This window comes from Fistularia commersonii, chromosome 6, assembly GCF_037954325.1.
Source record: "Fistularia commersonii isolate RoL2024-O1a breed Wild chromosome 6, RoL_Fcom_v1.0, whole genome shotgun sequence".
NCBI lineage: Eukaryota > Metazoa > Chordata > Actinopteri > Syngnathiformes > Fistulariidae > Fistularia > Fistularia commersonii.
The window spans coordinates 1,992,371-2,280,728 of record NC_141289.1 but is presented as its reverse complement, the minus strand read 5'-3'; the positions used below and the strand labels follow the sequence as shown (position 1 = coordinate 2,280,728).

Below are 288,358 nucleotides of genomic sequence, written 5' to 3'. Positions count from 1 at the left end.
GTCCAGGGTTAATAGTCCAGCTTCCTCCTCCATGCTGTCCACGTCCTCTTCTTTGGTGGTTTGTTTTTGAGCATGCAGCTGAAGGTCCCTTACTGCCTATAACAACGCAGCTCTAGAACGTTCCCTGGAGGAGGCTAGTTCCTGAACCCTTCTTAGAACTTACGTTAATCCCGGAATGAAATTAAAAGCAAAAAAAAAAACCCCAATCAATGAACATCTTCCTCTCTTCGTCCCCATTTTTTTCCAATCTTGGTGCTTCATCACTGTTTGTTTTATTTGTCCTTACAGGAAGTGGACAGGTGACTTCCCTTGATTGTAGCCTCTTTTGCACTCTAGGAACTTTTAATAGTTGTGAGAACCTTTCCAGGAATTAAACAGTTCCTTCGCAGCAGAGGAACTCTTAGCCTCTACTCTGAAAGATTCCATAGGAACTCGTGTCAAAGGTGCTTTGTGAATGGTGGAATTCACAAGTCATACATGTTTTGCTACCCTGGTTGGATGATTTAAAAAAAAAAAATGGTAACAAAACGGACGGCGGCCAGTGACGCAACCGCGCTCGGATTAGCATAACAACTGCATTCAGGGTGAAGGATGCCGGCGGCGACCCGTCCCAAACAAGCCGGGGATAAAAACGTCCGACAAATCGCCCAGACTGAGTAACGAGGAAGAAGTAAAACGCCGGCGAGACGTTCCTGCGAGGTGTTGGTTGACAACAACTGAAAAATGGAGCGGCGCATAACTTGGCCGGCAGCGGGATTTATGAAGCGACGAACTGACAACGCCGGAACGGCCGAGTCCTGAGAGTTGATGGAGATCGGAAAACGGGCGGGAAAAATTCCCAAAATTTCGTTTTTTTCGTCATGGCAACGACGACGAATTCACCCGTTACGGAAATGGAGTATTTTTTTCGGATGTGGATTGAAACAGGGAAGACGACCAGTCATCCTCTCATTCTCAGATATAATAATATATAAATAAATTCAACCTCTCATTCTCATATAAAATAACTTTTAAATATTTTCATCCTCTCATTTACATATATGATAATATAGAAATATATTCAACCTGTCATCCATATATATAATAGTATATAAATATATTCACCCTCTCATTCATATTTATATTATATTAATATATTCATCCTTTCATTCTCATGTATAATAACATATAAATATATTCATCCTCTTATTCTCATAAATAATCATCTATAAATATATTCACCCTCTCATTTGCATATATAATAGTATATAAATATATTCAACCTCTCATTTGCATATATAATAGTATATAAATATATTCAACCTCTCATTCACATACGGAATAATATAAATGTATTTATACTCTTATTCACACATATAATAATATAAAAATATATTCAACTTCTCATTCTCATATAAAATAATTCTAAAATATTTTCATCCTCTCATTTACATATATGATAATATAGAAATATATTCACCCTCTCATTCATATTTATATTATATTAATATATTCATCCTTTCATTCTCATGTATAATAACATATAAATATATTCATCCTCTCATTCTCATAAATAATCATCTATAAATATATTCACCCTCTCATTTGCATATATAATAGTATATAAATATATTCAACCTCTCATTCACATATATATTAATATATAAAGGTATTCATCTTTTCATTCTCATATATAATAATGTATAAACATATTCACCCTCTCATTCTCATATGGAATAATATAAATGTATTTATACTCTTATTCACACATATAATAATATAAAAATATATTCAACTTCTCATTCTCATATGAAATAATTTAAATATATTCACCCTCTCATTCACATATATAACAATATATAAATATATTCACCCTCTCCTTCACACGTTAAAGAGATATATAATAATATGTAGATGAGAGGGCAGCAAATTTTATTTCATTTTTTTTTTTTTTTTCAATATTTAAGTTTAGGTTTTAATCTATCTCCTCTTTTTAAATGGAAGTTATCGTGTCCGTCGCCGGCGGCAACCAACAGACGACCCTTGCTCTGCCGTTCGGCCATCTGCCGCCCGTCAATCCTGTGTGTGTGTGTGTGTGTGTGTGTGTGTGTGTGTGTGATGGCGTCTCCGTCGCCACGGTGATAGCACATCATCATCCCCTCGGCCAGCTGGCGTGTTCAACACTTCCACGACCTGCTCTTGGAGAGGCGATGAGGAAGAAGATGGAGATGACTGCGTGTGTGTGTGTGTGTGTGTGGGCATGTGATCGATAGCTGACGATGAACGAACAAACAAATCAATTACAGAATCAATTACCGAATCAATTACCGAATCAGTTACCGAATCAATTACCGAATCAATTACCGAATCAGTTACCGAATCAATTACCGAATCAGTTACCGAAACGCGCCATTCTAGTCGCCGATGGCAGCCTTGCAGACTTTGCCGCTTTCTGACAAAACAGACAAGAGCCACTTCCTTTGAGTCCTCCCCCCCCCCGCCCACGTATTTGCATTAGCCAGCGCTACGTCATGGAATTGATTTCCTGAGCGGCGGCAGCGGAGGTTTTTCCTGCAAGATCATCACTTCTTCCAACAATTGTGCCGCTCTGAGGAACGAAGAAAAATAGAAAGAGGGGTGGGAGGGTAACGGAGGAAGGAAGACAGAAAAGGGTACAAAATGACGGGGTAAATAACGGAAATGATGGGAGGAACGACGCCGATGCAGGGGCGAAAACACAAACGTTAGCAGAAAGGGAAAACGGGTGGGAAAAAGCAGCGGCGTGAACAGCGGGGGGGGATTTGGACTCGATCGATAGGCGGGGGGGGGGGGATCAATTTTACCCGTCCCGGCGAGGACGAGCGATCCGGATAACGAGCGGCCTCGTCACGACTCACACGAAATAAAGGGACGAATTGGGCCGGGAGCCTCGGCGCTAATCCGTGAGAGACGGCGTCGACAAATGGCGGCGTTCGGGCGCCGTCGTCAGCTGGAAGCGGTTCAACGGTCGGGGGCGAGGACGTTCAGCCAGCTGGGCGCTTTGGATCGGCGTCAAGGTCGCGTCTCCGATCGCGGGGAAAGGACGCGCTCTCTCAAAAACCCCCCATCGTATCATTTAGCAGAGAATTTGATTGGCTGATCGAACCCGACTGGGAGGACCAATCGGCATAAAATGCTTCAAAGTGCTAGAATTATATCTTTCAAAATCGCTTTGTTTTACTAGCATTGTTTTACTAGCATAGTACAAGCTAGGTTAATGACATATGCAAGTTGCTGGCGTTAGCTATGGCTTTCCCCTAGCGTTAGCTCAGCTTGGTACGTTTCAGAATATATGCTAATAATGTCACATTTCCTTTTGGGGTCGGGAACGTACACAACATCCGCGAGAAGTAGCATCTGATGACGAAAGACTAGCAGCTGACGGTCGGACGGTGACGAAAAGCTCCTTACAACAGGCGTGCTATCTTTGTTAGCATAGCGTATTTGTTTGTCTTTATTTTGGAGCTCATTTGGACTTTTTTCTTCAGCGTCCCAACAGGAAGTGTTTCACAGATGACATGTTTTTTGCATCGTACGGTTAGCGGGACCGATTCTGGGTCGACTTTGTAGCGTCACTACCCCGACAGCACTACGACGTACACAATAATGGCGTCCAACGTGTGATTCTTTTTTTTTTTTTTTTTTTACAATTTTACACAAATATTTTGACGGATTTTACAAAAAAATTTATGTGGCTGCTACAAATATTGATCGAAAAAGACCATAAAGTGTTGGTAGTCGGGGATCCAATTTAAAAGTGAAAGTGAAAGTAAAATACAGTGATATCGGTTGCTTCTCAGCCCCGCCCCTAAGCCACATCCGCTTGATGATTGGTCGAAAACAAAATCCCGGATTTCCTAAAAAACAGGGCGGCCATGTTTTTTCCAACCACGACTGAACAATGTTTTTCATTCTTCTCAGTAACCTTTAAAAAAATTTAAATAAAAAAAAAGCTTTTGACAAAATTTCTTCACATTTTGTTGAGAATTTTAAAGTTATTATTTCTACATCTTTAATTATATAGCCTCAAGATGCTGCTTTTTTTAAGAAAAAAAAAGAAAAACTCAATCGCACTGTTTCCCCCACGGCAGGCTAATGATGCTAACGGCTATCTGAGAGACCAATTGGATTTCTAATCGGTTTAAACTTTAAAAAAAAAAAACACCGACAACAAAAAGGAAAAATCAGAATGAATGAAAAATGAAAATTGCTGTAAAATGTGGTGAAAGAAAAAAAGTGATGTTGCACAAGTTAGCCGTAGCATCGTAGCATACCGGTTTTCCACCAGCATAACCCAAGCAGGTATGCTAAGCTATCTCGGGCAATACTTGCACTCAGAGTTTTCACTTTCGGCCTCTTACACAAATCTGTCCCGCTCTGCTAGCAAATTCTCAGAGTCCATATAAGTGTGTGTGTGTGTGTGTGTGTATGCATATGTATGTCGCTTATAAATGTGTATGTGTGTTTGTGTTGATATATATATGTGTGTGTGTGTGTGTGTGTGTGTGTGTGTGTGTGTGTGTGTATACATTTATATCACATTTTTGTGTGTATATCTGTTTGTGTTGATATATAATTGTGTGTGTGTGTGTGCGCGCGCGCATATATGAGTGTGTGTGTACATGCCTGTATGTATATACATGTGTATATAAATGTGAGTGTGTATATATATGTACTGTATGTCGCATATACTGTATATGTGTGTGTTTATGTGTCTATTTATATATGTGTGTATATGTGTGTGCGCATTCATGTATATGCAAGTGTGTGTATATACATGCATGTCACACGGATGAGTGTGTTTATGAGTTTGTGTTGCTATATATAAATATAAATATAAATGTATATATGTATAAAAATGTCGTTTATATGTGTGTGTGTATATGCATGTGAGTGTGTATATATATATGTATGTCACATATTTATGTGTGTGTATGTGTCTATATATGTGTGTGTGTATATATATGTATGTCGCATATTTATGTGTATGTGTGTATGTGTCTATATATATATATGTGTGTGTGTGTGTGTGTGTGTGTGTGTGTGTGTGTGTGTATGCATATGTATGTCGCTTATAAATGTGTATGTGTGTTTGTGTTGATATATATATGTGTGTGTGTGTGTGTGTATACATTTATATCACATTTTTGTGTGTATATCTGTTTGTGTTGATATATAATTGTGTGTGTGTGTGTGCGCGCGCATATATGAGTGTGTGTGTACATGCCTGTATGTATATACATGTGTATATAAATGTGAGTGTGTATATATATATATGTACTGTATGTCGCATATACTGTATATGTGTGTGTTTATGTGTCTATTTATATATGTGTGTATATGTGTGTGCGCATTCATGTATATGCAAGTGTGTGTATATACATGCATGTCACACGGATGAGTGTGTTTATGAGTTTGTGTTGCTATATATAAATATAAATATAAATGTATATAATATATGTATAAAAATGTTGTTTATATGTGTGTGTGTATGGGTCGATATATATATATATATATATATATATATATATATGTGTGTGTGTATATGCATGTGAGTGTGTATATATATATGTATGTCGCATATTTATGTGTGTGTATGTGTCTATATATATATGTGTGTGTGTGTGTGTATATGCATATGTATGTCGCTTATATATGTGTATGTGTGTTTGTGTCGAAATATATATATATATGTATATATATATGTGTGTGTGTCTGTGTGTGTGTATATACATTTATGTCACATTTTTGTGTGTATATCTGTTTGTGTTGATATATAATTGTGTGTGTGTGTGCGCGCGCATATATGAGTGTGTGTGTACATGCCTGTATGTATATACATGTGTATATAAATGTGAGTGTGTATATATATATGTACTGTATGTCGCATATACTGTATATGTGTGTGTTTATGTGTCTATTTATATATGTGTGTATATGTGTGTGTGTGTGTGTATGTGTGTGCGCATTCATGTATATGCAAGTGTGTGTATATACATGCATGTCACACGGATGAGTGTGTTTATGAGTTTGTGTTGCTATATATAAATATAAATATAAATGTATATAATATATGTACAAAAATGTTGTTTATATGTGTGTGTGTATGGGTCGATATATATATATGTGTGTGTGTATATGCATGTGAGTGTGTATATATATATGTATGTCGCATATTTATGTGTATGTGTGTATGTGTCTATATATATATATGTGTGTGTGTGTGTGTGTGTGTGTGTGTGTGTGTGTGTGTATATATATATATATATAGTCTCCACTTAGCTGTGGGAAGATTATTCTCTCCTTCCCACCCCGAGTCAGATGGAATTGACAGATATGTGTGTAATCAGCACACATGCTTGTGTGTGTGTGTGTGTGTGTGTGTGTGTGCGTGTGCGTGTGTGTGTGTAGACGGGAGGAGGCCGTTGACGGAGACAATAGTCAGACTAATGATGTCAGTTTCCTCTGGAATAAACACAGTGAGGCAAAAAAAAAAAAGGCAGACGGTCACAAAATAGATTCTCGGACAGATTAATCACGCCGCCCCCCCCCCGATGGCGGCGATGCTTGGTTGCCATGGTTACACTGGACTTCTGACGGACCTCGGTCGCCCCCGAACAAAAATAAAACCCGTTTCTTTTAGACTTCTGATCCTCTTGGGGGGATTTTATGACTTCATAGTTTTATTATCATCCGGACCCCACAGGGGGGGAAGAACCAACCAAGTGTGTGTGAGAGTGTGTAAGTGTATGAGTGTGTGTGTGTGTGTGTGTGTGTGTGTGTGTGTGAGTGTGTGTGTACAGTAAGAAATTAGTTAGTAAACGTGCCAACATACTGTATTATATTGTGTGTGTAAATGAGTGTGTGCATAAGTGTGTGTGTAAGTGTGTGTATGTGTGTGTAAGTGTGTGTGTGTGTGTATGTGGGTGTGTGTGTGTGTACAGTTAAATTTACAGTTAATCTAGATATGTGCCATTATACTGTATTATAATGCATGTGTAAATAACTCTGTGTGTGTGTGTGTGTGTGTGTGTGTGTGTGTGTACAGTTGAGATTACAGTGAATCTAGATAAGTGCCAATATACTATATGATACTGTAAGTGTATAAATATCTGTGTGTGTGTGTGTGTCTGTGTGTGTTTGTGTGTGTGTGTGTGCGCGTATAGTTTCTGCGTGCACATGTGGATAATTTCCGATGTGTAAACTTCTGTGTATGCATAAATATTTGGTGCATATGTCCGTACGTGTGTGTGTGTGCACGTGTGTGCACGCGAGTGTGTGTATGCATACACACTTTATGTATATATGTGGATTTCCTATATGTAAACTTTGTGTGTATGCATACATTTGGTGTACATATCTGTGTGTGTGTGTGTGTGTGTGTGTGTATGCGGATAATTTCCTGTGTATAAACTGCATTGTGTGTATTCATATATATTTGGTGTGTGTGTGTGTGTGTGTGTGTGTGTGTGTACATTCCTTATGTTTGTATATGGGTGAATACCTTTATGTTTACATCTGTGTGTGTATATGGTTACATACAGTGTTTGGTGTGTATGTCCATGTGCGTGATCAACACACACACACACACACACACACACACACACACACACTGTCACTGCCTTTCCTGCACATGCACTTTCAGAGTTTTCAGGAAAATCCCAAAACAAAAGGCCAAATCTGAGCGCTTCCATCCCGTCGTCCCGTCGCCACGGTGACATCAATGTAAACAACGCGTCAAACTCTCCGAATCACAACATTAAACAAAGTCTCATGTTCATTTTTAATTCTTTTTAGGCCAAAACACAACGTTTCACCGCCGTCGCCTCCTGTTTACGTCGCCCTTGACAACTGACCTTCACCCGGTGACCTTTGACCCCACCGACGATAAGCATCCATGACAGTTTTCATGTAGATATGTATGAAAATACCCCCAAACACACCCACACACACACCCACACACACACACAAACAGCAAGTCGGTGTATTACACAACATCTAAAGCGTCCGGCGTCCCTTCGGTCGCCATTGTTTCCATGGCGACGACACCATCGCCCTTATATTGTTGAGGTTGTTTATCCAAGATGCGCAGGTTAAATCTTCGTTTCAAAGAAAACCTCCCCCGCGGGAGTGTAAAATCAATTCTGCCCATTGTTCCCGGCGCCGTAGCCGGCGACCGGCGCGAACGACGGCCATTGTTGTGCCTTGTCGTATGTCGTCGCCGACGGCAACCGGCGGTGGGAATCGCACGCCGTTGTCTCCTCCTCCTCCTCCTCCTCGACTTCTTCGGCCGCAGCGGTCATCGTTTGGTCAACATGTTATTTTCATTACTGGACGTCAGCCAGCTGGCGTCGGACGAGAGTCACACACACACACACACACGCACACACACACACACACACACACACACACAGAGGACAGGTCCAAAACAATGGACATAAATATAGCAGCCTCTGGGAAAAAGAATACAAATGGCCCGTCCATCCCTGCAGCAAGGAGCAACGCCCAGGCCTGCATTTCCTGCTCTGTGAACCCCACGCAGAGTTGCACACACACACACACACACACACACACACGCGCGCGCGCGCACACACACACACATAAACACACGAATGTGAGAAGTCACCTTCAGTCAGGAGATTCACATGATGCCTCAAACTGGCAGAGAAAACACTGGAGCAGCACACACACACACACACACACATAAAAATGCACACACTTTCGTTTGGAGGAAAAAAAAAAATTGTGTGTTTCCAGATAAAGATTGCAGACTAGTCAAAGTCTAAAAGTAACAATTAGCTTTTTTGGTGAATTTCTCTCCTTTCTCAACCTGGTTAACCAACATTTCCCTTTATTTAAAGTCTGTTATCTTTTTTTTTAATTATTGCAGTTGTCGCTTCTATTTTATATTAATATTCATATTTGACTTCTATTTTGTATTTATTTTCATATTTATGCATCTTCTGTTATATATTATATTCATATTTATGTCTCTCCTTTTCTATTCATACTCATATTTATGCCTTTTCATTTTTTTATTCATATCAATATTTATGTATCTCTCTATTTTAGATTCCTATTCATATCTATGTATCCTATTATTTTATCTATATATTCAGATGTATGTATCTTTTATTTTATATATCTATATTTATGCATTTTCTATTTTTTATTTATATTCATATTTATGTCTTTCCTCTTTTTATTCATATTCACATTTATATCTCTCCTTTTTTATTTATATTCATATTTTCCCCCTGCTTTTTAATTGACAATCATATTTATGCCTCTTCTTTTATATATATATATATTCATATTTATATATGTCTCCTTTTTTAGTTATATTTATGTCTCTTTTATTTTATATTAATATTCATATTTATTTATTCACACATCATCCAGTAAAACCCATCCAAAATTACAATAAAATCCATCATGCTGCTATTGTATTATATATTTTATACTAACTTTTTTATGTCATTATATCAATTTCATTTTCTTACCTTCTATTATACCTTCTATGAAAAAAAGTAAATAAAGGTCGCACAGGTGTTAGGAGATATTGAAACAAAAGCACCAAAGTTGTGAACATCAAGAGTAAAGTAAAAGAAATAAAACATAAAAAATAATTATACCAAAAAAATAAAACAAAAATTAATAAAATAAATTAATAAAAGACAAAAGAGAGATACCTTGTGCGATACTGATGGGCAGATATGTCAAAATTAGCAGTAGTGCTAACAGCCACATGCTAATAGCTGGATTATTAGCTTTAATATCCATAAAAGTAATAACAACGGTGCACACCGGAGTGACGATGGCTAGAAACCTGCGGATTTTTGGAATTAATCTTGAATAATATTGATCCTGACGCCGACATGGGGATTGATCGGTAATTTCTTTGCATTCGTGATGCGTTCAAGGACCGGCTCGGCGTGGGAGAAACCAGCGCCGGGTGGAAAAATGTTTACATCTTCGCTGTAGAACATCTCCACAATCAGATTTTGTGTGTGTGTGTGTGTGTGTGTGTGATTTGTCTGAAAATGATGTCAGATCTGCTTTGATGGGAGAAGAATTGCCGCCCCCTCCCCTCGCCGCCGCCGCCGCCGCCGCCGCTCGAGGACACATGGATTCTATAAAACCTTGTGGCCAATTTCTCGAAGACAAACTGTTTATTCATTAAAAAAAATAAACACACACACACACATTCCCAATCAAGAATCAGAGATCGGACGCGGGACGATAAAATCGCAGACTTTTTTTTTTTTTTTTCCGATTTTTTTTTTTTTTGGTTGCCACGACGACGGGGACGAAAACGGAGTAAAGGGCCTCCGGCGATGACGAGATGAAGGGGAAATTAGCATTCGCAGCCCACGTGGTGACCCGACACCCCGCCCCCTCATCTCCCGTCCTTCCCGGTGTGAACGCCAGGTGTGCTTGAATCTGATTGGCTGACACAATGGCGGCGGCGGCGTCTTCAATCCTGGATCCAAATATTGTTTTGGAAACTTGTTTAGCGCTGACTTAATGTCCATCCTCTGCATGCATGTTTACACGAGCAGGGACGTGTGTGTGTGTGTGTGTGTGTGTGTACGCGTGCACGTGTGCTAATGTGCGCAGCAGAGTTGGCACGTGCACCTGAGGGCCTACTTTTTCTTCTTCCTCCTCGTTTGACTTCTGCGTGTCCGTCGGAGGAAGATCATTGTGGCCTAAAATAGTCCCCTCGGCTCCCAGTGAGGAGGAAGTGATGTGTGTGTGTGTGTGTGTGTGTGTGTGTAGCCTATTTATGTGTGTGTGTGAAAAGGCCTGTGAAAAGAGTGAGGTCATCAGGAGAAAAGATGTAACCTTGGGGACCATCACTTTCTGAGGTTCCCGCTGACCGCACACACACACACACACACGTGCGCACACACACGTGCACACACACATGCACACATGTGCACGCACCTGCACACACACAGGTTTTAACCATGAATTCGACAGAAGAGCAAACGCGTCGCAGGAAAGCCCGGACGACGCCGACGTCGGACTGAGCGCGCTCAGTGCGGCGGCGGGGGTTCTTCCGACCAATAGGAGCCCGGCGTCAAACCATCACGTCCACTTCCAGCTACTCAACCAAAGAGCAGGTTCTCCGACAGAAGGTTTTGGCAGGAGGACGCCGTTCAAACGCCAGGATACAGCTCCTTTCTTCTCCTCCACCTTCATCGACTCAAAGATCTGCTATCCTGATTAAAAACACTCCCTTTTTGCAAAATAAGAAACGCCGGCGGGGAAAAAGTTGAGGATTCCAGACTCTGCTTTGCGTGAACTTTGTCCTCCTCCATCCCTCCGGAGAAGCGCGTCACAGTCTGAACCCTCTGAACGCGGCTCAACCTGGTGGAGATCCAAAGCTCAGACGCCGCCGCAAAGCTAACACCGCTAACTCGACTTTAGCCCGTCGCCTTATCTCGCCATTTGAATCCGCGGTATCATGGCTCAGAAGCGTCTCCGTGGAGTGTGTGTGTGTGTGTATGTGTGTGTGTGTGTGTGTGTGTGTGTGTGTGTGTGCATCCAGGATGATGTCAAGGTCCACATGTCTCCCTTGGCGACGGCCCTGTCACCGCCGCCGCCTCCCATCCCGCTACGCTAGCAGCTTTAGAGTGGCCCCCCGCCGTGATGTCACCATCTGCGACGAATTTACCTGTAAGGCGGTTTGCGTGCACACACACACACACACACACACACACACACACTTACACACACGTACAGCCTCTGGGATCTTTCCCGTATTAATTCCAGGCTAAGAAGCGCCCGAGCTCCAGCTCTGAAGTTTAGCTAAAACTTCGGGAGGCCTGACGTTAACTCGCTCCGGCACAACTTGGAAACAGAAAATGCGTTTACACACACACACACACACACACACACACACACACAACCAGACACACACCGGTGCCAACAGTGAAGTGTGTGAAGATAATCTGAATCGATGCTTGATCCGCAATCATCCAGGTAAGAGATTGTCAGCAATAATCTGTATTTACGGTCCCGATATGAAAGCCCACGACACACACACACACACACACACACACACACACACACACACACACACACACAGGTAATTGGTGGTAACAAACGATTGTGTGTCATGAGCGCAGGGCGGTAAAATGCAGTGTAAAATGTAAGATGTGCAGCAAGAAGCTGATTGGACACAGACCAGGAAGTCAATGCCAAGACTTCCAAAACAAAACAGGAAGTGTTGTGTCTTAAGAAAACTACAAATACACTCAAAGAAACTACAATCACATCCTGTTCTGATCCAGAATGGAACCATTACAGTAACGCAAATGAAAGTTTTACAAAATCACAGACAAACGCAATCACCCAATTGTGCAATGCATGACGGGCTGGGGGAAGCTGATTGGACAGAGACCAGGAAGTCAAAGCCCAGACTTCCTGGATGAAACAGGAAGTGATGTAGAAAACTACAATTACACCAAGAGAAACTACATTTACATCCCATTCTGATCCATCATGACAGTAGCACACATGACAGTTTTATGGAAGTCTCTCACTTACACACACACACACACACACACACAGAGTTTATGATGGACGCCAACCCTCGGACCGCTTGTGGACGGCAAAATGTTCCCACGACGGCTAATGGTCTCAACAAGGTCGTTGTGTGTGTGTGTGTGTGTGTGTGCCCGAAATGGTAGCTGTGTGTATATAAATAGCACGTACCTGCCTCCACACACACACACACACACACACGCAGGTTGTAATTAGTGACATGGCGGTGATGATGATGGGGAAGGATTGACTCGGAGGTGGTCTGACAGCTTCATCAGCTCCACCGTGGTGAGAACAGATGGCTCCCTGCAAACACACACACACACACACACACACACACACACACACACACACACACACACACACACACACACACACACTCGCATGCACACACACAAGGTGTGTTTCCATCACTTCTGACTTTAATGAATTTCGGCTCCCTCTTTAACTGCAACCAGACACAACTGCTCATTGCTAACAATGCTAAAGCTAACGACCTGCTCCTGAACGCCAGTCCGAAACTTGTTGGTTGGATCCAATCAGATGAACCCCTCTCAAGCAAACCAACATGGCGGCTCGACGAAGAAGATTGGTCGCAGAGCATATGATTGGTCAAGCCATTTCTACTTGAGTCATGATTTGGAGGGGAGATAAAAACAGACTACAAACATGGCTGCCGCGGAAGATAATGCCACTGTGCTTTCCGCCATGATTGTAGTCCAGTTTAATATCCTTAGCCCTCGCCCACCTTAGCCGTTCCCCATTATTGTTTCAATTTTCCAACTAATTTGTGTTGTCATTTGACAGAACTTCCTGTGTCCGTATCTGCTTCTTCTCATTGGTTGAAGACAACATGTGTTAAATAGCCAGCATGTTGTCCCCAACTAACCACACCTATTGTTCACAAATAGCCACATCTGCTGTCTCCAACTAGCCATCCCTGCTATAAACAGCCAGTAACAACAGCTATCCCCAACTAGCCACTCAAACTGTCCCCAACTAGCCAGGCCATCTGCCCCAACTAGCCATTTTAGCCATGCCCAACGTCTACAACTAGCCATGGTTGCTTTCCACAACTAGACACACCTAATGTGACCAATTAGCTACAACTACTATCCTCAACTCCCCACATCTGGCTATGCCCACTACTAGCCACTAGGCAAATAGTTGTAGCTCACTGGTCACAGTAGGTGTGGCTAGTTATTGACAGTAGGTGTAGCTGCTGTCCCAGACTAGCCACTCAAAAGATCCCCAATCATGCTATCAACAACCAGCCAAACCCGCTGTCCCCAACTAGCCATACTTGGTGTCCCTAACGAGTCGAACCTACTGTCTAGCCATGCCATTTGTGCTAGCAACTAGCATAATTTTGGAAACCCACAACTTGTCACCCTGCTATCAACAACCAGCCAAACCCACTTTCTACAATTAGCCACACCAAATGACCACAATTAGCCACGCACACCGTACCAAACTAGCCACCAAACTGTCAATAACTAGCCACACCTACTGTGACCAATGAGCTACAACTACTATCCTCAACTCCCCACAACTGGCCACACCCATTACTAGCCACTAAGCAATCCCGCTGCACCTACCTAGTTGCCTGCTGTCCCAAACTAGCCACTTAAACGGTCCTCAACTAGCCAACCATGCTATCAACACCCAGCCAAACCTGCTGTCCCCAACTAGCCATTTTGGCTACTCCAAACTTTTCACCCCTGCTATCAACAACCAGCCACACCTCCTTTCTACAACTAGCCACGCCAAATGACCACAACTAGCCACTCACACCGTACCAAACTAGCCCCTTAAACGGTCCCCAACTAGCCAACCATGCTATCAACACCCAGCCAAACCTGCTGTCCCCAACTAGCCATTTTGGCTACCCCAAACTTTTCACCCCTGCTATCAACAACCAGCCACACCTCCTTTCTACAACTAGCCACGCCAAATGACCACAACTAGCCACTCAAACCGTACCAAACTAGCCACTCAAACTGTCCCCAACTAGCTAGGCTACCCGCCCCTGATAGCCATTTCCAGCCAGCCCTGCTAGCAACAACCATCCACACCCGCTGTCTCCAACTCGCCAAGCCAAACAACCACAAACTAGCCACATCCGCTGCCACCAATTAGCCACAAACACTGGCCACAACTAGCTTAGTGAAACGCTTATTAACCCACTGGTGTTAATAATAGTGTAATAGACGCATCTGCGTGTCAGCGCCGGTCCTGAAGAGAAGTTTTTTGGGGTAAGAAATCAGAGGCCAAAGAAAGGGGGGAGATCTTTCCCTCTCCTCGCCGCGGGGAAGGTATAGTTTACATTTTTCGGCGCGAGCTGGGAGGATTTGTTATCTTTTCCTAGGTTTGGATTTCAGCTAATTCTTCCCACGTGAGAACGGACGTCCAAAAAGAAAAAAAAAAAAAGAATAAAAAAAAAAAAAAAAAAATCCGAGCAAAAAGCAGGACCTTCGAGCGGGACGAGGATGTTTCGAATCGCCGGGGCTGATCCGATACCATCGCCATGGTAACGCACAACTTACCCGGGGTCTCCTGTCCGATTTAGCGAGACGGGTTTTATTAGAAAAAGATTTGAAGGACATCAAACCAGGAGATGACAACCCAGTGGTTTTGGAGTTTATAAATAAAATTCTAAAAAAAAATAGAATTTGGTTTTGAAAAAACCCCTGAGCTGATTTTCTTCTTTCCCTTTCACAGATTTTTGAGATGATTTATAATACATATATAAAATATATAACAATTCCGGGCCAAACACCTGGAACAAATGAATGAATGAATGAATATCAAACAATAACTCCTTATATCCCATTTTTCCACAACATTTTCAATTTTATCTGAAAATGTCATTTTTTTATAAGTAATATTGCATGAATAGACAGTTTTTGTGGATTATTTCTAATATAATTATATATTGATAATTATTATTATGAATAATAAATTAATACGGAGAATAGGGTTAGATGGAGAAAGTTGAAGGGAAAAGCCGAAAGATGAGAAAGAGGAATTATAAAAAATGAATAACAAATTATGATTAAAAATTAAAAATTAAATTAAAGATAATAATTAAATTAATAATTAAAAATAATAATTAAATAATAATTAAAAATAAAAATAATAAGAATAATAATCAGAGGAAAGGAGACAGTGTTTTTTTTTTAAATACTGTGATGTGGATTCAGATACTGCAACAGAAATTAGATTAATGTTAAAGATAAATCTCATAAAAATTAAACTTCCATATATTATTTTCATAAAATTTTTCTGCCTAATTATTGGCTTTTTTTTCTGGTATAACTGTGTTTTTTGGTTTCTTTTTCCTTTTTGGAAAATGAGGAGAAATCAGCTTTACAAATAATAAAAGATATATCAAACAGCTGCCATGCTTTTTGGAAGAGTCCACTATGGTGTTGGTGGGGGGGGGGGAGGGGGGGATTTGAGATAAATCTAGGGAAGGTCACTTTACAAAAAAATAATAAAAACAGGGTGTTGGAGGGCTTTTAAGCGTACCATTGTTCTGCCTTCTGCGTCCTTGTCATTATTTTTTATTTCGCCAAATGATCACTTCCAACTTTTGTCCCCTCCCCCCCCCCCCACCCCGATGCATGATGCCGGTGACTCAATTGTTTTCTTTCTGCCCCTGAGAACCGGGGCTAGCCGTTAGCCCGAGGCCAGGAATCTGGTGACGCAGCGCGGGTGTGTGAATGCCCACCTCGACATGTGTGTGTGTGTGTGTGTGTGTGAACATTGAGTGGCAGGCGTGCTTAAGCCCACTTTGTAGCGATGTGTGGGAAGCGGGCCGTGAAGGCTTCCTCACTGTTTTCTCAACGCCGGCGATTACCAGCCGCGGAAATGCTAATGGCTGTTTTGATAGCCTGGACAGGGGCTAAAGCATTTGTTTGACTACGTAATCCACGTCTGGCCTGCAGCGCCCCGAGCCTGTTGATTTTAAATTATGGAGGGGATATTGCTGCCTCGGCAAAAGGTCCTCGCAAGCCGCTAGAACCCCCGCCCCTCCCCCCTCGGAGCGCTGAGTGATCCGAAACGAGGGAGTTTGGGGCGCGAGAGGACGCTCGCGGGGTCGGAGTTTGTCGTGGAACCCTCCGAGGACCTCGTTTTTTTTTGCCCCTCGGTTATAATCCGGCTAAATCTCAAGCGCGAGTGGAAATGACAAATGTGTAGCCTGTGTTAGCACCCCATCATTTGTTGGCAGCAACAGCTACTTCGAGAAATGGGTGCGGTTAGACTACAAAGGATGTAGTTTAGCTCTTAGCGGCTAATTCTGAACTCAGTAAATCCATGTAGCTTTATTGCTAACATCAAGCGAAGCAGAAAGATGATTTTGTGGTATCAGTGGATGGGAGCAAGTAGTCCCCTGCAACAACAACGTTTGCCATCACAAGCTACATTAGCATGAGGAGAGAACCAAATGGCCAAAGGTAAGGATTACACTAAGCTAGCTTGCTATAAAACACAAAAAGTGTATTGCCATTGTAGCGTTTTACTTATATAGCACTTATATAGCAGCTAAGTCTGAAGTCAGTAATTACATGTAGCTTTCATGCTAACATCAAGCGAAGCAGAAAGATTATTTTGAGGTATTGTGTAGTCCTTTTGTAGTCCATTGATGGTCCACGTGGTTTTGACCGATAATCCCACGTAATTAGCATGAAACTAAACAGTCAGTGAATCAAAGGATGGGAGCAAGTAATCCCTGCAACACAAACATTTGCCATCACAAGCTACACTAGCATGAGCTAGCTAATGCTAGCTTGCTATAAACACAAAAGTGTAGTGTTTATAGCAAGTGTGCCGTTTTACTAATTTAGCTTGTCTGGAGTCAGTAAATCCATGTAGCTTTCATGCAAACATCAAATGAAGCAGAAAGATGACATTGTGGTATTGTGAGTTTTGTAGTCCATTTGGAGTCCTTTTGTAGTCCATTGATTGTCCAAGCGGTTTTGACCGATAATGTAACGCAAACATTTACTATCATAAGCTATATTAGCATGAGAAGAGAACCAAAAGGCCAAGGGTCAGGATTCCACTTAAGCTAGCTTATGTAGCGTTTATAGGCAGCATCGCGTTTTACCAATATGGCACTTAGAAGCTAAGTCTGAAGTCAGTAAATCCAGGTAGCTTTCATGCTAACATCAAGCGAATTCTAGCATGTACTTGAATAAAACGTTACTTGAATAAAAACTTGTGGCAGTTGGTACCAGTTTTCCGAAATGAAGCAGAAAGGCGATTTTTGTGGGTGTTTTAGTCCCTCTTAATTCCATTTGTAGTCCAAGTTAGCAGTTAGCAAGGAGCCAAACAGTCAGCGAACCAATGGATGGAATTTATCCCTGCAACACAAACGTTTGCCATCACATACTACATTTGCATGAGGAGCGATCTGATTGGCCCTGGGTCAGGATTACACTCACGCTAGCTAGCTATAAACACTAAAACCCTGGCAAAGAAACAGTGAAAGCTCCTGGAAAGTGACCAGGCTCGTTTTCGGGCCCCAGGATGAAGATTTCAGTGATAATATCGCGGATCAGACAGGTACGTTTAGCGAGTGCCATCTTAGAGTTGTTGCTGCCAACGCGGGGAAGCTAAGGCGATATGAGCCGGCTTTACTGTCCCAGTGAAAATCCTCCATAGTTGGGCCCCGGAGCCCCACGGCTCCCTCGCGCCAGACGTCTCCCGCGGCAGCATTGGGCCAATCTCGCCATTGCAACTTTTAATCATAGGAGCTAATTAACGGAAACGCATGTGCTCAGCCTAGCATGCAGCAGCATTGATTTTACGCTTCGTTGCGCAGATGTCTGCCACTCCACCCCTCCCTGTTTCCACTCAATGATTGTAGCTGCTGCGCCTATGTTAGCCTCCAGCCCCATTAGCAACATCGGCTAATCTTGACATGAAAAGATGGTTGTGCTTTTAAAGCAACTGGCCAAACCTGAAAATGTACTAACATAGCATTGAGCAGCCAAGTCTAAAGTCCATAAATCTTTGTAGCATTGAAGCTAACGTCAAGAGAATTAGCATAAATTAGCATGGAGTGAACACGACCTGGATGGGCGTCAAACGCCTGCGGCAAGTGTCTGGTGCTTTTGGCGTGAAGGGGACAGGATTCCTGCTTTAGTGAGCATTGTAGTCCATTTGTAGTCCACACTGGAAGTTAGCATGAAGCTAACCAGTCGATTAATTGACGGACGGAAGAAATTCCCTGCGACACAAACATTTGCCATTGCAGGCTACATTAGCATGAGGAGAGAAGCGATCGGCCCTGGGTCAGGATAAACGCTAATGCTAGCTAGCGTTTATAGCAGAGAAACAGGGAGAGCTCCTGGAAGGCGACCGGGCTTCTCGTTTTCGGGCCCAAGGATGACGGTTTCAGTGATAGCATCGCGGCTCAGACAGGTACGTTTAGCAAGCGCCGTCTTAGAGTTGTTGCTGCCAACGCGGGGAAGCTAAAGCAGCGACGATATGAGCCGGCTTTACTGTCCCAGTGAAAATCCTCCGGTAGCCACGCAGCCGCCAGACGTCTCCCGCGATAGCAATACAGCGCTAGCTGCGCAACTTTTAATCACACAGGCTAATCAACAAGAACGCATACACGTAGCCTAGCGCGTAGCTCATAACAACAATAATGTTTTCACGCCATGTAGCGCAGACGCCCTCCCTCCCTCCCTCGCCGGCCTCCCCGTATCCATCCCATAATAAAATCCCGTCTTAGGACATGAGAGTGCGCCTTGAGGGGTTGAGCCCCCCGAAAGGCCCTAAAGAGCCATGTTTGTACTCGGCCCATCTCCTCCGTCAAAATCCACCCGCTGATCCCCGCCTTGGACCGTCCCGGTAAAATCGGCGCCGGCTTCAAATGCTGCAGGGAGATAATGGCCGCCCGCTTCTCCGCGGATGAATTATACATCAGGATTTTAATTTCCTTCAGACGATGCCGGACGGACCCGAATAGCTCGAATGTTTGGCCCGGAATCCACCCACATCTGTTCCTCCCCTCCTTCTTCGGACCAGGTTTGGCCGCGGATGGCGAGCACACACTCCGGCTTTAGCGAGGAGGGGTCGCGCCGCGGTGCTAGCCCCCCCGACTCTCCACACACACACACACACACACACACACACACACACAAATGGAGCCTCGAGCGCAGACGCGTCTCGGGACTGGAGACGTCGTTTGAAGTTAGATTATGGAAAACGGCGCCCGAAGCGACGGCCCCCGCCGGATTCCGTACGCGATTGATGTGCGCGAAGCAAAAGCAAAAGGGACGTCGGGGTACATTTTTAAAAAAAAAAAATAAAATAAAATTAAAAAAAAAAATCGATTGATCTCTTGGTTTGACAGCGGCGATTTTTCGGGGGATTGAAACGCCCACCTGGACCCCGAAAATTGCGGCAGAGGCGTCTCGGGGTGGTAGATGTTCGGCGAGAATTTCCTGTTAGCTTCACGCAATAATAACATATTTAATATTCCAGATGTGTGAATGACAAGATAGATAAGATAAGATAAGATAATACTTTTTTGATCCCCAAAGGGGAAATTCGTTGTTATAGCAGCGCAAGAATTATTCAATAATTTCAATAAAAATGTAGAATAAAAGTGACATGATTATGAATGTAAATAAAAATAGAAAAGTCGTAAATATAAATATAAATTTAGATAGAAAAGGCATAAATATGAATGTAAATAAAAAGGAGGGAATGCATAAATATGGAATGAATATAAATTAAAAAGGAGCAAATATTAATAAAAAAATAGAAGAGGCATAAATATGAATATAAATATAAAATAGAAATGGCATACATATGAATATAAATAAAAAAGTAGAAAAGGCAAAAATTGAATCTAAATAAAACAGAAATATGAATATAAATATAAATATGAAATAGGAGAGGCATAAATATGAATATAACTAAAAAAGTAGAAAAGGCAAAAATTGAATCTAAATAAAACAGAAAGGTCGTAAAACTGAATATACATGTAAAAGAGAAAAGGCATAAATATGGATATAAATATAAAATAGAAAAGGCATAAAAATGTATATAAATAAAACATAGAAATGGCATAAATATGAATATAAATATAAAAAAGAGGAGACATAAATATGAATATATTATAGAAGAGATACAAATGTAAATTTAAATATATATATATATGAAATAGAGGAGACAAAAATGTAACAACAACAAAATCAAGGATAAAAAAAAAAACAGGCAACAGAATTTAAATAAATTAGGAAAAGCTGGGTAAACAGGATGAGATAAAAATAAAATTTGTCACATAGAGATACTTTATTGATCCTGGAGGAAATTAAGGTAAAAATGATATAGTAATAATAATTGTTATATAATAATATATGTAAATATAATACATATTATGATATATAATATAATATAATATAATATTCATTATCGTTATATAATGTATGGATGTATTTGTATTTGATGTGAATGAGAGGATGAACATCTCTAAATGTGGCTCTGTGATTGGTCCCTCGTCTCGTCCAATCACAGTCGAGATCGTCTCCGGCAACGAAAACAGAATTCGCCCACGCCTGCCGTCGCCATGGCGCCGAATGCTTTATCGATTCTGATTTTTTTCTTTTTATTTCTCCAACCAGCGGCATCCATGTTTAAGCCCCGCCTCTCTCCTCCTCACGGTCCAATCAGATTGTCCGATAAAGAAAAATCGGACGTCTCGTTGCCATGACGACCAATAGCTTATCATCAACCGGGGAAGGGCCTGGAGAGCGCCGCTAACTTTTCGCGATGCTAGCACATCCGGCGGGAACGCCGTCCATCCCATCTCGAGTAAACAACCCCTCCCACGCGCCGCCGCCGCCGCCGCCGCCGCCGCCGAATTAAAGACATAATGGCGTATTGATTCTTCCTCGTTCTCACGGCAACCGCGAGCCCGCTCCGATGTTTACCCCGTTTATGTTTATCGGCTCCATTAACTCCCGGCCGTAAGGGAGTGATTTGCTCGTTATCCCCGGGGGGCCGTTAGCCGTTTTCGCTAATGGCGGCGGCGGCGGCGGCGGGGCGTCGCTAAGGGCGATGATATGCGAGTCGCCGCACTGAAAGGTCACGGCTCTGACACGGGTCGGCGCCGAGTGACAAAGCGGGGGTTAATGTGGCGTTTACAGCGCGAGGTTGGAAAGCAAAACAGGAAGGAGGGTGATATTTTTTTGGCGTGGGACGAGGCGTTAATGGCGAAGGAGGGGGCGGAGCCTCTGCGTCGGCGAGAAGATTAAAAGAAAACAGGGGTTTTTGTTTTCCTTGGTGGCGCCTCGCCGCATTTCGTTTATCAAAAACGCCTCCTTGAGGAGTTACAGCTCCGCTGCGTTCAAGTCCCTGCAGAAAAAATCGGAAAATTGATAACTCGGTTACTCTTTCGCTTCGTTTCGGATTTAAACCTCCAAGAGGCGGCAGCCATCTTGGATTTCTCATGCGGCGTGCGAGGAGACGCTTTTTTCCACAACACACACACACATAAGTTTCCTGTTTACGCGCGATCATGCATTTGCTACCGAAATACTCCATTTGAGACGATTGGGTGAAAACTGTCCATGGAAAGTGTGTGTGTGTGTGTGTGTGTGTGTGTGTGTGTGTGTCCAAAAACATGCAAGAGATTCATTGGAGACCCTCAGGTGGACGAGAGGGTGAATAGTCGTTTCTCTCTATACGGCCTCTGAACGGATCATTTGAGCAGAGAGTCGTTCGAATAGGCGAAATGGATTCGAATCACAGACTAAATCCGCCGAAGTGGCCGATCTTCAGATGCGTGAAAACTTCACCGTATCGGAACGATTGTTTTTCTTTCATTTCCACGGAAAAGCTCCGTCTCTTTCACACCAGCTTGTCTGTGTGTGTGTGTGTGTGTGTGTGTGTGTTGCGGGGGGGGGGGGGTTCACTCACCCTACTTGAGTTTAACTGCCCGGCGCCATTCAGGTGTAAATAGAGTCAGTGGCTCGCGGCGAATTTACAGCCGGGCTTTACGGCGTGCTGCGGCGGCGCAACACTCTGGGTGGCGAAGGGGAAAAAAACATCTGGAGGAGACAAAAAAGGGGGGCTCAGTATTCACTCCGACATTTTTTTTTTCTTTATTTCAAGCGACACATGCCGACGCACACAAATCACCGGGCGCACAAACGCACGCCGGAGCGTGCGGATTCAACCCCGGACGTTTTTACGGGCGCCATCAGTCACGGGGGGGCCAGGTGGCAGGCGGCGGCGGGATAAAGGCCAGCGGCACAATCAGCGAACAGCGGGGCGTGCGGAGGCAGAACAGCTAGAAAATGACCATGCTAACTCTCCGAGGTACCGTTTAACGTACATTTACATCCCAAAAGGACGTCCAGAACAAGTGTTTTTACGGAAGGTGTGAAGAAGCGTGGAGTCCAAACGAGGCCGAGGCGCCGCAGAGGACGCTCGGGTTGTGATAACAACCGGAAAAAATGTCATCTGGGAGGCTACATCCGGCGCCGTTATCTTTAGCGCCGTTAGCGCTGTAGGAACTTCTCGAACTTTTTAGTGAACCCGGTTGTTTTTATCAAAAATTCAGCTGAGGAACCAGTGGTACCATCGCCGCTTTTGGACAGGGAGGTTCTAAGTGGCACCCTTTTTTACTTTTTTAGGTTTGCAGTCTACTCGGGACCACGGTGACGCAAAGTTATAGGAGCTGTGAAGAGTTCCAACAGTGCGAAAGGGCTTCAGCTCCATTAGCGTTTCGGCTCTTGCGCCAAAGCACGTCTTTCTCCAACTCAAAAGGGACTCGTGACGTAGCCGCTTGGTGATTGGTGGAACTCATAGGCCACGCCCCTTACTAGATATGTCTTGGGGATACCATTTTTAATAACTACCGTGCTCACTGGTTCGGCTGGTTTCTTGCGACGAAATGGGCAGAAAAAAAAAAAGTCCAAGTTCGCAGAGGAACATCAACGTTTTGACCAGAATAAGTTCGGAGTTAGCTAACGGCTAACAGGCTTCTTTGTGTGGCAGCTCCCTTTTGTCCTTGTCGTCTTCCTCATTGTCTTTTTCGGGCGAGGAGCCTCAGGTGGACGTCACAGCGCTCCCTTCTCTCGTCCCTTACTGCCTAAGAGAATGCAAAGCATGGAGGAAGAGGCTACTTGCTGGAGCCACGTTGGTCGAACTTTCCTGTCCAAAAGCAGCTTTTGACTCATCAAGTCAAGACCTCCATTGCCATTTGTCCAGGAACACAAATTTGCTACCCCCTACAGTCCAAAAGTCTACCTCTGTCCCATCTTTCTACAGCAGCTTCTCCTCTTCTTGCCCCGCCTCCCTGGTGCCTGAATGGGCCGAGAGAGGGCCCTCCTCATGAACGTGGGTTTACATCCGGGAGGGGGGCGCTGTGGCTACAAGGGGGCGGCAAGCCGGATGCAGAAAATTGCTAGTTCCTAAAACCTCCCCGCCTGAAAGCGGATCTTGACTTGTCAAGTCGAGACCTCCATTGGCATTTGTACAGGGACACAAAGGTGGGGAACTACAGAAGCAGTGGTCAACTGGGGCTACTCCTGTATCCTCAGGTTCCCATTGCAGAGCAGACTGGATCCAATGTCCAAAGTCCAATGATTGCTTTTTGGATTTTTTTTTTGCAGAGCACTTTTAAAAAAATCACTTTGAATGCCCGTCCACCCCCCAAACCACAGCCGTATTGTAAGTTACATCTGCAAGGACTCGCTCCCTCCACGAGTCCACAGATCCCGAAGGCTTACCAGTACAGGAAGACGGATTGCTATCCGGCGGTGGCGAAAGAGTAGGGTCGGATGAGGCTTTCGTTTTCTAAACTATAAATTGTATAAATATACGAAGCAGCCCCCTCAGTCCACCTCCACCTCCACGCTCCTGACGGAGCATACATGTCGTCCCTAGTGGTCTCCCTTGAAAAGCCCGGGTGTCTAAACGCTACATTTCCCGGAGTTTGAGCGGGGGTTGTGGAGTCCGTCTGTACAGGTTAGGTCATTTTCCCTTCAGACTAAACAGACCAGAAAACAGACCACGCACACAAACGTTCCCATTCACAACCTCCGTATCCCACCGCGGGGACGGTTCACGCCCCCCTCGGACCTTCGGCCTCTGTTTGCGCGCCACTCGACCCTCAGCCCGCTAGCTGCGGTTGCCGGGAGACTTTCTGTCGTGAATGTAAATCCTTTTTTTTTTTTTTTTTTTTTTTGCGAGCCGCTGGTGGTGAGGGCCGTCCATGGTTCCCCTTTGCCTATTTTTAATCCGCCGGCACCTGGTGCGGCACTTGAGGCGGTGAATGGGGACAGCTGGGGTTGCACTTCAAGGGGCCTTCAGATGAAGAATGTTGCCACAAAAAAAAAAAAAAAAAAAAAAAAAAACCTAGGAAACCGGCATACGTACCCGCCGAAGGTTTCACGTGAATGGATAATTTTGTAACGGCAACAAAGAGCAGCCGAAAAACGAGAAAGAGTCCCTGAAGGCGCCATCGGTGCGCGATGCGAGGGTCCTCCAGACCAGCAGGGGGCGCCACTTCGCGCCTCATCACGCCATCTATAGCTTCAATTCTTCATATATTGCTAATCAATAACTACTGTTATTGTTGTTTTGTTACCGTTATTGTTTTTGTTATTGTGTTGTAATTATTGTTGTTATTGTTTTGCTATTGTTTTGTAATTGTTGTTCTTATTGTTATAGTTTTGTAATTGTTGTTATTGTTTTGTACTTGTTGTTGCTATTGTTTTAATTGTTGTTGTTATTATTTGTTATTGTTTTTGTTGTTGTTCTGCAATTGTTGTTATTGTTTTGTAATTATTGTTGTTATTGTTTTCTACTTGTTGTTGTTATTGTTTTGCTATTGTTTTGTAATTGTTGTTGTTATTGTTTTGTACTTGTTGTTGGTATTCTTTTGCTATTGTTTTGTAATTGTTGTTGTTATTGTTTTGTTATTGTTTTGTAATTGTTGCTGTTATTGTTTTGTTATTGCTTTGTAATTGTTGTTATTGTTTTGTAATTATTGTTGTTATTATTTTGTACTTGTTGCTATTGTTTGTTATTGTCGTTGTTATTGTTTTGTTATTGTTTTGTTATTGCTTTGTTATTAATTGTGTTGATAGATATCAAAATAATACGATCAATAGTGATGAAAGCTATGATTGTATGGCAAAACATACGGACGTGTGTGTGTGTGTGTGTGTGTGTGTGTGTGTGTGTGTGTGTGTGCGTGCTCTCATTTCAAACCGCAATTCCGATCATCTTTCAATACCACACACACAGGGGAGCAATTCAGTCCCACATATAGGAAGGTGCGGAGGGATACGCCGCCGCCGCACACACACACACACACACACACACACACACACACACACACACACACACACACACACACAGCACTTGGCCTCTAATCTGCTCTTAATTCAGTTCTGGCCTAGGGAGACTTTAACTCAATTACACTCTACCCCCCAACCCTCAGACCGACCGACACACACACACACACAAACACACACACACACACACACACACACACACACACACACACTAATTGTGCTCTTCCTCCTTCACATACTTGAGTGACATCAATCAGCGTGAAGTACGGTTTAGTGCTTTTCTATGCGGAGACAATTCAATTTGTCCAAGGACGCTGTGGAGTGGGGCTCCAAACACAAAGGGAAAATAAAAAAATATATATTTTCATCACACACACACACACACACACACACACACACACACACACAAACCTCCACAACGATGTGGAAACATCTCTATACGTCCCGGGCCGCGATCTTTCCAACTGCGATCTGGAGATGTGATTGCTGGACCGCTCCATGTGTGTGTGTGTGTGTGTGTGTGTGTGTGTGTGTGTGTAGGAGGCCGTCAGCCGCCACCGCCGCCGCCGTTTCCACGGTAAAGGTCACCCACCCCCCTCCCCTTTTCTTTATTCCCTTTTACTTTGTTTTGAAAACACGGGCGTAATCGCCAGACGTTATCCGATAAATCGGGACGGAGACGTTCAAACATCTGCAGAGGATTAATCTGCAGAACAGCAGGATCATTGGAAACAGGTTTTGTATTACTCTTCTTCTTCTTCTTCTTTGGGCTGCTCCCTTCAGGGGTTGCCGCAGCCAATCGTCTGCTTCCGTCTATAAACCCCCTCTGACCTCCTCCAACCTCAGCATCCTTCTAGCATCCCTCGTCTTTCTGTGTCCGAACTCCGAACCGTCCGGTTGGACTCGGACGGGGAGGCTTTTCCTGCGTGGAGTGTCCATGTTTCCGGGTTCCACCGCCAGTCCGGACATGGAGGAGGTTCATAGGAGACCCTCAATGGCCAAGAGGTGTGAAGGAAAGAGTCATATGTGTCCATATGACATCTGAATGAAAGGGTGAATGGTCTTAACATGTCGGGCGAATGAAAGGGTGAAGACTTGTATGTCTGAACATGACGGGCGACTCAAAGGGTGAAGACTTGTATGTCTTTACATGACGGGCGAATGGAAGGGTGAAGACTTGTATGTCTTTACATGACGGGTGACTCAAAGGGTGAAGACTTGTATGTCTTCACATGACGGGCGACTCAAAGGGTGAAGACTTGTATGTCTTTACATGACGGGCGAATGGAAGGGTGAAGACACAGTTGAATGAAAGGGTGAAGACTTGTATGTCTTTACATGACGGGCGAATGGAAGGGTGAACACGGTTGAATGAAAGGGTGAAGACTTGTATGTCTTGCCATGACGGGCGAATGGAAGGGTGAAGACTTGTATGTCTTTACATGACGGGTGACTCAAAGGGTGAAGACTTGTATGTCTTTACATGACGGGCGACTCAAAGGGTGAAGACTTGTATGTCTTTACATGACGGGCGAATGGAAGGGTGAAGACACAGTTGAATGAAAGGGTGAAGACTTGTATGTCTTTACATGACGGGCGAATGGAAGGGTGAACACGGTTGAATGAAAGGGTGAAGACTTGTATGTCTTGCCATGACGGGTGAATGAAAGGGTGAAGACTTGTATGCCTTTACATGACGGGCGAATCAAAGGGTGAAGACTTGTATGTCCTCACATGACGGGCGACTCAAAGGGTGAAGACTTGTATGTCTTTACATGACGGCCGAATGGAAGGGTGAAGACACGGTTGAATGAAAGGGTGAAGACTTGTATGTCTTTTCATGAGGCGTGAATCAAAGGGTGAAGACTTGTATGTCTCTATATTACTTCTGAATGAATGGATGAATGACTGTCTCTATATGAAATTTCATTGAAAGGTGAATGCTTGTATGTCTTTATATGATGGGTGAATGGAAGGGCGAATGATTGTCTCTGAAGTTTGAAGAAAGGGTTAAGAGTTGTATATCTCCATATGACATCTGAATGAAAGGGTGAATGGTCTTTACATGACGGGCGAATAAAAAGGGTGAAGACTTGTATGTCTCTAGATTACTTCTGAATGAATGATTGTCTCAGTATGAAGTTTCATTTAAAGGGTGAAGACTTGTATGTCTTTACAGGATGGGTGAATGGAGGAGCGAATGATCGTCTCTATGAAGTGTGAAGAAAGGGTGAAGACTTGTATGTCTCTAGATCATTTCTGAACGACAGGGTGGTTGTACGTATTTATATGACGTGTGAATGACAGGGTGAATGGCTTAGAGTCCCCAATCGGTCTTGATAAATGACCAAAAGGATTAAAAGAAAATAACATACCGCAGTTTATCAATAATGCCGGTCATAACCCCCCACCCCACCCCCAAAAAAGAGGCGATAAATCACTTTAGAACATCAAATGCTCCAAGTTTCTGTTGATATCACATGTCCTTCACCCTGAAGGGATGAAGATTCACCCCCCTCGCCGCCCGCTTATTTATTTATCTGCATGTTTTCGGTTTGTTTTCTCTTCCCTGCGCCAGTGGCTCTGAAATCCCTCGCTAGCATGCTTTAGCGGCAGCTCTAACCAAGACAGATGGGGGTAATTAGGCATCACCCAGAGCTCTGCCAAGGTCGCCACAGTTACCTCCTCTATGCAGTTTTTTAGGGAGTTGTGATTGGCCGACCCGGGAGGTGTCGGTATTATACAAATAACCCCTGCCTTCAAAAGCAGCTCTGATCACGAGTGCCAGAGTTGCTTTCGAAGATGTATGAGTGCTTCTTCGAGTTACTTTGGTGTACCTGGCCGGTAGGTTGGCTTTTAAAACGCGCAAGTTCAGAAGCAGGAAGCCAGGATGTTCTTCTGAAGGCTCATTTACGGAAGCCTTATATCCGTACGTTCATTTCCTGCTTAATCTTGAATGCTCGCGGATGTGCGGCCAAAGAATGGAGCAGTACTTGTATGCTCAAATGCAATTGGCACCAGGTGAAGAGTAGAAGACGAAGGACAGGGAGAAGGGAGTCTACTGAGCTTTCTCTGTCTTAGAATGTACATTATTACCAGCTCCTCCGCCACCGCCTCCATGTTTGTTGTTATCTGAACTGGAACTTGGAATTTTGGAAGTGAACTCGAACCACCGTGCCATGGGTCACTTGGTACCAGGCCGCAAAAAAATAATAAAGTTGTTTAAAATGAAATGTTTTTTATGTTCATTAGTCTTCCAGGTATTGTATTCTGATTTTTTTTGGCCCCACTCCTGCACTTGACTTGGTCAAAGGGTTGTTCTGTGAGTAGGTCAGGTCAGCAAGCTAAACTTTGCTAAAGTGGCCCTGCAAACAAATGTCACCTGACACCTTCTTTGAAACGAGAGAGAGAGCAAACGATGAGATACCAGAAGGTGCCTGCCGGCAAAAAGAGCTGCATGGAAAGTAAATACCAAGAGTCCTACTGAAACCCTGAGATAAAAAGGGGTCCAGGACCGGGTTGCTCTCGCGGATACCAAGAAACTGTCTTCTTGGTCTTCTTGAGTACACTGCGCAACACTGGCCCTCCGGTGGCACCAGGTAGAAGGTCGAAGGTCGGAAGGCAAACTCGAGTGTCCAGGATCACTGAGTGTCTAAGACCTCTGGCTCCTGGCTGCAAGGCTGTGGAGCCACTGCAGAAGATCCTTGCCAAAATGAAAGCCCATGAACTTTAATGCTCAAGTTTGGGGCAGTTGTAGCTAGCCCAAGGATGGCGCTAACTAGGGAGTACCTATTTGTGGGTACTAGATATTTCACCTGCACCTACTAGCAAAGAAAGGTCACCTCTGGCTCTTTTCCTGCTCCATTTGCTGCATTTGTCTACAAGCTTCCCGAAAGCTGGCGACATGGGTATGCTTCTTTGGTGATTGGCTGCCTGTTTCGGTGGGGGCGGGGTTTGAGGTGTCAATCATCTAACCTTTGTCCACGAACCCAATCCTACCCTGTACATCCAAAGACAACACACTTATTTTCAAGTGTTGGGGTGGAACGATACACTCCGGGACGCCTGGGTCCTCCCCCTTTTTCTACGTTGCTCTTCTGTAGGTCCGAGAACATCATGTCCGATGCGAAAACACGGCGCGAGGTTCATCTAGCGGCGGTGATTTCCCACCCCTCAACCTTCTTCAGCGACTCTTGTTCTTGCATAACCTACACCGTCTCCTCTGAAGCTTCAATCCCACGATCCCTGTTCGCGTCGCCACTCCTGGGCTTGAAGTCGAGCCGGCGTTTCGGGGGGGGGGGATTTGTAGTCGGCAGGAAGGACGGGAGGAGGACACGAAGAGGAGGGAGGAAGGAGTGGAGATGGTGTGATTTATCTGCTGGCCTTGCAGACGGATCCAGCCCCCGATCCAGAGGTGAAGCCGCCGGACCGAACGGCTGATACACGGAATATCTGATTTCCTGGGAAGGAAATTGGAGAGGCCGCGAAGGCAGCAGTATTCCAGCTGACTCATGGCCGGTCTGGCTGGGGACGGAGGTTGGAGGGTGGACGGGGGGGCATCACCACCCAACTGCCCCCTCCAGTCCAATAACCTACCTCCATCCCATCTTTGTACAGCAGCTTCTTCTCGTCTTGCCCCCTTCTCTTCTCGCTCCCTTCTTGCCCCCTTCTGTCTTTGCCCCCTTCTCTTCTCGCTCCCTTCTCTTCTCTCTCGCTCCCTTCCCTTCTTGCCCCCTTCTCTTGCCCCCCTTCTCTTCTTGCCCCCTTCTCTTCTCGCTCCCTTCTCTTCTTACTCCCTTCTTGCCCCCTTGTCTCCTTGCCCCTTCCCTTCTTGCCCCCTTCTCTTCTCGCTCCCTTCCCTTCTTGCCCCCTTCTCTCGCCCCCTTCTCTTCTCACTCCCTTCTTGCCCCCTTCTCTCTTTGCCCCCTTCCCTTATTGCCCCCTTCTCTTGCCCCCCTCTATTCTCGCTCCCTTCTCTCCCTGCTCCCTTCTTGCTCCCTTGTCTCCTTGCTCCCTTCCCTTCTTGCCCCCTTCTCTTCTCGCTCCCTTCCCTTCTCGCTCGCTCCCTTCCCTTCTTGCCCACGTCTCTTGCACCTTCTCTCCCTGCTCCCTTCTTGCCCCCTTGTCTCCTTGCTCCCTTCCCTTCTTGCCCCCTTCTCTCGCCCCCTTCTCTTCTCACTCCCTTCTTGCCCCCTTTTCTCTTCTGACTCCCTTCCCTTCTCGCTCGCTCCCTTCCCTTCTTGCCCCCTTGTCTCCTTGCTCCCTTCCCTTCTTGCCCCCTTCTCTTCTCACTCCCTTCTTGCCCCCTTTTCTCTTCTGACTCCCTTCCCTTCCCTTCTCGCTCGCTCCCTTCCCTTCTTGCCCACGTCTCTTGCACCTTCTCTCCCTGCTCCCTTCTTGCCCCCTTCTCTCACCCCCTTCTCTTCTCGCTCCCTTGTCTCCTTGCCCCCTTCCCATCTTGCCCCCTTCTCATCTCTTCTCGCTCCCTTCCGATGGTCTTTGTTGACCGACACAGGTCTGGGTGGCAGGGGCGACCATTCGGGGGGCTTAAGGCCTCGTTTCCTGTTGCCCAAACGGGGCCGTGAGAGGGCCCTTCTTACGAATACGGGTCCACGGTTTGCATCCGGGAGCGAGCCGGCGTGGCAACCCCCAAATCATTTCCTTACCCCATTAAGAAAACTTCAAATTAGATTAAAAAAGCAGAAGGGGTTGGTGGTGGGTGGGGTGGGGGGTTGATGAGAGGGGGTCGGGGGGCGACGTTTTCCTTGATTCTGGGCAGAAAATCCTATTTCATGGTGGTGTGGAATTCCCTTCCAAAAAGAGACGTTTTATCGTCCCCCCTCATCTGACTTTTCTTCTAATCTATCGCTCGTTTTTCCAAACCCCCCCCCAACCCCTTTCCCTCGGCGCAGAAAACACACCGTTTCTCCAGGCATTTGTTTTTGATTTGCAGTCATTGAAGGCTTGCCATCGTGCCTGAGCGGCTTGATTGTATTACCAGGAGATACAGAGTAATTGGCCGGATTAACCCCCAAAAAACTCCGACCCCTTCCCTCCCACCCTCGCGAACCCCGCATTCGATATTCTCGCAGAAAACCCAAGGAATGTCCATTAGTCCTCCCTGAATTCTGATTAGAGAGACAAATCTGACGTCCAGATAGCTGATGATAGGCGAAGTGGAGTTTCTGTTTTGGGAGCGCGGCGGTTAAGTGTTTCACGATGTCACACGAGCGCTCATTAAAAATGGCGGGGGGCGGCGGCGGCGGCGGGGGTCGATTTGGATGACATGATTATAACGTCATGTGGAGCCATCAGGCGGCTGGAAGAGCATCACAGGAAGGACGGTCACGGCTGTAAGACGGAGGAAGCGACTCTTTCGGTATGCTCTTTTTTTTCCCTGATGTATGGCTTAGTCACATGCAACGTATGATTGGTCGGTTTCGGGGTGGAGGGGGAAGGGGTTTGTCGGCATTTCCCCGAGACCGCCGTCTTGATTTTGCTGAAAAGGGCGCAAGAAAACAAAAAAAAAAACCCTCGAGGGGAGAGTTGCCAAAGTCAAAAGCAATACGACTGCTGGTGTCTGTTTACGGACAGGAAAACAAATCTGCTCCTTCGGCGAGATGAAGGCATCACCTTGTTGTCGTTCGCCGCCGCCGCCGCCACCCTTTGCGGCCATGATGGATTGTCGTGGTGACGGCGGAGCAAACAGGCTAGCGGGCGCAGTGCTAACACGCGGAGTCTATTAACACTGTGTTCTGACGCTAACCCTCGATGCACCCGCTGTTTGATATGCGCTCGCCGTTTAGCCTTCTCGTGGTCGTGGTCGGGGGGCGGGGCTTAACCCGGACCTGTCAATCTTAGGGGAGAACCCAGGCAGGAGAACGTGGAGAAAATCCATGTATGACGTGGGTACCACAAACTTCTGGAGGTCACCAAGCAGCTGGGCAGATGATAATGTAACCTAGTGCTAACATTTACTATATGGGTTTAGCTGATAGCGTTAGCATCTGCTGCTAATGCTATCTCTCTAGCATGAAGCCGTTTCAGGCGTGGAAGGTGTTATCTAGATGCTAACATTTACGGTATAGTAATAGCCATTAGCATTAGCGACATATTACATTTACAGCAGTGGGCTAGCTATCAGCATTAGCACCATCTGCTTACCAGCAGATTCATAGACATTTTTCTGTGCAATCCCACTCACATGGAACCGTTATCCACATGCTAACATTTACAGCATGAAGTCATCCATTACCATTAGCTACCTAGAACATTTTCAGCATTCGGCTAGCTGTTTGCATTAGCACCCCTACTTCCCAGCAGGTTCATAGTACATTTTCCTGCACTAATGGAAGGACAAGGCAACCGTTATCGACATGCTAACAATTACAGCATGAAGTCATCCATTAGCATTAGCTACCTTGAACATTTTCAGCATTCGGCTAGCTGTTTGCATTAGCACCCCCTACTTCCCAGCAGGTTCAGAGTACATTTTCCTGCACTAATGGAAGGACAAGGCAACCGTTATCGACATGCTAACAATTACAGCATGAAGTCATCCATTAGCATTAGCTACCTTGAACATTTTCAGCATTCGGCTAGCTGTTTGCATTAGCACCCCCTACTTCCCAGCAGGTTCATAGTATATTTTCCCGCACAATTGGAAGGACACGGCAGCCATCACCCACATGTTAACATTTACACCATTGTGGCTAGCTGTTAGCATTAGCATGAGACGCTTACCAGCCCCTACAGCACTGACTGTATATATTTTCTGTTCAATCCCTCTCGCATGGAGGGACGCAGGTGCCGTAATTCACATGCTAACAGTTATAGCATGTGGCTAGCCTCTGAAAGAGGCAATGATATTGGGTTTTAAGAAGATGAAACCCCCCGAGAAAGATTTAAAAATACAATAAATAAAGCGAGCCAGGAGGAGGCAAATGTGATTAAAATCGACAGGTGGAGTTCAGGCGTGGAAGTAAATATTAAGAAAGGCGTCCTCCGACGGGGAAAATCGGGATAGTGTACTTTGCCGTAATAGCCGAGATAAAAACACACACACACACACACACACACTCTATAAAACACCCGGCGTCCTCCTCCGTCCTCTGCCTGTCCCGCAACTCCGGCGGGACCTTTGACTCCGACCTCAACACGTCCAATAATCCTCTCAGCCTCGTTCTGAGCTCCTTCCCTCATGCGCGGTCATGCACGCTAGCGCCGGGCCAAACCGCCGCTCCTGCCAACATCCGGCGCCGCACCGTCCTCCGTCCTCCTCGCTCGTGGGTACACGGCGTTCCCGCGGAGGGGCGGCGGCCTCCGCTTTCGGACGTCGCGCGGCGATTATGGGGAAAACAGACGGGAAAAAAAAAAACGCGCGGCTCGGAATATTTATCTAGCATCGCTAGGAAAACGGGATGATGCAACAGAAAGTATTCCTAGAGTCCAAACCTCTCTGCGTTGGGAGTTTATTTTTGTATTTTTTAGCAAGCTAACAGCGGTGTTATTGGACACACACACACACACACACACACACACACACCATCTTTGCGGACCGTCCAACCGGACCCCGTCTCTTTGTTTAAAAAATAGGCTTAAACCCTTCATCCTGGTAAAAGCTTATAGTTAGCGCTAGGCTAGTTAAGCCGCCCAAGGCTTAGTCTCCTGAGAGACATCCCATAATTCACCCTCCCCCGTCTGCATGACTCCCCGCCCTCATTGGTCACAACCCCAGGGGGCGTGGCTTGATCTACTACCATTTTTATTTATTTTATGAAAATTATAGCTAATATTGTATGACTATTAACATGTAACTGTTAGCGCTATCCGTATTAGCATACCCCGCTTTCTCTTTTTGCGCCAATAAAACCCAGTTGTTTCTTCGCCGTCGTCCCCGAGTGTTTGCTCAAGGGGGGGTTGTTGGGTTTTTGGAGGTCACCTCAAAGAGCGGTGGTCCAGACCTGATGTCATCACACAACTGACTCGATTAACACACACACACAAACACACACACGCTGGTTTTCCAGGACTGGAAAACGTCTTGCACTTGCACCCGCGGACTAAAACCCCGAAGTAGCGTTTTACAAGGAGGAGCCGGACGACAAGGGGATGATTTAAAAGGTCTGCAGACCTTCCGGGAGACAAAAGTAAAGAAGAGAAGGCCAAAGGGTGAACGGGTGACGGAGTGTGTCCGGGAAAAACCCGGAGACAAATAGCGCCACAGGTATTAAGGTACTTCCTTGGGTCGGCGGATCGATGAGCGTATCTCCGCATGCCTGGCTCCGGGAGGCCGATCGATCGGAAAAGTTCCTCCCTCTGCAACCACGTGGATGCACACTGATGCAGGTGACCCAGATAACGATGCCAACACACACACACACACACACACACACACACACACAGTACAAGCAGAAGTAACCCACCTATCACATACACGCCTTTTCCGTGTAAAGCATACAACGTTGGTTCCCATATCGAAGAACATCTTGATTCTTTTATGGATCTACGGTGACGACTCACCATCTCAGCCAGTAGGAGGCGATCTCAGGCAGGTGGGCTCTCCGGGTGAATGCTATCAGGTTAGCTCCGCAGGAAGGCCCCTACTTGGAAGTCCTCAGGTGAGCTCCTCCGGTGAAGGCAATCAGGTAAGCTCTGCAGGTTGGCTCCTCAGGTGAGCTCCTGAAGTGAAGCTACTTGAGTGAACTGCATGGATTAGCTCCTTGGGCACATGGGAAACAAGTTAGCCCTGCGGGCTAGCTCCCCTCTCTTGCTCCTCGGGGTGAAGCTCCACGGGTTTGCTCCTCACTTGTACTCCCGAGGCGGATCCAGCTCCTCAGGTGGACTCCTGGAACAGCCCCCGGCTTGGAACTCCTGAGGTGAACTTCATGGATCATTTCCGCAGGGGGAAACGCAAACAGGTGCGGGGGTAGCTTCTCGTTCCTCGTCCTCGGGATGTAGCTCTGCGGGTTAGCTTTTCATGTGAGCTTTCACTTGGACTCCTGAAGTGAAACTCCTCAGGTAAGCTACTACAATTAATCTCCTTGAGATCGTAATCTCCTCATTCTCACTCCTCAGGGTGAAGCTCTACGGGTATGCTCCTCAGCTGAGCTCCTCAGGTAGGCCCCCTGCTTGGATCGCCCAAAGTGTAGCTCCTTGAGTGAACTCCATGCTCTGCTAGCTAGCTCCACATGTGTACTTCCTATCCTTCTATCAAAACAAAACTAGCTAACTCTGATCCTTTGCTACGTCGCCTCCATGAAGCAGGTGGACACAAACCTGCCTTGTTCACCTCCTGACCCCGACCCTTCCCGGTCCCCTAACGCCAACTAGTGCGCAGGAGGTGTACTTGTGCCCGGGCACATCCTGGGTTTGTGCCCATCTGCTGATCTCGCCACGTTTTAAACCCGCGTCGGGGTGTCTGTTGTCGTCCAATCGGCGCCGATGTAGCCGTTATCGATACTTCGGGGCCTTTTGTTTTTTTTTTTTTTTTTCCGCAGCCTTTTTTAAGCCCCGCGTCGATTCCGATCCACGTCCGGGTCATGAATTATTCCTTCGCCATGTCATTATCAATCAACAGGTGCGGCGTATCGATAGGGGCGGACGCAGGTTCCGCCGCCGGCGCGTGGCGCTGCATTAGCTCTGGGGATTAGCGCTTGCAGAATTTGCAGACTTTCAATTACGGCTAATAACCCCCTGCTGTCAGACGGCTTGACGGAGCCGTTTCCGCGGGGGAAAAAACTCGGGTTCCGTTGAAAATTCGTGATGATTCGGCAGGCGTACCTGCACCGCTCAGCCCCAGTCGGGGTCACGCCGGGGTCACGGAGCCTATCTCGATTGGTCGAGATGCGGAGCTCACGTTCAGAGACGTACCGTTCACCCTCTCATTCACATGTTATATTGAGACGTACTGCAGAACCGTTCACCCTTTCATTCACGCGTCCTATCGAGACAACAATTCACCCTCTCACCACCTTGTGTTGAAATAATTCATGTCATTTAGAGATATTTGTTATTCATTCATCCCTCATATGGACCCATACAACCATTCACCCTCTCATTCACATGTCGTATTGAGCCGCACTGTAGAACCGTTCACTCATAGACACAACAGTTCACCCTTTCACGCCTTCCATAGAGACAAACAACCATTCACCTTTTCATTCACGCGTCCTATCGAGACAACAATTCACCCGCTCATTCATGCACCGTATAGATAAACAACCATTCAGCCTGTCATTCACATGTCATATATAAACGTACCGTAGAAACATTCACCCTCTCATTCATCCCTCATGTGGACACCTACATCCAGTCACCCCGTCACTCACGTGTCCTATAAACAACAATTCACCCTCACGTGCACTTTTTCCATAGAAACATACAACCATTCACCCTCATTTATGTTAGATAAACAACAATTCAGCCTCTCATTCACACGCTATTGCGGCGTAAACCATCCACCCTTTCTTTTGCAGATCGTAAATAAAACGAAACGAAAATTAAACAAAATAAAACGACCTAACCGACACAAAAATATGGTATTTTGTATGTTTTGTAAAATTGTATATAAAGTGAATCCACCGTGTATTTAATCTCTCAGCTAATTTGCTAATATGCTAATTCCTGGGATTCCCGCCTTGCAAGATTTCACCGATTCAATTCACAATTCGGCACCAAAAAAAAAAAAAAAAAAACAAAGAAATAAAATCCCCGATTTGGACAAAATGAGCGCAGCCTCGTCCTCCTTCTTCACCTCCGTCATCCATGTTTTCTTTCCCACATCAGCCCCGCCGTCGCTGCCGTTATGGAAACAGAGGTTGACCCGACCGGGCGGCCTCTTCCTCCCCTCCGAGGACTTCCACGGCGAGACCCCCACGCCCCATTGTTCTCCCCTCCATCCCTCCATCCCTCCATCCCTCCATCCCTCCATCCCTCCATCCCTCCTTCCACCCTCTTTCTGTCCCTGAGGATTGTTTGTGAGCTCCATCGCTCTCTTTCCTGTCTGTTCTCTCGCCGTTCCAGCATCTCGGTTTATTTGACTTGGCTCGCTGAAAGTCTGAGTCTGTTTAGTGTGTGTGTGTGTGTGTGTGTGTGTGTGTGCTTCGGGGTATTTGTCTCTTTAATCCGAACCCAAACATGCAGAAAATCAATTGAATCACAACTGAATTAAAAATAAAATAGATCGAAATGGAATTATTTAAATACAATTATCCAAAAATGACATAGATACATAATAAATAAAATTATTTATTATTAGGTAACTGGATTATAAATCTATCCAGAAAATCAGTTGAAACAAAATTGAATTAAAATGATAATGATTAAAATATCATTTTTTTTTAATGATTAAAATAAAACACAATAAAACACAATAAATTAATAATGATTATTGATGGATAGATAGTTAGATTAATGAATAGAATTATCAATAATTTGGTAACTGGATAATAAATCTATCCAGAATCCCCGTTGAAACAAAACAGAATTAAAAATGATAATGATTATAATATAATTTTTTTTTCATGATTGTAGTAAAAAGAAAAAAAAAAAAGGTAAATTAATATAAATGATAGATAGATAGATAGATAGATAGATAGATAGATAGATAGATAGATAGATAGATAGATAGATAGATAGATCTATCAGGTGACACAAAATTTAATTAAAAATGATAATCATAATTTTTTTCATGATTAAAATTAAAAACCAAAACAAAATAAAAAGAAAAAATTTAAAAATATATAAATTAAAAATAAAGTAATGCATCGGTAGATAAATACATAGATCAGTTAAAACAAAACTGAGTGAAAGATAAATAAAAATGAATAAATAAAAACAATAATTGATATTTAGATGAACTGATAGATTAATAAAATTGTCAAATACTTAATAATTTTATCCAAATTGCCCAGAAAAAATCCAGAAAATCATTTGAAACAAAACTGCATTAATATTTATGAAATAAAATAAAATAAAACAAAATTAAAAAATAAAGCAATCAATGATAATCAATAGATTGATCGATAGATAGATACATAAAATGACCTTTTCCTTCCATTGCAGATGCGGTCATCGTTGTTGATGCTAATGTTAGCATGTTAGCATGTTGTTGATTTAAACTGCTTCTTTATGTTTTTTTGTAAATTTCAGTCATTCTTGTGTGTGTGTGTGTGTGTGTGTGTGTGTGTGTGTTAATCCAGACGCCCCCACAAACACACACACACTTTGTTTTAACCTGCGGCTACTTGAGAAACATTTCAATCGTCTCTAAGTGATTGACAGCTGATCGATCCGGGTTAAGTCCCGCCCCCTGCCGTACGGCCGCTCTGATTGGCCGGGAGCGGCTGCAAGTGAAACTATTCCAAGAATGCATCTTAAAAGAAAACCAAAAGAAAGGTTTCCAGGTTCCGGGGCTTTAACCCAAATCAAGCAAACACAATTTAACAGGGGTGTCACACACACACACACACACACACACACACACACACACACACACACACACGCCAACATGTTTAACGTCTACTGTAAAAACACAGGCCTCTGGGAAGCAGCGCCCGCTTGCGAAATTGTTTCCTAGCAAGAGCCAAATGACGAGTGTGTTACAACACGGCGGCCGGCGGCCAAAGTCCACAAAGCGACAACACACACACAAACACACACACACACTATTATTCTAAGTGTTGCGCTAATTCAGATTTATTGAGCTCATGTTGTCCTGGAGCCGATCCCATTTTTCTTTTGGCTTCCCTTCCCCGGCACGCCAGGCTAATTCCCAACATACGGCGGCCGTTCTTTATTAAAACGCCGCGGGTTTGATTCCCGACCCGCCTCCGTCGCTCTAATCAGCGCGGCTAACCTGGATCCAATCAGCCGTGCATCTGCGCGCGCCGTGATGTTAATTCAGATTGTCGGACTACAAACATGGCCGCCCGGACCGGCGCGTTTGCGTGTTTCTTGTCCGGAGGCAGAGACTGGTCAAACCAGCTGTAGATATCCGAACGCATCGCGGAAGGCAAACAAACATGGCCGACAAATGGCTGGCTGGCGCTGTTGTTAGCGCAGCTAGCGGCTATTTCCTCCGTTTTTGTAGTCCTGTTTAGCTGCATCCAACATTGCCCTCCTTCGCCACTCACCATTGTTTTTATATTATATGGCTGGCAATGGACTGGCTGCTGCTGTTGTTAGCACAGCTAGCGGCTATTTGCGCCTGTTTAGGCCTGTTTAGCTGCATTCAAACAGTCCTTGCCATTGCTTACCATTATTGCAGCTCACAAACTAGCATGGCCGACAGCTGAATGGCTGCTGCTGTTGTTCGCACAGCTAGCGGCTATTTGCGCCATTTTTGTAGTCCTGTTTGGCTGCATCCAAAGAGCCCTTGCCATTGTTTATTGTTATTCCAGCTCACAAACAAACATGGCCGACAACTGAATGGCTGCTGCTGTTGTTAGCACAGCTAGCAGCTATTTCCGCCAATATTTTAGTCCTGTTTGGCTGCATTTAAAGAGCCCTTGCCATTGTTTATCATTATTCCAGCTCACAAACAAACATGGCCAACAACTGGCTAGCTATCACTGTTGTTAGCGCAGCTAGCGACTCTATGCTCCATGACTGTAGTCCAGTTTGTCTTTGCGGTAGCAATCACCCTCCTTCGTCTTTTGTCCTTTTTTTACCGTTATTCCAGCTCACAAACAAACATGGCCGACAACTGAATGACTGCTGCTGTTGTTAGCACAGCTAGCGGCTATATCCTCCATGACTGTAGTCCCGTTTGGCTTCGGCAGCCTTCGCCCTCCTTTGCCTTTTGACATTGTTTGTTATTCCTGCTCACAAAAAAAGATGGTTGACAAGCGGCGCAGCTAGCAGTGAAGCTAGCGACGCAGTTAGCGATGCAGCTAGCAACTCTGCTACCAGCTCTCCATGACTGTAGTCCAGTTTGTCTCTGTGCTAGCAATCACCCCGTTTCGTCTTTTGTCCTTTTTTTACCGTTATTCCCATTCACAAAAAAACATGGCCGTTAACTGTTGTTAGCATAGCTCGCGGCTCTGTCATCTATTATTTTATTCCAGTTTGGCTTCCGCCGCCTCCGCCTGCTAGCATGCGGCGTTCATCCAGCGCTGACCAAACCTCGGTAGCGACCGAACCGCAGAATTCCAGACTCCCCGACGGATTTAAAGAAGAGAAACAGGAAGCGGCCTGCTTCCCGTCCCCAATCTGATTAATCTGGACTGATCGCATTTTGAAAGTACCGAAGAGCCTGCAGATTAGATTATTTCATCCGAGTGGCCGGAGGGCCGAGAGGACGTGGACCTGGACGTCTCCTGCCAGGTGACGGCGCAGCGTCTTCTTCCTGTTTACCTGGTGGTTAAAAAAGTAAGAAACGCACACACGCTAACGCACAACCGCTAACACATACATGCCAGATTATCGAGCGAATCATCAAGTTAAAGTGTAATCTAGTTTTTATTCCAGCCTTATTCGGGGATTAGAGCGAGACGACTGACCCCCCTTCAAGCGGAGAGGATGATGGGGATCTATTTAACGCGGCGGAAGCGGCGATCGCTCACGTGGACGTTTCCTTGGCAGACGCCGCCGCCGCCGCCGCCGCGTGCGCGACTAGCTGGCGGTAGAACCGAAACCGTTCCACATATTTTCCGTCTCAACCAATCAAGCGGTGATTTTTCTTATTTATTTTCTTTTTTTTCTGTTTTCCTTTCATAAGCGAGTCCCCGGGCAGATGCGCGACGTCAGTCGGGTTACGGCGCCGCCGAGCCAGCGGTTTGATCACGATCGTACATTCGAGGTCGTCGGATGATGTGAAATGTTTACGTTTCTGCGGCGCTACGCGCACAAATTAGCATTTTAAAAAAGAGCTAATCTCACAAATCTCGCTTGTTTTCAATGAACTCGGGTACAAGGGAATGCTAAACTAGCGCACCTAGCGTGTCTAGTGTAGCCTAGCGCTTCCAAAACACAGTTCCAGGCTTGCACATGCTAACATTGGCCTCACGTTAGCTTCATTACATAGTAATGATGAAGTTTCCTGTTTCATTCGTACCTTCTGTGTGTTTTTGGACTTGTTTTTCAATTAAATTGGGCACCAGCGAATGCTAAGCTAGCAAATGATGAATGAATGAATGAATGACATGGATGCCTTGATGGACACCTCAAAGACTCAGAGTCCTGATAGTGCAAGATTAAAATAAAATTGAAATGAAAACAATGAATATCTAAATAAATTCAAATTAAATAAAAATTACAACTAAAAAAAATCCAAATTGAAACAGTTATAATCTAGATGATAAAAATTTGAACACAATTAAAATAAAATTGAAATTAAAACCATGGCAAGCTAATGAATTAAAATGAAAACAATGAAAATAAAAACAATACAATAAAATAAGTCAAAATTGAAACAATTATAATTTCAATTATTTAAAATTCAAACAATGAAAAGGGCAAGCGGACCCGAATTGAAATTAAAACCATGAAAATCTAAATAAAATAAGATAAAAACTATTAAAATAAAAACATTATAATAAACACAATAAAAATAAAAAGAAATCATAAATAAAACAGTTATAATTTAGATAAAATCAAATAAATACAATTAAAATCAAAGCGATTAAATTTGAACAAAATGAAAGTAAAATTGAAATTGAAGCCAAAAAAATCTTAGTAAATTATTTAACAATATTCAAACAATTAGAAAAATGAATTAGAATAAATTAGAATAAATACAATAAATAATTTAAATTCAAGATAACTAAACTACAACAATTAAAATGTGGATGAATTAAAATTAAAACAATTAAATTTTAAAGATTCAAAATCAACACTATAATTAAAATCCTCACCTGTGCACAAATACTGTTGGTAAAGTCGGCTTTGCAGGAAATCAGATGCTACTTGACCAGGCTAACATCCTCGCCTGCCGACATCCCATAATGGCACATTGGGATCTCCTACGTGTCTGATTTGATGATATTTGATTTGGCGTCTTCCAGCCTATTGTTTCATGTCTCCGGTGCCCGCGGGGTCAAGGCGCGGCCAATCAGAAGCCAGACCGGACGGAGACGGTGATGACGTAACTAAAGATCGGAGGTTGCCATGGTAACATAACGCTACCACCGACTTGTTTGGCTCATTGTGTACATGTATTCATGACATACATTCATTCGGTCATTCACTCTGGGTTCTCCATGTTCTCCTGCCCGAGGGGGGCAGGACTTGTATGCTTCCCTCAAACCGGAGGGTGAATGGATGCATGTCAGACAGAAAGCGCAAACTCGACTGTAGAATAAAGATTAATGTCAAATAATATGATTTCTCCTTCCGCCATAATTGCATCCCTCCAAGAACATATATATAGTTTATTTTTATTTATTTTATCCCCAGGAAGCCGGACGCCGCTCTGCAGTGTTTGCAGGTGATGAACGTCTGTTTTCTGGCGACGGGCCTCCAGGGGCCGGCGGCGGCGGCGGGAAGAAGGGGGGGGGGTTAATGGTCCGGAGAGGCTGCCGATGGTCTCCGATAGCGACCTGCAAACCAAAACTGACCTTTAAGAGGTAGAGAGCCCTGCGCTCTGCCGCCATTGATTATTATTGATCCTCCATTGATGCTTATCAGGGCTCTTAGCGGTGTTTTCGCTCGTCGCGCACCCCCCCCCCCCCCCCACACCGCCTTCGCCGTTGGACGACAGGAGTGGTTTGTAACTCGACACTAAAACCAGGAAGGCCTGAAATCAAAGGAAAAGCTAAACGCGGCTGCGATAAAAGTTAATCCCAGAGTTAGTTCGGTCGCCGCTGACCTTAGATTCCTCAAACAAGAGTGTGTGTGTGTGTGTGTGTGATCATGTGACGGCGTGTCGGATGCTGGAAAGTGGAGAAAGGAGGTCTGATGGAGGAGCTGATAGAAGGGTTGTTGTTGGCGTCCGCTGGAGTCGGGGATTAGCGGGATACTCGGGACGCTAGCGCACCTGCGCTAACGGCTACGTGACGTGTGAATGAGTGTGTTTCTCTTATTATAATGTGTCGATGAAAGGATGAATAGTTGTTTTATAACGTGTGAAAGGGTGAGTGTCTGCATGTCTATATGGAGCGGATGAGATTTGTAATTCTATCGTGTGAATGAGAGGGCGAAGGGTTTATTTTTTTCTATTTTTATGAATAAATGAGAGGGAGAATAGGTGATTTTTTTTTTTTTATTTAATAAATGCATGAGAGGGCGAATGGTTATTTTTTCCTATTTTTATGAATGAATGGGATGGTGCATGGTTATTTCTTTCTATTTAATGAATAAATGAGACTGAATAGTTGATTTTTTTTTATTTAATAAATGAATGAGAGGGCGGATGGGGATTTTATTCTATTTAATTAATGGATCAGAAGGTGAATAGTTGATTTTTCTTTTTTAATAAATGAATGAGAAGGTGAATGGTGATTTTTTTTCCATTAAATGAATGAATGAGAGTGAATAGTTGATTTTTTTTATTTAATGAATGAATGAGACGGTGAATAGGTGATTTTTTTTTATTTAATAAATGCATGAGAGGGCGAATGGTTATTTTTTTCTATTTTTATGAATGAATGAGAAGGTGAATACTTGATTTTTTTCTATTTAATGAATGAATGAGAGTGAATCGTTGATTTTTTTGATTTTAATAATTGAATGAGATGGTGAATGGTGATTTTATTCTTTTTAACGAATGAATGAGAAGGTGAATTGTTAATTTTTTCTATTTAATGAATGAATGAGACTGAATAGTTGATTTTATTCTATTTAATTAATCGATGAGAAGGTGAATAGTTTATTTTTTTTTCTATTTTTGTGAATAAATGAGAGGGTGCATGGTTATTTTTTTATTTAATAAATGAATGAGAAGGTGAATAGTTGATTTTTCTTATTTAATAAATGAATGAGAAGGTGAATGTTGTTTTCATTTTATTTAATGAATGAATGAGATGGTGAATAGTTTATTTTTTTATTTTATGAATGAGTGAGAGTGAATAGTTGATTTTTCTATTTCATGAATGAATGAGAGGGTGAATAATTGATTATTTTTCTATTTAATGAATAAATTAGAGGGTGAATGGTTGATTTGTTTTATTCAATGAATCAATGAGAGGGCGATTGTGATTTTATTCTATTTAATGAATGAATGAGAGGGTGAATAGTTGATTTTTTTTATTTAATGAATGAATGAAAGTGTGAATAGTTGATTTTTTTTGTATTTCATGAACGAATGAGAGGATTAATTGTTGACTTTTTTAGGGTGAATGGTTGTTTGTCTCTATATACGGCAAATGAGAGGGTGAATTTTTGTTTTCTATTATGTGTGAATGAGAGGGTGAACAATTATTTGTGTCTGTATGATGCAAATGAAAGGTGAAAGTCGCTATATGACATGAATGAGTGAATGGTTGTGAATAAGAGGGTGATTTTTTTGTGATTCCACAATTTAATGAATGAATGAGAGGGTTAATGGTTGATTTTTTTTTCTATTTAATGAATGAATGAATGAATGAATGAAAGGGTGAATGGTTGAATGTGTCTAAATGTTGACCAATCCGGGGTTAGCGCCGCCTCTCGGCCAATGACAGCTGCGATAGCCTCCAGCTCCCCTGCAACCACGAGTGCAGGATAAGCCATGTAGCTTATGTAGCGATGTAGCTTATGTAGCGATGTAGCTAATAGATGAATAAATGAATGAATACAACAACATTTCCGTTTACTCGACGCAACCCCCTGACAACATCCGATGCTACTGCACCGCTTGCTACGTTTTGGCTAACACTCTGCTAGCATCCCCCGACAAGAAAACCAACGATCATCCTTTTTCTTTTTTCTCCGATGACTCGTAGAAAGCGACGCCAAAGGAGGTCGGCGAGAGCACCTTCCTCCCTTGTGTCGTCGGGCTTTCAAGAAGGGGAAGAGGAAGGACATTGATTGACACTTGGGGAGTTGATGTCCTGACAAAGGCTCACGGGGAGGGGATCAATGACAGGGGACGTTTCCCTTCGAAAGAACAGCTGTTGCGTTAAAGACACAGGACGAGTCCATACTGGGAGGATTTATAGCACGGGTATGCTAATGGGTCGAGCAGAGCTCGTCGGCGTGACGACTTTCCGATATCGTCCCGGGCCAACAAACTCCGCCCGCGCCTCTCAGCAAAACAGTAAAACCGTACGGCGATGTGTGTCCGCGGAAATCAATATGGCCGACCAAGCGACAACCGCAATAAACAATCCGGCGGTCCCACGATCGTAAAGGGCTCCTCGGTTCGAGGGACGGCCTCCGGACCGGAGCGAGAGGGGGGGGGGGGGACGATCCAAAATCAAAACAGGAAGTGCGGTGCAAGAGTAGGCTACATGTTGCGAAACAATCGTACAAACTCAAGGTTGAGTCTTCACGGCCGAGGTTCCTGTGCTCCTGACCTCGTTCCTCCCCCTTCCGGGTCTGATGGTTTACCCAGGTGTGCTGCCGCGCACCTGTTTCCGATCTCTCGTCAACAGCACTGGTGTATTTAAGCTCCCTGCTTCTGCAGAGCATACCCTCCGGGTGTCCCAAGAGCTGCCTCTGGGGAGAGGAGGTCTGGGAAGTGTCCTTGCCTCCTTTGCATCTGCACAGGCAGTAAGGGACTGTGGTCCCAAAAAAAAAAAAGGAAAAAACCCAAGAAGAAGAAGAAGATGATGTAGGCTACATGGGGGTTGAAGCTTCTGCAGAGTTTGGACAATAACCGTGGACTTTTAGATGGGTTGAAGCGCTCATCTTCTCCCTGCGCTGAAGAACCCCGTTAGCCCTTAGCTGACTCTGGACTCATTGTGGCCGAAGTCTTGATGTTCCTCTGCGGTTCCTGGAAACCCCTCTGAGGCGCGGCAGGCCGGAGCGGCTTGTACCTTTTTGTCGCCCCGTTTCTCGCTGCTCCTGTCCATTTTGTCGCAGAAAACATCCGACCAATCACCACAACAGTTTTTTTTTTTTTTTAATAAAAAAATGGTGCAAGAAGTACGCCATTATTTATCCCGATTCCCCGTCCCAAGCATACATGTCCAACAACCTGCTGCTGTAAGCGCAGCTAGCGACTCTTTCCTCTATGACTGTTTTCCAGTTTGGCTTCCGCTGTTACGTCCATTTTGTCTCAAGGAAACAGCTGACCAGTAGCCGCGATGGTTTTTTAAAACAACACACCGCAAAAAGTATCTGGGAATGGGTATGAGTTCCACCAATCAGCTGCATCACAGGGGAGCAAAGGGGATTCAAGGGACTGGTTCCTCTGCTGTCCTAGTTCCTGGAAATGTTCCCTGAACCGCAAAACGTTTCTAGAGGGTGAAAGGGGACCTCCTGGGGAAGACCCTGATGACCTACACCACGCCTGACCTAGTTTACGCAACAAGTTCCCGGAAGACCCCAGAAGGTCCCTCGCGGCACCTCCTGGTCGCAAAACCGGCTCCACGGCGCCCGAAACTCCAGCCCTCCACGAAGGCAGGCTCAGGTCTGTTTACCGAAATTCCTTCCGCGATACGATGGTTTCTGAAATGTTCCCGCATCTGCGTCGGGTACTTCTGACACCTGCATGTGGGAAGATGAAGTAACTCCGCGGGGCCGGCGGAAAAAAAAAAGGCAACACGGTTGAAGCAGAAGTAAACAAACATCCAGGAAAGACGGGTGACTCACCGACGGGGACTATTTTATCTTTCTGCTCGGCTGAAATCTGATTCATATCCAATGTATTTCCACGTATAACCGAAGCTGAAAATGATTCACTACTTATCTGGTTCCGTTCAATTTCCTTTTTTTTTTTCCTTTTCTTTGGGGCTTTTTGTGATTTCTATCTGATCTGCAAAAGCGGAATGGGGTCACTTGAACTGCGCGGCGTGAAGGTGGTTGTTTATCCCCTGTTTAGTCTCCTCGCCGCAAATTACCTGCTTCCTGCTATGGTTCCCGCTGTTTCCCTTCTGTTTTCCAGTTTTCAGATGTAGCCTATCGCGGCCCGTCCTCTGGTTCTGAGTAAACATCCAATTCCTCCATTGTCTTCCCGCCGGTCCGCGATTGTTTTCACGTTAGCGATTTACAAATCATTTTCGGGGCGTTGCCGGCAGAAGTCAAATCGACCCCGATTTTATTTATATTTGTACGGCGCCAAATCTCAAAACGGTTGTCCGATGACACTTCGGGTTTGGATCGCCGCTCTTTTAGATGCTCGGAATTTCCCCACGTCGTTCCCCATGTCGGCGGCATTCCGCCTCGACTAGTCGGGGTAAAAAAAGTTACGCAGAAAGGACTGTGAGCATTTGCAGTTACTGCTAACAGCTAAGACAATTTATATTTCATTATATTTCTTATTCTTCCTCCTTTCCACTATTATCTGTTACTGTTTTTACTTGAAACTCTGGCACAACAATTTCCTTCGGGATTAATAAAGTTGTTCTCATCTCTCTCTCATTGGGGAAGGTACAAATTATCTTTCTACTATTAGTAGTATTTCTGCTATTTATTTATTATTTTTCTTGATTTTTATTTTATTTATTTTTCTTGATTTTTCTTTATTTTTATTTTTATTTTTTATTTATTTTTATTTTTTTTTTCTTTATTTTTCTTTATTTTTATTTTATTTTTTTTTATTTTTTTTTATTTATTTTCTTATGCTTCCATGTTCACAATTTGCTGCTAACCCATGTCCCCCCTGATTGCCCCTCGGGGACAAATGAAGTTTTTTTTCTATGACTAATAATGGTAGCGCTAACAAAAACATGCTAATCGCTTTAATAGTCATAAAAGAAGTGGTTGCCGAAGGCGAACCTTCGAAACTAGAGAGCTAGAGGACTTTTGTTTTCTTTTTTCCTTTGCGTTCGACCTAGCTTGATAGCTATCGGATTTGGATTTCTTATTTTACTGATCGTTGTTGTCCGTACCCTCCTACGCTTTTAAGGTAACTTGGGTTTCTTGTTTTTATCGTACCGTTTGTTTTTGAGCCCTTTGTCCGCCCCTGGCTGGTTATGCAGGTCGAGCTCCTGCTTTTTCAAAGTGCTCTATAAGGATAAATGAGTTGCATAGCGTGATGTACCTTAGCGGGGTAACCCCATAGCGGCACAGCTAGCAGTTAGCCTAGCCCAAGGGGCAATCGTTTTCCGAATCGTTTTCCATCTCAGTTGCCCCCAAACCGAAAACCCCCCACCGTGATTCGAGGCTGATATGTCCCGAACAAAGTTAGCATAGTAGCGCTAACTTTAGCGTAGCCTCGCCGGAGTTCTCCGTGCGGACAAACCGGCGTCCCTTTGGATGGAGGTAGCTTCTTCGGGATGAATTCGGAGCTTCCAACATCAGCACTTCTGGCGAGACTCCGCCCCCCGGCGCTAAATCACTAGCAGGACCCGCACGGGAGAAATCAGAGTGGCCCCGCGCATCCGGAGCCCACGCGGAGACTTTTAATTAAGCTAATATGATCTATTATTGATGGCTTTTATCAAAAAGAACTCCGGGGCTACAGCTGTGCCGCCGCTAGCCGATCCGTTTTCAAGTCGAAGCGCAGATGCTAGGCAGCCGACGGACGTGCTAAACCGGGAGGTCCTAGCGTATCTAGCTAGGCTTTGACAAAGGACGCTTCCTGGGCCGACGGCTTCTCGGTCTTTTTTTTTCCAGAAAGCGCAGCGGCGAAGCCCTTTCCTATCTGCTTTCCGTCAATCAACCGGATGTAAAAACCCCGCTCCTTATTACCCCTTTTGTCCCGGAGCGCAAACCTGCCCTTGGACCCGACTTCTTTTGTGCTACCTCTTCCCCGCCCCCACAAATGTGATTGTATTTCCTGTACCAGAATCGCCGCCCGGAGGGTAATTACACTCCGTTAAACTGCTCCCATCCATCGATCCTGCTCGTCTATCAGAATCAGGACGCGCCCGAACGGGAATGCCGCCGCGCATCTTCCCCGACCTTGCGAGACCCGAGGTTCAATCAGAGTATAAATGTAGCGAGAGGGCGGCGGTTATTGATTGACGCTCGGGTAATTAATACCGTCGTACGGTGACGGGGAAGAGAAGGTTGCACGAAAAGTGACGGCGGAGAAGATAAAGGGATAAGGAGGGGTGATGGATGTGCAATAGACGTGGGCGGAAGGGGTGGCGGGAGGATCATCATGTTGTGTTCCGGCATTTATTCCCTTCTACAGGGGACCGAAGGTAACTACCGGAATATAAGCCGCTACTTTTTTCGCACGCTTCGAGATCCGCGGATTTTACAACGATACGTATTTTTATTACGTCTTCCAACAACATCACAATGGACAAACCCGTTTTTTTTTTAAATTAGTAGGTGCGACCTATCTAAAGGTGCGCCCTGTAGTCCAGAATTTCAGTGAGCTGTTTTCACAAGGCAGAATTAGCATGTTAGCATTTTTGAGTAGCGCTTCCATTGTAAGGTAGCATCAGCTCGCATTTGATATGGTAACGGGTGTTGAGTTAAGATGAGCTATTCGTCCCCAAGCGCTACCGACATATAAGCCGCTACTTTTTTCGCACGCTTCGAGAACCACGGATTTCACAACAATACGTATTTTTATTACGTCTGCCAACAACATCACAATGGACAAACCCGTTTTTTTTTTAAATTAGTAGGTGCGACCTATCTAAAGGTGCGCCCTGTAGTCCAGAATTTCAGTGATCTGTTTTCACAAGGCAGAATTAGCATGTTAGCTTTTTGAGTAGCGCTTCCATTGTAAGGTAGCATCAGCTCGCATTTGATATGGTAACGGGTGTTGAGTTGAAATGAGCTATTTGTCCCCAAGCGCTACCGGCGTATAAGCCGCTACTTTTTTCGCACGCTTCGAGAACCGCGGATTTTACAATGATGCGTATTTTTATACAGCGGCTTACTGCCGCCAACAACGTCACAATGGACAAACCCAAATTTTTTGGAATAAGTAGGTGCGACCTATCTAAAGGTGCGCCCTGTAGTCCAGAATTTCAGTGAACTGTTTTCACGAGGCAGAATTAGCATGTTAGCATTTTTGAGTAGCGCTTCCATTGTAAGGTAGCATCAGCTCGCATTTGATATGGTAACGGGTGTTGAGTTAAGATGAGCTATTCGTCCCCAAGCGCTGGGAAACGGCCACATAATAAGCTAGCGCTAGCTTTGCATTTAGCCAAGTGATTTCCGGTTCTGCGGAGTAAGAAGAAGGCGGGATGAACATCGGCGACTTCGAATCCGAGGCCAAATCCCCAACCAACGAGAAGTGCCGTCTTTGGGTCGGGGTAAGAGGTACCGCCCCAAGTGGAGGAGTCTTTTGGAGTCTTGTTCGACCCAAAAGGCAAAGCTCTCGATTTGCCAGTCGATCAGGCAACTCTGGTCGTGAGCCGTAAGCAGAGCCAGATCATGGATAGCCAAAACGCTAAAGATATATTTACATGTACACATTGTGTGTGCGTGCTAGCTGGTGGGCAAAAGTTTAAACATAAGGGTACTTCACCTTCCTGCACCTCCTGCTCCCGACATACCGAACTTTTACTTTGCAAAAACCAACGGATTGTTTGCCAATTTTGGAAGTGGACATCCTGTTTCTGCTGCCGTAGATACATTGTCGTCGTCTTGACGAATCGTCTTTATTTCAAATAAAGGTAGAAGAAACGCCGTTTCAAAACGCTTCCTTTGGCAATTCCCGGACCTCCTTAAGACTCGCCCCGCGGAACAAACATAAATCCCCACTCAGCTGGACGCCGCCCCCACCTGCAACGGATTCTGTAGACGCCACTTGATAGAGCATCTCCTGCTAAGCTGCGGGTCAATCCCGAGCAACATGCACCATTAACGATGCCATACTGGCCTTTGTGAAGGCCCTGCGAGGGGTCACATCCCGCTGGTGCTTTAGCCTGACGAGAGCCTCGGCCGGGGGGGCCGGGCCTTTTTCGACGGGGGTTTATACCTCACAGAAGGTTTTTTTATGATGGAGAAGGGCCCTAATGAGGTGCAGCAGGTTAATATTTTAACACTTTTGGCTATTGTTGAGCTATAGATCCTGTAGGCGCCGTCTGATCGAGCATCTCCCGCTAAGCCGCGGGTCAATCCGGAGCGACGGGCGCCGCTAACGATGCCTTGCTGGCCTTTGTGGAGGCTCCACGAGGGGGGAGGTACTTCCTGCTGGTGTTTCATCCCGAGGATGAAGCCGGGAGGTCCGAGGCTACGACTAAAGGGGGGGGCGGTTTACGCCTCGCAGAAGGTTATACGACGCGCTGCCTCTTAAACCGAGTAAACAACCGGCTACTGTCGGAGTGTACATTCCTGGAATTCTTGTCTTTGTGCGAGCGAAACGCTCCTTTAGGGTGCTGAGATCTCGCGCTGCTTTCAAACCACCGGAAGGGAAGGTATAGATTCGTCAATTTCCAAATTTCTCTCTCCATTCCCAAGCGGAGGGTACAGTCGCGTCGGAGTGGTACCGAGGAGGGCCGACCCCCTTCGGGAATGCCGAAGGGGGTCGAACCATATTACTTCAACTGCCCGGACCCGCAGATTTGTGCTGCACAACATTCAGAAAATCAGACCCTACCTGACCCAACAGTCGGCACAGCTATTGGTTCATCTCCCGCCTGGACTACTGCAACTCCCTCCTAGCTGGACGACCTGCTTGTGCAATAAAACCACTGCAGATGGTACAGAATGCTGTACCAAGACAGAATATATGTGTGTGAATGAGAGGAACTCTGGTGGAACGGTGAGGCTACAGGGAGTGGAGATCAAGAAGCTGGAGGATTTCAGGTACTTAGGGTCAACAGTCCAGAGCAACGGAGAGTGTGGAAAAGAGGTGAAGAGACGGGTCCAAGCAGGTTGGAATGGGTGGAGAAAAGTGTCAGGGGTACGAAGAGATAGAAGACTTTCAGCCAGAATAAAAGGAAAGGTGTACAAGTCAGTGGTGAGACCAGCGATGATGTTTGGACCCGAAACTGTTCCAATGACCAAAAGACAGCAGGCAGAACTAGAGGTTGCAGAGATGAAGATGTTGAGGTTCTCTTTGGGAGTGACCAGGATGGAGAGGATCAGGAATGAGTCTATCAGAGGAACAGCACATGTTAGATGTTTTGGAGAGAAGGTCAGAGAAGCCAGACTGAGATGGTTGGGTCATGGACAGAGGAGGGATAGAGAATATATTGGTAGACGGGTGCTGGAATTGGAGCTGCCAGGCAAGAGGTCTGGAGGAAGACCAAAGAGAAGATTTATGGACGTAGTGAGAGAGGATATGAAGGTTTGAGAGAGGAGGATCCAGAGAATAGGGTTAGATGGAGAAAGTTGACTCGCTGTGGCGACACAAGAAGAAGAAGAAGAAGAAGAAGAAGAAGAAGAAGAAGAAGAAGAAGAAGAAGAAGAAGAAGAAGAAGAAGAAGAAGAAGAAGAAGAAGAAGAAGAAGAAGAAGAAGAAGAAGAAGAAGAAGAAGAAGAAGAAGAAGGTACAGAATGCTGCAGCACGGTTGGTATTCACTCAACCCAAAAAGGCTCATGTTACACCTCTGTTCGTCCAGTTGCACCGGCTACCAGTAGTTCAAAACCACCTCAGGAACAGGTCCAGCATATCTGAACCAAATGATAAGACCTTGAGTTCCCGGCAGAGAGCTGCGTTCCTCTAATACAAACCTACTTGCGGTACCTTTTGCTCGCTCTAAGCCAGTGGTTCTTAACCTTGTCGGAGGTACTGAACCCCACCTGTTCTACATGCGCATTCACCGAACCCTTCTTTATTGGATGGAGGATCGGTTCGTCGATGGGTACAAAGAACAGGCGGAGTAGCCTTTTCATGGAATCTGGCTCCCTTCACCTTGAATCCAGCAAGCGCTATGTTCTTGTAGCTCCCATCTCCATGCAGCTGAAGGAAGCCTTCCCTTAGTTTTGCCGGTGCCGGACTAGAATTGCTCATCTTGTCGTTCCAAATCACGCGGTTAGGACATCGATTCCAATCGCGTTCCGTCATACATGTGAATCCGTATTGTACGTGTTCTTCCGACCGCTTTCTTTTTTTGCCCGACATAATCAGTACGAAGGGATTAAAATATTTAGAAAGAAATCACATGACGTACCATCACAAGTTACTACAACTGAGCGCGCCGAAATCCCTGCAGCACGGATATGCTAAGCTATGTAGCGTGATCACCTGCGGCCGGTGATGTCATCACCAATGTGTGTCTTGACCTCCGCCGAACCCCAGGTTAAGAACCGCTGCTCTAAGCGATCTCAGACAAAACTGTTCTCAGTTCTACTACCTCAGTGGTGGAACAAACAAGACTAGCATCATCTCTCTCAACCTTCAAGAAACAGGTAAAAACTGTTCTCTTTCAGGACTTTTTACTGCGCTGATGCCCCAGATCAGGTTAGGCAGCAAGGTAGGCTATGCAGTCTGTCCCAAAAAAAAAAAACACTAACCCAAGCTTACTGTTCTGTATATTTCCTGTGCATTTGCAAGTGTATTTGCAGTCCTTATGTCCTCTATCGTAAGTCGCTTTGGATAAAAGCGTCCGCCAAATGTAATGTAAAAAGAGGTGGGCGTAGACTGTCCTCCAAACTGCTAGTTGCGAAAACAAAAAGAGAAAAAAAGGTTATGATCTGGCGGTGAGTCAACCCCACCTGAGAGGAAGGGATGTTCCCAAAAAAACAAGGCGCTGGGTCACTAGCTAGCTAGCTAAGCCCCGTGGACGGGTAGGCATGTGATTAGCTTAGCGGCTTAACCTCGGTCCTCTCCCGATTCGTCACGTGACGCCGTCCACGGAAAATCCGCGCGTCCTTCGCGACCAGCTGTCCGATTCCGACGTGGCTAACACGTCGCAGACCGCGGTGTTGTTGTCTCGGCGCGGCAGCAGCTGCGCGGTTTTATTCTTTATTTTCTAATCAACCGCCGGCATCGCGGCGGGAGGCGAGCGTTTGTTCAAACGGGTCTTTTTTTTTTTAATTTTCCATGTCCGGCGGCGTCCACTTTCACGGCATGATCGTTGGGAAGGTTTCAAAATAAAAAGAAAGGGACACGCGAAGCTAAAGGGACAGAGCGCTAAAGGGAAAAGGAGTGCAGATTGAGCTTTGATGATTTGGACCCGGCGAAACACCGGAGGGGTGGGAAAGAAAGAGTCGGGGGGAAGAAAGGCGGTGAAAGGAAAGCAGGGAGGAGGAGGGCGGAGGACCCTTTACATCTGGAAAAGTCTCTTGACAGGAAGCCGCCCATCTGTGGCCAAACAGCTGGGGGCCAGACAGAGTGGACCCTGTTTGTGATGAGCAGGTGGGGGTGCAAGAAAGGGGTGAAGCTAGCCGTCCGGAACGCTAGATGCTACGAGACGTCTTCACGGTACCCGCGCTAGCCGACGGAACAACGGCACGACTCGAACCGACCCCGACGGGTCCTCCGACCCCCCCGACCCCCCGACCCTTTCCCTTGCTAATGCCTCCCTGTTTTCGTACCCCCGCAACCCCCAACCCCTGCCCCGCCGGCGCATCTGTCACGGATTACCCCCTCGCTGCACCTGAGGTATGTGCGGAAGATGAAAAAAAAAACAGCGCGCCGCGGACCGGGGGGGCTAGCCAGCGTGCGCCGACACTGAAAACACAAATAAAAAAAAAAAAAAAAAGAAGGCTCCAATAATTAAATCAGTGGTTGGAAGAAGAAGAAGACCAAGGAGAAGATTTATGGACGGAGTTGAAGTGAGTTGGTGCGAGAGAAGAGGATACAGAGAACGGGGTCAGACGGAGGAAGTTGACCCCTGAAGGAAGCAGCCCGAAGAAGAATTAAATGGTTGGAGGTCCTGGACAGATCGGGTGCAGGGCAATCCAATCGTCAATCAAGAGGAACCGGGTTCCGATTCCCTTTTGGGGGGTCGGGGGAGTACTTTTATTTTGTCCCGTTAAGTAAATCTCAAGGCTACTTCCTGTAGCAAGTGTAGATACTTGAAGTGCACTTTGGGTTAATATGGGGAATAGCTTGCTTGTATCTGAGCTACATGCTATGCTAGTCAGGGAGTTTGGGTGCAGGGTAATCCAATCGTCAATCAAGAGGAACCGGGTTCCTATTCCCTTTTGGGGGGTCGGGGGAGTACTTTTATTTTGTCCCGTTAAGTAAATCTCAAGGCTACCTCCTGTAGCAAGTGGAGATACTTGAAGTGCACTTTGGGTTAATATGGGGAATAGCTTGCTTGTATCTGAGCTACATGCTATGCTAGTCAAGGAGTTTGGGTGCAGGGCAATCCAATCGTCAATCAAGAGGAACTGGGTTCCGATTCCCTTTTGGGGGGTCGGATGTGTACTTTCATTTTGAGTCCCCTTTAGTAAATCTTAAGTATACTTCCCGTAGCAAGTGCAGTACATCAGTATAGATACTTGCAGTGCACTTTGGGTGAATACAGGGAAGAGCTAGCTTGTATCTGAGCTACATGCTATGCTTGTCAAGGAGTTTGGGTGGAGGGCAATCCAGTCGTCAATCAAGAGGAACCGGGTTCCAATTCCCTTTTGGGTGGTCGGATGTGTACTTTTATTTTGAGTCCCCTTTAGTAAATCTCAAGGCTACTTCCGGTAGCAAATGTAGATCCTTAAAGTGCACTTTGGGTGCAAACAGGGAATAGCTAGCTTGTATCTGAGCTACATGCTATGCTAGTCAAGGGGTTCAGGTGATGATTGCTTCCAGGTCCCGATCCAAGATCCAGAATTGAAAACGAGTTTGCCCAAACTATGAAAATTACACGCTCGTCTGCGAAGAAACCGCCAAAAAATCGGAACAAGTACTATAAACACCCGCCGACCCCCCCGAGATCGAAATCAAAATCATCGAGGGGCTCGGACGGGTCCTGACGTAATCCGTGTGATTCATCGGAGAAGTCGATCTGATTGCAAATTGAGATTTTCCACAGCGTTACGTCACGACTCCGTCCGCCTACTAACGCACTCTGGAAGGGTTTCGGGCAGCAAAAGTACTCGGAAAGTCCAACGAAGACCGGATATACATGACAAATAAACACTTCGGGTCAGTTTAAATTAAGTTTCTGGGCAAACGGGATGTGTTTGTTTTCACCCCCACCCTCCTTTTAAATAGGAGTGGATCCAATGGTTAGTGCTTTTGCTTCACAACAACAAGGATCATCTAGGTCAGCGATGTCTCAAGGCAGGAAGGTTCCTGGCTCCGATCCTATCTTGGGTTCACTCTGTGTGGAGTCATCATGTTTCCCTGCTCTGGTCCCCCCCAGTGCCATTTATTTATTGATTAATTGATTTGTCATGGGCTTGGCACAGTGGTCAGCACAGTGGACCTTCTCGCCCCTCAGCAAGAAGGTCCCAGGATAGTTCCTTGTGAAGGCCCGCAGGACCTGGAGCTCAAGAGTCGCCTATGTGAATAGAAGGTGGGGGGACAGACGGCCAGGCTGTCCAGGCCAGCCGAGGTGCATCTTTTTTGGGCACAGATCCTGTGTCTGGCCTGGAGGTCCCGGAGTTCCTTCTCGCCCATGTGAACCAGACGGACAATCAACAACCGGTGGTTAGAAGTCCCTTCCTGAAAGATACGAAAGTCAATGCCGTCCGCCAAAGCTCGCGGTCGATCGCTAATCGTAGTTTTCTTAGCTACGTCGTGACGCCAGAGGACGGGGTCTCCAACTGTGCAGAACGGTGACTTGTATGCCCGCACGAAAAACAAGCGGAAGCAGGGTAGGATACAAGGCTAGCCTGTCGCAGGCGCAGTCAGGTAAATATTCTCCCGTCTGGGTTCTCTCCAGGTTCCCCCCGTTCTTCCTCCCACGTTCCAAAACCAGTGGATCGAACTCTTGCCTTACAACAAGAGGGTTCTAGTGGTTCTCTTCCACCCTTTGTCTTCCTGCCGTAGTCCCAAATCAATCGGTCGCTTCACCAGTCCGTCGGCGCGAACGAGACATGGAATGTCTGGACGTCTCTTTGCGTTGACCCCGTGATTGACAGGGTCAAACCCCGCCTCCCGTCCGCCCGGATTGGCCCCCCCCACCCCTCCGAGGCCCCGAGTGCACGGGCGTATAAATAATGAATGGCTGAATTCTAAGGAAGCGGTTGCAGCAGAAGGGAAATACCGGTAGCAGAAGCCTCGCCTGTCACTGCAAATACATGCAGCGATATGTATTTTTCTGCTTCTCTTAAGACGAGTTTCGAAACACGGCTCTGGAAGCGGCGCGGCCGACACAAGCGGAGAACTCGGGCCGCCGCACTGACGAAATCAAATTCCTGCCCTCTGAAGCACCAATTTTGACACGCCGTTGTCGGCGGCAGCGTTTTTTTTTTTCTTTTCCGTGTAACAGAGACGAGAGACGAGTAACTCCCTCGCTCGCCGGCGAAAGCGCAACGAGACGGCGGCTCATTCAAAATTCAGCAGCTCGGCTCTCGACCGGATCGGAGAAAGAGGCACCGCGGCTTCCTGTAACACCGGGAGTCGAGTTTTTAAACTCCACGAAAAGGTCTTTTAATGGGGGAGAACAGGCTACCTTCACGGCTCTCGCTTGCTAATCCGCTAGTTTCCCAGAAACGTTGGCAGGCAGCACATTTTGTACCACGGAACGACCCAAATTTTCTTAACATTTGGTTTCTGTCGGGTGGTATAAAAAAATCTCGTACCAAAAACGAGCCCCTACAAGTTGGTCAAGGCGACGGACACGCCGTCAACGCAAGGAATCTCCGTTAGCCGTGATGTTTTGGCAGATGACATCGTGACGAGGGGTGAACGTAGGGGGCAGGTGGAGGACAACCGAGGTAGCTGGAGGTACACTCCTGGAAAGAAGAGGAATGAAGGCTAGCTGAAGCAAGACAGAATACATCCAAGTGGAACAGGGAGGCTACAGGGAGTGGCGTTAAAGAAGTCGGAGGAGTTTGCGGAGGAGTTTGAGTACTTGGGGTCAACAGTTCAGAGTAACGGACAGGGTGGAGACGAGGTGAAGGAACTTGTTCCAGCAGGCCAGAGAGGGCGGGGAAAAGTGTCGGACAGGAACGAAAGGAAGAGGTGGAGAAGGTGAAGCGTCTGGTTTGGGGACACTGAAGCAGCTGAGATGGAGATGTTGAGGTTCTTGTTGGGAGTTAGATGTTCTGGAAGTCAGACTGAGATGGTCTGGAACGTGGACAGTGAAGATCTGGTTGGAACTGACAAGTTGGTGTTAGAAGGGAAGTTGGTGTTGCGACCCACGAAGGGAGCGGCCCGAAGGAAAAGAAGAAGAACATTCCTGTCCATGTATTACTCTTAAGAATTAAAACCAGAACATAAAATATCTGCACTCAGGACATTATCCCCACTCTCTCAGCGGCCAACATAATTAAAGTAGTGCAGCCCTAAATTCAGTTCTCCACGCGCACAAAATGAAATGAGGCCCATCTCAGCGTGAAATATGAAGCACCGGCCGAGAGCAAGACTAGGTACCGTTAGAAGGAGCAGCTGTTTTTAAAAACACAGAGCTCTTTTTTCATTTCAAAATGTGAACATCTTGACCTTTGACCTCTCGGGCGGCGACACAAAACCTTCACGATCGATCGCTCATCGTAGTGTTGTGATCTCCTGTAGCGCGGAACGGTGACTTGTATGTCCGTGTGAAAAACAACTAGAAACGGGGTAGGATACAAGGCAGGCCTGTAGCCTGAAGTCACGTTGCCGCGGGAATATACCCTAAAAAAACAGGGGATATGGAGAATGAGTCTTATGTAAACAACAACGACGGTTTCAAACCGCCCCACGTGCACTCGGCAAGCAAAACCATAGGAAACACCAGAAAATCAGAAGTACATATGACTGTCCAGAAGTTGGAGCTGCGATTTAGTGATGGACCAAAACGCGCATTGAGATACTTCCTGTCTCAATGCAGCGAGTGTAAACATCAACAAAGGCCGTTGATCAAGTATTTGTACCGCCCGGCCATGAAGGGAAGTGACCCTGGACAACAGGAGGGTCTACTCTGAAGGGAATGCACACTGTGCACTTCAGCTGAAGTAATCTGGAGTACTTAGAAGTACTCCAGGGTACTCTGGAGTACTCTGGAGTCGGCCATTGTTGTTATGGTCAACCCACCCACCCGCTCCCTTGGTGAGCATACCAGTTTTCAACTGGCGTCCAGAGAACCGAGGTAGGTACAAGCAACTAGAGAGAACCCGGACAGAATCTAACCAGGGACAGTCTTGCTTCGAGGTAGCGGCTGCTGTCCACTGCAATCTGGTTTAAATCCAATCGCCTGAAATGCATTTCCCCGTGCGGTTGTGAACCACAACACGGTGAGAGGCTGTCAATATTTTTTAAAAACTTTGTCCTTAGCAGAAGTCCACTACCCTACCCCATTTGAGTGGTTACTACCTTTCCAAGAACTTGATCTTTTCTCAGAATTAGGACCTCATTTCCTTGCACCACCACTCCGAGGCGGGGTCTTTTTACGGTTCCATGTTATGTAGACTGAGTGAACTCCTAAGCCGTGCCCATTCCAAGATACCTCTTGCAGACAGAGTCCTTCTTGTGAAGAGTACATGTACTGTTTTTTTTTGGCCTGAAAATGGTCACGTGAACAGGGGCCTCTAACTCAAATTCTGAGAAGAGGCGCCATTGTCATCCGCCATCATCGGGGTGTCAGCTAGGTCAGCTAATCTTGGGGCGACAGCGTTGTCCTTCCAGAAAATTCACTTTCCCCAAACATTGTTTCCGTCCAGACCCATCGCCTAAACAATAGAGAACCTGCGAGTTGCCTGAAGTCCACACCGGGGCAGTTAGTGGTAGTGCTGGTGGTGGTGGGGGGTTCTTGGGGTCAAAGGTCACCTCAGGTGCATCCCATTTCCAATTCCCTAATGGAAACAGTTGCACAGTTTACCCTGCACCCCGGGGCCCTAAAACAAAAATTTGGGTGACCTAGAAACAGCAGCCATGTTGGAGTGGTCCCTACCAGCTTCCTGTTTTTTTTTTTTTAATTTATTTTGTTTTTTTTTATTTTTATTTTTTGCAGCTGCAGCTGGCTGGGAAGCGCCGATTTTTTTTTTTTTTTTTTTTTTTTCTTCCCCCCCAACCGGCTCCCATTGTGCGTGGAAAACGCCGTCTCTTTATCAGCCTCCAGCCATTGTATCAATCTGTGTGTACGAAAAAGCGCGATAAACACAATGACGCGGCGCAAACACCGGCGCGCGAAACCACCTTCCTTTCTTTTATTCGCTTTTTTTTTTTCCCCCGGTTGACCCGCCGCCGCCGCCGCCGCCGCCGCCGCCGCCGCCGCCGCCGTGCGACTCATCCGGCGGTCCGGAACGCCACGCCGTTGCGTGATACACAACCAGAACCAGGCCTTTTGTCCCGACGTGTCATAACACCGCTTCCGAGGCGAGGAGGAGGCGGCGGCTCGGGTTTCCTAAAAGCAGGTGTGTGTATGGTGTGTGTGTGTGTGTGTGTGTGTGCGTGTGTGTGTCGTCTTTCTAATGGGAGCCTCAAACAAAAAAGGGAGATTACCTCTGGCAGTGTTTTTAACTCCTGATAGTGACTACCCTTGAAGGCGTTTGGAAGTGTGTGTGTGTGTGTGTGTGTGTGTGTGTGTGTGTGTGTGAGCGTCTTCAAAGTGACCGGCGTCGACTGAAGTGTAATCGGATCGGTCGGCCGTTTTGTGAGCCGCCAATCACTTTTGGCAGGTGGACGGTCGCAACAACAAGCCGGAACGACGTCGAATTGATCGACTGATCGATCGATTGATCAGTGTTGAGATCAGCTGTTTTCCGGTGAAAATGATTTGATCACCGGCAAGTGATCGACCAATCGGAGGAGGGTTGGCCCGGACTGCGAAAGAAAAATAAAAACAAAAAATAAAATAATCAATGAATTATTTTTTTTTTAATTATACTTCAAGATTAAGATTATTTTTTTATTTTAAAGATTTATTGTGGGTTTTTTTTGTAAAAATACACATATATATATATATATTTTTAACATATTAGATGGAAGTGATTTGCAAAAAAGGTCAAAATGTGCAGTTTTTCAAGACTTCAAAAATGAAAAAAATATATATGTATAAAATTGTGTGTGTGTGTATGTGTGTGTGTGTGTGTGCATATATATATATATATATGTATGTGTGTGTGTGTTTGCGTGTGTGCATATATATATATGTATATATATATATATATACATGTGTGTCTGTGTGTGTGCATATATATATATAGACGTGTGTGTGTCTGTGTGTGTGCATATATATATAGACGTGTGTGTGTGTGTGTGTGTGTGTGTGTTTGTGTTCTTTGCGGTATACATATATCAATATATCAATATTTTTTGACTTAATGAAAGATTTCATAATCTTTTCATAATTTATATATAATGTTTTTTTGTGACTTCATATTTATTTGTTAACCCAATATTTTTTTTCAGAATATATAAATATATGTTTATATAATATTTGAATGATAATATATATTGCAACAAATATCTGGTGTAAGGGACTGCAAACATTCAAACATTTCTTAAAGTTCTGTTCAAAATTTCTCTTTTTTTCTGTTCTAAAAAATGAATATAAATACATACATACATACATATATATATATATATATACATATATCATTTTTTATTAATTTAATAAATCTTTCATTGTCGATAAAAAATTATTTATTTATTACTTTATTCATTTTTTGTGTTTATATTTTGCTTTTGCAGACCTCTCACAATACTTTTTGAAAGATTTATGAATCCAGAGTTTTTTAAAGTTAAAAAAATCAAATAGATTTATATATATATATATATAAGCAAAGTTTCAGTGTTTTGTTTTTCGAAAGCACTGCAGCTGCATGGATGTGAGGCGTAAACTTTTTTTTTTTTTTTTCTTGCAGATGTCGACTACAGGCCACCGTACACACACACACACACACACACACACACACACACACACACACACACACACACACACATACGGAGTCGCCGCTGAAATAACAAATAGCTCTGAGATAAATAGATCACGTTTGGGCAAGAGGCAGCACTTAGCATAGGGGCGCGATGCGGCGCGGAATGAACGGCCTCTCCGCTTTCACACACACACACACACACACACACACACACACACACCGCTGGTCTATTGTATAACAGGAAAGGACTGTTAACCTTTCCCAAGGGAACCAGCAACATAGCCCTCAATAGACATATTAGACTGTTTTCCTTGAAACTATCCTCCCTCCCCTCCCCGCCGCTCTCGACCCTTCGTCCGCCGCCTCTTGCGGGTGATTAATGCGCGGCCGCGACCGCAAACGCTCCGCTAATCAGCCCGAAAGCACTTTGCCTAAGTGAGGAAAGTTGTCCAAAGCGTTGTCGCCGTGTTGTTTACGTCGGTGGGTGTGTGTGTGTGTGTGTTGGGGTGGGGGGGGGGGGCTGGAAGGCCCACGCCGCCATCAATCTGCAGGTTGGGGTTGCCACGGCAAAGTGGGAGCGGGCCGTGGAGATCCCCTTCGCGTTTGAGTGGGAAAAAGTGTTATTACCGTGTTATTACCCTATTATTACTGTATTATCACCTATTACAACGGCGACCAACATGGCCGACATGATTAAAAGTGTTCAGAGCCGGGGTACACCGGAGTAGTTGTGCTGTTAAAGTTATCACTGGAAAGTGTGTGTGTGTGTGTGTGTGTGGCCAATTTGTACACACAATTTGTACAAACTGCTCTGAAGGCACTTCCTGTGTTTTTACTCTGTTACCATGACAACAAGGCCCCCCCAAAAAAACAAAAACAAACATGGCGGGGGGAAGCGATGCTGACTTGTTGGAAGAGATGATAAATCAGATGTTGCAAATCCTGGTGATAAGATGGGGGGGGGGGGCGAAATCTCGCGAGATTCCACGGGATTTCGTGAGATCTCATCGGAGAGAGAGCGTAAAAAAAGAAAAATAAACATGGTGGGGGGGGAAAGTGATGCAGACTTATTGGAAGAGATGGTAAAATCAGATGATGCGAATCACGGCAGTAAGATGGGGGGGGTGCGAAATCTCGCGAGATTCCGCGGGATTTGGCGGGATTTCATCGGAGAGTGAGCGTACAAAACAAAAACTAACATGGCGGGGGGAAGCAATGCTGACTTATCGGAAGAGATGATAAATCAGATGTTGCAAATCCTGGCGATAAGATGGGGGGGGGGGCGAAATCTCACGAGATTCCACGGGATTTCGCGGGACATCATCAGAAAGTGAGTGTAAAAAAGAAAAACAAACATGGCGGGGGGTTTGATGCCGACTTATCGGAAGAGATGGTGAATTCAGATGTAGCGAATCACGGCGGTAAAACCAGGAAAGGAGTGGGGGGGGCTGAAATCCCGCGAGATTCCACGGGATTTCGCGGGATCTCATCAGAAAGTGAGCGTAAAAAACAAAAACAAACATGGCGCAGGGATGCGATGCTGACTTATCGGAAGAGATGTTGAAATCAGACGTTGCGAATCACGGCGGTTAGATGTGGACGGGGGGGGGGGCGAAATCTCGCGAGATTCCACGGGATTTTGCGGGATCTCATCAGAAAATGAGCGTAAATGGCAGTTTAAGTGCCACTTGGTTTGTTCCCGAGCTGAAACAGAGGCTCCTGTGCTGCTCTTGGAGACATATTGACACACACACACACACACACACACACACACACACACACACACACACACCGGGGCTAATGAGAGTGTTTCTCAGCTTGCCTTTGGGTGGATTAGCCCTCAGCGGGAGAATGGATCTGATTGAGAGCGAGAAAGGGAGGACACCGGCCGACAGATTGAAAGAGGGGGTGAAAATAAAAGAGGGGTGAGAATAAATAGCGCCGACCCGCGGGAGGTCGACCGCCGCCCGCCTTCTCTCGCCCAGGAAGTCATTCACTCACTCATTCATTCATTCACCTCCTGCTCTTCACCTCGGCGCACCGCCGCCCCCTTTGGGATTCAAATATCTCGTTAGCTGTTATTGGATTGTAACTTTTCCACGGGTGAAGGTAAAGAAAGAGCTCCCCCACCCCCCCTTGCTTTTGTTTTTGTTGTTTTTTTCCTCACTTAATCGATCGTCTTTAGCCGCTTTCGGACAGAAAACCATCCAGCTCCAGTTCCGTTCCAGGAAGTAGCCTCCTTCTAGGGGAGCCTTTTTGGTTTTGCGTTCCCACAGCCGGGGAGGAACACTAAAAAACAAACAGAGAGGTGTTTTTATCATCTCCCTGCACTGAAGAACCTTGTTAGCCGTTAGCTTACTTCTGGCTAAAATGTAGATGTTCCCCTGCTAGCTGTGGAAACCCCTCCGAGAGCTTCGTCGCTCCATTCCTCGCCGCTCCTGTCCATTTTGTCGCAGAACACATCGCACCCGTGACCAGCATTTTTTCTAGCCCCACAAGAAGTATGCTATTGTTTATCTTTATTCTCGCTCATAAACAAACATGGCCGACAACCGACTGTCCATTTTGTTGCGGAGAAACTAGCTGAGCTGCAACCATGGTAGTCTTCAAAAGTGGTGATCCGCAGTTTTTTATACTGCTTATCCTGCACTCGGGGTCGTGGGGTCACCACTTGTCAGAGGATCACAGAGCATACAAGTACTCACCCTCTCATTCACGTGTCATTTAGGGACATGCAACTCCCAATTTGGGGTCTCCAAAGAACCTCCTGCTTGTTTTTGGACTGTAGTAGCCTTGGAGGACCACATGCAGACACGGGGAGGACATGTACACTCCAAACAGAATGGCCTCCCTGTGGGAATCCAACAGGGGACCTTCTTGCGGAAGTGCTACTCCACAAACCACAAGAAGTATCTGGGGACGGACATAGCTTACGAGTTCCACCAATCATCAAGCGTCTTAGTCACATGGTTCCTAGGGAACCTTAAAAAGACCCTGCTTGGGAGTAGGGGCTAACTTGTGCTTTGAGATGAAGGTACATGGTTCCTATGCTAGGTCACAAAACGGGAAAGAGTCTCCATGGAGATGGGGAAAACGAACGCACGCTAAGGTTGCAGTTAGTTGCCATACTTGAGTACTCCAGGGAGTACTCTGGGGAGTATTCAAGTACTCCAGGGAGTACTCCAGTACTCCAGTACTCCGGGGAGTTGTACAAGTTCCACTGTACCTCGGGGTACTTCCAAGTACTCACTCCACTTCCTTGCAAACACTTCCTCGGTCGCCATTGTTGATGTTTTCACGCGTTGTTGTGCAACGGCGCCGAGACAGGAAGTGTCTGTTCGAGTTATAGTCTGTCGCAAAATTACGGCGCCACCTACTGGCCCGAAGTGGGTACTACACGTTGTTGCCATTGTATGTTTGGATAAGCGGCAAAGTCGGACGCCGGCGCGTTCTTATGGAACACTTTCCCGCGGTCTCTGTCCAGCGCCGCCATTGGTCCACGCTCTGTCGCCGCTCCAACCCGGACAATCGCTTCTTTTCATGCTAATTGGAGGCATCTTTTGTTTGTTTGTTTTTTTTTTCCCCCCACTGATCATGTTCCCTCGGGCCACCGACGCGGAAAGTTTTAATCTCGTAACTTCGGCGAGGACGCCGGGATGAAAAACCCGGGCCGCCATCTCGTCCCAGCGGATTAATCGCCGCGGACGGTCCAGAGCCGCAGGCTACCCCGAATCCCCGTCACCCCGTCAGGCAACACAATGATATCACTCTTCTTCTCACCCCTCCCCTTCACCTCACAGTTAATTTAACGGGAATAATCCGGCGCCGTCGACTCATGGCCGCCGCCGCCGCTGCCCTTCAGAGCTCGTCCTGATCACAGCGCGCAAGGCTGGGGGGGGGGGGATTGACGGAATCCGCCCCCTGCGAGCGGCGATTGTCGATATCCGCTGGTTTGAATCGGTAAGACGGCGAGGGGGGCGAGGCGGCAGATGGGATGGCGGGACGGGGAATGGACGCTAGATTTACGAACTCCCGGTTTCTATTTCAGGGGAAATCCCACGTAGAGCAGGTCTGGACCACCGCTGTTTGAGATCATCGACAGGAACCCAAATTATTACCCCAACCATTCGCGGCAGCCTTGATCGGGGTTGAAATAACGTTAGCGACAGGTTGGAAGGGAACATTATCTCTTATTTCTAATACCTGTAGTGCTAATAGTTGCATGCTAATAGCTGAAATGATACGATAATACCCTATTAGCCGCTACTTTTTTCACATCACGCTAACGAGCGCTATGCCACCAAAATACACTGCTCAAAAAAATAAAGGGAACACTTCGTCATCTGCTCATCTTCGTCATGTTCAAGGTACGCATGGATCGACGGACGATATTTGTGTCGGGAAAAAAAAAAGCCTCACCTGTTGGGGAAACACTGATTTATATGGGGTTTAAATGATAGAGTGAATGATTGCATGTCCGTGTATGACGGGTATCGTATTTTCCGCGCTATAAGGCGCGCTGGATTATAAGGCGCACCTTCAATGAATGGCCTATATAAATAAAAGATGTATATACACTGCTCAAAAAAATAAAGGGAACACTTAAAAAACACATCCCAGATCTAAATGAATGAACACGCGTGTGGTTTGCATGTCGAGAGTGACAACCAGGGAAGCGTGCGACGGAGGAATTCTAGGGAAGACGACTTTAGCGCTTTTAGCGCGCAAGATGAAGATAGCAATAGTGATCAATGACTTTTCCTGCTAGGCTACTATTTTTTGTGCCTGTTCAGAAAATAGCATTTATGGAACGTATTTAATTAAAAGTTAAATAAAATCTTTCTTTGGAAATGTTGGACACTTATAGACACATGCAGCCTATATATATTTTATATGTATTTTTTTTTCTTTTCAAATTTAACAGGTTCCGCCGGAGGCTACCATCATGTACCTATAGAGGGCACATAGAGTAAGCCAATTGGAGCATAACAAGGGTTTAGCCTAGCGCTAACAATAAGCATACTCAGAAAGAAAGGTTTTAAGCCCACTCCTGAACAAACATCCAATCAGAGGAAGCTTGGCGAATGAAAGCTCCGCCCCCATTTTTGTTTTTAGAGCCTCCAGGGGCCACCAGGTAGCCCGACATCCCGGGAACGTAGACTGAGCGGTAGTGTGTGATGCCACTAGCGGGTTAGCGCATTTGCGGTCTTTTTTTTTTTTTTTTGGAAATTTCATTGATTGATTTAATTGATTTTCATGTATGCAACGCTGCGGCTAATATATGGATTTTTTTTTTGGGGGGGGGGGGGGGGGGGCGCTAAGAAGCTTCACGCCGCTAAAACGTTTATCCTCGTCACATCGGACCGATGAAATGAGCGGGAAATTCTGAGTCCGTTCAACTCCGACGCAGAAGAAGACGACTTTGACGGTTTTGGCGCGCAGGAGGAAGCCCGAGATAGCGATCGGCTAGCCGGTGCGGCTAATATTGAGGTGCGCTAAATAATCCGGAAATTACGGTAAATGGTCAAAAGATAAAGAAATTCCAGACGGTTCACGTTTTATTTAGATGTTAAACATTAAGACTTGTTACACCTAACAGGTGCCATTTTTTTGGGGGTCCTCAGTAATATGTTGATGCACAGTACGTACCGCTATTGCAAAAAGTACGTTAGCATACCGCTCACTGATTGGTTTATCGTCGCTAGCGCTAGTGGACACCTGGGACGACGTTGTATTCCAGAACAACATAACTAGTTCTCTGATGTTTTCTGCTGTTGCAACCCATATTCAACCGACAACAACAGTCCGACAACCAATCAAGCGGAGCGGCTAGGTCGATTAGCGAAGTCGCGCTAATTTTGACCGATTTTCGAGCGCAGTGTAACTCATAAAATCGGTTCCAGGTCAGTAATAAGAATTCATATTTAAGTCACACAGTGCGCCTTATAGTGCGAAAACACGAGAGTTAAATGTTGTGTCACTTTGAGAGAGTAAAAGATAAGTTAAAGGACAAAGACATATTTGTAAAAACATAGCAGAAGCTATGTTTTATTCCAAGCGTATGAAACAACCCAAGTGGAACGGCGGTTACTTTATTTTGATTTATTGAATCAGCACAAATGATATGTAAGTAGCCTGAAAATGAAAATGGTATTTCATTTTGGAGTAACTGAACCAACACGGTTAGTAGAAACGGTAGATTTGCTGATGTTGGAAAGTAGTTTCTGGATTTATGGACCTTGTAAAAATGAATATATATTGCATTTGTTCATTTGTTGATAAATTCTGTCGCTTTTTCTGCTAATGAACAGACGCAAATCTGATTCATTTCTCCCGTTTATGGACATAAGCTGTTCAGCTACTGTACCTGTAAGGGTAGACGTCACTCTTTCTACCAAAAACACACCAATTGGAGCGTAATATGGCGAGTGTGTGCGACCAAAAGATGGAAACAAAACATCTGGAGGCATCATCTTGAAGTTAGCCTTAAAGGACGTAGATGGGGTACATGTGATATGCCGTTGGAGAAACTCCTTGCCTCTTTCTTTCCCTCAGCGGGACGTTTAAGGGGTTTAACAGACGGCTTCACCTTTTGTGTGTGTGTGTGTGTGTGTGTGTGTGTGTCATATCTGACCCCCGCAATTCGCTTTGTTTGCGTTTTATCGGCCGACGAGGGGATCATCCGGGATCAAGCGTTTAGCATACAACTCCTGCCCCTTCCTGTTCAATCCCTTCGCTCTTCTTTTCAAGGAATAGCCTTGCACTCATGACCCTCTCCGCCCTCTGATTGGACGAGGATCGAAAACGCCATCACGATGCCTGCGCCGCCTCCGCTCGCTCTTCCGGCGAGATTGTGCGACGTCTTCGGAAAAAAAAAAAAAAGAAAGAAAAAAAAAAACAACAAAGAGCAGTTTCGCTTCCGTCGTAATCCCAGCGGGGTATTAGCATGAGGCTAACTGACCCGGGGCGTTTTCGGAGGGGCCGGTGCAGATTGAGGAAGTGCATAACTCCAGATAATCAAAAAAACACAACTCACCCGTGACCCTTGATTGGGAACGCGGGTCCAAATCGTCCCGTGATTGGAAACCAGAGCGGAGTTTTTACGAGATCAAGTGAAGCGAAGCCCCCGCGGGCAGACGCTCGCGTTACCGCCTTGTTAGCCCGCAATTAGACGCTAGGTTTGCGGGAACGTTCGGTTTGCATGCGAAATAGAAGCGAACAGGAGCTCCATTCGGGACCTGCGCACTTTGCGGTTTTATTTGCCTTTTTTTTTAACGAAGACGGATGTCTTTGTGTGAATGTGACAGTGAATTTGATTTGTTTCTATATGAATGAGTGAATGGTTGTATTTTATGTCCACATGATGTATGAATGAATGAATGTTGTATTTGTGATTATGTGAATTTGGTGTGTCTCTATATTACTGTATGAATGAGTGAATTTTGTATATCTATGACAAATGAATGTGACAAACTTTTGAATGAGTGAATGTTCGTACATATGTATGCGACACATGAATGACTGAGTGAATGAAGAATGTCTCTATAGGATGCATGTATAAGTGAATGAATGAATGAATTGGTTGTACGTTTGTTTACGGCGCATGCATGAATGGTTGAATATATCTATGTGACATATGAATGAGTGAATGGTTGAATGTTTGTTTTAATAAGATGTAAGAATGAATGAATGAATGTCTCTATGTGACATATGAATGAATGAATGAGTGACTGGTTGTATGCTGACATGATTTATGAATGAATGAATGAATGTTGTATTTGTAATTGAGAGTGAATTTGGTGTGTCTCTAACTTGAGAGGGTGAATGGTTGTTTTACTGTATGAATGAGTGAATTTTGTATATCTATGACATATGAATGTGACATACATATGAATAAGTGAATGGTCCTACATATGTATGTGACACATGAATGACTGAGTGAATTATGTTTGTCTCTATATGATGCATGAATGAATGAATGAATGAATGAATTGTTTACAACATTTGTTTACGGCACATGCATGAATGGTTGCGTATCTCTATATGACATATGAATGAATGAATGTATGAATTGGTTGAATGTCTCTCTGTGACATATGAATGAATGAATGAATGAATGAATGAATGAATGAATGTTGTATTTGTAGTTGAGAGTGAATTTTGTGTGTCTCTAACTTGAGAGGGTGAACTTTGTATTACTGTTTGATGTATGTATGAATGAGTGAATTTTGTATATCTATGACATATGAATGTGACACACTTATGAATGAGTGAATGGTTGTACATCTGTATATGATGGATGGATGAATGAATGAATGAATTTTTTACAACATTTGTTTACGGCACATGCATGAATGGTTGAATATTTCTGTGTGACATATGAATGAATGAATGTCTTCGTATCAATTTGAATTTGTATGCCGACATGATTTACGAATAAATGAATGAATGAATGAATGAATGAATGAATCTTGTATTTGTAATTGAGAGTGAATTTTGTGTGTCTAACTTGAGGGGGTTAATGGTTGTGTTACTATATAATGTATGAATGAGTGAGTGAATTTTATATGCCTGTATATGATGCATGAATGGTTGTATCTCTCTATTCTACAGGTGAATGAATAATTATCTCTATTTATGAATGAATGAATGTCGGGTGAATGGTTGTTTTACTGTACGATGTATGAATGAATGAGTGAATTTTGTATAACAATGACATTTAAATGCGACATACTTGTGACTGGTTGTACGTCTGCATGTGACACGTGAATGACTGAGTGAATGATGTGTGTTTCTCAATGACGTATAAATGAATGAGTGAATGGTTGTAGGCCTCAATATGATGTGAATGAGAGGGGGAATGAACATCCAAAAATAAATAAATGAGTTTTACTTTATTCATTCATTCATCTTCCTTCCAAACAGCTGGATCCTCTGCCAACCGAGTAACAAGGAAGACCAGGGTGTCTTTTAATGAAAACTCAGTTTCACCTGGCGGTAATTAATTATCGATCCTTCTGTCCGGGTTTTTTTTTTTAATTGACTTTTTTTTTTTTTTAAATGTAATTCAAACGTTACGTTCAGCGATCCATCGGCGTGACGGACCGAGCCTGGCGTGACGTTTGGATTGGAAAGAAGGGACATGATGAGACTCGTCGCTAGATGCTAAAAACAAGCGCTACACGCTCCGGAATCCGCATAGCTAAACGGCGCAGAAATGGCGTCCGCTCTGCGGCGCCCTCTAGTGGACGTGTTGCTCAACAGCCGACAGGACGTTTGGTGTTACCGTGGTAACCGAGACGTTGACCAAGAAGGTCTCAGTGCGGACGCAGCTAACGTAGCATAAAAACTAGCCAGGAACAGGAAGGATGAACCTAGCGCTTCTTTGTTTTTTGTTTGTTTACGAGTTGAAGTAGCTTACGGGTTGGCAGGCTGTCGCAGAAATGGCGTCCGCTAGTGGATGTGTTGCTATGGTAACCAAGACGTTGACTATGAAGGTCTCAGTGCGGACGCAGCTAACGTAGCATGAAAACTAGCCAGGAACAGAAAGGATGAATGTAGCGCTTCTTTTTTTTTTTTTTTTTTTTGTTTACAAGTGGAAGTAGCTCTGCGGCGCCCTCTAGTGGATGTGTTGCTATGGTGACCAAGACGTTGACTATGAAGGTCTCAGTGTGGATGCAGCTAGCATTGCACGAAAATTACCCAGGAACAGGAAGGATGAACGTAGCGCTTCTTTTTTTTGTTTGTTTACAAATGGAAGTAGCTCCCGGATTGGCGGGCTGTCCCAAAAATGGCGTCCGCTCTGCGGCGCCCCCTAGTGGGCACATTGCTCAACAGCTGTTTGCAAAGTCAATCACGCACGAGACGGCCTATGAAGGTGTCTGTGCGGACGTAGCTAACGTAGCACGAAAACTAGCCAGGAACAGGAAGGATGAACGTAGCGCCCTTTTTTTTTGTTTGTTTACGAGTGGAAGTCGCTCACAGATTGGCGGGCCGTCGCAGAAATGGCGTCCGCTCTGCGGCGCCCTCTAGTGGACGTGTTGCTATGGTAACCGAGACGTTGACTGAAAAGGTCTCAGTGCGGACGCAGCTAACGTAGCACGAAAAACTAGCCGGAAACAGGAAGGATGAACGCAGCGCTTCTTTTTTTTTTTTTTGTTTACAGGTGGAAGTAGCTCACGGATTGGCGGGCCGTCGCGCGTCGTCATTTTTACGTCCGCCGCCGTCGGTGAGATCGCCATCCTCGGGTCCCGACGTGCTTTTACTTTCTAAAATTCGTGATCGTCGTGTTTTCCATCCTCGCTTTTGGTAGGAGGTCAAAGGGCAGGGAGTGTCGGAGACATCCAGGTGGAGAAGCGATCAGGGGCCGGGAGAGTGTGTGTGTGTGTGTGTGTGTGTGTGTGTGTGTGTGTTCGGAGATTTATTGCTTCTGCTTTTAATGAGAAATTCATATTAAATCAATTTGCTGCGTTGAATAGACTGTCAGGGGAAGTTGGCGGGTCAAAATGCCAGCTAATAACTACCCACCTGCAGCTCGGTGAATTTTAAAATCGCACACTAGTGTGTGTGTGTGTGTGTGTGTGTGCGTGCGTGTGCGTGCGTGTGTGTGTGTGTGCGTGTTTTGCGATCCAGCCTTTTCCTCGGGGTCTGCCTGGCATTGTGCTGCTTCCTGTGCAGGCAGACATTATCAGTGTGGAATCAACAAAAAGGACAAAAGGGCTCCAGACACACACACACACACACACACACACACACACACACACACACACACACACACAGGCTTTTTTTTTTTTCCCAGGCCTATTGGAGCCACTTGTGGTTTCCTGTCGGTCTATATATCTAGTTAACTTTCCACATGGATGGAGGGATGGATGGATAAAAAGATGGATAATACAAATAAATAAATAGAAATAGATAATAAATAAATAGATTTATCAATAGATAGATTGATGGCTGATAATAGATAAATGATTAATAGCTTGGTAACTGTATCCAGAAAATCAATTGAAATAAAAGTGGAATACAAAATAAAGTAAATAAATGAATAAATATACTTATCAAATGGATGGATGGATAGTTTTATTTTTTCATCTCTCTATCAGTAACTAGGTAAATATAAATAGATCCTAAAATCTAAAAAAAATCAATTGAAATGATCAAAAAGAAATTACAATTAAATTAGATTTACTTAAATTAGATGATAAACACAATTATCAATAGATAGTCAGCTGAAGATATATATGATGAATAAATACAATGATCAATAATAAGGTAAAAAAAAGTGATAAACAGATCCTGAAAATCCAGAATATCAATTAAAACCAAACTAAAAAAACAAAATAAATTAAAAAACAAATATCAGATAGATAGATAGATAGATAGATAGATAGATAGATAGATAGATAGATAGATAGATAGATAGATAGAATAAAAAAATGAAATGATTAAAAACTAGGTAATATATACGTAAATAGTCCAGGAAAATACAGAAAATGAAAAAAAAAAAAGATTTAAAAAGAATTTCAAATTAAGTAAAGAAATAAATCAATTAAATTATCCATAAGCAGAATGATAAATACATAGAAAACCAAATAGATGTATGATAGATAAATCTTTAAATTATTAATATAAATATTAAGATATAAAAAATTAAAAAAGACATAAAAAAGAAAGATATAAAAAAAATAAAAGTTAAAATGAAATCAAATTAAAAACGATCAATACTTTTGTCTATCAACAGATAGACAATACATTTATGTAAATTTAGGTAAATTTATGATAAATAGTTTGGAGAAAATCCATAAAATCAATTGAAACCAAACTTAATTAAAAAGAAAAAAGAAAAAATGAATGAATACAACTATTAATAGACGGACGGTTGATCTTATTGTGACTTTATCTAGATTTTCAACCGTGAATCTGAAGTACGACCTAATGATGACATCATCGTTTTGACTCCGCCCCCTCTGACCCCGCACGCCCCCCCGCCGGGTCCGTCACATGTCTCCCGTCCGCTCGCCGGCGTTGCGTAAATGTTAGTGTTGTTGACTCATTGACCCGTCGGATCGCGTTTGGTCAAATCCAAGCTCGGCCCGACTGCCACGTGATGACATAACGGCCCACACACACACACACACACACACACACACACACACACTGCTTTGTGATCCGCAATCCCAGCTCATCACTTCTGCCCGATCTGCTTCGGCGGAGGGAGGGTTTTTGGGGAAACCGTTCCTCCTCCGATCCACCGGTTCTGGAGCGATAGACCCCTCGACCCCTGACCTTTGACCTTTGACCCCCCGACCCCACCTCGACATCTGTCCGTCCGTCCGTCCGTCTGGTCCGTGGATCCCTCAGAGCAAAGCTGGACCCGACTTGTATGATGCCACGTTTTCATCCATCCATTCGTTCATTCGTTCATCAGTCCCAGTCGTGATTGGCCGAGAGGCGGCACATGACCCGTCACCGCTGGGTCACATGGTCACGCGCAGCTATTCACCCTCTCATTCACACGTCATATTGAAACACGCAACCATTCACCTTTTCATTCCCAGACTCGCAGCAATTCACCCTCTCATTCACGCCTCAGCTAGCATTGTTAGCATCGTTAGCATCATTAGCTAGCATCGTTAGCATCAAGACATAAATCTCGTGTCGGAACGTCACGACGCGAAGATGGAGGTCAGTGATTCGACTGGAGACTTCAGCGTTTACCGACCTTCCCGGTGAATTCCTCCCTTCTGGAGGAAACCAGATCTCCGACCGGCATTTTTGTTTTTTTTTGTTTTTTATTCCACCTTCCATTGTTTTCTCTTTGTTTCCGCTTCCTCTGGTTTGGCCGGGGGGCCTCCAGGCTTCAACTGTCACTCCAACCTCCCGCTCTCTCTCTCTCTTCACTGATTCCACTGTTTCCTTGTTTGTTTTTCCCCCCCCTGATAGAAGTGACATGAGATAATCTGGGATCAGCACAAGTGGGGTTCCCGTCCTCCCCCGCCCTCTTTGACACATGACCAGGCAAACACAAAGACGGGGCGTCTTCCTCGGCTCTCTCTTCATTTGGTTCGGTTCGAACGGCGGCGGCGGCGGCGGCCGTGTTTCCCGAAGCCGCCGATTAGCAGAGATTCAATCGTGGGATCTTAGATCGCGATCTGTTTCGGCTTCCCGATCCGTCTGGTCATTCACGCGTCGCGGCGACGTGCGGGCGTGCGTTCGCTCATTCGCCGATATTTCGACACGCTCGCTCGTTTTTACCGTGAAAAAACAGAACCGTTTAATTTTGCGCGAGATACAGAGACGTACAACCTTTCGTTCGCTTATTTATGTCCTATATTTAAACATACAAGCGTTCACTCATTCATGCATAAATCATAAACATACAACATTCACTCATTCATGCTGTATTGAGACGTAATATATAAACACACCAGCACTCATTCACCGACATATATAAACAACCATTCATTCATTCATTCATTCACCAAAATATATAAATTGTTCATAAATTCATTCACCGACATACATAAACAACCATTCATTAAACTACCAACATATGTAACCTTTCATTCATTCATTCGCAAACATACATAAACAATCATTCATTCATTCACCGAAATAGATATTCCATTCATTGATTCGACAACATACATAAACAATTTATTCATTCATTCACCAACATATATAAATTATTCATTCATTGATTCATTTATCAACATATATAATCATACATTCATTCATTCACCAAAATAAATAAAACCATTCATTCATTCATCAACATATATAAGCGATGTATTCATTGATTCACCAACATATATAAACCATTCATTCATTAATTCATTTATCATCAAATATAACCATTCATTCATTCATTCACGGATAAGCATAAACAAGCATTCATTCATTCATCTACATATATAATCATACATTCATGCACCAAAATAATTAAACCCATTTATTAATTCACCAACATGTATAAACTATTCATTCATAAATTTATTTATCAATATACATAAACAATTCATTGATTCATTCACTGAAATAGATACAACCATGCATTGATTCACCAACATTTTTTAACCATTCATTCCTTCATTAAAATAGATAAAACCATTCATTCATTCATTCATTCACCAACACATAGACAAAATTAATTCCTTCATTCATTCATAAATGCACAACCACTCACTGTCACATGACACATACACGCATTCACTCGCTCATTCATAAGTCATTTATAAACTCATTTACATGATACATATATAGATACAACCATTTATTCAGGACTGTCTTCGAAAATTTGAATATTAAGATAAAGTTCTTTATCTTCTGTAATGCAATTACAAAAACAAAAAATGTCATACATTCTGGATTCATTACAAATCAACTGAAATATCGCAAGCTTTTTATTATTTTAATATTGCTGATAATGCCTTACATTTTAAGAAAACTCAAAAATCCTATTTCAAAATATTAGATTTTTTTTCATTGCATTACAGAAGATAAAAAACTTGATCACAATATTCTAATTTTCTAAAACAGTCCTGTATATAGAGACAAAAAAAATCATTCATTCACTCATTCATATGTCAGATAGGGACACATAAAATTCATCCGGTCTTTCAGCAATTTATGGCACCAAGCATCCCAAAATGAACCACAAAATTTACGTGCAATAACAAGGGGACCTTATTTTCCTTGCATCCCCTTTATTTTCTTTTTCCTTGCTTTTACAAAACAAAGAAGTAACGAAGCTCCGCCTCCTGCTCCCCCCTCCCCCCCCCCCTTAGCCTTGCTTTCCACACAGCAAGGCTGGTATTTGTGTTTTTTTTTTTTTCTTGCATAGAGGTCACAGACCTCTGGCCCCCTTCTCCAGGTCCAGGGCGGTCATGTGCGACGCGAGGCGGAGATGCTAACGAAGGGGAGCCGGGAGACCGGTGATGGGAGGTGAAGATAACGGTCGGCGACGGGGAGTCCGTGTGGAACAAAGGGACAAAAGATGGGCTCGGGGTGGGCGTGGAAGGGCGGGGAGGGGCGCAAAGGTACAAATAAATGAGCGGATTTAGGTTGTGTGCCCATCTTTTCAATGGCTACATGATCATTTTCTTGCCCTTACCCCCACCTCTCCCTTGTTTGCTTGTTAGCTTAGCGGGTTAATGCAGCCGCTAACCCCAGAAGGTACTCGACAAAGGGGACAGTTTCATGTCATGAGAACATGGCAAGAACATTACCATGATTATTTGGGACTTATCAAAATGGACTCTTTGGGGGTGGGTAACCAATCACCGCAGCCACTCCCCCCGCCATGTTTTAATCACTTTGGATCATCAGGAGGCATTGAAGTACTGCTTTGAATGTGAAGTAGTTCTTCCAAGCAGATGTCCTCATACGGGGACAAAAGGTTTTTGCTAGCATAATGAGGATTATACACAACCCCTGTCCGCCCCCAGCTGACCTCCACGGTGCCGCATGTGGTCCGCCGGGCTCCCAGGAGGATGGTCCGGCCCCCGATTAGGTCCCGGTATGCTCAAATGGGTACTTCAGGACCAGCAGCAGGGTCACAAATCCGGGTTCTTTAATATCCGTTGAAATACGCACCGACCGTCCCTTTGTCCCCGACGGTATGCTTTACCTCCGTGAGAAGCACAGGTCAAGATGGAGAACGGAAGCCACCCTGAAGGGAATCCCAAAATGTGCATGCCCTCGGATGAGGACTCCGAGTCCCAAAAAAAATGAAATGAGCATTAATTCATTCATTCATTAACTGCACCACATGTCCCTTGCTCAGGATCATGGGCGCTGTAGACTACCCAAGCTGTCATTGGTCCAGAGGCGGAGGTCACCGATCCATCACGAGGCCACACATTGAGACGTTCATCCTCTAATTCGGACGTCATGTAGACACGTACAAATATTCACTTATTCATTTGCAACTGTTCACTCATTCATTCACACCTTATATAGAAGCATACATGTCCATGTGGAGTGCAGAGGCATACAAAAATTCACTCTCATTCACATATCAGAGGCATCCACTCATTCATTTACACCCCATATAGAGGCGTACAACCATTCAATCGTTTATTCATAAGTTATATTGAGATAAACTTCACTCGTTATAAACAAGCATACAAGTCATCCACAAGGCACGTCGAGATGCAACCATCCACCCGACTGGTCAGGACAACAAAGGGTCTCCGATTGGACCTCCTGCATGTGTTTGGACTGCGGGAGGAACCCCACGGAGACCACGGTGACCCCATACAGAAAAGGGGCCCCCTGTGGAATCCAATCAGGGACCTTCTTGCTGTGAAGGCGCTAACCGCTAACCGCTAACAGAGCCTTTTACCATGAAAAATCTGCTGCTGTTTGTTTAGATAGGTTTTTTTTAGCACAGGTACCAGTATCTCTGCCAGTGTGTGGCCCTGGAAGTTATCTCAACTCCCAAATATGGTCGTGCAGGGAACCCCCCCCCCCTTCCGACGCCCCCCCAGGCCTCCGATTGTGATGCGTGTTTGCGTTAGTTGATAAGGTCGCAAAGGGGACTGATTGTGTTTGTGGGCAAACAAACATCTTTTTTTTTTGCTTCCCGGCATGCCGACAATTCGCGCGCACGTGTGTGTGTGTGTGTGTGTGTGTGTGTGTGTGTGTGTGTGTGTCGCACGGGTGACGGCCTTATGATTTGTTTCGTAACAGTAAGGGTTGGCGGCGGGCGAGTTGGCACGGGAAACCGGCGGCGTAATGAGGATTTTGAAAAATCTGGCAAAACGCGGGGGGGAACAATGGGAGGGTTTATATTTGTTTTATATTTCCAAACTTCTGATAATCGATTATTTAAGAGAAAAAAAATGAAATTTATAAATAAAGGAATATGTTTTGAAACAATGAGATTGCTTATTATGATTAAAGATAAATAAGATGCATAGAAAACATGGCTACTATTCACTATTGTGTTATCAGGCTAGTAGCGCAAAGAAGCTAACACACACACACACACACACACACACACGATGTATATTTGAGTTGTCCTGAGGTCTTATCAGTCAGAAATGGCAACATGTAGGACAATCCTCTTGGGACCTGAGGTGAACTTCTGGACCCGAGGCGACTTCTGTCGGGTTATGACCTTTGACCCCTGACACATGTACACACATCTATACACACACATCTATACACACACACACACATACATATGCACGCACGCACTCACACACGTACGCAGAGATAAGTTAGTATTGACTCTCTTGTTTCCAGCTCAATCAGTCAACAATGTCACTGCCACACACACACACACACACACACAACTTTCCCTTGGCAAAGACTACAGTTTAATTCCACCTGTGTGTGTGTGTGTGTGTGTGTGCAGATTAGCGTTTACATGCATGAGAATGTGTGTGTATCCGCACGTGTTTAAATTAGTGTATGCCTTGGCGTGTGTTGCCTGCTATTAAACAATGCCGCGCACGACTGTGTGTTAGCGCGCGCGTGTGTGTGTGTGTGTGTGTGTGAGTGTGTGTGTGTGTGTGTGTTGTAGGTTAATCTGCCTCCGAAGGGGCCCTGTAGAGGAAAGGGAGTGGCGGAGTCTGATGAAAAGTGTGTCTAACGAGAGAAAAAACTACACACACACAGATGCTAGTAGCGCAAAGAAGCTAGCAACACACACACACACAAAGCGTTCCCTCGTAGCCTCCGTTCCCAGGAGAGCTTCCAGCATCAGGAGGCCGCGGATGAAGCTCGTCCTCGTCAAACCTGAGCTTCCCGTCACCTTCTCGTCACATCTCACCCCTTCTCGACGCATACCGATCTTCGTCGGCGACAAAGATGCCGACGCACGCCTTGTCGTGTCGCCGCCAATCTCCACCCTTCACCGCCAGGTTTTGAGGTTGCCGAGACGACAAGCGCCGCGACGCGGGGAGAGATACTTTGATCAAAAAAAAAAAAAAAAAAGAAGGCCCGTCGCCGTTAACAGATGAGAAAAAAAAAAAAAAACGCCGCCTCTGACGCTGGAAAGTGGAGCTGACAGCTCCGTCTTCATCTGAGAATTGCCCCAAAACATGTATGCTTCGTGTAGAGGCTCAGGGGGGGCGGGGTGTCTGGAGCTCTGAAGTTCTCCTCGGTGATTTGCTAACGCTGGGAATCAACCGCCCTCTTCCCCAACAGCGGTGTCTCTCTCTGAAGGGGAAAAAAACCAAACAAATCGAAAACCTTGGAAAACGGCGTCCTTTGGCAAACGGGAAGCCCTCTGGATCCCGACAGCAGATACCATAGGGTCCACTGTCTGCATGTCGAAGTGTCCTTGCGGCATGATGCCGAACTCCAAGCCGCTCCCGATGGTGCTTTGCACGGCGACTCTGCCGCCATCGGTAAGCGAGTGTGCGGGTGAATGCTTTCACCGCAAGGGTCCTCTGGGCGAAGGGTATGCTCCATCACGGCCTCCTCCGGGACCAGAGGCAGATATACAGAAAAAAGACTCATGCATGCGAACGAGTGTGTGATAGGGATCTCCACGGACTCTGATGTTTTGCAGATGAGTGGTGAGCAGATGGAGGAACACCTAGAGAGGTGGAGGTATGCTCCTGGAGAGGAGAGGAGTGGAGGTCAGCCCAAACAAGATGGAGTATGTCCGTGAATGAGAAGGACCTGAGTGGAACGGTGAGGCTACAGGGAGCGGAGATGAAGAAGGCGGACAAGTTCAAGGATGTTGCTCAAGATGGCAGTGGAGCAGCCATGTTTTCAGGTTTGGAGACACTGAGAAGACAAGGAGCAAGGAGGACTGGGATCAGCAGTGAGTCCATCAGAGGGACAGCACTTGTAAGATGTCCTGGAGATAAAGTCAGATGGTCTGGATGTTGACAGAGGAGGGATGGTCAAGATCTGGGTAGAAGGACGCTGAGGTTGGAGGAGGCCTAGGGGAAGACCGGAGACGAGATTTATGGAAGGAGGGAAAGAGGACAGGAAGTTAGTTGGTGTGAGAGGAGAGGGTTGGATGGAGGCAGGTGATTGGCTGAGGTGACCCCTGAAGGGAGAAGCCCGAAGGACCAGAAGAAAAGAATCCGGCTAATAGATATACCGGCTTTAAACAGTCTGAGGGTAAAGGTTAAAATAAAGGGGCTTAGCGCTCGCCGCAGCTATGCTAGCACGTCTCGGCTGTCGCCACGCAAACCTTGTGACCACAGCTGGGATTTGGATCTCAGCCTGACCGGTAGGTTCCTCCTTAGCAGGTCCTTCCTCTCACCCACCCAGGGCTTCAGACGGGAGGAGAAAAACAACAGCAGGGTTAATAGCATTAGCGGTTCGGGACAAATGAGGCGTTAGTTAGGAAAAGCCCTTCATTTATTTTACCAAACAAGTCGGGAATAGTTAGGGAAGAACTCGCCCCTTGGGTTAGGTCAACGGTAAAACCGGCCACGTGACCAGCTGATCCATGATCTCCAACCCATCCTCCAGCGGGAACTCCAAGGCATTCCCGGACCAGTCGAGAGATGTAGTCCCTCGCTGCTTCTGGGCCTCCTCCCTGTAGGACTTGCCCGGATCTCCTCACCAGGGAGGCTCCTAAAGCATCTCCCAGGAGTCTGGTGGAGTTCTAAAACAAGCCCTAAGTGAATCATCTGACACCAGACTGACCCTCCGCCGGCCCTCTGAGGTCGGAGAGCTTCTCCCGAGTGTCTTCCGCGCTATCGGTGTCGCTCCTTTTGAGCCAGAATATGCGCAGCTAACATCTCAGCATAGGAGCATACATCTCCGGACCCCGTCACCCCATTCCTCTCATTCCTACAATTAGCACCGCGAAGCATGGGGGCCCTCGGAGGAACAAGGCGCTCTCCTGCCACCTCCTTTCTCACCCCGGGCGGGGCGGGAGGGTGCAAGACTCGTACTCCCCCTCGGCACCCCCCCTATTTTTCATTGACTTTCCTCCATGACTCCTCCGCATTCCTGAAGCGATGCCCGCGAGCGAGGAGGAGCCCACCGCTCCCCCTTTGTCTGAGATGCTCCTTCTGTGGGAAAGCCAGAAGAAGGCGAGGAGAAGCCGCCATGGGAGGCGTCTACTCCACCCCCTCCAATCCCCGACCCCCCCAAAAAAAGCCCCCTGGCAACTGGCCCTTGAGACCAGCGCCGGTAACTTTGGTGACCGGGAACTCCGGGCCCCTTTTGCTTTTTTTTTGGCAAGGCGATCGGAGAAGTTCTCGTCCAGGTTGGCTTACGAAGCTTTTATTATTAACGGGAGGTCTTCGGCGGGAGAGGTGAAGGAGTTTCGGAGACATCGCTTGTAGCCAAGTAGCTTTGGTTGCTAGGATACAGGACATCCCTGGAGGAGCTAATGGGGTTAAAAGAGAGTTCTTGCAGTTTTTCATTCATTCATTCATTCATCTATACTGCTTATCACGGTTTGTGGGAGGAGCTTGAGCCTATCCTCGCTGTGATTGGACGAGAAGTGGCGTTTAGAGACATTCACATAGGCGTCACTGCAATTCTAAGGTGTGTGTGTGTGTGTGAATGGATGAATGAGATCCACTGTAAAGCACATTGAAAATATATATATTTATTTCTATGTATATACTTAATATATGCATATTTTCTTGTCACGTTTGTTTATTTTCATTGTTTCTTTAAATCTGTATTTTTTTTGTACATCCTTACGGTGTCTTTGCATGTCCAGTAAGGCGCCTCATAAAAGGAATTATTATTATTAGTATTATCATTATTATTATTATTATTACTATTACCATAGTGTTAATATTGTATTTATCATTATTGATAGAATCTATATTTAAATGGTGGGCATATTGCTATTGCTTTTTTTTTTTACTACCATTGTATCATAGCAACATTAAAAAAAAAAAAAAACCTTGAAAATAAATTGAAATAAATCAAAAGTTTCAGAAACGATACGAGTAGCAAAAACCTGTTGATGTGACCTTAAATAATTGGAATAATAAATATGTGAAAATACATCTATACCACATAATCAGCGGTATAGCAAAAAATCTGTGATATAAAATTAGATATAAAAAAATTAAGAAACTCGTGATAGAATTAAAAGATGTATACAAATATGTGATATGAAATTAGATAAGCAAAAATATCTGTATAATAAAATTAGATATAAAAAAAAGATGAAAATGCGTGAAATTGAATTTAAGTAAAATAAAATTTGTGATAAGATTAGATGTAAATAATATATTTAAAAAATGTGTGATATAATGTTAGATTTGGAAAATATATAAAAATCCCTGATATGAAATTAGATCTAAAAAGGTAAAAAAATCTTTGGGATAAAATTAGATTTAAAAAATAAATAAAAATCCGTGTCATAAAATTTGTTATAAAAAAGCAAAATATCTGTGGGATAAAATCAGATTAAAAAAAAAAAGATAAAAATCCATTAAGTTAATTAGAAAAAATAGATAAAAGTCCACCATATATAATTAGACATGAAAAAGTGAAAATGGTGTGACATAAAATTAAACGTAATGAAATCAGATTTTAAAAAAGTAAAAAGTTTGTGATGAAAATTAGATTAAAAAAAAAAAAAACACACACAATATATAGTTGGATCATAAAAACGTATTCAATCTGGAGTAAAATTAGATTTAAAAAAGATAAAAATCCACAGCACACAATTAGATATGAAAAAGTAAAAATCTGTTATAAAATGAGATTAAAAAAGATAATAAAATTAGATATAAAAAAAAATAAAAAAATCTCAGATATAAAATTATATATTAAAAAAAAATAAAATAAAAATCAAAAAATATAAAATTAGATTAAAAGACCGCGAAATGGCGACGGACTGCAGTGCTCTTAATAGCTCTGATGGAAATGGCACGGTGCCGTTCTAAAAATTGAAAGCAAAATTCAATGGCACAAATGGGGGGTGGCGTGATTAAGAACAATCAAGAACGTCCCGGAGTGGATCAGTCACACACACACACACACACACACTGGACGTTAAACTCATTGTTCGGCTCCATTAATCTGGCTTGCCAGTTCCTTCGTCCTCCCATTTCATCCATTTTCCATTGTTCCGCTCTCTGCCTTGATTGCTGTCCACCCTGTATTAACATTCCTCAGACATGCTAAGGACTCACACACACACACACACACACACACACCGACGTCTGATGAGTGGCAGCCTCGTCAGCAAACCGCCGCAGATAAACACAGACGATCGCGGGCGCTTGTGTATACAGGACTCCGAAACGTGCAGCCGCTGACGGATGTGTTGTTAGGCCTTTGGATAAAGGCAACAAGTCTGGTTCTCAGGCGGTGACAATGCCCTGACGGGGGGCACACACACACACACACACACACACACACACACACACATACACACACATCCACTGAACACCTTGCCGTTGTGGCTAAAAGGCCCTGATTCATGCTAGCTTGCGCCATTTCCTTCCTTAGCTTCCACCTTCCAAGTGGTCTAACATGGAGATGATGTCATTGGCATTGAGGTGATGTCATCGTTTTGGCGCCAGGAAGCCAAAAGAGACGGCGTGGGCATCGATTTTTGGGAAAAGAATCAAGAATCAAAATGATGTGAATCGGCGAGGCCGGAATGAACGCTCGTTATGGAATTCCGCGCAAAGTGCAATCGCGGACGAGCCGTAACTTTCGGATGAGGGGCAACGCTCGCGCCCCCAGACGGGGAGGTGTTTTCCCACCAGGCTGACACACAAAGGAGCTCCTCGCAACTTCCTGTTTCAGAGTAGAGCCACTTAAGGCGGGATCCCCCTTGGTGCCTAAAGGGGGCGGAGTCAGCGACGGCGCCACACGGGAGTGGCGGCCGAGGAGGGTTCACAGGGATCAGCCGGGGTCCGGGCCGCCGCCGGCCCTCCGTTCACACGCTCGGAACCGGCGGGTGGCTAACGGCTTGTTTTTGTCTGCCGCGCGGGAGGGAGGGGGGTGGAAAAGTGGTACATTCCTTTAAGGTAGACTGTGGTTCAGTCCGATATGACTGCATGAATGTTCACCGAGGGTTCTCATCCTCATATGTCGTGAATTTTCTGAAAAACAACCGCAAATTCATGTCGTGCAACACGGCTATGTACGTTTATAGAGGAGCGGGTTAATGGTTGTGTGCCCTGTGATTGGCTGGCGACCGGCGCATCTTGACCAATGACAGCTCTGATAGGCTATGAATGAACGAATCAATTTGAATGAATCACTTGCAAGCGTGTGATCATAGTAACAATGATGAGGTAAAAACGCTACAAGTTCGGCAGAAAAAAATCAATATGTTAAAATAATCTACAGAAATGATACATATATCGGTGGATTCATTAATGTTTAATAATTACACATCCTTTATTACACTATTGTATCGAAACGGGGTGAAAATCCAACTTCCTCGTGTTTAAAGGCTTTCGGATTCAGGTTATTGATTGACGCATCGCTCATCGCGAAAATATGGGGAGGGAATAAAAAAAAAAAAAAAGAAAAAAAAGGGAAACCGGGTCAGGTTTCCAGGTCGGACTCGCTCGCCGTCCTCCAAGACGAAGTCAATCATTGAGCTTCCTTCGCCGGATAAATATTTGAGCCGATCGATCAATCGGCGCAACCGTCACAATGCTGTCATCCGATCCCGCCGTTGATCATTAATCCGCCGTGTTTGCTGTTCGTTCGCACGGAGGCCGATTCACCCTCCTGTGCACGCGCGAACTGCTCCCTTGAGGATTCGGATTTTTGAAGTTGCGCGGCTTCTCTGAGCTATTTAATGAGCGGCTCATTTTGCGAGTCGGGAGAGCTGAGTGATTCGTTCGTTGTGCTAACGATTCAGTTGTTCATTTATGAGTCGATTCACTTAGCTGTAATGTGATAATAAGAATAAGAACAACTTTATTTATCCGGAAGGAAAATGTAGTGCCAGAGTTTCAAGTAAAAACATAACAATAATGAATAATAGTAGGAAGGAGGGAGAATAAGAAATAAAAATAAAACCATAAAGATTCGTTCATTATGTTACCAAGTCAGTTATTTTTGAGCAGGAGCGGGTTTTGTAAGCTGTGATTTGTTTATTAAGCTACCGAATCAGTCATGCGTCTGTGAGTGGGTCAGGCTACTGTGAGTTGCTAAGGGATTCATTCATTGTGTTACTGAGTCAGTGGTTCATTTGTGAATGGGAACGGCTACTCTGAGCTGCTGAGTGAGCAGTTCACCTTGCGAGTCCGGGGGGGGGGAGTGATTCGTTTGTTGTGCTAACGATTCGGTTGGTCATTCGTGAGTGGATTCACTGAGCTGCTGAGTGAGTCGTTCATTGTGCTACCAATTCACGCATTCATTTGTGGGTTGGGACGGATTCACTGAGCTGCTGAGTGATTCGTTCATTGAGGTACCGAGTCAGTCATTCATTTGTGAGTGGGTACAGCTACACTGAGCTGCTGAGTGATTCGCTCATTATGTTACCAAGTCAGTTATTTGTGAGTTGGAGCAGGTATTGGAAGCTGCTCAGTGATTCTTTCAGTGAGCTACCGAGTCATTCATTCGTCTGTGAGTGGCTCAGGCTACTGTGAGTTGCTAAGGGATTCGTTCATTGAGTTATCGAGTCAGTCACTCATTTGTTAGTCGGGACAGCTGCACTGAGCTGCTGAGTGATTCGTTCATTATGTTACCAAGTCAGTTGTGATTTGGGAACGGGTATTGTCAGCTGCTGAATGATTCGTTCATTGAGCCACCGAGTCGGTCGGTCATTCATTTGTGGCGGGTACGGCTACTCTGAGCTTCTGAGCGATTCGTTCATTATGTTACCAAGACAGATGTTATTTGCAAGAGGGAGCGGGTACGGTAAGCTGCTCAATGCATTGAGCCATCGAATCAGCCGCTCATTTGTGAATGGGTGCGGATATTGGAAGCCGCTCAGTGATTCGTTCACCGAGTTACCACGTCAGCCATTTGTGAGTGGACACAGCTACTCTGAGCTGCTGAGCGATTCCTTCATAATGTTACCAAGTCAAATGTTATTTGAAAGCGAGAATGGATGTTGAAAGCTGCTCAGTGATTCGTTCGGTGAGCCACCTGGTAAACCATTCATATGTGACTGGGGACGGATATTGGAATCTGCTCAGTGATTCGTTCACTGAGTTACCGAGCCAGTTGTTCATTCGTGAGCGGGTCTGGCCACTGTGAGCTGCTGAGTGATTCGTTCATCGACTTACCGATTGAGTCTGGCTACTCCGAGCCTGTGAGTGATTCGTTCGTCATTCATTTTACGGGTGGGGAGGGCCACTTTGAGCACTCTGTGATTCCTCATTCTCAGTTCGTAGCAGGGCGTGAGTTGAAACGTCAAACCAGAGCTGTTTACAAATATCCAGCTGGCATAGCAGTCGTGCGATAGCGACATTTTGTCTAGCAACTCAACAAGTCAGGGAGATGACTCTCGAGTTTTGAACAGTTCGTCCATCGCTCGCACATCACTAGAAGGCAGTCATTTCGACACCTGGCTCCCCGACTTAAAACACCACCGGCGCTGGTTTATTGCTTAGCCTTGGGGGTGCAGAGTGCTACCGCTGATCACACAGCTGTCGCCACACTCACACACACACACACACACACACACACACACACATCCTTTTTTTAACCTCTTCACCATAAACCCGCTCTTAACCCTTCGCTTACATCCCACCTCCGCCCTTAACTTTAACAATTTTACATTATGAGGAGCTTCTTTTCAACTCCCCCTCCCGCCCCGAAGGTGTAAAAGGGTAAAATATCTGTAATACACATTAAAACAGTGTTTCCCGACCGCTGTGCCGTGAGAGATGATCAGGTGCGCCGTGGAAAAACGCCCACTTTCACCCGATCGGTCCGAAAATTATTTACCCGACACAAATAATGTGTCTTCCTATGTCTATGTCTCTAAATCCAAACATTAATACGACCTGCCGGCAAAATCATTGGAGAAGAAAAGCTCGACTCTGACGTTGATAAAGAAATAGCCAGTTCTCTCAAATAATACCATTTTCAGACATATTGATGACATGTTTTCAGACGTTGCAAAAAAGTGTTGTGGAAAATTTGCATTGCAACTTGACGAATCTACAGATATTAGATTTCACATTAAGTTAATTGAAACTACGGTTTCATTGTAATTTGTTAAAAAAATGTTTTTGACATATTTATTTGGTGGTGCGCCGTGTGATTTTTCTAAAATATGCGCCGTGGCTCAAAAAAAGGTTGGGAAACACTGGTTTAAAACACACACACACACACACACTTAATGCCGCGCGCAGTCGACTCTCCTGTAGAAGAAACTGACATCGTGTGTGTGTTAGAGTTTTATGGATGTGTTTGAAGAGGTTTCTTTGAAAATCTAATGAGTGTACTGGGAACACCCCCCCCCCCAGCCGTGTGTGTGTGTGTGTGTGTGTGTGTGTGTGTGTGTCACACACCTGGTCCGGCAAGATCCACCTGGTCGCTCTCCTCCCCTTCGCCTGTCGTTCACCTCGCCTGCAGGAGGGGAAACTTTCTTTTTCCCAGCGAGTGACCTCACACACACACACACACACACACACACACACACACGTGCATGCACGCAAGAGTGACGAGTGTATTCACACAAGTGATCGGGTTGCATTTTTGATATAAAATCAATAACACCGATCGATTCCCATTTAAGGACGGGAGATATTTTGGTCCATTTTGACCTGCAGGCCTTTTTCGGACCGAACCATTTCTCGCTTTTTGCGGGGGTGTTTTACTGCAAAATAACAAAGTAAATAAACCAGAAATCAGCCGCCAATCAATGGCTCGCGTTTACAACCACCCCCCCCCCTCCCCCACCCATTTAGAGAGGTCACGTAACACACACACACACACACACACACACACACAGCTAAAATTGTAAAGCCAAGCATTATAAAACCACATCTACACACAAGCGCTCGCTCAACAGCATTCGTAGCATTCTTTGGTGACAGCGACACACACACACACACGCACACACACACACACACACATGCACGAGGTGTATTATTCTCAGACGCGGGCAGCGCTTGCACGCCGTTCTTTCCCGCGGACGCCAGCTGCTACCCGTGACCCCTCGACCTTGACCTCCGGGTGTGTCGAGCCGCATTTTGTAATAATAGTGCATTTTGTAATAAACGTCCAAAATGTAATATTTTTTTCATTTCATTTTGGAATAAATTTTTCCGCGTTGTGTAATAAGTTATTACATATTGAGAAGATTATAACAAAATATATTTGCAACTTTTTTAATCTCCAGGAAATGTAATAACATGGTGCATTATGTAATAACAATTCTAAAGCATAGTTTATTTGTTTGTTATTTGTATTTTAGTTTACTTTAAAGTATTTGTAAAAGCTAGGCCTGTTATTAATATCACTGTGTTAGCCTAGTAGCAGTACTTAGCAATTACTATCAGTACACTATTCAAAGGTTGCATTAACAGAGAATATTCCATGTTATTACATTTCCTAGAGAATAAAAAAGTTGCAAGTGCATTTTGTTATAATCTTCTCAATTAATAACTTATTACATAACGCAGCAAAATTTATAACAAAATGCATTGGGGCAGTTTATTACAAAATGCGGCTTTATTACAAAATGAAATGAAAAGGTTATTATATTTTGAACGTTTATTACAAAATGCGGCTCAACAGACCTCGTATTTGAATTTTTTTAATAAAATTTTTGTTTAATTTGTCAGTTTTTTATCTTCTTAGGCTAGAAAACTGCAATTTCATCACACAAAAAAATGGAATACTGCCAAAAAAACACTAAAGAATGATAAATTGTGTGAACTGACAAAATTTATTACAAAATGCATTGGGGCAGTTTATTACAAAATGTGGCTTTATTACAAAATGAACTTAAAAAGTTTTTACATTTTGGACATTTATTACAAAATGCACCATTATTACAAAACACAGCAGTTTATTACAAAATGCGGCTTTATTACGAAATGAAATGAAAAAGTTATTATATTTTGAACGTTTATTACAAAATGCGGCTCAACAGACCTCGTATTTGAATTTTTTTAATAAAATTTTTGTTTAATTTGTCAGTTTTTTATCTTCTTAGGCTAGAAAACTGCAATTTCATCACACAAAAAAAATGGAATACTGCCAAAAAAACACTAAAGAATGATAAATTGTGTGAACTGACAAAATTTATTACAAAATGCGTTGGGGCAGTTTATTACAAAATGTGGCTTTATTACAAAATGAACTTAAAAAGTTTTTACATTTTGGACATTTATTACAAAATGCGCCATTATTACAAAACACAGCAGTTTATTACAAAATGCGGCTTTATTACAAAATGAAATGAAAAAGTTATTATATTTTGAACGTTTATTACAAAATGCGGCTCAACAGACCTCGTATTTGAATTTTTTTAATAAAATTTTTGTTTAATTTGTCAGTTTTTTATCTTCTTAGGCTAGAAAACTGCAATTTCATCACACAAAAAAATGGAATACTGCCAAAAAAACACTAAAGAATGATAAATTGTGTGAACTGACAAAATTTATTACAAAATGCGTTGGGGCAGTTTATTACAAAATGTGGCTTTATTTCAAAATGAAATGAAAAATTTTTTACATTTTGGACATTTATCACAAAATGCACCGTTATTACAAAATGTGGCAGTTTATTACAAAATGTGGCTTTATTACGAAATGAAATGAAAAAGTTATTATATTTTGGACGTATATTACAAAATGCGGTTCAACAGACCTCGTATTTGAATTTTTTTAATAAAATTTTTGTTTAATTTGTCAGTTTTTTATCTTCTTAGGCTAGAAAACTGCAGTTTCATCAAACAAAAAAAATGGAATACTGCCAAAAAAACACTAAAGAATGATAAATTGTGTGAACTGACAAAATTTATTACAAAATGCATTGGGGCAGTTTATTACAAAATGTGGCTTTATTACAAAATGAACTTAAAAAGTTTTTACATTTTGGACATTTATTACAAAATGCACCATTATTACAAAACACAGCAGTTTATTACAAAATGCGGCTTTATTACAAAATGAAATGAAAAAGTTATTATATTTTGGACGTTTATTACAAAATGCGGCTCAACAGACCTCGTATTTGAATTTTTTTAATAAAATTTTTGTTTAATTTGTCAGTTTTTTATCTTCTTAGGCTAGAAAACTGCAATTTCATCACACAAAAAAATGGAATACTGCCAAAAAAACACTAAAGAATGATAAATTGTGTGAACTGACAAAATTTATTACAAAATGCGTTGGGGCAGTTTATTACAAAATGTGGCTTTATTTCAAAATGAAATGAAAAATTTTTTACATTTTGGACATTTATCACAAAATGCACCGTTATTACAAAATGCGGCTCAACAGGGCGCCTCCTGCCCCAGAAAGCAAAACGGCGAGATTCGTCTCGCGCCGCGGCGTTAGCGGTTGAGAACCCTTTTATCTCGTTCGCAGATAAAGAAAAAAAAAAAAAAAAAAAAAAAGACTTGGCGTTTCCAAAAGGCTCTCATTACACAGAGGCCGTATCGCCGGCTAATCTCCGTCGACAGAAGTGCGCGTCTAGATATGGCAGATATTCTTTTTTTTTTTTTATTATTTTCTTCAAGACACTGATCTCCCCTTATCTGCCACTGTGTGCGTTTTTGTGTAAAAGGCCGCGATAACATTCACTCGGATAATTACGCCGCTTTGGCCGTCACATCGCCTCTCTGTGAGCAGACTGACGGGTTTGAAGCGGAGGGAACAAAGAGGGTTAGCTTGTTTCTAGTGAGCTGCCGTATCGCTTGTGTCACTCCTGACATTAGCTATCGACCATTAGCGGGTTCTTTTTTTAAATTTTTTTTTCCTTGTGTGTCTGCCTTAAAAAGGGGGGAAACCCACGCTAATGTGAAATGTGTCCGTAATGGAGGGCAAAACTGTTGCCATATGGAGCTTCCAGGAAAAAAACCTGGCTAGCAGAGGACAGGAGATGCTAATAATAGATGCTGCTAGCAGTGGTTGCTAAAAGAGTCACATTGAACACAAGCGAACGCGTTGCTAATAGATGCCAAACGAGCCTTATGCTAATCTTCTCAACTATGTAGAAAGCTGAAAGTGTATTGACAAAACCGCTAACACGCTAATCATACTGATAGTGATATGACAGCGGTTTCCAAGCAGTAACATGGCTAGCAGAGGACAGGAGATGCTAATAATAGAGGCTGCTAACAGTGATTGCTAAAAGAGTCGCATTGAACACAGGCTAGCCAATGCTAATAGATGCCGGGCACACCTAAGCTAATATTCTCAAATGACACAAGCTAACTGACTGAGGCTGAAAGTGTATTTAATAAACTGCTAACATGCTAAAAATAACAATGATAATGATTTGACACCATCCAAATTATTCATCCATCATATGTACAGCTTATCCTGTATGCGGGGTTACGTTATTTTTTTTTAATCTCCCCTCTGTGTGCCTTGAACTAGGCTAGCTGATGCTAATGTGGGGAAACGTTTCAATAATTGAGGCTAGCAATGCGAACAGATGCCCGGATAAACCATATGAGAACCTTCTCAAGAAATGCATGCTAACTTAGAGAGGCTGAAAGTGTATTGACAAAACCGTGGTTTCCAGGCAGTAACGTGGCTAGCAGAGGACAGGAGATGCTAGTGATAGAGACTGCTAGCACTGGTGGCTAAAAGAGTCACAATGAGCAGAGGCTAGCGTGTTGCTAACAGATGCCGGATAAACCATTTGCGAACCTTCTCAAAAAATGGATGCTAACTTAGTAAGGCTGAAAGTGTATTTACATGACTGCTAGCACGCTAATTATGCTGAGAGTCACATGATAGCGTCCACCTTCAGAGTAGATTGCAGTTTGTTTAAGTCAAAACCAAGCATAAATAAAAGTATCAATCATTCTTTCATTCTTCATACATATTGCTCATCCAGCACTCAGAGCTATTCGGTTCTTTTTTTAATCTCTATTGTACTCGGCTAACTTATGCTAATGTGGGGAAACACATCCGTAAAGGAGGGCAAAACTGTAGCCATATGGAGCTTACAGGCAGAAACCTGGCTAGCAGAGGACAGGAGATGCTAATAATAGAGGTTGCTAACAGTGGTGGCTAAAAGAGTCACATCGAATACAAGCTAGCGCATGATGTTGGACACGCCTAAGCTAACATTCTCCAGTGACCCAAGCTAACTTACTGAGGCTAAAAGTGTATTCAATAAACTGCTAACATGCTGAAAATAACAAAGATAGTGACTTGACAACATCCAAATCATTCATCCATATATGTACAGCTTATCCTGCACTCTGGGTTATGTTCTTTTTTTTAAAATCTCCCCTCTGTGTGCCTTAAGCAAGGCTAACTGACGCTAATGTGGGGAAACATTTCCATAATAGAGGGCAAAACTGTTGCCATATGGAGCTTTCAGGCAGAAACCTTTCTAGCAGAGGACAGGAGATGCTAAAAAGAGATGTTGCTAGCACAAGGAATTGCTCACCGGTGGCTAGAGTCACACTGAACAGAGGCCGGCGTATGCTAACTTGGCTAAAACCATGTTCACAAAATTACTAACACGCTAATATTATCAGTGCTAGTGGTATGACAATAAATAAAAGCATAAATAAATGCGTTATTATTCTTCATCCATTCACTCATTCATTTGTTCCTTATACTGCTTATCCCGCGCTAGGCGTTACTGGGTGAGCTGTTAGCTGTCTCGCTAGCATCCTGCTTCCACCAATTTGAAACTTTTTGGAAACGGAATCGTATTTGTTGCGCGGCAAAGCTTATGGCCCAGTCCGAGTGCAGCTGTACTTCACACGTTCTATCCACGTCGCAATCTGGGGAGGGTTTTTCCAGCACATTAGCATGAGCACGCTAGATAATCACAACTAAAACACTGCTATGTGAAAGATAACAATTCTGTATTTGCCCCAGTGGGCTTCACTTCCTGCTGAACCTGTACGTTGTCCTTCTTCTTTGCTTTTCGGCTGTTCCCTTCAAAGGGTCACCGCCGCGAGTCACCTGCCCTCATCCAACCAACTCGTCTGCATACCCTTCTCCGACCCCCGGTTTGCGCCAGTGCCCTGCTAGGCTACAGGTACCGGTAGTTGTTGTTAACCCGGGTCTTGACTAATCCGGTATGGAAGTCACCGGTTCGATTCTACTCTTTAGTTTGGCCCAAGTTTGTTGTCAGATGCTCTTCCTGCATTGGGATTGGCTCCAAGAGAACTCTGGCTTCTGCCCCCATGTAGATGCACTTGTAGAGCCCGTTCATCACCCTGCGGTTTCACTCCAATAGCAACACGGCTACCGTGCGAGGTGCTAGCAAGACTTTCAGACACCGGCCAACAAATTCACCCGTTCACACACCGATGTCGGCAGGGTTACCGTGCAAGGCGCTAACGCTACCGTCGTGTTAGCAACTTGGGGTGGGTTGCCCGAGTATGCTTCAGAATGCAGACAGGAGGAGCCAGCCGTGTGGTGATTGAACCACCAACCTTTCGATGGGAGGGTCCAACTCACCGCAGGTGATCCCCCCTGCTGCTTACAGGTATTTATACCCATCTCTACCTGAAGCCGTACTCTTACGGTACGACTGACAAGAGATCCTGTACACCTGGGAGGTGGAGCTAATGATGGTAACCGACAGGGCTACCATGCAAGGCGCTAACCCAACCATTGGTTAGCAACTTGGGGTGGGCTACCTAAGTATGCTTCAGGAGGAGACAGGGATCTGAACCGCCAACCTTCTTTTTGGAGTGTCCACCTTGCTGCTTCCCAGTACTTGTACCCATCTGTACCTGAAGCCGTACTCTTACGGTACGACTGACAAGAGATCCTGTACACCTGGGAGGTGGAGCTAATGATAGTAACCAACAGGGCTACCATGCAAGGCGCTAACCCAACCATTGGTTAGCAACTTGGGGTGGGCTACCTAAGTATGCTTCAGGAGGAGACAGGGATCTGAACCGCCAACCTTCTTTTTGGAGTGTCCACCTTGCTGCTTCCCAGTACTTGTACCCATCTGTACCTGAAGCCGTACTCTCGGGGTACAACTGACAAGAGATCCTGCGCACCTGGGAGGTGAAGCAATCTTAACGTAGCTAATGATCGTAATCTCCGACAACAACGGCGTGTCTGGAGTTGTTCTTTGTCTCAATTCGTCACTACGTTTGTGGTTTTCAGATCCCGAGCTCTTCCATGTGTGCAGGAAGTAGCCTGCAGGAAAGTCTGCACATGCAGAAGCTGGTCGGGGGTAGATACATTCAGAAGGAGGCCTTGTGTTGTAAGTCTGTGAGTCAAGAAGAACCCCCCCCTTCCCTCCCCTGCATGTCAACTGCCACCAAATGGCCTCACTTCCCACCTATTATCCGTTTTCTGCCCATTATCCACGGCTTCCTACCATTCCCATTGTGCTCTTCCTCCCCCTGCAAGGGTTCAGGTGGGAATGACGCCTGTCTCTGCTCCCAGCTTTCCTTTTCCCCTGTGACCGGGCTCTTTTTTTTTTTTTTTTCCTCCCTCACGGCCGCACTGCATTCAAGTTCAGGTACGGCGGCGCGAAGGGGAAGCTACGACGGACCGGCGCTAATAATCCACAGATAGAAGGAAAAGAGCCGAGGGGCAGGCAGAGAATGGAGGAAGGACGTGAATCAACTTCTTGTGTTTCTGCGGCGCTCCAGAAGAACAAAAGGCGTAAAAGGCAAACAATCCGTGCGCCCCCGACAAAGAATGATAAGCATGGAAGGTGTAAAATGTTTATTTAAAAAAATCCTGTTGTGTAATAATGGGAGTTTTCAAAAGGACATCACGGCAAACAATAGTCAGGGAACTTTTTATATCTTCTAATTTTTGATGTCAGGACAGTCAAGACTGCCGGTTCCACAACCGGGCTATCAGATGCTAATGCGGGGAAACTTCGGATAATTGCTAATTGAGAGCAGAACTGCCGCCACATGGAGTTTGCAGAGGGCAGGGGATGCTAATAATAGAGCCATCAATCCGCTGACATGAGGAATTGCCTGCTGGTGGCTAAAAGACACGCATTGAACAGATGGCTAGCCCATTGCTAACAGATGCCGGACAAGCCTTATGCTAACTCTGTACAGCACGTTTGCTTTATGTATGTTAACTTAGTGAGGCTTGAAGTGTATTCTCTAAACCGCTAACATGCTAATTTAACAATGGCAATGACAAGACCGTGAATTTTATTCTTATTATTGTTGTTATTGTTAATATAATTATTCATTCATTATCTAAACCTCTTATCCTGTGCTCAGGGTAACCTCTGGTGACCTCTGACCTCTGGTCCTCTAGAAGTCGTGATCACCAGTTGAAACACAACCATACACCCTCTCATTCACACGTCTGGACTATGTAGTGTCTCCACTGAACCTCCTGCATGTGTTTGGACTGTGGGAGGAACCCGGAGAACCCTGTGGAACCTCACGCAGACACATGGAGAACATGGAGACCCCACAAAGAAAAGCCTCCTTGTAGGAATCCAACCAGAGATCTTCTTGTTGCGTTAGCGGAAGAAGCTAACCACTGCAACACCATGCTACCCTTTACTCAGTTGCCCTACACTAGCTAATGGTACCCATCTGATGTTCCATCTGTGAGGGATACGTGCTAAGCTACACTCCAGACCCCACTTGCTGTGTTAGCGGAAGCAGCTAACCACTGCAACACCATGCTAGCCTTTACTCAGTTGCCCTACACTAGCTAATGGTACCCATCTGATGTTCCATCTGTGAGGGATACGTGCTAAGCTACACTCCAGACCCCACTTGCTGTGTTAGCGGAAGCAGCTAACCACTGCAACACCATGCTAGCCTTTACTCAGTTGCCCTACACTAGCTAATGGTACCCATCTAATGTTCCATCTGTGAGGGATACGTGCTAAGCTACACTCCAGACCCCACTTGCTACATCTTTAGCATGAGGCGACCTCCTTGAGATGCTAAGCCAGATGCGCTGCTGCACTTGTTTGCTAACGCAATGCCCGGTTGGCGCTGAAACGGGCCGACAGGGGGTAAAAAGGAAGTACAAGTCCTGCTCTTTGAATCAACACACACGAAACTCATTTTCCCCCTTTAATATTTCAGAGTATATTTAAAGAGCGCATATGCCAGAACAGATAAGGGGAAAAGGGAAGAAGAAAGAAAAAAAAAAGAAAGGGTTACAGTTTAATTTAAAACGTAATTTGCACACAAGCATCTGCGGGAGATTTGTTTTTATCACGAGGACCATCATTGAACGTCAAACACGGCGCGTCCTAAACGGTTTGCCGCGCCGCCTCTTGTACACATGCATAATTCACGGCTCGACTCCGACAACTCAAACATCATTACGGGACGCCGCGCACCAGCGGGACGCCGCGGTTCCACGTCATTCCGCAACCGATGCGCAGAACTCATAGCAGCTGTTTATCTTTTAACCCCTTTCCTTGATTGGACTTCGGCAAAGGCGGTAATACAGTAAGGTTGTAATACTGTATTTGTGCACACGTCAGGAAACGACCCAAATTTATCCAGGATTCTTCTCTATGGCGAGCGTTTTTTGGCCCAATTTGAGTTGCGATTCTTTTTTCGTTCCCGAGAGAAGCGTCCTCTTGGACTAGGACCGGATGTGTCGCCATGACAACCTTGCGGTGGAGGGGGTCAGGGTTACCTCTCGCTTGGATACCTTGTCAAAGGCACGTATCCCTTCCTTCACCTTCAAACATACTTCACGAGGAGCAAGCATTTTCTTCCTCCACATCATCTGGACAGGGTTCAGAGAACCTATCTGTGATTGGTCAGAAACGGTGAAGTGGGTGTGGCTAATGCAGGGAAAAAAAAGATGAAGCGTTAGCTTGCGCAGAATGGCAAAATGGGCAAAGGCCAACTGGAGGAACTTCCCCAAAGTTCTGCACTTTAGTTTCTAGCAAAGTATGACTGGACTGGCCCCCAAAAGAACCCTGTTCTTGTTCTCTCAACCCTGCACTCGTGGTGTCTTTCCAGGCCTTCACCCGACATGGATACGTAGCCTAGCGCAGCAGATGGAGTAGCACCAGCGGAAGGTGTGAGGGTGCAGTGTCCCTTGCGGTATGCTCAAATGCGACCAGCAAAGGGAGCAGATAAGAAGACTACAACATGATGTTGGTATCACCACGGGAAAGAATTCTCCATGTGTTGAATGGCCCTTCAAACCGCTGCCTTCTCCTGAGCCGCCCCTTTCTCAGGACATACATGATCACAAACTCCTCCGTTACTAGCTCCTTTGGCACCTTAGCAACCGTTTGCAGTTTCTAGAACCTGCTCAGGAACTAGGCCATTTCTTTGTGCATCCTGACACCAGAGGTACCAGGAACCGTGGATCTTAGCTCCCACCCCGAGCGAGACTCCTTTTACAGGCGATAGCAACCGTGGTGTAGCTGCTCTTGTTCTCTCAACCCTGCACTCGTGGTGTCTTTCCAGGCCTTCACCCGGCATAGATGCGTAGCCTAGCGCAGCAGATGGAGTAGTACCAGCGGAAGGTGTGAAAGGGCAGTGTTCCTTGCGGTATGCTCAAAGGGAGCAGATAAGAAGACATCAACATGATGTTGGTATCACCACGGGAAAGAATTCTCCATGTGTTGAATGGCCGTTCAGACCGCTGCCTTCTCCTGAGCCGCCCCTTTCTCAGGACATACATGATCACAAACTCCTCCGTTACTAGCTCCTTTGGCACCTTAGCAACCGAGGTACCAGAGGTACCAGGAACCGTGGATCTTAGCTCCCACCCCGAGCGAGACTCCTTTTACAGGCGATAGCATCCGTGGTGTAAGCTACTCCCTTTAGTTTCCAGACTATTGAGCGCACCTGAATATAAGCCGCACCAGCTAAAAACAACTAAAAATATGTTTACATATATCGGTCCAATAGTCTATAAGCCACAGGTGTCCATGTAACATGTGATACTTACACAGAAACGTTGTTGTCCTAAAAGTCATCATCTTCCTTGTCGGAATTAAATGGCATCAGATTTTCCCGGTCTGCTAATTTTGCTAACGGCATGAAGTTCGTTAGCCCCCCAAAAAAAATCCATAAATTAGCCGCATCAGTGTTCAAAGCTCAGTGTCCATCGAGGTCGGCTGTTCGAGCGACGAGGAGGTCCAGCATCTACATTTTTACCACTATGAGTCCAGCGTTAGCTAACGGCTAACAAGGGAGAAGATAAAACCGCACCTGATGGTCTGAGATTATTATTCCAAAAAGGCCGTGGCAGCTTCCACCTCCAGGTTGTCCATGTGGTCGTCCTCTTCTTCTTCTTCTGCGGTTTGTTTTCGAGGATCGAGCTAAAGGTGCACCTCGTAGATGCTAGCGGTCACTTCCAGGGAGCTACAAGGTTCCCCCGGATGAGGCTACATCCTGGAACAAAACCGTAAGGCCATAAAGTTCTTACCGAAAGCAGCTGTCGTCCACTGCACTGCCCTCTAGTGGACGTAAAGAACACCAGGGGAAGTGGGGAACGGACGCAACTTGAGCTTAAATTATCTTTTCGGTTCCAAAAGTCGAGATTTGGATCCAAGTCTGGATTCAACCCGTCGTCGGGCAGTTAGCGGCGGGAAACCCGACCCACTGTAAGTTCTCACTCCTCGGCCTAAAATCGACTTTTTCTCCCTGAATTTTTTATGTCAGGACGTCCAACCCCGAGGGGTGACCCGTTTCACTAACTCAGCACACACACACACACACACACACACACACACACTTCAGAGCTGCCGCTGGAAGCCGCCGAGCTCAGCTTTTGTTTGTCGGGCATTCAGACCAGAATAAACTCCGAGGAACTTTTCTTTCTTTCTTTCTTTCTTTCTTTCTTTCTTTTTTTTTTTTTGAAGTTTGTTTCTTTTCCACTCTGGCTCGCAGGGGGGGTCAAAGTTCACCGGCGGTAGAAAAAGGGGGGGTCAGACGCATTGATTTGGCCTCGTGACACCGCAGAAGAACACGGGGGGTCGGAAGGTGTCGCCGGATCGGCCTTTTGAGAGAGGATGACCTCTTGGTCGCCGTTTCGGAGTCGGGCTGATAGACTCCGACTTTGTTTACTTGAGCGGCGGGGGAGGTTTGCGCGGAGGGGGGGCGCGGGGATACCGCGGGTATCGGCTTACCCGAGTGCGCGACCGGGAGCTAACCGGGATTCCTATCGAGCACCAAACTGTCGGTCAATATCTTCCACTATTCATAAAAAGGGTCACGTCTACGTCGCCGTCTGCGGGGGTTTGTTTATTTCGGCGTCGCTACGTCCCGCTAACAAGCACATACCGGGGTGGCGTCTTAGCGCCGTCTTGGAATACGCCGAAATGGGGCTCTGGCGAGCGTTAGCGGATGGCTAGCAGGTAGCGCGCTCATGCGCTCATTCACAGGCTCAGAGAATGCTAACAAAGAAGCTAATGGAGAGGCTAATGACGAAGTTAACAATGGAAGCTAACAAACATAGCAGCCTACGGATCGTGAATTAGCGGTAGCAGATGTTAGCTAACGGAACTACAGCAGTTAGACGGTCGCTATGTCCCGCTAACAAGCACATACCGGGGTGGCGTCTTAGCGCCGTCTTGGAATACGCCGAAATGGGGCTCTGGCGAGCATTAGCGGATGGCTAGCAGGTAGCGCGCTCATGCGCTCATTCACAGGATCAGAGAATGCTAACAAAGAAGCTAATGGAGAGGCTAATGATGAAGTTAACAATGGAAGCTAACAAACATAGCAGCCTACGGATTGTGAATTAGCGGTAGCAGATGTTAGCTAACGGAACTACAGCAGTGAGACGGTTTATTTATTTCCCAAAATATTTTTTTTATAATATAAAAATAATAATAATAATAAACTTATATTAATACATTTTGTTTTTTTTTTGCAAATAGTTTAGATAGAGATTTAAGATAAGATAAGATAAGATAAGATAAGATAAGATAAGAACAACTTTATGAATCTCGAATGAAATTGTTGTGCCAGAGTTACAGAAAATATAACAGTAATAAATAATAAAAAGAAAAAGGCAGAATTAGAAATAAAAATAAACTATAAACTATAAGGTGTCTCAGTGAAACTATAAAGTGTCTTAGTAAACAAGTGAGGTAAAGAGTGCACAATAGTATGATAATATGATAAAAATAGATTTTTATTTAAAATAGATTTTTAAATAGAGATTTAAAAAAAAAAGTTTTCAACTGTATATCTTTGAGTGTTTTTATATTTATTTATGTTTATATTATATTTATTTATCGTATCATTATTGCCCGTACCTGTGCTTGCGTGATCTCCCTTTTATCACGTTATAATTACTCTTTGGTGTATAAAATATAAAATAAAATAAAAAAAAAAACACAGTATTTGGTTTTAGTTCGGGGATTTTAAAACAAAATTAATCCAAAAAAAAAACAATAAATAATTAAAGCCTCTCTCAAGAGAGGTCGAGCGAAAAGAGTTGATATGGTATTCTAACTTTATATTTTTTAAACCTTCTAATTTAAACGGAGGAATATAGCGTTCGGTTCCATAATGTCTTTTTTTTTATTTTTCTTTTTTAATTATATACATTCATTATATATGAACCTCCTCTGAATTCACTCAAAATCTGCAACAAATTAAGGAAGCGAAAGCAAAGCGCTTCCCAATTCTCCGGACGGAAAATCACAAAGTATATTTCTTTTTATTTATTTTTTTTAAATTAAAATAAAATAAAAAGTTTTCTTTTTGGAGGGGAAAGGAAAGGGTTAAGTTTTGTCAAGAAAAAAAGGAGACACACACACACACGGAGCAATCAGATGAATTGCAAAAGGCATGTGTTCCACCTCAGAGTGTGTCCAGCTGTGTGTGTGTGTGTGTGTGTGTGTGTGTGTGTGTGTGTGTGTGTGTGTGTGAGACTAAAGAAAGAGACTATGCATCAAAGGGAGACGCCTGGGTGACCCTGGCAGTGTGAAACACAACTTGACAGGACTCGCGGGGTGTGTTACCACAAATTCACCAGTGTGTGTGTGTGTGTGTGTGTGTGTGTGTGTGTGTGTGTGTGTGTGTCACCGCGGGGGGGCATCACTCTCGACACCTTATCTGGCCGGTTTGTCTCGAACAAACAACATTCGCGGGGCGACGAGAGCGGAAAATGAAACGTTCAATAATTAAAAACGGGGACTTTTGAGCTGCTTCAAGCGGAGTGGGAAAGTACGAGCAGATGACTTCACACACACACACACACACACACACACACACACACACACACACACACACACTGGTGGTGGAAGCCTGCCGCTCTGTGGACGGAAGGTGGAATTTCTCCCCGGCTGGTTGACCTTTGGGGTCGTTTTTTTGGGGAAACATTAATATTTTCTATTTTCCTTCTAAAGCTTCCAAACTATTTTCTTTGAATATTTTTAATAAGAATTTTCAATCATAATGAATTTAGAAACTTCTTATTTTTTCCTTTTTGTTTAATTTTGTATGGATGATGACATAAAAAATAATGTCTGTAAATTTATACGATCATTAATGATTTTAAAGTTGAAATAAAATCCCACCCCCCAAAATGTAAATAGCTAAAATAGCTTAGAATAGCTTAAATAAATTTAAAATAGCTTCCAAACTATTTTCTTTGAATATTTTAATAACAATTTTCAATCCAAAACGATTTTTAGAAACACCTTATTTTTTCCTTTTCTTTAATTTGTATGGATGATGACATACAAAATAATATCGGTACAGTTATACAATTATTAAGGATTTTAAAGTTAAAATAAAATCCCTCCCCAAAAATGTAAATAGTTAAAATAGCTTGAATAAATTTTAAATAGCTTCTGAACTATTTTCTTTGAATGTTTTAATGAGAATTTTCAATCAATATTGAATTTAGAAACTTTCATTTTTTCCTTTTGTTAAATTTAAAATCATTAATGATCATATAAATGTACGGACATTATTTTGTATGGATGATTCCATACAAAATGATTAAATTAAATTATTTTAAATTTGAAATAAAGTCCCACCACCAAAATTTAAATATTTAAATTTAATTTTCATTTGTTCTATTTACATGATATCTTGTTGGCCCATGCATAAAAATTAAATAAGCAATTTTATTTTCTGCCGGCCCATTTTCTGCCGGGAAAAAAAAAATAACTGAAAAGGACATTTAAAAAAAAAATTCATTTTAATTCCCGGTTTAGTGGATTTGTGTCCTTTACGACACCGAAAAAAAATAATAACCTCTTGGGACGGCGGTTACTTTTCCACATACCTACTCTAATCCTTGGGTTTTTTTACCGGGAAAACATGAGTCATCCCTTCACATGAAATGATAATAATAATAATAATAATAAAATGAAAATAAGAATTAATTTCCTGTTCTTTTTATGGTAAAAGTGGCGTAAAGAAGGGGGGGATGGGATCCGATGCTTTGGAGCCAACTATGGTCCTCTGGCGCCCCCTAGTGGCGAAAAGGTGAAGTGCACCTTCATTGAAAAAAATCAAAATGTGAAACTACAGGTTGAATTAAAATTCTTTAATATTAAGATGATTGATTTGGATCGAGATGAATTGGGATTTTTCTCACTTTTTTTTTGTTTTTTTTTCTTAATAACTACATTTAATTTATTTCACTTTGGGGCCATTAGGAATTTATCTTTGAGTGGGAATACTTCACAAGTTTTCAGCACAAACACACACCCAGAATTAAATTTTTTTTTTGTTTGTTTTTTTATTTTTTAAATCCAGCCGGTCACTTTTTTTTCCAGAGTTTTGGCAGGATTTGGAGCTCGGCCTCCTCGAACGCAGCCTCCTTTCGGCAAACAAACCCCCGATTAGATCGTAAGCGTGACTAGAATGACTCAATTTTGGAAAAATCACGTAAACTTTATTCACTTTAAGTTGTAAAGATTGACGATAAACAACTTTTGGGGTTTGCATGTCTCTATATGAGAGGTAAAAGAGGGGTGAAGAATTGCACGCCTATAAAACGTTTTTTTTTTTTTTTTTACAACATCAAGGACTTATTTTTTCCAAACATGTATTTTATTTATTTCATAGAGAAAATATACTAGTTTTTTTTTTCCTTTTTTTTTTTATTTTTTTAATTATTTTCCCACGTTCCTTTGTTTATAGTTCTTTAAAACTTCCTGCCATTGAAGCAAACCCCCCTTTTTTCAAACAAGGCCCAGAGACACAAACACACACACACACACACACATAAAAAACTCGACCAATCACGCGTCAGACTCGGAGGTCAACAGGAAGTAACCGGGGGGGGGTTTGAAAACAGGGAGAGGAGCAGAAAAAGCCATGTGTGGACGGAGGAGGGGGTTTAAGGACCGACTTCCAGCGTTAAAACGTCTACATTCAATTGTTTCGGGTATTTCTGGCTTTAAGATCAGATTATATAAGATGATATTTTATTTATCCACATCGGAGAAATTCGAAAGTTGAGAGGACGGGGATTGAAATGACGTGAAAAGGGCAGAGACAACGGAAATATAGATAAATAGATAAATGGAAAAATAATATCTGTCAGATTAGATTAACTTTATCGATCCACATAGAGGAAATTCTGATCAAATTTTTTTGTATTTTTTCATTTGTTTTCTTTAATCTGGTTTTCAGTGTTTTTCATTTCTTTTCTTTACTTTTTCTTTCTTTAGTTGTTCTTTTGTTTTTCCTTTTTTTGTTCAGTTTTCTTTTCTTTTGTTTAAATTAAAAAAAATCTAATATTTTTTTACATATTTTTCGTTTATTTTCTTTAACTTGGTTTTCAGTTATTTTCATTTCTTTTCTTTACTTTTTCTTTCTTTAGTTGTTCTTTTGTTTTTTCCTTTTTTTGTTTAGTTTTCTTTTCTTTTGTTTAAATTACAACATTTTTAACATTTTTTTCATTTGTTTTCTTTAATCTGGTTTTCAGTGATTTTCATTTCTTTTCTTTACTTTTTCTTTCTCTAGTTGTTTTTTTGTTTTTACTTTTTTTGTTTAGTTTTCTTTTGTTTTGTTTGAATTAAAAAAATCTAATCATTTTTTACATATTTTTCATTTGTTTTCTTTAATTTGGTTTTCAGTGATTTTCCTTTATTGTCTTTACTTATTCTTTCTTTAGTTGTTCTTTTGTTTTTACTTTGTTGTTTAGTTTTTTTTTCTTTTGTATCAAAAAATCTAATTATTTTTTAAAATGTTCATTTTTGTCTTTAATTTGGTTTCCATCAATATTCTTTTCTTTTACTTTTCCTTTCTTTAGTTTTTCTTTAGTTTTTACTTTTTTGTGTGTTGTTTACTTTTCTTCTTGATAAATTAAAAAAAATCTTAATTTTTTTCATTGGTTTTCTTTAATTTGGTTTTCTTTACTCTTTCTTTAGTTGTTCTTTTGTTTTTACTTTTTGGTGTTGTTTACTTTTCTTTTGATTAAATTAAAAAAAATCTTATCATTTTTTTCATTGTTTTCTTTAATTTGGTTTTCTTTACTCTTTTGTTTTCACTTTTTGGTTTTGTTTACTTTTCTTTTGATTAAATTAAAAAAAATCTTATCATTTTTTTCATTGGTTTTCTTTAATTTGGTTTTCGTTAATTTTCTTTTCTTTTACTTTTTCTTTCTTTCTTTTTCTTTTGTTTTTAACTTTTTTGTTTAATTTTCTTTTCTCTTGTTTCAATTACAAAAAACACGAATAACATTTCTTCTTAATATTAATAACACATTTTATTCAAGGCGTCATTTGCAACTATTAAAAGAAACAATAAAAATCATTTGAAAAAAAAAATCAATGAACACCGCGATAAAAGTAAATAAACAAATGAATAAAAGTAGCGTCGGATGGACCAGGACGTGTATATTTCAATGCTAATGCTAATGCTAATAACTCCGGCTTGCAAAAAGTTGAAAGCAGCGATGGACGGGGGGTCCGGGGGATAAAAATCCTCCCCCCGTTCTTGGTTCCCATGTCTCCGCTGGGATTAATCCCTGAACCGCAGGTGTGATAATCCCGAGCAGAATGGCGCTGCTGAACGCCGGGGCCCGGAGTGTCCGGCTCCCTTTGATCAGATCCTCCACGGCCCGGCTCCTGTCGGCCCTCAGACGCCGGCGGGGGGGGGAAACCGACAAAGACCCGTCACCGCAGTACGCGTAAAACGCGGAATTCACTTTTTTTTTTTTTTTTTTGCCTGGGGGGGGGTTGCAAAAAAACTGAACTTCTGGAGACAGGAGGTTCTCCTCAACCTCCACCTTCTAACCGGCTAACTGGCTAATCAGCTAACTGGCTAACCGGCTAACTGGCCCGTCACCTTTGACCCCTGCAACATTCTCATTTAGATTGTTTTAAGAGCGTGGAAACGAATGATGTCCTGAAACTGGGTTTGAAACTGGGTGTAATGACAGCATCTGTCCACTAGGGGGCAGTAGTGAGCAACATAGTGCCCAGCATTAGAAACAGGAGGTGTGTGTGTGAATGTGTGTGTGTGTGTGTGTGTGTGTGTGTGTGTGTGTGGTCGACTTTGTCACATGATAACCGTGTGCCAAACATTTCGATTTTTGTTTTTATAGTTAAGTTGGTTTCCTTTGGTTTAATTTATCTTGTGTTTATTTTATTTTAGATTATTTTGGATTTTTTTTTTTTTTTTTTTTTTTTAGTTTTGGTTCGCATTGTTTTCTTTAGGATTCTTTTGTGAAGTTTCCTTTTATTTTGTTAAGTTTAGTTCAGTTTAGTTTCTTTTTGCTTTGTTTTTGTTTACTTTTCTTTAGCTTAGTTTTTTTTTTGTTGTAGTTTAGGTTTTTTTTGCTTGTTTTTTTTGTTTTGGTTTCCTTTATTTTCCTTTTCTTTTCTTTAATTCTTGTTTTTTTTCAGTTTAGCTTAGTTTTCTTAGGATTTGTTTTCTTGTTTTGCTTTTCTTACTGTTTGTCTTACTGTGTTTCTTTTCATTTACTTTTCTTTCCTTTTGTTCTCTTTAGTTTTACTTTCTTTAGTTTTTATATTTTTATCGTTTTTTGTTTAGTTTTTTTCTTTTGTTTTCTTTACTTTTTTCCATTCATTTTTTTTTTTGCTTTTTCTTTCTTTAGTTTTTTCTTTTTTCTTTTGTTTTCTTTAGTTTTGTTTTCATTAATTTTCTTTAGTTTTTAATTTTACTTTCTTGAGTTTTTTTATGTTTTTACAATTTTTTGTTTAGTTTTTTCTTTTGTTTTCTTTACTTTTTTCATTCTTTTTTTAACTATTTCTTTCTTTAGTTTTTCTTTAGTTTTTTTCTTTTTTCTTTTGTTTTCTTTAGTTTTGTTTTCATTAATTTTCTTTAGTTTTTAATTTTACTTTCTTGAGTTTTTTTATGTTTTTCCATTTCCATTTTCCATTTCTTTTGTTTTTTAGTTTTGCTTTCTTTAATTTTGCTTTGTTTATGCTGTTTTTTGTTTAGTTATTTTTGTTTGTTTTCTTTAATTTGGTTTTCATTAATTTTCTTTTCTTTTATTTACTTTTGCTTTCTCTAATTTTTTTTTTTTCCTTTTTTGTTTAGTTTCTTTTTCTTTGGTTTTCTTTAGTTTTTTTAGTTTTACTTCAGTTTTCCTTTGTTTTTACTGATTTTTTTTCCATTTTTCGTTTCTTTTCTTTAGTTTTGTTTAGTTTAGTTTTGTTTTCTTTAGTTTTCAGTTTTGCTTTCTTTAATTTTTCCATGTGTTTTACTGTTTTTTGTTCCTTTTGTTTTCTTTAGAGTTTTTATCATTAATCCTGTTGTTTTGTTTACTTTAGCTTTCTTCAGATTTTTTTTTGTTTTTACCGTTTTTTGTTTCGTTTTTTCATTTGTTTTCCTTAGTTTTATTTTCATTCATTTTCTGTTGTTTTTTTAGTTTTGCTTTCTTCAATTTTACTTTGTACTGTGTTTTTTTTTGTTTTTTTCATTTGTTTTCTTTAATTTGGTTTTCATTCATTTTCTTTTCTTTTCTTGAGTTTTTCTTTCTTTAGTTTTTATTTTGTTTTTCCTTTTTTACTTTTGTTTTCTTTTGTTTTGTTTTCATTCACTTTATTTATTTTTTTATTTTAGTTCTCCTTTGTTTTTACTGTTTTTTTTCTGTTGTTCGTTTCTTTTCTTTAGTTTTGTTTTCATTCATTTTCTTTATTTTTCAGTTTTACTTTCTTTAATTTTTCTTTGCGTTTACTGTTTTTTGTTCCTTTGTTTTCTTTTGTTTTCTTTAGATTTTTTATCATTAATCCCGTTGTTTTGTTTACTTTAGCTTTCTTTACTTTTTCTTTTGTTTTTACATTTTTTTTATGTTTAGTTTTGTCATGTTTTATTCCCTTTAGTTTATTTCAGTTTAGTTTGAAGCAGGAGCGCAGCCTTGAACAAAGCTTTACGTGATTTATAAAGTTGCAGATATTCTAAATACTCACGGCTACCGAAGGATGTTTCTCCAGAAGACGTCATGTGCTTTTGTTGTTGTTATTTGTTCTCAAACAGAACATGCTAGCTAGGACGAGGTGTTAGAACCCCTTGACAAATCAGCACTACACTTGTGATTGAGGCTCCTCTGGGACGAGGTTTGAGTAGAAATTGCGTAGAAATTGTAACTTTCATACCCGATCAGCCTACAGTCGCCACTGGTGGAGATGACCTACCTTCTGGGTACTAGTGGACATTTGGTTACTGCTGGTCCACAGGGGACAAGAGGAAGGCGAGTTCAGAAGAAGAGAGGACAAAGGAAAGGCAAGAGTTTGTCGGTATGCCGAGAGAGAAGATGGATATCCCGAGTGTCCTGGAAGTCCATCTGGAGAGGTGGCGAAGGTCTGGAACTTAGGCAGCTTTTAAGCTAGCATGCTAATAAAGGGAAGAGGAGTGGAGTAGAAGGAGGAGCAGCTTGTTGGGATTGTTGCTGGAAGTGGTTGAAGGGAATCCAGAGGGACGAGATGTTGCTTGAGTTTGCAGAACTCCTCTTGGATGGGGATTTAGATGTTTTCTTTGGCGGGTTTGGATTGGGAGGCGACCACCCGGCACCTCCAATGCGACACATCATCGGTCGCGCACCTCGTTGGGTGTTTCGGCTTTTTATCGCAACACACCCTCAGCCGAGGCCGGCTGATCCAACCTGGATACGGGTCATACTAGAGGCAGGAAACTTGCTCCAGGGTTTGGGTGCCCGAGTCCCCCCCACAGTAGCGTAAAATTGGACTAGTCCACCTGTGTCATGTGACCAGAAGCGCAGAAAGTCGTCTACTAATAACAGCGCCAACCACAAAATATTACATATTGGGAAAAGTTTGTCTGGTAAACTAAAGCTGTTTTTAATTGCCAGTTCTTGTCCTGTAATTTGCCCATAACCGTAATATTTTTTGAAGTATCAAAGAAGGAGAGGAGGAAGCAGAGAGAAGTGGAAAGGAAAGAGTCTGGGACTGAGAGTAGGGACTTTGAATATCGGGACGATGAAAGGGAAAAGGCAGAGAGTTGGTGGACATGATGCAGAGAAGGAAGGTGGATATACTGTGTGTCCAGGAGACCAGGTGGAAAGGTAGTAAGGCTAGAAGCTTAGGAGCAGCTTTAAGTTGTACTATTATGGTACTGACAAGAAGAGAAATGGAGTCGGAGTTATCTTGAAGGAGGAGTTTGTTAGGAACGTCCTAGAGGTGAAAAGAATGTCAGGTAGACTTATGAGTCTGAAACTGGAAATTGAAGGTGTGATGCTCAATGTTGTTAGCGGCTATGCCCCGCAGGTGGGATGTGAATCTGAAGAGAAGGAGAAGTTCTGGAATGAGTTAGATGAAGTGATGCAGAATATTCCCAGAAATGAGAGAGTGGTCATTGGTGCAGACTTCAATGGACATGTTGGTGAAGGCAATAGAGGGGATGAAGAAGTAAGTGATGGGCAGATTTGGTATCCAGGATAGGAATGCCGAGGGACAGATGGTGGGAGAGTTTGCAAAAAGGATGGAAATGGCTGTAGTGAACACCTTTTTCCAGAAAAGACAGGAACATAGGGTAACTTATAAGAGCGGAGGTAGGAGCACGCAGGTAGACTACATCTTGTATAGACGAGGTAACCTGAGAGAGATCAGTGACTGCAAAGTAGTTGTGGGTGAGAGTGTAGCCAGACAGCATAGGATGGTGGTTTGTAGGATGACTCTGGTGACAAGGAAGATGAAGAGGACAAAGGCAGAGCAGAGGACAAAGTGGTGGAAGCTGAAAAGGAGGGAGTGTTGTATGGTATTGTATGGTGTTGTATGGTATTATGGTATGTATTCAGAGAAGGCCAGAGGGAGCTGCATTGTGTTTTTGTAGATCTAGAAAAAGTATATGACAGGGTGCCAAGAGAGGAAGTCTGGAGTGGCAGAGAAGTATGTTAGACTGGTGCAGGACATGTATGCTCGCTGTGAGACACTGGTACGGTGTGCTGTAGGGGTAACAGAGAAGTTCAAGGTGGAGGTGAGACACCATCAGGGATCAGCTCTGAGCCCCTTCTTGTTTGCAGTAGCGATGGACAGACTGTTGGATGAGGTTAGACAGGAATCCCCATGGACCATGATGTTTGCAGATGACATTGTGATCTGTAGTGAGAGCAGAAAATAGGTGGAGGAAAATCTAGAGAGGTGGAGGTATGCTCTGGAAAGGAGAGGAATGAAAGTTAGTCGCAGCAAGACAGAATATATGTGTGTGAATGAGAGGAACTCAGGTGGAACGGTGAGGCTACAGGGAGTGGAGATCAAGAAGCTGGAGGATTTCAGGTACTTAGGGTCAACAGTCCAGAGGAACAGATAGACTCATTCCTGATCCTCTCCATCCTGGTCACTCCCAAAGAGAACCTCAACATCTTCATCTCTGCAACCTCTAGTTCTGCCTGCTGTCTTTTGGTCATTGGAACAGTTTCTAGTCCAAACATCATCGCTGGTCTCACCACTGTCTTGTACACCTTTCCTTTTATTCTGGCTGAAAGTCTTCTATCACATAGTACCCCTGACACTTTTCTCCACCCATTCCAACCTGATTGGACCCGTCTCTTCACCTCTTTTCCGCACTCTCTGTTGCTCTGGACTGTTGACCCTAAGTACCTGAAATCCTCCAGCTTCTCGATCTCCACTCCCTGTAGCCTCACCGCTCCACCCGAGTTCCTCTCGTTCACACACATATATTCTGTCTTGCTGCGACTAACTTTCATTCCTCTCCTTTCCAGAGCATACCTCCACCTCTCTAGATTTTCCTCTACCTGTTTTCTGCTCTCACGACAGATCACAATGTCATCCGCAAACATCATGGTCCATGGGGATTCCTGTCTAACCTCATCTGTCAGCCTGTCCATCACCATTGGGAACAAGAAGGGGCTCAGAGCTGATCCCTGATGGAGTCCCACCTCCACCTTGAACTTCTCTGTTACCCCTACAGCACACTGTACCAGTGTCTCACAGCTAGCATACATGTCCTGCACCAGTCTAACATACTTCTCTGCCACTCCAGACTTCCTCATACAATACCAGAGCTCCTCTCTTGGCACCCTGTCATATGCCTTTTCTAGGTCTACAAAAATACAATGCAGCCTTGAGTAATACTTATAATCCCCGCTAAATGGCGCCAAAGACACCAGAACGAAACTTCCAAATTCAAAATGAATAAGTAAACATAAAATAGACTTTATCGATCTCACGATGGGGAAAATCAATTGTCACGGCAGGAGAACAGGGTATAAAAGTATGAAAAATGTCATAATAGAAAGAAGATGCTAATAGAGGATATAAATTAGCGAAGACTATGTACAATTTATACAATAGAATACAAAATTATAAAAAAAAAATACAAGAACTGCCTTGCGCGGGGAAATGTTATAGAAATAGAAGGTAGGTAAAGTTGGAGAAGTGGGTTGTAAAAATGAAATTATGATAAGTAAGGTGTCCTGGAGAATATATACAGATAATATAAATATAAATATTGCAGGGAATCGGGAATTAAAGACTTAGCAATAGCTTAGCATAACAAGGAAATATCAACACATGGTATGTGCAAGAAGCAAATGTACATTTTTATGTGGGTGATAGCGATGGGAGTATCAACATTCACATGTTCGTCATTTTGAATATTGATAACACTAATAAAGTTCCAATTCTAAAAAATAAATGCGAATAAAAAGCGAACGTGTGAACATCCCAATCGTTGAAAGTAACTTGCTCCAGGATTGTGTGCCCGAATCCCCCCACAGCAGCGTCAAATTGGACTAGTCCGCCCGTGTCACATGACCAGAAGCATAGGGAGCCGTCTGCTAATAACAACTCCAACCACAAAATGTTATATATTGGGGAAGCGAGGACTTGTATGCTCGACCGCTGCGCCATCGAGCATACAAGTCCACATCCCTGGCTCACATCCTTTCCCTTTGTCACTTCGCAGGGAGTCTGTGTTTGTCGCTATGGTTACTCCATACCTTATGTCACTCATTCCGCACTCACGGCTTTTTGGCACTTCTTTGTTGCCGCGGTGATACGGAAACTTTGAAACCCAGACGCTCGCATTCTCGTTCAAAAATCGTCTGGGTTTCTTAAAAACCGCGGAAGAGGTCCCTGTATTCCTCTTTTATTCCTATGGCCCGTTTTTTTTTTTTTGTGTCCTATTTCATCGCCATGGTTACCGTGAAGGCTCATTGGAGGACGACGGCCGTTGCTTCGGAAAGTGAAAACCTGCGATTTGTTTTTTTTTTTCTCTCGTCTTGGAGAGCAAATGTCGAAAGGCGACATTCAAGCAGCGCGCGAAGCATCGGGTACGTTCTTTTTCCTGGACGCCTCCGAGCCGAGACGCCGTCATCCAGAACTTTTGCAAAAAAAAACAAATTCATTTCCAGGTCTTTTGGTCCAAAGACCAAGAGATCCAACCCCTTCAAAAATCCCCAGTCGAACGAAGGGCTACCTCTAGAGACCTACAACCGTCCAGCCTCTCATTCACACGTCTGGGCGATTTAAGGTCTCCGATGTACCTCCTGCATGTGTTTGGACTTTATGAGGAACCCGGAGAACCCTGAGGAACCCCACGCAGACACGGGGAGAACATGGAGACCCCACACAGAAAGGGGAACCCAATCAGGGACCTTCTTGCTGTGAGGCGTTAGCGCTAACCGTTGCGCCGCCATGCTACATCGGTCCATTCCCGGTCTTTTCTCGACAACAACAATCGCCTTTCGGGCACCGAAACCAGATTTCAGCCTTAATTGAAACACTTCCTTCAAGTCTCCGTCTCGCTGCCGGCGTTGCCGCGACGACAGCGGTCCATCTTTTTTTGCGGAAAACAAATATCAGGCTGACACGTGGCGGCGGCGGCGGCGGCGGCGGCGGCGGGAGCTCGGAGACGGGAGGGTTCAGCTGCAGACTCGTAGGAACGGCAAACACTTAAGTCTGGGAAAGACGCCACTTTGACTTTCTTGTGTCTGGGCCAGAGTGTGACACACACACACACACACACACACACACACACACACAGAGAGTCTATGAGCTAGTGCAGTGGCTGGCCGCTTTTTATGTTGCCCTAATAATTAAACAAAATGGTGGGGTTGCCAAGGTTACAGGCGGCGGGGAGAGAAAACAGAGGGTAACAAGAAGAAAAAAAAAAGAAAGAGCCGGAGAGCGAAGAAGAGGAGGGACGGGGAGGGGAATCGAGGGCTTTTAAAAAAATTCCGAATTGACTCGGATTTACTCGGCTCCTCGGGGGCAGAGGGCCGCGAGGGAACGCAGGAGCGCTTGGACGCAAAAGAGGTATGCTTTGTTTCAATCTGTGTGTGTGTGTGTGTGTGTGTGTGTGTGGGGCGGTTCACGCGGCAAGTGGAATCCTTTATCTTTGGGGGGGCGGGGGGTCAAAAATCCGAACCACATGTTGGGATGATTTACGAGCCTGATTAATCTATATGACTGCGTTTAAAAAAAAAAATAATAATAATAATTGATGGCGCGAGTAGCGGCATGTTGTCCCCTTCCACCTTCACGATCCCAAAAACATGCAGTGGGTTCTCTGAAAAACCCCTGATGGCCCAGACAGTGTGAGAACAGGGCCGTTTCTAGCTAAATTTGGGGCCCGGGGCAAAATGCTGTTTTTTTGGGGGGGCCCAAATTTTGCAAAATTTCAATTGATTCCTATAGAACAGTGGTTCTTAACCTTGTCGGAGGTACTGAACCCCACCTGTTTTACATGCGCATTCACCGAACCCTTCTTTATTGGATGGAGGATCGGTTCGTCGATGGGTACAAAGAACAGGCGGAGTAGCCTTTTCATGGAATCTGGCTCCCTTCACCTTGAATTCAGCAAGCGCTATGTTCTTGTAGTTCCCGTTTCCACGCAGCTGAAGGAAGCCTTCCCTTAGTTTTGCCGGTGCCGGACTAGAATTGCTCATCTTGTCTTTGCAAATCATGCGGTTAGGACATCGATTCCAATCGCGTTCCGTCATACATGTGAATCCGTATTGTACGTGTTCTTCCGACCGCTTTCTTTTTTTGCCCGACATAATCAGTATGAAGGGATTAAAATATTAAGAAAGAAATCACATGACGTACCATCACGACAGTCACAAGTTACTACAACTGAGCGCGCCGAAATCCCTGCAGCACGGATATGCTAAGCTATGTAGCGTGATCACCTGCAGCCAGTGATGTCATCACCAATGTGTGTCTTGACCTCCGCCGAACCCCTGAGACTGACCCACCGAACCCCTGGGGTTCGATCGAACCCCAGGTTAAGAACCACTGCTATAGAATCAATGATGCAGTGACTGTTTATTTACGTGACAAAAATTCTAAATAAGCCACTAGGTGGCTCCAGAGCCTCAGGTTTACCCTGAAAGTTTGGCACAACACCTTCTGTTTGTAGACATACCGTAAAATCCCGACATATAAGCTACTACTTTTTTCACACGCTCTGAGAACTACAGCTTTTACAACGATGCGGCTAATGAATGGATTTTTATTGGGTAATCACAGTAGCTTCCTTCCGTCAACATCGTAACTGCGGACAAATGAAAGTGTTTCGGCGAAACCGTTAGCTTTTATGAGAATTTCCCCCTGTCATGAAAAAGACGCGCAGAAATACATTTGATGCGTCTTTCAAGTTGAAAGCGATCAAAGAAGGAAATAGAGCTGCTGAACTTACGTACCGGTAGTTTTTGTCATTAATCTACTTAAACATTTTCAAAAGAATCTTTTCTGCGTTGATATCTCATGTTTCAATGGATTTATTTATGCATAATTTGTTTTTTCTTTTAACCCTTGTGTTGTCTTTTGGGTCAAAAGTGACCCACTACCGTGTTTAACTGTAGAAAAAATACCTTAACCTATTGTTTTTCCAACTTGAAATTTTATGACTTTTCCTAAAGAGACCCCATAATTAGAAAAAGTGATACTTCTTTTTTGTTTTTGTTTCCATGTGGGCTGTACAAAGATTGTCTTATGGGTCATTTTTGTTAAGATCGGACGAGGGTTCAAAATGAGTAGGTGCGGCTTATATAAAGGTGCGCCTTATAATCCAGAATGTATGGAAATGGCCTTTCGGTCACGTTACCTGGCTGCGCTAGCCGAGCTAGCGCTCATTTATCCATTCGTTCATTATCTGAACCTGGAGGCCAGAGGCAGGGTTCACCCTGGATCGGTGGCAGGACCACATATGGCGACGTACAACCCTTCGCTTACTCACTCTTGAGTCATAAAGAGATATTTGGCATGGTGGCAAGTGGTAAGAAGGTCCCTGGTTCGAGTTTCCATGTTCTCCCCATGTCCGCGTAGGGTTCCTCAGGGTTCTCCGGGTTCCTCTCGCAGTCCAAACACAAACAGGAGGCTCAGTGGTGACCCTAAATTTGTTGTGTTTCTGTACATGACATGTATGTTTTTGGACCCCATATGTAGCCTATGATGGACTGATGTTACCAAGTGACGCCCAGGATTAGCTGCAACCCTGCCTTCAGGGTATAAGATAAGATAAGATAAGATAAGATAAGAACAACTTTATTAATCCCGAAGGAAATTGTTGCGCCAGAGTTACAGAAAATATAACGGTAATGAATAATAAAATAAAAAAAAGGCAGAATTGGAAATGAAAATAAACTATAAGGTGTCTCAGCGAAACTATAAAGTGTCTTAGTAACAAGTGAGGTAAGGAGTGCTTTATAGTATGATAAAAGGAAAAATTGTAGCGTAGCTGTTATGAAATGAAATATTGCACGGTTCTGAATATTGCACAGATGAATGAATGAATGTGGACGGATGAATGGATTGATGAATGAATGAAAGAGCAGATAAAGGGCAGCTCTTGTCGAACTCCGGCCAGAAATGGCTGCTGCTTCTCCCCAAAGCGGGAAAGAGCACCTGTTAGCGCTTTCGTCTTCGAGCGCCGGCCAATACGCCGCCGATTCGCCGCTCGCATTTTGAGCACAAACAGCCTAACAGCTGCTGCTTACCGGAATCAACGCCCACGGTCATTTTCTCTTCTTTTTTTTTTTTAACGTTTGCTTAACTATCCTGTATTAACCCTTGATACAAACAAGATATATACTGTATTTCTTTTTTTTTTTTCCTTTTGCTGTGTGGCTGAAGTGCTAATGTGTTGCAGATGCATGTTTAAGTTCGTCCTGCAGCGCTTATCTTGACGTGTTCTACCTCATTAAGAGGAAATCTGGAGTGGAACAAACCAAAAATTAAAATAATTTAAAAAATGATTTAAAAAAAAAGAGCAATTTTGCTTTTAACTTTATTCCAAAGTTTCCGGGCCATTTAAAATAAATGGTTCAACCTGCTAGCGTTACAGAGTCACAACTGCTCAGAGCTACACTTAGCTCAACTTAACAGATACTGTTTTATCTTGAAATCCCCTCTGTATCAGCCTCAGTGGACTCAGCTTAGCTTAGCTTAGCTTAGCTTAACTTATCTGAACATAACTTTGCAAGATATGGTGCAACAAAACTTGTTCAAACATATTTTTTTTACTTTGAAAATCCCTGACTTATCAGTGCAGATGCAGTCTCGGTGGAATTAGCTTAGCTTAGCTTAGCTTTACATATCTGAACATAACTTTGGAAGATGCGGTGCAACAAGACGTGTTTAATCACATTTTTATGTTGAAAATTCTGGCCTATTAAAGCAGATGCAGCATCAGTGAACTTAGCTTAGCTTGACTTAACTTATGTAAACATTACTTTGCGAGATGTGGTGCAAAAAAAATCCCGACTTATCATGCATGCAGGTGCTGCCTCATTGGACTTACCTTAGCTTCGCCTAGCTTAACTTAATTTATGTGAACATAACTTTGCAAGATATTTTGCAACAAAACGTGTTCATATTTTGGTGCAACAAAACGTGTTCAAACATATTTTTCCTTTGAAAATCCCGACTTATCAGTGCAGATGCAGCCTCAGTGGACTTAGCTTAGCCTAGCTTAACTTATCTGAACATAACTTTCCAAGATGTGGTGCAACACAAGTGTTCAAACATATTTTTTCTTTAGAAAATCCTGAGTTATCATGCATGCAGATGCAGCCTCAGTGGACTTAGCTTAGCTTAGCTTAGCTTAACTTAACTTATGTGAACTTAACTTTGCAAGATGTGGTGCAACAAGAGTTCAAATGCATTTTTTATTTTGAAAATTCCAATTTATCCATGCAGATGCAGCCTCAGTGGACTTAGCTTAGCTTAACTTAGCTTAACTTAACTTATCTGAAAATAGCTGTGCAAGATGTGGTGCAGCAAGTGCTCACACACATTTTTTATTTTGAAAATCCCTGACTTATCAGTGAAGATGCAGCCTCGGCGACTTAGCTTAGCCTAGCTTAACATATCTGAACATAACTTTGCAAGATGTGGTGCAACACAAGTGTTCAAACATATTTTTTATTCAGAAAATTCCGTTCTAATCATGCATGCAGATGCAGCCTCAGTGGACTTAGCTTAGCTTAGTTTAACTCAACTTATGTGAACATAACTTTGCAAGATATAGTGCAACAACAAGTGATCAAACACATTTTTAATTTTGAAAATCCCGATTTATCCATGCAGATGCAGCCTCAGTGGACTTAGCTTAGCTTAGCTTAGCTTATCTGAACATAACTTTGCAAGATGCGGTGCAACAACAAGTGTTCGAACACATTTTCTATTTTGAAAATCCTGACTCGTCAGTGTAGATGCAGCCTCAGTGTACTTAGCTTAGCTTAGACTTTTTTTGTTAGTTTGAAAATCCCGACTTATCCATGCAGATGCAGCCTCAGTGGACTTAGCTTAGCTTAGCTTAACTCAACTTATGTGAACATAACTTTGCAAGATGTGGTGCAACAAGTGTTCAAACACAATTTTTTATTTTGAAAATTCCGACTTATCCATGCAGATGCAGCCTCAGTGGACTTAGCTTAGCTTAGACTTTTTTGTTTTAATCTGAAAATCCCGACATATCAGCGCAGATGACGCCTCGGTGTCGAATCCTAGCGAACCCCCACCTCCGCGGGTCACCTTTGCACCTGAGCTTTGCGGATGTTGGGTTTAAACAGACGCAGGAGACACACTTTCCAACCTGCTCAACGTCACGACACTTCGACCAGAAGGTGGCGGCAGATAGTGGACGATTTAAGAAAAAAACTTTGAAAAAAAAACAGAGGCTCGTCCGGGAGGAAAAGGGGGAGGTCCGAGAGGGTGAGGGAATGGGAAAAGCGATGAGTAAGAGCGAGGTGAGAGGCGAAGAGGAAGATGACTCCTGCGTTACCGCCGGCAGATGCAGACGTCGCTGCTCCTCTCCGGAGCCGGAGATATGGCGGCGGCAGGATGCCACCTTAGCCGGCGCTGAGGGAGGGGGAGCCCAGTGAGTACCACGCTCCCGCTTCCTTCACACTTTCATCAATCTGACCTCGTGTTGTGATTACTGCCGGGGGTTTTCAGCTGGAATCTGTTGAGGAGAAGGAAAAAAAAAAAAAAAAAAAGGGGTCGGGGGCTAAAGTGGAAATGTGTGTGTGTGTGTGTGTGTGTGTTTGCACGTGCATGATTGCTCAATAGCATTCAGGGTGGCAGGCATCAGTTTTCCCCGAAGCTCCATGGAGATCGGTGTTCTGTGGAGGCGGGGCTGCGACGTCACTACTATTTTTTAAAAAGCAGGAATAAACTAGTAATAAACACGTTTTTTTTTTTTGTTTGTTTGTTTGTTTTGCATGACGGTATTCATTTATTCATTTGTTAATTCTGTTTACCCTGCAACCGGCGGGGGGAGGGGGCTGGGATTAGGCGAGAGGCGGGGTTCGATCACATGGAGACGCACAACATTCACCCTCTCATTCACATGTTAATAGAGACACGCAACCATTCACTCTCTCATTCACGTGTCATATAGGGACATGTATCCATTCACCCTCTCATTCACGTATCATAGAGACATGCAACTATTCATCCTCTCATTCACATGTTAATAGAGGCATGCAACTATTCACCCTCTCATTCACGTGTCAAATAGAGACATACATCTATTCACGCTTTCATTCATTTGTTATTTAAACACATGCAACTATTCACCCTCTCATTCACGTGTCATATAGGGATATGTAACCGTTCACCCTCTCAATCATGTGTTATATCGAGACATGCAACCATTCATCCTCTCATTCACGTGTCAAATCGGGACATGCAACCATTCACTCTCTCATTCACATGTTAATGGAGACATGCAACTATTCACCCTCTCATTCACGTGTTAATAGAGACATGCAACTATTCACCCTCTCATTCACGTGTCATATAGGGACATGCAACCATTCATCCTCTCATTCACGTGTCAAATCGGGACATGCAACCGTTCACTCTCTCATTCACATGTTAATGGAGACATGCAACTATTCACCCTCTCATTCACATGTTAATAGAGACATGCAACTATTCACCCTCTCATTCACGTGTCAAATAGAGACATACAACTATTCACCCTCTCATTCATTTATTATTTAAACACATGCAACTATTCACCCTAACATTCACGTGTTAATAGAGACACGCAACCATTCACCCTCTCATTCACGTGTCATATTGGTGACTGTTTGGTTGAGTGATCACTTCTGACTCCCAACTACTGGTACTTCGGATCTTCTGTAACTGAATTGCACTTTTCGGGTGTCGCTTTGGATAAAAGCGTCTGCAAAATGACTGGAATGTCATGTAATGTAATGTAATATAGAGACATGCAACCGTTCACCCTCCGATTAACATGCAGCCATTCACTCTGTCATTCACGTGTCATATTTGACATATAACACAGATTATTCTCGCCTGTGTGACGTTTCAAGCAAATATGGAGCATATTTTATGTGGATTTTTTCCAAATTCAACTAAGTCTATTTTTTTTTTTGATCCAGCACCCATCCAGCGGATGTTCTTGTGCAGTTCTTTTCAAATATCAAGACATATGAATATTCATCCTCTCATTTATGCGTTATATTGAGATATGCGACCATTCACTTGTCATTCACGCGTCATATACTGACAAGCAAAATTCAGATTCTCATTCACGCGTGATATATATGCATTTGCTATTTATTTTTGTCACTCTATTTATATTTTTGTTTAGTTCTAGTTGTGTATTTTTCACCCTCTGTTCCTTGATATTGTCCTTTGTCATCTCTGATCTTGTTGTTGTCTGCTGTCTATTTATCTGCTTTCTGTTTATTCGTGGATTTTTTTATTTTTCATTTTTTGTCTTTCTATCTCCTGTCTTCTGCCTTTCTATTTATATTTATATTTATGTTCATATTTATTTCCTTTTTTTGTCTTGCTGTCTCCTATCTTCTGACTTTCTATTCATATTTATATTTATATTCATATTTATTTCCTTTTTTGTCTTGCTATATCCTGTCTTCTGCTTTCTGTTTCCATTTATATTCATATTTATATTCATATTTATTTCCTTTTGTTGTCTTTCTATTTCCTGCCTTCTGACTTTCTATTTATATTTATATTTATATTTATATTTATATTTATTTCCTTTTTTCACTATCTCCTGTCTTCTGCCTTTCTATTTCTATCTATATTCATATTTGTATTTATTTTCATATTTATTTCCTTTTTTTTCTTTTTATGTCCGTCTTCTGATTTATTTTCATATTTATATTTATGTTCATATTTATTTCCTTTTTTTGTCTTTCTATCTCCCGTCTTCTGCTTTATATTTATATTCATATTTATTTCCTTTTTTTGTCTTGCTATCTCCCGTCTTCTGCTTTTTATTTATATTTATATTTATATTTATATCTATTTTCATATTTATTTCCTTTTTTGTCTTGCTGCCTCCTGTCTTCTGACTTTCTATTTATATTTATATTTCTATTCATATTTATTTCCTTTTTTGTCTTTCTATCTCCTGTCTTTTGCTTCCTGTTTATATTTATATTCATATTTATATTTATGTTCATATTTATTTCCTTTTTTTGTCTTGCTATCTCCCGTCTTCTGCTTCTTATTTATATTTATATTCATATTTACATCTATTTTCACATTTATTTCCTTTTTTCGTCTTGTCTCCTGTCTTCTGACTTTCCATTTATATTTATGTTTATATTTATTTCCTTTTTTTTGCCTTGCTATCCCCCGTCTTTTGCTTTTTATTTATATTCATATTTATATCTATTTTCATGTTTATTTCCTTTTTTCGTCTTGTCTCCTGTCTTCTGACTTTCTATTTATATTTATATTTATATTTATTTCCTTTTTTTGCCTCGCTATCTCCTGTTGTCTGTTTTCCTATTTCTATTTCTATTCATATTTATTTCCTTTTTTTGTCTTTCTATCTCCTGTCTTTTCCTTTCTATTTCTATTTCTATTTCTATTTCTATTTCTATTTCTAATTATATTCATATTCATATTCATATTTATTTCCTTTTTTGTCTTTCTATCTCCTGTCTTTTCCTTTATATTTATATTTATATTTATATTTATATTTATTTCCTTTTTTTCGCCTTGCTATCTCCTGTCTTTTCCTTTCTATTTATATTTATATTTATATTTATATTTATATTTATATTTATATTTATATTTATATTTATATTTATATTTATTTCCTTTTTTGTCTTTCTATCTCCTGTCTTTTCCTTTCTATTTCTATTTCTATTTCTATTTATATTTATATTTATTTCCTTTTTTTCGCCTTGCTATCTCCCGTCTTCTACCTTTCTATTTGCAAGCGATAAATTAGCTATAAATCTCACCCGAGGTCTGTTGAGAACCAGAGAAGGTGATGATCCACCTTCAGAAGAAGAAGTAGAAGAAGATCTGAGAAGAAGAACCGTTACAGTTTATCGACCGATTCGGATCATAAACGCTTTCACATCCCAGCTGAACCTCGGCGGTGAAGCTCTCGTCTCCGTTTTCGGTTCCAGGCGGACCTTCTCGCTTCAGTCGCTGTGGTTTCGGCAGCAGCTCAGACCTTCTGAGAAGGTCTTCGCGTCGAGGAAACGTCGAAACGCGTGGCTTTTCCTCGGTGCTCCCCATGTTCTCCTAACTTGGTTCTCTTCAGGTTCTTCTGCTCGGGTTCTCTTGATGTTCTACCACTTTGGCTTCTCTGCAGGTTCTCCCCATGTTCTCCTAACTTGGTTCCATCCATGTTCTCCATCTTCCTCCCAAAAATGATCCCCGGTCCTGGCGAAGTCTCCAAAGGTGCGTGTTGAGCCGCATTTTGTAATAAACGTCCAAAATGTAATAACTTTTTTCATTTCATTTTGTAATAAAGCCGCATTTTTTAATAAATTTTGCCGCATTATGTAATCAGTTATTACATATTGAGAAGATTATTACAAAATGCACTTGCAACTTTTTTCGTTGCTTTTTAAGTCTTCTGCTTTTTATTTATATTTATATTCATATTTATATTTTATTTTCATATTCATTTCCTTTTTTTGTTTTTTCTATGTCCCATCTTCTGCCTTTCTATTTCTATTTATATTAATGCTCATATTTCTTTCCTTTTTTTTGTCGCGCAATCTCCTGTTGTCTGTTTTTCTATTTCTATTTATATTAACATTTATTTCCTATTTTTGTCTTTCTATGTCCGTCTTCTGATTTATTTTTATATTTATATTTATATTTATGTTCATATTTATTTCCTTTTTTTGTCTTTCTATCTCCTGTCTTCTGCTTTATATTTACATTTATATCTATTTTCATATTTATTTCCTTTTTTGTCTTTTGTATTCTCTAGGAAATGTAATAACATGGTGCATTATGTAATAACAATTCTAAAGCATAAGTTTGTTAATTGTATTTTATTTTACTTCAAAGTATTTGTAAAAGCTAGGCCTATTATTAGTATCACTGTATTAGCCTAGTAGCAGTACTTAGCACTTATTAGCTACTATTAGCCTAGTAGCAGTACTGAGCACTTATTAGCTACTATTAGCCTAGTAGCAGTACTGAGCACTTATTAGCTACTATTAGCCTAGTAGCAGTACTGAGCACTTATTAGCTACTATTAGCCTAGTAGCAGTACTGAGCACTTATTAGCTACTATTAGCCTAGTAGCAGTACTGAGCAATTACTACCAGTACACTATTCAAAGGTTGCATTAACAGAGAATATTTTATAAATTGCATGTTATTACATTTCCTAGAGAATAAAAAAGTTGCAAGTGCATTTTGTAATAATCTTCTCAAAATGTAATAACTGATTACATAATGCGGCAAAATTTATTACAAAATGCGGCTTTATTACAAAATGAAATGAAAAAGTTATTACGTTTTGGACGTTTATTACAAAATGCACCGTTATTACAAAATGCGGCTCAACAGTGCGTTATCTGAAAGGTTGGAAGCCTCCACTATGTAGCCTTGTGATTGACAGGTTAAGCCCCGCCTCTCGCCCCTGAAGTCACCCGTGATTGGTCGCTCCCGCCCTGTCACGCCTCAAATCGGCGGATCATCAAACCGTTCATTTCGTCCGAAGCCGACGCTCTTTTTAGTTATTCGTAAATAACATATAAATATAGTTTCAGCTTTGGTCATGTAACCTTAGCCTTTCTGGACACTCACCTCCTTGTTGGCTCTTTTGGGAATTAGAACCCTTAATTTGTGCTTTTGCAGTGTGTGTGTGTGTGTGTGTGTGTGTGTGTGTGTGTGTGTGTGTGTCAGGCTACAGCTGCTGAGACTTTGAAAAAGAGGAAGGAGGCGAGATGGAGAGAGGAAGGGAGGATTAGGCTGCGGCAGAGCATGATGTCAGAGGAATGCCTTGAGCCTCTCCTTTAACAAGCCCGAGTCGCCACCTCACACACACACACACACACACACACACACACCAACATCCGTCACTTTTTCCCCCCAAAAAACGTTGCCACGCTGGATCCTCTCATCCCCACACACACCCGGTTCAATCACCCGTACCTCGCCAGAGAAGCATCCAGGCCACACTCGGAAAGGGCGATCGGTGCTCTAGGCTACCATGGAGGGCAACATGCGTCACAGTCCTTCAGAAGGAGTTTGCAGATGAAGGTGAAGGGATGTGGAGTGCAGGCACAAGAACATCAGCAGAGGGGTAAGGTAGTTAGGGATGGAGATGGCGGTGCAACTGCTATGGTATGCCCGCCGCACTGAGGTACATGTATGGGGTATGGCTCGGAGTTCAGCTTCAATGAAGCTGAGCTTCTGCTCTTCATCTTTTTCGTCACACTTGTTTGGATGGATTCACGGCTGGATATATCGGTTCCTTTTTCTTTAGGACCTGGATGTAGGTATATTTGATGTCCATGTTTGGTCCACCAGAGCAAGAAGAGGCGTCACCCTGCTTGCATCCGGTTTGATTTACAAATACGGATTAGGGACGTCCTCCAAGTGAGTCTACAGGACAACGTTTTCAAGTGAAAGTGCAAAATTACAGTTGCCTTCCAGCCAGTCGTCGACACTGGAGCGATATTTTCTGCTCCTAAAAGCGCAACTCTTTGAAAACGGGCATGCGCGAGCAGGTCGAGGCCAAGCACCATTCACGAGGAGGTCAACCACAACAACAATGACCAATTCCAGAGTACTCTAGAGTACCCCAGAGTAGTCTAGAGTACCCCAGAGTAGTCCGGAGTACCCCAGAGTACCCAAGAGTAGTCTAGAGTACTCCAGAGTACTTTCACTGGCATGACTCCCAGTCTGCCTTCTCTTGGAATTTACCCATCTTGTAGTTCCAGGTGACCCCAAGCAGTAACTCCACCTCGTTGTCGCTCTGCACAAATACTCGTTGTAGTACCCACGTCTGTCATCGCTGATACTCTTCCTGTCTCTGCGCATATTGTTCCGGAAAATGGAGCAATATGGCACTTGCCTCCTGAGTTGTATGCTCACGAAGGGCGCAGTGGGTCGCCATGCCACACTCTGCTGGGTGGACCAGCACAACAATAGCCGACTCCAGAGTACTTCCACTGCTATGACCTTCTCTTGGCAATCGCCCGCCTTCTAGTTTAGGCTCAGAATACGGAGTATAAATATTCGCTGTACTACCCACGTTTGTTATTACGCCGAGACAGTATCTCTGCGCATGCTGGTGCTATAGCTCATCACAAAATCATTGGTCTGGCATGTGTGCTGAAGCGTTTCCGGTGTTTCCTATGGTCTGATGGACACAGACGGAGATGTTTTTAAGGCCATGGAACAGTTTTAAAGATGGCAACCAAGAATGTTGCGCGACATTGTCATGGAAACGGGGCCTAAATATTGAAAAGGGGTTACTTTCTTTTTTTGTCCGTTGCCAACTGAGCGATTGTAGCTCAGTTGGTAGACGAGGCGTCCCTTACAAACGGGGGTCCCTTGGATCCCTCTTTATGCCCTTGGGCAAGACACCTAACCCCGAGTTGCTCCCGGTGGGTTGGTTCTGCCGCCATCGGCGCTTGAACGGGTGAATACAATCCGAAGTCAAGGTGCCGAGACCATTTTTGCAATTCCGAATCCGTCCTCTAGGAAGATGTGCGTCAGGGAAGCTGTAACCAGGTAGCGCAGCATGACAGCAGCTGTGCAAGGGTTCGGCAGATCAGCCGAACCCATTGAGTACGTTGTCGTAGCGAGACAAAAAAAATAAAAATAATCACGACTTCTTTTTCAAATGAACAATGACAGGCTTCGATGAGTCCAAAGACGATACACTTCACCTCATTTGTCTCATTCAGATAAATCAAATACGCCCCCGAAAAACAGCGCGGGGCCCCCAAGCGCTCATGTTCTTTTTCCACTTTCCGAGAAACGACGGCCCGCTCCGACCTGGAGCGAAGTCAGGGAACATTTCTATAAATAATGTCCCACATGAGCCGTAAAACGGGCTGCGGGAAAGAGGAAGCGTCCGAGCAGGAAAACCGAGTGCAGGGGCGCGTCGAAACTAAACAATTTGTACAAATCCATCTGCCGCCCCGCCCCCCTGAAGATTCCACCCGGGACAAATCCAAACTCTCCGGTCCAGGTTTCAAGTGATTCAGGAAAAGATAGACCAGGACTGCTGAGCCAGACAGCACGGCAAAATTTCATGACAGCAAAGCAAGACTGATCTAACGTCAGAGGAAGCACAAGCAGAGTAAACATAGAGTATAAATATATACATATATATCAATTTTGACAGCAACACACTGCATGAGCATACAAGTCTGCAGAAAGCACCCTTGCAAGGGCCCATAGTTCGCACATGTTCCTTTTCAAACTTGCACTCTGTCCAACCCGTATCCTCCTGTTGTTTGCAGCCAGTTGTTCGAACTGCAGCCTCACAGATGTTTATTCTTCCCTTTTTTTAATTTTTTTTATCCAATTCGACCGGAAGGGTTGGCGGTTTGACCCCAGGGCGCACATAATCACCGGAGGACGCGCTTAGCGCTTGCAAAGTTAGCTTACCGCTTCAGGTGGAAATGGGCCCTCCTCCGGTCGCTGCTAGCGGTCCGGTTAGCACGGTAGCCCTGCCGCTATCGTGGCTATCTCGCGCAAAGCCTGTTTTTTTTTCCTTTTTCGATGACATTCCAGCTAAGCTCTGCGATGCATACTTCCCAAGAAGCTAACTTGATCCACTGTCACTTCTCGCCAGGTGTCCACCTTTGGTATTACTTTTACAAATGCTAACGCTATCCATCTGTTGTTTCAGCTATTAGCCTGTAACTGTTAGCGCAACTGGTATCAGTACTTTCTACCCCAGTCGGTGGAGGCAGAAGGTCGCGCACATTGGTGCACGCCATTGGTGTACGTGCCCGGTGCTTGCGGTGGTCCAGATCCGCCCTGCATGGAAAGTGTCATCAGAGAACTGGGTTGTGATTTGGTGTCGTCTAAATAAAATCAACACTTTTGAGGTTCTGTAAGGCTAAAAGTGGCAGATACACAAAATCAATACTTCATTCTTCCGTCCCGGTGTGATCGTGAACCTCCAGGACCTTCGCACCCCGACGCCGAAGCTGCTTTTCGTCCTGTTTTCACTGCCGGCTGGTGACATTTAAAAAACAAACCGTGAAGGGAAAAGAGCCAAAATGCTCCTAATGACAAATGGCTTCATTTTGCACTGGAAGTCAAGAGTGCTCGCTCAGTCCATTTTTCCAACGCTCCCTAAAAGAGGGGGAATAAAGAGTCCAGTGTTTCTTCTCCGCCAAAGATTTCCTGCATCTGGCCGCTGCCTATTTCACCGCGGCGGCGCACGTTGCAGACACTTTTTTAAGGGTTCGCCGTTGACGTCCACAGTAGCCCGAGGCCTGGAAGGACCTCCTTCCAGTAAAGCTGTGGAGCAAGAAATAAGTAGCTCACTTGTATGTGTGTGTGTGTGTGTGTGTGTGAAGGAGTGAGCCAGGGTAGACTGGAACTCAAGAGCCATATTTAGTTGGCTTGGTCTGAAGCTGGCATCCACATGTTGTTAAGAAAAGAAAAAAAAAAAAGAAATACAGTCGCTAAGTAGAAACAGGTTACACCAGGGCGCAGAAGGAGTGCCTTTGTCTGTCCGTCCAGTCTGGAAAAGCGACTCCGGACTCAAAGTGAGCGCTTTAATTCGTCGGCTTTTCACGTCAAGACGTTTGTCCACCGGTTTTATAGCCCCGTGCGGAGAACTTGTAAGCTAACGTCACGAGCGGGCGTAGCCACGTGCTGCAACCAGAAGCTCAAAGTACGGGTACTGGAATAAAGACCCGACGCGCGACGGCACACGCCTCGTGGCACGTCTTCCTGCTCTATAATTTCCAAACAAGCCCTCCCGGAGTCGGAGCTGAAAGCCGGCTAGCGCTCGCGTGTCGACGGTACCTTTTCACGCCGGACACAAAACCCAGATGTTAGGGATAAAAGAGGGTGAGTGACTTACGCTGTTGTGTCCAGGCACCGTTAGCATCGCTTGCGCACGCTAACTTCTCGCTTCCTTTGTCCGCAGCTTCACCTCTTTCTCCGTGACCACGTATCTCCACTTGGTGAAGATGTAGTCTTTTTAACCACCAACGGAGATGTCTCAACACAACGACTCCTCTGCCCCGTTGCCGCTCTCGCTGTGGTTGCTGCTCCTCCTGACCCCCATCACCCAAACGACGAGCTCCGCCCCCCTGGACGAGACGGGGTTGCGCCCGACGGACGCCGCGCTGCTGATCGACGGCGGCGCCTCCGGCCTTCGGAACTGCAGCTGCCCCGCGCCGGTCCGGGACTGCGACGAGGCGCAGGCTAACTCGCTGTGCCGATGCCATGATGTTTTGCGCTCGGATCTGCCCCTCGCTGGACTCCGAGAGCCCGGACAAGTCACGGTCTGGGTAAGGGACGTCTGGGTCCTCGAGGAGTTTTTGAACAAGAGCACAATTGGCCATCTGAGTTTGTCCTTCTGCGGGATAAAACCGATGGAGAGCCGGTACCTCGCTCTGCTCGGGTTGCGGACCCTGAGGATCCGCAACGACGCTCCGGAGGCACCCTACCCCAACCAGGAAATTACAATCGCCCCAGAAGCAGGGCTAGCAGCAGAGCTGAAGTCCCTCCCCTTTGACTCCTCCGTCCACGTGACCTTTCTGGATGTAGCAGTGATGAACGGGCTTTCTTCCCTGAAGGCATACAGCGTTGTGGGTCCAACTGCCCCCACCTTCTCCCAGCACTTCAGCCACCTGGCCTGGCTGTACGATCAGGACACCTCCCGGGGTACGACCGAGAATCCCGAAGAACCCGAGCAGAACCTGCTCATCACGTTTGTCTACTGAGGAGATCGCATTCAAAGGGACGTGGACTGACGGGCGCGACGTTAACTCGGGACAGTTGATATATCCCTTTCCGGTACGACGGCACTTTTTATGTTCTTGTCTCCGCGAGTCAGTTTTCAACCCGCCACGAAACCGTCGTGGGTCGGAATCGGTGAAGTTTGTATGTCGACACAAAGCACACCTGTCCGGTGCAAGTGATTATTTGGTGGTGTTGTTCTTTTTTCTTTTCACCTAAATCAGGAAAACAAACGAGTGTCCTCAATGTACGTGGAAGAGGGACTCCGAACGTGAGGCTGGACTCAGCGGCTAGCTAGTGTCTGTGAGAACTAAACGGTACCAGACCCAAGTGAGGATGACATGCTAACCTGTTTCTGTGCTGCTAGGTCTTCCATCCGCTAGCTACGACCCGGAGGTGCGACATCAGCTCCTTAGACAGTGCTTTTTCAAATAAAGTAATATTTCCGCGGGCGGAAAATCCACTGAAATCGCAGAATCGGGAAGCTTTCGTAAAGTCCCAAATCAAAAGCTTTTGCTCTTCTGTGATTTTCAGATTAAGATTTGTACATCAAAAATGAAACCCAATATATCCCCAAAAAGTCTGTTGAACCTGCCCGCTAGGCGCTAAAGTTACGATCCAGGATATTTAAATTTTATAGAGGATGCGTTAGCTGGTTACAAAGCCGTTGCTAGATGTAAACATTCGCTAATGCACGCTCAAGGAAAGTACCGTAATTTACAGACTATTTAGCGCACCTCAATATTAGCCGCACCGGCTAGCCGATCGCTATCTCGGGCTTCCTCCTGCGCGCTAAAACCGTCAAAGTCATCTTTGAATTTCCCGCTCATTTCATCGGTCCGACGTGACGAGAATAAATGTTTTAGCGGCGTGAAGCTCGTTAGCGTCCCCCCCCCCAAAAAAAGTCCATATATTAGCCGCATCGTCTCCTCATCGTCCGGAAATTACGGTATCTCTTTGCACCGGGACTGGCGGTTGCTGACGGCAGCGCTGATCACGGGCATCAATTAGCATCGAGGTGCTCGATCGTCACTAGTCTACCGAGGTCCCAATTTGTTTGCACAAGGGCAACTCGGACGATAGGCACTCATTTAGGACATGGAGGGGAGGCAGAAGGGAGTGGGGCCATGGAAATCAGTTAAAAATAGATCTTTGACTTTAGAAGTGCTCAGCTCGGCCTCAGATCTTCTGGGATTGTGATACCAAATTTGGGTAGAGTTGTGGCCAAACGGGAGCTTTGCCATATTTAGCCCTAGAAATTCAGGGAGCCACTAGTGATCCTGGTGGATCGGGAGATCTCACGAGTATTTTTGAACTTCTGCTATTTGTGAATTGGGGGGCGTTCGCCCAGAAGGCTCTCTGCCAACAACGGGCTCCCAGCAGAAAGGCTGGCGAGTTACCAAACCACGAGATGACGTACGACTCGAGACAAACCCAGCAGCTCTAAACTTGTGGATTCTGGGATTTTTGTCCTGTTTCGATGAGTAGCCTAAATACTCGGCTGGATTCAGGCAACAGAAGCACTTGCTCAGATTTGACAATTCATCGTGGTTTGGGTTCAAAACCAAACTAACCACCGCTAGGGACTTCTAGGGAACCACCACGGTTCTGTTCCAGCCTCCAGTCGCTTCTAGTCCGCGAAGAAGGACAACAAAGATCCAAGAGTTAAACCTCATGTGCGCTTCTTTCGGTTTTAAATGTAAACGCTCAGATAAAAAGCTCCAGATTCCTCGCCAGTGTCCGGTATCTTATTTTGAACAACCAGATGCTACTTTTGCGCTTGACTTCCCGCCCGACTTCAAAATGTACCCTTTCGCAAGGGGTCCGGACTTGTACCTCCAGGCCTGCGTGAGGTGTCTTATTTTGAAAACCGTGACCCGATGCTACTTTTGCGTTCGACTTCCTGCCCGTCTTTTGACTCGCCTGCAAAACATTCCCATTCCCCGATAGCGTCGGTTACCTCCAGGCCAGTGTCTTATTTTGCAAAAACCGGACCCGACGCTTCTTTTGCGTTCCGCTTCCTGCCGAGACGGAAACCGCAGGCTGCCGAAGGACAACGTTTTCTTTCCGTAAAACAAAGAAGGATTAAAAAAAAACAAGATGTACTGCGGCAGCTGACTGCGGTTGAACTCTGGGAACAAACCCAGAGAATCTAGATGGAGTCAGAGCTGGAACCTACTACCGCGTCCCCGAGGGGAGCTCAGTATCCCATGCTGCTTTGTCGAGGATATTTAAGAAACTAAATTATGATCCGGGGGGGGGGAGGAAGACAGAAAAGGCAGTACTCGGGCGACGTATCAGGACGCCGTTAGATGAAGAAGCGCCGAAGGGAAACAAGACAAGGGCCGCGTCGGTCCGCTGTGGTATGTGCCGACGGAGCGGCGCAGTGGGCTGCGAGCGCCGTTTTTCCAGCTGGTCTCATTGAGCCCAGATGGCCTCATAAAGAGGGGGTTGTTTTGAAACAGGTTTAAAAATGGACGGCCTCGTCGGACCCAGCCGGTTGATTTTTCTTTCCCTTTTTTTTTTTTTTTTTTTTTTGTAGCTTTTAAAGCCGGGCGAATGGAGCCCCGAGTCGCCTTTTTTTTGGGGTCGCGGTTCGGTTCAAATGTTTGTCACCCTGAATTGTTTTTACCAGAGTCGAGATGTAAAGAGCAATCAGAGGGGCTTTTTAATAAAATAAAATAAAAAAATGTATTTAAATGATGGGCTTCCGATGTTCCTGCCTGGTTTGATGGTTCCTTTCACTTTTTTTTTTTTTTTTTTTTTTTTTGAGAATCACGACTCATCACGAATCCTCGTTGTCTTCGTACGACGAGTAAAAATATTTGAGGGCACCTTTTTAAAAAATGTAAAGGATTGATAGCAGTTGGTTTAAGGTAGTGCCACAGTTGAAGAGCCTCAGGGAGTGAAAGGTCTGATCGGTATCCTGGATTCTATGGACAACCAGCGATGCTGTTGGAGGACTGGGGTCAAGGGGGGGTTTGGAAGGGGGTCCAAGTTTTTATCCCAAAATTCTGGAGGAGCAGGAGTTGGATATCGAACTCGGGATAACGGACGACACAGGCAGAATCAGGAAAAACTTTATTTGTCCCAGAGGGCCGCATTTGGTAGCGCCATCAAATTGTAAACATCAAAGAATACAATGAAAAAATTAAAAAATGTGCAAATTGTAAGTAAGCTCGCTCTGCTTACTGGTGCGGCGATGCCGGGTTTGCAGGGTTGCTTGGAAGTGAGGAGTTGGACGGCTCTGGGGTCAAAAGTTGACCTTCTAGCAGAGTCTGGAACCTGAGGGGAGACACTCGAAGGCCGGGTGTCAGATGTGGAACTGGTCTGCAAGGATCTTTTTGGCTGTTTTTAATGTTTGAGTGTTATGGAAGCGGGAGGGAGGTCCAAGGGGTTGGCAATTATTTCCGAGCAGACCAACGTGGTGCGCTTGGGTGATGGAACGGAACCAGCAGGTGAAGGAGAAGGCCATTATGTAATAGAGCATTACTATTTAGATAGATAGGTACCTAGATAGGTACAGTTGTACCTAGATAGGTACCAAGATAGGTACAGTTGTACCTACATAGGTACCAAGATAGGTACAGTTGTACCTACATAGGTACCAAGATAGGTACAGTTGTACCTAGATAGGTACCAAGATAGGTACAGTTGTACCTAGATAGGTACCAAGATAGGTACAACAAGGCATTGACAATGGCAGCATGGTGAAAGTCAGGGATCAGCGGTGATACACCCGGCCTTCTTCTGGACCTGGTCAGCACAATTATTCAATTATTCAATTACAATTATTTCCGAGCAGACCAACGTGGTGCGCTTGGGTGATGGAACGGAACCAGCAGGTGAAGGAGAAGGCCATTATGTAATAGAGCACTACTATTTAGATAGATAGGTACCTAGATAGGTACAGTTGTACCTAGATAGGTACCAAGATAGGTATAGTTGTACCTAGATAGGTACCAAGATAGGTACAGTTGTACCTAGATAGGTACCAAGATAGGTACAGTTGTACCTAGATAGGTACCAAGATAGGTACAGTTGTACCTAGATAGGTACCAAGATAGGTACAACAAGGCATTGACAATGGCAGCATGGTGAAAGTCAGGGATCAGCGGTGATACACCCGGCCTTCTTCTGGACCTGGTCAGCACGTAGTCAATCTAGATCTGTGAGGACTTCCTACAAGCCTCTGAGATGTCCTCACAACCTGGGCCAAGTTGCCATGTAGCTCCACAGTGCTGCACCAAGGCAGAGGAGAAGTTCACGAGTTCTTCTCTCTGAAGAAGAGACCTGTCGTCGGGCCCTTCTTCACCACGTTGGATGTGTTCAGAGATCTCAGATGTGATGTGGATGAGTTTTATGTCATCTCCCTGCTCCCCATGGCCGAAGGGAAGAGCATACTCCATCTTCCTGGATCTACAGTTATGAACGACCCTTTTGTTCTTGCTAGTGTTCAGGACAAGGACGTCCTCCGAATGCCTTCCTCGTGGTCATCCTTGACGAGACCCACCGCCATGGTGTCGGGCGCTGCGGCGAGCATACAACTCTTTGGCACAGAGTTGTATGCTTGTATGCTTGCCAGGACACTATCATCCTAGAACCCTTCAATCGGGTTTTCCCTGCGCACATGTGCATGCACTTTATATCCCACTCGTCTTACCGAATGCATCCCGCAGTCATCGAGGGATCCACCGCAAATGCGCCGTAGCAGACACAACACAAACGCAACCCCCGCCCGTCGGTTTCCCCGACGAGTTGTGGTAGTAAACAAGGAGGCGCTGCGGTGAAAACATGTCTACTCATCCCTCCCTTCTTTTCCCCGTCCCTCTGGTTTTCATTTATTATATAAGAAAAAAAGGAAAAAAAGAAAGATGTTGATCACAGCGCCGGTATTTACATATTGACAGGCTAGCTGATCTCTCAGCGCAATAATCGCATCAAAGAAATATGAGGATGGACTACATCAGAATGAAAAGCAGATGTTGTGAGAGAGAGCGAGAGAGAGAATTCCATTACTGTCAACAACAGCAGGGTGTACTCTTGACAACCTGTTTTTATTATAATTGGGAACAAGTACCTCTGATTTTGGCCAAACCCCACCCGCCCCCTACCTCCAGCCCTTGTCAGAAGGAGGAGCTGTCACTCTTCACCTCTGTTTTGATGGAATTTCACTTTCGTGACGTCTGCAATCCATCCATCTAGCTTATCCGTGGTAAGTGAGTACCAGTCTTGCCCCTCCACAGCCACTTCCTCCAGGTCTTTCAGGGGGGGAATCCTGAGGTGTTACCAGGTGTTCCAAGTTCCTCCGGCGTGTCCTGGGTGTCCCCTGGTGGGAACATCTCAACAAGGAGGTGTCCAGGAGGGTTCCCAAGCAGATCTCATCTGGCTCCTCTACTCCAAGCTCATCACATCTCATCTCTTAGGGACACTCCGGAGGAAATAGAGTCTGACCGCTTGTCACCGTGACAAGATCTGTGAGACCTTAAAACCCTCTTCACTATGACAGTCCGGGTCTTGTCCCTGCTGACACTGCTCCCCTCTCCCACGTATGTTAACAAGACCCCAAGATACTTCAACTCCTCCACTTGCAGCAGCATCTCATTCCTGATGAAGCTGACAGGAGCGCATCATCTGCCCAAAAGGAGAGACCCGATTTTGTGAATGCCGGTGTGTTGGAGGTCAGAGATCCAGGAAGAGGGGTATGCTCTGCAAGGGGGTGCCTGTCACAGCCCAGGTTCCTGTATTCCTTGCCTTGTTCTCCTCTTACTTGTTTTCTCCTCTTGCTGGTCTGATAGTTGTCACAGGTGCACTGCTGCACACCTGTTCCCCATCTCTTGTCAACTGTCCCGTTGTGTTTAACCTCCCTGCTTCCAAGTGCTCAGAGCCAGATTGTGGTCAGCACATACCCTGTGTTTGTCTCCCTTGTTCCTTAACAGGATCCTGACTGCCTCCACACATCACCTACCTGACTACCATGACCAGTTTATGCGAGAAGATCCTGACTATCTTCAAGTCCATGACCCTCTACAATGCGTTCATCTTACACAGGACGGTCCTGGAGGAACCCAGAAGATCCTGGATGATCCTGAATGCCCTCCCCGATCTCTTGCCTGACCTCCCTGCACTACGTTGCCACAGTCCTTCCAGTCCCTGACCCCCCTGAACTGTGATGACGGCATCTTTCTTGCCCCTGCCCCCCCAAGTGCTGTGTTGTCAACGTTCTCCCAGTCCTCAACTCCTTGTGCCACGTTGCCGACGTTTCTCCAGTTCCTGACCACCCTGTGTGCTAAGTTGCCTTAGTCTTTCAAGTCCTCGACCCCCTCCCCTACACTGTCACAGTCTCTCCAGTCCCTGACTCCATCTGGGGTACATTGCCAATCTCCTCCCAGTCCCTGACCCCCTGGACTACATGCCCCCCCTACATGCTATGTCAGAAAACACCCTTCCAGTTCCTGAACCCAAGTGATGCGTTGTCAATGTTCTCCCAGTCTCTGTATCCCCCTGCACTACCTTGTAGGTGTCTCTCCAGTCCTTGACCCCCCCTGTGCTACATTGTCGATATCTCTTCAGTCCCAAACCTCATACGCTACATTGCCAATATCCCGCCAGTCTCTGACCCCCCTTTGCTACATTTCCAAGATCTCTCCAGTCCCCTGATGTTACCCCTGGTGCTACAGTGCCATCATCCTTCTAGTCCCCCATCCCTTGTGTGCTATGTCACCACCATCTTTCCTGTCCCTGCCCCCCCCATGCTAGGTTACAAACCTCCTTTCAGTTCCTGACCCTAAGTGTTGCATTGTTGACGTCCTCCCAGTCCCTGAATCGCCCTGCAGTACATTCCCGATGTCTCTCCAGTCCTTGACCACTCTGAGCTAAGTTGCCTTCATATTTCCAGTCCTAGACCTCCTACGCAACATTGCTAGCGTCCTGCCAGTTCCTGACCCCCCTATGCTACATTGCCACCATCTTTCCAATTCTTGACACCATGTGCTACAGTACAATTGTCCCAGTAGCCCCTGACCCCCCAATGCTACATTGCCGACATCTCTCCGGTACTAAGCAGATGTCCCGCCAGTCCCTAACGGCCTATACCAAATTGCTGCCATCTTTCCAGTCCCTGATCCTTTGGGCTACAGTGCCATTGTCCTTCTAGTCCCCCACCCCCTCTGCAACATTCCCACTTACTCTCCAATCCTAAACCTCCTGCGCTACATAGCCGACATCCCACCAGTCCCTGACCCTCCCATGCTACATTGCCACAATCTTCCCAATATCTGACCCCAACTGCCACAGTGCCATTGTCCTTCTAGTCCCTGACCCCCAATGCTACATTGTCGACATCTCTCCGGTACTGAACCTCTTACACTACATTGCAGACGTCACGCCAGTCCCTAACGGCCTATACCAAATTGCTGCCATCTTTCCAGTCCCTGACCCTTTGGGCTACAGTGCCATTGTCCGTCTGGTCCCCTACCCCTTCTGCAACATTGCTGACATCTCTCCAACCCTAAACACCCCATGCTACATTGCCACCATCTTTCCAGTCCCTGACCCCTTGGGTTACACTTCCATTGGCCTTCTAGGCCCTTACCTCCCTGCTATGTTGCCACCATCTTTCCAGTCCCTGACCCCTTGGGTTACACTTCCATTGGCCTTCTAGGCCCTTACCTCCCTGCTATGTTGCCACCATCTTTCCAGTCCCTGACCCCTTGGGTTACACTTCCATTGGCCTTCTAGGCCCTTACCTCCCTGCTATGTTGCCACCATCTTTCCAGTCCCTGACCCCTTGGGTTACACTTCCATTGGCCTTCTAGGCCCTTACCTCCCTGCTATGTTGCCACCATCTTCCCAGTGCTGGACCCTCTACACTTCAATGCTGACATCCCTCTGGTCCCAAACCCCCTGTGCTACATTGCCACCCTCTTTCCAGTCCCTGACCCCTGCTCCCCATAATCCAGCTGACCTGTAGGGTTGAATCAACACAGCAGTGGCACCATAACCCAAGTACCGCAGAGGATGTATGAGGCCCAATCAATAACTCACACAAGCTGGTAAGAAGTCGGAAATATCGATGGAGATCGGTAATGCTTACATACATTGCTGACAGTTCTTGACGGTTGGGAACATCCAGAGGTGAATCACAGAGCAAATGGGTTTTTCTGTAACTCTCAGTTCCAACCCACGCGGGAGAAAAAGATCGCAGTTTGTAATAAACAAGCCGTGATTAATAAGCGACCAGCTCGCGGGCGTCTTTGCAGAATAATCACAACCTCCAAAACCGCAGCAAAACGACCTGCCTCGCGTCAGTTCTGAAACAATTTCCAGCATCACATGTAGGAATCAACGGTAATGACAGTTTTACAGCCGTCCTCGGTACAAAATCCCTGAATTTAAAAATCCTCCCAGTGTGCGATCTCCCCACTTCCTGTCGCCGAGCGCCTTCAACTCCCTCCAAGACATTTTCGCCGCGGCCGTTCCGTCGCCCCTAAGCGAAAACACATTTCATTATGCAACGGATCATATGTGCAGCTTCCATCTGGTCTGGTAAACAAAACCAGGCCGAGGAAAAAAAAAAAAAAAAGCGAGGGTTTTCTCGAAAAACGGATTCAAAACTTTTTCAGGGGCCCCTAAGTTTCCCGTTTTTTTTTTTTTTTTTTGTTTTTTTTTTCGTCCTGCTACTCTAAATCGGCTTTTTTTTCGCAGATAGGGGCTTCTCAGTCGCTTCCCGTGCCACCTCCGCTAGGTTTTCGGACTGGGTGGCGAGCGACCGGGCCGCAAAGACGCCCCGCCCGTTGGCGCCGCAGTCTTAAAACCTCTGGAACATTCCGCCTCGACACAAAAAAAATAAATAAATAAAAAAGGTGCAAATGAGATCACCGGCTTTTTGGGCTGAGACGTCACCCTCTCCCGTTTTGACTCCTGTTATTTATTTATTTGTTTTTTGATTTTTGATTTTTTTGCTATGCTATGCAATGTGTTTGTGTATGTCTTTGTCAAAAAAAAAAAAAAAAAAACAACTCACTAACCCAAGCTTACTGTATATTTCCTGTGTATCTTGTATTTGCAAGTGTATTTGCAGTCCCTATGTCCTCTATTGTAAGTCACTTTGGATAAAAGCGTCTGCCAAATGCAATGTAATGTAATGTAATGTAATGTAATTATGTTTTGCAGCAATAGGAAAGAAATAATTGTCCGTGCATTTTTTTATAGGAAACTAAACATGTACAAAAAAATAACAATATAGTATATATAACGAATGAATGAGTTGAAAATCTTGTAAGACAACACAAACAGAGGAACGTGCAGTTACGTGGATGACTTTAACCCGTTCGTTTTTCATTTTTTTTTAAATAAAAATTCCCATCGAACGCACATCCTAAACATGACAAGAAATGAAAATCACTGTCTCATCAGAAGTATTGCACGGAGCGGTGTTATACACCCACTTGCGAATGATCTCACGTGGATTTGCAAGACTGATATGACAAACACATGCACTATGTGCCTACATTTTTTTTCTATTTCACTAGTTCGTGTTTATTCTATTTATTTTCGCGTTAAAATCAAAAGGCGTGACCCAGAAGGTCCCTGGAGAAGTTGTGCAATGGTACTTCCGGCGAGGGGGGGAAGGCGTCCTTTGGCGCCCCCTAGCGGCCGTGTGGGGAATTACAGGAATCTCCCGTGTGACGTTTCGAAACCGGAAATCACTTGACTGAGCTTTCAAAATAAAACCCGTCATGTAAAAAACAAAAAAAAAATCGATTATGTAAACTTTAGTGCCACACGATGTATAAATTAGATAAAAATGATGTTTTTAGTCATTTATATGATTTCTTTTTTTTTAATTTAAAAGTTGAACTTTTATCGGAACAGCATAGGGCGGATATTTAGGTTTTTGTGTATCTAATTTACATTCTGTCATGTGACGTTGTGGACAGATTTTTTTCTTCCTCTTTTTGTATATATATTGATTTCTTTTTTTTTTTTTTCTTATTCTTGTTGTCACTCCAGTCTCATCTTGTTTGTTTTTATCCTTGGCGCGATTCCGTTATCTGTTCCTCTCCTTGTTATTGTCGTGTTATTTGTTCCTCTCCATTAATGAGAAGATAGATAGATAGATAGATAGATAGATAGATAGATAGATAGATAGATAGATAGATAGATAGATAGATAGATAGATAGATAGATAGATAGATAGATAGATGGATAGATAGATAGCCACATTAGCACCTGCTTGCGACAATGCTTTTATTTTAAAGGTCTATCGGAAGTTGTATTGTGTAGCTTCCTGCCCACAGTAACGCCCGCTTTCTAAGCGCAGAGACGTCTGATTCTATCGGTGGTGTTTACTTTGGTAAGATATTTCGTTTTTTTAATCAAAATAAAAGGATAAGAAAAAGTAATTCGGGGCTTCCGGTCTGACCGGAAATGCGTTCTTGAGTTAGCCGCTAGCTTGAGCAACTGTCACCCTTTGTGGCACTTTTTGCGTCTCACCTTGTCCAAGTTGGCTGTTATTGCCCGGTTTTGGATCTCCGCCCTATTAAGAAATAAGCTTAATCTTTAATAAAAATAATTATTCACGATATCCAGGCGTCAGAAATAGTACGTCATGATTACCTACCGATAAATTATGTCCGCGAAGAAATTACGAACGTAATGTCTTGGTCTCATATCATGTATTCCGCTTTATTATTACATGAGGACTGTTTTTTTTAATTTATTTATGACAATAATGAAACATTATGATTATAATATATTGGGTCAAGGCTAATTATTAGACAAGAGTAGGGCTCGGGTTAAAATTGCTATTTGTTTTTGTCTATTGTTGTTTTAATTTTTTAAATATTCTAATTTCTCAACGGAAAACATCACTGTAAAGTAGTTTCTTTAGCAAAAAAAAAATGGAATTTAAAAAATATTTTCCAAATAAAATACATTATTAGACTCGAATACATACTAGATTATGCTTATCCATATTTATTTTTAACTTCTCCCATTTTGTCACTTTTCTTGTTTCTTTTAAATCTGCATTATGTTTATATGTACATGTCTATATGGTGTCCTTAACTGTTTAGTCAGGTGCCTTAAATAAAATGTATTTTCATTATTAGATATTATTATTATTAGAAAATTATATATTACCATGTTGGCGGGATGATTTAAAAACCACACAATTTAAACCTCAACAGACAGCTGTGGGTCACGATATGTATAAATGTCTGGAAATGGAAAGACATTACATTTTTTTCTTTTACAGTCAAAGGGGAATTCCACACACTCGCGCTCAAAAACGGACACAGGACGTCAGTGTGAGGATGTGAGGATGCAGTGTGTGCCTTTATCACTTTTCGTGATCCTCCTCTTCCATCCTGGTGAGTAAATGGATATTGTTTGTTCCTTTATATCAAATGGTAGTGGTTTTTGTTTTTGTTTTTTTTTAACGCCCGTCAATTTTTTGCTCACGCAGCGCTCAGTTTTCTGCCCACCCCAATCAACGTGCACATGGATTCTCTCAATTTCCGTTACATCCTGCGGTGGGATCCAGGCCCGGGTACCCCTCCAGAAACGCAGTATTTGATCTACAGGAGGTACCTCTTCTTTCCATATATATTTATAAATGTATACAGTTAATACAGCAATTTAGTGATACCACGGAGCGAATCCCCAACATGTCCCTATAGATATGAATATTTTCCTCCAATAAAATTCCAACAACCTAATTTGTTGTTTGGAAAGAGACACTGGCCTTTTAAAACAGGAATAGAAAACAAAAAAGTACTTTTTTTTTTCCCCTTGGTGGTGCCATTAAATGTTTTTTAATGATTTTATTTAATTCCTGTTAAATGTTGTAAAATCAAAGCAAAGTCCTTGTAGTTGTAAAATTAATTGGCAATTAAGCAATTCTGATTCATATTTTCTTCTGATAATAATATTCATACAATATCAATATCCCTTTTTCTGCATTCAGGGTCATATAAAGTAGTTCCTTGCTATATCCTAGTTCACCTCATCTCACTGTATCATGGATTAAAAATCTGCAAAAACCTGTGGTATAGCAAAATTATATCCCGGATTAATTTAATCCAACCAACATTTCCTATAGATGTATATTTTTTCCTCCAATCAAATTAAACTAATAATAATTCCAACAACCTAAAATAACACCCATAATCAGAGCAAGGCTCGGATAAAAAAATTAAGATTTTTAATCCGCCAAATTTTATATACCATAATACTGCGGGTAATACCGATACGTTAATAAATGTACTTTTATATATTTATTATGTTAATTAATTTGATGGTAAAATCAGCATTGTCTTGGGTGACAACCAACCAGAGCACAGTGTTCTGTATCCTGGGCTCTGATTGGCTCAGCGATCGTAGCATCATTCGGTGCTTTTCCTGTGTTTCTCTGCGGTGTTTTGTTTGTGTGATTAAATACGACGTGTACATAAGAGTATGGCGACGGTCATTAACACAGCTTTTACACGTCATTAAATAGTATTAGAAGTCATTTAAAAGGTTTAGTAAATTTAGGCTTTGAATAGCATTAAATTGAATGTTTTGAGGTGTTAAAATTTGAAATAGACTTGATGAGGAAAAAACATTGTTATTTGCAATTTATTTGGATTAGGCGAAATAACTATTTCAGCATTTTGATCATAATTGTGTGATGGTTGACAAGAGGAACCCTTCATTTGACTATTGCTTACAGCCGGTGTCCTGACAGACCAAAATAAACCAAAATTAATAACAACGATAGTAAATCATATTGAAAGGCAAAAATGAATAAAAATACACATTAATAATCACACACCAATTCAAATCCATATGATTCTCAGAAGGTCATATATACCGTATTTTCACGACTATAAGGAGCACATAAAAGTCTTAGATTTTCTTCAAAATGTGCGGCGCGCCCTATAGTGCAGTGTGTCCTGTGTGTGTTTTAAGGCGGACGTAGTAGAGAACGCCATGAGAACTTTAAATGGGGCGTTGATTGTATATAAAAGAACAGGTATGTACGTTATGCAGAACATTGTTGTTTTAACAACCCTGAAAACATCGCCGACAAACACACCCAGCTACATGGCTAACATGGACGAGGTGCCGCTCACCTTCGACTTCCCCGTGAGTCTCACTGTGGAGAAGAAGGGGAACCAGCACGGTAGCGAGATGCACAACGGGGTACCAAAAGTCTTCTTGGAGACCACGGTTTCACTAAGAGTGGAAGGCAGCGAATGGATTGTAGATGCTCGGGCTAACGTGTCCGCTAGCACTGTTGTACGAGCTTTCGCAAAAGTCGGCATCATGTCCGAGGAGCAGCACGGAAAGCGACTCTTGACGGTGAAGAAAGTGAACCTGGCATGTTGACTGGAGATTTAGCGCAGCTGTTCAAATCAGAAACAGAGGATGAGGACTTCCATGGGTTCGATTGATGACGATTACCGGTAAAAAAAATGTGAATACCAAACTCAGTTTTGCTCCCGCTCTATTTTTAAATACGCAGACTTGTATGCTTGTATGTGTGTTGTTGTTGTTGTAAGGCGGACGTAGTAGAGGACACCATGAGAACGTTAAAGGGGGAAGTGTGGGTGTGGATTGTATATAAAACCCGCGCCTTATAATCAGGTGCGCCTTATGTGTGAGTTAAATACAATAATAGCACACATAACTGAGACTGCGCCTTATGGTCGTGAAAATACGTACAAATCTGCTAATATGCAAAATCTATTCCAGATCTAAATGATTCACATCATTAGAAATAAGCGTATCGGCATTAAATTAGATCATCCAATACCTGCAGTAATATAATATAAGTAATATAATAAAAATATGGTCACTACTTTTTCTGGACCCCGACAGAATCCAGCTTGGGGGGGGGGTTTTATATTATCGCTCGATATATCATCCTATCTGAATCTGAATTTCAAGCATAACCTTTCCACCCCTCGGGGATTTGACTCAGCGTGGCCTCCCTGGGCTTTTTCTGAAGGAGCGGAACACTTGACTCCTCGGGCTTTTTGCGTCCTCGCTCGCAACCGTCCAATTAGGCGTCTCGTTCACCATTCGGGTGGGCCGGTATCATCGATCTCAGAGCCGATCCGAGAGAGAGATGCGGTTTAGACGGCGGAGGTTTCACTTTCAAATAGCGTCACGCGGCTCGGATTTTGGAGAGCCTCCGTGAAGGTTTCGCATGTTTGATATCAACCTCGGTGCCATCTGCAGACGGGCGGAGGGCGTCGGCCCGCTGGCTCAGGAAGAGATAATTCCCTCAAATGATTCAGTCATTCAAAAAAGTTTAAAAATAAAGATGACGCTGGAAGACTCTAGCCTTTTTTTTTTTTTTTTTACTATAACTTATATATTTCCCCTTTGGGATCAATGAAGCATTCATCACTTAATTTCTATATTTCAAACCATCACGGTTTAAGGCGAGCCGTCCCTCGTGGTGACACTAATAACAGGAAGTGAGAAAAAAAGGGCATGAGACATTTATTTCCACTGAGGAAATACAAAAGAACAAATACTTTGTCACTAAATTTTAAGTGAAAGCCTTAGAAAATGAATACAATTAATTACCACTTCTCACACATTATAACTTTTTTTTTTTTAGCGCTTACGTTGGTTTCTGTGGGTCTTGAGATACAGTTGCTAGAAAGGTTTGCTAGGAAAACTAGAACTGATGCAAGAGGACAATAAATCAAGGAGCGCCGAGAGATACTAACTTTTACAATTTGATCAGTTTCATTTACATATTTATACCTACTCAGGACAGAGGTTTTCTGTAAGCACTTGTATGTCTTGTATGTTTATTTGCTGCCCAAAGGTTATCTACACTCTTGCAGAGAACCAACTTTGTTGACCCGTCAGCGCAGATGGCCGGTATCCAAGGCTTATCAAAATTCAGGAAAAATGCAGCTGGCATCAGATTAAGTCTGCCAGAAAGAAGGAGGCGGTACTAATTTGGTTTTCTTAGACCTCATATGCCTTTGGGTAGTACCAAACCGTGTCACGGATCTGGTCAAGAGCTACTTTTAGGATCCCCAGTTGTACGTAACAGCTGAGAACAACACTACTACCTGGCAGCACCAGGAAATTGGTATCATGGCTTGTTGTACCATTTGCCTCCTGGTGTTCATCATGGCAATGGAGATGATCTTATGGGAGGTGAGGGAACCAAGAGTGGCTTCTGTCCTTCTCCCATTAGAGCACTGGACGCTACAGAAATCCCAGGGAAACACCCAGTGGGCGAGATTGGAGTTCAAGCCAAGCAAATCTCTTAGCATCTCTATCATAAAAGAACAATTTACAGCCAAGTGGTGAATCAATCCAAACCACCCAGGAGAAGCCCATCAAGACGGTGGTATAAGCCAGACCTCAATGACACCTTGCAATTGGAACAACTCTTGCAAGACACAGGGAACCCCCTCAGGTGGATTAATAACACTGCACTCCCAGGAAGACTGAAGCTCCGATGCCTCCGGTTTGGGCTGTTAGCCAGACTGTTGTGCCAATCGACTGGAGAGGCGAGTAAGTTCTTACGCGGGGAAGTGGCTTGGACTTCCAAAATGCCTCAGCATCGGCATTGGACTTTACAATGACAAAACACCGTCACTGCCAATCCCTGGTCTGGTCGAGGCATTCAAATGCGGTTAGACATGTCACTTACGGACTCATTAGATCGCGTAGTGAGAGGCATCACTCTGGCCTTAACAACAAGGAGGAAGTGGACCCCTGGATGAAGTGGGAGGCTGTCAAAAAGAGGAAACTCACATGGAGACAACTCTGGAGCATGGAATCCAACAAGCTGAGTTTCATCATCTGAGCCACGTATGATGTGCCTCCCAAATCTGTAGCTGTGGCTTGGAAAGGACCCATCTGTGTACACTCCCAGCAACGCTCAAGGACATCTTGGTTGGCTTCAGGACCAGCCTTACCCGATGAGCATTTGTCCGGGAGAGGCACAAGCGGAGGACTAGCCCCTCAATCCCGGATCTTGGCCCTATGAATGTAGCCAGAGAGGCAGATGTAAACAGATCTAGACCAGAGGCTTATCTTACTGCGATCGGACCTCATCCTTTGGTTGTGGCCGACATCATCGAGCTGACGGTGCCGTGGGAGAACGCCATCGAGGAAGCCTTTGAATGCAAGAAGCTGCGGTATGCCAACTTAGCAGCCGAAGCAGAGGGCAGAAGCTGGAAGGCCAAAGTGCGCCCGGTGGAGTCGGGGTGTGGAGGCTTTAGAGCAAGTACAACGGCAAAGCTCCTCTGGGAGGTTGGCGTCAGGGAACATACTAGTCAACAGGCCACCAGAGTACTACCAAAACTGTCGAGAGAACCAGTCATTAAGTGTGGCTGAAGAGGAGTGACACCACCTGGGTGGCTAAGGCGAATAGCTAACCCAAGACCCTAGGTCTTGGAAGTACTCTTCTCCCCGTGTTTTATCCATGTCCTCCTGCCAACTTTCTATGTTCTCCTAGTTCTTCTGCCTGGTCCTCTATGTTCTTCTGCCTGGACTTCCTCTGTCTCGTGCTTGACTTCTCTGTTTTCTCTCCAAGTTCTCCTATTTTGGTTCTCTCTAAGTGTTCTCCTTTTTCTCCTTCCTGGGTTCTCCCCTGCCTCGGTCCACTGCTTGGTTCTCCATGTCCCCTCGCATCGGTCCTCTCTATGTTCCCCTGCCTGGAAACCATATCTCAAGACCTCCCTGTTAGAAGCGGAGCAAACACCAGGGAACACCTAGTCCCTTCACTGATTCTTTGAATATGCATTGCCATCACAAGGAGCTTGTCCAGAAACAAAAGCAGAAGCGATGGCAGTCAGCAAGTTCCATTTGTAAGTTTCTGGACACAGTAGCGGTAAGGGCAGTTGAGCTTGAGTCCTCTGCTTGATTCAGTGCTACTAAGTATGTTCCATCAGTACGAAAAGCTGCGCTATTCACGAACCTTTGCATGATGTGCCGGATCTTGTTTTATCCTCTTGCAGGGAAACGGTGAAGAGGACGAAGACTTTCAATTCAACACGTACCTTTCTGAGGCTGAGGCTGGACCGAGACAAGAGGTTCACCTTCTCCGTCCAGGCGTTCCTAAACGAGACCAAGTCGCAGATGTCCAACAGCATCCTCTTCATCCCGATGGACGACAGTGAGTGGTCAAGACTCCTTCCTCTAACGAACCGCCACTGAAACTCCTCTTTGATTAATTGTGTTTCTTAGCGCCTGAGAGCGTTGGTGGATCGGCTGCCTGTGACTGGCAGATTCTGGAGTTCTTGGAGTTCCATATTGCTCATTCAGCATCTCCTCCCTCAAGAGTTCAACCCGGCAACTTCGTTTCAGCTTGAACTCAATAAGTTTAGTTAGTTGAGTTTGAATTCTTTGGGTATTGAACTGTTACAGTTTAGCTGGTTTAACTTGGGCTTGTTGAGTTTAGTTTAGTTTGGATCTGCTTAGCTGAATGAGTGTTTGTACATGTCATGCAGTTGGTTGGGTTAGTTGGTAAGTTTAAATCTGTTTAGTTTGGCTAAGTTAAGGATGTTTGGGACCCTTTTCAAATAGTTTGATTCAGGCCTTTTTAGTTGTCTGCGTTTTCTAGCAAGTTATGTTTCCACTGAATTTGGTTTAAACTTGTTAGATAGCATCAGTTACTTCTTCTTCTCTTAATAAGGGGTCACAACAGATCACCTAGCATGTGCTGTTCCTCTGCTAAACTCATTCCTGATCCTCTCCATTCTCCTCACTCCAAAAGAGGACCTCCAACATCTTCATCTTTGCTACCACCATCTCTTCTTTGTGTCTTTCCCTCAATCCCGAAGTCTCTTTAGATAGAGGAGTTCAGTTTGTACTAATTTATTTCCTGTCATGCAAACCTGTTCCCTGGGCTATTGAGCTGTCGGAACAGTAAAACCATGGCTGTGGTGCAGGATACAGGCGATGCCCTCTCTTCCTTCTTCTTTAACACAAAAACATCCTCTTCTCCTCCCATGTCAAGCCACCATTGGTCCTCCAGTTGTGTCGCTGGCCGGATGTGGCAACTGCATACAAGTCAACGTCTCCATGCCGGAGCCCGACAGGCGCTCGGGCATAAATGACATCCTGGACTTCTACAACGGTAATCTCCAGGTCTCTTGGAAGAAGTCCAATGATTCCAAGGTGAGAAAGGTCTTCTGCACTTTTTTACTTAATAAAGTGGAAGGGCTTGACTGAGTGTCCATGGAAGCAGAGCAGTAACGTCAGAGCACGACTTCAACTTCAGTGGGACAAATGATGTTCGTGCAAGTTTAGATGGTCTTCATCTAAACTTGCATGACATTTTCAGTGTGTCAACTCCTAATGAGATAGCAAGCCTCTAGTGGCTTAGCACAGCCTGGAAGGAAGGGGGCCAAAGGTGTCACGGACAATAAGATCCGGGGTCCGGGGTAGATGTAGTCACACTCGCCTCGACGCTATACCTGGAGCTCCAGGACCAGTGTCCTTCAGAGGGGTCGCGTTGAGACGAGCCACATGTGGTGGCACGGGCATCCGGTCATGATGCCTCATGGACGCCTCCCTGGTTTTGGGTTTACCAACATGGATGGTTTCTGAACCTCATGTGGCTGCTGACGGCATATGAGGTACCCATGGCGTGTGTCAAAGGAGTGGAGAGGAAGATCAATAAGTACCTCTGGAAATGGTTGGTAATTCACATTAGTAGGTTTATACAAAAGATCTGGTCACCTCCAACTTCCCCTATTATCTGTGGTAGAGGAGTTCAAGGAGGCAAAATGTAGGCTCCTATAAACATACATGTCCTGCTACTGGCTGTCTACTGGCCTCTTGAAACTACCGTGTTTTTCACACTATAAGGCGCACTTAAAATCCTTACACGTTCTCAAAAAATCAGCTGCGCGCCGAATGTATGACTTCTTCTTGTGCAATTTTATGTGGTACACTGCGCTCAAAAGTCTGTCAAAAGGTTTTAGATGGACTCCGCTTGATTGATTAGTCGGACCAGTCCCACCTGACACAGGGACGTTGTATTACCGTCGGTCTTAGGTTGAATATGGGTTGCAACGTGAGATGACTAATTATGTAGTGCTGGAATACAAGGTTGTTCCAACCTCGCACTGACTTCAGGTGTGCACTATCGCTGGCAACGATAAACCAATCAGAGAACATTACGTAGTATGCTTACCTCCGCCACTTTTTGTAATACCGGTACGTTCTGTACTTCAACATAATATTACGGTACATTTGCGTCTATGAGGACTCCCAAAAAGCACAGGAGACACCCCAAACCATTAGGGTCTCAAGTTGTGAGGTTTGTATCGTCTGAAAAAGCTCTAGTTGCCACCTAAACCTTCTAGAAACATGTTTTCCTTTGTCATCTGCAAATTTTACCCTCAGGGGAAATGTCATAAGATTCCCTGCGTGTTAGTCATCCCTTGGATTGGTGAACTAACACCGTTTGCTCAAACTGATTTTAAACGCTACGTCGTGGACAAATACCTAGATAAAGTTTAGTTTTGTGCGTCACCCGAGTCATTTGTAACCTCTTTTTTTTTGTCCTCATCCGTGCAGCAGCCGCAGCTCACCACCACCAATTCCAAGAATTTTACTCTCTCCAATCTGGAGAGGGGCCAGAAGTACTGTGTGCAAGTGCAGCCCATCACACACCTGAACAAAAACACCCATCCGTCCGCCTGGACCTGCGCTTTCACCAGCACTGTGGAGCCCAGCAGAGGTAAACCCACCGATTGGTACCCGTTTTCGGACAGAGGAGTTCTTAGAATAGAACTGTACAGCTCCAATTTGGTTCCAGGAACTACCTTCCGGCAAAGAGGAAGCTTTTACCGTAATTTCCGGACGATAAGCCGCGCCTTTTTTTCACGTAAACAACGCTGCTGCTAATATATGGACTTTTTTTGGGGGGGGCGCTAACTAGCTTCACGCCGCTAAAACGTTTACCCTCGTCACATCGGACCGATGAAATGAGCGGGAAATTCAAGTTCAAGTCCGACACCGAAGAAGACGACTTTGACGGTTTTAGCGCGCAGGAGGAAGACAGAGATAGCGATAGGCTAGCCGGTGCGGCTTATAGTGAGGCGCGCTCAATAGTCCAGAAATTACGGTAGTTTTGCATCGGCGCAGGTGGTAAGGGGCCACGAAGGGACCGGTGTGACATGCACTTTAAAAACAAACCACAAAAGGAAGAAGAAGAAGAAGAGGATGTTCTGCAAGGCAGGAATGACCGTGGACTATCAGACGGGTTGAAGTGAAGAACACCATTAGCATTTGGCTAACTTATTTTTGGGCAAATTGTTGATGTTATCATATATCATTATTTCATTTGTGTTAATTCCTTTTTTTAACTTTTAGTTCTAAGTTGGGAGACTATTGTGATCTTGAAATATTAAATAAAATTACATTTGTTATTTTTCGACGCTCGAAATAACGTCACACTCGCGGAAGCCGGTTAAGTCCCGATTTGCAGATGCTGAGCGCAGAAGTTCAGGAGCAGAAGTCCCATAAACTAGGTAAAATAAATATTTATGAAGATATTTTGCAAATGCTTATTTTTTATCGTTTACCGACACAGTGATTTTTTTTTTCCCGATTTATTTTTAAAATTCAGGTCAAGGCTCCGCTACACGCTCCGAAAGCTCAAAATGAGTTCATTACATAAATAAAATTGAATTTTCTCCGCAATACTTTGTGAATTTCAGAAGCAACAACACACTTGTTTATACAAAGTGTAAAGGTAATTAAAAGCAATTTATCCAGCGGTACCTTTATTTTAGACGTCAAAAAAGTAATTTCGGCTCCCAGTGTTTTCTTTTGCGAGGAAACCGGGTCCAAATGGCTATTTGTGTGTTCCGGGTTGCCGACCCCTGGGCTAGCATACATAGTTAGCATCCGGCTACGTCTGGATATGTTCCTGCGCTCCGGGGGTAGAAAGTGTAGCGTATTTTCTTGAACTTCCGGTCCACTAGGAGCGCAAAAAAAGCCGAGATAGCCTGTAGAGGTGGGCTCCGGCAGCAGAATAAACTTCGCGTCGAACGTAACGCCACGTCCTTAAAGTGAAGCTGGTAAAGAAATCGATAACGTCAAACAGAAAACACCTCTGCTTCCTCCCAGTCTCCGCCATTTTAGTCGCAGTCGCCGCTCTCCTCATCGCCGGGATCATCATCGGGATGAGCCTGTTGTTGTGCCTCTGCTACGCCGGCTGCCTTTGCCCGCCGAAGGAGAAGCTTCCGCTGGTGCTGGAGGTGAGATAACCAAACTGTAACACACGGCGCGCAAATGAAACTAACTAACCTCCTGTCTTCTTTCACTCCATCCAAACAACCCTTTTGAAATTTTAAAATGAATTAACCCAGCATACAGTTTTGCTCTGCCTTTATGCCTTTATGCTAAACAAACTAGCTTTTTTTTTTTTTTTGGATCAATATGATCGACTGTAGAGAAAACGAAAATTACATTTCCGCGTGCAACAAAATATTTTGACGTCGAGTAAAGAACTCAATGTATAAATTAAATGATCCGCCGGCAGCAAACCAAAAATCCTTTTTACTGGCCTCGTGCGGAAAAAGCGACAAAAATATCTTAACACGCTATATTTACATGTTACAAGATCGCCACGGTTTTCAAATTTTAAATATTTTACACCACACACACATATACAGGACTGTCTCAGAAAATTAGAATATTGTGATAAAGTTCTTTATCTTCTGTGCCATTAAAATGCCATTAAAATACAAAAATTACACATAGTGATTATAAAGATATTATCAATCTGTCTGTGTGTATATTTGTATGACTACCTTTTAAAAAAATTTAATCAATTTATCTGTCAGTCTATCTGCATATACTATATGACTACATATACATATATGTATATATATATATATATATATGTGTGTGTGTGTGTGTGTATGTATATATTCCTATGTATCAATCCATCAGTCTATATCTATCTATATATACAGGACTATCTCAGTAAATTAGAATATTGTAATAAAGTTCTTTATCTTCTGCAATGCCATTAATATACAAAAATTACTTTTTCATGATATTCTAATATTTGGAGATAGGATTTTTGAGTTTTCTTAAGACGTAAGCCATAATCAGCAATATTAAAATAAGAAAAGGCTTGCAATATTTCAGTTGATTTGTAATGAATCCAGAATGTATGACATTTTTGTTTTTTGTAATTGCATTACAGAAGATTAAAATCTTGAAGAATAAGAACAACTTTATTTATCCCCCTGAAGGAAATTGTTGTGCCAGAGTTTCAAGTAAAATATAACAATAATAAATAATTATAGGGAATTGTATAAACAGTTTAAAAAAAAAGGGGGGAGAATAAGAAATACAAATAAAACTATAAAGTGTCAAAGTAACAAGTCAAGGCTATAAAGTGTCTTAAGGTCTTAATTACAAAGATTTTGAGATTCCCTGCAGCTGAAGGGAGCGGAATTAAAAAGTCTGATAGCCTCACAATAATAATAATAAGAAGAAGCCTCACAATATTCTAATTTTCTGAGACAGTCCTGTATTTTCCGGACTATACGTCGCTCCGGAGTACAAGTCGCACCAGCCATAAAATGCGTAATAAAGAAGGAAAAATTACATATAAGTCGCATTTTTTGGGGGGGAAATTTATCTAATAAAATCCAACATCAAGAATGGACATTTCATCTTGAAAGGCAATTTAAAATAAAAATAGAATAGAGAACAATTGGCTGAATAAGTGTAGCCTATATGGTGCATAAACAACGAACTGAGAACGTGCCTGCTAGGCTATGCTAACGTAGCATATTATGCTAAGAGTCATTCAAATAACGATAGCATTTAGCACATGCTACAACCAAACAATCTGTGTCACTCTGAATCACTAAATCCAAAGAAATCTTCTTCTTCGGTGTCACTTCTGAACAACTCCGCCAACTCCGAAGGTAGACAACGCGCCGCTTCATCTTCTAGCGATACGTCGCTTACGTCAGAGTCATCGTCACTTGCAGTTCCAATTATTCCAGCTTTTCTGGATCCCGAGAGGCGATTGCGTTGCATGAAGCGGTAACACCAGAAAGGTCCTCCCATAAAGTCATTTATATTCATCTCCATGGCAACAACCTGGGTGTGAAGACGCAACTGTCCTGTTGACAAGCCTCTCCCGGCAGCACCTTGTGAACTCGTTCCTCTAGCCGCCGCTAGCTAGCTTTTAGCACGCGATTAGCTTTTTTTTTACTTTTCTTCATTTCAGTAAGAGTAACCTGCGCTTTTCTCCGGTCCCTTACAAGTTTCTCACTAACTTCAAACTTTCTCTCTGCTGCTCGATCGCCGTTTTCGGCTGCATATTTCACCACATCCGGCTTGTAACCTGCAGATTTTCTTTTCGGTGCTATTTTTGTTTTGCCCTTCTTAGTTGTTTTTATAAGTTAGCGCGAATTTTATAAGTTAGCGCAAAAAAAATAAAAAAAATAAAATTAAAAAAAAATAAAATTAAAAAAAACTGCAATATTTCATTTCACTGTGCAATATTTAGAACTGTGCAATATTTCATGTCATAACAGCTACACTCCAATTTTCCTTTTATCATACTATTGTGCACTCCTTAACTTACTTGTTACTAAGACACTTATAGTTTTATCACTTGTTTACCAAGACACTTTATAGTTTCACTGAGACGCTTTATAGTTTATAGTTTATTTTTATTTCTAATTCTGCCTTTCTCTTTTTATTATTTATTACTGTTATATTTTCTGTAACTCTAGCACAACAATTTCCTTCGGGATTAATAAAGTTGTTCTTATCTTATCTTATCTTATCTTATGTTGAAATGATCAATTTTCATAGGTACAGAAGTCGCTGGTAGCTTCATTTCTCACAATGCACTTCCGCCATGACCCGCCCCCGCTGAATTTTGATTGGTTGGTGTGTGTGTGTGTGTGTGTGTGAGACGATCGCTGTTATATTAAAGACACACACATCAAAGCAAGTTTCCAAACTATGGAAAAAAAAAACGCGACTTATAGTCCTGAAAATACGGTAGGTAAGAAATTGATGATAAAGTAATAAACCCATTTATTTCCGGCATCCTCGTACGTGTTTGTTTTCAACGTGGAGTCCAAAGGCCGACGGAAAGTTGTCTCCGTCTGCATTTCCATTTTACACACACCGACACTGATATCGGCGCCATCGTTTTCTCCGCATCGGCGTTGCCAAAATAGCTGTTTTTTTTTTTTTTATTTTTATTTTTCACGTTTCACACCTCCTCGCTAGCGCTGAATTTTGTCCTCCTCCTCCTCCTCCACGCAGGCCTCTGTGATCCAAGGCCCAGAGATGGTGATGGAGAGAACAACCGACGTCATCTCCCGCGTCTCCGAAACGGACAAAGCGAAAACGCGGCGCGACCATCCGGTCACCGGCCTGAGCAACCACCAGGAGAAGACCTACTCGGTCAAGGGCGTCGGAAACGACCCGGCTCAGATCTCCCGCGGCAACGGCAACTACATGTCGGGACACATGACCGAGTCGGTGGACTGGACGGGCTCCACGGCGAGTTTCTCCGAACCGGACGCTGAAACGCAAGCGCCGGCGGAGGCTCGGACGGCGGCGGTGGATCTCGCCGTCCGGGACGGAAGGGAGGACTCGCAGGAAATGGTTTTCAGCGGCTGCGACACGGTGGACCTGTTCTCCGTCACCCTGGCCGCGATCGCCGCGAGCGACCAAGAGGAAGAGCGACCTTTTGACTCTTTGTTAGACATGGAGCCTCTGCTGAGAAACACCCCAGATCACACTTCGCCACACACAGACTTTTTTTTAACCGCCTCCCCGACGCGATCCACGCAAGATGTCAAGGAGGAGCGAGGATACGCCCGCAGGCCCGCCGGCATCTCGGACACCTTCGACGTCGAAGAGGAGGTGGAATGCTCAGCATACCAAAGTCGATAACATTTATAATCCCGCGCGTTTCCGGAATGAAAACTGTTACGACAGTAAAACAAGGGATAACTAAGATTCAAGGACTCCACTAAGTTGGAAATTTTTATCTTGAAGTCTTCCATGTGCAGGGTTTTCTTTAATTTTTTTTTGTTACATTTTCATATTTAAACAAAACCCAGCTTCAACAATATCACGCACTTTTTCTGTGTATCTGTATCACCGAGAGCATGCATGTGCGTGTGTGTCTGTGTGTGTGTGTCCGGTTCTGCAAGCATAATCCAAGTTTAAACAAGTTATATCACTGTGTGTAAATGCCAAAATATCATTTAGTTTTTCGCAAAATATGTCAAACCTGTTTTTTGGGAGTCGTAGAAGTATGACGTCAGGGCAGATTCCTCGTGTTTTCGGCGAGATCATGTGATTTTCTTTCACAGATGATGCCTTCAGGGACTGCAAACATGCACTGTTAAGAATTAAATTCCCTCTTGTAGTGAAATCCCTACTTTCTTGTCTGCAGCGCGTTTGGACATGAATTTAACAGAATTAATGATAGTAAACATTATTGTAAACATGAACAGGGCATGACCTCGGGGTCACCGCTGGCCCCGTCATCCTTTGAGAGGTGTTTTATTTTACTCTGATTCTGAAAGTGTACATTTGTGCAGTATTTGTCATATGATATTTTTGTCTTTCTCGCTACCATAGCCGCTGTGCTCTCTGGCGTCGGTTGCGGTTTACATTAATAACAGTATGAATATCGTAGCTGTCTGCATCAGTCCCTTCCTGAAATGTTAAATCCCCATGTTTTGCTCGATGACTCGGCGGGTACATGAATTAAATTTCCTCTGGTAAGGATTTGCAACCAAAACTCACTTTGCACTGTGCACAAAAAAAGAAAAATGCCATTGAAATCAATGATAACAAGGCATTCTCTTCTGTTATATTCCAAAAATAAAAGAACAGTTTTGCAGTAAAGATCTACTAACATAAAAACGTGTGTTTTTACTGGCTTGAATAACATATATAACAATAATAATAATAATAACAATAATTTTATTGTCTGTTTGACCGTCGCCGAGAATTTCCCCGCTGGTTCTCGGATTTCCGGTTTTCCCGGAAGTCCCTGAACGCACCGTGGGCGGTCTCGCCCCACTGTTTCGGCTACATGTTGTCATTCAGCGGAGATGTCCGTTCTCACACGGAGTCGAAGAAGGTAAATACTTGGGTATTTAATAACAAGCGTGATTTTAATTTTTATTATTTAATAGAGCGTAACGCTTGTTAATTGGAATTATGTCGTTCGGTCGTTCGTTAGCCGAGCTAGCATGCTAGCTAATGTTAGCTTTCTGAAGTACCAGAGTGTTTTCCGGAAATACTAGCGAGCGCATTGGGGTATTTGAACGTGGTGTCAAAGTCAAAAAAACAGATTTATTTTGTCTTACAATAATTTAAATGTGCCGCCGTTGAAGTTTTAAAAAGTTTGCTCGATAGGTTAGTGGACTTTATCGAAGGCGGGGGTGTTTGTGGGATAAAGTTCGGTGATACCTGGGAGACGTGGGGGGGTAAAGTCGGGGGACTTCTCGCTTCTCAAACGTGTTCTTTTTTTTTTTGTTCATGAAAAAATAATAAAAATAATATAAAAAATCGATTTTATGTGAAACCCGTCCGATTATGTAAATCGCCTCTCCTTATTTTGAATAAGATACGATATTTAAATTGTTTTTCCCATTGGTCCCCCCCCCCGTGAGGCTGGATTATAAATCAAGGTACCTTTTTTTTAATGAATCTGTCTCAAGCAAAAACATTAAAAATGCATCCCATTGATGACAGATTTACATGTGTATATATCTACCAAATAATTAAGAAAATTATAATTAAAAATTTAATTGTATAATAAAAGCCATGGAACACTTATTATGGCTTAAGAATTTATATATATATCAACAATCTCTCCTCCATGATTTTTATTATGTTGTTCATTTATTTCTAATTTTAATATTTATTTTGTTGATTCACATGTACATATCAACAAAAGTTAATAAGATTATAAATTAAAAAATGAATAAAATAATCAAAACTATGGAAAACTTATTATGACCAAGAATTTATGTGTATATATCAATCTGTCTTCCATGATTTTAATTATATTGGTCATTTATTTTATATTTTAATATTTATTTTGTTGATTTACACGCACATATCAACAAAATGATTAATAAAATTATAAATTAGGAAATTAATTCAATGATAAAACCTATGGAAGACTTTTTATGACCAAGAATTTATGTATATGTAATCAATCTGTCTTCCATGATTTTAATTATATTTCTCATTTATTTTTTATTTTAATATTTATTTTGTTGATTTACATGTATATATCAACAAAATAATTAATACAATTACACATTGAAAAATGAATAAAACAATGAAGAGTATGGAAGACTAATTATGACCAAGAATTTACGTATACATAACCAATCTGTCCTCCATGATTTTTATTATATTGTCCATTTATTTTAATTTTAATATTTATTTTGTTGATTATCAACAAAAATCTTTCTTCCATGGGTTTTATTATTTTATTCATTTCTTTATTTTGCTATATTTTCCTTTTTTTGTTGTTGATTCAACAAGCTCTGTCATTCATGGGTTTCATTTTCAAAATGAAACCATGGGTTTTCATTTTTAATGTTGCCTGTGTGTGTGTATTTATTTTTTAAACCACTTTGTCACTCTTTTCATTGTTTCTTTTAAATCTGTATTTATATGCTGCCAGGCAGGAGGTCTAGAGGAAAACCAAAGAGAAGATTTATAGATGCGAGATGATATGAAGTTAGTTGGTGTGAGAGAGGAGGATACAAAGTATAGGGTTAGATGGAGGAGGTTGACAGAATGTAAATAAAAAAGAATCCAGAAAATCACATGATCTGATTTTTAAAGAATTTATATGCAAATTATGGTGGAAAATAAGAATTTGGTCACCCCGTGGGGTCAAAATGATCACAAGGACAGTGAGCAAAAATCTCAGAACCACACAGGCGGACCTAGTACATGTCCAGGAAGTTTAATAGAGAGCATTCGGATGATCCAGAAGAGGATTGGGAGGATGAAAACCAAAATTTTCGGTAAAAAAAAACTCAACTTGTGAAGAGAAAGAATGCTGAGTTGCCTCCAAATAACACCATACCTGCTGTGAAGGTACGGCGGTGGAAACATCATGCTTTGGGGCTGTTTTTCTGCAAAGGGACCAGGACGACTGATCCGTGGAAAGGAAGGAATGAACCATGTATCTTGAGATTTTGAGTGAAGATGAAACATGGCTGGGCCTTTCAGCAGGGCAATGATCCCAAAAAAAACGCCCGCGGCAACAAAGGAGTGGCTTCATAAGAAGCATTTCAAGGTCCCGGAATGGCCTTTCCAGATCTCAACCCCATAGGAAATCTTTTGAGGGAGTGGAAAATCCGTGATGGCCAGCGACAGCCCGAAAACATCACCGCTCGGGCCAAAACACCGGCGACAGTTTGTGAAAAAACCTCGTGAAGACTTACAGAAAACATTTGACCGTTATCATTGCCAACAATGGGTGTATAACTAATTACTGAGATGAACGTTTGTTCTTGACCAAATACTTATTTTCCACCATAATTTGCAAAGAAATACTTTAAAAATCAGACAATGTGATTTTTTTTCTGGATTTAAAAATGACAGGCCTCTCTCATCTTTCCAAGTGTGAGAACTCGCTGACTAAATACTTTTTTTACCCCACCGTATTTCTTTGAAATAAAACAGGTCAAGCCTGCACCGAAATGGCCGCCGCTGACCGAAGACTGTGAAAACGGCGTGTTTTTAAGCGTCGCCGAAGTCTTTCACCGTCGCCCGACTCCCAAATCTTACCGCCGGTGAAAGTTCGGAGAGCGTCGGCGACGTGCGAGGAGCCGATGGCGGCGGCGCGGAGATGATGACCCGGCTCTCATGGCAGCTTTCATTTGGATCCTCGCATCGCTCTTCCAGGTCCAGCCAGGTGCGTCCACGCATCCACCCTGTTGGCGTGAACGAGAGTGAATGGTTGTACCTCACTTTCTTTTTGCCATGCGAATGAGCGTGAGAGTTAACGATCGTCTATGTTGGAACGCACATTTTTTACTTCGTAAATAAGTAAATATCCTCCGACCTCCCCCAGTGTCAGGTGACCTCCCGCCGCCCGTCATGAACATCACCTCCAAGAACTTCGTTCATATGTTGGAATGGGAGGCCGGGCCGGGCAGCCCCGCAGGCGTCTACTACCAGGTCTCCTTCATGACAGCAAAGTGAGTTGGCCCCGCAGATTCCTTTTTTTAAATATGATAGTTGTAAATTAAAAAAAGCTCAAATTCTTGTTTTTGTAGCAGCTATTTAGCCGGTTGTCCTACCCCACGGGTCGGCGACCCTCTTTCATCTTTACACTGCGGCTCCGAGCGGCTTGGGAAAATAAATGATAAATATTTAAGTGAAGTGTATTTTTAATTCCTTTTTTTGACTTTTAGTTCTAAGTTGGAAGATTATTGTGATCTTGAAATATTAAATAAAATTATATTTATTATTTTTCGACGCTCAAAATAACGTCACGCTCGCGGAAGCCGGTATACCCGCCAGCCGGTAAAGTCCCGATTTGCAGATGCTGTGCGCAGAAGTTCAGGAGCAGAAGTCCCATAAACTAGGTAAAATAAATATTTATGAAGATATTTTGCAAATACTTATTTTTTATCGTTTACCGACACAGTGATTTTTTTCCCGATTTATTTTTAAAATTCAGGTCAAGGCTCCGCTAAACGCTCTGAAAGCCCAAAGCTCAAAATGAGTTCATTGCATAAATAAAATTTAATTTTCCCCGCAATACTTTGTGAATTTCAGAAGCAACTTCTTCTTCTTCTTTCGGCTTTTCCCGTTAGGGGTCGCCACAGCGAGTCAACTTTCTCCATCTAACCCTATTCTCTGTATCTTCCTCTCTCACACCAGCTACCTTCATATCCTCTCTCACGACGTCCATAAATCTTCTCTTTGGTCTTCCTCCAGACCTCTTGCCTGGCAGCTCCAATTCCAGCATCCGTCTACCAATATATTCACTATCTCTTCTCTGTCCATGACCCAACCATCTCAGTCTGGCTTCTCTGACCTTCTCTCCAAAACATCTAACATGTGCCGTCCCTCTGATAGACTCATTCCTGATCCTATCCATCCTGGTCACTCCCAAAGAGAACCTCAACATCTTCATCTCTGCAACCTCTAGTTCTGCCTGCTGTCTTTTGGTCATTGGAACAGTTTCTAGTCCAAACATCATCGCTGGTCTCACCACTGACTTGTACACCTTTCCTTTTATTCTGGCTGAAAGTCTTCTATCACATAGTACCCCTGACACTTTTCTCCACCCATTCCAACCTGCTTGGACCCGTCTCTTCACCTCTTTTCCGCACTCTCCGTTGCTCTGGACTGTTGACCCTAAGTACCTGAAATCCTCCAGCTTCTTGATCTCCACTCCCTGTAGTCTCACCGCTCCACCCGAGTTCCTCTCGTTCACACACATATATTCTGTCTTGCTGCGACTAACTTTCATTCCTCTCCTTTCCAGAGCATACCTCCACCTCTCTAGATTTTCCTCCACCTATTTTCTGCTCTCACTACAGATCACAATGTCATCTGCAAACATCATGGTCCATGGGGATTCCTGTCTAACCTCATCTGTCAGCCTGTGCATCACCATTGCGAACAAGAAGGGGCTCAGAGCTGATCCCTGATGGAGTCCCACCTCCACCTTGAACTTCTCTGTTACCCCTACAGCACACCGTACCAGTGTCTCACAGCTGGCATACATGTCCTGCACCAGTCTAACATACTTCTCTGCCACTCAAGACTTCTCATACAATACCAGACCTCCTCTCTTGGCACCCTGTCATATGCTTTTTCTAGGTCTACAAAAACGCATTGCAACTCCCTCTGGCCTTCTCTGTACTTTTCTATTAGCATTCTCAACGCAAATACTGCATCTGTAGTACTCTTCCTAGGCATGAAGCCATACTGCTGTTCACAAATGCTGACTTCTGCTCTGTCTAGTTTCCACTACTCTTTCCCATAACTTCATTGTATGGCTCATCAACTTTATCCCTCTGTAGTTGCCACAATTCTGCACATCCCCTTTATTCTTAAAAATAGGCACCATCACACTTTGTCTCCATTCTTCAGGCATCTTCTCACTCTCTAAGATCCTGTTGAATAATCTAGTCAGAAAATCTACGGCTGCCTCTCATAGACACTTCCACACCTCCACAGGTATATCATCAGGACCAACTGCTTTTCCACTCTTCATCCTCTTCATTGCCTTCCTCACTTCACTTTTACTAATTTTTGCTACTTTGTGGTATACGATAATCACCTCTTCTACCCTTGCCTCTCTTTCATTTTCCACATTCATCAGCTCTTCAAAGTACTCTTTCCATCTTCCCATCACTCTTCTAGCATCTGTCAATACATTTCCCTCTCTGTCCTTTATCACCCGGACCTGTTGTACATCCTTTCCATCTTTATCTCTCTGTTTCGCCAACCTGTATAGCTCATTCTCACCCTCCTTACTATCCAACCGAGCATACAAGTCATCATAAGCCCATTTTTTTGCCTTTGCTACCTCTATCTTTACCTTTCGCCGCAACTCCCTGAACTCCTGTCTGTTCTCTTCAGTCCTCTCAGTATCCCACTTCTTCTTCGCTAACCGCTTTCTCTGTATATACTCCTGCACTTCCTCATTCCACCACCAAGTCTCCTTATCTACTTTCCTTCCAGATGACACACCAAGTACTCTTCTACCTGTCTCCCTGATAACACTAGCTGTTGTTGTCCAATCATCTGGAAGCTCACCCTGATCACCCAGACCCTTTCTCAACTCCTCCCTGAAAACCATGCAACACTCCTCCCTTTTCAGCTTCCATCATTTTGTCCTCTGCTCTGCCTTTGTCCTCTTCATCTTCCTTGTCACCAGAGTCATCCTACAAACCACCATCCTATGCTGTCTGGCTACACTCTCACCTACAACTACTTTGCAGTCACTGATCTCTTTCAGGTTACCTCGTCTATACAAGATGTAGTCTACCTGCGTGCTCCTACCTCCGCTCTTATAAGTTACCCTATGTTCCTGTTTTTTCTGGAAAAAGGTGTTCACTACAGCCATTTCCATCCTTTTTGCAAAATCTACCACCATCTGTCCCTCGGCATTCCTATCCTGGATACCAAATCTGCCCATCACTTCTTCATCCCCTCTATTGCCTTCACCAACATGTCCATTGAAGTCTGCACCAATGACCACTCTCTCATTTCTGGGAATATTCTGCATCACTTCATCCAACTCATTCCAGAACTTCTCCTTCTCTTCAGATTCACATCCCACCTGCGGGGCATAGCCGCTAACAACATTGAGCATCACACCTTCGATTTCCAGTTTCAGACTCATAAGTCTATCTGACATTCTTTTCACCTCTAGGACGTTCCTAACAAACTCCTCCTTCAAGATAACTCCTACTCCATTTCTCTTCTTGTCAGTACCATAATAGTACAACTTAAAGCCTGCTCCTAAGCTTCTAGCCTTACTACCTTTCCACCTGGTCTCCTGGACACACAGTATATCCACCTTCCTTCTCTGCATCATGTCCACCAACTCTCTACCTTTTCCTGTCATAGTCCCAACATTCAAAGTCCCTACTCTCAGTCTCAGACTCTTTCCTTTCCTCCTCTCTCTCTGCTTCCGAACACGCACTCCTCCTCTTCTTCTTCTTCTTGTTCTTCGACCCACAGTAGCCCAATTTCCATTAGTACCCTGTAGGTCATCAGTACCAATGGCGGTCGTTGTGAACCCGGTCTGCGACCGATCCGGTATGGTATAGTTTTGGTTGTCTCGCATATTTGGTTTTGGCAAAAGTTTTACGCCGGATGCCCTTCCTGACGCAACCCTCTGCATTTATCCGGGCTTGGGACCGGCACAGGGAGACACTGCTCCATGCCCTCCCAAGGCAGGCTTGGAGAGACACGGGCCAGTGCCGCCCTGAGGCTGCATTTGAATTTCAGAAGCAACACACTTGTTTATACAAAGTGTAAAGGTAATAAAAAGCAATATATACAGCGGTACCTTTATTTTAGACGTCAAAAAGTAATTGCGGCTCCCAGAGTTTTCTTTTCAGAGGAAACCGGGTCCAAATGGCTCTTTGGGTGTTACGGGTTTCCGACCCCTGGGCTAGCATATATAGTTAGCATCCGGCTACGGCCACTCGGAGCATCGAGTGAGCGCAAAAAAAAGCCGAGATGGCCCGTAGAGGTGGGCCGTCTTGGGTTTGTGGTTTTTGCTCTACTGACTGAGCCGGGACCATAAACTTGGGGTGAAACTTGAAACTTCAGGCTACTGTTGGCTAACGGAGGTAAGCGGTGTGTGTTTGATAGGGTGTTAGCCAGCTGGTAGCGGGAAAGCTTCTATGCAGCTTGAATTTAGCTTCTAGATGTTTCTCACGGAGGATCTTGGCATATGGGACAATTACACCTTGTCCTGTTTATGATATTATAGTATTTGTATTATAGTATTTTCTTGCTAAGCTGGAGATGGCCAGACTTGTGTGTGTCTGGGCATGTGGATGTGTGTCATTCATTTAGCCACACCCGAATTATGAGTAAGACATCAGCTCTCCAATTTTTTTTTTAAGTTGTTTATAAAAATATTCAACGCATTCCCCACTCGAAGACCCAAAACACGGCTTCAATTCTACAGGGGAACTTTCTGGGAACCGGTGGCGTCCTGCGCGCACGTCACGCGCCCGCTGCTGTGCAACCTGACCGGGGTGTTCCCCGACCACCACCAGACCTACTTCACCCAGATCACCGCCCGACTGGCCAACCAGACCTCATCAACCATCCACCCGGGGTTTGAGCCCCTCAGAGACAGTAAGACTTCTCCTTTCTTTGCTAGCGTCCGGATTCATGTCGCCACGGTGACCACCCGCCCATCATCCCCGCAAGTTGACACTTCACGTTACGAGTGCGTGGCTTTCTTTTTTCCCCCGTTGGGCTCTGTAGCCGTCCTGGAGCCGCCGCTGGTGTCCGTGACCCCCTGCGGCAAGAACCTGTGCGTTGACCTTCGTTCTCCCCTGCCACACTTGACCCCCATCTACAAAAAGTTCAACTATCAGCTCAGGGTCCAAAGCAACTCGGCAACCACGCCCCAGGTACCGTATTTTCCACACTATAAGGCGCACCTAAAAGCCTTAAATCTTCTCAAAAACCGACAGTGCGCCTTATAATCCAGTGCGCCTTATATTATGGATCAACATTGAGCCGCAAGAGGTCTCACAACTACGGGAAGCAGCCGCCATTTTCTCCCGTAAAAGAAGTAGCACCCGGTGCATGCTGGGATATATGACTGCGCGAAGCGTGCATTTTCATTTCCATTTGTGTGTGTGTGTGTGTGGGTTGCCGAAGTAGCAGCGGTAAAAACAGTAGAGGGTAATTCCAGTCCCACCCCACTTGTGTGTCTGTAAAGACCCCAAAACGGTACCTTTCAAGAGACATGCTTACGACGCAGAGTTTAAACTCAAGGCGATCGGTCACGCAGTAGAACACGGAAATAGAGCAGCAGTCAGAGAATTCAACATTAACGAATCAGTGGTGCAGAAGTGGAAGAAGCAGCAAGGCGGCCTGCGCCGAGTAAAGACGACTAAACAGAGTTTCCGAGGGAGCAAAGCGAGATGGCTAGAGTTAAAGGACAAACTTGAACAGTGGGTTGTTAAACAGAGAGCGGCAAGAAGTAGCGTCTCTACAGTCACTATTCCAATGAAGGCAACAGCGCTAGCTAGCTAGCTAGCGACATGAACATCAATGAATTTAGAGACGGTCTTTCTTGGTGCTTTCGTTTTATGAAACACTTTGAACTGTGACAAATGGAGTTGGAAATACATTGTTTTCAACGAAGGCGGCGGAAATACCGGTAAGAGCTACCGGTACGTACGGTACCGTATTATGAATGCATAAACTTGTTTCTGGAGTGAACAGAGTTGTCAGAACGTTGGTTTATATTCTATTAATAAAGTTTGACTGACTTATCTGAGTGTTTTGTTGACATTCCCTTTAGCTCAGCTCCATTCAGTGGATGCATGAAGCAACCCCAGCCGCTACTGTAGCTTCTCATCTCTGAGCCTTATAATGCAGTGCGCCTTATATATGAAAAAAAAAAAATTTAAATAGGCCATTCATTGATGGTGCACCTTATAATCCGGTGCGCCTTCAAGTGCAGAAAATACGGTAGTTTGCGGTGTTGATTATGTTAAACTGAGTGAGTGTGTCACTTTTCAGTCATTTTTTTTTTAATCATAACTGTCACTGTCAGTCTTTTTTTTTTTTTTTTGCACTACTGCTATTTTGTACTGTACAAAAAATTTAAAAAACAGCCTTTGCTGCTACTCTTTCATGTAGTCAAATATCAGTTTGTGTCCGCACTCACTTTATACTTGATACCTCAGTTTAATATAACAGTGCACTCTATCATTATTATTATTATTATTTTGTTAATTTCTTGTCACTGTGGGATTGTGAGAAACGTCTTCTAGAATCCTCTGTACGTCCAATACATGCAGAGAAGAGACTTAGATACCGTTATTCTGTTTGACTGGCCTTTTAGTACCTTTTTTTTAGGATATATGGTCGTCCCTCGCTGTATCGCGGCTCACCTTTCACAGTCTCACTGTATTAAGTATATATATATATATGCATATGATGTAAAATTGCTAAAACTCTGTGCTATAAAATCGTATGGCAGCTTAAAAATCGGAATTTTTAATCCACAGATTTTCTGCAACACAACCGGTTTTCGAAGTAAAAAAACAAACAAACAAAAAAAAAAAAACACTTTCTTATATATTTATTATTTCAGTTATTTTCTTTGTCCTGACCTCTGGTTGGTTCAGCAACATCACATCATTCTCTGCATCTCAGCGGTGATTCAGATCGCTACACTTTGAAGAGCATCGGAAGGGTTTATAAGAGTGTGAAGAGTGTGGGCGTAAAGCTTTTAAAATATATATATGATAAAATAAAAATATGTACTTGGTGGATTTTCATTTAGCATGGCTGGCTCTGGAACACCCGTATTAGCATCAGCTAGCCCTTTATTAGCATCATTTAAACAGGTGTTTGCATCTTTTCATCACTGTTAGCTAAAATCTTAGCTCCGCAGCGTTCAGGGTTTTCGTTTAGGGATTACTCCTCACCTCCACCTGACCCTGCCCACTGGAATAACGCTGTATTTTCTCCCCCTTTTCCCAGTTTTTCCTCGATTCCAAAACCCTGGGTAGGACCGTCCTGAAGGACCTGTCTTCCGGCAGAAGCTACTGCGTCTCAGCGCGGGTCTCCAACGGCATCGTCCAAAGACAATCAGACTACGGCCAGCCCCGGTGTGCCTCGACCCCTGGTGCCTTTAACGATGGTATGGTTGTGCGAATCACTGATCGAATCACTGATCGAATCACTGATTGAATCACTGATCGAGTCACTGTTTGAATCACTGTTTGAGTCACTGTTTGAATCACTGTTTGAGTCACTGTTTGAATCACTGTTCGAATCACTGTTTGAGTCACTGTTTGAATCACTGTTTGAATCACTGTTTGAGTCACTGTTTGAATCACTGTTCGAATCACTGTTTGAGTCACTGTTTGAATCACTGTTTGAATCACTGTATGAATCCCTGTTTGAATCCCTGTTCGAATCACTGTTTAAGAATAAGAACAACTTTATTAATCCCGAAGGAAATTGCAGTGCCAGAGTTACAGAATATAAAACAGTAATAAATAATAAAAGAAAGGCAGAATTAGAAATAAAAATAAACTATAAACTATAAAGTGTTTCAGTGAAACTATAAAGTGTCTTCGTAAGCAGTGATAAAACTATAAGTGTCTTAGTAACAAGTGAGGTAAGGAGTGCACAATAGTATGATAGAAGGGAACATTATAGTGTAGCAGTTATGAGATGAAATATTGCACAGTGTCTGAATATTGCACAGAAATGAGATATTGCACATTTTTGTTTGTTTTTAAGTTAAAGATAGGTTGTTATGGTTGCCGGCGGCTGAATGGAGAGGAATTAAAAAGTCTGATCGCCTCGGGGAGGAAAGACCTCCTGTGGCGTTCAGTGGAGCTCCTCGGTGGTATCAGTCTACGGCTGAAAGAGCTCTTACAGGACGTCAGTGTGGCATGCAGGGGGTGATGGATGTTGTCCATGATGCTGAGGAGCTTCTTCAGCATCCTCCTCTCTGACACCTGCACCACAGACTCCAGCTCCACGCCCAGGACAGACCCAGCTCTCCTGATGAGCTTGTTGAGTCTGTTAGCATCAGCTGTCTTGATCCTGCTGCCCCAGCACACAACAGCGTAGAAGATGACGCCGGACACCACCGAGTGGTAGAACATCTGCAGCACGGTCCTGCAGACGTTGAAAGATCTGAGCCTCCTGAGGAAGAACAGGCGGCTCTGACCCTTCTTGAAGCTGGCGTTGGTGTTAATAGTCCAGTCCAGTTTATTGTCCAAGTGGACACCCAGGTACTTATAACTGTCCACAATGTCCACCTCTGTACCCCTGATGGTGACTGGGGTCGGATGGGTCCTCTGTTTCCTGAAATCCACCACCAGCTCCTTTGTCTTTGTGACATTGAGCTGGTTCAGTCCACACCACTCCACAAACCTGTCCTCCACGCTCCTGTACTCCTCCTCCTGGCCTCCGTTGATGCAGCCCACGATGGCAGAGTCATCTGAGAATTTCTGCAGGGCAGGTCGAATGGTGTTAAAAGCACTGGAGAAGTCAAAGAACATGACTCTCACAGTGCTTCCTGCCTCCTCCAGGTGTGTGTAGATTCTGTGCAGCAGATAGATGATGGCGTCTTCCACTCCTATCCGGGGCTGGTACGCGAACCGCAGGGGGTCCAGCGAAGGTCCGACGACTGTGCGAAGGTGCCTCAGGACGAGCCTCTCCAGCGACTTCATGACGTGTGATGTCAGGGCCACCGGTCTGTAGTCGCTGTGTGTGCTGGGATGCTTCACCTCGGGCACTGGAACCAGACATGAGGTTTTCCACCGGTCGGGGACAACCATCTGGGTCAGGCTCAGGTTGAAGAGATGGGAGAAGATCCCACACAGCTGAAAGGCACATCCTTTCAGCACTCTGGGGCTAAGGCCGTCAGGGCCGGCGGCTTTCCTGGGACGAAGGCGGCTGAACTCTCTTCGACACTGTTTGAGTCACTGTTTGAATCACTGTATGAATCCCTGTTTGAATCCCTGTTCGAATCACTGTTTGAATCACTGTTCGAATCCCCGTTTGAGTCACTGTTTGAATCACTGTTCGAATCACTGTATGAATCCCTGTTCGAATCACTGTTTTAATCACTGTTCGAATCCCCGTTTGAGTCACTGTTTGAATCACTGTTCGAATCACTGTTCGAATCACTGTATGAATCCTTGTTTGAATCCCTGTTCGAATCACTGTTTGAATCACTGTTCGAATCCCCGTTTGAGTCACTGTTTGAATCACTGTTCAAATCATTGTTCGAATCACTGCATCTGCTTCTGCTCCTTCTCAGACGCGCTGATCTCGGTGCCGCTGTGCATCTTAGTGTTGTCCGTCCTGGTCGTCCTGGTCCTGTCTGGATTTGCCGGCTACTTCTGTCTGAGGACACATCTCCCAACCATCCTGGTGAGCAATCCGCTACTTTTCTTCTTGGGGAGTAAATTCAATGCAGCCCCAGATTCCCCCCTGGACATCCCAGTTGCATTTGGTCTTCTCATTTGATGTTTTTATTTCATTTTATTACTTGCATTATTCTGTTTTACTTAATAATGGGTTGGAGACCAGCCTTGCTCTTCCTGTTTTCTCATTCCTGCACCATCTGCCGCTTTTGCTAAGCCAACTGATACCCTGGGTTCCTTGTCAGGCTTCCTGCCCTGCTCTGTGTCTGCGGTCAAAAAAGTGCAGCAGATTGGTGTGTATGTGTGTGTGTGTGTGTGTGTGTGTGTGTGTTCGTGGTGACGGAGCGGCAGCCGTCAGATGCTTTCGAAGTGAACAGTTCTAAGAACTGTCCGGCACCGATTCCCTTCCAGGAATACGTTGTTCTGGTCCGAAATGTTGACCTTCCCCTGCTAGTGACCTACTTTAGAGTTCAAGGCAAATATATGGCATGGATTTGATGCAACATGGGATCAGTGAATTATCACACACATTGTTTTGGTGTGTGTGTGTGTGATTTTTTTTTTTTTTTTTTTTTTTTTTTCTGAGAAAGCTCAACAGCAAATACACTCCAGAATGAGACACACACACACACACTGCGGAGGAGTTTGTGGTTGGACTGAGGGGTGGAAAAAAAAAAGCAAGACAAAGATGTGCAGCTGCTGCCGCTCCTAAACACACACACACACACACACACACACAAAGCAAATAGTGTTGCAACAGTTTTGTCTGGATTTTTTTTTTTTTTAAACCTGTAATTCTCATTCAGAAATTCTGTAATTCTGCAAGAAACATTATGCAAGTGACATTAAATTATTGTGTGTGTGTGTGTGTGTGTGTGATACAAGGCCTGCATTGGGGAAAATAGAAGCTGTTGTTCAATCAAGAAAAAAAAAGATAATTACGTTGTGGCACAACTGTCAATGTACATGCAACCTTTTTTTATGTACATGTGCATAGATATATATTTTTTTCACACACAAAAAGATCTATACAGTAAAATAATACCTCGACTTACGAGCTTACTCAATTTATTCGTATATCAAATTAAAGTCCCCCATTAAAACGTATTGAAATGCTATTTCTTTTTCTTCCTTCATTCCAATGCATTCCATTATCCTGTTTAAGTTAATAAAAAAAATATACTCTATAAATAACAAATAATGTATAGATGAATGATGATAATCAAAGAGTGTGAAGAATTTTTTTTTTTTTTTTTTTAAGTGTATTTACCGTGCAGGGGGGGGTTTGGTGCGCTATCGCTTAACTTAGCTTAGCGGCTCCACACACAATGCTACGATGTGTTGCTAAATGCAATGCGTTTGCTACATATCGCGGCTAAACTTCAACCATCCAACACCTTCCAACACCTCGCTTGTGTTTTTGTATATATATTCATACACCATGTATTTACATTTATTTTAAAATTATAATTTCCTGAGACAACTCACCGGGAGCCGTCCGCCGTCCTGAATTTTTTTTTTTCCCGTCTGCCTGCTGCGCATCAGACGTCCATTCGCCATCAGCCGAAGGTTCTGGTCCTGGTGCCGGAAACCGTCTCCCTGTCCGTGCCCGTCCTCGTCGAAGCGCCGTCGCCCACATCCAACACGAGCCTGTCGTCGTGCGACGGCGACACGGAGTTCGCCGACCGCAGCGGCGGGAGAGGCTACGACGTCTACGCGGCCGAACGCCTCCTCTCGTCAACCTCCCCGACTCCGCCGGCGTCCGTTTACGAGGTGACGCAGAAAACATCCTTCCTGCCGTTGGACATCTTCGACCCCCAACCGGAGGTCTGGACGGCGGCGGCGGCGGCGGCGGCGGCGGGGGAGGAGGTGAGCATCCACACCATCATCCTGGGCAGGCGTCTGCAGGAGGCCGAGGACGACGACGACGAGGAGGAGGAGGAAGGCGACGCTCAGCTCGACCCGCCTCCGCTAACGGAGGACCTCGGGGTCGCGACCCTCGACGACGACCAGGATTTCTCGGGGTACCTGACACGGCCATGTTACCGCCTCTGAAAGCTCTGCTCCGGACGTCCGGCGCTCCACGGGAAGGTCAAACTCTTCGACTTCGCCGACCCGTTGAGGAAGATTTCACATCCACACACGTTTCCTGAGGGAGGCTTGTTCTAGCCGGTTCTTTTATAGGAATTTATACATTTCAGGGACTGAAATTGTTCTCAATGTTAGTATAGAGTTCAACCACATGTAAAGGTTTAATCCATTTTTTATAGTATTATATGTCACTCGTCTGCATTTCACGTCCATCCATTTTTATTCTCTCCCAGAGGCAATGGTTTGTATTAAATCTGCCACTAGGGGGCGCCAGAGACCACAATGCAGAGGTGCCCTCGCCTTTTTCGTCAAAAGTGTTTTTATTCCAGACGCCACGTTTAACATTTCACTATTATCTGCAGCCAGTCTTGTTACATTTCTTGTATTTGTGCTTTTACAACAACCGGGATATCCCAACTGGTTGACAATAAAGGATGTTTACATTGTTCCTCAGGGTTCTCCAGGTTCCTCCGGGTGTCCAAACACAAGCAAGGAGGTTCATCGGTGGAACCTGAACCGTCCAGACCTGCGGACCAGAGAGTCCATATGACGTTTGACCGACCGACTGAATGGTTCGCTTCTATATCGCTTTTAACGAGATGACAAATAGCTGACCTTAGGCGACCGCTAAATTGAGAGCTTCGCCTTTCGGCTCCTTCCTCGGAGTCGCCATCGCTGCAGACGCCGCACCGATTCCGCCCGTCCAGGACCTCTTCCTCGATCCCGGTAACGGGCGTTCCACCCGTTACTGGTTCAGCACCGCGGTCTGGGATTTGGAGGTGCTGATCTTCATCCCGGCTGCGAAGCGTTCAGTTCCGTTTTAACGCGTTATCATCGAGCGAAGGGTTCTACGTCTGTGCGTTGTTAATGAATGATTGAATTTCTTTTGTTGTCTTCATATATTGTGAACGGTTGTATGTCCACACATTGTGAATGAGCGAACGGTTGTATTTATTTGAATTGTGAATGAGTGAGTGTTGTCTTTATACATTATGAATGAGTGAATGTTGTATTTCTATATATTGTGAATGGTTGCATTTCTATGAGCTGTGAATGTTGTATGTCTTTACACATTATGACTCAGTGAATCATTGCATTTTTTGAGTCGTGAATGAGTGAATTGTCGCCTTCAAACATTGTGAATGAGTGAATGTTGTATTTCTATTTATTGTGAATGATTGTACTTCTTTGAGTTGTGAATGAGGGAATGTTGTCTTCATACATTGTGAATGAGTGAATGTTGTATTTATTTGAAATGTGAACGAGTGAGTGTTGTATTTCTATTTATTGTGAATGATTGAATTTCTTTGAGTTGTGAATGAGTGAATGTTTTCATATATTGTGAACGGTTGTATGTCTACACATTGTGAATGTGTGAACGGTTGTATTTATTTGAATTGTGAACGAGTGAGTGTTGTCTTTATACATTATGAATGAGTGGTTGTATGTCTTTACACATTGTGAATGAGTGAATGATTGCATTTTTTGAGTTGTGTGAGTGAATTGTTGCCCTCAAACATTGTGAATGAGTGAATGTTGTATGTCTTTATACAGTGTGAATGGTTGTATTTATTTGAATTGTGACTGAATGAGTGTTGTCTTAACGTTGTGAATGAATAAATGTTGTCTTTGAGCTGTGAATGAGTGAATGGTTGTACGTCTTTACACATTATGACTCAACCAATCATTGTGTTGTCTTTATACATTATGAATGAGTGAATGTTGTATGTCTTTATACGGTGTGAATGATTGAATTTTTTGAGCTGTGAATGAGTGGTTGTATGTCTTTACACCTTGTGAATGAGTGAATGATTGTATTTTTTGAGTCATAAATGAGTGAATTGTTGCCTTCAAACATTATGAATGAGTGAAAGTTGTATGTCTTTATACAGTGTGAATGATTGAATTTTTTTGAGTTGTATAATAAGTTAATGGTTATATTTCTTTAATCTGTGAATGAATGGTTGTATGTCTTTACACCTTGTGAATGAGTGAATGATTGTATGTCTATGAGTTGTGAATGAGTGAGTGTTGTCTTCATTCCCAATGTATGAATGGCTATTTAGTTGAGCGGTCACTTCTGACTCCCGACTTCTGGTATTTCGGATCTTCGGTGACCGAATTGCATTTTTTTGGGTGTCGCTTTGGATAAAAGCATCTGCCAAATGACCGGAATGTCATGTAACGTAATGAGCGAATGGTTGTATGTCTTTCCGATGAGTGAATTAATGTATTTTAATGTATAGTGCAGGAAACTGGAAATGACAGAAACGGCGAGCTAATCAAGCTAATCAAGCTAATCAAGCTAAACAAGCTAAACAAGCTAAAGGCTGGTGCCGCTTTCAACACGGTTTTTGGCTCCTGTCGGCTTTTCAAGCTCTTCTTCTTTTGGCGATGGAGGAAGCCCTCCTGTAGAATCTCTAGCGGTCGATGCTCTGCAGAGAAGATGCCGGGTTCTGGTGATCTCCTCTGCACTGGTTGCAGGTGTTTGTGGTCCAGAGCTTTGCTGAAGATCTCAGGCGGTTTGCCAAACCTCCTCAGAAAGCACAGCCGCCGTTGAACCTTCTCAACCATCTACGTGGTGTTGAGGGACCAGCCGAGGTCCTCACCGATGTGGACTTCCACAAAAACCGCTGAACTTTGAGACCTCCTTCTCCGTGTCGGCGATGACGTGCCAGAACGTTAGAACCTCCTACCCAACCACGCGAATGAATCAATAAACTTTCCTCAAATTCCGCTACTTCTCTCACGGTGACAAAAAAAAAAAAAAAAAGGAGAAGCTCGTAAAAGACATAAAAATGGGAAAACGAAACCGAAAAGGAACTCGAGGAACCGACGAGTCAGCAGAACATCAAGTAAAACCAACGTCTTCTCCGTTCTTCTCTCAGTGATTGCAATGTTTACTTGACAGTTTTCGCTATCTGACCTGAACCTCCCAGAAGATACCAGGAGTTAATCATCTAGTGATTGTTTTTGTTTTTCTGGATCGGACGAAGAGCCAATGAGAGCAGGGCCTGGTCGGGGGGAGGAGCCACCGATTGGACGACGCCGACTGATGGACACCAGATGAAAGAAAAGTGAAAGAGCCTGGAGTTACTGGTAAACATCATTGATCCAATTACAGGAACCTCCTGCATGCCACGATTATAATAATACATTTTATTTCAGGCACCTTATCTACAGATTTAAAAGAAAAAAAGAATCAATAAAAAAGTGGTAGATTATGTAAACACACACACACACTGCTTCCTTTTGTTACACCACGGCTTATAGTGATTGTAAAGATATTATCAATCTGTCCGTGTGTATATTTGTATGACTACTTTTTAAAAAATTTAAATCAATTTATCTGTCAGTCTATCTGCATATACTATATTACTACATATACATATATATATATTCCTATGTATCAATCCATCTGTCTATATCTATCTATATATACAGGATTGTCTCAGAAAATTAGAATATTGTGATAAAGTTCTTTATCTTCTGTAATGCAATTAAAAAAAGCAAACAATACTTTTTTATGATATTCTAATATTTTGAGATAGGATTTTTGAGTTTTCTTAAGACGTAAGCCATAATCGGCAATATTAAAATAATAAAAGGCTTGCAATGTTTCAGTTGATTCGTCATGAATCCAGTACGTATGACTTTTTTTTTTTGTTTTTGTAATTCCATTACAGAAGATAAAGAACTTTATAACAATATTCAAATTTTCTGACAGTCCTGTTTATTTCTATCTAATAGCTATATACACACAAGCACACACACACACACACACACACGTATGTATACTGTATATAAATACTCCTGTGTCTACTGATATATCATAGATTTAAATAGAATATAACTATTTATCCCTAAAGAAATACCTCTGACATATATATTATATATCCTCCTATATATTTACATATCCAAGAGAGACATAGGAATATATGTATATATTATATGGTTAAATAGCACATACATATATATTTATGATGAGATGAGAACAACTTTATTTATCCCGAAAGAAATTGTTGTGCCAGAGTTTCAAGTAAAAAACATAACAGTAACAGATAATAGTAGAAAGGAGGAAGAATAAGAAATACAATGAAATATAAATTGTCTTAACTGTTGGCTGAGGGAAGAGGAATTAATTATGTCTGTTTATCCATGACTACCTTCCTTTGTATATCTGTATGTATGTATGTATGTATGTGTGTGTGTGTGTGTGTGTGTGTGTGTGTGTGTGTGTGTGTGTATCCATATTTGTCTATGAATGTTACGTTTATCTGAAATAGCAACAACAAACAGGTGGCGGTTGGAAGGCGGGAGCTGGAAAAAGGCCCCTGTTGTCGATTCACCGAGTGAAGGTTCGCTCACGGGGAGGGACTTCTGCAGAAATGGAAACTCAAGGTCGTAGATCTTTTCCTCTCTTCTCCTCTTTCCTCCTCTTTCCTTCTCTTTCCTTCTCTTTTCTCCTCCCCTCAGCTTTATGTTCAACCCCTCCGTCCTGCATCGCAGTCACTCCATGGAGGGACGATGGGCTGCCGGCTGATCATCCTCTTCTTCCTCCTCCTGCATGTACGCTTTGGTAATAATTCAACGGAGAGCCGTGTGTGTGTGTGTGTGTGTGTGTGTGTGTGTGTGTGTGTGTGTTCGTTCGATGAAAGTTTTGTGTGCTCCTGTGTGTCGCTCACTTGCAGCGATTATATTTTATGCTTTTGTTCGAAAGGAATCTGGAACATTGAGGTTTGTTAAATGTTCACACCCTTGTCTCACCGTGGTTTTCCTATTGAAAGAACTCACTTAAACCTTTAAAAAAAAAAAATTATATATATAATTTTATGTATATATATATTTTTATATATATATATATATGTATATGATTTTGTTTTTGTGATGACATAAAATGCTTTTATTATTTCATCCTTAGTTAAATTTCTGCTTTTATGTCTACAATTTTGTTTGTTTGGCTATGGATACCACACACACACACACACACACACACACACACACACACAGACATATATATATATATATATACATATATATATACAATTCATATATTACACTTTTATTCGAAAGGAATCTTGAATGTTGAGGTTATTTCGATTTCTTTTTCTGTTTACTTCCTTGTTTTCCTGTTGAAAAAAAAATATACATATATATATAGGTATATTTATATATCTATATATATATATGTATTATGTATGTGTCATTTTTGTGATGATATAAAATGCTTTCATTGTAAAGACATCTTAAACCTTGCGCTTTATCTTTCCCAAAGTCTCACTTTCTTTGTTGTTATATATATATATATATAGAGAGAGAGAGAGAGAGAGAATGAATATATATATATAATTCAATTTGTGATTTTTATTGATATTTTTCATTATTAAATTTGTGATTTTAATCTATATATATATATATATATATATATATATATTTTTTTTTCAATTTGTGACTATATACAGTTTATATATGTATGGCTGTGTGTAAAATTCAATTTGTGATCATACATAATGATTTTATTCTATTTCCTTTTTTTGCTTATGGCCCTTGTTTTTTTTTTGTTTTTTTTTTTTTGCAGTTTTTTTTGCAGTTTTCCTCTTGAAGCTCCACAGATACATATAAAATTCATTTTTATTTATTTTTTTTATATCCGATGCTTTTATCTGACCAGGAATCTGTCTCGTTAAGGTTCATTCAACCCCTGTCTGTTTACTTTTGTCGTTGTTGTTGCCGCTGTAAGTTCGTTTTTTGTTGTTTCTTTTTAACCCCATCAATATCGATCGATATCATCCGAAACGACGACAACCTGCTGTGTGTTTTCCGTCCCCAGCGGCGTGCTCGCGCCTCCCCGCGCCCTCCAGTGTTTCCATCTCTTCCTACAACATGGAGCACGCGCTCGGCTTCCTTCCGGGCCCCGAGACCCCGGCCGGGGCCCGTTTCGCCGTCCAGGTCCACAGCCTCAGGTACTCGGGTCTGCTTGGGGTTCCAGACGGTGTCCAGACGCGTGAATTGACGGGTCGGATTGTTGTTTACCTGCGAATGAATGGTCGGACTTGTGAATGAGAGGGTGAGTGGGCGTCCGTCTCGATATACTTTTCTTGTGAATAAATTAAATTCTGTTTCTACGACCTGCTGATGAGAGGGTGAATAATTTTGTGTCGCTTTATGGTGCCTAGATGAGAGGGTGATTTTATTTTTTTGCTATGTTTTGCTCAAAAAAATAAAGGGAACGCTTAAAAAAAACACCTCCTAGATCTAAATGAATGAAATATTCTTATGAAATACTTTGCTCTTTACACAGTCGAATGTGCTGACAACAAAATCACACAAAAATGATCAATGGAAATCAATTGTATCAACCCATGGAGGTCTGGATTAGGAATCACACTCCAAATTAAAGTGTAAAAACAAACTCCAGGCTGATCCAACTTTGATGTAATGTCCTTAAAACAAGTCAAAATGAATCTGTGTTGCTTCCTGAGTGGACACTATGATTTCACACAAGTGTGATTGACTTGGAGTTACATTGTGTTGTTCAAGTGTTCCCTTTATTTTTTTCAGCAGTATATAAGTCTCTGTATGACCTCTGAATGGTTGTGTTCAAAATAACAGTAGCGTTGCTAAAAAATGTGGGTAAAGCTCAAAATACTTCCAATATTTTTTATTTACACTCACTGGGAACACGGCATGTTATATTTTACATCAAGAAAAAAGTAGCAATATTTGAATTAATTTACAGAAAATGAGGAAAAAGTGGTTCAAAAAAAATAGCAGGGTCTGAAATTTTTATAGTCAAATGTTTACCCAATGAACTGAAACAACATTAAGATTCCTGTGATTCACGAAACTAATATTTACCGTAATTTCTGGACTATTGGGCGCGCCTCAATATAAGCCGCACCGGTTAGCCGATCGCTATCCGGGGCTTCTTCCTGCGCGCTAAAACCGTCAAAGTCGTCTTCTTCGGTGTCGGAATTTCCCGGTCATTTCATCGGTCCGATGTGACGAGGATAAATGTTTAAGACGTCCATATATTAGCCGCATCGTTGTTTACGTGAAAAAAAGTCGCGGCCTATCATCCGGAAATTACGGTAGTCGTATAACCACCGTTTTGGAGAACGGCTTCACATCTGTGTCGCCAAGCGACTTCTGACACCTGGAAACAGGTATTCCATCCCAGGATGATTTGACAACCTTCCGGAATTCCTCCGCATTTCTTGGTTTTGCCTCAAAAACAGCATTTTAGATGTCACGCCACAAGTTCTCTATTGGATTCAGGTCTCTTGAAATGGGTGTTTCAACAAGACAATGACCCCAAACACACCAGTAAGCGAGCAGCATCTCGGTTCCAGACCAACAAAATCAAGGTTATGGAGTGAGCAGCCCAATCCGCGGACCTTAATCCAATGAACACTCCAGCGTGAACACTCAAATCACTTGGTTTCATTTTTGTCCACCCAGGCGGGGCAAGTGGTGGTCGGTATCTGGATGCTCGCAGCTGGCGGACGGACAGAAGTGTAACCTGACCAGAGCCTTCAAGGAATACTTGGGTGACTACCAGGCCCGCGTCAGAGCTTTCACCCCCACCCGGACCTCCAACTGGACCCTGTCCCGATGGTTCCAGCCGCTGTCCGACAGTGAGACCGGGAGATTTTGTTTTCTTTTTTCGTTAAATACCCCGAGGCGGGTAGTTCCGGCGCCCCTCGGACGACAACCAGTCGCCTGACAGCAAACGAGACAAGGGAATCTGGGTCCTCCGGTTGTGATGTGACCTGTCGGCGCCGAGCTAGCCAGATTTTGTCGCGTTACCGGACAACGCTTTTGTTACGCTACACCAAGCAACCGGTGAACGCAAGATCCAAAAGATGACACCGCGGCGTCTGAGACCGGGGAACGAAGCCCGATCACGTGGACACGATTGCCGTCACAGCGAAGGAGGTGCCAACCAGCAACCGCTGTTGACTTCCAGAATCAATCAGTTGATAGCCCGTTAGCCGTCAAACCGTCAAGTTTTCCTGACATTGGACCAAAACGCGTGTCCCAAAAGCGAAGCAGAGCGGCTGCTTCTACTCTCGCTCAGGTCACCCTGTCTCCGACATCCAGAGCGACAGTTTCTTTTTAGAGTGAAGTGAAAGTTAAAACCTCGGTATGGGTTGAAATTTATCGAGAACATCGGGGTTCGGGCTGAAATAGAAACGTTCTCGGTGGTTTACAAATGTCCCTGCTTTACATGCTGACACCTGGTGAACTCTTGATGTGCACTGAGTCTCTCGCTCTCGCTTCCAAACCCTCCCCCGACTCCCGTTTCCACCTTACAGCGGTGTTGGGCCCGCCTGACGTCTCGTTGTCCGGTTGCGGGAACTGTTTGCTCATCAGGGTCGGCTTCCCCGCCAGCAGCCCCCATCAAGAGCAGCTGAACCGACTCTATGATAAGCTGCATCTCCACGTCCACAGGGTTTGGGACGGGTCCGAGGTAAAAAGCCAGATCGACCGATGTTCCAGAGTTCTCCTTTATCTTGACGATGACATGATGTGCCGTATTTTTCGCACTATAAGGCGCACTTACGTATGAATTCTTGTTGTGCTTGCTGACCTCCAACAAATTTTATGTGATACACTGCGCTCAAAAGTCAGTCAAAATGTTTTAGTGCTACTTTGGTAAGCGACCAAGCCGCTCCGCCTGATTGATTGTCGGACCTTTCCTTGGTCTTTTGTTGAATATGCATTGGTAACTAATCAGATAACTAATCGTGTAGTGCTGGAATACAACGTTGTTCCAGGTGTCCACTATCGCTGGCAACGATAAACCAATCAGAGAACGGTACGCAGTATGCTTACTTCCACCACTTTTTGTAATAGCGGTATGTACTGTGCTTCAACATAATATTACTGTATATTTGTGAATATGAGAACCCCCAAAAACGGAAACATTGTACTGTATTAGTCGGCCGTTGGTTGAATATGGGTTGCAACTTCAGAAAACATCAGATAACTGATTATGTCGTGCTGGAATACAACGTGTCCACTATCGCTAGCGACGATAAACCAATCAGAGAGCGGTATGTAGTACACTTACATACCCCACTTTTTGTAATAGCGGTACGTACTGTGCTTCAACATAAATACTGAGAACCCCCAAAAAATGCCACCTGTTAGGAGACATGGGAACAAACAGAGTTTCCGAGGGAACAAAGTGAGATGAATCGACAAAACTGACTGTTTTGTTTTGCTTTGTCATTAATGTTTTGTCATGAGCCTTATAATGCAGCGCGCCTTATGGTCCGCAAAATACGGTATCCACTTCCCTGGACTCCTTTAATTGTGCAAGGCAGGGAAGAAGGTCCAAGAAGGTTCAGGGTACTCTCCACGTTCTCCTGCTTTGGTTCTCTCTGGGCCGTCCATTTTCCCTCCCACAGTCCAGAAACAGTCAGCTGGTTCGCCGAAGGCCCCAAATTGTCACCATGGTGGTGCAGTGGTTAGCGCCCTCGCGAGAAGGTCCCTGGTTCTTGTGGAACTCTTCTGTCGCGGCGATCGGACTTAAATTTTTCCACTTGAAGAAGATTCATCCCTCATCCCAGAGTCTTCTTCAGCTTTAATGACCTTTGGGGAGTTTCTGAATGTAACCCCCAGGGTTGCGGGCAGATAAACGGAAGAGTTGATGGCCAGAAACTAGGTCTGAGGGGGTTGCTATGCCGACGGGGGTGTCGCTCATTGGAGACAAAGGACCCTGTTGGATCCCAAGGACCGACAGTCACGTGGAAACTACTGGGAGCTGGTTCTGGTGGTGGGTCTTTCCTGGTTGTTTGGAAGTTGTAGAAGGTCCTTGCTGTCTGCAGAAAGAATGGCCCTTGTCCTTCGGGTGGAGGTGGACTGCGGAGTCTTGTCCTGAAGTGGTGGCCCGTCCTGTGTTGGGCCATCGGTTTGTGCAGAGGTTGTTTGGTCTCCGTTACACTCCTCAGTGCAGGTGACAGCAGGCGCTACATTCTCCATCTTCTGCCTGGGTGTTTTGTCTCAGGGCGTCGTGGGGTTTAAAATGTACCGGTACATGGTGGTTGCTGAGAACCCTTTGGTGTTTCCTCAAAACACCCGTAGCATACGGTATGACTTTCTTTCGTTTGTGGTTTTCCACCTGTTCTACATTCGTGCGTCTGGTGCTTTCCCATTTGACGACCCAATTCAGGTCTCAGGTCTTGCGGCTTTTGACGGTTGATGTCTCCATGTTCTCCTCGTGTCTGCGCGGTTCCTCCGGGTTCTCCGGGGTCCTCCAACAGTCCAAGCACTTGCAGGAAATTCAGTCAGAGGGCCGACGGTTGTCTATTTGTGGGGTCCAATCACACGATAGGCCTCCATCAGCACAGGACAAGTGGTATCGATAATGAACGAGTGGAAGTCGAAGTGGAAGTACTCTTTAAGAAATACTTCTTGCAGTGCATCTGTGTTGCCGGCTAAACCGCACCTGCAGAGAGGCATCCGACAACGTCAGACACCGCTGTTTGTCACCGCGGTTTCCAGCGACGTCACTGCGCCGCCGTCTCTTGTTTACACAGAAGAGGAAAACAACGGGCGGTTTATCAACGCCGCTTTCCCCAACGACAGCAGACAAAACACTAGAACTTCATCCACAAAGCAACCTACGCAGGAATCAGTGGGCTAATCGCTAACTTACAAGCCCGTGTTCAGCAGACCAGTAGAAGACCGGGTAGAAGTTCTCGTCTCACCTGTTGTGTCTCAGTTCCAGCTCATTCTGCCCTTCAAAGAGGAGAACGTGGTCACCTACCTTCAGCCCGGCGTGGAATACTGCCTGTCCGTCTCTGTGAATTCGCTCATCAACTCCAACTCGGTCGCCAGCGAGCCCACCTGCACCTTCACCAGCCCGCCTCCCTCCAGGATCCCCCGTACGTCCGGTCACTTTGCGGTGCAAAAACTACATCTATACTATCAACGGGATAATATATATATATATATTGATTGATTTTAATAAGATATACACAGGCTAGAAATGGCGGACAAAAGTGTGGCAGGTTGATGAACTGTTCACTTCGACATCTCTCTGTGTGCGAATGAATCACTGACTCATTAGGCTGTAGGCTTTTTTTTATTGTTTTGTATTTGGAAAGCCATTCACAGTTTTTATTTTGCACTGTGAACATCTCGCAGATTTTCATCCCTTTAAGTATTTCTACTTAGTACGCTTATCGAGGCTCCCTGTTTCTGCATCTTGGCCTGCAGAACCACTAAAAGTCCCAAAAAATCAAGAGTCTCTAAAGGCTAAAACCGCCAGCAAGATAAGCCAAATGCTAGGGGACCTAAGATCGAACCCTGGGGCGCTGAAATTCTAAGATTTGTGGAATCAAAGGACTCTCACAGTGGTGTTTCTGACCTGATTCTGATTTGTTGTCCCCCCCTTTTTACAGAGTATTTGCTGTGGGTTGCCCTGAGTACCCTCTGTGTTCTGGGGTTCCTCCTCACGGCGCTGGTCGTTTACAGCGGAAAGGTGACCCACAAGTTACAGGAACGAATCAGCGCGGTTAGTGTCATTAGCTGTCTGCATCATCTCGCGCTAGAGGTCTTCACAGATGGAAAAAATGGTAAACAGGCTTAAAAAGTCCAGAAAGCCTGCTCCTCAAACCCAAAGTGACCCTGACTATTATTTGAAAACTTGACCGACAGATTTGAACATTCGCAATAGAAAAGAGATGACCCGATCAAAAGGTGGTTGCAACTTGTAATTCTCATTCTTCATAGATGGGCCTCCAATACACCATAAACCCAGGATCATGACCAGCACTCGTGTCAGGTCGTGGTTATGGTGGATTTGTAAAGACCTCTACTTCAAGCTTTCCGTTCCATATATGTGCATTTTGATAAGATTTCACCGGCCAAGTGTACACATCAGGCTACATCCGGGCTTCAGCCATGTTCCTTTTGTAGCAAGCCATTGTAAAAAGTCAGCATCAATTAAAACGATTCCTATTTTCGCCACCATCTGGTAAGTGATCGCTAATCCCGCGGTGACACGTCAAAGCATACCATGACTATCTGGTAGACCGGGTCAACATCCATAGAGGGTAGTGGTTCCCAAACTCTTCTCAGTCCCTAGTCCAGGGGTCGGCAACCCGAAACACCCAAAGAGCCATTTGGACCCGGTTTCCTCGGATAAGAAAACACTGGGAGCCGCAATTACTTTTTGACGTCTAAAATAAAGGTACCTTACTTATTACCTTTACACTTTGTATAAACAAGTGTGCAGCTTCTGAAATTCACAAAGTATTACGGAAAAAAAAATTATTTTATTTATGTAATGAACTCATTTTGAGATTTGGGCTTTCAGAGCGTGTAGCGGAGCCTTGACCTGAATTTTAAAAATAAATCGGGAAAAAAATCACTGTGTCAGTAAACAATATAAAATAAATATTTGCAAAATATCTTCATGAATATTTATTTTACCTGGTTAATGGGACTTCTGCCCTTGAGCGGCGAAAAATAATGAATATAATTTTATCTAATATTTCAAGATCACAATAATCTTCCAACTTACAAGTTAAAAAAAAGGAATTAACACAAATGAAATACACTTCAATTAAATATTTATCATTTATTTTCCCAAGCCACTCGGAGCCACAGTGTAAGGATGAAAGGTTGCCGACCCCTGGGTTCGCCCCTTAGGACACTTGACCCCAGACATGTACTCCTTCTCCCAAAAGTCAATTGTTTTAGCTTCAATTTGTCTGCGCGACAGCCTTTGCACACTGTGGCCGAGTAAATCCATCAGCACGCGAAGGCCAAAGCTATGTAGCCTGCATCGCATTTGCGCCTTTTTTTACAAGGTTGGTTCTCTAAGCTGAGGCTACATGAGGCTTTGCATCAGACTCCTCATCGCCTCATGTGGCTAGGATGTTAGCCTGGCTAGCCACTAGCGCGCCACTGATGGCATTCTCTCTGCGAGGAACACCATGAAGTTGAGGAAACCCCTGCAGTGTCGTCGCTGGCGAATGCATCCTCAAGCTGATGTCCCCCTTGATAGGCATTTTATTCTTTTTATCCATTTTCAGTGGTTAGCTTAGCGACAGAGCAGTGGTGACTTTACACAGACCTAGCCACCAGAGGGTAGTCTTTAGATATGTGTCATTTCAGCAATGCGAGAAGTCACCTCTGACTTTTGCGTTCCCCGTTCTCGGTCAAAATATCCACTTTGGACGGATCTAAAAAAGCCCGGAGTGGTGAGTCTACGGGTTCAGTCCTTGCATGCTATGAGCTAGAAGTTGCGCGGGCTTAACAAGAAGACCACATGTGGACGCCACCTCCGTTCTTCGCAGATGCAGACGCACAACCCTTAGAAAGATCCAAACCAACCCCTGTCGTCATCTCCAGTCACACCTCACCCTATGAGGCCGGCATCCAGGAAGTGTATCTGGTGTCTTCAAAGACCGGGCGCCCGCCTCGCCGCCTCCCATGACGCAGGCAATGACTCATGGCCGACGAAAAGGAAAGACATGCTCTTGCCTTCGTACCAGCGATATGAGTTCATGAACCATCAGCATCCTGGGTCAATACTTGTGTATCTAGCATCTGTTTTCGGATGTATGTTTATGTATGTGCGTATGTTTTGGAAAGAACAAACCCAACAAAACCAGCTCTCACCCCCCTTTTTTTTACAAATAGATACATGCTCAGCTGAGTAGCTAAGCCGCTAAGCAACACATCACCGTCCCACCTCATTGGGGCGCATCTACTCAGGGGAATACGTGGGGAAAAGGTGGACAAGCGACTAGCCTTTCTGTGTTACAAGACAGAAAATTAATCATCTAAACATGTACTTCATGGACAGATCGCACAAATCGGGGATACAAGTGTCACTTTTGACACATTTTCCGTGCCTTCGGTAAACCAGGACGTAAGACGTGACTTCCTGTGCGCGTCCATGGCAACCTGCCTCCTCCTCAGTTAGCCACATAGCAGCTCGCAGGCTAGAGATAGAAGAGAAGTTTCACAGTAGCCACTTTTTTTTTTGGTACGGCCCGTGAGGTCTGCGCAGGGATTCTTTTCATGGAAAAGCTGTAATTATCTTTGTCATCATAATCATCGTCGGTGCTGATATCTCTGGCTGACCCCTCTCGCTGTTTGGATATCAGGAAGAATTGAAGTCATTCTGATCAGAATGATTATTCTAATAACTGCTGGTGTATTTTTTTTTTTTCAGGATTTTGCAAATTTAAAAAAATTAAACATGTAATTAAAGTGTGATTATGTATATTGTACATGTTTCCCATCCCTTCATTAATGGTTGTCCCGTTCAGGTTACCATAACAGGTATTTAAATTTTGAGCCACCTATAATAGCGCCTCCTAGCATGGTTTAACATGGTTTCCTCACTTTTAAGGGGTTTTTAGCTATTTTTAAGAGTTGCCCAGGAGAAAAATATGCTCCAGAATTGAGGGATGAAATGACACAGAATTCTCTGGTGAATTCTTGTTGAAATCTTCTTGTTGTGGCAACTTCATCTGAGAGGCTTCTCCCGTTCTAATAACCTGTGGGGAGTTTTCAAATATAACTGCCAGGGTTTTTGGGCTGGTCTCCGTTATGGTGGCTTGTTATCTAAATGTAGGAGTTGATCGGCAGAAACTAGGTCTAAGCGGGCTGCCCTTCTTATCTCCCTTCACTGGCTCCCAGTAGCCGCCGGCATCAAGTTCAAGACCCTGGTGCTCGTGAATTGACCCCGTCATATCTAATTGCACATAGCCCCCCCCCCCCCCCCCCTAAAAAAAAAACGAGAAATTAATGTATGTATTTATATGGTTTTGAGATGGCTATTTGGTAGTGGTGACTTCTGGATAACGACTACTGGTACTTTGGATTTTGGATCTTCGGTTATTGAATTGCAATTTTTGTAAGCCGCTTTGGATAAAAGCGTCTGCTAAATGACTGTAATGTAATGTAATGTTGCTAAGCTAATGGGGGTGTTGCCCCCCCCCCCCCCCCAAGCCTCTCGGATAAGGGGTGAAATGTCTTCAGGTGAAGAATTCCAAGTCCAGTTGCAACAACAAGAAGATTTTGACAAGAATTCATCGTGATTTGGATGACTAATAACCTCCAAATACAATTCTCTGGTAACCAATGTTAGCAGGGGGGGCCCCTGACGCACTTGCCCCTGGGCCGCAGAAAAGCTTAGTCCGCCTCTGCCAGAAACAAAACCAAACCAAATCCTGATTGGTCAATCAATAGAAGGGGGCGTGGTTTCCTCCAATAAGATAAAGTGAAAGCCGGCTACACGCGCGTGGCTTAAAGAGGAAATGCGATTCGGTTCCGGGTAACTTCCCCTCCGGTTCTGGGAAAATACACCGAGTCGGGAGCGAAAGAGGACGCGTATAACGCCCGGAGAACAAAAGAAAAGAAAAAAAGAACTCAAGACGCCATGGTTCCTCCGCCGCCGCTCGCATTTCTTTTGGCAGTTTGGTCGCTGAGCGGCTCCGCAGGTAAACACCGTCTTAAATCGGGCGGAACTCGGGGTTCGCGTCTAAATCTCGCGAGAGTTCCTCGGTTCGGTCCTATGACGCTGTTTTTATTCAAGTTTTTTCAATTTATTCAAGTCCGGGATTAATAAAAATAATAATAACAATGATAAATGGTATTATAGGCGCCTTAATCGACGTTTTTAAAAATACCGTTGAATTATGGCGGGGGAGAGTGAGGACGGGGAACTTTGACACCAAGGCGTCCACTAGGCTAATATCCTTCCGCTGCCTTCCAGGCTGTGATTGATGTAAAATAGATCCCGGTGCATCAATAGATGATTAAGAGCGATATATTAATACACATAAACATACTATATAAAATATGTTGTAAAAATAAAATTATATATTTTTTTTTTTATTAATTTTCATTTTACATTCCTTCGATTTTGTACATATATTAGCGGTGGGTAATTGAATTACCCACCCATTTCCTTTTTTTTAATACATGCCATTCTGATTCTGTTAGTATATTTTTCCAAATCCTAATCAGTGAGTTTTTACATATAAATATGTATATGTTTGTGTGTGTGTGTGTGTGTGTGTGTGTGTGTCTGTATATACAGGAAAAATTAGAATATTGTGATAACGTTCTTTATCTTCTGTAATGCAATTACAAAAACAAAAATGTCATACATTCTGGTTTTTATTACAAATCAACTGAAATATTACAAGCCTTTTATTAGTTTAATATTGCTGGTTATGGCTTATATCTTAAGAAAACTCAAAAATCCTATCTCAAAATATTAGAATATCATGAAAAAGTCATTTTTGTTTTTTTATTTCATTACAGAAGATAAAAAACTTTATCACAATATTCTACTTTTCTGAGACAGTCCTGTATATCTTAAGTATATATTTTTATCCATATATACATAGACATGTTACACACACACACACACACACCATATAGTATATAGGTCTATCTCTATAACCATATATTGACAATTTTAATATCCATATTATTCTGCTTATATACTGCTCAAAAAATAAAGGGAATATTGTTTTAAGGACATTATATCAACCTTGTATCAGCCTGTCATGTTTTTTTCCACTTTAATTTTAAGTGTGACTCCAAATCCAGACCTCCGTGGGTTAATAAATTTGATTTCCATTGATCATTTTTGTGTGATTTTGTTCAACAAAGTATTTAATAAGAACATTTCATTTATTCAGATGTAGGATGTTTTATTTTAGTGCTTTTTGAGCAGTGTAAGTTTTAGTCCTTTGTTGATACTATTTTTTTTTTTATATTATGGTACCTCTACCCTTAAATATAATGTATGAATGTACCCTGTTGCTATGACAACTGCTATGCTTCATGAAGTTTATTTATCTTTGATGGCAGCCACATCATAAACATCCAGTCTATTCCGAACACAATAAACACACCGTGACCACATCCAGTCGGCGTGGTTTCATCCGTTCACAGGTCCCAAAGATGTGAATATTCAGAGTTAATTCTGCGAATCGAAAAGCGGAAAGAAAAAAAGCGTCGAGGACGAGCGGTTTCTCGGAAAGCTCTATTTGAAATGTCAGACGGAAAAACAAAGAAGACGTGACGATGATAACGACAACAACAACAGAGGGCTCTTTCAAAATAAAATGGTGCAAATATAGCAGAATAATACAACGTTTTGTTTTAAGGGCGCCGGCCATTTATGTATCGTCACGCAGGAAAAATACCTGCAGCTAACAGGAAGTAGAAGGAGGGCAGTGGACAATGGCAAAAAATAAAAACCGACCAAATGGACAAATCGCCATGGCGACCATTACATCAAAACACAATTTTTTTTTTTCCTGTCACGGGATGAAGGGATTTCGGTGAATATCCCCCTGTGGGGGGTTTCTGCGGTCCTTCCCTGTCCAAAACAGATGATTCCACCAATTTAAAACACACATCCCATAATATTTGAAGGATAATTTTGTCATATTGTCTTCCTTTCTAAAGGTCAGCTGAATATCAACCTCACAAAGTAATCGGTAAAATATCAGGATGCTGTTTGTTTTTTTTTGGGGGGGGGTGGGCAAGCTGTGTGTGTGTGTGTGTGTGTGTGTGTGTGTGTGTGTGTGTGTGCGTGTGCGTGCGCACGCGCGCGCGCATGTGTGTGTTCACTCTGCTCTGTTCAATACCTGGACCTACTTTACGTCAATCACCAACAGGTTAGAAAGACGGCAGATGGATACGTTGCAACATGGGATCAGTGAATTATCACACATATTGTTTGTGTGTGTGTGTGTGTGTGCGTGTGTGTGTGTGTGTCTAGCTCTCCTCCACCCTCCCAGAAATGTCCGCCTGACCTCCCACAACATGAACCTGGTGTTGCAATGGGATCCACCCGAGGACGCCGCCGGCGGCGACCTGGTCTACACCGCCGAGTCCAGGTAGGCATCCGTCGAACCCGGGGCGCCGTTTGGATTTCGGCAGGTTAAATCCCTCTGCTTCGGCAGGAGCTCGGTGACCAACTTCACCGCCGCCTGCGTGAGCGACCCAAGCCTGCGGTGCGACATCGGCGGCGGCGGCAAGCTGCACATCAGCCAGTTCGGGGTGTACACGGGGCGGGTGCGGGCGCAGCGCGGGGACCAGAGCTCCGAATGGGCGCAAAGCCAGGAGATCACTCTGGACAAACACAGTGAGTGACCGGACACGACCCATCAAATTCACACGCAGACGTGGAGGGCGTCGATCAATCACACGTATGGAGATCGTAAGAGACGTACGTGTCATCAAGCGGTCGGGGTTTTTACTCTCTATCTCCCTCAGCCGTCATCGGGCCGCCCTCCGTCTCGCTCCTCTCCAACGGGGCGATCTTGGAGGTGCTGCTGGTGGACCCGGAGCTGGCCGTCTCCACCGTCAGGCGCCTCTACATCCACAACCGCAGCTACAACATCACCTACTGGAAGGACGGCCAGCCGGAGAAGGTGGGCGCTCCGGGGTGGGATGTGTCGCCGCGGTAACTGATGCCGGAGACTTTCCAAATAGAGATGGACTTTGTTTAGACCGGGGTTCGGCAGTCTTTACCACTCAGAGCCATTTGGACCCGTTTCCACAACAGTCACACAACGCTTTTGAAATTTAAAATGAATAAACATGGCATGTAATGTTATTTTTTTTATGCCTATATGCTTAGGATAAACAAAACTTGCGTCGCATTTTTTTTTTAATCAGTGAACAACTGCAGGGAAAACGAAATGACATTTCTGCATACAACTAAACATTTTGAACTCCAAAAAAAACTTTGAAGCAAAATGTAGTCGTTTATTAAGAGGGACAAAAATATTCTAACACGTTTTATTTAGATGTAACAAGATCATGGTAATCTTCAAATTTTAAATGGCATTTTAAAAATGAACAATTAAAATAAAATACTACTTTAAGAAGCCACAGAGAGCCGGATCAATGGGAACAAAAAGCCCGACCAAATCAATGTATATAAATACACACATGTATAGATATATAAATACACTGCTCAAAAAAATAAAGGGAACACTTAAAAAACACATCCTAGATCTAAATGAATGAAATATTCTTATGAAATACTGTGCTCTTTACACAGTTGAATGTGCTGACAACAAAATCACACAAAAATGATCAATGGAAATCAATTGTATCAACCCATGGAGGTCTGGATTAGGAATCACACTCAAAATTAAAGTGTAAAAACAAACTCCAGGCTGATCCAACTTTGATGTAATGTCCTTAAAACAAGTCCAAATGAATCTGTGTTGCTTCCTGAGTGGACACTATGATTTCACACAAGTGTGATTGACTTGGAGTTACATTGTGTTGTTCAAGTGTTCCCTTTATTTTTTTGAGCAGTATATATATATATAGTGTGTGTGTGTGTGTGTGTGTACATATACACATAACCGCTACACTACAATTTTTCCTTTTATCATACTATTGTGCACTCCTTACCTCACTTGTTACTAAGACACTTATAGTTTTATCACTTGTTTACTAAGACACTTTATAGTTTCACTGAGACACTTTATAGTTTATTTTTATTTCTAATTCTGCCTTTTTCTTTTTATCATTTATTACTGATATATTTTCTGTAACTCTTGCACAACAATTTCCTTCGGGATTAATAAAGTTGTTCTTATCTTATACAAAAAATAGCACTGATTAGAAGGTTTATGTTCAAAACAAAGCACCTGGAAGTGTGAGCCGCCATCAGGCTCCGCCCCCTTTCCTCCTAAGCCCCGCCCCCAGCTCACCCCGCCGCTCCTTTGCAGGCCCGTAACATCACGAGGATCCAGCAGGAGCAGGTGGTTCTGGACGACCTGGAGCCGTTGACCCGCTACTGCGTCCGGGTCCAGATCGACACCATGCGGAGGCCGGAGTTCAGCGAGCCCAGCGACGTCGTGTGCGAGAGCACCTCTAGTGGTGAGGAGGACTAACTACACCCACGTTTTTTATTTCGCATTCACACCGAAATGGAGTCGGTTGTAAACCGAGGTCAATCCGGGGGGAGGGTCAACAGAAGCCAAGGCGCCATGGGTGCCGGCGGTAGTGACGTTCATCGTCGTCACCTTGGCGATCGCGGCGCTGGTGGTCCTGGTGGTTTATCGGAAAAGAATATCCCACTTCCTGTGTCCCAAGGACACGCTGCCCCAGCACTTGAATGAGGTGGGTTCAACATGTCGGAATCCTAAAAGGACGTTCTCCCCCTTTTTTCTTTTAAACCTTGAGACAACTATTTATGACCATTTGCCGCAATGTATTATTTTTCTTCAGTATAAACCTCTGTTATTGTGGTCTAAAGATCCAATTGATGTTTCACTGGCTCACAGGCGCCCCCTAGTGGACGCTGTTAGAGGTGTATTTTAATTGGGCAAGACCAGACTAGAAATCAAATTAAATTAATGAATATCTGATTAAATGACATCATAACCAACTAAATTAATGACCTGAAAGTGAGCTGTGATTTGGGGAAGTTTTTTTTTTTTCTAAAAAAAATAATTTCCAGATGAAAATCAGAAAGTGAAATATTGGCCGTAAAATTGACAGAAGAACACTGAGGATGTGTGTGTGTGTTAGTGTGTGTGTTTGTGTGTGCGTGTGTGTATGTGTGTGTGCGTGCGTGTGTAAACAACAAGTATCACTGATATTAAATATCAATTTAAACCAGTCCATTAACCAGTTTATTGATTGAAATTGCAACAACAGTAATTAAAAAAAGTATTTTAAATAAAATGTAAAGCTAAAATGTAAAAAAAAGTGCAAAAAACATTTTAATATAAAATTTATTGAAAAATATAAAGCCAAAAATAAAGTATAAGAAAATTAAAGAAATTGAATTTTGTACAAAAAATGGATTTCAAAACAAAACTATATATATATATATAAATCACAATCTGTTCAAACAAAAGAACAAAAATGGAATGAAATTTTAAAGATAATATGAAATAAATACAATATGATTTTTAAAAAAGTAGATTTAACAAAAAGTATTTGAACTAATTATCATTTGTTTGAATGAAAACCCTGAATAAAATAAAAAAAATAATAATTAAAAATTATATCTGATGCCCTTTTCCTCAACCTCCTCCCGAACTAGTACCTGCTGGATCTCCCCAACCCATCCATCTACACGGCCATGAAGAACTCCCTCCCGCCCCATGAGATCTTCGACCCGGTCAGCATCATCGCCAAGGCCGACGACGGGCGCCCCCAAGAGGCGACGGGGGGAACGCAGCCTGAAACGGAACGGACGTAAACCAAAAAAGAGAAAGAAACCGAACATCTGAACAGCGCATAAGCTGCAAGCAATAGCAGACCGCTCGCTGGAAACGACGCGACGCGGCGATCCGGTCCGCAGACGCTCTCGCCCCCGGAGCCGAGCCCGGCGCCAGAATTTGGTTTTTTAACTCCGTTGGAGCTTCAGAGGGCGCCAGTCTGCTCCACAAGGAGGAACCAGGGGATTCAGGCGTGCAGAAAGGGCCCATCCACCGCTGGCTGCTCCGGCAGTTCTCCATCACAAGGCTTGAATTAGTGTGTGTGTGTGTGTGTGTGTGTGTGTGTGTGTGTGTGAGTAGAGTAGTCCACATGCCTCTATCCCTGAATCTTTAAAATGTGATCACGTGAACAAGCAGCTCTGTGGAAGGTATGCTAGATTTTATTGTTGTTGTTGTTGTCGTCGTCCGTGTGTTTGTGTGTGAACCAGCTGTCCATGCTGGAGTTCAGCGTTGTTCCTATTTATTTTTTTAACGATTAAAATTTACAAGATCTACAGCAAGGTGGCGCCGGAAAGGTCGCATTCATTCACTCGTTCCTTTTGAGTCCTTTCCAGACTATTTATTTACTGAATATTAACTGCACTGGACAAAAATAAATAAATGAATATATGCGGACGTATATAGGTCGCACTTATCTATAAGTTGCAGGTGTTGTGGTTGTAACGTGAGATATTTACACATAAAGACGTCACGCAAAAACATTATTAAACATTTAATAAAATGCAGAAATGTTCAGAAAATGCTTTTTTTTTCCTGAACAGTACCTTTAACACAGCTGATGGAAAAAAGATTGATAATAAATAACACAAGGAAAAGTCCATCCATCCATTTTCTATCCCCGCTTTGTCCTACTCCGGCTGATCTTCGTCTTCCTCCTGAGCGCTCTTGTGCAAAAGGTCAGTAAGTAATATCATTTTTTTTGTTTTTGTTGCTTTTTTTTTACTATAGAAGCATGACGGTTTGTCTTTTTTTACAATAGTGTCATGATGTTTTTTTTTTTGTTTTTGTTTTTTTTTTACAATAGAAGCATTATGGGGTTTTTTTGTGTTTATTTCCAATAGAAGCCTGATGTTTCTTTTGTTTTGTTTTGTTTTTTTTTACAATAGTGGCATGATGGTTTTTTATTTTGGTTTCTTGACAATGGAAGCTTGATGTTTTTTTTTTATTTTACAATAGTGGCACAATGCTTTTTGTTTTTTGTTTTGTTGTTTTTTTCCCAATAGAAGTATGATGGGTTTTTTTTTTACAATAGTGACATGATGGGTTTTTTTGTGTTTTATTTACAGTAGAAGCGTGATGGTTTTTTGTCTTTTTTATAATAGAAGCCTGATGTTTCTTTTGTTTTTGTTTTTTTTAACAATAGAAGCATGATGGATTGTCTTATTTTACAACAGTGGCTTTTTTTTTTTTTTTTTTTTTTTTTAGCTTTTATGTTTTTTTACAATAGAAGCAAGATGAAGTTTTTTTTACAATAGTGGCAAGATGTTTTTTGTTTTGGTTTCTTGACAATGGAAGCTTAATGTTTTTTTGATATTTTTTTTATTATAGAAGCATGATGGTTTTTTTTTACAATAGTGGCTTGATGAGTTTTTTTGTGTTTTATTTACAGTAGAAGCATTATGGTTTTTTGTCTTTTTTATTATAGAATCCTGATGTTTCTTTTGTTTTTTTATTTTTTTTAACAATAGAAGCATGATTTTTTACAGTATAAGCACAGTTTGTTTTTTATAATAGTGGCATGATGTGTTTTTTTTTGTTTTTCATGTATTTTTTTACAGTAGAAGCATATTTTTTTTTTACTATAGTGACATGTTGTTTTTTCTTTTTTGACAATAGAAGCATGATGAGTTTTTTGTAAAACAAGAGAAACCGGTTAGATCATTCAGGCTGAGGGCCCAGGTTGCCAGGGCTTGGTTTCTATTTTGGTCGTAGATTTTTCTGGGTGGTTCTCGGGGTGGAGTAGGATCTGGCAGTGTTGTGTGTGTGTGTGTGTGTGTTGATCTGTCTTGGGAAAGATCCAGCACAGCGTTACATGGAGGTGAAAGGTGGTGCCTGGACCGCCCCTCCCGTTTGACATAGATGGTTTCCTTGACTCCACTTTGTCTTCCCTGGCCAGAATGCTCAAAGATGTAGGGGGAACACTTGGCCTTCAGGTGTAGGTGGACTGCCGAGTCCTGACCTGTAGAGGTGGGCCTCCAACACCTTCTCGACTGAGAACGCTCTCTGGATATACCTTCACCTCTCAAGATTTGCCTTCCACATGCTTGCTGCAGGTCACAATGTCATTTGCAAACATGACTGAGTGCTTCTGCCTCATAGCAAGAAAGTTCCTGTCTGGTTTCCCACAGGGGGCCTTCCTGTTGAGTCTCTATGTTCTCCCCTGTGTCTGCGTGGGGTTCCTCAGGGTTCTTCCGGGGTCCTCGCACAGTCCAAAAACATGCAGGAGTGAATACGAGGGCAAACGTTGTATGCCTTTATGTGAAGTGCGAATGAGAGGGCGAACGTTGTATGCTTTTATGTGACGTGCGAATAAGAGGGCAAACGTTGTATGTCTTTGTGATCTGCGAACAAGAGGGCGAACAAGATGGCGAACAAGAGGGTGAACAAGATGGCGAACGTTGTATGTCTTTGGGATGTGCGAATAAGAGGGCGAACGTTGTATGTCTTTGTGTGACGTGCAAATGAGAGTGCGTATGTTGTATGTCTCTCTGTGTGGGTCTGTGACTGACTGGTGAGCGGTACAAGGGGAAGTCCAGCTCTCAACCAAAGACAGCAGGAACAGTGATGTGCGATGCCACATGTTTTGGTATGACTCTGATACACTGATACCAATACTTTTCAGTAATAACGATGGACGCAACATGATATTGCAGAATCCCACTTCATTTTGCTGACCTTTTAAGGTTTTTGTGACATTTTTATTTTAATAGTTAAAACCCATGACAGAATTATGACAAAGGTCTTGGTTAAGTAAATAAAAATTCCTTTATTGTCAAAAAGTTTTATTTTTCCACAAACAATACAAAAGCTGTAACAAATTCATTTTTCAGGTGGTGTTCAGAAACTGTAATATAAAAATTCTGCTCTTCTTTTCCAGAGTTTTTTCATCATATAATAATAAAAATACATTTTATTTTTAAGGCACCTTATACAAGAATCATACCTCTTTAAAAGAAACAATGAAAATAAAAACAAAGAAGTGGTAGAAATTAAAAAAATAAAATAAAAATGACAAAGCAATTGGTATCAGCTTGATCAGACGTGTTTGGGGTCGTGATTAACAAATAAATAAACAAAACAAATAACAAATAAATGAACAAATACAAAACAAATAAATAAACAAAAACACAAGAAATAGCAAGAAGACAAAATAAAGAAACAAAGCATTCATATGATAAAGCATTCAAAACCAGTTTTTCAAGTATAACGTGTGTTAAGGGAATCCAACACAAAAATGAAACCAAAAATCTCCCCTTCAGTGCATTTCTTTTCTTTGCTTTTCTTTTTTTAATAAATAAAATATATGAATAACTGGTTAGAAAATAAAAATTCGAGGAACAAGAGCGAAACTAGAAAGTATTGATCTCATCCTACTCATATTAATCTGATACTGATATTGACTTGGAATTGATACTATCAATATTCGGATGGATCCACCCACCATTAAGTTGGAATACGCTGATAAGTGATATAAATAATGAATGAATCAATGAAAAAAGCAATTTATTAATGAATGTCGAACCAAATTACTGATCACTCCCGGCTTTCATTACCTGCGCATGCGCAATAGTTGCTCAAACTCGACCTACCGCGGCTTTTATTTTGAAAGCGCCCACCGGAAACGACTTGCTGTTTCCGGTTGGCAACCGGCGTTCACCGCTGTTGCAAACAGATCGGTATCGTGATCATGGATTCCTGAGGTGTATTTGACGGATTTTTCACTTTCGGCGTGAAGAACGATGGCCACCTTCGCCACTTTCGGCGTCGCTTTACTCCTGCGGTTCCTTTTCGGTACCGCCGGTAAGTTCGTTTATCCTTCCAGCTTGAGTCGAGACGTCGTCGGCTTGTTGTTTTTTTCGGCGTTCTTGGGGGGGGTGGTAGCTAAAAAAAAGGAGACTGGAGACACAGATTTTTGTTTTTATTGTTTTTATTTTTGGGACGGGGCGGGTTTTTCAACCGAAGGAGAGTTTCTGAGGTTAATTCTTGGGGAAAAAAAAGTGCTGTTTTTAGAAAAAAAAAAGGTTATTTTATTAAACAGCTAGCTTGTTTGTTAGCTAGCTACCTGAAGCGCTAGTTAGCTCGCTAGCAAGCAACGAAATGCTACCGTAGCGTTGCAACATCTCATATGCGCTTTCACTTCTGGTAGAATTTTATATCGGTGTGTTTGAGGAAAATCGGCTTGTCAAAATCACCCGGGGAGGTCCGATGTTTTTTCCGTCCAAGTCGACGGGACTTTTGTTGAACAACCATTGTCGTGGATTCCTTGAAGCCAGTTGCATCTGGATAAGGATAAATACTTTATTGATCCCCTTAAGGGAAATTCTTTTGTCACAACAACGCAACAAATATGAGTGTATGCATAAATGAAAGACACAACTAAAAGATAGCCAAAGACATCCACAAAAAATAGACAACAGAATAAAAAAAACAACAGCGCCAGGTTCAGTTTCACCATCGAGTTGGCTTTTCTCACGAGCTTGTCGGGCGTTGTTAGCATTGAAATGTCGTCTTGTTTGTTTTTTTTGGTCGTCATGTCGTTGCATGGACTTTTAACAACAAGTGTGTCTTTAGTTTTTATTCACAGATGAACCTGACAGGTTAGCTTTTGACCTTGTTTTATATTCAAGAAATAGTTGTAGTTGGATTCATTTCATTCAAGGTAGCATTGGGTGAGAGGCGGGTACCCAGAAAATCTAGGAACCTCATATTGAGAGACACAACTATTCACTCTCAAATTCTTCAGAATCAGAATCATGTTTCGCTGCTGTGACAAAAGAATTTCCCCTACGGGGATCAATAAACTTATCTTGTCTACTGTGCAGAATTGTGTGAATTGTACCATTGGTAAGAGACCGTTGGTGTAAACCGCACAGGGGGCTATTGTGGCTACTCGAAGGCCGGGTTTAAGTTGTGTAACTGGTCTGCAAGGATCTTTTTGGCTGTTTTTAGGTAATAATATGTGCTTCAAATTGTGACGCTGTCCTCAAATAACCTCAGCCTCCTGAGTAGGTACTGCCATCAGTGAAATTTCCTGAGGATTTCCTCAGTGTAAGAGAGGAGCTTCAGGAGATTGTCAAACAGCCTCAGTCAGTTACTCTGCCTGCTGGAAAACGTGATCACCATGTTCTTAAACACTTTATTTTTCCCCGAGGGGCAAATGGAGGGTGCACGAATATCGTAAACATCTGAAAAATCAACGGTTAAAAAAAAAAAACAAAAAAACATTTGTGCATGTATGCAGATGACTTTATATCTCTAACAACCTGGACAACTTTACAAATGGGCAGACACCAAGACCTTGGTGGTGCTTGTGCTGCAGGGTGACGAATGAATCCACTAGATCTCCCTGGGTGGTGGTGGTCTATAAATCCAGGAGTATTTAAGCTAATTTGGATCTCTACTCTATAGGGCTGAATATGAATCTTGGATGTGATTTATTTAATTTTTATTATTTTATTTTATTTTTTTAAGAAATTGCAAGTGGAATCTCAAAATAATTTGAAATCCCTTTTGTTTCCCATTGAAATCCCATTTGTTGAGAAGCTCGGGTTCAAAGCTGAACTCCCATTGTATTTGTTTCCTGCAGGTCTGGTATGTTTGTTTAAACTTTAAACAAACATGTTAATGATGCTTTAAACTTTAAAAAAAAAAGTGTGTCTGTGGGAATACACTGCCATATTGTTTGTTTCTGTGGGCAGGCGGACAAAAACAACTCCTGTTTAAAGCTGTCCCTTTCATGTAAAAATAAAATCCTTCAATTTTGTTAAGAAAAAAAACATATGTATTAACAATTAAAAAGTTAAAAATGGAAATGGAAAATTCAGCAAAAAAATTATACCTTTGTAAAACATACTGCAGGTTAATAATAATAATAATTTTTTTTTTTTTTTTTTTATGTTAAACTTCCTGTAACAGGATGTTAGGAAGGGAATACAGTGGCCGGAGACGTCCCAGCTCTCTTCCAGGAAATTGTTGTGTTCCTGCAGGGAAACTGATGGAAGGCCATCGTCTTCTGACAGAAGCTGCCAGTGCAAATGTATTCATCGCTCGAGTCACGCGGAAAGCTGCGGTACATCCATCAAACTCCTTCCCTTAGCTCATGAGAGATTTTTTGAGGTAGTCTCCGTTGCGAAGAAGAACAACACAATCTAAATGGGAAGTCTGCACTGTCGTTGGTCCTTCCTCTCTTTATGCCTTGCCGGAGCCTAGGTCGGTCCATCGGCTGATGTTCTTTGCCCACGTTGCTGTTGGCCTCCCACCTCCTGGCCGAGCTTCATGCCCGATAGGGCTTTATCCTTCGTTGTACACTTCGTTGGTCCATCGGCTGATGTTCTTCGCACCTTCCTCGCCGAGCTTTAATCGCTTTATGCCTTGTTGTAGCATATGTTGGTCTGATTGCATCCGCTTGTGTTCGTTCATTGTCTTAGCATGGTATATGGTTACCTTTCAGCTTGTACAAAGGCTAGATTTACTCGAACAGCAGTAGCGCTGGAGGCAACTGTTGTATGACACCTGTAGACAGAGAGCCCCCCAACCCCCCTTTGGTGTATTTCATGTTTTTGTCACAAGTTGGATCACAAGACCGAAACAACTTTTTTTTTTTTTTTTTTGAAAGCTACAGGTGACGGTGAATCAGCGGCGCGTCAAAGCCGCAGAGATGCCGAAATTATTCACCGCTTTCGCTGCTCTTACGTGCGGGTTCCTCTTTTCTGGTTCAGGTGTTTCCATCGCATGTGACACAAAAGAGACAATAAACACCGATCCCCTTCTGTTGTTTACGTCCGCACTCTGCTGGTCGTCGCGAATCTCTGCATTGCAGTCGGCCGTACGGACAAAACGGCAAGAAATGTGGATGAAGTTGTCCGGCGACGTGGACAACGCTTCTGCCTCACAGCTAGAAGGTCCCTCCAACCATCCCAAAGAAAATAAAGAACAATAAGCAAGAGAATCAGACAAATAATTTAGGCGGCGGTCTTTGTTATGGGGTTTCCTCCCACACCTTGCGCTCTTCCTTCTGCCTTTTGTCCACCTTAAAAAGCCTGGCTGTTACGTGAATCCCGACGACGGCAGGCGAAGCAGGTCTAGACGACAAACCGATGAAAAGTCAGATGGGAACTACCGAAAAATTGTCCAGGTGGTGCTGCAAAGGCCGTAATATAAGATAGACTTTGTTTGCCCCTCTCACTTGTCCCAGTGGGAATATGAAAATTGAGGATTTGGATACAAATGAGCAAGATAAATAAAAAGAAATTGTCTTGTGCAAGCAATGATTATTGAAAATACAGGTGAAGAGTAGGAGATGCGGGTAGAAAAAAAGAGGAACAACAACTAAGGTGTCCTGGAGAACGTATCAATATTAATATTGAGCTGTTGAGAGTGGTAAGTAAAGATGGAGGTAATGCCAAAAAAAAAAAATTGTGATCCCCGTTAGCATCAATATCGTGCTACGTTCAAAGAAATATTTGTTTTTCGTAGGTGTGCAAGATAAGCGTTATGTATAACAAACGGATGGAAAAAACAGAGCGAAACTACTTAAATGATCTTGAAATTGTCCAGGTGGCAGTGCTCTAACCCACTTCCCAAAAACCAAATCAAAATAACACATGGTAATCTCTCTGAGGAACCAAACCAGCGTGCCATATTTGATGTTTTAATAATAAAATTAACCTTTTATTTTGTGGCGGGTGTTCTTTGAGGGTATTTAAACAAGAGGAATCCAAAGTTCAAGCACCCCCGTGTACTGTGTAAGAAACAAAAATGAAAGCATCTCGGCAGTCCGGAGCTTCAATTGGGATTTATAGATTTATTTTTTTTTTTTGCTGCTTTTCTCTCAGCCGAAGTCAAGCCGCCGCCCCCGGTGAACGTGAGGATGGCGTCGATGAACACCAACTACACTCTGTGGTGGGACTGGGACCCGATCGCCGCGGAGGCCCAGCAGGCGGTTACCTTCACCACGCAGTATATCGGGTACGAGTCTCCGCACCTTTCCACGTACAGAAGGGCCTGGACCAGCGCTCTTTGAGATGACCGACAGAAAACCCCGGCATTCCCCCGTGAGCGAGAACCAAGCGAGGCCCGGGCACAGATGATCTACTACTACTGCTAATACCAGCAGCGCTAACAGTCACATGCTAATACAGTGGTCCCTTAACATATAATTCGTTCTTGAAGTATGTTTTTTTTAGGTATCCTAAAGGATTATTAAAAGTAATACACAAAATAAGCAGAAAGATAGAATGATGCCACAAAAGAGATTGGAAGAAATGATCTACTACAACTACTGCTAATACCAGTAGCGCTAACAGTCACATGCTAATACAGTGGTCCCTTGACATATTATTTGTTCCAGAAGTTTTGTTTTTCATATTTTAAAGGATTATGAAAGATAATACACAAAATAAGCAGAAAGATATAACGGTGCCACAAAAAGAGATAGGAACTATAGGCACAAATGATCTACTACTACAGCAAATACCAGTAGTGCTAACAGTCACATGCTAATACAGTGGTCCCTTAACATATGATTTGTTCCAGAAGTTTTGTTTTTCGTATTTTAAAGGATTATGAAAGATAATACACAAAAAAAGTAGAAAGATATAATGATGCCACAAAAGACATAGGAACTACAGGCACAATAGGCACAAATGATCTACTACTATTGCTAATACCAGTAGCGCTAACAGTCACATGCTAATACAGTTGTCCCTTAACATACTATTCGTTCTTGAAGTATGTTTTTTTTTTTAACGTATCCTAAAGGAATATTAAAGGTAATACACAAAATAAGCAGAAAGATATAACGATGCCACAAAAGAGATAGGAACTATAGGCACAAATGATCTACTACTACTGCTAATACCAGTGGCGCTAACAGTCACATGCTAATACAGTGGTCCCTTAACATACGATTTGTTCCAGAAGTATGTTTTTTTTACGTATCTTAAAGGATTATGAAAGGTAATACACAAAATAAGGGGAAAGATATATGAGATATGCGTATTTTACTAACTATCCAGACCAGGTGGCCGAGGGACACTTGAAGCTGCGAAGCGTTCTTCAAGGCCAGCACAGAAGATGCGCAAATTTCTCGCTCTTGTATTCGTATCATAAAAATTTCTTCCGGATTTCAAGGGTAAAAATGCTCAAATCCTGCTTCGTACCTTAAAAGAATTGTAAACAAAGCGAATTGTATCTTAAGGGGCCGCTGTATGTGGCGTAGCTTCAATAGATAATCCTGCTAAGACACCCCGCCTTTCCGTCTCCTGGCGCCCTCAGGCAGCACAAGCTGAAGCCCAGCTCCAGGCGCACCCCGATTTGGAACACCGTCTGCGAGGAGACCTCGGAGCTTCGGTGCGACGTCACCTCGCTCAACTTGTTATACCTGGGCAAGTTCATGTTCCGCGTACGGGCCGACGTGAACGGGAGTCACTCCGACTGGGTGGAGGAGCCCTTCTTCCCCGACAAAGACGGTAAACACTCGTCGTAACCGCGCTTTGTCTTCTTGTGGCTCCAAACTGCTCGTGCGTTACCATTCGGAGAAAACGAACGGCGACACCCGCCAACAGGAAGCATCCTAACCACCGCGATGACGTTTGCTTTTGAGCGTCTCCAGAGTAGAGGCATAAAGAAACAGCGTGATTATTACAATCTTTCCTCCCGCGAGTCTTGAAACCGAACCGGGAAATAAAATGGAGGTCAACGTTCCCTTGACCTCGCGCGGATCTGATCTGGTTCTCCTTCTCGTTCCCGCCCGCCAGCTGCGGTGGGGCCTCCCACCAAGGTGGAGCTCTCTCCGGTCGGCAGCGACATGGACGTGTCCATCGTGGACCCTTTGACCAGCACCAACCAGTCCATGAAGAAGAAGCTCCCGCATCTTTACTTTCACATCCTGTACTGGCAGCACAGGGACGGCAAACAGGTGAGGCCCACGCGAGAGGCTAGCAAAACAAAATAACAACGGTGCGTGAACATGCTTTAATGAATAAACAACCTCCTTCCTTCCACACCCTTCCCTTGTCTCAGCCCCTGACCATCCAGAGCCTGAAGAGCAACGCCAACCTGGTGACCCTGTCCACCCTGCAGGCCTGGACGTGGTACTGCGTGAGCGTGCAGACGCGCAACAACGTCTACAACAAGAGCAGCGACTTCACGGTGCCCCGCTGCATGCAGACCGAAGGTGACTCCTCGCGGTGGACGCCGCCTCCTCCGGGGGGTTCGGGGGGGGAGGGCTTGGGCGGAGATGGTGATGCATTTGCAGGGGATTTCCGTCGACCCACATGATCAACATGTGACATATTAAAGTTCTGGGCAATTTAGAAGAAGAACTTCATTGCCATTTTGTTTAAAAAAAAAAAAGGAGGTGTAGAGCGATCGTCAATGTGTTGTTGAGCAAGACCTCTAAGTGCTCCCCTGGCGCCACCTGATGGCGGCCATGGATGAACCACGAGTGGTTAAATGCAGAGAAGGAATTCCCCGTGAGGGATTATTTAAGGTATTAGTTATTATTATAAAAAGACAGTGACATAACAGGGGAGAACAGGAGCATCGGGTGAAAAATTAGGTGAAAACTGGGCTCTTGTAAGGAGGCGGCGCGTTAGTAAAAACACGCAAATGCGCATTTCATCCGCATAACATCCAGGAGAGCAAAGAAACCAGTTGTTTTGGGTTCAGGCTGATTCATGTAAGTTTTAAGTCTCTCCGGTTATTTCAACAGCGACAGACGTTTACGGCTTCTCGCTGCCCAAAAGTGCTGCCGACGTCTTCCGAGCGATGCGCTAGATCAGGGAACCGCCAGCTACATAAGGTAGCATACCTATTATCATAATCCCAACGATGTAAACGTCTTCAACGTCCTCCGCGGAAAGGATCGACCGGCACGCCGTCCTCCGGTCCTCCCAGGAGTCCATGGAGTTTCCGGCTGTCCCCGAAAAATTGGTCGATTACGTTGAGAGACCCGTTGATCGATTCGATAACTTTAGGCTTCGGACGAAATGCGAAGACAGGCTCAGAGACAGCACAGGGCAAAGAGCAGCAAGCAGCGGAGATAAGGGCAGGAGAAAAAATGTCCCTCTTCGTTGAGACAAGCTGTGGATTAGCTCTCACTGGCGTCTCCGATGAAGCTCCTGCATGTTTGTGGACTGTGAGAGGAACCAGGAGGAAACCAAACACAGACATGGAGAGAACATGGAGACCCTTCACAGAAAGTTCACCCCTTGTAGGAATCCAACCAGGGTTCTTCTAGCTGTGAGTCCAAGGGGCAAGAGTTGTATGTCCGTAACGCGTCAATCTGCTCTGACCAACAGGTCCGACCCCCTGGTGGCAGATCCTCGTCTTCTTCCTGGGTTCCCTGTTCCTCTTCCTCCTGCTGGTCCTGCTCTCGGTCTTAATGTCCTTTTTCTGCTACAAGATCATCAAGTACAGCTTCTACCCCTACAGCCAGCTGCCCGTGCACATTATTGAGGTGAGTGGCGTTCATAGGTTATCTATCCAAGGGAGATATTAGTCACTGATTAAAAAATTAAATCTCAAATGTTCTCCTTGTTGTGACTCTAATCTATTTTCATCCCTTTCACTGTGATTCTGTAACAGTCCGTATTCTTGTTATTGTCTTCATCCTTTTGTCTTTGTTTCTATCTAAATATTATATACATTTATTGTTATTGTTGCACCGCTGTGACAAACAAATTAACTGATGGGGATCAATAAAATACTATCTTATCCTCTTCCTCCTTTTCCTGCTCCTCCCCGTCCCCCCAGTATTTCTGCCGTCAGTCCAGGTCCGATCACTCCCAGCTGTTCCTGGCGGACCCAGAACCGGAACCCTTTTGCGAAAAGGTGACCATCAGCCCGGGACTGGAATTCCTGGAAATCCACGAGGCTCCTGATGCCGCGCTCCCGGCAGGCCTGGAGCCCAACAATAGGTCAGTCGGACCAGTTTCTGGTCCAGGATTCACTCTTTCATTCACTCGTGATCCAGACAAGCGACCATTTATCGTAATTTCCGGACTATTGAGCGCATCTCAACATAAGCCGCACCGGCTAGTCAGGGGTCGGCAACCCGAAACACCCAAAGAACCATTTGGACCCGGTTTCCTCGGAAAAGAAAACACTGGGAGCCGCAATTACTTTTTGACGTCTAAAATAAAGGTACCGCTGTATATATTGCTTTTTATTACCTTTACACTTTTTATAAACAAGTGTGTTGCTTCTAAAATTCACAAAGTATTACTGAAAAAAACAAAAATTTATTTATGTAATAAACTCATTTCGAGCTTTGGGCTTTCAGAGCGTGTAGCGGAGCCTTGACCTGAATTTTAAAAATAAATCGGAAAAAAAAATCACTGTGTCGGTAAACAATAAAAAATAAATATTTGCAAAATATCTTCATAATATTTATTTTACCTAGTTTATGGGACTTCTGCTGCTGAACAGCATCTGCAAATCGGGACTTTACCGGCTTCCGCGAGCGTGACGTTATTTTGAGCGGCGAAAAATAATAAATATCATTTTATCTAACATTTCAAGATCACAATAATCTTCCAACTTAGAACTAAAAGTCAAAAAAAAAAGGAATTAACACAAATGAAATCCACTTCAATTAAATATTTATAATTTATTTTCCCAAGCCGCTCGGAGCCGCAGTGTAAGGATGAAGGAGCCGCGGGTTGCCGACCCCTGGGCTAGCCGATCGCTATCTCGGGCTTCCTCCTGCGCACTAAAACCGTCAAAGTCGTCTTCTTCGGTGTCGGAGTTGAACGGACTCAGAATTTCCCGGTCATTTCATCGGCCCGATGTGACGAGGATAAATGTTTCAAGACGTCCATATATTAGCCGCATCGTTGTTTACGTGAAAAAAGTCACGGCTTATCGTCCGAAAATGACGGTACTCTCATTCATACACCATGGAGACGTACCGCATTCACCCTCTCATCCACGCGTGGAAGTCAAATAAATATTCTCTCCCTGTTGTCCTTTCCAGTGAGAGACACGTACGCCAGAGCAGCGGCGACTCAGGAGTCTCCTCCATGGACGGCAACTCCGGCCACCGGCGGCGGGCCGACAGCGACCACCACTTGGCGGAGGAGGAAGGCTCCTGGGAGGGCCTGGCCCCCCCGGAGCAGGTGAAGATGCTGGACATGACCTCGGGACCCCTGGCGAGGGACGAGGGCATCAGAGACATGTGCGTCTGATGGAGGTTTCCATCCGTCACTGTGAAAAGACCAGAGGACGGCGGTCCCATCTGGTGCGGACGTTCCACCCCTGCTCCTCCGCGGACCAGCGGGGGGTTTTGGCGTCCACGTTCCTCCCCTGCACTTTGAAGAGCTTCGACGCCGGATTGTTGCGGAGTTTCGGTTGCGGTCAGGCAGCCCGTGATTGGCCGCGTTTCCAAACGCCGTCAACATCAAATCTGGGTTGAGTCCTTAATTTTTCGGTACTTTTTTTTTTTTTGTTTCGCCAGGTTTCGAGGAAGCAAATGAGCACCTGCGCTTTTAAGAAAGTCTCAAGTCTGGTCACGCTTGAACTTGATTTACAGACCATTTGGGGAAAAAAACAAAACAAAAAAAAAAACGCAATTATCATATCTGTGTATCATATGACGTATGAGTTGCATTACGTATTATCATATATTAGACATATGCACACATTTAATAATAGATGATGGGAAGTAAATGGCTCATAATCGTCTGCCATATTCATTGCTTGGGACCCTGTCGCCGTGGAAACAAGTCAGCTATGCTTCTTACTGGAAAGTTAAACACCCCAGACGTGTTTATACACACACACACACACACACACACTGAGGACGTGAAAGGCCTTCAAGTCAGATGGATAATCCGTCGCCTTTGACTGCTTGTTGCCTTCAAACTTTTTTTTTTTCTTTTTTTTTTTTTAGGAGCGTTTTCGGCTCTTGACCACATTGACCTCATTTTAAAGGGAAAAAAAACCTGCAGGAATTTTAAAAATTGGAACGACATCCACGCGAGGAAGAAATCGGGATGACGAGCCAATCATCTGCCTCCATCTAACCCTCTTCTTGCTAACTTCCTGTCCTCTTTCCCTCCATCCATGAATGTCCTGGTACCTCCACCAACCCTCTACCCAGATCTTCACCATCCCTCCTCTGTCCATGTCCAAACCATCTCAGTGTGTTTACCTCCACAATATCTAACACTTGCTCTCCACACCCACAGAGAAACCACCACATCTTCATCTTTAACTTTTTTTCCCCCGCCCATTTCCAACTTATTGACACTTTTTAGGTGAAATACGATTCGGCAGATGACCCCTGACCTGCATATTAGCTTTGACAACCCCGGGTTACTGGAGTCCATGGAAAAAAAAAAACAAAAAAAAACAAAACAGTATTTATGCTGAAATTGAATGTTACCACTTCCCTCTTTGACCTTGGAGAGCGACGCCAGAACAGGAACATGTGTCCAGAGCAGACGGTTTCGAAAACACTCTCCAACCGCAACGCTCGACACGCTTTCGGTTTGAACTGCGTCCAAGGGATCGTGAACTGATCTGCCCCCCCTCTGAATTTGAGGGGCGAATCTGCCTTGCCTCATAACTTACATTTTCCCCCTTGAATTTGTATGTAACCTGTAAATAAACAGAATTTAAAAAAAAAAAATCTGCATTTTGTGTGCAGTCACACATGACCTGTCCCTTTGTTGCCTTCGAAATCTTCGGATTTAAAAAAAAAAAGGTGCACTTGAGTTTTTTTTATTTTATCTTTATCATGCAGTATGTGCCAGTTTATTGTTGATTGTTTTACTATTATTATGAAATTCTATATTTTCAGTGACATCTAAATGTGACATTAAACCCCGGGTATTATGTACAGAAGTGTCTTGTGAAGTCAGTGTGTGGTCATATAAAAAAAGACAATCATGGCTAATAAAGAAGATACTGGATCTTGAGTTTGTTTATTATCTTTATTTTGACTGGATTATCTCTTTATTTGTCCTGACAAGTCTGGATTTGTTTTTGTGCCCTGCAGAAGAAAACTCGCGAGATCGGCATGTTCTCGCGAGAGTAACGCCACACTCACACATTTCCGGGCAAAGGCTTTAGCTGACCCATCAAACCTGTCGAGCCGTGAAATGGTGACTAAAAATACCCTTCTTATCACCTTCCTGCTTTACATCGTCGAAGGTAATCTTTTATTTCCCTCTTTTTTATGGTTAAATTCTGCTTGTCACTCACGTTGTTAGCCGTCATCCACTGTTGACCGAGCGGTGCTCGCATTGCCTTGCTAGCACAGTTAGGTTGCGTAATCTATCAGTGGTATTTCGTTATATTACGCGTTTTAGCCAAAACAACATTATTATTGTTATTATTGTTATTATTGTTATTATTATTGTATCGGTTTTAAAATGATTTCCTGGCCATATATTAGTTAATTCTTTTTGTTAGACGGGATATATTCAAAGTGTGTCGACACAAGCTAGCAATCACAGAAACATTGTTACCTCTGCTACGTGCGACTTCTACGATGAAGTGTTTTCAAAATAATAATAAGTAAAAAAGTTAAATTAAAACCATTAGTCCGGATTTCGACTCAAAACAGGAGGACATTATTTGTCCTTGCTAAATGTAATATGAATGCTCTTACATGTAGTATTTCAATTGTTCTTATCCATTACATTTTCTTTTTCCGGTTCAATTTTTTTGCATTTTTATTGAATTTAAGAGCTTATGTTTGCTTCATTGCTTTCGTTTCCAGTACTTTTTAACGATTTTAATGCAACAAGGAACACATTTATGCATCTGCATATCACAATTGAGAACTGGATACATTTATGGTGATATGTTAATAAATATGTTGTGGCTTTAACATTGGATATGTTGGATCCTTGGCCCTGCGGGAGATAGATTAGTCCGGACACAGATGTCGGAAAGATGTTTGTTTCCGGCTTTAAATTTCCCCGGCCTGTCCTCCTCTTCCAGTTCGATGTGAGACGGCGCTCTCCCCGCCTCAGGATGTCCATGTCGATAAGGGGGAGCTGGTGTGGACCCCTGTCCCCGGAGAGAACAACCTGACTTACACAGTGCACCGGACAAAGTGAGCTTCAACCCGTCGACCGAGGAAACATCCATCAACTCGTGAAACTATACAAATACAGTAGAACCCCAGCTTATGAGTTTTAACTCGTTCTTTGACTCGTAAACCAAAACGCTCACGAACCGAATCAGTGTTTCTCACTGAATTCAATATAAACCCCATTGATCCGTCGTCAGGCGTCAAATACATGCTGTGGTCTTTTGAAACTCTTTTATGGGTTTATTTGTGGCAAAAAATCCAGATACGAACTTTAGATCAACTGAATTATTACAGTTTTTCTGCTGTTCTTTCTCTTCTTGACTGCACTTTTCCTCAACGTTCCCTTTGCTAAATCAGCAAAAATAAAGCCTTCTGGCATATGAGACCCTCGCTAACGCTATCTGCCAATGCTATATCCAGCGAGCTGTCTTTCATTAATCCGAACTATCAATAACTTTTCTACTTCTTCGAAGACTTGAGACCTTAGTTTTGTTAGCGTAGCCGCCCTTTAAGCCACATCAGCCGTCTTCAGAGCATTTTTGATGGTTGTCTTCGCCAGGTCGTAGCGCTCGACAAGCTCTGTAGCACGGGACACCGCTCTCAAGTTTAGCTATTTCCTTCTTCAGATCAACTGTAATTCTTAACTTCTCCTTAACTCCACCAGCACTGGCACTCTTAACTTTTTGGGAGCCATAATGAGGGTTAGCTTACTGAAAAAAAAAGCACATAAAAGCGTTATAACAAGAGGACATACCGATGAACCATGTAAACAACGAGTTGCACGCTGCTATGCTAAGCTTTTTTCATTTGTGTGTTCATGCAAAATTCCGATTTATTCGCGATTAGGTGCGTCCCCAAGCCGAGGTTGTGCTGTACTTGAAAATGAAGACCTTATCAATATTAATCTTAACCTGTTTAGTACCTCGGACTCGAAGCAAACCTGGCAGCCCATACCTGCCTGTGTCAGGACGCCACTGACCTCCTGCAATGTGAGTTTCACCACGACGGAGCCCACGTGCGTGTCGCTGAAGTTGCGAGCGGAGAGGCCGGGCGCCGCCTCAAAATTTATCGATGCCTGCAGCCGAAACGGTAAGACGGACGGCTCAGATTTGAATTTGAGTGTGTGTGTGTGTCAGAAGACTTAATAGTGGGCGATGTGTGTGTTGCTCCTCCAGCGTCCCGCTGCACTCCGGAGGTCAATGTGACGGCACAACCTGGTTACCTCACCATCCATCTGACAAGGACTGGAGTCGACCTGGTGGAGCATCACGGAAGCCACGTCAAATACCGGATCCTGAGCGGGAAGGAAGGCGAGGATCTGAAGGTCAGACGCCAGGGAGCTCCTGCGAACATCCGCTCAAATTGCAGAATATCTTCAAAAATGATGTTGCAGCAGTTTCACTGCAGCTTCCTCTTTGCCATTGGATCGACTTCAGCGTGAAAAATAATGTATCTGAAATCAGCGATAGTCACCGTATTTTCCAGACTAGCTGCACCCACTAATTAAAAAAAAATACATATATTTACACATATTAGCCGCACAGGACCATATGTCGCAGATATCCATGTTTTGAAATTAGATATTCAAACAGAAAAATTTTGTAAATGTTTATTTACATACCTTAATTGTTTCCAACACGGCTGAGCAAACAAAACAGAAAAGTCACTGTTGGTTTTGTTCATCCTCCTCAAAATCGTCGTCTTCGGTGTCGCAGTTGAAGAACCTCAGAAAATGTCCGTCGCACATTTTTTCGGTCGCTCGCGACGTCACGCAGCAGCCCGGCCCTTCGGAAACCCGCTGGCGATGGATTATTTCACACCGCTCCACTGGCAGATCAGCAGAAAAGGATGCTCTACACGTGCGGACGGTTTTTCTGAATGATTCACGCTAATGTCGAGTGGCTGCTAAAACTATATGTTTTGCACGTTGTGTTGTATTTTCAAAAACGAGCGTCGTCTTCTTTTTTTTGCTCTCTGACCTCCGGCCTTCGTCTCGTTTTTCTCCGATGGCCGTTAGCGAAGAAAAATCCCTAGATTAGCCGCAGGTTTCAAACAAGTAGCGGCTTATAGTCCGGAAAATACGGTAGCCAAAAATCCAGGGGGCACATCGGCGCGTCCACCTCGCAACAAGAAGCTTCCTGATTGGGTGGGGTCTCCATGTTCTCCAGACACGTGCGGGAGATCACCCAGACGTGTGCACGAGAAGGTGCACGGTCGTATGTCGCTATATGAAGCACGAACCGGTCCGGGTCGACCTCGCCACCAATGCTAGCGGTAATAAACCGCAACCCCGAGTGAAGGATCAGTATTATAGAGCAGTGTTTCCCAACCTTTTCTGAGCCACGGCGCATATTTTACATTAGAAAAATCACACGGCGCACCACCAAATAAATATGTCAAAAACAATTTTTAACAAATTCGAATGAAACCTGCTCTCAATTTACTTTGTGTGAAATCTAATGTATCTAATATCTGTAGATTCGTCAAGTTCCAACGCAAATTTCCCACTGATGTGCAACTTTTCCACAACACTTTTTTGCAACGTCTGAAGACACATCATCAATATGTCTGAAAATGGTATTATTTGAGAGAACTGGCTATTTCTTTATCAACGCCAGAGTCGAGCATTTCTTCTACAATGATTTTGCCGACAGGTCGTATTAATGTTTTGCTGTTTGGATTTAGAGACGAGTTCGGCAACTTTATAGCAGCTTTCACCGCTTTCTCACTCGTCTCGGTAGTTTTCAACAACACTGCCTGTTTGTTTACGCAGATTCAAGTACTTTTTATTTTAAAAATGTATCCGGCAAAGCCTCACTAATCACTCTGATACACAGACGCACAGGTTCATTCACTACCCGCTGCCCACATGGACATAGGAAGACACATTATTCGCGTCGGGTAAATAATTTTCGGACCGATCGGGTGAAAGTGGGCATTTTTCCACGGCGCACCTGATGATCTCTCACCGCACAGTGTTTTGGAAACACTGTTATAGATGATGGATAAAAAAGCAAAAATGAAAAGCCAATGTTTGACACGCTACGTAAACACTCGTTGCAGGACCTGCGTTTTTTTTTTCCCCCCGTCCTCCGTCAGATGTCGTCGGCCCGAGTGGGACATCAGTGACGTGTTGGTTCTCCACAGGTGTACAAAGACGTGTTTTCAAGCGTGTCCATCCGTGATCTAAAGGAAGGGGATCGTCACTGCGTCGCCGTCCAGTTCACCGTCTTCCAGGAGCCGGTGGGCCTGAGAAGCTGCAGCCGCTGCGTCACCATCCCATCGCCGAGTAAGGCCGCCATCTTGGGCGATGATAGGATTGTCTGATTGGATTTCCAACCTGAATTTGTGTGTGTGTGTGTGTGTGTGTGTGTGTGTGTGTGTGTGTGATTTCTCCACACAGAGACATACAGCCTGGAGATTGCACTCGGCACCTTGGCGTTTTTCATGATCGTTGGCAGCACGCTTCTCATCATTTTGCGCCTTTACAGCCCCAACATCAAGCGTTGGCTGAATCCCCCCGTCCGCATTCGAACCGTAAGCGCACAAACACACACACACACACACACACACACACCTAACGGTGATTCGATAGCTCAGTAGAAAAAGCTAGCTAGAAAGCTAGTACGTACCTCGGGATGCTTCCGACAACACCCGTTTCAGCCAGTTCTGCGATGGTGTTTGGAACAGGAGATCTTGGCGAGCCACCAAAACATGCTACATACACACACACACACACACACACACACACACACACACACACACACACACACACACACACACACACACACACACACACACACACAAGAACACTCCCCGCTGATTCAATAGCTCGGGAGAAAAAGCTAGCGAGAAAGCTACTATATACCCAAGGATGCTGTGGTGACACCCGTTTCAGCCAGCTCCACAGTGGTGTTTGCAGCAGGAGACCTTGGCGAACCACCGGGACATGCTATACACACACACACACACACACACTTAATGCTGATTCAATAGCTCAGTCGAAAAAGCTAGCTAGAAAGCGAGTATATACCTCAGGATGCTCTGACGACACCCATTTCAGCCAGCTCCACAATGGTGTTAGCAGCAGGAGACCTTGGCGAGCCACCAGAACATACACACATGCAAGCACACACACTCACACACACACACACACACACACACACACACACACACACACACACACACACACACTTAACGCTGATTTGATAGCTCAGTAGAAAAAGCTAGCTAGAAAGCTAGTACGTACCATGGGATGCTGCCGACGACACCCGTTTCAGCCAGTTCTGATGGTGTTTGGAGCAGGAGGTCTTGGCAAGCCACAGGAACATGCTACACACACACCGACAGACACACACACACACACTCACACGGAGCAGGACAGTGAGTCAATCTACCAGCCACCTCGGTGAGGAGGACGTGGGGAAACAAGACCTTCTTTTTGAAGAGGTTCAATGTTCCTCGTCCACGTAAAGAGAAACATACGGGGGCGTAGAAGGCCGAAGCTGCGAGAACGTCTCAGACCCTCCATCTCCCACGTCTCTGGTGGAGGAACTTGATAGAGATTTATTGTACGATGTGTTCAGATACCCTCGAGGTGGCACCCAGACCCGTCCTTGAAGCCGCTGTCTCTTCTTCTTCTCCCCCCCCAGGACTTATACCAATTCCCTCCAAGTCCTCTTACCGTTAACCAGCCTGACGAAGACAACATCGACTCCATTTCTGAAATCGTCGCCTTGGAGCCCGATGAAGGAAACGTCTCGCCTCCCTCTCAGCGCGTCAGCCCCGCGCCCTCACCGGTATTCAACGTACAAGATTCTTATTACCGACCACGGGAGCGTTTCGATTACGACATGTTTTGACTCCCGCCGCCCGTCCGCGGCTCCACCCTTCGGTCGGGCTGAAAACGTCCACACGCCAACCTGCGAAAAAAAGCACTTTGAACGTTCTCGAGGAGAACCGATGAGATTTATCCGGTCCCTGGTACCCAGGAAACTTTAAAAATCCAGTCCGTTTTCCAGAAAAGCCCTTCATTCCCTGCACCAGGAAGAGCAGGAAATCACACCACCATTGTGTTTTTTCCACCAATATATCAAATGCAAGGACGTAATTCAGGAAAACAACCTCCACGTGTTGCCGGTGGACTGCCGTTCCACACATCCCAAGTTTTCATCCAGTGCCTGCTGTCGTCCAAACAGCACAAATCGTCCCAAAAAACTGCCCCGAATGATAGAGTGTCTGTATATGTGACCCCACGATTGACCGGAGTCCAGTCCCGCCTCGCACTTTTTTCTGGACCGCAGGGATACACTCCAGCTTGATAAAGCGGCAACGACCCAGACGCAACCACTTCTACTCTCCCAAGACGTCGTCCTTCACCTTCGTAGCTGGATTCCATCCAAATCACACACTGGAGAAGGTGAATTTCGACAAGAGGACATAAGCATTAACAATCGTTCTGAGCTCTCGGCGGACAAATGGGAACGGGGGAATGGATTCCTTTAAATTTCCTATTAAAATTGTGTCTGTGTCTGTTTCATGTATTGCGTGGCCACGTTCAGCCGGGATGATCCACAATGTGACAGCGCCATGTAAGACGGTATTTTAATAGATTTAATAGACACATCGGATGTTTGTTTGCGAGTGTGGAGAGGAAGAGGGGAAAAACAGCCGTGGCTGGTTTGGAGACGCAACACGGGAGGAAGATATGGAGGTTCTAATCGGGAGTGAAGAAGATGGACAAGATCAGGAATGACGGCACATTTAATGAACTGTGTCTTTTGAATGTAAATCTCAAGGAAAACCCAGGTTTTTCCCCTCATCAGGACCTGTCCCACTTTATATGTTTGATTGTTCCATTACTTCATCCATATATTCTTCATTTCGAGGTGTGTTAAAGAGAATTTTTGCATTTTAGTAAATAATATATTTTTTTGTAATTTTTAAAAATAACTCAGATTCTCAACTCAATTATAAAGGGACATTATTAATTGTTATAGCCTGCAAATATGAATGTGTGTGTTTATAATAATATATATATATATGTGAGTGTTTTTCATTTTGCGTTTATTTCTTTTTTTTTTTGTAACTCCGCGCATGTCAACGTTCCGATAAGGACACGCCCCCTGACGTCATAAGCACGCGACGCACTGGAGAAACGTGGGACGAGACCGGGGACGGTGATAGCCGAGTTTACCCCGCTTCCGAGCACCCGAGTCGCCGCGACCATGGCGTCTATACAAGAACCGGAGGTCCAGCTGGCGCAGAGGTTGGCTTCGAACGAGAGACCTATCCGGACAAAGGCGATAAAGAAGCTTAGAAAGTACATTCGTGTCCGCTCGCAGAAGTCCTCAGGTAAGCTAGCTTCGTTTTTAGCTAGCTTGCTAACTACCCCGACCGTACGAAGGTTCGAGCCCGAAAAACACGCATATCGCTGTAAAAGTGAGCGAGAGAGTTCGGAAAAATCTCTCCGTGTGTGTGTGTGTGTGTGTGTGTGTGTGTGTGTGTGTGTGTGTGTGTGTGTGTGTGTGTGTGTGTGTGTGTGTGTGAGAGAGAAGACTAGCGGTTAAACTTTCTAACTTTACAATTACGGGCGCACATGGACCGGAAGTTGAGGCTCACATTAAAGATTGTATTGGTCCCAATGCGCTGGAGTGTAAAGTTGACGTCATTTCAATGTGTCGGAGCGAATTTCAAAATAAAAGTCATCTTTTTCCCATTTTTTTTTCTCTCAATTTAAATCTGAGAATTAATAATAAATACAACTTAAATCGCAAATAAGCCCTTACGTCCTAGCATTGGCAAGGCATCTTATTTACTTTTAAATGTTCTATTTTACAATGTAAAGGCTTTATAGCTTTGACTTTGACATTTTGTATTTTTATTTGTATTTCATATTCTCCCTCCTTCCTACTATTATCTATTATTGTTATGTTTTACATGAAACTCTGGCACAACGATTACCTTCGGGATAAATAAAGTAGTTCTTATTCTTAAATATTTAAAATCAATTTTCAATCACTTTAAAGGTCCTGAACTCTTTCTTATCGCCCGCCCACACTAAAGTCTTTAAAATGTTTAATGTCATGTAAGCAAATCCCGGACCTTTTTTTCATACCTGACTGCCTACTACTCCCATTTTATCGATAAGGTGTGTTTTAAATGTATAAAAATCTTTTTTTTTTTTTTATCCTAAACTTAAATATCTCCTGGACCTGTTCAGGCACATTAGAAGAATATGTTATTTCATTAAAAATGAGGTGAAGCAGCACATGGAATACCGTCACGCATAAATTTGCATGTGATTTTCCATGTACTGGTCATCTTTGCATCTGCAAACCGCTAGCGGCTGGAGGCTTGTTTGTGCGCGTGACTTTCAAATTCCCCTGCAGGCGGATTCACAAACGACGAGCTGCTCAAACTCTGGAAGGGTCTTTTCTACTGCCTGTGGATGCAGGACAAACCCCTCCTCCAGGTACGAAAGCGGCGAACATCTCCTCCTCTTCCGAGAGGAAGACAGATGACCGGGAGGGATGAAAACCTCGATTCTCGGTCGTTCTCGGCTTGCACATTAAATATCCTTCTACCGCGTTGCAGGAGGAACTCTCTCAGCTGATCTCCGGCCTGATCCACAGCTTCCACGACCTCGAAGGCCGTAAGACTTGACGCGGGGAGTTGCGAGACGCCGCGAACCGGTCGACCGAGTTCTCACGGTGGGGTTTTTTTTTTGTTGATTCCCGCAGAGCTCCTGTACCTGAAAGCATCCCTGCAGACCTTCAAGAGGGAGTGGACCGGCATCGACCGGCTGAGGATGGACAAATTCTTCCAGGTGGAGTTTTGACTTTTACGAGTATTTGGATGTAAGCTAAAAAAATGTGTAAAATTTAAAAAAAAAAAGGAAAATATTCATTAAAATTATACATTTATATTAAATAATTTAAACAATTTTTTTTGAGTGTCTTAAAATAAGAAAAAGTCAATATATATATATATGTTCAACTGCTGTTTTTTATTGTTTTTTTTTTTTGGTAACAAAAATACAGACCTGTCGATTGCGCTGAATTTAATTCGATGTGTTGCTTTTTTAGCTACAATTCGTGCCCGAGCTTTTCTTAAAAGTGGCAGATGGGAATGATTTTTAGTAGGGATTGAGAGGTTGGATTCTCATGTTTTTATTTTTTTTATTTTTTATTTTTTTCTAGTTGGTTCGCTTCATCTTCAGACAAGCGTTCGAACTGCTGAGGAGGAAGAACTGGGACAGCAGGTAACTCCTCCATTCAGAAAGAATAAACAGTATTAATTCATCGCACAATAAACATTTTAAGTTTATTAAATGTTAACCATGTCGGGCAGCTTTTACCTCTCAGAGTCATTTGGACTCGTTTCGTTAAAGAAAACACCGGAAGCCACGCGACCTCTGAAATTTAAAACGAATCAACACGGCGTGTAACGTTATTCGCCTTTACGCCGCGAACCATCAAAATGTGTTATTTTTAAAATCAACGAAAAACCGCAGAGAAAACAAAAAATGACGTTTCTGCATGCGACAAAAGATTTTGACGTTGGGTTAAAGGTTACTTTTAAGCAAAATACTCCATGTTTATTTGAATCCTCCTTGTATTTATGGGGGAAAAATAGCTTTCACTGGCGCGTGGGGGATAAAACGACAAAAATATTTTAATAAATAGATGTTACAAGATTGAAAAAAATCCTTTTTTTTTTTTTTTTTAAAACCAAAAAGTAGAAATAAATGTCATTTGAATGTAATCAGTGCAAAAATTGAATTTCTGAATGATGTGTGAATAAACAAGGGCCTGAAGGCACGTCTCAACATACCACCCTGTGATTGGCCGGTGCGGGGCGAACTCGGCCAATCACAGCCGAGATAAATCCCAGCATACACATCCATAACAAGTGAACGGACGGTCGCGGAATCCTTCTCCCGAACTCGCCGCCTCCTCTTCCCTCAGCGCCGTCGGCAGCTTCCTGGATCTGGTCTCCACGGAGATTCTCCACGGCGACAGCGAGGCGCCCGCCGGCCTGCAGTTCCACATCCTGGACCTCTACATGACCGAACTGGCGGCCGTCGGCTCCCAGGAGGTACGTCTTCTCTTCGCCCCGCGGGCTCGGAGTAATCCCGCGAGTACTCGGATACATCCGTCAGAAGTAACCCCCCCCCCGCCCGTGGCGTTCCCCAGCTCACCGCCGACCAGAACCTCACCTTCATCGAGCCCTTCTGCAAAACGGCGGCAAAGACCAAAGAGTAAGTCAAGATGTTTATCGATCGAACCTCAGCTTTTTAATCCTTTAATTGAACTCGATTATTGATTTTTAAGCGTTTTAAGACGTCGAGTGATGTTTCACCTCCGAACCTTCTGTTTTGGGTCGCCGCCTCGCCAGTCGGACGCTGTTCCGGGCGATCTGCGGCAGCTTCTTCAGCGCCATCATCGACCAGGCGCCCTACGCCATCGAGGACCTGATGAAGGAGCTGAAGGCGGCGCAGGACTCGGACTCGGACTCCGGACAAGCGTCCGAGGAGGAGGAGGAGGTCGAGAAGAAGGAGTGCAGAGCCAGAAGGAAAGAAGCCAAGAAAGGCAGAGAGAAGCAGATTAATGGTACGTTCATTTATTTTAATCTTCCGTTGTTTCTTTTACATGCGTATTTTGTGTCTGCGCCTTAAATAAAATGTGGAGCGATCCCTCGCTGTTGCGCGAATTGCTTTTCACGGTTTCGCTACTTCACGGATTTGCATCGTGTTCCGCATTCTGATTGGCTAAAAAAAGTCACTCCGCTTCTTCTCTACCTGTGCGTCAATAACGTTGCAGTTTAATACGTACACGTACGTAAAACAGTTTGTTAAATTTACATGACGTACGTGCAAATTCTCTTGCGATTTCGAGTTTCTCTAAAACCCATAATGTTGACAAAACGCTCTGGAGCGACAAAAGGGCCCAAAAGGCAGCGGAAGATGCTATCTATGGCAGATAAAATTAAACCTCTGGACATGCTAAGGGAAGCTAAAAGCTATGCGGCTGTAGGTCGGCATTACGGAATGAATGAATCTTCCGTTCGTTCCGGAAAGAAGGAAGAAAAAAACATAAGGACGACAGCGGTGATAAGTTTTAATAACGATGAAAAAGGGTTGCAACTGTCCGCAACAAGACCATGGTGAGGATGGAATCTGCATTAGCTCGACATTACGTTGGATACAAACGTTACCTGCACAAACGCGAGCCTGTCAAATGGTTTGTTCTTTTTTTTCAATGTATAATAGAGTATTTAATTGTATAATAATTTAAAAAAAAAAAGGTTTCTACTTCACAGATTTTGCCTATCACTGGTTCTTTTTGGAACGTAACCCCGCGAAAAACAAGGGTTTACTGTATTTATATTATCAAAAATAGACGTTCCAGGCAAAGGGGACGTTTTCGGGACGGAACAATCCGGAAATACTTTCTGATTCTTTTTGAATGTTTTCTTTGAAGGGTTTGTCAGAAAATTCTTGGAGGCCAATTTACGCCCAGGTTGCGTTCGTACCTTCAAAAAAGTCACTTACCATGTATGCTTTCTGTCGCCGTGGTTGAGCAAAAGGTGCAATGAGTTTACGTCAAAGTTCTGGATCAGAAAAACGCCCGCTGGCGTCGACTTCTGTTCCAGGAAGTAGCCTACACCTTTTTTTTAACTTCGCATTCCCACAAGCATGGGGGGACCAAGGTGGTGGACAACATGGAGGTGGAAGCTGCCACAGTGTTCATGGACTATCAGATGGGTTGAAGTGTGAAGCTTTTTTTTTTTGGCTATGAGTTCCACCAAGCATCAACATCAAGAGTTCCTGTGGAACCGTAAAAAGTCCCCGGCTCGGCGTAGGAGCTAAATTGGAGCGTGGAACTGAACCGAGGTCCTGATCCCGGGTTCCCCTGCTGTCCGAAAACGTGAGACGGTCAACTTCCTGGAAAGGCTCCAAGCACTGCAAGAAGTTCCTGAAGTTCTTGTCGTCTTGTCACGAGAAGATTCTGGTGTTCGGAGTAGCTTGCAAGTCCCACCAATCACAGGTGTCACATGAGTTCCTATGGAAACATGAAGACCCTGGAAAGGGAGCTACGCTGGTTTTAGGGACTGAAGGTCCACTATCTTGGTTCCTTGTTGTCTGAATGGATCAAGAAGTTGACTAATTCCTGTTTTCAGGTCATAAATCCCACCAAGATGACGACGACGATGAAGATGAGGACCTTCTTCACCTGGAGGAGTCCGACTCAGAGTTTCCACTTGACGATGAGGACATTGGACCGGTTTTACAGGTGAGGTTGAGGACCACCTGAACCCAGACCGCGGGATCGTCGCTTGGTTGCTCAAGAGCTTCTGTCCACGTTCTGCAGTTTGACTACACGGCTCTGGCCGACAAGCTCCTGGAGTTGTCCAGCCGGAGCTTCACGCCCAGCGAGAACCGGAAGAGGCTCTACGGGATCATTAAAGTGTGAGTCCTCCTGACCCGGAGAAATTAAAGAAGGAAAGCGACAAATGTCCGGAATTGAACTCCTCCTTCGGATTGCTCCTTTCGGGGTCACCACAGCCAATCATCTGCCTCCATCTAACCCTCTTCTCTAACATCCTGTCCTCTCCTCTCCGGTCCTCCTCAAGTTTCCCTCCAACCTTCTTCTTCATCCCTCTTCCGTCCAGGTCCAAACCATCTCCAACTTTATCTCCAGAACATCTATCATGTGCCGTCCCTCTGGTGGACTTTTTCCCGATCCTCTCCTCACCCCGACAGAGGAACCTCCACATCTGTATCTCTGCTGCGTCCCGTCTTCTGCTTCTCCTCTTGTATAACCCCTGAACCATTCCAGTATGCTTGTTTCTCCATTCCTCTGGACCGTCAACCCTTGGTACTCAAAGTCCTTCTACCTTCTTCTCCACTCCCTGTGGACTCTCTGCTCCTTGTGGGTCCCATCTTGCCTCGGTTCATCTTCATTCCCCTCCTTCCCAGGAGCATACCTCCTTCCCAGGAGCATACCTCCTTCCCAGGAGCAGACCTCCTTCCCAGGAGCAGACCTCCTTCCCAGGAGCAGACCTCCTTCCCAGGAGCATACCTCCTTCCCAGGAGCATACCTCCTTCCCAGGAGCAGACCTCCTTCCCAGGAGCAGACCTCCTTCCCAGGAGCAGACCTCCTTCCACTCTCTGCTTTTCACTCCACATCTCGGTGTCCTCTGCAAAACATCGTAGTCGGTATGCTTTCTTGCTGTGTGCCAAATTTAGCGTAAACAAGCCTGAGTGCACCAGAGTGCGATAGCGGCTAAGCTATGCTAGCCAAATCTGATGACGGCCTCAACAAACACGTCCAGTTATGGGGAGGACCTCCTAAAAGACCTACAGGAGGGAGTGCTTTTGTGCTGCTGCCATCTGACCTGATGTCCTCTCTTGTGTTCCTGCAGGCTGCGAGATCTCAGTGAAGGTAAGAGCTGAAAGAAGACCTTTCACCGCATCCTTCGGGATTTCAGTAGTTGACCTCCCCCTTTCCCTTTTTGTTTTGCCTGTCAGGCATCTTCCCCCAGGACGAGTATCCCGAAGAGGTGTCCACGGACGAGGACGACGACATGTTTGGCACCAGGAAGAGGGTGAAGAAGTTCCACCACGGCAACGAGGAGGAGGAGGAGGCCCCTGGCGCCAAGAAAAGAAAAGGTCTGAACCCCCACTTTCAACCCCTGATTTGTGGGTCACCCATCTGCTGATTTGTAGTGGACTAAAGAAATCTGGCGGGTTTAGAGCTGCAGGGCGTTAGCAGTCACTCATCGCCCTTGGATACGGTTGCCAACCGCACATCTTTTTACTGAAACCAGCTGTAAAAGAAAATTTGATCTTGGCACCAAGGAGAAGTGTCCATACTTTGGACCGCCTGTTTAGCATTAGCATGGCGTTGACCCAGCGTTAGCCTGAACTTGGCATGGTGTCCGCTTGGCAATAACTTTGGCATTAGCCGAACCTTGGCTTGGTGTTAGCCCGGCATTAGTTTTGGGGTTAGCCTGGCGTTACCTGGAATTAGCCTAGCCTTGGCTTGGTGTTAGCCTTGACGTTAGCCTTGCCTTGGCTTGGTGTTACCTTGGCATTACCTTGGTATTAGCCCAACCTTGACTTGGTGTTAGCACAACCATGACATGGTGTTAGCCTGGCGTTAGCCCGGCGTTACCTGGGCATTAGCCTAGCCTTTGCTTGGTGTAACCCCTTGTGGCTTGGTGTTATCCTGGCATCACCTTGGTGTTAGCCTGGCCTTTGCTTGGTGTTAGCTGGGCATTGCCAAACTGTTAGCCTGGCATTATTTCTGGTGATAGCCTGCCATTAGCCTAGCCTTGGCTTGGTATAACCCCTTGTGGCTCGGTTTTACCTTGGCGTTAGCCTGGCATTACTTTCTGAGTTAGCCTAGCGTTACCTGGACGTTAGCCTAGCCTTGGCTTGTCGTAACCCCTTATGGCTTGGCGTTATCCTGGCATCACCATGCTGTTAGCCTGGCCTTACCTTGACATTAGCCTAACTTTGACTTGGTGTTAGCTCAACCTTGACATGGTGTCAGCCCGGCATGAGTTTTGGCGTTAGCCCGGCATTACCTGGGCATTAGCCTAGCTTTGGCTTGGTGTAACCCCTTGTGGCTTGGTGTTACCTTGGCGTTAGCTTGGCCTTGGCTTGTGTTAGCCCGGCATTAGTTTTGGGGCTAGCCTAACTTTGGCTTGGTGTAACCCCTCGTAGCTTTGCGTTATCTCGGCATTAGCATGTTGTTAGCCTGTCATTACCTTGGAATTAGCCTGGCGTTAGCTGCCTCCATGCCACCGCTTTTCCCCCCCATTCTGTCCCCGGGACACGAGTGCATCAGAGATTTTGAAAAAGTAAGACGACTCCCTCAACTAGCCAAGGTCAAACCTCGCTTAGCACCGTGATAACATCAATAACTACCCTTCGACGGGTTAACTAAGTTAGCAAGTAAACTCTGCCGCGCACAATCCTGCGCGTTGATGCCGTTTTCTGTCGGTTTCAGTGAAAACCAAAGCCTCGGATGGAACGGGCGAGCCGGCAGCGTCGGGCGGCAACAAGGACGAGGAGGAGGAGAAGCAGAAGAATAAGAAGAAGAGGAAGAAGAAAAAGAAGAAAGCGGGACCGAGCGGCGAGGAGGCGTCCAAGCAGGAGGACGGCGGCGAGGCTGTAACGCAGAGCGACGTCAACGACGAAGCGGCGGCGGCGAGTCAGGAGGCATCAGGACCAGAACCTTCAGAGAAGGAGGAGGAGATGGACCAGGAAAAGGAGGTGGAAGTTTCCACTCCGGACGGCGCCGCCTCCTCAGGGAAGAAGAAGAAGAGGAAGAAGAAGAAGAAGAGCTCCAGGATGGAGGAGCGACGGAACCAGCTGGAGGCGGAGCCTGTGGCGGCGGCGGAGACGAAAGAGGACGCCGGCGAGAAGACGGAGGAAGACGAGGCGTCCAAAGATCCCAAGGAGGACAAAGTAGACGTCACGCCTGTGGAGTTCTGTGGAAACACGCCGATGACGAGGAGGAAGAAGAAGCTACAGGAAGCGGCGGCGGCGGCGGCTGCAGGAACCGCTCCGCCGCCGCTTCCTGAGAGTCAAGGCGTCGCCATGACGACGGCCAAGAGGAGGAGGAAGGCCGCCGACGAGAGCGAAGGTCCTCCGCCCGACGAGAAGACGCCGGATTCGGAGGAGGAGACGCCCGGCAAGAGGAAGAAGAGGCGGAAGATCCCCGTGGTGTTTGAGTTCGAGGCCGAGGAGGCGGGGTTGGGGGCGGAGCCTGAGCAAGCCCCGCCTCCTACCGCAGGGAAGAAGAAGAAGAAGGCGGCGGCGGCGGCGGACTTTGCAAGCTTTCAAAGAAAAGCATCCGTCCCGACGCCGCTCTTCTGCAGGACCAAGGGAAGGGTAGGAACCTGTGTGTGTGTGTGTGTGTGTGTGTGTGTGTGTGTGTGTGTGTGTGTGTGTGTGCGCGTCTTACCCGGCGTGTGTTTTCCGCCCGCAGGTGTGTCAGGCGCCGTCGTCCGAGTCCAAGAAGGTGACCTTCCGCCTCAAGAACAACAAAACAGCCGGTGAGGAAACATCACGTCATGAAAACCCTATTGCAGGCGTTGTGTGTGTGTGTGTGTGTGTGTGTGTGTGTGTGTGTGTGTGTGTGTGGATCAATGGGGTTTTGGTTTTAATAAACTTACATAACATAACTTACATAGGCGTAAACATAAACTTAAGCACGCATTTCCAGTTGTGGCCACTAGGGGGCGCCAGAGAACCACCTAAAGGTTTTAATTATTAAACACACACACCGGACAAACTTTTCGCGATTTCTTCTTCTCCATACAAACGGAGCATCTCTTGCAGCTACTTGGCATCTGGAGAAATTAATTCATTCATTCAGATGTTTCACGATCCCACCGTGATGTGAAATTAATTAGAAAAACAAATAAAAAGTGCAAATTAGCAGTAAAGTGCATTGTTACATACTGAGGTATGAAGTATAAAATGCACATGTATAGGAACTGATATTTGACGGCATGAGAGAGAAGGACCAAAAGGTTTTGTTTTTTTTTTTTTTTTACAGTTGTACCGCCCCTAAAAAAATTTATTTTTTTTTTTAATTTATTTATTTATTTTTTTCTTCTTTTTCCCTTTTTGTACAGTTTAGAGTACAGGTTGGTAGGTTGTACCATAATGATATATGGTGCAGCAAGAGCATGATGGTTTTTTATTATATTTTATTTTTTACTTTTTGCAGGGCCAATTATACAAACAGTGTGCGTTCTTGTCCAGTGGACAATTCTGGGAACAACTTTTGATATGATTTTTTTGACTGCTTTTTTTCTTTTGTGTGCAAAGGTTGGTGGGTCGTACCATAATGGTATAAGGTGCAGCAGCACCATTTTTTTTTTCTATTTTTTTTTTTTTTTTTAGCAACGTGAGTTATACGAATTGCGTCTGTCTTGTCCACTTGATGCTTAATGTTAACAGGACCTTTGTAAAAAACAATTTTGTATGTTTTTGTTTTTTTTTTTGTATAGTTTAGTGCAGAGGTCAGTGGGTCGTACCATAACGGTATATGCAGCTCTAGCATGATGGTTTTCTATTTATTAAAAAAAATTTTTTTTTTTTTTTTTTTTTTTTTTTTGCATTTCTAATTTGCGTGGGTCTTGTTCGGTTCAATTTAACGTTTATTATATAACAATTATTTAACGTTTTTTTGACTGCTTTTTAAAAAAATTTTTGTGCAAAGTCGATGGGTCGTACCATAACGGTATATGGTGCAGCAGCACCATGATTTTTTTTTTTTTTTCCAAATTTTTTGTTTCCCACAACGTGAGTTATACAAATTGCGTCGGTCTCGTACAGTTGATTCTTACAGGAACTTTGTAAGAAAACAATTTTGTATGATTTCTTTTTTTTTTTATACCATAACGATATATGCAGCAACAGCATGATGGTTCACACTTGCAAGAACCTCATGAAAAATGATTTTTTTAATACTCTTTTTTTTTTTTTTTTTTTTTACTGCTTTTTAAAAAAAAATTTGTGCGAAGTCGACGGGTCGTACCATAATGGTATATGGTGCAACAGCATGATGGTTTTCTAGTCATTAAAAAAAAATGTGTTTCTGCAAGAACCTCATGAAAAACAATTTTTTTAACACTCTTTTTTTTACGGCTTTTTTTTTTTTTTTTTTAAATTGTGCAAAGTCGATGGGTCGTACCATAACGGAACATAATACGTCTGAAATCTTTTTTTAATAATATTCCCGGGTGCTTTATTTCAACACTCTGCGTTCCGCCCCGGGGGTTTTTACAAAAAAGTGCCTTAAAAAAGTAAAAAAGTGACCCGCCTTTCTCTCGGTTCCGCAGAGTTCCGGAAGACGGACCGCAGCCTCCTCCTGAGCCCGGACGGGACCTCCAGGGTGGCCTTCGACCCGGCGCAGAAGCCCAAGACGGGGGTCCTGAAGTCGCCCCTGGCGGCGCCGACGACGACCGCCGGCGGCGGCAGGAAGAAAGGCCGGCCGGCGAAGCCGCGTCCGACCGCCGCCGACTTCTTCTGACGGACCGCAAACACAACCGGAGACGTTCAAGGATTTTTATTATCGGGTTTGCAGGGAGCAGATGCAGCGCCCCCGCGACAAGAGTGACACTTTAATAAAAGTTACTCCCTTTTATATACTCTGTGTGTGTGTGTGTGTGTGTGACTTACAACACCTTTTTTTTTTTTTTCTCAGTGAACATCAATCAGTGCTTCAGAAAGCAATCAATCACTTTTCAGTGATTTTTTTTTTTTTTTTTTTTTTTTTTTTTGTTTTTATGTCTGAGCCTCTACGCTTGGAAGCTCCTCATGTGTGTGTGTGTGTGTGTGTCAACAGCCTTTTTTTTTTTCTCTCAGTGAACATCGATCAGTGCTTCAGAAAGCAATCAATCACTTTTCAGTGATTTTTTTTTTTATTTATTTTTTGTTTGGTTTTATGTCTGAGCCTCCACGCTTGGAAGCTCCTCCTCCGTGTGTGTGTGTGTGTGTGTGTGTGTGTGTGTGTGTGTGTGTGTGTGTGTGTGTGTGTGTGTGTGTGTGTGTGTGTGTGTGTGTGTGTGTGTGTGTGTGTGTGTGTGTGTACACAATCTCCACGGATATTAAGCGCACACATACAGAGGCTCCTCTTCTTCTTCTCTTTCTCATTTCCCTCTTTTCCTCCACCTCTTCTTCTCCTTCCCACTCATTTCTCTTTCTTCCTCTTTTCTTCTCCACTTTCTCCTCATTTCCCTCTTTTTCATCATCCTTCTCATCCTCTTTCTCCTCTTCTTCCTCATTTCCCTTTTCCTCCTCATCTGCTTGCCTCTTCTCTTCCTCCTTTCTTTTCTTCCTCATTTCCCTCTTTTCCACATCTTCTTTTCCTCCTCATCCACTTGCCTCTTCTCTTCCTCATCTTTTCTTCTCATCTTCCTCCAGGCAACGTCTTCCTCCTCATTTCCCTCTTGCACATCCTTCTCCTCATCCACCTCTTCCTCCTTTTCGTTCTCCTTTTCTTTTCTTCATTTCCCTCTTTTCCACATCTTCTTTTCCTCCTTCTCATCCACTTGCCTCTTTTCTTCTCATCCTCTTCCTCCTCATTTCCCTCTTTTTCCGCATCTTCTCATCCTCTTCCAATGTTTCCTTCCTCTTGTTCCTCCTCATTCTCTTCTCCTCACCCACCTTCCTCTTCTTCTCTTCCTCTTTATTTTCTTCCTCATTTCCTTCTTCTCCGCTTGCCTCTTCCCTTCCTTCTTCTCATTTCCCTCTTTTCCACATCCTTCTCATCATCTTCTCCTCATCCACCTCTTCCTCTTCTTCCCACTCATTTCCCTCTTTTTCCGCATCCTCTTCCTATTTTCCCCTCTTCTCTTCTTCTTATCCCCCTCTTCTTTTATTCTCTTCCTCATTTCCCTTTTTTTTTCCACATCCTTCTCTTCTCATCCCTATTTTTCTCTTCTTCTTCTTCCTCCTCTCCTTCCCGCCTCCTGGAAGTACCCGGATGAAGCTGCGGTTCCTCGCGGATCTTTGTTGCCGGAAGTGACGAGAGCAGGAAAGTGTTAATTCCACGGCCGTGGGGGTTCCGGAGTCCAGACTCCACGACCGGAACCGCCGGTACCGGTAACCACGGGTGGCCGCCGCTCGTCTTCACACCCGGATGAGGAGCTTCCGGCCGCGGACCGGAAATACAGACACCGTTTCCGGTCCGATTTCCGCGCCACCGTCAATCTGGTTTGTAATTTTTTCCCCCTCTTCATAAATAATGTTTTTTTTTTTATTCACACCTTATTGGTCACATTGTATTTTTGTGAAAATATGTTAATTCCGGATCGATTTATTAAAATGATTTTCAACCGAAACACGCAGTTCCCGTTGTGGCCACTAGGGGGCGCCAAAGAACTCCTAAAGGCATCAATTTTGGACCAACTAGTGTTTGGGGTTTTTTTTTTCTTCTTTTTCATCCAAACGGAGCATCTCGTCGAAGCCACTTGGCGTCTGGACGCTTTCACTCACTCATTCTTCTCAAACTGCATTCAAGATCACGCCGGGACTGGAGCTTTATCTTTGCATCTGAACCTGAAACCAGGTTTTTTTTTCTTTATTTGTTTTTTTTTTTTTTTTTTTTTTAATAAGAATCCCAGCTTCCGGTAAAATGTCTGACCTTCGGGTGTCCGCCCGACGGCCTGCTGCTCTCCGCTCCGCCGCTGGGATTTTATGAAAATATCCTCTTTAAAAAGTGAGTAACCGTTCCACGGATGATGATATTTCAGGGTTATTTACATTTTGTAGGAGTTGAAGCTGCACGAGACCCGATATTTTGACGACTAGCACTGCTAAGGATGACTTATTTGGACCAGGTGATTGAACCTGGTGACCCCGAGTCCAGGATAAGTGGAATAGAGCATGAATTAATTAATAAAAAAAAAAAAAAAAAGACAGATGAGACCACATTCAGGTGAGAAATATTATAAAAAATTTTAAAAAAATCTCATTTCCAGGCGTTGGAAAGTCAAAGAATCCTGGAACGAACCTTCGGAGAAACAAATCCTGGAAACCCGCTGCAGGTGATAAGAATATGGAGGACGGCAGATGTTATCAATGTGTGTGTGTGTGTGTGTGTGTGTTTACGTCCCAGGTGTTCTTCTTTTTGAGAATATGCTGCCGGAGATCTTCTCCCCGGTGACGTTCCTCCTCCTCATCTCCACGGCGCTGAACGCCATGTACTGTGAGTTCTTTCTTTTTTTTTGTCCCGCTGGGTTTCGAACGGCGTTGTCAAGCAGGGAAACCTGGGTTCGTTCCCAAACGAAGCGTTCACTTCGAACTTTTTAGGTAAAAAGTTAGTTTTATCCAGCAAGATCAACCATGTGCCCAAGAAAGTAATTCATCCATCCATTCATTCATTCTCGATTCCGCTTTCTTTGCATTAAGTGTTGTGGCGAGGGTGAGTTGAGATTGGGCCAATCACAGGGCCCCATTCTGAGGCGTACAACCATTCACCCTCTCATTCACGAGTCATTTTGAGACGTTCCTTGTTCAGTCATGTGTCATTCAGTCATTCACTTATTATAGAGACAGACTCATTCATTCATTCACTTACGAGTCATAGATGCAAATCGATTCGCTCACTCATTCATTCACGCGTTGGACAGAAAAGCAACCGTTAACTCATTCATCCAAAATTCACTCCAAAATCATGACTCATTTTCCCTCCTGGTACTCTTCCTTGTAGTGTTGGGCAGGCAAACTATGACCTGCTGATTGCAGGGAAGCAAGACATGTATGACATGGATTCTCATAACAAGAAATTCTGGATGCACTCAATGGTACGTTTGAACGGATCAGTTGCTGAATCACTGGGGCTAATGATTCGAATCTTCTTCTGAATCAGGAGTCTGAGGTCTCTAACAACGCCTTTCCTTTCATTCTGGCTGCTGTTTTACCGCACCTGTCACTTTTTCCACCCTTTCCAACCTCTTTACAAGTGTTTCTTCACCTCTTCCCCACCTTCTCCAATGCTCTGGGCTGTGGACCCCAAGTACTTCAAACCCTCCACCTTCTTTATCTCCTTTCCCTTTAGCCTCTGGGTTACCCTCGGATCCCTCTGATTCACACGCATGTATTTTTTTTTCCATTCCTTGCCTTTCCAGGACATACCTCCACCTCTCACTACAGATCTTGTCATCTGCAAACATCATGGTCCATGGAGATTCCTGTTTGACCTCGTCTCTCAGCCTGTCCATCACCTCTGCAAACAAGAAAAGGCTCAGAACTGATCCCTATGCCCTCCCAGGTCCACCTTGTATTCCCCTGTCTCACCTATGTCACACCTCACCACTGTTTCACAGCTGGCATACATGTCCTGCCCCACTCCAACACACTTCACCTCTTCATCCAGCTTTGGTTCCTCACCTTGCACCCAGTTGTTTGCTTGTTCCAGATCTACAAAGGGACAATGCAGCTCCATCAAAATGGCAATAACTCTAAACTTGAGGAGTCTGGGGAGAATTTGGTGATTCAGCTTCAATTTTCCTTCCAAGAAAGAGTGTCATGCGAAGCTTCTGCGGCCTGATTGTGCTCATAATCGGACAAAACGTCAGCGGTTATTGCGTTGCCAAAAAGCAGCGATGACGCGGGACATGAAGCAGCAGATGATTGATGCTCCTCTGATGGACGGATTTTTTTGAAGTATCTAAGCTTCTTATTTTCTGATACGCCAAAACATTTCTAAATGTCTAAATGAATGAGTGAATGGTTGTATGTCTCATTATGACGTGAATGAATGAGCGAATCTTGTATGTTTGCAGTATGATGTGAATCGTATATCATATGACATAAATGAATGATTGTATTTTTCTATAATGTGAATAAATGAGTGATTTGTTGGGTGTCTTTATAACATGTAAATGAATGAGTGAATGGTTTCTGGTCTATATGACACGTGAATGAATGGGTGACATTGTATGTTTGCAATATGATGTGAATCGTATGTCTACATGAATGGTTGTATGTTTCTTTAACATGTTAATGAATGAATGAATGGTTGTATGTTTCTATTACATGTGAATGAATGCTTGTATGTTTCTATAACATATGAATGAATGAATGAATGTATGTTTCTCTAACATGTGAATGAATGACTGAATGGTTGTATGTTATGATAACATGTGAATGAATGGTTGTATGTTTCTATAACATATGAATGAATGAATGAATGTATGTTTCTCTAACATGTGAATGAATGACTGGTTGTATGTCTCTATTACATGTGAATGAATGGTTGTATGTTTCTCTAACATGTGAATGAATGAATGTATGGTTGTATGTTTCTATAACATGTGAATGAATGGTTGTATGTTTCTCTAACATGTGAATGAATGACTGAATGGTTGTATGTTTCTATTACATGTGAATGAATGGTTGTATGTTTCTATAACATATGAATGAATGAATGAATGTATGTTTCTCTAACATGTGAATGAACGACTGAATGGTTGTATGTTTCTCTAACATGTAAATGAATGACTGAATGGTTGTATGTTTCTATAACATGTGAATGAATGGTTGCATGTTTCTATAACATGTGAATGAATGGTTGTATGTTTCTATTACATGTGAATGAATGGTTGTATGTTTCTCTAACATGTGAATGAATGATTGTATGTTTCTATAACATGTGAATGAATGGTTGTATGTTTCTATAACATGTGAATGAATGGTTGTATGTTTCTATAAAATATGAATGAATGAATGGTTGTATGTTTCTATTACATGTGAATGAATGGTTGTATGTTTCAAGAACATGTTTTGTATGAATGGAATTTTGTATTTTTTAGAAGATGTGAATGAAATTACAGGTGAATGAATGAGCAAATGTACATGAAGTGAGTGAAGGGTTGTTTATCTTTATGACAAATGAATGAATGAATGAATGAATTGTGTCTCTACACTAAGTGCACAATTATTGCTGTATTTAATTTTGTTATTTTACAACCACAGCTCTCCTGGTCAATCCAAAATGTGAACAAACCTGAATATTAAAGTAGTAAAAGTGACATTGTGAGTATCTATTAACTATAAGTGTGCAGAATTATTATAGAAAAACAAAGATTTTCCCATTTCTTTGTTTATTTTCACCTGTTTAAGCATGACTGATCAACAAACTCAACATTTCCTTCTTAAGGACGACCAAAACATTGTCAAAAAGGGTTTAAATCAGGTGAAGAAGGCGTTCATGTCATTAGTTTTTCATTTTCAAGTCCTTTACCGTCCAGACGTGCAGTGCAGCTGGCATACATGTCCTGCCCCACTCCAACACAATTCACCTCTTCATCCAGCTTTGGTTCCTCACCTTGCACCCAGTTGTATGCTTGTTCCAGATCTACAAAGGGACAATTCAGCTCCATTAAAATGGCAATAACTCTAAACTTGATGAGTCTGGGGTGAATTTGGTGATTCAGCTTCAATTTTCCTTCCAAGAAAGAGTGTCATGCGAAGCTTCTGCGGCCTGATTGTGCTCATAATCGGACAAAAACAAAGATTTTTCCATTTCACTTGTTTATTTTCACCTGTTAAAGCGTAACTGATCAACAAACTCAACATTTCCTTCTTAAGAACGACCAAATCGTCGTCAAAAAGGGTTTAAATCAGGTAAAGAAGGCGTTCATGTCATTCGTTTTTCATTTTCAAGTCCTTTACCGTCCAGACGTGCAGTGCAGTCCTTCCATACTTGTGCTAAAACCTCGTCTTGCATAAAAATCAATCTTCTTGACTGAACCGCTGCTTGAAGGCACATTCCTCGCGACCCTGTTGATTATTTGCAACGAAACATTTGATGGTTCTGAAAGACGGTTAAATCTCTTTTCTTTTGGTCAATTTTTCCCCGAGGAAACGGAACTACCTAAAAATTAAGCGCTCCTATTGGTTGTATAAATCACACAAATACACATCACATGATGCGCATCAAATACAACAAGCATTTAAGATTAAATCGGAAATGAAGTATAAAACGATATGATGTGAATGAATGAGTGAATTAGTTGTATGTCCTTATATGGTAATGAACGAGTGAATGTTATATGTCTATATGTGTGAATGAATGGTTGAAAGTCCTTAAATGACACAAATGAATGAGTGAATTTTTTGTCTGACATGGATGAATGAGTGAATTATTCGTATGTCCTTTTATGATAATGAATGAGTGAATTGAATGAATGAGTGAATTTTGTCTCTATATGACGTCAATGAATGAGTGAATTAGTCGTATGTCCTTAAATAATAATGAATGAGTGAATTTCGTCCCTACACGACGTCAATGAATGAGTGATTTTTTTATCTCTATGATTTGAATGAATGAGTGAATTTGTCTTTGTGACGCGAATGAAAAAATGAAAGATTATACATCTGCATTTTTTTGTCTCAATACGACGTGAATGAATGAGTGAATTTTATGTGTCCCCAAGGCATGAATGAATGAATGAGTGAATGGTTGTCTGTCAGGATATGATGTAAATGAATGAGTGAATCAGTCGTATGTCCTTATATGATAATGAATGAGTGAATGTTGTATGTCTTTGTGAATGAATGAGTTAATTTTGTCTTTATGACGTCGATGAATGAGTGAATTTTGTCTATGATGTGAATGAGCGAGTGAATGGTTGTACATCTGCATTTTTTATCTTAATACCAAATGAATGGATTAGTGATTTTTTTGTCTATGATGTGAATGAATGAGTGAATTAGTTGTATGTCCTTAAATGATGATGAATGAGTGAATGGTTGTACATTTCTATGTCTTGAATGAATGAGTGAATTTTGTCTCTTTAAGACGTGAATGAATGAGTGAGTGGTTAAAAGTCCTTATATGACACAAATGAACAAGTGAATTTTTTGTCTACGACGTGGATGAACGATTGAATGGTTGTTTGTCTTAATATGGTCTTAATGAATGAGTGAATGTTGTGTGTCTATTTGATGTCGATGAATAGTGAATTTTTTATCTCTATGAAGTGAATGAATGAGTGAATGGTTGTAGATGTTTTTGTCGCCATACGACATGAATGAATGAGTGATTTTTTTTGGTCTTTATATGATCTTAATGAATGAGTGAATGGTTGTTTGTCTTTATATGATTTTAATAAATGGGTGAATTTTGTGTGTCCCCAAGACATGAATGATTTACTGAATGGTTGCATGTTGCGATATGACGTGAATGAATGAGTGAATTAGTCGTATGTCCTTATATGATAATGAATGAGTGAATGTTGTATCGCTAAATGTGTGAATGAATGAGTGAATTTCATCTCTACATGACGTCAATGAATGAGTGACTTTTTTATCTCTATGATTTGAATGAATGAGTGAATGGTCGTAGATCTCTATTTGACTTGAATGAACGAATGATTTTGTCTTTTTGACGCGAATGAAAAAATGAAAGATTATACATCTGCATTTTTTTTGTCTCAATACGACGTGAATGAATGAGTGAATTTTTTGTCTATGACGTGGATGAATGAGTGGATGGTTGTTTGTCTTTATATGATGTTAATGAATGAGTGAATTTTGTGTGTCCCCAAGACATGAATGAATGAATGAGTGAACGGTTGTCTGTCAGGATATGATGTAAATGAATGAGTGAATTAGTCGTTTGTCCTTATATGATAATGAATGAGTGAATGTTGTATGTCTATATGTGTGAATGAATAAGTGAATTTCATCTCGATATGACGTCGATGAATGAGTGAATTTTTTGTCACCATATGATGTGAATGAACGAGTGAATGGTTATACATCTGCATTTTATGTCACCATACGACATAAATGGATGAGTGAATTTTTCTGTCCATGACATGGATGAATGAGTGAATGTTTTTTGGTCTTTATGTGATGTTAATGAATGAGTGAAAGTTGTTCGTCGCGATATGACGTGAATGAATGAGTGAATTAGTCATCTGTCTTTATATGCTAATGAATGAGTGAATGTTGTATCGCTAAATGTGTGACTGAATGAGTGAATTTCATCTCTATATGACGTCAATGAATGAGTGATTTTTTTATCTCTGTGATATGAATGACTGAGTGAATGGTTTTAGATCTCTATATGACTTGAATGAATGAATGAATTTGTCTCTTTGACGCTTATGAACGAGTGAATGACTATACATCTGCATTTTTTGTCTCAATACCTCATGAATGGATTAATGAATTTTTTGTCTATGACATGGATGAATGAGTGAATGGTTGTTTGTCTTTATATGATGTTAATGAATGAGTGAATTTTGTGTGTCCCCAAGACATCAATGAATGAATGAGCGAATGGTTATACATCTCTATATGACTTGAATGAATGAGTGAATTTTTTCTCTTTAAGACGTGAATGAACGGTTGAAAGTCCTTATATGACACAAATGAACTAGTGAATTTTTTTTCTCTATGACATGGATGAACGATTGTTTGTCTTTATATGACTTGAGTGAATGCGTGAATTTTGTCTCCTTATGACGTAAATGAATGAGCGAATGTTTTTTGGTGTTTATATGATTCTAATGAATGAGTGAATTTTGTGTGTCCCCAAGACATGAATGAATGAGTGAATGGTTGTACATCTCGATATGATGTTGATGACTGATAGAATTTTTTGTCGCTCTATGACATAAATGGTTGTTTGTCTTTATATGATTTTAATGAATGGATGAATTTTGCATGTCCCTTTTGACATGAATGAATGGTTGTATAAGCGATGGACTACAGAACGGTCCAGGTGGACCCTCGTCTCTCGCCCAGTAAGATCGCCTCCAGCCCCTCTTGTGACCGTGACAACAGATAACGAATGAATAAATTAATACATTTGATATAAACGTAAAAGAAAGAGCGAAGGTTGCTCTGAATAAGATTTTCAAAAAATGAATTAAACATTTCTCATGTCAGTTTTTTTTTTTTTGAGAATCCTAACCTTTTGAAGAAACGAGCCTCGACTTCAAACAGAAGCGCGACCGCAAACTACAGGGCTAATCATGGCTTTTAGAGCAAAGAGAACAAAGAACGACTCGCGTTAAAAGGACTTTTTGAAGCTGAGCAAAGCACAATGCACCGATGCAGCGAGGTCACGCCGAGGATCCATTACCTCGGCTAATCCTCTAAGCATCTTCAGCGATGAGGTGTGCCTCGGGTGCGAGATGAGGACATCTTGAGGGAGGATTCGTTGTACCTTCGTAGCTCTGGACATAGCATACAACTGGGTGCAAGGAGAAGAACCATGGTTGAAGGAATAAGTCTGGAGTGGTGCAGGACATGTATGCCAGCTGTGAGACAGTGGTGAGGTGTAACGGAAGAGTTCACGGGGGAGGTGGGACTACATCAGGGATCAACTCTGAGCCCCTTCATGTTTGTGACAGACAGGTTTTCAGGTTGGAGGTTAGACAAGAATCTCAACAGGTTGTTTACAGATGACACTGCGATCTATATTGAGAGCAGGGGACAGGTGGAGGAACATCTACAGAGGAGTGAAAGTTAGCCACAGCAAGGGTACATGGGTGTGAAGGAGAGGAACTCATGTGGAACCATGAGGCTACAGGGGCTGGAGATGATCAAGTTGGAGGTGTGCCTCAGGGGCGACAGGAGGACAGGACATCAAGTTCAAAGTTTAATTGCCATCCTGAGGGAGGATTTATTGTACCTTTGTAGCTCTGGAAATAGTATGCAACTGGATGCAAGGTTAAGAACCACGGTTGAAGGAATTAGTCTGGAGTGGCGCAGGACATGTATGCCAGCTGTGCGACAGTGGTGGGGTGTGTCGGAGGAGTTCATGGACGAGGTTGGACTACATCAGAGATCAACTCTGAGCCCCTTCATGTTTGTGACGGACGGGTTTTCAGATTGGAGGTTGGACAAGAATCTCAATGTGTTGTTTGCAGATGACACTGCGATCTATATTGAAAGCAGGGAACAGCTGGAGGAACATCTACAGAGGTGGAGGTGTGACCTGGAAAGGACAGGAGTGAAGGTTAGCTGCTGCAAGGCTACATGGGTGTGAATGATGTGTGGTCTGAGGAGGTTTATGGATTGAGGGAAAGAGGACAGGAAGTTAGCCGGTGTGAAGAGGGTTCGATGGAGGAAGCTGATTGGCTGATTTGTTACCGCGGGATATCAGGTGCTGTTGGTAAGGAAGTTACATTACATTTTCACCTTTGCACGCCGAGCCCTCCATCCTACTTAGCTGTTAGCCAGGGAAAAAGCAAATTACACCAAACCTCATTTTACTCCAAGACAATGAAGTTTAATAGTTATAGCATCACATAGCTAAACAGCACTAGCCAATGGGGCAAATAAAGTTTGTAAATAAATTGCCTCTTGCAAACATGTTTTTTTTTTTTTTTTTTTTTTTAATTTGCACGACTTCCAGCCATGCGCGAGACCACAGGGCTCAGCAGCTTTGTTGCCATAGTAACCAAGTAAAAATGCAAAAACTCCGATGGACTTCTGCATAAACTGGGCTTCAATCACCTCTTAATTTATTTATTTTTTTCACCTTCTTCAAAACATTTCCTGTGTAAAAAAAAAGGGATTTGTCTTTTTTTTTCACACCGTTTGGACTTGCAATGCAGGGGAAAAAACAAAGTTTCAATGACTACAGTCTAATAAGGTTCCGGCCATGTTGTTGCCATGACAACATTGCCACCCTATGTTACATGGCAGCCAAGGTAGCTGTACTCTGCCCCCCTTCATTGGAAAACCGGAAAGCTTGAGACTCAAAAAAAAAAAAAAAAAAAAGCGATTTATTCTCCACACATGTTGGTCGGTAATGAGGCGAGGATGCTCTCCAAGTGCATCCCGAGCCTTCGATTGCGGGTTAATTGGCGGAGAACTGAAGTTTCTGGGCGGTCCTACAGCGGAGCATACATGTCATTATCCCACATTCCCAAAGCGCAATCATGCCTTCATTGTGATGGGTCGATGCCGCCGTGCACAGCTGCATATTGCGCTTCTTTTTTTCCCCCTTTAAACGCTTTTAAGGTTTAATTTAACTTGTGGAGGCAGGAGGAGAAGCCGATGTGGCTGAGGATGAAATGTAAATATGTGCCGGAGTCGTGACCCGAGTGGCAACCGACTGAGCCATGGCCGATAAGATTGTTTATCGAGCTAAGTTGGGTTTTATTTATGTGGCGCCAAATAAATGATCTCTTACTAGCCACCTTTTTTGAGCCCTGACACATATTTTATATTTAAAAAATTACACGAATAAAACTGTTCTCAATTTACTTAATCCGTTTGAAATCGAATGTATCTAATAGCCGTGGCTTTGTGGAGTTGCAATGCGAATTTCCCACTGATGTGCCACTTTTCCAGAACGCTTTTTTTCAACGTCTGCAAACAAGTCATCAATACGGCTGGAAATGTTATTATTTAAGAGCGGGTGATTTCTTTAAAAGCCGAGTTTTTCTTCCAGGCGGGTAGTATTAAGTTGTCATTTAGCAATGAGTTGTAGCCTGGTATCTCTCGGCAGTTGGGAAACACTGTTGTAAGTAAGAACAGTCACGCTAACAGCATGCTAATAGCTGATCATACAACAGTAGCTTTAATATTCATAGCAGCGATAACAACGGGGGCTGCTGCAGGGGACCAAGCCACGCCCCCTGGGAGCCTGACCAATCAGAGAGTCCATGGACTTAAAGGATTGAGAGGTGCATCATTGGATACCCCCCCCCAGGCTAAGCCTACGGAAACAACACTCTGGGTTAGCTTAGCGCTAACTATAAGCCATACCTGTCAAACTCAAGGTTCGCATCATTTTATGTAGCCTGAGTGTCTTAAAATAAATAAGACATGTTGCCCACGAAGTGACTGCATGCTACCATTAGCTTGTTGTGTATCCACAGCAACCCCATAATGTCCAGGAAGAGAAAAGTTGTTGCAGATGGAAGGGTGTTTCAAGAAAGATGGGAAGGCCGATAAATGTTTGTGCTACGAGGAGAAAAAAACATCTTTGGCAGCATCGGTTGTCAAAGAGTACAATCTACGTTAGCATTTTGACACCAAACATGGAGATAAGTATGCCAAAGTTAGCCTTCCAGAAAAACAATCATGTTAGCGTCATTTAGCATGAAGGAGTAGTTCCATTTATTTTACATTACATTTGGTTACATTTATACTGATACTGTTGCATGTGGTCCTTCGAGGGCTGTTATGCTAATGTGGCCCTCGGTGAAAAATAGTTTTACACCCAGAGGTTGTCCAACTCCCGGATGGAGATTGGATGATGGTTCTGTAGAAGATTAGCTGGGTAACTAAATGCTCACGCTCCCATTTTTACTCTTAGAGTTTCTAGGGAGCAGGATAGGCATACCGGAGTCCTTGCGCATTTACGTACAACATGGGTGAGTTGTGAAGTACAAAGTTGAAATAAATATTTGCAGTGAATGCAGATTAAGGTGGCAAGGTGTTTCTTCTGCTCTGAGCTGCAGCTGGAGAACCTGCATGTTGCGTTCTCATTGCTCAGGACGTCTTCTTTGGCACACTGGTGGAAGTTGACGAGGAGTTTCTTTGGGAGTCCAATAGTGCTGAGGGTCCGCAGGACCAGGAGTCTCTTCTGGTGTTCGACAAGGTGCTTAAATCTCCTCATGTCTTCTCTGTGAGTAGCTCCTTCATCTTGTTTCCATTGAGGAGAAGGTCATTGTGCCGACACCAGGATGTGAGGGGCCTGGACACTAGGCTACTCCGTTGCTCTTGGCAATAGGCGTGTCATCTATAAACTTGCAGATGTGGGTTGTGTTATGAGCATACCCGGCATGGTAGTGAATGGCAAGGCTAATAAGTTTAGCCAAATGCTATCATGCCTTTTCCATGGAATACCATTGGCCTTTTACCTCCTTAAAGGACCAGTGGCATTTAAATAAAAGTCCTGAACAAGACTACTTTAGAGAAATGCTTGCTTGACCCAAGATTCACACAGTGCAGCTCCATATTTGGGGATAGTTTATAAAGTTACCGTTCATTTAATTTTCAGTCACCTGTATTCTTTGCGGTTCATGAAACTCCTTCAGTGGCTTCCAGCAGGCAGCAGCTGGTGCAGCCCTATTGGTTGTCTCCGTGCTAACGTTAGGCCTCTTTAAAAAGTGTCAAGTGTGTAAACGTTTCCGAAGATTGCTTGTGTTTTTGCAGTCTGTGACTTTGACTGACTCATCGGAAACGCTACTGAATCAGATGAGTCGGGTCAACCAGTTCACTGACTCAAGTCAGAAGACTCACTTGAAATCCAACTGAATCAGATGAGCCGGTGCACTGATTCGAATCAGAGGACTCACTGAAAGTACTACTGAATCAGATGGTTGTGATCAACTAGTTCACTGATTCGAATCAGAGGACTCATTGGAAACACTACTGAATCAGATGGTTCAGGTGAACTAGTTCACTGACTCGAATCAGAGGATTCATCGGAAACACTACTGAATCAGATGAGTCGGGTCAACCAGTTCACTGACTTGATTCAGAGGACTCACTTGGAATCCAACTGAATCAGATAAGGCGGTTCAGCGGACTCACCCAAAACACTCCTGAATTAGATGGTTCAGGTGAACTGGTTCACTGACTCGAATCAGATGACTCACTTAAAACCCAACTGAATCAGATGATTTGGATGAGCCAGTTCACTGATTCGAATCAGAGGACTCACTTAAATCCCAACTGAATCAGGTGATTCGGGTGAGCCAGTTCACTGATTCGAATCAGAGGACTCACGTAAAACCAAACTGAATCAGATGATTCGGGTGAGCCAGTTCACTGATTCGAATCAGAGGACTCACTTAAATCCCAACTGAATCAGGTGATTCGGGTGAGCCAGTTCACTGATTCGAATCAGAGGACTCACTTAAACCCCAACTGAATCAGATGATTCGTGTGAACCATTGCACTTATTTGAGTCAGCTGACTCATTGAAAACCTTGGTGAATCATATGATTCAGACGATCTGGTTCACAAGTCAGCTGCTATAGTGACGCGACACATAATGCCTAAAACTCAGAGGGGAAAACAAATGGTAATCATTGTATGAGCAAGATTGGAACCTGTATCGGAAAATATCCCTTAAAAAGTACCGACTTGATTTGTTGCCACCTTGTATCCAATACAAGAATCTTCAGCAGTTGGGAAAAAAAGTCTCTTAGCAAAAGCTGAAAACTGACCCTCAGTTGCCGACCGAGTCCTTTCGATTCTTGTCTATAAGCCTGCGATAGGACGAAGCCAAGGACGAAGCGTTTTTACTGAAATTAAGGGGGTATTTTCAGAGTTATCTTGACCCAGCAGGACTAATGTGCTGTTTTTCACCGCCGGCAGCTGAAAGGAGCTGCAGCTGTGCCTTGAAATTGAATGGCGCTTTTCAAAGTCGCCAGATTCTTTCATACAGCAAGTTGTGTGCTGCCTCTTTCCTTTTAGTTTGGGGCTTTTGTTTTCAACGTTTGGTCACATCTAGGGTTCTAATGTTCCCAGCATAAGTCCAATGGTTTACATGCTAATATGAGATTTGTCTCTTTATGAAGGTTCTGAGTTGATTGTTGTTAAATCTTGTCGTGCTAAACAACAAGATTGATTTGACTTTTTCTTGAAGACGTTCTTCTTTGTCGGAGAGGCTTCTTCTGTTGTAACAGCCTATGGAGTTTTCAGTATAAACCTGCAGGGGTTGGTCCAAGTTAACGGGGCTTGAATTGTAAGGCTAACTGTTAGCCTCACAATTACCTCATCCAATAATGCTAAAAATTACCCTTGCAGTTACCTTTTCCAATATGGCTAGTAATTGCCCTGACCTATTCACATCGGGCAAATGATTAGCTGTATAGTTACCTATTTGAGGAAATGCTACCATTCGCCTTATCTTTACCCATTCAGATAAGGCTAATAATTAGCCATAGAGTTACCTATTCAGATATGGCTAATAATCATCTGTATAGTTACCTATTTGAGAAAATGCTAACAATTTGCCTTTACCTATTCAGAAAAGGCTAATAATTAGCCTTGCAGTTACAATTTCAGATAAGATTAATAATTAGCCGGAGAGCTACCTATTCATATAAGGCTAATAATTACCAATTCAAATTAAGCTAATGCTAATAATTAGCCTTACAGTTACCTCTTGCATAAGGTTAAGGATCAGCCCGACAGTTACCTGTTCAGTAAAGGCTAATAATTAGCCTTACAGTTACAAATTCAGATAAGGCTAATAATTAGCCTTACAGTTACAAATTCAGATAAGACCACCAATTAGCCGGAGAGCTACTTATTCAGATATGGCTAATAATTAGCTGTACAGTTAGCTATTTGAGAAAAGACTAATAATTTGCCTTATATTTACCTATTCAGAAAAGGCTAATAACTAGCCATAGAGCTACTGATTACAAAGGGGTTAATAATCAGCCATACAGTTACCTATTTAGATAAGAATGTTAATTACCTCGTCAAATGATGCTAATAATTACTGTTGTAGTTACCTTTTCCAATATGACGAGTAATTAGCCTTACAATTACCCATTGACATAAGGCTAATAATTAGCTGTATAGTTACCTATTTGAGGAAATGCTAACATTCACCCTATCTTTACCTATTTAGAAAAGGCTAATAATTAGCCGTAGAGTTACCTATTCAGATATGGCTACTGATTATCTGTATAGTTACCTATTTGAGAAAATGCTAACAATTCGCCTTTACCTATTCAGAGAAGGCTAATAATTAGCCATAGAGCCTCTGATTACAAAGGGGTTAATACAGTTACCTGTTTAGGTAAGACTGATAATTACTGAATCAAATTAAGCTAATGCTAATAATTAGCTTTACAGTTACCTCTTGCATAAGGTTAAGGATTAGCCCGACAGTTACCCATTCAGATTGGGATTTTCAGTAAGTACTTTAAGCCCTCGCTAAAACGCTGTTCACCTTTTGTGGCTTCACTTTTTCGATTTTTTTTTAGTGCAGTATGTTGTGTTCTGCATCGTAATTGGCTAAAGGATGGTAGACCAGTGTCAACAATCTCCGCACCTTGTCTCTGTATAGCTTTTGCCAATTTTACATTTGCAAAATTTTCTCTATGATAGAGTATTGTACCATATTGTACCATCAACATAGCCTAATTCAGGCTAGTTGCTACAAACAAATCACTCTTTAACATAACAACCCCTCTTGACTTTGACCAACGCCCAACCCCAGCACCAACAGTTAGCAAAAAATGCTAGCAAGACAATTGCGCCAATGGTTTGAACTTTGACTCTCCTTCTGCTCCCAGGTAAAGCCACCAGTGGTGGTGAAGGGCCCCTGCCAGTCGAGGGCCTCGAAGAGCTGTCCATTGGAGGCCTCAAGTCGGTGCTGGAGGGCTCCGGGTCGCCGGCCTTCGGCGCCACCATCATCATCATCATCACGGTCATCGTGTCCGGCAGCGCCTACCTGTGCTTCTTGAAATATGTTTGCGCCGGTTGCTGCAAACCCATGCAGGTGGCGCCGTCCGGGGACTCCGACCCGAACAAAGCCGAGGAGCAGGTGTAGAAGGGGGCTGTTCGGCGAGTGGCGCTTTCAACCGTAACCCCAAGGGTTCTGGACATGTATGCTGAGCTGAATCAATCAATCAAACGGCTGCCAGCTCTGCACGGAGATAAGCTGTTTGTCGGGAGCAGAGACAACGGACAACAAAAGGTTCTTTCTCCCAACGGCGGCCATTTAAAACCCATTTATAACACTCTTGGTCGCACAAACCCATCTGTCATGGATCCACTGGAGAAGCCTAAATATACACACAACATCTTACCACTTCAGTATTCTGCAGACCCTCGATGTTACCTTCTGGAAACACACATTCATCACCTTGTGGTTTCATAGTGCTTTGCGATGGGTTGCAGTCACCCAATCACCCACCAATGGTGGCAGAGGAGCCCACCAGACCATCAGGGGTTCAGTGTCTTGCCCAAGGAACACTTTTGCATGTAAACAGGAGGAGCCAAGGATTGAACCGCCAACTTTCCTTTTGGACAGCTGGCATTCTACTCACTGAGCCATGGTTGCCCCGCCTCTGGAAAAGGATTTCAGATGTGCCACTTACTTGTAAGGCCAACCGGAAGGTGGGTTAAAGGACATTTTGACCCACGAAATGGTTCCTGATGGACTTGTATGCTAGGTCACCCAGAAACAGTTGGGTCGTGGGTCATGTCCAAACGGTTGATGGTTCCCACTTGTATGCTCCCTTCATGGCTTTGGGGTTCAGAATTGGCCGAACGGAACTTCTAGGTGCAGACAGGGGGAGCAAGAACTGCCAACGTTCCTCTTGGATGGATGGTGTTCTAGGAACTGAGCGACAGCAAGAATTTTGTACACGGCACTTATAGGTAAGGTCGACCGGCAGGTGGCCCGGAATACATTTTGAACAGTGCAACGGTTCCCGATGGACTTGTGTGCTAGGTCACCCAGAAACAGTCGGGTTGAAGATCGTGTCCAAATGGTCGATGGTTCCCACTGCTCCCTTCGTGGCCTTGGGCTTCAGTATTGGCCGAACGGCACTTCTATGTGCAGACAGGAGAAGCAAGAACTGCCAACGTTCCTCTTGGGTGGATGGTGTTCTACCAACTGAGCCACAGCAAGAATTTTGTACACGGCACTTATAAGTAAGGACGACCGGCAGGTGGCCCGGAGTACGTTTTGAAAAGTGCAACGGTTCCCGATGGACTTGTATGCTAGGTCACCCAGAAACAGTTGGGTCGTGGGTCATGTCCAAACGATTGATGGTTCCCACTTGTATGCTCCCTTCATGGCCTTGGAGTTCAGAATTGGCCAAACGGAACTTCTAGGTGCAGACAGGGGGAGCAAGAACTGCCAACGTTCCTCTTGGATGGATGGTGCTCTACCAACTTAGCCACAGCAAGAATTTTGTACACTGCCCTTATAAGTAAGGTTGACCGGCAGGTGGCCTGAAGGACGTTATGAACCGTGCAACGGTTCCCGATGGACTTGTATGCTAGGTCACCCAGAAACCGTTTGACAAAGGTCATTTTCAACCGCTCTTGTGTTCCATTGCTGTAACATTCACCTGTTGACCCGCTGTGTGTACCACAATCAGGTAACGATTAAATTCCATGTCATGTCCAAATGGTAGATGGTCTCCACTTGTATGCTCCTTTCATCGCCTTGGGGTTCCAAAGTATTGCATAGCATCTTGGGGTTCAGGGGCTTGGCCCAATGTCATTTCAGAGGAAGAAGACGGAGGGGGATCAAGCAATCAACCATCTGATTGGGGAAGCCCCTTGCTAAGCCGCGGTAGCCAATGGAGGAGTGGACCGTGGATGATGCTTCTGCTTCGTTGGCATGGTATTTATAAGGTTTTCCTACATCACAGATCTTCTAAACTTGACCAACATTTACCCCTACACAGCTCCAAGTACCATTTATTGATGTTTTTTTTCTTTTCCCCCCTCTATTTGGCTCCAGATCTCGTATAGCCGCCCACTCCAAAGCTGCACCTGCCTCGCGTTAGCTACCATCGCCCACCTTCCCCGCAACTGACAAGTAGAATTACAACCAGCTGCCTGGGTTCTCCCCTTCCTTTTCTTCACGAGTTCTCTCCATGTTCTCCTGTCTGGATTCTCCGTCTTCCACTCACAGCTCATAACACGTGATTGGAACTCTTGCCTGACTCGTTCTAGGTTCTAAACTAGTATCCCTTTGGGTTCCTTCTATGTTGTTTCTCCTCATGTTCACCTTCCTGGTTTCTTTCCATGGACTCCTGCTTGGGTCCTCCACAGGACAGTCCAAAAACAAGTGGTCAGACCTCTCGCCTGACAAGTTCTAGGTTCTAAACCAGTGTTCTCCTGCTTGCGTTCCCTGCAGCTTCTCCGTCTTCCACCCGTATCCCAAAACCGGTGGTTGGAACTCCCACCTGCCGGGAAGAAGGATCTGGACTCCAACCCAGAGTTCTTTCCTTGTAGGTTTTTCTCCAGGTTCTTCTTCGTCCTCCCTCACTCCAAAAGCCATCAACAGGTTCACAGAAGACTTTAAAATTGTCTTTCACAGGGTGAATGGCTGTATGGTCGCCGTACCCCGACTCAGTGATTGACAGGTGCAGGTTTAGCCCCGCCTCTTTTCTGAACATCAGCCGGGATAGGAGGTACCGTGAATGAATGAACGGTAGATACCTTTTCCAAGCTGGAAAAGACCTTGTTGTTTTAAAAGTTCTCAGTGCGGCAACATTTTGGAAGTTTGTTCAAGTTAACGTCCAAACCAACGGCCCGAGGAAACTTATTCCGATGACACGAACTTGGTTTGGGCGAAGACATCGGCGCTTTCTCGCTAAGGTTTCAGTCACGGTTCGAAAAAAGAAACCTCAAGCTGGCATTTCGTACGAAATATCAGGCCTCTATCGGTCTTCTTCATCGCCTTACGGCGATTGTTCTGAGCTGTTGTGTTTTAAGGCAATATCACTGATTGCTGCCTGCCATACGAAATTCAGGGCAAAGTTGTGTGGGTGTTATATGTCATATAATGAAATAATTTTCTTCTGGAGGGAGAAAAGCATCCAAGAAATTCAATAATAAACATGATTTAAGCAATATTTAATATAAAAAGGATTAGATTCATGTTTAAAGCAACTTTTATGGCAATATCACTGATTGCTGCCTGCCATACAAAATTCAGGGCAAAGTTTATGTATATGTCATATGAAGAAATCATTTTCTTCTGGAGGGAGAAAAGTGTCCCAGAAATGCAATAATAAACATTATTTAAGCAATATTTAATATAAAAAGAATTAGTTTCATGTTTAGAGCAACTTTAACTGCAATATCACTGATTGCTGCCTGCCATACAAAATTCAGGGCAAAATTGGGGGGTGTTATATATCATATAATGAAATAATTTTCTTCTGGAAGGAGAAAAGTGTCCAAGAAATACAATAATAAACATTATTTAATAAAAAAAAAAGCATGTTTAAAGCAACTTTTATGGCAATATCGCTGATTGCTGCCTGTCATACAAAGTTCAGGGCAAAGTTGCACCACAAATAGAAAACAATAATCGGTTGGGGGGTTATGTGTCTATTTGTTCATTTTTCTTTTAAAGAATTTTCCTCTGGAGGAAGAAAAGTGTTCCAGAAAAACAATAATGATAATTATAATAGCAATATTCAATATAAAATAAATTAAATTCATGTTTAAAGCAACTTTTAATGAAATATCATTGATTGCAGCCTGTCATACAAAGTTCAGGGCAAAGTTGTATCAAAAAAAAGAAAACAGTAATAATCTGGGGGTGTTGTTCGTTTGTTATTTCATTGAAATAAAAAAAATAATTTTCCTATGGTGAGAAAAAATTGTCCAACAAATACAATAATAATAATTATATTATCATCTTACCGAGGAGGGTAAGATAGGACTAGATAAAACAGGACATGGCAGAAAGGGGTGATGTAAGATAATTCTAGCAGTATTATGATGATGTAATCATAATAATGATGTTATGTCATTGTAGATTTTAGACGTTGATTATAGATCATCAACAGACATTAATGCTTTCTTTCTTCATAGGCTGTTATGCTTTCTTATGTCATACCAATGCTTAGTGCAACATTTACTTTGGTCTTTTCCCTTCAGGGGTCGCCACAGAAAATCAACCTCCTCCATCTAACCCTCTGTATCCTCGTCTCTCATACCAAGGAACTTCATAAATCTTCTTTTTGGTCTTCGTCAAGAGCTTCTGCCAGGCAGCTCCAACTCCAGCGTCCCTCTACCGATATATTCACAAATCCCCCCTTTGTACACGACCCAACCATCTCAGCCTGGCCACTCTGACCTTCTCTCCCTGTGATGGACTCATTCCTGATCCTATCCAGCCTTGTTACTCCCAAAGAGAACCTTAACATCTTCAACTCTAGTTCCTCCAGCTTTGGTTCCTGTCTTGTCTTCAGTGCCATTGTCTCCCAAACATACAGCATCGCTGGTCTCACCATTGTCTTGTACACCTTTCCTTTCATTCTGGTTGATAGACTTCAATGCCATAGTACCTCTGACACTTCTCAACTCGTTCCAACCTGCTTGAACCCATTTCTTCACCTATTCTGCATCCTCTCCACTGTTCCGGACTGTTGACCCGAAAGTCAGCCTGAGCCTTTCTCAACAACATCACACCCCATCACCGTCCCACAGCTGGCATACATGTCCTGCGCCACTCCAACATACTTCACTTCTTCATCCAACTATGGTTCCTCCCCTTGCACCCAGTTGTATGCTTTTTCCAGAGCTACAAAGGTACAAAGCAGCTCCCTCAAGATGGCAATTGAACCCATTTCTTCACCTCTTCTACACCCTCTCCACTGTTCTGGACTGTTGACCCGAAGTACTTAAAATCCTCCACCGTCTTTATCTCCACTCCCTGTAGCCTCACCATTCACAAATGTATTCTGTCTTGCTACCACTAACCTTCATTCCTCCCTTGTTCCTCCAACTGTTGCCTGCTCTCACAATGCCATCTGCAACCTCATCTGTCTGCCTGTCCACCACCCATAGTGAACAAGAAGGGGCTCAGAACTGATCCTTGATGGCCTCTTGCGTCCATCTTGTACTCCTGTCTCAACTACATCACAGGTCATCACTGTCCCACGGCTGGCATACATGTCCTGCGCCACTCCAACATACTTCACTTCTTCATCCAACTATGGTTCCTCTCCTTGCACCCAGTTGTATGCTTTTTCCAGCGCTACAAAGGTACAAAGCAGCTCCCTCAAGATGGCAATTTCTCTAAACTTTCAATGAACACACACACCATGGTCATTTGGGCCACTCACAGACTCATGGTCAATCTTGCTTTTGACTCCCTGTAACCTCACCATTCACAGGTGTATTCTGTCTTGCTGCAACTAACCTTCGTTTCTCTCCTTTCCATACCTCCACCTCTCTAGATGACCCTCCAACTGCTCCTTGTTCTCATTACAGATCACAATGTCATCTGCAGACACTGAGGTCCATGGAGATTTCTGTCTGACCTCATTTGTCAGCCTGTCCACCAACCATAGCGAACAAGAGGGGGCTCAGATTTGATCCTTGATGTACTCCTGCATCCACCTTGTACGCGTATCTCAACTACATCACACCTCATCACTGTCCCACAGCTGGCATACATGTCCTGCGCCACTCCAACTACAATTCCTCTCCTCGTATGCGGTTGTATGCTTTTTTTCGCGATCCACAAAGGTGCAAAGCAGCTCCCTCAAACTTCAGGTCATTCAATGAACACACACACATTTCACTTTGACAGATTTTATTGCATTGACAGATAAATTCAGGACGCGGAGCAGCTTCGCCAGCGGTCTTCAAATATTGATCCGGACTGATCGGCTCCTTTCAGGAATTGACGATCGGCCCTTCATTCTGTCCGCCGACTCGCCCCCGTCCACCGGAGGCCCGAGGAACGACAAAGACCGAGAGACGGAGGGGTCGGACGAGGAGGCGAAGGTCGCGTCCAGGAGGAAACAAGGCGTGAACGCCAGCGTCCAGGAACGACCCCCTTCGCTTTCCCCTCCGACTCTCAGTTTAATGTCAGGATCCGCACGGCGCCGCCTTTTGCACCTTCACCTCCTGCGGCGCCCTGGGAGCCGGCGTGGCTTCCGCCGCGCTCACCCTCACCGCCGCCATGGCTGCGGAGACGACAGCCAATCAGACACGCTCTTAGTCATGTGCCCGTTATCCCCGCCGTCATTGGACGAGAGGCTGGGTTCGACCAATCACAGGGCCGCATAGAGAGATAGCATAGCGACCTATTAGCGAAAGAGACGCTAATGAAGAGGAATTATGTTTAATTCCGACAATGAAGAAGACGATTTTAGCGGTTTTAGCACGCAGGATAAAGAAAATGATAGCGATCAATGACTTTTCCTGCTAGGCTACTGTATTTTTTTTTAATACATGTTACAGGCACTGTTCAGGAAAAAAAAAGCATTTAGTAAATATATCAAACGTTACAAACACTTGTGACTTAGACATATATGTGTGTGTGTGTGTGTGTGTGTGCGTGTGTGTGTACTATTTTTTTTCTTTTCAAATAAAAGGGGGTACAGCCTCGAGACATAATGGTAAAAAAAAAAGTCAAATTTAGTGAGTGCAGCTTATATACATATGTATACGTATATATATATATATATATATACATTTCTTTAATTATTATTTGATTTTTTTTCATATATATTTATGTATGATTTTTTTTCAAATGTAGGGGCGGCTTATACGCATATATATGTACATTTTTTTTCTTTTCAAATTTACTTGGTGTGGCTTATTTATATATACACACACACATATGTATATGGAAAATATACATTTTCAAATTTCAAATTTAGGTGCCGCTTATAGGCATGTATATACATATATGTATATATATATATATATATATATGTATATATATATATATGTATATATATATATATACCATATTTTTTTCTTTTCAAATTTACTCGGTTTATATTCAGTCTTGCTCAATAACAAAATAGATAAATAAAATTAAGGTCCATTTCTGTATAATGAATGAATATATGAATGAAAAGATGAATGTTTCTATGTCTATACATCTCTATGACACATATGTATATGTATATGTGTGTATATATATGACTCATATATTACACACATACACACACACACGTGTGTATACAACATTAATATTATGTATGTGTATATATATATATATATATATATAATATATATATATATAGTAGTACTGAATATATGAATGAAAAGATAAATGTTTCCATGTCTCTATACACCTCTATACGACATTAAATGTAAAAAGTAAAAAGTCTTAAAATGTAATATATATGTATATATATGTATACTTGTGTGTATATATGACCCATATATTGAACACGTACACACACACGAACGTGTGTATACATACCTATATTATGTATGTATATATATGTATATATATATATACATACACACACACAAATATTTATATTATATATAATTTTATATAATAATATATAATAAAAATTGTTGATTTTAAATAAATTTATAATAAAAATATTGATTTCACTCCAAATGGTCTGCAAAGATACACTTTTTTTTTTTTTTCAATAATTTTAAATAATTCTCCTAAGAAAGGGAACCCTTTTTACATTTTCCTATATTTCATTTCCAGTTATTTTGATTTATTTATTATATTTTATTTTATTATATTATTATTATCTTCCCATTACCCACCTTGAGCCTGGCTACATGCTGCAGCGTTGATCCTGGCCGGCTGCCCGTCTCCTCGCACCGCCGCCCGGACCTTCTGCACCACGAACCTGCAGGCTGGGAGGTGCACAACAGCTGTGAGGACAGATGTTTGGCAACACACACACACACACACACACACACACACACACACATTCGAGCAAAGGAGAGGGTCTTTTTTTTGTGTTTTACTTCCATTACATGTCCAGGTTCTTTCTGTAATATTGGTTTGGCTGCAAAAACATAACATAAAGGGAGAAATACATGATATTCATATTTTTTTAGCCGCTGGAAAATGTTGTTTTTGTAAATAAAATGAAGTGAATTTGACCTGAACGGTTGTTTATGAAACGTCTTTAGACACTGGTGAAGAAAGAATAACCTTGTCTGAAATCTTGTACTTTCATTTTATACACCAATGCTTTTCCAAGGTTTTGCTCGCATTTAATGCTCGCCTGCAGATATGTGCTCTGAAAGAAATAAAATTTAAACGTTCAGAATTCTGCTCATTTTAAAGCGACAGAAATAATATTATTTGACATTTATGTTTATACAAGTCGACTCGAACGGGTGAATATGGACTCGTGCAGCTCCAAGACAACCATGCTTGGAGGAAGCAACGATCCGTTCATTGATCGATAATCTGTTTCCCGGCCCGAGAACACACACACACACACACACACACACACACGTATACTCACAGACACACACATATATACACACAGTCCCCAGTGGGGATTTACCCATGCAGCAGAATTCCCCTTTTGAAATGGAAATGAAAGTGCAAAAAACCCCTCCCGCCCCCCGACACACACACACACACACACACACACACACACACGATAAAGTCAAGGGTTCTCAGCTCACACACAACTTCAAGAGTCAGAAGCAGAATGGGAGAAGAAATAATGGCGCTGGAACATCGAGACTGTCTCACGATTGGTGAATATATATTTACTGACACACACACACACACACACACACACACACACACACATACACACAGTGCTATATATGACTTAATATGATTTTATTGCATTATTTATGTGCATAAAAATGTGTTATAAAGCACCATTGTCTCCAAAGTGTCGGCAATCACTTTAGAATCAAATTAAATTGAATAAATAACGTAATAAAACTCAATTACTTTAAATTAATTAAATGCTTAATTTAATTTAAATTAATTTAATTATAGAATTAGAATAAAGTTTAAATAGAATTTAATTGAAAAGAATTACATAATCCCCCCCCAAAAAAACTCAAATAAAGACATGTAAAATGACATTAGATTGCATTAAAATGACAGAATATAAAGTAAAAAGAAATTGAACAAAATTAAATAAAATTAAAGAATGCTGATTTCAATAACATGAAATAAATAGAATTTAATGATGCCTTAAAATAAATAAAATAAAACCAATTATTTTTTCATTATATAACAAATTAATTATAGAACTCAAATTATAGAACAAAAATATAGAAAATTATAGAAAAATAAAAAAATAAAAAAATTATAGAACACAACAATTTCCTTTGGGATGAATAAAGTTGTTCTTATTCTTATTCTTAAATTAAATTAAATCAAATTAATTATAGAACTCAAAATAAATTCAAAAGGAAGTTGAACAAAACTAAATAACATTAAAGAAAGTTGAATAAATAAGATGAAATAAATAGAATTAAATAATCTAAAAAAATAGATCAAATAAAACAAAATAATATAAAATGATATTAAATTTAATTGATTACAATTTCGGAATAAAAGATAAATTATAATCGAACAAAACCAAATCAAGATAATACAAAATTATATTAAATTAATTACAATTATAGAATATAAACACACAATCGATCAAAACTAAATTAAATAAAACCATGTAGAATAAAATAAGATGAAATAAAATGGTCACAAAAAATATTAAAATAAAATAAAACAATATATAATTATATGAAATAATTCAATTACAATTATAGAATATGAATAACATTGAGTAAAAATAAAATTGAAAAACATAAAATTAAATTAAAGAACGTAAAATAAAATAAAGATGGAATAAAATTTAATTACATTAATTTAAAAAAATGAAAAGTTCAATTTAACAAAACGACAAAACTGGAATCTCAAAATCCGCCCTCCTGCTTTCTGTTTTAATTTTGAGTCCCAACGACACTAAAACACTGATTTATAATCTTTTTTTCAGCTGCAGAATTTGTCCCCAGAGGTAAATAGTTTCGTTTATTAATAATGAATAATATTTATATATTTATATAATAATATTTCCTGTATTAATAATATAAAAAGTCATATTTTGTGATATCCGGGCAAGGACGATTTCATTTCAGTTTCGTTTTGACATTTTTTTTCTGCGCCACAGACACACACCGTGCTTGTGTGTGTGTGTGTGTGTGCGTGTGTCATGGAAGGCCGCTGGGTGGAAACGCCACACACACACACACACTCACATACAACTTTTATTACACTTCATATGATAGATAGAAACACACTCACCGTTAATGATCAATCACACCATTCTCTCCCCGGTTAGCGAGTGTATGTGTGTGTGTGTGTGAGTGTGTGAGTGTGTGTGTGTGAGTTCGACTGCCTAGTTCTTGTGTGTGTTATTCGATATGTCTTCCTTCCTGACAAGTTTGGCCCTCCTCTGAAACATCTGCTCCACCCCTACTGTATCTCCTCCCCCAAACCACACACACACACACATACACACACACATACACACACACACACACACACACACACACACACACACACACACACACACACACACACACACACACACACACTATTAACTCTGGAACCTGAGCAGTTCGGCTGCTGATTCATCCCGGGTGAATCATTTGAATCATGAATCGCTCGTTCGAAGTCTCCATTGACTCCGTTGGAATGATTCGGTTCACAGATTCGACCAACGAGAAACAACGCGGACTCGGATGGTTCGGTTGATTCGGTTCGCTGTTATTGTTATAACGCGTTGTTAAGCCAAGACAAATTCATCTGTACGTTTTGATTTGGCGAAGATAAGGGTTCTGATGCTGGTTCAGAATCGAGTTAACGGAATCACAGCGGAAAAAACAGCACGGATTCGGATGACTCGGTTGAATCGGTTTACAGATTCGAGTTGGCAAAAAGCGCAGACTCAGATGATTCGGTTCATTGATCGTCACTCTCGTCGGTGTATGTAAGTAATCGATTACATATTACAATAAACAAATAGTTTTTAAGTAATGTCAATTTTTAAGCATATGTTTTAGCATTTTTTTCTACAACTCTTCAGACATCGATTACCTTTTTTGGCTATATTTAAAATTGTATCTTTTTTCTACAATACTTGTAATCCCCCCCACCCCCCATGTTTTATGAAGTGCTTTAAAAATAAATTAATTTGGTTCTATTGATGGATGGATTTATCGTTGGATAGTGAGAATAGAGGATGTCAGAAAATATTATATATTTTATTATTATTTTTACTATCATCATTATTATGCAAATGTACGTATTAATTCAGTTAACTATTGATACATTGTTTGGAATTGGGTCATTTGAAATTAAGCTATTTACCCCCGGGGTAAAAAATCCTGCGGCTGAAAAATAAAAATAAAATAAAATAAATCAGTATTATAGTGACATTGGAAATCTTACGGGACTGCATGGAGGATTGGATTTTGGGAGGCAGGGAACAGACAAGTTATTTTTATTTGTTCCATTTAATTCCAACCAATTATATAAATTATCATTATTATTATTATTATTATTTAATGTTGTGTTACTTTATTCTACATTCTATCATTTTCTTTGGTTCAGTTTTTTTTCTTTCTTAAATTTCAAAATGGTTGGTGAATGGTTGTATATCTGTGATATCTGGATATTAATGTCACTTTTTAAAAGTATTTTTTCAGATTTTCTACTTTCTTATTAAATTAGGCAACATCGTATGCAAATTTTTTGGCTATTATTGTTACCACTGCTGCCAATGTGACTGTTAAAGTTAAAGAGTGTTAAAGCTCAGGGTACTTTCTGCAAATTTGCAGGATATTTGACAGATGGGTCACCTCCCTCTGTTGATTTGCAGATTAAAATTTGACATTCGTCAGTGCGATGCTTGTAGAAATCAAAAATCTTTGCCATCCGTATGCGGCGCTTAGCGAAAGTCAGATGGCTGACGACAGATTGGTAGTGCAATTCCGGTGACCTTTCCACATATAGAGGAAAGGTCACCGTTCGCCCTCTCATGCATTCAACCTTTCAGAGTTCATTTAGAATAAATACATCTATTTATTCGTCATTTTGAGAGCTATGAGTTGGGGATGCAGAGGAGAAGGTTGGATGGATCTCTGAAGGGAAGCAGCAAAACAGCTGTTGTTAGTCCTCCTGGCCACAGGGGGGCGCTGTTGCGCGCACACAGCTAATGTCAACCGTATTTACACCAAGAAGAAGAATAGGAACGTTTGCCTTTTAAACTGATTCTAACATCAACAGCTGACTTTGTTGGTCGTGACATTCAGGTCAGTGCGCTTTATATTTTTTTGGTAGATAATTAATTTCTGTAAATTAATGTTGTAATAGGGTTTTTTTTAATTTTCAATGTCAAGCCGGCCGTGATACTTGTATAGCTTATAACTGTCTAGCTGCGGCTGGGAGGCTAACGTTAGCTTTCCGGTGGATGCAGCCGTTTAAACAACACGGGAAAAAAGTATCTCCATCACACTTTAATGAACTGAATTAAAAATAATTCAATGTAACAAAAGACAACTTATTTTGTGACCGAATATTGTCGAATTCACGTTAACAACAGCGCAGGGTCGTTAACAGCCGTTGGCTGTTCGCTAGGTTTTGCCCACTTCTAACTCCCGTTCAGTTAGCTAGCACTATGATGGAATAGTCTTTCAAAAAATAGTAATTAAAAAAAAAACAAATAAAACTTTAAATAAATTAACACAGTCCCTGAAATATCTGCCACCTGCCTACACCAAATAAGACTTTAGTCGAAATAAGAGCATCAAACAGAGACTGTGTTGTTAAAGCTTGAAGATTAAATCTGGAGTGGCAGAGAAGTATACTGGGGCAGGACATGTATGCTCGCTTTAAGACAGTGGTGCGGTGTGCTGTAAGGATAACAGAGAAGTTCAAGGTGGAGGTGGGACTCCATCAGGGATCAGCTCTGAGCCCCTTTTTGTTTGCAGTAGCGATGGACAGACTGACGGATGAGGTTAGACAGGAATCCCCATCGCCCATGATGTTTGCAGATGAAATTGTGATATGTAGTGAGAGCAAAGAATGGGTAGAGGAAAATCTAGAGAGGTGGAGGTATGCGGTGGAAAGGAGAGGAATGAAAGTTAGTTGCGGCAAGACAAAATATATGTGTGTGAATGAGAACGGGTGGAACGGTGAGGCTACAGGGAGTGGAGATCAAGAAGGTGGAGGATTTCAGGTACTTGGGGTGAACAGTCCAGAGCAACGAAGAGTGTGGAAAAGAGGTGAAGAGACGGGTTGGAATGGGTAGAGAAAAGTGTCAGGGGTAGAAAGAGATAGAAGACTTTCAGCCAGAATGAAAGGAAAGGTGTACAAGACAGTGGTGAGACCAGCGATGCTGTATGGACTAGAAACTGTGACCATAACAAAAAGACAGCAGGCAGAAATAGAGGTTGCAGAGATGAAGATGTTGAGGTTCTCTTTGAGAGTGACCAGGATGGAGAGGATCAGGAATGAGTCTATCAGAGGGACGGCACATGTTCGATGTTTTTGAGAAAAGGTCAGAGAAGCCATGGGAGTTGGAGCTACCAGGCCGGAGGTCTGGAGGAAGACCAAAGAGAAGATTTATGGACGTCGTGAGAGAGGATATGAAGGTAGTTGGTGAGAGAGGAGGATACAGAGAATAGGGTTAGATGGAGAAGGTCGACTCGCCGTGGTGACCCCTGAAGGGAAAAGCTGAGAGGAGAAGAAGATGTTTTTCATAAATAGAGCAGATGAAATGTGTTAATTTTTGTATTTGAATTGAGCCGGCCAAGGCAAAAGAAGATATGATGTAAAGCAATTCTTTGTTTTGCCATCCCTTTGATATGTCAGTGTTTTAAATAGATGTGCGTCATAAAGAAACTAGTTTGGCTTGATGACATGGGGGAAACTGTGATGTGGTAGGTTATCTATGTTTATTTCAGGTTTCAGATTTTAACATCCAAGAATGACTGAGGTATTAAAAAGAAAAAAAAAAAAAAAAACAAACAAACCTGATGATTAAATGAAAGTTGTATTTTCCAGACACCTGCGGGGAACAAACGCCCTTAATTTAAAAGACCCTTAATTTCTGCAACGTGGTGGACCGTGAAATTGCTCAAATGATGCATAAAAGAAAACACTTGTTGATCGCATCCAGGAGATGCCAGTAAATATGAACTGAGAGGGATTTTGATTTTTACACAAAGATTTTAAGCAGTCAATGTATTGAATAATAAAAAAAAAAAAAGACATAACACACTTTATGGATTCAAAAAGTTATGTACAAATAATATTTCTACTAAGTATAAAGCTAAATTATGAACACCAGTGTGCTTTTCTATACTGCCTGTCGTAGGTTTATTCATAATTTCTAAAATAGTGACACCTTAAAACGTGTACACCTTTTCGTTCAAGTTGTTGGGATTTTTACATGAATGTTGTTACAAGATGAGATGAGATGAGAACAACTTTATTAATCCCGAAGGAAATTGTTGTGCCAGAGTTTCAAGTACAAAAACATAACAGTAATAGATAATAGTAGAAAGGAGGAAGAATAAGAAATATAATGAAATATGACTTGTCCAACTGTTAGCAGTAACTACAAAGATTAAAGATTCCCTGCGGCTGAGGGAAGAGGAATTAAAAAGTCTGATAGCCTCAGGTAGGAAAGACCTCCTGTGGCTCTTTATTATTAAATTATTATTATTAAATGAATTAAGTGGAAATTATTATTAAATCTTTATTATTAAATTTATTAAATTAAATTCAAGTTTATTTTTGAAATCTCATTTGTACACATAGCAAAAAAAGTATATGGTAGAAAAAAAAAACACTTGGCCTATTACCTTACAGTATTTTTAAAAGTCAGATAGCAGGTTTCCTTTTCGTATTCTGTTGGAGACTTTTTTTCCAAGCGAACGCTTTCTGCTTGTCTTTTTTTTTTTGTCCCGTAAAAATAGAAGAGAGTTGTTTATTCTAAGAGCTTCACGGATCCTCGTCACCTACAGTCACCTATACAGTTTTATATTATTACAGTTATTACAGTTTTATATATTATATTTGTATTGTCCAGGACTACGGATGGAAATTAGCTATGAGCTATAATCTGGTACAAACATCTCTGCCTCTGTGCTTTAATGTAATCGTACACTGTCCTTATAAACTTCTAAACAAACAAACCTCACCAGCCTCATGTCGTCCGCAGGCTCCTCCAAACAGAGTCCTGGTCGGCCGCCAAGCCGCGGCCCGCCCGAGACGTTTATCCGTGAGGGAACGCAAGTCGGGGAGCGGGGAGCGGCGGCGGCGGCGGTTCCCGCATCGAGGCGGCTGCAGATGGCTGGCTTTTTGGATAACATCCGCTGGCCGCATTGCGAGTGCATCGACTGGGGCGAGAGGAGGAATGCCGTGGCTTCCGTCGTCGCCGGAGTTCTGGTCAGTGTTGCAGGAAGTGGAGAAAAACTCAGTTTGGAGTTTTATCGGACCGGACAAATGGGCAACCTTCAACCCTGAATGAGCTGAAACTAAAACTAATAAAACACTGCATATTTTCTTTCCCTTTTATCCTGCATGTAAAGAAAAGCTATACGGTTGCAGCTATAAAATAACTGAGCTGTGACGGAAAAAAAAGCAAATTCTAATCCTGTTTGCAAAAACAATATTTAAAAAAAAAATGACGTTACCGGGACTTGCACTCGGCTGTTGCTTCAAATAAAAAAAAAAAAAGAAAAAAGGATTATTTCAGTGGGTGCTGCAAAATATTTTTTTTTGCAAATTAAATAACCAATTGAAATGTTTATTTTCACCCGCTTAATGTGATTTTGGCCCTGAACCTCAGGGCACAGCGTCTGCACATCCATGACGTCAAAGCCCAGTACAAGAAATGAAACATGTTTTATTTTAATGTTGCAAGGTCATCATAATCTTTGAATTTTATAACTACAATGAAAAAAGAAAAAAAAAGTAAAATTTATTGAAATGTAATAGTCCGAGTTGCCGACCCCCAGTTACAAAACGATCATTTTGGTCTAATATTGTAACGATATTAATTATTACTTGGTTTGAATCACCATTTTAAAATGGTCAATTAAAAATTTTAATTGTATTTCAGAATTGATGCCGTGATGCTTTTTTTTCTGTTGAATAATTGTTGGTTAAATTTTGATTGTTGTGTGTGATTTTTAACTTTTTAACTAGCGCTTCCATTCAGCTTCGGTCACTTTTTTATTCATCCGTATTTACTCGATTCATCAATAATCGACTGAGTGACGGCTCATATCACAGAAAAACCCGTAAGTCGATGCACTCTTAAGTCAACGTCCCACCGGATTGGGATTTCTGCGGATTTAGATTTCCGATTCGACTACTTTTCCGATGTGATTCTGTTCCAAAAACGACAGCGTCCTCTCCCAGTTCTTCACAGGCTGGTGGGTCATGATCGACGCGGCGGTGAGATACCCCAGCCAGGACGCGATGAGCCACGCCTTCCACACTTGCGGCGTCTTCTCCACCATCGCGTTCTTCATGTAAGCCACCCGACAGTTTGAATTCCGTTCTGGGAACTATCCTCCTCCAAGGAAACCGTTAAGCTTTGCTTTCCCGCAAGTCGTAAGGGACCGCGGTACCACTCAAAAATAAACTGAAGAAGAAGAGGAAGGCAACATGGAGTGCGAAGCTGGGGTCGGGGGGGGGGAATCACCAGTTGCATTGAACCCGGGGTTTAAGTAGGGCTCTTGGTATTTTCTTGTAAATGCAGCTTTTTTTCGCCGGCACCCTGAGACCCTTTTGGTGTCTCATCATTGGTTCTTTCCCCGAGCTTGAATAAGCTCTGTGTGACAGTCATTTGTGAGCGGTTGCTTGCTAACCTACTTGCTGAAAAACCCTTTGACTGAGAAAACCTGTCAAACTAATGACAAATAAAATACATTTCATTTTAAGCAACTTTTGGGCGACTTTTTCTGTCCGTGTGTCTTTCAGGATCAACGCAGTGTCCAATGGCCAGGTGAGAGGGGACACGTACGGAGAAGGCTGTTTCGGCAGGACAGGTGGGTTCCTTCAGAGGCTCTCGGAGTGCGTGCGGCCGGACCAAACATGTATGCTCGAGCGCAATACCTTTCACTTGTTTTTCTGGACTCGATCTCGTCAACGGACACAAATTGTGTGGCAGGGATGCGGGAGCAACAACTAGGATACCCATTTTAAACACCGACGCACAACAACAAAAACTCCCAGGCTACCAGGAAGGGAAACGACTACTGTGCACACACTCAGAGGCATACAAGTGAAACTCCTAGGGAAAGACAGGAAGTCCATATTGTATGCCTTCAGTTGAGTCCACCGGCCAAAGGAAGAGGGGAAGGCCGGACACGAGATTCAAGGTTGGAGAGAAAGCTGCGGAGGAGAGGGTTAGATGGGGCAGATGTGGAGAACCCCGAAGGGAGTAGCCCAACGTAGAAGTAGTCAACGCTTACCCGATGCTCTGCTTCATCAAGCCTTTTCCATAGCAACAGTTGGTCACTCATTTAGCGTGTCCTCCCTTCCAGGAGCACGCCTGTGGCTCTTCGTGGGATTCATGATGATGTTTGGCTCCCTCATCGGCTCCATCTGTGTCCTGTTCGGCGCCTACGTCGTGCCAAGTGAGCGTTACGAGGCGGCTACTCGTCCTTATCATTAGCCCCCCTTCGTCCCCACGGTCTGTTTTTAATTGATTTTTTTTACATTTCTTAAGATGCTACAGTTCACATGTGCGCAAACATTCACCCCCTACTGGGCGGGAGGTGTTACCACACATAGCATTGTTACCTGAAACTGCATTTCTTCTCTTTATTGTTGTTATTCAGACCCTGAAAGATGGGTGCAAATATTTTCCACTTTAAAAAAGACAATTTTTTTAAATTTTTTTTTTTAAGCTTGTCGGTGTTTTAACCCGCTGACTCGAACCCTCGTTATTCCTCAGAGAGAGACGTGGCGCCCGGCCTGGCCGTGTTTTTCCAGAACACCTTCATCTTTTTCAGGTGAGAGGAGTGTACGATCATATGATTTTTAAAAAGATAGTTTAAAAAAAAAAAAAAAAATTAGATACTAAATGACATTTTGCAAGTGTGTGTAGTTATGGGAGCACTGAATTTTAGTTGAAAATACAGCATCACAAGGGATATTGAAGCAGTGTGGAAGTGTGTTTTGAAATTAATGAGGAAGCGGGGTGGGGGGGGGGTCGTTGGGGAGTCATCACACACACACACACACACACACACACACACACACACACACACACACACACCTCAGGGACTTAATGAGAAAAATAATCTTACCGATGTGGCATCAAGGTGACCCTAATCATCTCATCTCTTCTCTCCTGCTGCAGCACACTGATCTACAAGTTTGGGAGGACTGAGGATTTGTGGGGTTAGAGGGTTTGTTAGCGCACAGACACACACACACATAAATACAAATACACACACACACACGGGGGTTCCCATTCAAATGCAGTGCAGACTTGTAGAAACCCTCAGAAGGCTATTGTATACATCTCCCTGTTACATCTCAAGTTTTAAATTATATTTATCATATAATTTACCAAAATGCCCAGTGTATCTTGATATTTCCGTCTCGAAAACGGCCCGTATTCAGTTGCTCTCCTTCCGCCATCGAACATTAGACGCTACTACATCTATCCAAAACAGCTTCGGCTAGCGTTGGTCGATTCCAATGCATTTTGCTCGCTCCAATCAAAAGACGTGAAAACGCAGACACAAGCGTACACTTGTCGCCAAACTCGAAATCTGATTGGTTAAAGCGGCGGCTAAGGTGCTCATTTTAAGCCAACGTGTGCACTTGCGTCTGAAGGTCTAAAGGTTACCCTAGCAACACATGATGGCGGAAATCTGACTTGGTAAAAGGCCCTACATTAACAAACACTGCTGGAAGTAGCGCAGCCAAAAGAACAGCTATGAAAATAAAAGAAGGATTGGTAATCACCTCATACAAATCAATGGAAAATTATATTTAACCATAAGTGAGTGTTAAGGCCAGCAGAGGAGGCTTTGCTGGCCTCAGCCATCCACCACTTATCTGCTAATTCCCAAATGTAGCTTTGAAACAGAACAATGGACAATACTCGTAACGTATAGTGACGTATAAACAAAGCTTTAGTCTTTGAAAAAAAAAACACACACACACACACACACACACACACACACAATCACACACACTAAGAGGGTCTATTATCACTAGTCCTGGACTTCTGATGAAGAAACTGTGGTCTGAAGTCATTTTCCGGGATGTCCTCATGCTGCTGCTGCTGCAGTGTTGTTGGGAGAATATATTTGGACAGTGTTCCCTGTTTCTTTTTAATTTTTTATTTTCTTTTTTTTTTTTGTTGTTGACAAGGAATGGCTGTCACAGGAAAACACTGCCGTTTACAATGTGCAGTTACACCTGATGACCACTAGGGGCATCTGCATCAGTGCAGCCATTGTATCCTGCTTACATTTTATTTAATTTCATTTGTCTTTTCATGCACAAACACTTATGCGTCACCATGCTAGCCCTCGGGTGACAGTGACCTCCACTTCCCACCATCTGTGATCCAGAAAAGGGAAAAAAATGTTCTTATGACGCGTCGGATGATGTAATATATTGATTTGAAATGCATTTTAATGTGAGCGTAAACGGCGGGGCGGATTCCAGGGGCCGACGTGCAAGATTAGGACACTTAATATTCCCTGACGTCCTCTTTAAATCACGTTCAAAATTTGATGTGCGTATAAGAAGAAAATCCTTTTCATTTATTTTTATTTCAGTAATACCCATTTTAAAAAAAAAAAGTCTTTTACGAATGTCAAAAGTTGACAAAATGTCATTTAAATTTTTTTTTATTTTAAATTCTAATCTTTTTTTTTCTGTCAATCAGTGAAGGAAAATTGAACTTTTTCAATTTTATTATTTTATTACATTATTTTCATGAAAATCTGTTACAAAGGAAGAGGTTAGCCTGCTCATTTTATATATATATATATATGATAATAATAAGGATGATAGCAGGGAATTTAACAAGCTTCAATCTGATTGGCTGCTTACTTGAACCAGGCATTTACAGACGTGGCCCCTGGGAGCCTTTTAGCGCTGCTAGCTTTGGACTTGCAGACTCGCTGCCTCAGGATAGAGTGTGTGTTTCTACATGACATCCCTTCCGTTGCCTCGCTGATCCCTGTAATGTGACGTGCAGATTCAGATCCTCGTCCAGTTTCCTGGTTCAACCTGTGAAACTGCGACAAATGTGAGTACTAAAATTACAGCTGCCGACATTTCTTACATTTTAATTTATTCATTTTTTTTTGATAATGGATAAACTTGCGTACCGTTACTTTTCTACAACGCGGTTTATATGGCTTGTAAATTAGGGAGGGAATGTTTTTTATATAACAAGTGTATGGTTATATTTGTCTATTTGGCCGTGTGATTGGATAAGCGGTATAGATGATAAACAAATGGGCCCAATCAGATTTCAACAATAATTACCGCTGGAGAGAAATGTAAAAGAGATCCCGTGTTAAAGGAAGGACAAATAAATGGTTTTAAACTTTTAAAAAAAGTGCGTATTTTTTCAGTGGTCGCACAATGTGTACTCAACTTGTCAAATCATTGGAAGAACAATGTGGTCACTTGGTCCGTCCACAAGTTTTTAATCATCTCATTTACAACTGAAATTAGTTTTTTTTTTTTTTTTTAAGTGAATAAAACTTGGCGTGGGCATTTTTCTTCTATGTTCTGTTGACCTGAGAATTGCTGTTCTGTAAAATGTTTCTATTGCCAGGGTTATTGCGTGTCCTTTCTGGAAGGACAAGAGTTTACATGACACTTTCCACATGGAGTAGTTCTAGAATCTTAAGGTATTTTTGGTCTGATAGCGAAATTCTTTCAAACTGTCACAAAGAAAAGGGATTTCACAGGTAATCCTTTATATTTTTTTCCCCCAATAGCTACATTTACCTGCATTACCCACCTCAACATGGGTTCAACCTAGCAATTCCAGTACACATATCCTGGTATTTGGACCTAGCGTGCTATTAGCAAGTGCAACCCTTTTCTTGGATACACCTCTTGCTCGATTCCATATCCTTGGGGTTATGATATGACCTTCTTAAACAGTCATTATTATAGCAAAACAAGATATACTGACAACCCACTCTTGTAATAATTGCAGAAATATTCAGTCCTTAAAGGGCATGAAAGGCTCCCACATTCTGTGAACTATATTGTTTTTAGCATGTAGCATACTTGTTAGGCAATCCAAACATAGGTATTGGAGTATGACTTTGTGCCACAGAGTTTTGAGATGATACCTTGATACCCCTTCTTGCGCGAAATGGTAGCAATTGTCAGACTCCCTTTGTGCTTGGGGGGCTATTGCAGATCCCAAGAAGCACAGGGTCACTTTCTAGACTAGACACTTCTAGACACTTTCTGGAGCCTTGAATTGTATTTATCTCCTGCCATGTCACATACCAATACTTCTATTATCCCACAAGGCCATGAGCAATAGGTTTGCACGAGTTGGAATTAGAAAAACTGGTAAAGAGTCAACATGGGGGATGTTGGGTGGGAGTGAATTCCAAAGTTGGGGCGCTGAGGGGCTGAAAGCTCCTTGGGGACCGAGGAAGTTGGATGGATTGCAGACTAAACAGAGTGCTTTAGGTGGAAAGAGGTAGTCCAGATGAGGTTATCAATATAGAAGTGACAGTATACTGTTGAGGACGGCATCCAGACTCTTTAACCGAGTGGCCGGGAAAATCAAGGACCCGTCTGTTGTGAGGAAAAGCCGCTTGCTGCGATTAGTGGGGAGTTTGTACCAATAAGGAAGAATTCCCGTTTTGTCTGCATTTAATCAAAGGGGGTTGAAGGTGACGAAAGATTTAGTTCCGGCTTCGCACTTGTTGCACAGAGTTAGGTTGACTGGAAAGGTAGAGCTGGATGTCATCTGCCAAAAATTTGCAGAAAATTGGTGATGAAGAGAAGAGGCGCCCAGGAAGGAGCCATGGGGCGCACCTGGAGTTTAGTAGCAAATTTTTTCTAATGTCGTAGCCGAGGAATGGGGCGGACGTTCTTGATGATGATGTTTAGGAAGCATTCTGACAAAATGGGAGTATCGGAACAATTCCAGTGGTGAGAGTGGAGTGGATAATAGCAAATATGAGAGGAAGCACAGAGGAGTGCTAAGATCTTGACAAGAATTGCCGGAAGGGGGATCAAATTGGCAGGTGGAGGGCTTGGATTTATGGATGCGGTCGGAGATTTCTGAAGAGGCTGAAAGTGAGTGATTCAGAGGAAGTGGGAGGCAAAGACTTCGAACTGAAGTGGTGGTGAATGTTGTGGATTTTGTCATTAAAAAACAGCTTTGGGGTGTTGAAGTTGCCTGTAGAGTACAGCGGAGGGTGGATGATTTTATAGGACAATGCAAACCTTGTTGTGACCTTTGTCGAAGCGGATTAGGTCAGAAATTGGATTTGATGAGATACAAAGTGTCCTTGTCATTTTCCATATAGGTTTTGTGCATCTCTTTGTGAATTGTGCGCCCAGTTTCCATGGGAGCAAGATAGCGCCGCTGTTTACACCAGCAGTGCCCACACTTTTTCACCTTGTGAACTACTTCTCAAATGACCATTTACAAATGCACTAAAAATGCTGAACATATATTGAATTTATGTATCTACTGAGTACATGAGCACAACAGAGTACATATTTGCGTACATTTCAGAGCTACATAGTTTGGACAGTAGCTGTTTTTTGCCGGTCTCAAGCTTCTGAAATCAGCTCTGAGAAAATGACTGCAGTTCCTTCACTTTTCTCCTTCTCAGCAGGCTTTTCACGTAGAAGCTTTAAGAACGGTCCAAAAGTGCCACGGTAGATCGACAGGTCAAGCAAATGCACTTTGAATGTGGCATTGTGGGGAAGAGAAAAAGTCTTTCTCCCACGGTGCATGGAAGCGGTAGGTTCTTACTTAGAGGCCACTTTGCCGGTTAACTCGCTGGAACTTGCAGTTGTTTGTGCCCATGGTAGGATTGATGACGGTTGAATTGACATACGATCTACCAACTGGTTTAGACCATTGTACTATTTAGACAGTTTTCTTCACTTTAACAGCGCAATGTTTCTTGCATGGACCTTGCCTTCTTAACCCTCATATTATGTTAAGGGTCAATTTGACCCATTTGACCCATTGACCCAATGGGTCAAATTGACCCTTAACGTAATAAGAGGGTTAACAACTTGCCTTACTTTGCTGGGTTTGTTGAATTCAGCTGTTGGTGACATGGACTCGTGCACATACCCTGATGTTCCTAAGGGTATGTCCCTTGATGGGTCACTGTACTGCCTTTTAGCATGCTGTTCGATCTGTTCCCTGGTGGTTTCCAGCTTCTTTTCCCGCCCTTTTTTTCCACCAGCAGCTGCCTGCCATGCTTTGAAAGAGTTTTTGAAGAAGCTGGTAGCATATTGAGCTAGGGTATTGAAGCAAAGTGAACTCTACATATACATATAAAAAAACAAAACACAAAATATGACACGAACGTAAGGGCCAAGAGCCAGGTCTGGTCGAGGTGGTATGCTCTTTACTGGTTATGGCAGGAGGAGTGTAACCAGGAACTAAGTCTCTCTGTGTTGTTGGAACAAGGAGACACTGAGCTGGTCAAAAGCCAAAGAGAACAAACCTGCAGCGGAAGGGTTGATGATACGATATTGGTGACCAAGGCGTGAGTTTTAACTACCGAATTTTGCAGACCATAAGGCGCACTGCATTATAAGGCGCAATATCAATGAACAGGTCTATTTTTATATATAAGGTGTACCACGTCATAAGGCACATGATAAAAAATACAGTATACAAAGCCAAACAAACAGTCAGTTTAGTCCAACTTTATTCATCTCGCTTTGTTCCCTCGGAAAGTCTGTTGGGTCTCGTTTACTTGGCGCACTTCATCTGCTTGCATCCTCCACTTCTGTACTATTGATTTGTTAATGTTGCTATGTCCCTGTGTCAGGTGGGAACGGTCCAACAATCAATAAAGCGGAGGGCCTTCGAAAGTCGCACTAAAACATTTAGATTTTTGAGCGCAGTGTACCACATAAAATTGGTTGCAGGTCTGTAAGCGCAACAAAAATTCATACATAAGGCGCACCTGATTATAAGGCGCATGGCTGATTTTTGAGAAAAATTTAAGTGTGCCTTTTAGTGCGAAAAATACGGTATACTGTCACTGTATGCTCAAAGATCATTGTACCACCTGCTCTACTTGCCTCATAGTTTGGGGACCAGTACAGTTTGTTGAATTTGAATTTTATGTCAGATGCCATTACAGCATTTCAAGGCTTCAAATCTTCAGTGCCACCTCAGCTTACTTCATGCCCACATCAACCAGGAATTTGGTGACTGAACTTTGCAAGCATGAGTTGATCACTTTGAAAACTCTGGAGGAAAAAGTAAAGATACAGTTGGGGGGAAAAAAAGAAGTTACGAAACAATCAGAGACTGTTAGCTTGCATTGTGTCAATTGGCTTGGAACATTACATGGGCTAAAAAGCCACATGAAGGGGAATTCATCAAAGTCTTCTCCCTGTCTTGGCCTTACAACAATACCAAACCTGTTTTGTATTGATATTATCGCAAGTCTTTCAGTCTTTTTGGTGACGTACCGCAACAACCAGAAGGTGAGCTCCAAGCTACCCATCTAAGGAATTATTGAGGGTACGCTTTAATGTTGAAGATAATATTTGTACATTTTGTGAAGACAACATTGAAACCACTGATCATATATTTTTCTCATGCGAAAAAGTACAGGGCTTTTGGGCTAAAACTCAAAAATGGGTTAAAGACAATTTTCCATCATCACCAGTTTCCATTACATTTGGTTTACTTTTAAGCAACAAAAGAGATGAACTATGTGTCAATGTTATTTTAGGCCTGGCAAAGTTCTTCATTCACAAAAACCGAATGCAAAAGTGTTCCCCCAATTTTACGTTCTTTATAAATGGTTTTGAATTATATGAAAGATCCTTAAAACTTTTGGAAAAATCCAAAAACAAAAAAATATACAGTTTGATGGGATGTCTGAGATTTCTTGTGAACCACCAAGTTAAATATGTTATATTCCCCTTGCATTTTTTTATCTATCTATGTATTTAATCATTTTCTTTTACTTTCTTTTTTGTCTAGCATTAAACATTTCACACAAACCTTTAACCCTCTCAGGCTCAAATTAAGTTGTAGTTGCAGGAAAAATCTGATATTTGGCTGTCGCAAATCTGCAACATCTGCCTGGAGAAGGTTAACACTGTTAACTTCTGATTAAATACAGAACGAATGTCCTTATGTACTTTGCTCCCTCATCCCCGGTTGTTTCATTGATATTCGACTCAACCTTGCCATGTTTATTTGTACATGTGTATATTTTTTTATACTATTTATGAAATGAAAAAAAAAAAATGAAAACAGAAAAAAAAACAAAACAAAAAAAGAAATAAAAAAAGACCCCGCCGGTTCACGTTTTATTTTGGTAAATCAACTTCCGGGCTCGGACACTTCCGGGCGGAAGTCGGTGCCTACTATGACGTCACAGCGGCACAGCTGTACGCCTCAGAGAGGTAGAGAGAGTCCACCAATTGACGGTTACGTTACCGGGAGGCGGAGAAGGAAGAGGAGGGAGAAGCGAGAAACACAACGGCGGAGGAGAAACATCCACCCTTCCCGTCCCAGGTGAGCTGTTTAGCGGCGAGAAATGAAACAAAAAAAAGTCTGTTTCCGGTTGTTCGGTGTCCACCGGGGGTTAAGCTAGCTGCTGTCAATTAGCACAACAAGGGGCTAGCTTAGCTCGACGGTTTTTTCCCCTCTTCCCAGCATCCGGGTCACTGGCTGCCGTCAAACCTCTTCCTTGACCTCTTCTTCCCCCTACTCGTATTTGTAATGTTTGGTCGACGTGACGCCGTGTCGTGGAGCGACGTGTCGAGCGTCTCGCCGGTTTTCACGCGTGGAATCCTCCGCCTGTAGCGCGTCCGGTCGCGAGTAATCCGCGTTACTCCGGTAACGCCGGTGGGAGTCACGTGACGTTGGTGCGACGGGCTTTCCGGGTCAGATATCTATGGATGGATCCGACACACACACACACACGCACACACAGTGAGCTGAGCCCCACCGGTCCAGCCTGCATGCATGAATACACCTCTGTGTGTGTGTGTGTGTGTGTGTGTGGTATTCAGAGACACACACACACACACACACACACACACACACACACACACACACACACACAGCAGCAACAGGTCCTCCCAGAGGGTTTTGATGTCAGAGAAGGAAGCTCAGGATTTTCTGGAGACTTTCCCAAGAGTGTGTGTGTGTGTGCGTGTGTGTGTGTGTGTGAGAGAGAGAGATTGAATTCATAAGCAAACATTCATTCTGAACATTTTGACTCCGAATTCTACGATGATGATTTGATAGCCCTGATCTGGTGTGTGTGGACCGTTCACTCATTCATAAATTTCTCATGTGTGTGAATGACAGGGTGAATGGTTGTGTGTGTGTGTGTGTGTATGACACTTGAGCGTGGGGGTCAAAGGTCGTCCCTCTATGACGTCTGAATGAATGGTTGTATCTCTTTCTGTCCTGTCGGGCCCAGCGACAGCAGGGAGAGGCTCCAACACCCCCACGACCTTGATAACAAATGAGTAAATAACCAAAAAATCAGCTCATCGAATCTGTTTTGATTGTTATTTGAGTTCTGAGACAAATGTCGTGAATCCAGATCCAGTTTTTTAAGTATTGGGTTTGCAGAACTGCTAATCGCGGCACGATAACCAATGAAACCAGCGCGGCCACATTCATTCATTCTTAGGTTTTAACGCTTTTCTACGTGATGGGTATCCTGAAACCAGTGACTCGCTGAAGTCGATTCCTGACCGAAACAGGATTCATCCAGACCATTTAATGGTGGTTAACAATAAAAAACCAAGACCTTTCATTTATTGGTCTAATCGCAAACCGTGATCACCAGCTCTGATCTGAGCACATTTTTATTTCACTGCCCGAGAGATAATAGCTTATTAACAGGGTGTTACTTGGCCGCTAAGGGGTCAGAGGTCATCTGACACCAGGCTGCAAAGGGCTTTCGAGCTACATAGTTGCTTTTAAATGCTGCTTTGCAGAAAAGAGAGGAAATAAGTGTCCATAAAGCCAGGTTGGTTCATCAGGTATCAATGTATATCTGACTCTTTGCATGAGTTTTGGCAGATGCAGGTCTTGCCCAGCGCACAGCCTCACTTTGTTTTGTGGAAATGTAGGTCAGAGTGGATGCGTGAGATTCGCTCCCCCTTTTGGGTCCAAAAGAAAACAAGTCTTCTGAAAAATTTCCCCAGGTTTCTGTCGATTAGCATTCATATTTATGCAAACCTCTTTTTTTTTTTTTGAAACGCAGCTGTTTCTGCCGTCGTACTGAAGTTGTTCGTAACGCTTCTTGATAAGAGAAAGGAGTTGTCACAGTCCACTCCTTTGGGACTCGGTTGTTTAATCTGTGACATTTTTCCATTCAGTCACTTCCTGGTTGTTTCTGCAGATGAAAAGTGTTTGATTTGCGCTCGTCATCAAGCGTTGAGTAAATTTACGTGATAGAGAAGCAGGGAGGAATGGAATAATTATAAAATGTATTCATTTTACAGCCCACCGGTCCTCATTCGTCGGCCATGCGTCCGTCGGCCGCCCGCTGCCCCGTGATGGAGAAGACTTGAAGCGGTCGCAGAGTGTCCGCGTGTTCGCCGTCGGCCCGAGCGCTCGCTCTATTTACCCATCGCCGTGACAACGCCGCCATGGCTCCCGTCCCCCCCGGCGTCCGTCTGCTGGTGTCCTTCAACAGGGACCAATGGTGAGTCTCAGCGTCGTACATGTTGGAATCTTCTATCTTCAAGGCCACGGGATGTTATCGGTTGGAGTCCGCTAGCGGTTCACTCAGTGAGATTCTCGGAAACGTAGTCTCCCGAACCGTTATCTCTGCCCGGTTTCTCTCCAGGTCCTCCTTCGCTGAACTTTCTTAATCGTCCTCAGTCGTGGCTGAAAAAGACGACCGCCATCGAAAGGACAAACCTGTCAATCAGAAGCTGAATGCGCTAGCTGTTAGCGGACAAAAATGTAATCCGTGTTCCGAACGGTTTGCGTTTTTGAGATAGACGTGGGCTTCGGTTTTATATATTTACCTATGATGTAATTGGCGGAGGCAAGTCGCGATGGCTCTTTGGACGTGGATTCATTTCAAACTGTCCGTACGGCTTTAGCTCTGTGCAACAATGTTTTTCGGACCCGAGATTCACGGGATTCCAAAGCGCTCAAGTCGCTTAAAAGATTTAGCTCCTCTCCCCGAAACCTTTTTGTCTGTTTCTGTCGTCCCTGCAGGTACAGAGCTCTCACCTTCATCCTCACCTTCTTGCTCTACACCAGCTTCCACCTCTCCAGGAAACCCATCAGCATCGTCAAGGTAACGCACGCCCGTTCCAAGCCACCGCCATCGAGGCCCTCCGGGGCGAGGTTACCTTAAAATACCTGCCCGTCGTGTCGATAAGCACGGACGCTCTTAGATAAAACACCCAAAGCAAACATCCAGGACCTCCCAGACCTTCACAGGAACTGATCTCAGTCTGTTTTGTTCTGCTTCATTTGTGCCAAACCTGCGATTGTTCGCACGACGACCGGCTTCTCCGTGTTGACAGAGTGAACTTCACAAAAACTGCTCGGCCATCATTGACGTGGCCACCATGGCGTCCAGCGGCGGCGGCGGCAGCAACAGCCCACAGTCGCTCCACTCAGACCTGGACTGCAGCTGGAAGCCTTTCGGTCCGTATCTGAACATCTGCTGACCTTTTCCTTTGTTTTTGTTTTGCGTCTCCAGCATCACATTAGCCTGCGGTTTAGCCTGGTTTCAACCCACCAGGCGGGTCAACAAAATAACAAAAAAAAGGCAGGACAAAGTCAGCCCTCTCGGGAAACAAAATTTTTAATATATTTAACAGAAATAATAACAATCTTCCAGAGTTCACCTGCAGGATTATGCAGAAATATTGAATCTCGGTGAAAATATGCATCATATATATAACTACACACTGTTGTCCGTCTATTTATTTTTATTTTTATAAAAACCTGGTCACTGTGCCTGCACAGAATGATATGGTTTTTCCGCAAAACCACACCATAGTATTTTAGTTAGTTTTTTTTTTTTTCTTCTTTTTAAATGAAGTAAATGAGCGTAAACGCGAGCGTAGAATCTATAGAAGCGCGATACAAACAAAGAGGTGACGCCACGACTCTGCCTCTCCTCCAGAAAAGAGCAACTACAAACAGCTGCTGGGAGCCATGGATTACTCCTTCCTCTGCGCCTACGCCGTCGGCATGTACCTCAGGTACCGGCTTTTTCCCTCTCGTATTTACAGCCCGATGAAAGGATCTTTTCACGCTCTCTTTCCATGCCTGCAGCGGCATCATCGGCGAGCGGCTGCCCATCCGGCTCTACCTGACGGGAGGCATGTTGGCCAGCGGCCTGTTCACCTGCCTGTTCGGCCTGGGATACACCTACAACGTCCACAACCTGGGCTTCTACGTCTTCGTCCAGGTGGGAGGCGTTCGACGCAGCGCCAGGAGCCGCGTAAACAAATCCGTCCGATCGGTTCCCGGACCGGGCGACGCGTGATCGGACCTCAAAACGGCGACGCGAAGCCCAAACGCCACCTCGCGGTCAAAATCGGCGGCAGGACGAGCCGGCCTGGTATTATTTCAGCACCCGGTGTTTTCAGCCGCATGTCCTCTGCGCCGTTTCAGGTGGCCAACGGCCTGGTGCAGACCAGCGGCTGGCCCAGCGTGGTGACCTGCATCGGAAACTGGTTCGGGAAGGGAAGGTGAGGCTCATTTTATTCGGTTTAAAGGAAAAAAAACATCCAGAATTTCCACGCCATCTATATGTTTGGCACCCTTAAACGCACCCTTAAATAGACGTCCGTTTAGCATCAGATTCTCCGTGTGGCTCCACTTTGAGCCGGCGGCTCTCCTTTCCCGGCGCCGTCGGCCTGTTCTCGCCTCGGCGCCAAGTGGCGTCCGGCCGTGACCTCCTTGTTCCTGTTTGTTCGGCCCCCAGGCGCGGGCTCATCATGGGCCTGTGGAACTCTCACACCTCGGTGGGAAACATCCTGGGCTCGCTGATCGCCGGTTACTGGGTGTCCTCCAACTGGGGCCTGTCCTTCATCGTGCCGGGCCTGATCATCGCCGCCATGGGCGTCGTCTGCTTCCTCTTTCTCATTGAACGTGAGTCTCTGTGGTCATTAAAAGCGCCGGCGAAGGCGTCATTGCCTCATTCTGCTTTTGCTTCTCAGATCCCAACGACCTGAAAAGCCTGTATCCGGAGAGTTACTCCCCCAACAGTGTGAGTAGACGCCGATAGCCTCGTCTTTCCGTTCCCGGGGCGTATTCGCTCAAACGGACGCCTCCCGTCTCTTTACAGGTTCCCAACAAGAACCGGAAAGCAGTGAACGGACACAGGGAGGTCTACCTGCAGTACAAGGACGACAAGAAACAGGTGCGTTTGCATGTCGTAGGTATGTTCAATCCCATGTTTGGCGTTCTGTGTTTTGTTTATCTTGGTGCTGAGACGGGATTGAGAATGAATTCAGGCGTGAGTTTCGATAATTTCCGGGCGATAAGCCGCGACTTTTTTCACGTAAACAACCATGCGGCTAATATATGGACTTTTGGTTCGGGGGGGCTAACGAGCTTCACGCCGCTAAAACGTTTCTCCTCGTCACATCGGACCGATGAAATGAGCGGGAAATTCTGAGTCCGTTCAACTCCCGACACCGAAGAAGACGACTTTGGCGGTTTTAGCGCGCAAGAGGAAGCCGGAGATAGCGATCGGCTAGCCGGTGCGACGGTATAGACATACAACCTTTCACACTGTTATTCATAAATTCATAAATCCAGCCATTTGCTCTCATTCAAACAGAGCAGGGGTGTCAAACTCAAATTCACAGAGGGCCAAAATTAAAAAAAAGAACATTGTCGAGGGCCAGACCAATTTTTTTTATTAATTAATTTATGTTTTTATTATCTTTAAGATACAGTAAACTACTGTATTAACCATCCTAATATATTACAATTGAATTTTTGCTTAAATACTGAAACCAGAACAGGTTTAAGAAAATAATAAAAACAAAAACTGAAAAAAATATCAGGCTTCTATATCTTTAACTTTATTGATTTTAATTGTAACCTAAATCTTTTCATCACAGACCATCAAGGCCGACACCTAAAAAAAAACCATCTCTTTCAACTTTGAACAGACCAACTTTGAAATGATTATCATCATTAAATAATAAAAAATTAAAAACGGCCACATAAAATGCCGACACTTCGAGCCCCGAGTATCGCCAAATGCCGCGGCATTTTCGGCAATCAAAACAGACAATTCCGGCACTCGTAGAAAAATGCCGCCGCGATTGCGGGACGATTGCCGCGCATCGAGCCCGCTCCGTTTCCCTTCCGTTCGTGTTTTTAACACACGAACGAAAAGTGTCGCGGACGGCAGCGCCCCTGCTAGCGCTTAGCAGCAGCTAAGCTTAGCTTCCTGCTCCACATCGGGAACTCCCGCCCCCGGCACCGGCTGCTCTCCTATTGGCCGCGCGTAGATGTCGTCACAGCGTTTTGACGCTCGAATTAAAAATGTCTTAAATCGGGCGTCAAGGCGTCAAACGCCACCCTTGCGCGACGCTCTGCGCCTCAGCGCGGACTTGCGCTCTGTCGCTGACGTCGCACATACACAATGAACGGCTGCGTTGACGCCACCCAGCGCTTGACGCGTTCAATGTTTAGCACCTTTAGCGGTACGTGCGCTGTGTAACGGGCCGGCGGGCCAGATGTAATACATATTTTAAATCATCTCGCGGGCCAAATATAATTGTAGTGCGGGCCAAAATTGGCCCGCGGGCCTGAGTTTGACATGTCTGAAATAGAGACACTAGAAAAATAGAAAATTCAAATTTTCCTACCTGATGCTATCAGACTTTTTAATTCCTCCTCCTTCAGCCAAAGGGAATATTCAAATGTTTGTACTTTCTAAGAACCTTAAAACACTTGATAGCCTTAACTTTGACACTTTATTTTTTATTGTATTTCTTATTCTCCCTCCTTCCTACTATTATTGTTATGTTTTGCTTGAAACTCTGGCACAACAATTTTCCTTCGGGATAAATAAAAAAATGTACCGTACATATTTATTTTGTGTCGTCTCGTGCGGTTATGCAAGTTTATTGCACATATAAAGACGGTTTTGCATTTTTGTTGCGGGTGGATCATTTTATAAGTAGCTCGCATGCTAAAAAGCCCAGAATGCAACCCGGGAGCTCCTCGCTAGCGCCGACCGCGGCGAGCTCTGCTCCCTTGTTTCTATATACACTGCTCAAAAAAATAAAGGGAACACTTAAAAAACACATCCTAGATCTAAATGAATGAAATATTCTTATGAAATACTTTGCTCTTTACACAGTTGAATGTGCCGACAACAAAATCACACAAAAATGATCAATGGAAATCAATTGTATCAACCCATGGAGGTCTGGATTAGGAATCACACTCCAAATTAAAGTGTAAAAACAAACTCCAGGCTGATCCAACTTTGATGTAATGTCCTTAAAACAAGTCCAAATGAATCTGTGTTGCTTCCTGAGTGGACACTATGATTTCACACAAGTGTGATTGACTCGGAGTTACATTGCGTTGTTCAAGTGTTCCCTTTATTTTTTTGAGCGGTATATCTGGTTTCTGCCCGCAGAGTTACGACACGGAGCTCCTGTTGCCCAGAGACAGCGCTTGCGTCCTCGTGCAGCCGGTCGTGGTGGTGAAGAGCAAGTCGGAACCGTCGGCCATCAGCTTCATGGGAGCGCTTCGTATCCCGGTCAGTCACCGACGCGCTCATGCGCTCCGCTAGCTCGCGCTCCTTCGGTTCAGGCTAGTCCAGGGGTCGGCAAGCTTTAACACCCAAAGAGCCATTTGGACCCGGTTTCCTCGGAAAAGAAAACACCGGGAGCCGCGATTACTTTTTTGACGTCTAAAATAAAGGTACCGCTGTATATATTGCTTTTTATTACCTTTACAGTTTGTATAAACAAGCGTGTAGCTTCTGAAATTCACAAAGTATTACGGAGAAAATTAAATTTTGTTTATGTAATCAACTCATTTTGAGCTTTGGGCTTTCAGAGCGTGTAGCGGAGCCTTGACCTGAATTTTAAAAAATAAATCGGGAAAAAAAAATCACTGTCAGTAAATAATGAAAAATAAATATTTGCAAAATATCTTCATAAATATTTATTTTACCTGGTTTATGGGACTTCTGCTCCTGAACTTAAGCGCACAGCATCTGCAAATCGGGACTTTAGCGGCTTCCACGAGCGTGACGTCATTTTGAGCGGCGAAAAATAATAAATATAATTTTATTTAATATTTCAAGATCACAATAATCGTCCAACTCAGAACTAAAAGTTAAAAAAAAAAAGAATTAACACAAATGAAATACACTTCATTTAAATATTTACAATTTATTTTCCCAAGCCACAGTGTAAAGAATCTGTAGGATCAGCAACAGATTTAAGATTCAAAGCATTTATTGTCACATATACGTAAACACGTATATGAAACATATACGGAAACACGTTTAATACACATAAACGTGTTTCCCTGCGCTGTGAAATTCCTACTTTGCTCTCCGTCGTGCATCTGGATTTGTGCTGATAGAATGTAAACATTATCATGAATATCAACATCGCAATTGAACAGTGGCAGCGCAATAAGACTCGCAAAGTAAGGCGCAACTTTTTACATGTGCAAGGCTGTTTAAGTATATTATAATATACTTTATCCGTGCGGTCAGGTGACCACACCTTGTTTCTACACACCACACACACCCACGCACCTGCGAGTGTGTAAGCTAACATACATTTGCTATTCAAATATCAAGGGCAGGTAAACTAAACCATTGGTGGATGGGGAGTGGCAGCATCGCTCCGGATGGATGCTATTCTACGTGATATTATCACATCTTTGATCAATAATATACAGATTGATAACAACCAAAAACACAGTTGAACAAAAGCAGTTGTTCAGTGCTTTTTTTTTTTTTTTTTTTTTTTGCTATTAAGTGTTTATTTCTTTACATTCTCTGTTATTATGGATTCTTATTTTTCTTATGCAATTTTTTTTAAAATATTTTTTATTTATTTATTTAAAACACATCACAAAAGCAGAACTGGAACGGATTAATAGCATTTAATTTCAGCGAGGAAATTTAATATATTTGAGCAAATCGAGCTTGGTCACGGAACCAATTCAACTTGTAAGTCCGGGTTTTTACTGTATAAATAAATCAAGAGATACACAAATAAAGTGATTTAAGACGAAGCAAAACAGAGGAAATATAACAAGATTACAAACCAGACCAAAATAACACCTGTGTGTTAGAAATCACCAGCAACTTTTCATATTTCAATATGGAATATACATTAAACCGTGACGCACATGTTTTCTTTTATTTTGTTGTTTTTTTTTTTTTTTTTGACGAATATAAATAGTTAAACAAGGTAAACATGCTTTGATTCTCTCCCACCTGTAACTAATCGGTCGTTTCCAATTCTAAATGATTTATTGATATTTTTTCCCTCTCATTGCTGCCAGTCAGGGAGTGAAGGTTCTCCGGTTTGGATTGAGTCAAACACACACACACACACACACACACTCTGTACAGCGGTGTCTGTGTGTGTTAATGTGTGCGCTGTGTGTCTCCAAGGGGGTGATCGAGTTCTCGCTGTGTTTGCTGTTCGCCAAGTTAGTCAGCTACACCTTCCTCTTCTGGCTGCCGCTCTACATCACAAAGGCAGGTGAGGGCCGACACGCCGACGCTTTTCATCGCCCGCAAATGTAAATAAAGGGAGGATTTTTTTTTTTTTATCCTTAAAAAAATAAACAAACACCAAAATCAACACCTGCCATGCTAACGCAGGCAGCCATGTTTGTTAAAGAATAATATCCCACCCGCAGGGAGTGAAACTCATTTTATTTGTCCATTTATTCGTGCTCTTTTTTTTATTTTTTTTATTCCCCATTTCACTTTGCCCTTTTAGTTTGAAACCCAAATTTATTTTGCCCTTTTTATTTAACAGCTTTTCCCTTGACAGCTTTAACACCTTTAACAGCTTTTTTTTTCTTAAAACCCAATTTTATTTTTCCCTTTACTCATGCTTTTATTTTGCCTTTGCGCTTTTTTGAAACCACCCATTTTACTTTGGCTTTAACACACGCTTTTATTTTGAAACCCAATTTTATTTTTTTCCCCATTACTCCCTTCATTTTATATTTCCCTTAACTCGTGCTTTTTATTTATTTATTTATTTATTTATTTATTTATTTATTATTATAATTATTATCATTATTATTATTTATCATTATTATTATTTATTATATATTACTATTCTTATTTATTTTTTATTTATTTATTTATTATAATTATTATCATAATTATTATTTATCATTATTATTCTTTATTATTATTATTCTTATTTATTTATTTATTTTTTATTTTTTTAAATAACCCATTTTTAAGTAACCCATTTTCTTTTTTTTATTTTTCCTATTTTTCCTTTTCCTTTATTTTCCTATTTTTCCTTTTACCCACGCTTTTTATTTTGAATAACCCATTTTATTTTTCCTTTTACCCACGCTTTTATTTTGAAACCCCCGCCCCATTTTTTTTTTTTTTCATCCATTACTCCTGCTTTTATTTCAAAATCCCGTTGACACACCGGTTGCGGTAAGGGAGGGTTTGTCGCGGGACAGCCGCGGTAACCATGACAACCGACCGAGTCACGGAGGAAAGACGACGTAAACGAGCACCTTTTTTTTTTTTTCTTTTTGTTTTTCCCAGCTCACCTCGACGCCAAGAGGGCCGGGGATCTCTCCACGCTCTTCGACGTGGGCGGCATCGTCGGTAAGGCTTTTTATTATTATTTTTTTTTTCTTTGTATTGCCTCCAGGCGTGGACTTCGAACCTCGAACATGTGATAAAATGGAATTCATCCTCTTTAGAACTCGTAACCTCAACGACAACGCTCTGCGTTTGTTTGTTTTTCATTCAACGAACTTTTAGATTATGATTATTATCGTTACCGCGCAGTTTCCGGTGCCATCGTAGCTGCTAGCCGTTGTCTTTCGCATTTGTTTTTATTGATTTTAAGGAAAAAAACTGTTTTTTTTTTGTGAGTTTCCATGTGAAGGAAGCTCTCACGGCGTGGTTTTATCTTCCAGGTGGCGTTCTGGCGGGCGTGACCTCGGACAAGCTGGGCAAAAGAGCCACCACCTGCGCCGTCATGCTACTGCTAGCCGCTCCCACGGTATGTTAGCCGCGCAGAAAACACACCGTCCAGCCGAATTTTAAGAGTTGCGTTTTGCAAGCAAAGATTCAAAGTGTGTATCGTCTGGAAACAGTGTGCAGTGTAAATTCTGTTATTTGTCCACAGCATAGCTAGATAGGTAGCAAAAAAAGACAGAAACAAAACAAATAATAAGCATATAACGAAATGTAAACAGTGGAAAGAAATGTAAACAGTATGAACAGGATGTGTCGACCTGCTGCGCGGATCCATCAGCAGCATTTCTTAAAAAATAAAAAAAAGAAAATGATATTTTTCACGTTTTGTGTGAAACAGATGACTATTCAAGTGGATGGTCGATACAAGGCTCAGAATTATTAAGAGTATTTGTTCAACAAAGCCATTGACGTTTCATTTTTTTCGCCTTCTTTTTCCAATCCGACAATTTTAAAAAAAGCGTCGATCGTTTTATAAGATGAATTCCTTTCATAGACACTTTTTCCAGATCCATTAAACATTACCTGTAATTTACAGCTCATTTTCAGGTCAATTTAAACCCGTTTGTAGGCAACTCAATTAAATCCTTTTTCTTTCTGCTGTTGGAATCGATCGACAGATGAAGCGACTCCCAGTCCCGTCCGATTCCTAATTCCCAAGCGCTTTCCTCCCCGATGAGAACAACTTAATTTATCCGGAAGTCGTGGGATTAATAAATAATAGTAGGAAATTGTAAAAATGGAAACCGCCTCTTCTTTTGTCTCCCAGCTCTACGGTTTCTCCATGATCAGCGAGCTGGGCCTCGGCCCGACCATCGGTGAGTCTGAGCGAGTCGCGATCGGACCTTCTCTATCCTAAAACCGCTAAAATAATAACTTTATTTACATTTATTTACATAACAGTGCCGGTTCACTGAAGTAGCGTTCATAGTCGGCACGTCTATGCGGCTTGTCAGCATAATCGGGTTGTCTTTAATTGTCTTTAATGTCTTTAATTTATTACTAATTTATTTACCACGCGTCGTCCTATTTCCTGGTTATAGCTTTCGGGTGGCTTTCGTTTGTCTCATTATCTCCATCTCAGTGTTTTTCCACGCTGCCTCCTGAGGGTTTCGTTTACTGCTCTTCATATTTCCTGCTCCATGCAAAAAAAAAAAATGTAAAAAAAAAAAACCTGCAACGTCGAGCTAACGCTACGCCGTGTTCACCATAACCGAGCATCGGTGTCAAGTATTAATATCGAGGTATTTGGTTGGTTCATAAGTTGAACGATTGATTAGGGAGAATAAAAAAAAAAAAAAGCAAATTCTGAACGGTATGATTTTTCAAGCTGATCACAAGCGTCTGACCACCAGAAGATGGCGACGTTTACAACTTCCCAGTGAGGAAGAGGCAGTGGAGACCAAGAGACGGCCTCTCCTTCGAAGCCTTATTTCTTAAAAAAATTCAGAAAACATCAGTTTCGTGCCGCCGGAGGATCAAACACGTCCTACTTTTATTTAACCGGGGAAAAAAACAAAACAAAACACTTTTTTAACCCTCATATTATGTTAAGGGTCAATTTGACCCATTGGGTCAATTGGTGAAATGGGTCAAATTGACCCTTAACATAATATGAGAGTTAAGAGCAGCAGCACAATAACATAGATCAACAAATAACCTCATAATCACACACATAAAGAGGGTTTTGAATATAAAATTGAGCATGAGAGCGGAGACATTTCAGGATCTTATTTAAAATAAGTTTAAACTTGTCTGGTGTGACCAGCGCAAGTCGGTTTCAGGTTATTTTGTTGTCCAGGGAGACCTGAAGACGACTTAAATTAAACACGAATTAAACACATTTATTGTAGCTATGAAATATTTTAGGAACGCAGAAGAAACGCTTGAGAAGAGACTCTTTTTCGGACCTCTCACCTACAGGAGTACCTTGAGATGAATTAATTCCTATACAAATTCAATTTAACCGTTTAAAAGAATGAATCACTGTCAATCCATTCCAGACCTAACCTACATTTTTGGAAAAAATAAAAAAAACGTGCCTAATTAATAACAAATATGGTGTAAAAACTTTAACACCCAAGAAGAGAGAGTGTAAAGAAATAAACTGATTTTATTCAGTGTATTAACCTTACTGGCTACACACTTAACGCTACATCGTGATGCTAATTGTAACTTGCACGCTTTGCTACACTTTATGGCGAAACTTCATTTAGTGACGGAATGAAGCGGCTTTTCTTTTTTAAAACCGGCTTGGAACGACGCTTCCGTCGACGTTCCCGCCGTCTGTGTCGCCAAATCCCTGCAAACGTCGTCTGCCTCCTCACAGACGGCGCTCTACGTCACGCCGTCTCGCCCAGATCCACCCGGCGGCGGCTCGTAACTCGGAAAAATCTCGTCAACCGACGCGCTCGTACTTTAAACCGAGGTTCCTCTGTCTGACAGAACTCCTCAGAATATCGTTCAAACAAACAATCCTAATCTCATTTGAGACCGAGGACGACAGCTAATCCCCTCCCGAGTTGCTCATCAGCACCGTCCAAGTCGACGTTTCTTTTCAGAGGCGTTAGCGTCTCCTCAGCTAACAAAATACGTACGCAGCTGCTCGCGCGGAGCCCAGGAATCAAATCCCAGAGCTTAATAATTAGCATAATAGGTGCCTCAGTGCTTCGCTCATCACACAGGCTTTGACTGCTCTTCATTCATCGGGGGGCTGATAATGGTCCCAGCTGCAGCTCATTATGAGCATGTTAAGCTAAAGGCTAATTGTAAAGCCGTCATGTGTCACGCCGCAGGGCGGCCGCTGCTGCCGAACAACGGCGCCGCCGTTCCCCCCCCCCTCCCCCAATCGCTGACACGCGACAATGAAACGCATAGCGCAAAAAATTTGATTTTCTCGATGGTTGCATTTTCTGCTCTTTATTCTTGCGTTGAATTCGGTTCTCTGCGTGAGACGCTACGGCAAACATGTGCATGGCGTTTGCTGTTTCAAAACACCGCCGTGTGAAATTGACGCTAATCGGCTAATATTCTGTGCATGTGGACAGTCGGGAAAATTCAAATTTGAACTATTTTAGCATTATGGCAAAGCATGCTAACGATGAGAGTGCTTTTTAATAGGCCCAACATTGTGTGTGACATTGGGTACAAAATTGTGGAATTTCGTTTCGCTAAAACCAGCTTCGTTTGCGAAATTGCGTTTTAGGAATCGGAAAAAAAATGACTGAAATTACCACTAGATCCTAAGCATTGTTTTTTTTTTTGCTATGTGTGTGTTTCCCAGGCATGCTGTTGCTGTGCGGGGGTTTGGTCAACGGGCCCTACGCCCTCATCACAACTGCAGTGTCCGCAGACCTGGTGAGATATTGTTTTTTAGAACAGCAGCTCAAGGCGGACGGGTGCTAGTAATGTGCTAAAAGCTACATGCTAACAGTTGAAAAGAAGGCCCGCTCTAGATGAAGCCCAGGAACTCGAAGAAGATATGAGCTAACTATCATGCATTGGTGAAGGGACGCGAGTTCAGACGGGATAGAGAAGAGGGAGTGAACCCCATGGCAGCATAACTAGAAGCTAGCATAGCGCTAATTATTAGCAGTCGCTCAACGAATGCCCGCCCCTTCATTCGGACTGAACTCAGGTTGATGGCAGTCGGATGAAGTCACCCGTTTCTTTGTCGTCCCTTTTTCAGCCGCCGTTTTCAAACACACAGGAAATACCAAAATCACTGCAGGACACACACCGGGCTAGTAGTTGGCGGTATGACTTTTTGGGAATGACCTAGCCGGTACCGCAACATGAAGTAATGTTCCTGCGGTTCAAACGATTGTAGACTAGGATTCATGGCACGGGAAGAACTCTTGAGGTACTCCGGAGTCGCCCATGAAGGCACGCCTGCTTCGGTTCCCCGTCTCCGCAGAATCCGAGATGTTTCCCAAGAGTTCTTTTGCAGTTTTCGCCCGAGAAACCGTCGTCGTGTAAAATCCGGTCTCGAGTACGAAAACAAGTAACTCCCCAATAACTTCTCTTCTCTCCGTTGGACCCCAGGGGACCCACAAGAGCCTGAAAGGCAACGCCAGAGCTCTGTCCACCGTCACCGCCATCATCGACGGCACGGGATCCGTGGGTTAGTACAAAACACGGCGCCAGAACGTAGCAAAGAGAATCGACATCGTGAAGATCCATCCTTATCCACATTTCCGAGTTTTGTTGATAGTAACTGCAGATGGTCTCCAGGCGCAGCGCTGGGCCCCCTGCTAGCCGGCCTGCTATCTGCAGGAGGATGGGACCAGGTCTTCTACATGCTGATGACCGCCGACTTCTTTGCTCTGTTGGTGAGTTTCATACTTGTATCACTCGGAAGTTCGGCGATTTACACTATTGAACGTGAATTTTGCGTGTGTGTGTGTGTGTGTGTGTGCGCAGCTCCTCCTGCGGCTAGTCGCTAAGGAGATAGCCTCAACCAAATCCCGTCCGGCTTCCGCCGTCGAGTAAGTGTCCTTCCACCTCTATCGCTCTTTTTTTTTTTTTTTTTTTTCCTGTCCCCTCGGCAGCCGTTTTGAAAGTTTATAGGATTTATCAGGACGCCGGATTATATCAGTCGGACACAAAGTCTCCCGTGACGGCGGATCAAGGACGTCCATTTATCAGCTGCACGTCGATCAACTCGCCACAAACGCGCGGCGACGCTAACGGATTTCACAATGAATAGCTTTCGTGGATTTTTGGATTCGTTATTGTTTGTTTATTCCGTCCGATGACGATGAAAGTGTCGTCTCTTGCGAAAGTATCGCCAAACATGAGCCAGAGTTGGAAAAGCCCAGTTTAGCGGTTTAGCCAGATGACCGAAATTCAAACTCAAAAAAATTCAAAAAATGATCCCGTGCTTAAATCACACTTCCCTTTACTTCCCTTTAAATATTTATAATTTTATTTATTGATTTGCTTTTTTTTTTTTTTTTTTTTTCTTCTTCTTCTTCTTTTGGTAAATAAATTAATTCAGGGAAAAAACGCGGCGCCGCGAACGGCGAGTTCAAGTTTCATGCTGTTTATTGCCGGCGACCGTAAAACTTAACGACACTCGACTTATCAACGCCGTGTTAATGTTTGTCTCTCCCTCGCAGGTTGAAGGAGCACTGAGCGCTCGATTGTACTGCCGGCAACACACACACACACACACACACACACACACACACACACACACACACACACACACACACACACACACACACACATACTTGACTGTGCAATGAAACCACTATGGCTGGACTGGATGGACCGTGCCCGGACGAACCCAGGCCCAGCGGTTGGTGTCGCAGCTGCCCGGACGCCTCGGTCTGGAGGAGTCATTCTGCACACACACACACACACACACACACACACACACACAAACAAAAGGCGATGTCATAGCGGGTAATCAATAATCAGTAATTATGATTGGCATAAAAAAAAATCTAAAAAAAAAAAAAGGAGGCAACACAGATAGTCCAACTGTTAACTCTTCACCCCAAAAAAACACACACACACACACACACACACACACACACACACACACAAAAAGTGATGTCATAGCGGGTAATCAATAATCAATAATTATGATTGACATAAAAAAAAAAAATCTAAGAAAAAAAAAGGAGATGACACAGAAAGTCCAACTGTTAACTCTTCACCTCAAAAACACACACGCACACAAACACACACACACACACACACACACACACAAACACACAGACAAGGTGATGTCATAGCGGAAAATGAATAATCAATAATTATGATTGACATAAAAAAAATTCCAAAAAAAAAAAAAAAAAGGAGACGACACAGAAAGTCCAACTGCGAACTCTTCACCTCAATAACACACACACACACACACACACACACACACACACACACACACACACACACACACACACACACGGACATATGGCTTCTCTGTCCCTCTCACCCTGGCAGCCCATGAAAGCTGGAACACACTTGCTGCTGATTCACAAGTGTTTCAGACACTGTGCGTGTGTGTGTGTCTGTCTGTCTGTCTGTCTGTGTGTGTGTGTGTGTGTGTGTGTGTGTGTGTGTGTAAGTAGCCTTAACATGGTGCAGCTAATTCAAGTAAGCGGCATCTCAGGACCCGTTCTCTCCCGTTAGCCGTTTCATAACCTTCGCCGTTGGGACTCGTTCCTGTGTGGAGAGACTCCCGTGATCCAGATCGCTCTGGTCCTCGGCCCCACGAGGACCCGTCGCCCCCGTGGCGGCGCCGACCTCGTCGACAGCGGCGCCCGCCGTCGTGCGAGGAGAAGAAACGCCGCGGCGTTCGCGGACGCCGCATTCCTGTCCCGATACGGCACGGAGATACCCGGGCTAAAGTCAACACTCCCGGGTTGTTTACTCAAAGCATCGCGCTAATCGGAATAGTACATCGGCACAAGGGGTTTGTGTAATGTCACACACACACACACACACACACACACACACACACACACACACACAACCCGCCGTCACCGTTGTGGTGTTTATCTCCCCCGCTCGTCCTCGAGGAGCTCCGACTCCTGCTGCCCCTGCAGACGACCCACTCGCCCCCGTTGTCACGACGCCGGGCGTTTGTGTATTTCAGAAATACCTGCAGTGACAACACACACACACACACACACACACACACACACACACAGTAGAAACTGCAAGTGCCTGCCTTTTTTAACTCCTGCTGGTGTCGAACGGTTTGATTCGCCGTTAGCTTGTTTTTTTGTTGTTTTTTTTTTTGTCCTGAGATTCATTTCAGGATTCAGACGGTGTGTGTGTGTGTGTGTGTGTGTGTGTGTGTGTTTTTCTCAACGCTCTGCTGGCAGGAGTCGTTCCGGACGGCCGGTTCGTTGCGGGAACCCGCGTCCCAAAATCACATCCGGCCTCCCCGAATCGGCCTTCCACCCACGCCTTACCGAAACCAAAGAAATCCTTTTTTTTTTTTGTTTGTTTTTTTAGTTTAAAACAAGACTTTATTTCAAGAAAACATTTCATGATTTCTTTTATTTTTTTTTTCCTCGTTCATTTCAGTTGATTCGTTTCCCCGCCGACACAAAACGAAAAGCACTTGGGGTTCGATTTGGATTTTCTTAAAAAGACGGCGAACCCCGCGGAGATCCACGCGTACGATCCGGTTAACGCTGAGATTCGGGTTTCAAAAAGTCGAGATTATATCGGATTAAGCCGGATTGTAATGCTGACGCATATGAGATTCTAGCTCTGTATCGACAGGGATGTTTTTAATTTCTTTAAAGCTGTAAATCTTTTACTGACTGTAACATGTCCTCGCTCAAAATGTCGATTGCTTGCTGTTTTTTTTTTTTTTTTTTTGTTGTCCAATCATCGCATTTTATATTTATAAAGTGATAAATTATTGTCTGTCCGTCGCTATTTAAATCCCCCCGGCCGCCCGGCGTCGAAAAAAAAAAAAAAAAAAAAACCCTCGTGACACGACTTTTCCAACGTGCCTTGTTCACCGTGTCGCCGGGCGGACGCTTTATTTGTGTAAAAATAAATAGAAGTCCACTGCCGAGATGTGTTTTTCGTTTTGTTTTTGTTTTTTTTCCCCCCCCTCTGTTGACTCGGGGGACGGTGTTTTTGACGGCGTGGAGAGGCGCCTGAGCCGCAGCTGGGGGCGGCAGGTGTCAGTGCGAAGGGTGAACTCGTGACACTCTTAAGTGACACCGGCAGACCCGAGGCTACACGAGTGCTGCGCTAAACCTCGACAAAATAACAAATTAAACATTTCTAAACGCGCGGATCGTCTTCGGCCTGCATTTATGGCGACGAGTCTTGTTCGCAACGTTAGCGGACAAATTCGGCGTCACGCGGCGCCGTACCTTGGCTAGCTGAGCATGTTGTGCTACGTTAGCTACGTGCTAAGTACTCTTAGCTTTGTTATGGCTCCCAAGCATGTCTTTCTTAATTTATTTTACAGTGTTTTTGTGTTCTAGATCACGACTTTTCCACCGTGTTAGCGTCTAAACAGGAAAATAGCATTGCGTTCTGCGGTGGGAACCGAATTTAACGTAAGTACATTCAGTATGTATATGTAAACATATAATTACCTTTATTTAGTCACATGCCCATCCCTCAAATTGACACCTTTTCTGTTTATTTAATTTTTTTGAACAAATTCTTTGCACATTTTACTTTTTCCTGTCTTATTTTTTCTCGACTGATTTTTTTTTTTTTTCTTACTATTCGAAGTAGGTCGTCAAAACAAAACGTCCCGCAAATATAAACAATATGGCTCGTAGGTTTAAACCACAGTTATCGAAGCGTTTTCTTTCATCTAAGAATAAGAATAAGAACAACTTTATTAATCCCGAAGGAAATTGCTGTGCCAGAGTTACAGAAAATATAACAGAAATAATACAAGAAAAGGCAGAATTAGAAATAAAAATAAACTTTAAAGTGTCCCAGTGAAACTATAAAGTGTCTTTGTAAACAGTGATAAAACTACTTTTTACTGGAGACGATTTAAGAGAACAGAAAGACAAAAAGGAGTTGATGATCAAACTGGATTTTTCACGGCCGTAGTGCAATATGAATTCTGTTTTTTGTTTTTTTTTTTTCTTTTTTACACCCTCACCTCCTCGCTTCTGTTTCATCGCCGCCCACCCGAGAGGCCGGCGGAGGAGGAAACCCGAGGAGGGAGGCGTGTATTTTAAAAAGCCGTGCACCCCGAACATGTCTCGCTTCGCCGGCCACGCGCTCGATCACATACCGCGTTGCCATGGCAACCGGGACGCTCCACGTCTGGTTGCTCGGAAACTTTCTCACAACACCTGATGTTGTGAACAAACGGCGTCGTGAAGGGGGCATCCAAGTCATGTAAATTAACAGAAGGGTTTTTTTTTTTTTTTTTTTAAATAACACACACACAGCACATCTTTGGATCTTGTTTGTAAAAATTATAAATATTATATTCGGTTCACAGAAAATAATCCACCTCCCGAAAAAACATGCTAAACAATGACGATAATCATAGTCCGCATCAGATACGTCGTCAAAGTATTTTAATTTTCAATTATATAAGATAGCACTCTAAATCGTTAGCATTATGTTTACGTTTGCAGATGACATTGTGATGCGTGGTTAGAGAAGGGAGCAGATGCAGGAGCATCTAGAGCAGGGGTGTCAAACATACGGCCCGCAAAGGGGTTCGACCAGGCCCGCAGGATAATTTTGAAAGTGAAAAAATGCATAAAAGACAAGGATTTTTTTTTTTAAATTAAATGCAATTCAAGAAGTTTCCACTAGGGGGCGCACTATTTTGGTCAGAGTAGACGACAATCCGCATCACTGAGACGGACCAATCAGCAGACGTTATCAATGCACCACCTGCTGCTTGTTATGACGTTGTTTCTACCCTGTTCTCCACCTCCTGCTACGCCCTCATTAGCCAAAATGTCGTTATCAAAATAGAGAAAAGTAGTTAAAGAGTGTAGAATTTTCAAAGAAAAACAGACTATGTCCTATTTATTTACGGAGACGCACGGGAAACCTTCGTGCTTGGCGTGTTTGCAACAAGTTTCGGTATTTAAAGAATATAATATACAGCGCCGCTACGAGACTCATCAGAGCGAAAAATATGACAGCTTGCAAAGAAACTGAGAAGAGATAAGATCGACCAATAACTGGCAGGTCTGAGGAAACAGCGTCCACTTTCACCCATAGCAGAGAAATCAGTGACGCAGCGGTAAAAGCCGGCGAGCTAATTGCTAGCGAAAATGTGCAATTTAATGTTAGTCACCAGCTTCACTACAAACGAGTGTGTTGGAATTCTACTGTTCATGCAACTCCATACATTTTTTATGTATTGTATGTGTTTGCATGTTTCATGGATGAAGTTTACACATTTACAGGACAGGTGAATACTTTCTTCCTTACACATTTAATAGCACTCTTTTTAGTTTGTAGGGTGAAGGCAGGGATTCAATTTAGATTTTATATATG

At 43.3% G+C, this 288,358-nt stretch overlaps 10 protein-coding genes and 1 long non-coding RNA gene across 22 annotated transcripts; 10 read left to right on the top strand and 1 right to left on the bottom strand.

Moving 5' to 3' along the window:
• Positions 1 to 114,245: 114,245 nt before the first annotated feature.
• LOC147233167 (exosomal polycystin-1-interacting protein-like) lies at positions 114,246 to 132,439 on the top strand. 3 transcript variants are annotated; one of them, XM_086147736.1, is made up of 3 exons: positions 119,251 to 119,406; positions 123,145 to 123,233; positions 128,922 to 132,439. In XM_086147736.1, the coding sequence occupies exon 3, from the start codon at positions 128,992 to 128,994 to the stop codon at positions 129,721 to 129,723; it is 732 nt and encodes a 243-aa protein (XP_086003862.1). In that variant the 5' UTR covers positions 119,251 to 119,406; positions 123,145 to 123,233; positions 128,922 to 128,991; the 3' UTR covers positions 129,724 to 132,439. The 3 variants fall into 3 exon arrangements, with proteins under 3 accessions (XP_086003863.1, XP_086003862.1, XP_086003861.1); XM_086147737.1 differs by lacking the exons at positions 119,251 to 119,406; positions 123,145 to 123,233 and adding an exon at positions 114,246 to 114,338; XM_086147735.1 differs by lacking the exon at positions 123,145 to 123,233.
• Positions 132,440 to 140,007: 7,568 nt separating this feature from the next.
• Positions 140,008 to 155,650, top strand: LOC147233166 (uncharacterized). Of its 3 annotated transcripts, none has more exons than XM_086147723.1 (8): positions 140,008 to 140,096; positions 141,000 to 141,114; positions 141,210 to 141,330; positions 146,728 to 146,885; positions 147,729 to 147,889; positions 149,297 to 149,459; positions 150,854 to 150,984; positions 154,037 to 155,650. In XM_086147723.1, the coding sequence occupies exons 2-8, from the start codon at positions 141,066 to 141,068 to the stop codon at positions 154,670 to 154,672; spliced, it is 1,419 nt and encodes a 472-aa protein (XP_086003849.1). In that variant the 5' UTR covers positions 140,008 to 140,096; positions 141,000 to 141,065; the 3' UTR covers positions 154,673 to 155,650. The 3 variants fall into 3 exon arrangements, with proteins under 3 accessions (XP_086003849.1, XP_086003850.1, XP_086003851.1); XM_086147724.1 differs by lacking the exon at positions 140,008 to 140,096 and adding an exon at positions 140,283 to 140,344; XM_086147725.1 differs by lacking the exons at positions 140,008 to 140,096; positions 141,000 to 141,114; positions 141,210 to 141,330 and adding an exon at positions 146,363 to 146,577.
• Positions 155,651 to 155,791: 141 nt separating this feature from the next.
• LOC147233165 (interferon alpha/beta receptor 2-like) lies at positions 155,792 to 170,932 on the top strand. Its single transcript, XM_086147726.1, has 8 exons — positions 155,792 to 155,876; positions 158,453 to 158,684; positions 158,844 to 158,970; positions 163,440 to 163,612; positions 163,745 to 163,893; positions 165,986 to 166,145; positions 168,288 to 168,400; positions 169,939 to 170,932. Exons 2-8 carry the CDS (start codon positions 158,636 to 158,638, stop codon positions 170,446 to 170,448), a joined length of 1,281 nt encoding a protein of 426 aa, XP_086003852.1. The 5' UTR covers positions 155,792 to 155,876; positions 158,453 to 158,635; the 3' UTR covers positions 170,449 to 170,932.
• A 137-nt stretch (positions 170,933 to 171,069) lies between these two features.
• On the top strand, positions 171,070 to 184,858 carry LOC147233164 (interferon alpha/beta receptor 2-like). 7 transcript variants are annotated; one of them, XM_086147732.1, is made up of 9 exons: positions 171,070 to 173,583; positions 174,784 to 174,885; positions 174,994 to 175,053; positions 176,315 to 176,447; positions 177,946 to 178,121; positions 178,803 to 178,957; positions 181,217 to 181,379; positions 181,899 to 182,011; positions 183,801 to 184,858. In XM_086147732.1, the coding sequence occupies exons 2-9, from the start codon at positions 174,873 to 174,875 to the stop codon at positions 183,819 to 183,821; spliced, it is 834 nt and encodes a 277-aa protein (XP_086003858.1). In that variant the 5' UTR covers positions 171,070 to 173,583; positions 174,784 to 174,872; the 3' UTR covers positions 183,822 to 184,858. The 7 variants fall into 7 exon arrangements, with proteins under 7 accessions (XP_086003858.1, XP_086003857.1, XP_086003856.1 ...); XM_086147731.1 differs by having other exon boundaries at positions 174,771 to 174,885; XM_086147730.1 differs by having other exon boundaries at positions 174,771 to 175,053; positions 177,946 to 178,034.
• Positions 184,859 to 185,764: 906 nt separating this feature from the next.
• Positions 185,765 to 206,871, top strand: LOC147233163 (uncharacterized). Its single transcript, XM_086148078.1, has 17 exons — positions 185,765 to 185,957; positions 188,261 to 188,378; positions 188,445 to 188,626; positions 188,758 to 188,915; positions 190,233 to 190,383; positions 190,472 to 190,626; positions 191,558 to 191,712; positions 195,691 to 195,755; positions 197,542 to 197,546; positions 197,871 to 198,024; positions 199,790 to 199,922; positions 201,231 to 201,424; positions 201,713 to 201,873; positions 201,978 to 202,131; positions 203,258 to 203,415; positions 203,712 to 203,875; positions 204,934 to 206,871. The coding sequence occupies exons 1-17, from the start codon at positions 185,897 to 185,899 to the stop codon at positions 205,142 to 205,144; spliced, it is 2,379 nt and encodes a 792-aa protein (XP_086004204.1). The 5' UTR covers positions 185,765 to 185,896; the 3' UTR covers positions 205,145 to 206,871.
• A 111-nt stretch (positions 206,872 to 206,982) lies between these two features.
• On the top strand, positions 206,983 to 213,543 carry ifngr2 (interferon gamma receptor 2). The gene is made up of 7 exons (XM_086147722.1): positions 206,983 to 207,113; positions 207,909 to 208,023; positions 208,922 to 209,091; positions 209,178 to 209,326; positions 211,150 to 211,291; positions 211,406 to 211,539; positions 212,655 to 213,543. Exons 1-7 carry the CDS (start codon positions 207,062 to 207,064, stop codon positions 212,862 to 212,864), a joined length of 972 nt encoding a protein of 323 aa, XP_086003848.1. The 5' UTR covers positions 206,983 to 207,061; the 3' UTR covers positions 212,865 to 213,543.
• Positions 213,544 to 214,116: 573 nt separating this feature from the next.
• rrp1 (ribosomal RNA processing 1) lies at positions 214,117 to 225,176 on the top strand. Its single transcript, XM_086147721.1, has 15 exons — positions 214,117 to 214,356; positions 215,394 to 215,476; positions 215,599 to 215,656; positions 215,745 to 215,830; positions 216,204 to 216,265; positions 216,972 to 217,101; positions 217,200 to 217,264; positions 217,402 to 217,616; positions 219,187 to 219,299; positions 219,378 to 219,475; positions 220,432 to 220,451; positions 220,538 to 220,678; positions 222,024 to 222,910; positions 223,008 to 223,074; positions 224,872 to 225,176. Exons 1-15 carry the CDS (start codon positions 214,230 to 214,232, stop codon positions 225,060 to 225,062), a joined length of 2,343 nt encoding a protein of 780 aa, XP_086003847.1. The 5' UTR covers positions 214,117 to 214,229; the 3' UTR covers positions 225,063 to 225,176.
• A 427-nt stretch (positions 225,177 to 225,603) lies between these two features.
• On the top strand, positions 225,604 to 243,628 carry LOC147233160 (uncharacterized). Its single transcript, XM_086147444.1, has 3 exons — positions 225,604 to 227,252; positions 227,652 to 227,741; positions 241,777 to 243,628. Exons 1-3 carry the CDS (start codon positions 227,231 to 227,233, stop codon positions 242,031 to 242,033), a joined length of 369 nt encoding a protein of 122 aa, XP_086003570.1. The 5' UTR covers positions 225,604 to 227,230; the 3' UTR covers positions 242,034 to 243,628.
• Positions 243,629 to 247,770: 4,142 nt separating this feature from the next.
• On the bottom strand, positions 247,771 to 252,381 carry LOC147233159 (uncharacterized). The gene is made up of 3 exons (XR_015106253.1): positions 252,243 to 252,381; positions 249,719 to 249,811; positions 247,771 to 248,157 (listed from the first exon to the last, which is right to left on the bottom strand). It is a non-coding gene; the product is annotated as an uncharacterized LOC147233159 (long non-coding RNA).
• LOC147233158 (transmembrane protein 50B-like) lies at positions 250,628 to 262,726 on the top strand. Of its 2 annotated transcripts, none has more exons than XM_086147706.1 (7): positions 250,628 to 250,675; positions 257,170 to 257,396; positions 258,375 to 258,487; positions 258,939 to 259,006; positions 259,505 to 259,597; positions 259,918 to 259,975; positions 260,326 to 262,726. In XM_086147706.1, the coding sequence occupies exons 1-7, from the start codon at positions 250,642 to 250,644 to the stop codon at positions 260,369 to 260,371; spliced, it is 639 nt and encodes a 212-aa protein (XP_086003832.1). In that variant the 5' UTR covers positions 250,628 to 250,641; the 3' UTR covers positions 260,372 to 262,726. The 2 variants fall into 2 exon arrangements, with proteins under 2 accessions (XP_086003832.1, XP_086003833.1); XM_086147707.1 differs by lacking the exon at positions 250,628 to 250,675 and adding an exon at positions 254,128 to 254,254.
• A 4,838-nt stretch (positions 262,727 to 267,564) lies between these two features.
• slc37a1 (solute carrier family 37 member 1) lies at positions 267,565 to 284,286 on the top strand. Its single transcript, XM_086147719.1, has 20 exons — positions 267,565 to 267,711; positions 269,664 to 269,866; positions 270,391 to 270,472; positions 270,705 to 270,828; positions 271,313 to 271,391; positions 271,465 to 271,600; positions 271,807 to 271,883; positions 272,120 to 272,286; positions 272,355 to 272,404; positions 272,483 to 272,557; positions 274,805 to 274,927; positions 276,812 to 276,902; positions 277,946 to 278,008; positions 278,326 to 278,411; positions 279,156 to 279,204; positions 281,670 to 281,743; positions 282,431 to 282,509; positions 282,620 to 282,717; positions 282,809 to 282,873; positions 283,507 to 284,286. Exons 2-20 carry the CDS (start codon positions 269,811 to 269,813, stop codon positions 283,520 to 283,522), a joined length of 1,590 nt encoding a protein of 529 aa, XP_086003845.1. The 5' UTR covers positions 267,565 to 267,711; positions 269,664 to 269,810; the 3' UTR covers positions 283,523 to 284,286.
• Positions 284,287 to 288,358: the final 4,072 nt, after the last annotated feature.

Excerpts from the sequence above, each read along its gene's own strand:
- LOC147233163 (XM_086148078.1), top strand. The coding sequence starts at position 185,897 with ATGGTTCCTCCGCCGCCGCTCGCATTTCTTTTGGCAGTTTGGTCGCTG. Across the intron at positions 190,384-190,471 it reads GTGCGAGAGCACCTCTAGTG|GGTCAACAGAAGCCAAGGCG; the intron begins GTGAGGAGGACT and ends ATCCGGGGGGAG. Across the intron at positions 191,713-195,690 it reads CAGCCTGAAACGGAACGGAC|AACGATGGCCACCTTCGCCA; the intron begins GTAAACCAAAAA and ends TTCGGCGTGAAG.
- ifngr2 (XM_086147722.1), top strand. The coding sequence starts at position 207,062 with ATGGTGACTAAAAATACCCTTCTTATCACCTTCCTGCTTTACATCGTC. Across the intron at positions 208,024-208,921 it reads TACACAGTGCACCGGACAAA|TACCTCGGACTCGAAGCAAA; the intron begins GTGAGCTTCAAC and ends TAACCTGTTTAG. Across the intron at positions 209,092-209,177 it reads CGATGCCTGCAGCCGAAACG|CGTCCCGCTGCACTCCGGAG; the intron begins GTAAGACGGACG and ends TTGCTCCTCCAG.
- slc37a1 (XM_086147719.1), top strand. The coding sequence starts at position 269,811 with ATGGCTCCCGTCCCCCCCGGCGTCCGTCTGCTGGTGTCCTTCAACAGG. Across the intron at positions 271,392-271,464 it reads GCCGTCGGCATGTACCTCAG|CGGCATCATCGGCGAGCGGC; the intron begins GTACCGGCTTTT and ends CCATGCCTGCAG. Across the intron at positions 276,903-277,945 it reads GCTCTACATCACAAAGGCAG|CTCACCTCGACGCCAAGAGG; the intron begins GTGAGGGCCGAC and ends TGTTTTTCCCAG.
- LOC147233167 (XM_086147737.1), top strand. The coding sequence starts at position 128,992 with ATGTCTCAACACAACGACTCCTCTGCCCCGTTGCCGCTCTCGCTGTGG.
- LOC147233166 (XM_086147723.1), top strand. The coding sequence starts at position 141,066 with ATGCAGTGTGTGCCTTTATCACTTTTCGTGATCCTCCTCTTCCATCCT. Across the intron at positions 141,115-141,209 it reads GATCCTCCTCTTCCATCCTG|CGCTCAGTTTTCTGCCCACC; the intron begins GTGAGTAAATGG and ends TTGCTCACGCAG. Across the intron at positions 147,890-149,296 it reads AGAAGTCCAATGATTCCAAG|CAGCCGCAGCTCACCACCAC; the intron begins GTGAGAAAGGTC and ends TCATCCGTGCAG.
- LOC147233165 (XM_086147726.1), top strand. The coding sequence starts at position 158,636 with ATGGCAGCTTTCATTTGGATCCTCGCATCGCTCTTCCAGGTCCAGCCA. Across the intron at positions 158,685-158,843 it reads GCTCTTCCAGGTCCAGCCAG|TGTCAGGTGACCTCCCGCCG; the intron begins GTGCGTCCACGC and ends GACCTCCCCCAG. Across the intron at positions 166,146-168,287 it reads CCCTGGTGCCTTTAACGATG|ACGCGCTGATCTCGGTGCCG; the intron begins GTATGGTTGTGC and ends GCTCCTTCTCAG.
- LOC147233164 (XM_086147727.1), top strand. The coding sequence starts at position 174,873 with ATGGAAACTCAAGGTCGTAGATCTTTTCCTCTCTTCTCCTCTTTCCTC. Across the intron at positions 176,448-177,945 it reads GTCCAGGTCCACAGCCTCAG|GCGGGGCAAGTGGTGGTCGG; the intron begins GTACTCGGGTCT and ends TTGTCCACCCAG. Across the intron at positions 178,958-181,216 it reads GGGTTTGGGACGGGTCCGAG|TTCCAGCTCATTCTGCCCTT; the intron begins GTAAAAAGCCAG and ends GTTGTGTCTCAG.
- LOC147233160 (XM_086147444.1), top strand. The coding sequence starts at position 227,231 with ATGAAAATATCCTCTTTAAAAA. Across the intron at positions 227,253-227,651 it reads GAAAATATCCTCTTTAAAAA|GTGTTCTTCTTTTTGAGAAT; the intron begins GTGAGTAACCGT and ends TTTACGTCCCAG. Across the intron at positions 227,742-241,776 it reads GGCGCTGAACGCCATGTACT|GTAAAGCCACCAGTGGTGGT; the intron begins GTGAGTTCTTTC and ends TTCTGCTCCCAG.
- LOC147233158 (XM_086147706.1), top strand. The coding sequence starts at position 250,642 with ATGGCGCTGGAACATCGAGACTGTCTCACGATTG. Across the intron at positions 250,676-257,169 it reads TCGAGACTGTCTCACGATTG|GCTCCTCCAAACAGAGTCCT; the intron begins GTGAATATATAT and ends TGTCGTCCGCAG. Across the intron at positions 259,598-259,917 it reads CGGCGCCTACGTCGTGCCAA|AGAGAGACGTGGCGCCCGGC; the intron begins GTGAGCGTTACG and ends GTTATTCCTCAG.
- rrp1 (XM_086147721.1), top strand. The coding sequence starts at position 214,230 with ATGGCGTCTATACAAGAACCGGAGGTCCAGCTGGCGCAGAGGTTGGCT. Across the intron at positions 216,266-216,971 it reads AGGAAGAACTGGGACAGCAG|CGCCGTCGGCAGCTTCCTGG; the intron begins GTAACTCCTCCA and ends CTCTTCCCTCAG. Across the intron at positions 219,476-220,431 it reads CTCTACGGGATCATTAAAGT|GCTGCGAGATCTCAGTGAAG; the intron begins GTGAGTCCTCCT and ends GTGTTCCTGCAG.